We start from the raw sequence: 219,303 nt of genomic DNA on the forward strand, positions 1-219,303 counted from the left end.
TTCTCCCTCGTCAGCAGCAACAACAACAGCAGCAGCAATATCAAATAAATTACAATTTGCTGCCCTTTCATGACACTCAAAATCACTTTCCTGAGATGGCCACCTTACTGTGCTTGCATGAATAATTGCTAAAACTGAACCTGCATGTTCAAAGGCTATGAGCAAACTAATAGGAAATGGCTATCTCCAACCTGCCCTGATTCTGAGCTGACCACCGTTTGAAGCAGAGAGCTTCAACTTGATGCAAGGCAATTATTGTGGCTTCAGATATCGATATGTAATAAACTTAGCCAAGCCTGCCCTACCTACTTGACTAACCCCACTCAGCAAAGGAGGGGCTTGCTTGATTTCCCCCTTCAGTACAACTCTCCAGGAGGGAAATGTATTGCTCAGGCTCTTGGGAGATGCTGTTGTGTAATTCCCAGAGGCAGAAGACAGACAGACAGACAGACAAACAAACAAATAAGCAAGCAAGCCCCTTCAAATGCTGGGTTTGTCATGCGCTGAGAGTAGCAGCAGCGTGAGATTTACAGGCTAGAGCATACAGCTGCAGGGCCAGGAGAATGTCTGGCATTTGTGTCCATCCGTATCCCAGGCAAAGAGGCATCCAGCGGTCCGATTAATGAGCACACAGCAGGGTTCCATGGCCCGACACTGCCATTGTGAAAGGAAAGCTACCACTTAATATGTGTGTGTGTGTCGGGCGAGGCGGGGAGAAGAGAAGAGGAGGGGGCCCGGGACACAATGGAGCAGAAGCTCACATTGCCAGAAGGAACAGTATCTAGTCTCAGTGGAAGCGAATTGAGAATCATTGAACCTTGCGCCAGCCCCTCAGTAAACAGGCATGTGTTTGGCAGCACAGATGAGTGTGAGGAAGCAGGCCGAACTTCTGTGGGGCCTAGCGGTGGGGTGGCGTGGCCCTCAAAGATAAGAAGCAAGCGCAGCAGCAGCACGGAACGGCAATATTTGAAAGCACCAGACTGTATCCAGATAAGTTTTGCTCACTTAGTAGGCCCACTGAAATGAATGGACTTAAGTTAGTCATGCCCATTGATTTCAACAGGCCTACTTTGAGCATGAGTAACATTGGAGGCAACCCATGGTGTATTAAGCGGCTACAGTGTGTGTTAGAGATCAACATCATCTCCCCTGTTCCCCAAATTAATCAGTAGAGCTGTCAGAAAGCGATGGTTCTTGGTCATCGGGCTCTTGTAGGGCTTACCATCATGAAGCCCAGAGAGATGTCTTGGCTATTTGCTGGATGCACCAGATTTGACAAGAAATAAATTAAAACATGACGTTTTCCTCGAGTTTGTATCCAGCGGCAGCCTTCCAGGAGAAATCATTATGGCTTTCCTTCTGTAGCAAGAACAATTAGAAACTAAAGCAGACGGTCCTTAGCTGAGATGAATGGGCATAAACTAACCAAAGTTGAAAAAAATACTTGATGTCCCATTGATTTTGACACAAGAGTTACAGTGCAATGCTATGCCTGTCTATTCAGAGTTAAGTTCTGCTTGCTCAATGGGGATTATTCCCTAGTAGAGGGTGAAAAACTCGTGGCCCTCTTTATGTTGCTGGGCCACTTCTCCTATCAGCAGAGGGACTGATTTACTTAATAGTTATTCGGATATTGCATATACCACTTAATGTTTTCAGCAACAAACCATGAGCAGTTTACAAAAATTACAGAGTGGAATTCAGCATTGCACTAATACAATTGTTCCTTCAGTGCAAGCATTTCTGCTTGCCAGATGGAACAATCTCTCCTCTCCTTCCCCTGCATGCTGTTCTGGGGGGTCTCCCAGCCCCACAGAATATATCTGGGGGAGGAACAGGGGGAAGCCCCATTGTGCAAGCATAAGTCTTTGTGCTGGCTTCCCCTGACATGCTGTGTTACTGAAAGCCAGCTTTTTTTAAAAAAGTAATAATAATAATAATAATAATAATAATAATAATAATAATAATAATAATAGTTTGTTTGTTTGTTTGTTTGTTTATACCCCGCCTATCTGGCTGGGTTTCCTCAGCCACTCTGGGCGGCTTCCCTAAACAGGGCTGCCTTCAGACGTCTTCTGACAGTGTGGTGTAGTGGTTAAGAGTGGTAGACTCATAATCTGGTGAACCGGGTTCGTGTTCCCGCTCCTCCACATGCAGCTGCTGGGTGATCTTGGGCTAGTCACACTTCTCTGAAGCCTCTCAGCCCAACTCACCTCACATAATTTTTGTTGTGGGGGAGGAAGGGAAAGGAGAATGTTAGCTGCTTTGAGACTCCTTCGGGTAGTGATAAAGCTGGATATCAAGTCCAAACTCCTCCTCCTCCTCTCCTTCTTCTTCTTCTTCTTCTTCTTCTTCTTCTTCTTCTTCTTCTTCTTCTTCTAAAAGTCTGGTAGTTGCTTTTCTCTTTGACATCTGGTGGGAAGGCGTTCCACAGGGCGGGTGCCACTACCGAGAAGGCCCTCTGTCTGGTTCCCTGTAACTTGGCTTCACACAGCAAGGGAACTGCCAGAAGGCCCTTGGCACTGGACCTCAGTGTCCGGGCAGAATGATGGTGGTGGAGACGCTCCTTCATGTATACTAGACCAAGGCCGTTTAGGGCTTTAAAGGTCAGCACCAACACTTTGAATTGTGCTCGGAAACGTACTGGGAGCCAATTCCCAGGATTCAACCTCAATCTGTTAGCCGCCATCCATCCTCCAACCGCTATAATACTATAATAGACCAACTATAGTATATGTCAAATAAATATCAGAATGCAATAAATACATTTTTTAAAACCATCATTTAAAACAGCAAGTTGCATCTGAGTGCAATAGCATTCTCAAACAGACCTGCATAACCAGCTGATATCTTGGGAATCCTTTGAAGCATGCAGCAGACGGAGCTTCTCAGATCTTTTTTGGGCGAGTGTTCCAGACGGTTGGTGTTATAACTGAAAAGGCCCATTTCTGAAAGGTTTCCAGATGGTACGGCCAGCAGGGTCTCCCCTGATGAGCATAAAGTTTGATTTGGCCTATAGCAGGGAAGGCAGTCTGCTCGGTACCATCATCCATCAAGTTGGTTGGGTCTTTATATGGCCATAATAAAACTTGGAACTTAACTCGGTGGCAAATAGATGGCTGCTGCAGATCCTTAAGAACCAGTGTCATACGTGGCCCAGCTAGATGTACCAGTCAGTAATCACAGCATTCTGCACTAGCTGCAGCTTCCAAACCAACCAATAGAGTTTAATATTTAATGTCCATAATATGATGGGGTGGGAATGGTAAAGGAGGGCTTTACTTCTCAGCAATGACTGGTGGCTTTTGTTTATCAGTTCCAAGTGGTCCTTAGAATATATATATTTTTTAAAGTATTCTGTTGGGGTCTTGTAGCATGCTAGTCAAGTATTTGCATTTCAACGATCGCTTAGTAGATTGGATAAAAAGCCAGAACATTAATCGGCTAATGATCTTTAATCAGTAGGCAGCCCAGCTTCTAACCCACTTGCACGTGAACAGGTCAATAGGTCATCCCACGCAATGTTTGCTGTCACAGGAATTGAGCACATCAACGCTGTCCTGCTGCCAACTGGCGAGCAATGGAATTGGGCGGCTATGAGGGGTGTGGTTGTGCTGGTTAGCTCATTGGACTGTCCTACAACTGAAGCTCCTGCTCAGCATGGGGAATGCAACGACTTGGCCATCTGAGTAGGAAAAGTATAACTGAGGCAAATCACTGCCGCTACAGTTTTGGAGTCTTAACACTGCTTTGACTTAGAATAGCAGCATGGAGATATTTTAATGGCCCTCCAGATGTTGCAGTATACTCATTACTCTCATCAGTCGAAGCCAGCATGGTCAATCGTTCTGGATGATGTAGTCGAGCAACATCTAGAGAACCAAAGCCTAGCCACCCCTGCCTTAGACTGTCCTAGCAAGGTGTGCTTGAAGTTGGGGAACAAGCAATAGTGGAGGGCATAGTGCAGGCATAGGCAAACTCGGCCCTCCAGATGTTTTGGGACTACAACTCCCATCATCCCTAGCTAACAGGACCAGTGGTCAGGGATGATGAGAATTGTAGTCCCAAAACATCTGGAGGGCCGAGTTTGCCTATACCTGGCATAGTGGGTCTTTGCTAGAGCAAATTCAGTGTCCTCCAGTAGGTGGAAGGAGCATGGACGGAAATGCTTGCTAGCTAGGTTCTCTCCTGGGATGTCACTTAGGAACCACGAGAGCTGCCTTACACCAAGGCAGATGATTGTTTTTGCACAGGCAGCATCCTAAGGGTTTCAGACGAGGTGTTCCCAGTCCTACATGGGAAAGCTGAGGGTGGAACCTGAGACCTTCTGCATGCAAAGCAGATGCTGTACCAATGAGCTACAGCCCTTCCCCATGCAAGAACCAACAACATATGGCAAACATGGGGCAGGTGAGCAAAGCAGATGAACTCAAAACCTAGGAGAGTTGGCGTAGCTTTCAGCCCTGTTCCACAGCATGTTGTTTGTTTGCTGGAGAATGTGAGATGCTCCCAGAGAGGCCTCCGACCCCTGACCAAGTTTACTTCACCCAGTTTGGCCTCTTTGAACCTCTGTGAGTCTCTGTTCTGCTCCTGCTATGTGCCCCTCTTCCCTCCCTCTCCGCCGCATTCACTTCCAATGTCCCGAGACACCCCAGCTGCTGGAACCATTCTTAGCCTATCCGTTCACCCAGAGGAGCAGCTGAGCCCTTTGTTGGGGCCGGGGGTGGCTTTAATTTCTCTTCCACTCTTTTGAGCAAACAAAAGTGCCAGAGGAACATCTCCTTGGAAGCTGGAGCCCTGTTTAATTTGCAATGATCATGGGCTTGGAGTGGCCCAAACTTAGTTCCAGGGCAAGCAAAATGAAAGGTTTCCTTTTTATCACAGCTTTATGCTACAGAACAGAATCTCTGAGATATGTTTTAAAAGCAATTTGGCATCCTTAGGCATGTTAACTGTCATACTCAACATCTATTTTATTTATTATTGATTAATTGATGGCATTTATATACCACCTTTCTTCCAAAAAGATTGATGTAAAAAAGGGAGTTTGTTTGTTTGTTTTTAAATAATTTTTTAATTGAATTTTCAAATTATAACAACAAATTTTCCACAAATCTTAATTAAACGATTTATATATCCATATTTCTCCCCTCCCACCTCTTTGGCTTCCCCCGTATTTCCGTATTGATTTATTAAACAATTTCTATACCCTGCTGGTTTTACCTCTTATATAGTTGTGAAAGTTTAGTCAAAATCTGCCAATGAGTCCAAATCTTTATACTGTCTTTTTATATAGTTTATAAATGGTTTCCACTCCTTTTTGAAATCAATGTTGTCTCTCTCATGTATCCTCTCTGTCAGCTTAGCCAGTTCTGCGTAGTCCATAAGCTTGGCTTGCCATTCTTCCTTTGTTGGCGTTTTCTCTGTTTTCCATACTTGTGCTAATTAAATTCTTGCTGCTGTTGTCGCATACATAAGCAATCTCCAGTTTCCCTCTCTTATATCATAATCTAAAATTCCGAGCAGGAAAGATTCTTTTTTTTAGCAAAGGTTTTTTTCCAACATTTTTTTCCCAATTCATTATATATCGTTTCCCAATATTCTTTAACCTTCTTGCATTCCCACCATACATGAAAAAGTACCATCTTTCTCTTTGCATCTCCAACATATCTTGTTTTATACTTTTTTTGCAATTTCCCCCCGGTGTGATATACCATCTATATATCATTTTCAAATAATTTTCTCTTAATAATATACAATCTGTAAACTTTAAATTTGTTTTCCATAATCTTTCCCATTCCTCCAACTGCATATTATGCCCAACATGCTGAGCCCATTTTATTTGTGCCAATTTTACCATCTCATCTAAAGTCTCTCCATATAACAAAATGTTATATGCTTTCTTCAATAATTTGGTACAAAAAAAACAAAACAAAACACCAGGGTTTGGCTTTTGCTGCCCAACTCCACATGGGACTCTGAGTCCCCTAAGTCCATGATCGGTCAGAGAAGAATAGATGGAGGCGGGATTCAGTGGAAAGCAAGACATAATTTTCTTGGCCCCGCCATCACCATCACACTTTGCAGAAGCAACTGCAATATAATTACCATCTGATTAAAAGGATTAAGACAAAACAGGTGACGTTGAGCAGCACCAGGGTCTGGTTAGCCGTGAGGTCAGAGTGCTGTCCGAAAGCAGACTTTGAAGCATAGGGTTTGATGGCATCCACTGTGCTTTCTGCATCAGTCCAATTTGGAGAGAGGTCAGAAGCAGCAGGGGATAGTGTGTTGTTGTTTTCTAAAGTGCTATCTCTTTCTGCTTAGAAAATTCTTGTGTGCAGAACTTAGCCTCACCCCCCCTCCCGATACACACTCACTCGCTAATGAGCCCTAGCTATTCGTCGCTATGATGCACGGATGCACCAAGCATGTGTTCTCTCCCCGAGCTCCCAGTATGATGGCTCAGCTGGTCTCCAGGGGAAGCTAAGTAACTCAGAGGCTGTTTAGACATGTCCTCACACGAAAACATTATCACTCTCTGGACACAGAGCAGACACCTCTGCCCTTTGCTGCCATCCTCCAGGAAGCCGAACTTTCTTCCTAGACCTTTCCCTTGCATGTCTCCCTGGTGTCCCTGAATCCCAACTCAGTGCTCATTTGATACCAAGATGTAGCACAGTGTCTAACAGCCTATCGGCTGACTTAGCACAGCAGTAAATGCATGTCCCTTTCCCCCAGAGGCTGGTGGAAAAGGGCAGCATATTGAGAGATGCTTCCTAAAAGGAATTAACAGGCACCCTTTCACTGGGCAGGGGGTGATGCAGCAGGGAGGGCACAGCTCAGATCTAGGACCGCGTTTCCCAAGCTGTTGTCAACACTCTCATTACCTAACTCCCCAGCCATACAAGGGATTTGTGGTCTCTATTACTGCGGCTAATGTGATAAGCTCCCTTTCTTTTGACAGGCTCATCAGCAATATCTAGTTCAGAGCATGATTGTAATGGCCCCATCCAATTACCGAGGGTCAGTCACTAAAAAATGGCACTGGGGGACTAAGTGGTATTTCTTTAAAGTGTTGTTAAAGGCGAGCATTCGGAAAAAGCTTGCACAGACAATTTTTTTTTAAAAAAACTGGTGCTTTATTACTTGCTCTGTATTATCTCTTAGAAAGGCCGAATTGCAGCGGGAGGGGAGGGTTCAGAGGGAGAGGAAGAGACAGAACAAATGAGAAAGTGGACTACAGCCCTTTTCCAAGTTCCCATGTAGGATGCTCTGTGGCTCAGTGGCTTTTTCTTCTGTGGGTATCCTGGCGTTACCTGCATTTTTCATGCCTTAAAAGTGCCCACTGAACAGAGGGCTCTGGAATTGAGACATAGGTAACACCTCCCACACATACCCTTCTTCTTCTGTCTCTAGTTGCATTAAAAATGCACTCCAGTTCCCATCCGTGCCAGCCAGAATGGCCAGGAATTATGAGAGTTGTAGCCCAACAATATCTGGAAAACCACAAGTTAGTTCCCCATCTCTGGAATTTCTGTTGTTCATGCTGCAATATACCGTATTTTCCATCTATAAGATGCCCCATGTATAAGACGCCCTCTATTTTTGGAGACTCAGATTTAAAAAAATGCAGGGAGGGATGTATCTGTGTATAAGATGCCCCCTAATTTTTGACATTATTTTTTAGAAAAAAAACCCTAGTCTTTTACACAGAAAAATATGGAATATAGAAAGAACAGAGACCCGTCCTTATTTTTCTGCACATATTCTGTAAAGTTAACCCCAAAAATATTTCAGGAATTTGCACACATTCCCTCCAAGGGTTCCCAGCCCACCCATTTCAGTTTATTCTTTGGAAGCCAAGCTGCCCCGTTTTGATTAACCTTCTTGTCAATTTCTAAAGGGGTCATGATCCTCCCACCTACGATAGCTTGCGTTGCCACCAGGAAGGCCCTTTGGAGCCAGGCAGCTTCTGTCTGAGGCAGAGCCCATGTGGCTGGAATTGCATGTGAGTATTTAATGACAAGGGACGCGGGTGGCGCTGTGGTCTAAACCACTGAGCCTAGGGCGTGCTGATTGGAAGGTTGGCGGTTCAAATCCCCGCGATGGGGTGAGCTCCCGTTGCTCGGTCCCAGCTCCTGCCAACCTAGCAGTTCGAAAACACGTCAAAGTTCAAGTAGATAAATAGGTACCACTCCGGTGGGAAGGTAAATGGCGTTTCTGTGTGCTGCTCTGGTTTCGCCAGAAGTGGCTTAGTCATGCTGGCCACATGACCTGGAAAAAAACAGTCTGTGGACAAACATCGGCTCCCTCAGCCAGTAAAGCGAGATGAGCACAGCAATCCCAGAGTCCTTTGCAACAGGACTTAACTGTCAGGGGTCCTTTACCTTTACCTTTATTTAATGACCACAGCATATGACTAAGGGTGGTCCCCGAGGCCTGACAACACCACCAGTGGCTAGGGTTGTTTGCCCTGCTTATACGGGAAGTGGATTTTTTAAATATATATATAAAACTGGATTGTACAAGAGTATACACTACTCCTTCGGGTAGTGAAAAGCGGGATATCAAATCCAAACTCTTCTTCTTCTACATACCTCCGGCAAGGCAGCATCAGTAGCTTTTGGGCTGTTGTGAACTGGGTTGCTTTTATAATGCCCTTTGAGTCTTTGTTCCACAGTTCCCTTCAATTATTGCAGTGGCTTCTTTGAGGCACATGTGCCTGAGAAATACAGTAGCTTTGAATGGGACGGAGGAAAAGCCACCAGAGAGTGTAGGCTACTCTCCCTGCGGCACACAGGGGAAGGAGAAGGCAAGGAATGAGAGAAATGAAACCCACAATGTAGATCTGCACATCCCTGAAATTCAGGAATGACCATGTGAGGAAACTGCCTAGCAATTCCAGAATTAATGGTCCGGAACTTAAGAGTGTGCCATCATGACCTTGCTCTGAGTCACCAGATAGATTTAATTCCATAGCCTAGATCTCCCAGTAGCAATGCACAATCTCTCAAATCTCATCAGCTGTCAAAAATGGCACTGGTAACCAGAGGAGATAAGAATCCCCCCTGTAGAATCAGCATCCTGCTTCCAACAGCGACCAACTTCTCCAACAATTCTATAGCACCGCCACTCTAAAACACAAGGAAATAGAAGCAACTTCCCCTCATAATAACTGTTGAGCACAAAACTAGCAATGTGAGTTGTTTTCAATGTATGTACGTTTGAACTTTCCCCAGCATTGTAGGATTCAAGGGATGGAGGGGGCACTGACAGTAGGGACAGCATCCAATCTCCCACCCAAATTAAAGTAACAACTTCCCAAAAGTAAATTATTATTATTATTATTATTATTATTATTATTATTATTATTATTATTAAAAGATCTGTTTTGTGCGCAAAGACAATCCTATACAGTGTATGAACACAAGTGGAAGATTTTTGTTTATTTGAAGAACAGTTTTACTTCTTTCTATTTCATTCATTCATTCATGCTTGCTTGCTTGCTTGCTTTCTATAAATCACACCTAGCAATGATGTCAATCAAGAAACAAAACATGCCTTTTCATTACTATCATTTGCATTCAGAGACACACTGCCTCCAACAGTGAAGGTAGAACATAGCCATCATGGCTGGTAGCCTTGTTCTCCACGAATTTATCCAATTCCCAGAATGGTTCAATAATCCCTCTTCCCAGAGAACCGTGGGATTGTAGCTCTGTGAAGGGAATAGGATTAATCTAAGAACTCTCAGCACCATTAACAAACTACAGTTCCCAGGATTCTTTGGGGGGAAGCCATGACAGCTTAAAGTGGTACGATACTGTTTTAAATGTATAATGCAGACAGGGCCCAAGTATATGTTGTCTACTATCCACATCCATATGCTTGTCGACACTCTCATATTATTCCAAAAGATCGGTAGTAAAACAGAACTTCCCTTTGCAGAAGCCAGTCTAATTCTTCTGTGCCAACACTTGCTCTTCTTTATGTTTACTAAGTCTATTTTTAATAACGCCTTCCAGCAATTTATCAAGGGCAAACATTAGGCTAACTGGCCTGTGATTTCCTGGCTCACTGCCCTCACCCCTTTATAAAAATTGGTGCTGCGCTGGCTTACTTCCAGTCATCTGGTAAAGATGCTTATTTTAGTTACAAATCTGTTTTTGCTAGATGCATTTCCAGAGGGAGGTATCCTTGTATTACCATCACAAATGGGTGGAGTCAATGCTAAATGGAAAGGAAGAAAGGAGGAAGAGACCACAAAATTTGAGCTTGAAATTAACAGGCATTAATTGTCACAACTGATCTGCTATGGAGGAGGGAGGTGGGCTCTCCCCCCGCACCCACTGCAATAGAAATATTGCCAGAAGAAAAAAGATATCCACATATTTAATGTTTCAGACACCTTCCCTCAGGTGTGAACATCTTTTTTCCAACCAGATGTCCTGCATAACACCTGGATAAGGCGGGTGCAATCATGGGAGCAGCCAGGATTTTTGTTAGGGGGCAGGACTTTTTTGGGGGAGCAGAACCTCAGTTAGCTATGATTTTTATTTACCTGTATTTAGGGGGTGGAGCAGCCCCTCCCTGCCCATGGGTGTAATTGATGCACTATAAATTGAGTCTGGAAAAAGCCCTAAAGCAGAGTTGGTGTCTTACACAGATGTTCTGTTTTCTCTTAACAATTCAGACCAGGGGGCTGATCTGCTTACGGTAACTTTCTTCAAGGCCTATTAGGTAGGGAAGCAGACTTCCAGACCTCACCATAAGCCCATCCGATTCATACAGGGCTTTCCCAAACTTGAGTCTCCAACTGTTTCTGGATTACAATTCCCACCATCCCTAACCCCGGTCCTGCTAGCTAGGGATGATGGAAGTTGTAGTGCAAAAACAGCTGGAAACCCAAGTTTGGGAAACAAAGGCATTCATTAGTGAGAGGAAGGCCTTGAACTTGACCGCCTGGCCAGCCGAAGGCGAGGGCCTTTTGTCCCCTTTCTCCGATGTCACTCGCGTGTTTCAAAGAGTACACGCATCCCAGGAACAGGATGGCGCCCCCTGACGCGAGGCCCTGAGAAGAATGAGGCGACGTGAGCCTCGGCTGCCGATCTCCCCCGAAGTTGGGGTGGGCGGGGTGGGGGGGAGAGGAAGAAGGAGGTGGTCTGTGCAGCCCTCCCTCCCTGACACCTCCAAGTCTCGCTTTCCTTTTGCGCGTCAGCAGCAGCAGCAACGGCGAGTGAAAACTTGCGAATCCGGCAGGAGCGAAGGTCCCTTTCTGGAGAGCTGCTTCCCTGGCGCGGGGAGAACGCGGCGCCCCTCCGGCTGCTGCTCGCCCGCCCGCACCTGCTGCTCCGCGAAGAGGCTCCGCCGCTGTCTCCTCCTCCCCTCCCTCCGGGCCCCCACCCCCCAGCTCGCCGGTCCCTCCCCCCGAAGCCGGTCGCTGAGGCTGCATTGAGCCGCGGCTCTGGCAAAAGTTTTGAGCGGAGCGCCAGCGCTCAGGAGCCGGCGCAGAGCGACCCCTTGGCGGGGAACTTCCTCGACCCTTTGCCCGGCTGCGATGCGTCCGACGGGGAGCTCCGAGAACTGAAGCCAGCCAGGCAGGTAGGTCTGTGCCGGCGGCTGAGGGGAGGAGGGCTGCCGTCTTTGCGGGTTTCTTCTTCTTCTTTTCCTTTGGTCACGTCGAGGGGCTCGAGCGCGTGGCGGGGAGATCCCTCAGCCGGTTCCAGGGGCACCGAAGGCGCTTTCTCTGGGTTCGCTGAGGGCGGCGGTGTGGAAGGGGGCTCCCCCCACACACCTCTCACTCTCTGCTCCCCGTCAGCCTCGGGTTCCCCACGGTGAACGGAACGGAGCTGAGCACATGCAACAGCCAGCCTCGTCCCTGCCTTGCGCCCCGGGGAGGCGAGGCGACAACGGCCTCGCTCCGGGGCGTCCACATGGCAGCCGAATATAGCGGGACAGCTTTGTCGAGGGCTAAGGGAAGGGACTTCTGGAGAACTCAGTTGGTTAGGACGTGGTGCTGGTAACAGCAAGGTCGCAGGTTCAGTCCCCATATGGGACAGCTGTACATTCCTGCACTGCAGGGTGGGGGGATTGGACTACTCTATGATCCTTGGTGCCCCTTCCAACTCTACAGTTCTATGATTCTGCAACTGTTAAAAGGGGAGCAGCGAGCAGCATCCTCTCCCGAGAGGCCAGGGACACACTTTGACACCACCAAGTATATAGTAAACTTTGGCACAATTTCTAGCCAGCCTGTTAGAATATGCCACGCACCACCCAGTTTGCCTTGATGGCTTGGTAGTCTGTGGTAAGGTTGCCATATTTCATAAAGTAAAAAACCAGGACACCCCGAAAGACATCAATTCTGCCTTTGTAATGTCCTGGGAAATCCGGAGTATAGCCGCCCTTGTCTGTGGACACACAGGTAATCCTTGACCAGATAACCACACACACACACACACACACACACGTGTTAGTCAAGGACTTCCTTAGCTACTTCTTAAGAGCAATACAATTTTTTCTCTCTTCCCAAGAGCAAACAGTATCAGGTATGATTTCCAACTCCCCTTTGATCAACAATGGCTGCAGCAAAACAAGATGACCCCAAATTACTCTGCCAAATGAAGAATGCTTGAAGGTAACCAGGAGTGGTTTCTAGGTGGAAGGGCTGTGAGCTCAGTTCATTCTGGTACTCAAAATTAATTCCCTGGATCTGAATTATTTAATGCTACACTGACTCGACTTGGTGGATCTTGTGGGTTCCCATTAAACAACAACAACCACCAAGCACATCCTGCAAGCCTGAGATCTGCCCAACCCTAAAGTAGATAGTGCCTTGTTCTCTAGTCCACAGTTCATAGCCAAGGGGGGCCGTGGGGGCAGCTGCCCCCCATGATCAATAAAAATACTTAACTAATTCAGGTTCTGCACCCCCTAACAAAAGCCTACCATCCCCCTAATAAAAATCCTGGCTACGCCCATGCCACAGTTTTTTTGATGCCCTGTGCTCTGAAAACCCAAATAGGAGAGTTGCATCAAGTTGCACAGGGAACTTCTGGATTTTGGGAAGAGAAAGTTTGGGGCAGCAGTAGTTGGAGAACACCGCATGGATGAGGAGGCACAAGGGGTTCACAAGCCACATTAAGCCGAGGCATGGAAAGGGCCACTGAGAAAAGGGGCACGTATGCCCACCATGGAGTTGTGCCTATGGCTAGGGGTGTGTGTGTGTGTGTGTGTGTGTATACACACAGTGCATACAATTCCTCTTCTGCCCTGCTTCTCCCCCTCCTTCATGCTGCCCTCTAGTATCACATAACTGGGCCATGTTCTTGTCTCCTGCCCACAGCCTCCTGCAGACACCCAGCCACACAATCAGTCACGTAACACCTAGCAGAACTTGAACCTAATTAATACTAATGGCAATCTGCTATGTGTGCAGGAGAAAAGGTGGCAGAGGGGAGAGTGTGTGTGCCTGTTGAATGGACAAACACATGCCCCGTGTGAACTGTAACTCAAAGGTGAAAAAAACAACTCCAGAGACAACAGCCAATTGGTTAAAAAAATTCTTTTTACTTTATGTATGACTGGGATAGCTCAGTTGGTTAGAGCATGAGACTCTTATGCTCAGGTTGGTGGGTTCGAGCCCCATGTTGGGCAAAAAGATACCTGCATTGCAGGGGGTTGGACTAGATGATGCTTGTGGTCCCTTCAAACTGTATGATTCTAAGGAAGAAACAGACTTGGAACAGCCACTTTTACAATATACAAGGACCCGAGGCACAGGATTGTTTTGTTTCAATGTGTTAATGCACTGTATTGCAAAGTCACAAAACGTGTATATGAAAATCTCTGGTTAATGCGACACACTGCTAAACAACAAACAGATCTGGAAGCCCAGCAGGTACAATGAATACTGAACTTAAGCATGGTTATACCCATCTCTGCAAAAGTGGGGTGAACATTGGAGCACAAGGCGTAAGGGAGAGTAATAATGTATACTGGTCCAGTTACCCATTTAGGCAAATCTGTCCTAAATGCTCGGCATGTGTGGTATAATCCTACATTGGCCACTTGGGGAGGTTAGGAAGGATAAGTAGGATTTCCCCCTATGGATGTTGTTTTTGTTGTTCAAATAGGAGGTGTTAAAAATGGTGCCCAGTGTATAAATGAACTTCTAAAGATTTATATTTAGGAATGGATTGGTTCAGAGTCCACACTACCCTGCTTGGGATTGCTGTTAACGTTATTGCTGTAAACACACCATCTCCTGCAAAACTTACTAAAGTAAGTGCCTATACCAAGAGTAGTGTGTGGCACTCACCAAGGCAGGATAATTGTAGGACACCAGATACTGTATACTAAAAATCCCAAGCAAGCCTGACTTTTGCCTTTCTCTTGCTATGATGGACAGCGTTGGGTTAGCTGCCTTGATTTGGGTACATTGCTGGTTAGGACAGAATTGCAGCCTGTGGGGATCTGGCTCCTCCAGTGTAACTAGTGAGGCAGGAGGTTATAGGAACCAAAAGAGACTTGTAGCAGGAATCGTGGCAGCCTCTTAGTGTGTGCACGAGGAGTAGAAATTGCTTCCTATTGGCTTTCAGTGTTCGTTCTGACCTCTGATCCTTATGTACAAGCCCAGAAGAACAGCAGCGGAGTTTAGGTAACAGTCCCGCTTCTCGCTAGATTCAGTTTCCCTTGTTTGAGTGTGACAACATGTACAGCAAATTCTTGGAAAAGCTGCATTTGAGCAGAGAGTCTCCCTTTAATTAACCTCTTGGTTCTGTATCATGGAATGGAGCATTGATATGACCTTTCTTAAAATGCCTTGCAGGAATATCCCCTCCTTGCTGCATGATATAGTCCTCGGCTCCAACCCCATCCCAGTATGGTCCCATCAGGTGGAACTGACAGCACATTTTGTGACTGTATTTCTGCTTCTGTTCACAGAGGTGGATTTAAAGGAGTGTGACTGGTTCAGTTGCACTGGGAGCAGAGCCTCGGGGACACTGCAGGGGGCGCTGCAACTATGGTGTAGAATGGAATGTGAGAGGAGGGGGGTGCCGCTGAAATTTGAGACCCCCAAAGTCCGCCACTGCTATCCACCTACACCCTTCCAAAATGCAGTAGCAGAAGCAAATTATCAGAAGCAAATTCTTGTAAAGTGATCTTGATTTATGCACTTAAAAGCAATTCAGTTCTTAATGAGAAACCTGCAATTCTCCAAGGATCACTTGTGTAAATTATGTAGAGATTCAAATATTTCAACATGATGTGAACCCAGAAATATGTTAGTGTTTTTTTTTAAGGGATGCCGTGTGCCAGTTTTTAGGGAATTTTAAATATTTGGTGGCAGAAACACATGACACAGAGAACAGTGTGTATAAAGGTCTCGAAGGGCATTTATGGGATGGGACAGGAGGGATACAGAGCACAGACATCCTTGCCTCTTGGCCGCTGAAAATCCCACAAAGATCACTTACAACTTCTAAGTTTTCACAAAGTACTGTCTGCACATTTTCAAACCCCCCCCCCCAATAATGCTGATGACTAGAAACTTCAGTGTTGCTTTTTTAAAGTAAAGCTGAAATTATTGGAAACAGAAAGATGTCTTAACATTCCAGATTCCATTGCAATTGCAGTTATGAAGATTTTCAAATGCACATCCCTTTCCCAGACTCATTCACCCCATCCCTAACTTTACATCCTAATACTGCCTTTCACTCAGTGTGTTAAGACATCCCCATTATCTATCCCCTCCCAACAGTCCTGACCTATTGGATTGTTGAGACCTGATGTGACAATCTCCCATACTCTTTGTCCACTTTACCTTTAGCACATATTTTTCTTGCCCTGTGTATCGAATCCTCTGCTGCTTGGGGCCCAGAATAGATGTTTTCACTGTTTGGCTGTGAACAAAGTGAAAAGTCTATTCTGTGTGTGCCACAAAATGCCCTGGATGTAATTGGAGGACTGTGCGTCATGATATCACCCATACATTTGTCTGATATAATTCAGCTCCTCATGTTGCATGGATGATATGAAAATCCTTTCAGCTTTGTACTTGGTTGGCAGCTGGTGCTTAATTTGTAAAATGATGGCCAGAGTTCAGCCCTATCTGGAAGCCAGGCCCTCTAACCAGGAAAACTTATTCTGTAGCCACCAATGAAAAGGGAGGGACTGGCTAGACTTGTTGAGTTTGTGCATACTCAAGATGCATGAACCCTTCTCTTTGCCTAACCAGAACAAGAAAAAAAGAAAGAAAAAAGCAACCCCTACTAGCACAGTATTTGGTGTGTGCAGGGCTGTGTGTAGACTCCATACACACAGCCCTGCCAGTTTGAGTGAGTTGATTGCATCTTGGGCTGGATTTGAGGGCACAGCCAAGTGGCTGTGAGATTGCTTCACTGAATGCTCAGATCAAGACTAGGGGAAAAGTCTCCTAGTGTTCTACTGCACCGTCATAAATGCTTCATAGTTGGACTGCAATAGTAGAGTAAAATCTCAGCTTGCATTGAAAAATTATGACTGGAGAGTGTAGTGAACCTATTGTTCCATTGTTTCACTGCTTGATGACAAGACTGAACAGATTCACTCAATCCGCATAAGGGCACCCATCCCAGGTTGTGTGATTTGGACCTCAGATTCCAGGATCCAGTACTAGCTTCTCTAGCAGAACCTATCGCTTGGCAAAAACAGGTTCCAACTCAAATTAAATAGCAAATTTGGTTCTTCTGTTATGTCTGCCTGTGGATGTCACCTACTTATTTGGGGATGTTATATACTTCTTGATATAGACCACTGTAAGTCAGGTGGATGTGTTTTTACATGCTTTCAGGAGGCAACAATTTCTGGAAAACATTCCGGCAGGGCTTTGCGTTAAGCTGCCAATACAAATGGATTGAAATCTGCCTTCATTCATTTGCAGCGTTTCTATTCTGTGTTTTCCCCAAGGAGCACAAGAAGGGGTCTACATAATTCCACCCTCCCAGGTTATCCTCAAAACAACCCTTTGAGCTAAGTTAGCTTCAGTTTGTGTGACTGGCTGAGTGAGTGGGGATTGGAACCTGGATCTCTATCTCTTCCTTTCCTAGTCCAACCCTCTAACCACTACACCACACACTGGCCTATCAGCTTCTGAATGGAAAAATGTCTTCTGGGGCTGAGCCTGCAAGAGGCGCGGTATGTAGTCTTTTGCAAACCCTGTAGTTCTGCCTGCACATGTGCTTCTTGGCATCAGTGCTTGCCCGCTAAGTGGCAGATAGCTAGGCACTCTTGAGTGTTGTTCCTTGCACCACAAGGGCCATGGTGGTGGGTGGGTGAGTGCTGAGCTATGACCACTTGGTTCTGTGGGGATATTTGCAGCGATGGGAGGCCCTTTAGGTTCAGTCTCAGCCTCTCCACTGTGCCCTTTGTGCCTCTGCTCCGAGCTGGGCTGTGTCAACAGAGTGATTGCAAAGTATCCTGTTTGAACAAGTCTTACTATGAGACCTTGCAAGTTGGGAAGTTGCCTGGTGCATCAGAATAACAACTGCTCCAATCTTGCCCCCTTCAGTTGGGTGTGTGTCTTGTCACCAGCCCCCAAGCAGAGGGCAGCCAGGTGATGGGTCAAGTTGCATGCTGGGAGGATAAAATGATCCTCTGCTGCCTTTTCTGTGTCTTGCAGGCTCACAGTTTGGGTGTTTGCTTAGAAAAGGATTCAACAGTCGCCTAACATGGACTCAATTGGTCTGTGCATGAGCACACACAGATGTATCTATTTCAGAGGCACTGTGTCCAGATGTGCAATGGTAGCAGCAGCAGCAGCAGCAAGCCCCCTTGCCACTAGCCTCTTCCCTTGGCAAAGCAGCAGCAAAGCTTCCCGTGGAGCCAGTGAGTTATCGATTCCACGTAGAGTTAGCAAAGCAAAGAGAAAATGGGCTAGAGTTTAAATATTCGGCCTCAAACAATGTGACAATGAGCCCAGACAGCTGCCAGAAGAAGAACCACACAGACATCCTTCTGCAGTTCATGTAGCTGTAGCAAATGCTCTCTGCAGGATACCTGGGCTGAAAAGCCTTCGGCCATGTCCTCCATAAAAGGCTCTCCAGCGGCTGTGATGGCCATTCACCATACTTAACAGGCTGCCAGTGGGAAGGCACAGTTGGCTCTTCAGAAGGCTGTGCCAGCTCTTCAGCCTGAGTTGATGGAATTTGAAAGAGATTACCTGCACAGAGTACCAAGCCCTTCGTAAACCCCACCTTGCACAGGGCTTCACAAGTCCTGGCAGTCAGGTGATGAGCAGGATTTGGGAAACCCAGTTTACTGCACTGCATCAGGGCTTGCAAAGTGCAAGCCTTTGCCTTTGCCCACATGGTTTGATTTCAAACCACACAGGCAAAAAAAAAAAAAAAAAAAAAAAGCAACCCGATTACTCAATGTCATTATGGCATCAGGTGGCTGACAGAGGAGCAGCTCCAACTACCTGTCAAACCTGGCCTGCAGAGAATAAGGATCTGGCCTGCTAACCATATCCAGTTCCCCACCCTTGCCTTATTGCACTATACTGGTATGTGAGACTAGAAGGGCATTGATTTTGGCATTACAGGAAGTGGTAAATTGTGGCGGTAGCGACACATTTTTGCTTTGCCCTCTGTGTGGTTCACAGGTGTTGTTCTTGCACTGTGGGATGAAGTCAGGGATTCCGTGCTGCAAGGCAGAAGATGGTCTGTCTCAGCAGATCCGTGTCTAGAGATCTAACTGGTGACAGGCGTCTTTCATCTGAAAAAGGCCACACAGCCTTTTTTGCAGCTGGCATGTCCTCTCATGGGTCAAGGATGGCTAATCTTGGACCCTTCAGGTGTTGCTAAACTACAATTCCCCCCTCTCCTGACCATGGGCCATGCTTGCTGGGGTTGATGGGAGTTGCTCCCTTTCTAGTATAAACTGCTGACCATCTCCCTTTATCCGCTTTCCTTTACATCAGACAGTCTGTGTTCCTGTGTGGGATAAAGTGACCAATGGGGCAGGAGGCAGCACTCTGGCGGACTTTGCCTCCTCCATTTCAGTCATGGGTGGGAAACTCCCAGCTCCCATCAGCCCCAGTTAGCATGTACAGTGGTCAAGGGGATGATGGGATTTGTAGTCCAGCAGCAGTTAGCCAAAATAGGGAGTGTCGCCTGCCTGCCTGCGTTTGCTATCTTGCCAAACTGTCCTTTGATCACCCTGCTTGGCAGGGGGTTGGACTGGATGGCCCTTGTGGTCTCTTCCAACTCTATGATTCATTTTATTCCTTTCTCTCCAGTTGGCTGCTGTTGTTTTCTTACCTCCCAAGGCCAGGAAGCGTCTCATCACATTTTACAATACAAGGTGCTGTGTGAGGATTATCAGTAATACTGAGGAAGCTCTTTTCATTCCTCTGCCTCATAGTAGGGGTTCTGGATACTCGTGGAGATGAGCTGTTGAAATCAAGAGCTCACCTATTCCTAAAGAGTCATTTTACGCTACAGTACCATTTTCTACATTAGAGTGTAAACACTTATAAAGGTGTCTGAAGTTTTCTTCGGCCTATTTTTATATTAAAACAGAAACAAACAAACCCCTGCACCCTCACATCTGAGTAATGTAGAAATGTCATCCTCTATAGCTGTTTCACAGCTAAATACAAGAAAAGTGCTGTGGAAATCGAATTACTCCGGCTGGCCGTTTGTGACATCAGAGTTGTCCCAGCTAATCAGATACTTCTCATCATCATCGCTATGATTTAGTCCATTATTGTTTCTACAGCCAAAGCTGATGATGGTGAGGACAGCAGAGGGTAATGAAGATCAAAATTAAGATGCAGAAGCAGAGCCATGAGGCCTTTGGTCTGTGGGTGTGCGCACTCATAGGACCAAAATAGCGGGACAATGGCAGAGGCGCAAGTGGGTGATGGATCTAATGACTCTCCCCCTAAGACCGGCTGAAGCCACCTGATCCCCAGTGGGAAATGGGGTGTTAGTGAGTGGCAGAGCCAGCCTTACACGTTGTTGGCATCACATCAGTTCCTGCCTCAGACATCCCCTCCCTTGCCAAGCACTGAAGCCCCTGCTGCGTTGGATTGTAGCTTCAAGGTTTGTGCCATTAACGCACTAGGGGCTAATCCTTTTGTGTTTTAACAAGAGAGCTGCTTCCCCCTTCCTCCTCTCCCCACAGCCTCTCTCTTGAGCAATCAAGGGATTGGGTGGGCGAAGGCGTATGTGTGTGTGTGTGAGAGAGAGAGAGAGTGGGGGGGGTAGGGTAGGATCAGAGCAGCTCTGGTGCTTGTTTGCTGAGAGAAGAGTCTGGAAGAGAGAATGTACCGCATTACATTCCCAGCATGGGTGATGCTGCAGCGCATCTATCTTTCACCAGGCACAGGAGTTTTTCTTTTCCCAGGCACAATTACATATTTTATTTTTTTACAGAAGCACTATTTCTTCTTCTTCTCCTCCTCCTCCTCCTCCTCCTCTTTTTCAAGAGACAATCCCACCCACCTCTTGGAATTCAAGACCCACTCATGCAGTCCTACTGCAAAAGCCTGAAGCATATGCACAGTTTGCAGCACAGAGATGAAAATATAAAATCATCGGAAACAGTGGTGTCTTTCCCATAGATTGGCCATAGAACTGGCGTTGTTCTGAAAAGAAGGACTAATGGTGTCTTCCTGTGTGCACTTACTTATGTACAAGTAAGCACTATCGAACTTCAGAGTTAACTTGCATAGGATTCGGCTGTACTTGCGCTTTAAACTAGCGTACAATGAAATCCTGGGTCACAGAGCTATGATGCTCTTCTGAATAAGGAAAATAAATAAGCTTAACACAACCAGGCACCTGATAGTTCTGTCAATAGAATTATAGCATCCAACATGTAGGAAATATACCCGCACTCGAACTGTGTCTGCTTTGCACATTGTTTGAAGAACTACGAGTGTTTCCAGATGAAAGCTTACTGTTGCAAACTGATCATTCAGATATTGCAAACGGGTTACTGGCAGCAGGTTGTCGTTTTTAAAACTTGTCAGTTTTTTTGCATGGAAAGGGTAAGTGTGGAGAAAAGACAAGGTGTGATTTTGATATCAACAATGTTCTCCAGATGCCGGGGAAACCCCCCAAACGTGTGTGTGATGAGCACCAATCCTACCCCCCCCCAAAAAAAATCCACCTGGAAGCAGCCTCTGCTACCCAGAGGTGACAAAGAACAACCACATTAATGGAATTCAGTTGACAAATTTAAATGAGTCACCTGGACCAGGTGACATTCACTGAATAATTCTTAAAGAACTCAAAATGTGAAGTTGTTCATCTTCAAGGTGATTCTAAACCAAAATGACCATCGTACCACAGGGTTAATAGCTAGTGGAATGCTAATTTATAAAAAGGATCTTTCAGGGTACAGACTCAGGAAATTACATTTCTATCAGCCTAGCTAGCTGACCCAGGCAAATTGGTGGAAGTAGCATTATTAAAGCTAGAACTATTAAACGTGTAGCCTTGGAAGAAACAGCATTAAATCAAGCTTTAAGCATTCTTTGGTCAGGGTTCAGAAGTCAACAAAGATATAGACTGGTGTGAAATGGTTGATATTATGGAGATTTTTAAAGCTTTTGACTATTAAAAGGTTCCTAAACAGCAAAACATGATAATATTAAATGTAAAAGCAAAATGATGCCCACTGGAACAAAAATATAATAACAATCCTAAATTCCCCAGCTGATAGTGAATTTGCTGTAACTCCTCAGGAAAAAGATATTGAGTTCACAGTAGGAAATTCATTGAACTGTCAGCCCAGTGTGCTGTGGCAGTAAAAAAAAAAAAGTACAGTATTATGAATTATTATTAGGAAAGGGACAAAGAATAAAGCAGCAAATTTATTTATGGCATGTTCAATTTTGATCTCTGCATCTTAAAGGGATGACCACAGTACTAGGAAAGGTACAGAAAAAAGGCAATTAAAACGATAATTTTCCTTAAATAGAAAGCGTAAAAAGATTAATGCATTTGGGTTTAGAAAAAAGGTGTCAAAAGTAAGAGGTGAAATTACGTGTATAGAGACAGTGAATGGGGAGGCATTGTCTTCCTCATAATACTAGAACTCAGGATTCATCCAATGAATGTTGGGTGGCAGTAGAATCAGGACAGACAAATGAAGTAAGGCACGATTAAGGCTGGAATTAACATCGAACAAGAGTCTTCATTTGGTTGTTTTCTGTGGCAAGGTGCCCTCTCGGTTGTTGTTTGTAAAATGTGCTTCTGCAAAGCATGTAGATCCCCTGAGGATCCTGATACCTCCTTTTTGTTTCTCAGTATCCCTATTATAGCTGTAATCCTGGCAGCACCCACCCGCTCAATTCACTATTAGAAGGAGCCATAAAGAAGGCATAGCTGGCACTGAAAAGAGCAGTCCTTGGTCTCATTATTATCTGCACTAATGTATAATAATCCAAAATGTGCAGCATTACTTTATCATGCTCCACTTCTCACCCCGCACCTTGCAAGTGGCAGCCAATTGAGTGGGAGGAGCAGGGAAACTGATGAGTGTGGTTTTATCGCACATTACACAGCCCCTGTATTATGGAAATTATAAGGGAGAACGGAGAAGATGCAGGGCTGCTACAACATCCTCCACATCCTCCCAACCTTAGTTATGGATTTTATTTAAGCTTTTGTTTTTCAAGCCAATTTATATATTCATAGAGAAAGGGTCTATCCAGAACTACCCTTTCCTGGGACCTTAGGGTGAAGAGCAGGTACCTGTAAATAATAACAATGGAGGGGGGCCACCTTCACCATTCTGCCTGTGAGCTTTTGTTGAGCACTTTGAGATTAGAGTTTGAGATAAGGGATGCGGGTACCGCTGTGGGTTAAACCACTGAGCCTAGGGCTTGCCGATCAGAAGGTCGGCGGTTTGAATCCCCGCGACGGGGTGAGCTCCCGTTGCTTGGTCCCTGCTCCTGCCCACCTAGCAGTTCTAAAGCACGTCGAAGTGCAAGTAGATAAATAGGTACCGCTCTGGTGGGAAGGTAAACGGTATTTCTGTGCGCTGCTCTGGTTCGCCGGAAGCAGCTTAGTCATGCTGGCCACATGACCCGGAAGCAGTATGCCGGCTCCCTCGGCCAATAAAGTGAGATGAGCGCCACAACCCCAGAGTCTGCGACTGGACCTAATGGTCAGGGGTCCCTTTACCTTTACCTTTGAGATAAGAGTACTGGTCTATCGAAGCAAAGCAATGCTTAAGATTCTTAGCAGGATTCAGACAGAACATTTCAGGCTCCCTCCAATCCTTTCCCCAAGGCCATTCCCCCCTGTACTCTGGACCAATTGTTCTGTTTGCTGCAGGGAGGTTCCTCTGGAAAGATGGGGCACTGCATTTTGAAGATTGCCTGCCCTGTGTTTTCAAAGGGATGTTTATACTGCTGTCCTTCCCAAGTTAATAAGTCCACTGCACATTGTACACAGGCAGTCTCAGGACCAGAGAAATAAAAGGTGTCGTTGTTACCTGGATTTCCTCCAGGACAGCTGGGCTAGGGTTTTATTTACTGAATTGCCAGAAAGCCAAAGGCCAAGAAAGACCAACCCTGCAGGACGGGGCCAAGTGCATCTCTGATACCCATATCCAAGCAAACAAGGGAATGTACCTGCCCAGGTAGAGTCTCCAGGAGAGGGATGCTTCCCATGCGCATTTCCTGCCACTGTATCAGTGGAAGTGCCATGGCTTCCAAGCCGTAGAGGAATCTCTGCGCAACAACATATGCATTAAGCAGGCATCCATTCCTGGGTCCTTTTCTTCAAATTGTGAATAGTGCCAGCCAGGGACGGGAGTAGACAGCTGTCTTGTAGCAACTGAGATTGAAGGTGATAAGGATTTTATTTTATTTACTCCTCAATAAATTTATGCAGCAATGCTACATTACTTCAATAAATTTCAGTTATGCCCTTTGTCATAAACAACCTCCGAGTGGTTTACACAAATAAATGCATTTATTGGTTGTTATCGCATATATATTCCACCTTTCCTCCAAGGAACTCAAGGTGGCAAGCATGATTCTCACATCCTCAGAACAACCATGGAGGTAGGTTAGGCTTGGGGATGATGACCGTCCCAAGTTCACTCAGTAGCTTCATGGCTAAGTGGGGTTTTGAAGCCTGGATTCCCAAGTCCTACTCTGACACTCTAACCACTACACTGGCTCAAAATCTATAAACAACTATAAACAATTACATATTATAACCAGTAAAGGTAAAGGGACCCCTGACCATTAGGTCCAGTCGTGGACGACTCTGGGGTTGCGGCGCTCATCTCGCTTTATTGGCCAAGGGAGCCGGCATACAGCTTCTGGGTCATGTGGCCCACATGGCGAACCAGAGCAGCACATGGAAATGCCGTTTACCTTCCTGCCGAAGCGGTACCTGTTTATCTACTTGCACTTTGATGTGCTTTCAAACTGCTAGGCTGGAAGGAGCAGGGACCGAGCAATGGGAACTCACCCCATCGCGGGGATTTGAACCGCCGACCTTCTGATCAGCAAGCCCTAGGCTCAGTGGTTTAGACCACAGCGCCACCCGCATCCCATTATTAAAACCAGTATTAGAATCCAAATCAAGCCAACAGCAGAAAAGCAGCCTCCCATTACAAATGGGGGACAGATCCTTCATAGCTGCCATAGCACCCAGCAGATTGTGTAGAATACAAATGAATTTGGTCATGGGGGAATGGGGTCACTGGTGTGGGGAGCAAGATCCTATTACTTCAACAGATCCCAATCATTCCCTCATGCAGTGAACATACTGCTGTCTTTTTGGGTTCAGCCCAGCTCTTTCTGCAGTTATGGCTCTATACACCATCAGCTGCTTTCAAATAAATGGGTCTTCTAGCCTTCCTCTTCTAGCTTCCACACTTTTGACTGCCCAGATTTATTTGGCTGATGCAATGGATGCTATGGCCTATAATCTCCTTAGGGCAGGGCCTCAAATTAGGAGTTCTGATGCCCTACAGTTAGGGATGGGGAAGAAATTCGATTCAGTTTGCATTTAAAAGCAGATCACCCTGAGTCACACTTTCAGAATCAACGTGAAAACCAAAAGACAGCCAGCATCCATCAAAATTTGCACTTCTCTGAATTTTGCAATGAAGTTCTCCAACCAAGTAATGTGCACAAAAATGCATGTAGTAGGGCAAAGCATGCATAAAAATGCACATATTAGTGAACATAATGTACGAAAGTGCATTGTATTGGAGAACACAGCTATTAGGCAAAATCACATACAAAAATGTGCATATTAGGAGAAATGCTGATGAATTTTCATTAGGACTTGGTTTGTTTGTTTTAATGCAGACCAATGTGGAAATGTGGAGAAGTGAATTTAAGATTGGAAATAATGAGAACGTGAGAGGAAATAATGGGCAGATTCCCGCTGCCTACATTTGCCAAATAAATTCTTCAGCATCTCCAGTCTGATCCTATATTAGCAGCTGGTGAGCAGTGCGTTTGTGAGATGAGAAGAGAGGGATATCTTCATCATTTGTGGAGGACAAAGCAGAAATAGGAAGAATGAAGAGCTCAGCTGAAATCTTAGGGGGCTCAGGGATCCTGCAGTGGCCTGGCCTACTAGGCTGAAGGTGTCTTCAGGGCAACTCCATCCATTTTCCAAAGCCCGAGAGCTGTGCACAGAGTACTCTTTACATGGGATTCTGTGAAAAGTTAGCTTAGAGTGTTGTCTAAAATTCAGGCAAGGACTTCCCCCATCCTATGGCATTTTTTCTAGGTAATATATTTAGGGTATTTCCCCCCCCCCCGTCCTCTGAAATGGTAACAACGAACAGTCAGATGGGATGGGCTTGTGTTTAAAAGGCAGCAAGGAAATTTTATCTGGGAGAGGATTAACAGATAGGTTCTGTTTTCACAGTTAGGGTCTAACTCATCATCAGGTCTAGGTAATTTTCTCCCAGTTCGTATTGGCTAACGGACCTGAGGCCCGGTGGTATGTGCACAGTGACTTGCCTGACCTATCAAGGTTATTTGTTGTTGTCCTACGCACACTCCCTGGCCCCTTATCTTGCGACACATTGGTAGTATGTTTGATAGAGATGAATAAGTTGTTGCTTACAGTCACAAAGGCCCAAGGTTATTTTGCAGAGGTTTTTAGCTTAGGATCATGATTCAATACTTGTGCCTCTGGTCTATTTGCACAAGAAGGGAATCCCAGGGTGCTTGAGCCACACCCCAATGTGCACAATTGCACACTATTGTTGCCAATGAGAGGGAATTGTTATTTTTTTAAATGGGAAAGGATGGAGAAGTGCAAGAGGGGTGAGTGCCCAGCAGGACACAGGTAGGACGAGGTGGATGAACTGCTTTCATTTGCCCTCTGCCACAAGCCTTAGGATTGCAGCCTTGGACTTCCGATGTGATTTATACAGGAACTCAGCAGTAAGTTATTGGACATGCACTGATTGTGGACATTTTGCAGGCATCAACAATGCTGAAAGCAGGATTGCGTATAACTGCCTCACCGTGAGCACAAATCATAATGAATGCACAATAGAAGACATCTGAAGGGTCTCTAATACATCTGCTGTTCTGTCCACAGATGGCTGGGTATCATCACTAGTTCAGTTCTGTGTATCACATAGGAGAGTTAGCCTCAAACTTTTTTTATGAACATGAAAAGTAAACTGGGGAGTGGGGCACACCAGGACATTTGAGTAGGTTTCCCAGATCACAGCCTGGAGATCCATATGACAGAGCTCTGGAATGTGATCTGGCCAGCCTGGATAGGAGTTACTAAGTCACAAAAGAACAACACTGACAACACTATAGAAATACAATGGATTATTATGGACTACCATGAGCCTCCCCATTTATCACCCTTGCCACCCAAAACATGATGGATTAGCCTACCTTGGACCAATTTAGTTTTTGCCAGTGTTGGCTGAGTTGTCAAAGTTAGGCAGTGGGCAAAAGAGAGACACCATCTCTCTCTGAAAGCAGATTCTGGTGGCCTTCTGAAAACAATCCTGCTGTAGTGATGTATCCTTACACTCATCAGTCATCTTCTTAAGCAACTAAATTTCAAGCACTTGCTTCACCTCTATCTCCTGTCTGATATGTCAGAACCCAGAGAACTCCCTCTGGTGTTAGGCATGTAGGTCAAAACTGTCTCCAGATGGCTCTGCAAAGCCAGCTTGGGGCTAACAGTATGAAGCCAGCTGGGTCAGGGATATCAAATCTAGTACTGGAGGAATAGGTGGCCCTAGGAGCCTAAGAGGAAGGGGGAAAGACAGAGATACCTGTTGGTTTAATGCTTGCAATCAGATTTCTTTTGTAATTATGGGTATTGTTTGGGGGCAATCCAAGAGGCCCAGGTCCCAGGTCTTTTTTTTACCTGTCCTGGATCTCCTTTCCCTTTCTGCCTCGTCTTCTTTTTAAACTTTAAAACAATATTTTATGCAAATTTTATGCATTGGCCTGTGCCCCCCAAGTCCTTTAAGTACTTTGCAATACTCTTGTTGGTAACGCTCTCCCATCTTCCTTTGGCAGTGGACAGTGTGAGCATGCCCTGTTGTTGCATATGTTGCAAAGCATCCTGGGAATCTCCCAATAACTGACGATACCCCTAAGCTATTTATTTATGTAAAGCTCATAACTTACTCTCTATACAGCTATCCTCCTGCTTCTTGGCTTACATTTCTCTAGAACTGGAGTCTGTTTCTTTGTGAGGCAGATGACCAGTGTTAGAGCTCCATGTATAGTGTTGCAACATTCCAGGCTAAAAGTGACCAAGACTTGTGTAACAGTGGGCAGATCTGCCAGTTAGGGCAGCCCCCAAATTTCCTGGAGCCGTTTTCACAAGGAAAACACCAAGAGAGGCCTAGAGATCTTTAAAAAAACAACAAATTTTCATCTTCGGACAGGGGTGTATCTGAATTTCTCAAGTAGCAGCAGATTCAGCATAAATATATACTCAACCTTCCCATTCTGGAAGGAGAACTGATGCAGTCTCTCTTCTTTACTGGCAACGACACAAGCTAAGATTGAGGATGATACTGCGTTTTCATTTAGAATACTCTTGTTATTGGCACTGAAGGTTCTTCTGCAATACAAAAGCATCGCTGTGTTTCTGGAGTTTATCACAGCTGCAGCAATTTCTGAAAGCAAAAAAGGCTCCCATCTCCCAAATAAAGTTTAATAATAATTATCTAAGGAAATTTAAGATGGAGGGTAAGGGGGAATAACAGCAGATAATTGACTAATTTGCTGAGGCAAAGAAACAGAAAATGAGATTGAAATTGACTGGTAGAAAGCTTCTCTATTAAATGTTGTATAACATTTCACAGGTGACTACATTATGATAATTAAACCTTACAAGGTGCTAATCTCTTAAACTGGTGCATTTAATGTGGATAAGAGTGCTCATCTAGCTTAGTTCAGTTTGCTGGTAATATTAGCTCTCACCCAAAGTTTCTAGCTCTCATGACTGATGCATTATTTTCTATGTATTTCTGTCTGATCTTAACCCATGAGCAGATTACGGTGTATTGTTGTTTTATTCTGACAACAAACCCGTGAGATAGATCAAGTTTAGGTACAATGAAAGCCCCATTCCCACCCACTAAGTTTTATAATATAACAGGAAATGTACATGCTACAGGTAGGCTCTTTTTGCCATTTCTTGGTTATATTTTATTAAATTTTCAAAAAAAAATCACATATACATTGCAATACATATTTTTTCTTTTGTTTTGTCGACTTCCCACCCCATTTTCCTTGGGGTTTTTTATTACTCCCCTTTGCTGTGTCCTAGCTTCTCTCTCTTATATCCTAACAACAATGCAATAATCCCTAATTAATTCCTTCTGTTGCTCATAGTTCAAATCCTGATCATGAATTCATCATACTATAATATTTCTTTAAATAGTCCAAAACATGTTTCTGTTCTTCCACAAAGCAATCACCACCAGGTTCTCTTACTCTAGCTGTTAACTTTGCCATCCCTTTATTTATCCATTCTTCTTTGGTGGGAACTTCTTCCCTTTTTGTGAATCGGTGCAGGTAGACCTCCTGTGGCCAGAGTATGGAGGCCTCTTCTGCCTGTGTATGTTGCAGCTTGCTCTGTTCCCATGAGCGATACATCCTTACTACAACTGTGGCTCCAGCCAGGCGCTTTCTCACTGGGGTCTCCAGGGACCAAGGTCATTAGCCTGCAATAGTAATTAGAGTACGTTAGCCAAGCACAGAAAAGAGAGGCCACTCTGGCAGGGAAACCATCATTCAGAGTCACAGCTGGGTCGAGCAGGGAGACAAATGGATTCCCCCTTCCCTCTTCTCTTTCCCTATGAGGCAGGGCCAAAGGAGTGTGTCTGGGGCTGGGGGACAACAAAGGAGGTCCTGGGCAGTCCTGCAGTTTCCCTGAAGCATTAGGAGGTGGCTGAGGACGGAGCTGGCTGGAGACCAGAAAACCCCTCTCCGACATAGCTGGGGTTGGGGGCAGGAAGAGGCTCCTCTGAGCCAGGAGGGTGATCTGTCCAGCTGGGCTAAGGGGTGGCAGGGAGGAGACATCAGGACAAACGGGAGCTGTTTGTATAGAGGAGAGGAGGGATCTAGGCCAGAGGTCTCTGCACTCAGCCTTTTGGAAAGTCTGCAGCTCTTGGGGTGTGTGAATGAGCCAGGCATTCCAGTGCCTTCGTGGCGGGGGCTTCTCAGGCAAGGGAGGGACACTTGTTTATTGACTTAGAGCAATATTAAAACACTAAAATAAGGAAAAATGTCCACCTTTACCTTTGGGGAGAAGAAGAGTAGGACTGGTTCATCACCCCCGCCATTCCACTGTCTTTTGGAAGTGATTACTATGTGAACTGGGACATGGGTGGTGCTGTGGGTTAACCCACAGAGCCTAGGGCTTGCTGATCAGAAGGTCGGCGGTTCGAATCCCCGCAACGGGGATCCCCGTTGCTCAGTCCCTGCTCCTGCCAACCTAGCAGTTCGAAAGCATGAAGTGCATGTAGATACCGTAAATAGGTACCACTCCGTCGGGAAGGTAAACGGCGTTTCCATGCGCTGCTCTGGTTCGCCAGAAACAGCTTAGTCATGCTGGCCACATGACCCAGAAGCTGTACGCCGGCTTCCTCGGCCAGTAACGTGAGATGAGCGCTGCAACCCCAGAGTCAGAAACGACTGGACCTAATGGTCAGGGGTCCCTTTATCTTTTACTATGTGAACTACAAACACTTCAGAGGGCTTGGGCTCCCTGGGGCAGGGAGGCATGGGTCAACAACCAGGGGCACTCGCAATCCAGTTGAAGAGTCTCTTCCTGTCAACTTTGAGGCCAGGAGCCTGGGCACAGTTTGAGAGAGGCAGCACAAGGGGGCTTGTTCAAGTGGTGGGGAAGGAGATGGCTCAGCAACATGCAGGTGGGGAACTCTCTCTTATAAATCCTGGCTCCACAGGGTGGCATTGGGGTGGAGTGGGGCAGAGAAGTTTTCCAGTAGGGATCATCACCAGGCAAGGGACCTGGGCCAATGTGATCTGGAATCGCAAGAGCTGCCCACGTCCCCAGCAAAAGCTTTTGGACACTGCTGCCACCAAGAAAAGGTTCATCATGACAGACGCATCTGTCTGTCCTACTATCTAAATATGGAGAAAGCTCAGCCCAGGAGCGAAAGCAGCATCTGGCGCTGCTGGCTTCCTGATCAATGTGCTTCCCAGCTCCCAAACAGAAGCAGCGACTAGGGACTGCTCTAAGGAAACATGATTTCCCAGGGCTAAAATTAACCATACAAGGAGGGGAGGAGGGATAGAGGGATAGTCCTGGGAGCAGCCCTCCAGACTATGGGCTGGTTACTGTCCCTCTGACAAGCTCTGAAAGGTTTCAAAATATCCCTTAGAGATAGGGGAAACTGGACATGCGCCATTCGCTCCTTCCTGACCAGTCAAACTCTAGCTTTGGCTCTCAGGACGCTCTTTTTGGAGCATCAAAAGTATGCATTTCCAGAATGAAGTGCAGAATGAATCTAGAGCAGAATCTTGAAAGCACATGTTCGAGAATCTAAAAACTGGGGTGTATCCAAATGCCAGAACTTCTTTTAGTGCTACAAATCAGTATGCTCTCCAAATGCTTTCAGACAACAACCACCAATTTTTATGTACATTATTATTATTATTATTATTATTATTATTATTATTATTATTATTTATTAAACTCCAAGACTACCAGTGTTTTGCTAGTTCCAGCCTTATTTCTTGGAAATTGCACATGGTGCAATCCTTATGGGACTGATGAAATTGAGAAAGCAGCAATAAAACTTCGAGGTTTTTCATTTACACCCAAGAACACTAGCAGAGTATCACAGAGGAGAGCATGGGAGATTAGCTGGATATAATGGCAGGGGACGGAGCAAGGATCACACACAAGCCACATCCATGAATGCCACCTGAAAACTGGGTAAGGCCGTAGTGCTGCCTGAAAGTTCTGTGCTGCTGTTGCAATGTACAATCCAAGAATGGCTGCCTATGAGCCGACGGTGCAGAGAAATGTGGAGGAACTTTAGAAGGAATGTTGCCTGCATTCTCCAGAATAAATGAGCGAATGGTGCTTATATGGAAGAAAAGTCTTGTTTGTGTCGAAGCACACTTCCGTTTGTGGTTTTATAATGGGCTTGTAAGTTTTTGAACTATCCTCATAGTCCAAAAGGCACTACAATTGTCAGGACAAAACTAGACATGACACAGAAGATCTAGGAACTGGATCGCCTGTGTTTTGTTTCTTTTTAACTGCTGTGGGGGAGAAGCAAAATGGCTCAGATCCGCAGTGCTCAGGGAGGGGTTTTCAACACTGCTCCCCGATCCTTCCGTATCATTTATGTGACTGAGTCCCCCCACCCCACCCCACCCCACCCCACCCCACCGAAGACTGGTGTATTCAATGACATGTACTTGGCGCAACAATAGAGCCCCACCTCTCAATCACCTAACGTCACTATGACACCAGATGACCCTCACCCCCCCTTTTTGCCAACCTGTCCATGCAGAGAACTCTGCAATTTGTGCCCAAGTGCCAATAGTCAGCTGATTGTTGGGGCTCACATAATGCTACAAACAGAACTATGAAATCCCTGACAATCAGCTGAAGCCATCACTGCCTTGACTCCTGCCAAAATAATTTCATATTTTGAAAAACGATTCTGAAGTTGTATATTGCCACAAATTATCCCAGGAGTGGGGGAGTTTGGGGGCCAAATGCATCCCTCCAGGCCCCTCTCGTTGGCCCTTGCGATCCTCCCTAGGCCACAACCCTCACCGGCCCTGCTTTGCACCCTCCATGAGCGGCTTTGCCTGGCTGGAATGTGTCCTTGCACTTTGATAATGCCTCTTGGGTAGCGAACAGAGAGGGGTGTGTGAAGGTGACTAGACACTAGCCTGCTGTACAAAGGAATTATATTCATTGCTCTGCCCTCTTTGGCCTCTGGCCCTGCCCAGCACTGGAATATGGCCCCATGGAAGTTTGCTGAGAAGGGAATTTGGCCAATGTTTCCCTGTCACATTCCTAACTGCAAAAAGTATATTATTATTATTATTATTATTATTATTATTAATAATAATAATAATATTAATGTACTAGGGTGACACAACACTTCAATCCACTTCAGTTGTGCAAACCTCAGTGCTTTTATATCTGCCTGAATCCTTCCTGCAAAAATAAATAAATAAATTCTGGCAATATGGGAAGTAGCCCTTGGGAAAGTAAGCCCTTCGTATGCAGGGATCTTTCCATTGTTTGTTGCCCAGCGCATGCTGAAGAATGGACCTAGTGGATCACGAGGAGCCTTTTATTCTAGGGCAGAACAGGCATTTTTAGGCCAAGTGCTTATTTTTGGCTTCACAGGACAGCCGGAAGGTCACTCTCGCAATCCCAGCAAAGTTCTGGCCGCATCTGGGCCAAAGGCATGGCACGTCTGTTCCAAGGCACACGGCAAGAATACTTGGTTTGTGTCCGGAGCACTGTGATCCCATTCAGGAGCCCTTTAACCAGATTAGAGAGGGATTGAAGGATTTAGCTCTGGTGTGAATCTGAGTTTATCCCGGATGGGTTGCCAGCACGGCGGGCATTGCCCAACAGCCGCCCACAAGGACACACAGCACAGTCTTTCAGCCAAGAAGTCCAGCAATCTGAACACATGGGGGCCTTTGTCGGCAGTAGGATGAAGGCTGTGGGGTTAGGAGGCAACAACATCCCTGGGTTCATCTGGAGCCAGGAGATCCCTGGAGGGCGTTAATGATTAACAGCCTGGTTGGCCTTAAGCTGGACTATGCCAGGAGCTGTAAACAGACCAGGGGCAGCGCTACTGGCACATTCCCCCTCGTTCCCTCCCCTTATGAAATGTTTTCCTGGACACGGACTGGTGGGGAGAATTTGACTCTGTATCAGGAAAGGAGAGAGTCCCTGCTGGCAGGAGTGCAGGAAGTGTCATGGTGATGGAATGCACAAGCCACTGTCCACAAGCAGCTCAGGGCTCCAGGCATCGGGGCATGTGTCCTCTTCAGCAAGCCTCATCTCACCCACCACGCAAGGCGCAAACAGCCCTACCCTCCTTCCCACCTGCACTGACTACTGCACACACCACACACACAGCCCCCTGGCACCACCCCACGGACAGCACAGCTACACTGCCCTTTGCTGGATCCCCACAGACATCACAACGTCAGAACCACCAGCACAATCCTACTGGTTTTCTGGATCCCAGATACATTGGCTGGGTGTACTGCCTACATTCAAAGCACCTTTTCACAGAAACATCCCAAATCCAGAGAACTGTCGTCTACCCCTTACAGAGATACAATTCCCCTCAGCCTTAACAAACTACAGTTCCCAGGATTCTTTCGAGAAGAGGGATACGTTTTAAATGTATGCTGTGTATGCAACCATTATTTCCAGAACTCTTTGCTATCTTCTCCACTCCCCACATCTCTGTCTCCCTCTCTCTTTCTGTCTCACACACCTGCCTTCTAATCCAAAGTACTGCTGTTCTCTGGCCACAAGGCAAGGCTACTTTGCCAATCAATACCATAGACAGAGGTGTCCCTGTGAGAGGGCCCATCCCATCCCCAAAGGTTTCCCTTTGCTAGTACAGTCATACCTTGGAAATCAAACGGAATCAGTTCCGGAAGACCATTCGACTTCCAAAACGTTCGGAAACCAAATCACGGCTTCCTGCAGCCAATAAAAAGCTGTGGAAGCCCCATCGGACATTCAGGTTCCAAAGAACGTTTGCAAACCAGAACACTCACTTCCAGGTTCGTGGCGTTCGGGAGCCAAAGCGTCCCAATACCAAGGCGTTCGGGATCCAAGGTATGATTGTACAAGAGATCCACTGTCTAGACTAGCTATGCAAAGGCTTTGGGATTCTTTTCTCGTGCTCTGTTGTTTTGGGCTACATGCTGCTCCCCAGCACTGTCTGCAGACTTTGGCAAGCTGGCCTGTGGGGCGGGGAAGTCTCTGCATGCTGCTGCTCTGAGGAGATGAGCAAGAAAAGGGCAGCCCCCCTGTGCTGCATTGTAGTGGATCAAGTCTCCCTGGGCACTTGGCCTGGACCCAAATCCAGCCCTGAAATAGCTCCCCACCCCTAAACAGGCTCCTGTTACAGTGACTGGCATCTGAAGCAGCCCCCTAGATTGGGCGTCCTCAATTCCTCCTGGCTCCAGTGAGGGTCAGAAGGTTCCCTGCACCAACCAGAGGCAGGGTCAAACCACCAACAAGCACCAAGCACCTGATCTGGGTGGAGGCTGCGGTGGCCATATTCACTCCTAGCAGGTCCCTGTCAGCCCAGAATTTCCTGGCACTGGACAGCCTTCCTGGATGTAGCCCAACAAACCCAGTTGCAGAGTGCGTCATCCACCTTGAAGACACGGTACTGGAGCCTAGAGTTTGCAGAAGGGCAGCAAGGAGCTTGTAAGACTTAAGTGCCCCTCTTTTCTCCTTCTATCTTATCCTTCGCAGGGCTCTGCTAAACCGGCCGCAGGACGTTCTGTGGGCAGCCAGCAGCTCTGGGAACATCCCAATGTGGCTTTGCAGCCCTGCAGAGGGATGTCCCAGCCACGTCTTCTCAGTATCCTGCTGGCACTGGTGGTGTGCCCTCAGGTAAGGGCCTTGGTCCCCAACCCTCCCCAGCCCCTCTTCATCCCAGGCCTTACAGGCACATACATATCAAGCCGGTCCTCCTTTCTGCTGTCTTTTTTCCTTCAGGGACCCTCAGCCCAGATCATGGACTTCCTCTTTGAGAGCTGGAAGGCCTATAGTGAAGAGTGCTACCACAACATGAGCCTTCTGCCACCATCCACTGGTGAGACAAGCACCCCTGGAGGTTGAGCATCAGAGCACTGAAGTCGGGAGGGCGGCAAGGAGGGGGTTGGACATTTATCACTCTGAAGTGCAATGGACATTTAAAGGCACAGCCTGGTCAGTTTTTCCACCCAGCTGCTTTTCTTGCTCGTTTGTTTGTTTAAGTTCAGGCTCCTTGCTAGGCAATGAGCAGCTGAGTGCTGGGACCACATGCATCTGTGCATGCTGTGGAAACGAGACAAGAATTTTGGAAGCTTAAGGGGCATGGCAAACTGCCTTACACTGAGTCAGACCACCACGCTAACTTGGTAGAGTCTATACCAGGTGTGGTGAATCCTTGGCTCTCCAGATGTTGCTCAGGTGCAACTTCCATCATCCCTGTCCATTGGCCATGCTTGCTGGGGCTGATAGTTGTAGTTCGACAACATCTGGAGGGCCAAACGTTCCCCACACACTAGCAGTGGCTCTCCAGGATTTCAGACAAGGCGTCTTTTGCAGCCCTACTTGGGAGATGTTGGGGATTGAACCTGGGGCCTTCTGCATGCAAAGCATTCTCTCTACCACTAAGCTACGGCCCTGTGCCAAGCTTGAGGGAGAAAATGAGCTACCTACAGTGCTGTGTCCCAGAGACAAGTGTTGTTTCATAAATCAGCATATGCAAAAAATGAGGGGTTCTTCTTCTTTTTCTCAAGAAGCTGCTGTAAAAACTGTTTCGGACAGCAGTAGAGCACAAAGGGTGGGCTGAGGCAGGGTGGAGGTGAGGTCTGTGGATGAATTACTAGGCAGTTGTGTGTACAGATACATGCATGTGAAGCTGGCAACAAGGGTCCCAAATGTGCCCCAAGGGCAAATTCTGCTGGTTGATGAAACATTTGAAGGACATGAACGTGGGGGAAGTTTCCTAATTAAATAAAGAGTGAAAAATAAGAACGAAGTTGCACACACATTCAGACACGCATACAACCCGCTGTTCCCACCACCACGTCACATGCAGATCCTAAGCTTCCTCCTCTCTTTGACAGAGCTGGTCTGCAACCGAACCTTTGACAAGTACTCGTGCTGGCCTGATGCACAGCCCAACAGCACTGTCAATGTTTCCTGCCCCTGGTACCTGCCCTGGTACGACCAAGGTGCGTGCACTGGGGGGAGAAGCAGACTGGAATGGGCCTGTGCCTTGGCAGGGGGGGAAAGGAAGGAATTGACATGGGAGAGTTACTCAGGGCCCAGCCACACTTTGCCTTGAGTCCATACATCTTTGCACCATTTTCAATTTGGTCCAGGCCTGAGTGTTCCCACTTGTAATTTCTGCCTCTGCTTTTCCTTAGGGAAAGACCCTTGAAACCCCATGTTTTCCTGTTCACACTTCCTATAATCAATAGTCCCCTTTTCAAGTTGTCTCCACCTTCAGTTTCGCTCACCTGTGGCAGAGAGTCAGAAAATCAGAAAAGCCAGATACTCAGGAAACTGGATAATCAGATAATCATTCAACATGCACAAAAGCATGGGTAGGGAAATCAAAGCCTGGGGGCCTGATCTGGCCCAATTGCCTTCTAAATCCGGTCTGCAGACGGTCCGGGAATCAGCATGTTTTTACATGAGTAGAATGTGTCCTTTTATTTAAAATTGCATCTCTGGGTTATTTGTTGGGCCTGCCTGGTGTTTTTACATGAATAGAATGTGTGCTTTTATTTAAAATGCATCTCTGGGTTATTTGTGGGGAATAGGAATTCGTTCATATTTTTTTCCAAAAATAGTCCGCCCCCCCCCCCACAAGGTCTGAGGGACAGTGGACCAGCCCCCTGCTGAAAAAGTTTGCTGACCTCTGCACAAAAGGAACCAGGACATTTCCACAATAGGGATGGCCCACCCCATTTCACCACCTGAGGTGAAACAGGAATGCGCTGTTCCCTGCTCCCCAACTTACACTGTTGCCAGAATGCCACCTTCAAAGCACTGCACTCATCTTTCCCACCCCCTGGGGATTGGGAGTGGCATTGCAATGCACAGGAACACCACTTCCTTGCCAAGTTCGGTAAGAGCCAGGGCATTCCAGGTGTTGCTGCTCGTCTTCTCCACCCCAGGAGATTCCATGCACCAGAACGTCTCTTTTTTGCCAGTGAGAGAGGGTTGTTCTAGCAGTGGCAGAAACGGTGGGGCAGGCAGAGTGCCTCCTAAAGCACTTCTGCCATCCGAGGCAGGTGCTTCACCCCGCCTCATTGGTGAGCCGGCTCTGTTTCAATATGTATTACAGTGGTACCTTGGTTCTCGAACTCAATCCGTTCCTGAAGTCCGTTCAACGTTCGCAAACCAAGGCGTGGCTTCTGATTGGCTGACTGGCCACGGAAACAATGCCGACAGCAGAAACGGACGATCGGCTTCCGAAAAACATTCGCAAACTGGAACACTTACTTCCGGGTTTGCGGTGTTCAGGAGCCAATTTGTTCGTCAACTAAGCTGTTTGAGAACCAAGGTGCCACTGTATTTAATACAGTATTATTACAGGCAGAAAATAAAGCTGCTGTTGGAACCATTGCAACCAATAAAAGCAAATGAGTTGGGGGGGGGGCACACATATATCACTTGATCACACTTTTAATATGAGCACCAAACAAGGAAGAATAAACTATATATATATATATATTAAGCATGATGAGGAAACTGGAAGTGGGGTGCTTGAAACTGGAGAGACAACTGGAAAAATTATCCCACAGGGGTAGGCAAGGAGAGAAGGAAAGGAGGTGGGAGAGGACCTCCCGCAGCACAGCTTCCTGGAAAGCATGCAGAATCCCATTCAGGAACTATTTTAGGACTGGTTCAAAAGAGACGCATTTTTCTTTGGGTTTTCCTCTGACATTTGTTCCAGTTCAGCAGTAAACAACGGGTTTTCCCAGGGAAAGTGGCAGGACAAAGCAAAAACCTATTGGACCCGTTATAACAGAGTGATACAAAATACTAGAAATCATGGGACAAATGAAAGTGTGGCTGGGCCCTAAGAAGAGGAAACGGACAGGAAAGGAATGAAGAAGGACCTGGATGATAATAAGCTAGAGGGGAACGAGGGGAAAGTATTGAGGGTGCAGGAGATGGGGACTGTGGGAAGGCACAGAGGAATAACAACAAATGGTCAACGGTCAGAACAAGGATGGGGTGGAGTTATAATAACAATCCTAATAAGATCACAAAGGATAAGGCTATCAGTGACTACTAGCCATGTTCTGACTTCATGGAAAGAGGCAATATGCCTCTGAATACCAGTTGCTGGGAATTACAAGTGGGGAGATGGTTGTTGCTCCCAGGTTCTGGCTGGTGGGCTTTGCGTAGACAACTGGATGGCTGCTTTGCGATCAGGATGCTGTGCTAGATGGGCCTTCTGATTCAGTGGGGTTCTTCTTCTTCTTGCCTTATGCCAGGTTTCCTCAAACTCGGCCCTCCAGATGTTTTTGGCCTACAACGCCCATGATCCCTAGCTAGCAGGACCAGTGGTCAGGGATGATGGGGATTATAGTCTCAAAACATCTGGAGGGCCGAGTTTGAGGAAGCCTGCCTTATGCCTTCATTCCCTACAGTGAAGCACGGCTATGTATTCAAGAAGTGTGACCCAGATGGACAATGGGTGACCACCCCCGAAGGGAAGTCATTGCGCGATGCTCATCAGTGTGTGATGAACAACGAGACCATCTTAGAGCAGGTGAGAGCATTGGCTATCTAAATGAGTCCCGGGGGCTGTCTCAAAGAACATTCCCCACCTCCATTGACTCCATTGACTTTGTACTCAATGTACTATACCCATTTTAAAGAGCAGATAAATTACCAGGATTAGTACCATCCCTTCGAGGCCTAAAATTGTCTCTTTCCTCTCTTTCTACTTCCAGGAGTTTTTTGCTAAGATCTACGGGAGCTTCAAGGTGATGTACACGGTTGGCTACTCGGTGTCACTCTGCACTTTGATCCTTGCCTTGGCTGTGCTGCTGGGCTTCAGGTGCCTTGGGAACTGGCCTGGGAGGGGTGGGGGTGATGGTGATGATGATGGGGGTGACCACACTGAGGGGCAGTGCCCAAAGTGGTGAGGGGAAGGGAAATGGGATAGTCAGACCAGATTTCATTTAGTCCTCCTAGAAACAAGTGGGATGGCTGTAGGTCTGCCTGGAGAGAAGTGAGATAACAGCTCAGTTAGACCATGGTGCTGATAATGCAAGGTTTTCAGTTTGATCCCTTTATGGGGCAGCTGCATATTCTTGTATTGCAGAGGGCTGGACTAGATCATCCTCAGGGTCCCTTCCAACTCTACAATTCTATGATTCTATCTGGTTGGGTGGAGATGGATCTTTTTTAAGTTGGAAGGGATCCGTCCACACTGGAGATGCTGGGAATTGCTCTTTACATATTAATGTATTTGGCAGAAACCAACACTTTGCATGCTTTCTGACGTGCGTGAGACAAATTACATACACTAAAGTTTTGTGTTTCTTTAAAAAAATATTTTATTAGAGAAAGTTGAGGTGGATTCGCTCAACCCTCTTTTTTCACCATAAGGTTGTTGCTGCTGTTTTACACTTAGTCTGTTGGGTTGATCCATTTGGATCCCTAATCGCATAGCAGGTCCAGCAAGTGCACACATCAAGACTACAAATTCATTTACCTGTCTCCAAAAAAGTATAAGATCAGGAATGTCACAGGTCTCTTTGCTAGCAGGCACCAGATAAAAAATTATCCCTGTGGTAGAGAAAGCAGCCATGTCAGAATGCAACTTTGGGAAGTATGCATGTTGCTGTGTAGTACTTGTGATGAGGATATATGACTGTGTGGGTGTGTACTTACGTCAGTAGAATGGTGTGTGTGTGTGTGTGTGTGTGAGAGAGAGAGAGAGAGAGAGAGAGAGAGAGAGAGAGAGAGAGAGAATATGGCCCTATCTGCATTATATTTTTAAAGCAGCAGCATATCCCTTTAAACATCCCTGGTTCTCCCCAAAGCATCCTAGGAGCTGTAGGATTAAGGATGCTGATAGATATTAGGATACCCCCTCCCAGAACTACAATTCCCAGAGCTCCCTGGGAAGAGGGATTGATTGTTAAACCTCTCTGGGAGTTGTAGCATTGTGAAGGGAATAGGGGTCTCTTAACATCACCCCTAACGAAATGCCTTCCTGGGTCACTTTGGTCTGGATTTAATTAAAATATTTTCTGGTCAAAATCTGCAAAATATTTCCAGGTTGGCCAGGAGTTCCTGGTAAGCCACACAACAGTTCACGAGAGAGCAGAGCATGGGTGAATGAGTAGGTGTGGAATGAGGAGCAGAGTGGAGAACACAAGGCATGGAGGAGCGGGGTGGGGGGTTAGTACAGTGGGGTGAAAGAGGGAGAGAGATGAGGGTGCAAGGACTGGGAGGAAGGTCTGGGAGAGAGGCACTGGCTGCATGGTGCTGGCCATGCTGGACAGGCGTTGTTGACAAGCTCCCTGCTCTCCAGCAAGCTGCACTGCATGCGCAACTACATCCACATGAACCTCTTCGCCTCCTTCATCCTGAAGGGCATCTCGGTGCTTATCATCGACAAGCTGCTCAACACTCACTTCAACCAGAAGATTGACGACTACAGTGTGGGTCTTTGGCTGAGTGATGAGGTGAGTTAAACCAGGGGCATAGGAAAGGGGGGTGGGGGGGCAGTTCAACCCATGTGCCATCATGGGGGGGGGGGTGTGACAAATTATCAAGAAACAATTACTGCCCTACTAGGGTGGTTCTTAAAAAACATTTTTTTAAATGCCTGCTCCAAAGGTCTTATCTTACTACACTAGGGATTATATAGCTACATATGAAATTTCATGCATATCAGTTAATATCTTGACCCTCCTCCATGAAAATAGCTGTTTACTTGGCCGTTTTCCTATATCGTGAAGGCTGAAATTTCAACAAAGCACATGCCTTTGCTAGACTCTTTTCGGGCACCTGCTAAAAGCATTCTTCTTTAGGCAAGGATACCTAGATGCTTAGGAAGTTGAAGTAATTTTAATCTTAATATTTTAGCTTGTGTGTGTTTTAAAAGTAGGATTGTTAATTTTTCTTGATTTTACTGCTGTGGTGTTTTTTTTTTTTTTTTTTTTGTTTTGGTAAACCACTTTGCAGGTTTTTTAAAATAAATTTTATTAAATAAACAATAAATATAAATAAAATAACACAAGCCAAAACACAATCCATCCTGTAGATTTAAGTATCTGTCCGTAATCGCCTACTTGTTATCAGAGGCTCAGAATCCACATTCCTTTGTAGGAAAATATGAAATAACGTAAAACCATTTTTGCAGGCAAATAATAATAATAAATCAATTGGGGGGGGGTGACAAGAAATTTTACGCACTGGGTACCACCTGGCTTTCCTACACCTCTGAGTTAAACATTCCTGGTTTCCCCCTTTTAATTTTCATTTCCTTTGTTCCCTTTCCGCAGGGAGAGTGGAGCTTCAGTTGATTCCCCTCACCACCATACATACTAATTATGGTAACCCAACAACCCCTGCCTATGCTACTTGGTAGCTACACACTAGGCCCCACTCCCAAGTAGTTGTTTTCACATACAAATTCACAAGAGCCAGCAAATAGGGGGGAGGAGGCATAGGATGTTTTCATAGAGCTTTCACGAGGCTTAAGTCAGCTTGTAATGCATCCATAATGTCCCGGTAAAACCTAAGTTTGGCGACTATATCGTTTCTCTGATGCATCCAGTCATGAGTTAATAACATACCCACAGAGTGCAAGAGAAGTTTCTGGTGTCTGGAATTCAACTGCTGGAAGGCTGGATCGTGTAGGATTGAAGGGTGGCCTCAGGGCTAAGCCCTGCTTCAAATGAAACCATGCTAATAGCAACCCCAATAGCACCTTCTTCAACCCTCCTCTGGTTCAATACTCACCTTCACTCATGGTTATGGGACCTAGAAATACCACGCTTTGCTCTCTCCAAGCAGCCTGAACTAGCTACACTTCCAAACTTGATCCAAGCCATTGCCTCATTGCCAAGTCTCACGCTTTACTGCCACTTGGGACCGAAGCTCCTGTACTGGTGGCTTTTGTTTTTAACGCACCATGCACCAACCACAAAACTATGGGGAGTGGCAGAATGCCGCCCCCATGAATCTGCCTGCTAAAGGGACAAGTCCACTTTGTGTTGAAGCTGACCCAGGTGTTGGGTTGCAGGGTGGGGTGGGGTGGGAGAGCTTCTTGCTGAAAGTTCCCGGACTTTCCTTGCCCTACTCACTGACCCCTTGCCATTCCCCCAGGCAGCAGCCAGGTGCCGGGCAGCCACTGTGTTCATGCAGTACGGCATTGTGGCCAACTATTGCTGGCTGCTGGTAGAGGGGCTCTACCTGCACAACTTGCTGGTGTTGGCCGTTTTCTCCGAGCGCAGCTACTTCAGCCTCTACCTCTGCATCGGCTGGGGTGAGTATATATATGCAGGGTTGCCAAGGCCTTGGAAAGGACGAGTGGCGTGAGTGTCAGAGGCACGTCCGCTGGAGCAGAAACAGCAGGGCGGGAGTCACTGAGGGTGGCAGGGAAGGAGAGGCACTGCGGCTGGAGATTGCGCTAATCTTCACCGTTTATTATGGCAGGGGTGGGGAAGCTCCAGTCCGTGGGCCAAAATGGTTTCCCTCAAAAGACGTCAGGTGTGGGGCAGGCAGAGATGCGGCTTGACCAGGGGATCTGCTGATGGGCGGTGACTTCAAGTCTGCTGATTAACAGCACTTCAAATAAATTTGGCTTGCAGGGGGTAGGGGAGATGAGGCCAGGATTCCCACCCTTATGTTATGGGGACATAAACACTGACAACTGGGAAACACTGGCCTGCGAGTGCTCCAGTTGGAGAACAGCCTTTACCAAAGGTGTCATAGGCTTTGAAGACACTCGAACTCAGGACGCAAGGGAGAAACGTGCTAAGAGGAAGGTACGCTTGGCAAATCCACACTGTGATCAACTCCCATCTGGAAACCTATGTCCCCACTGTGGAAGGACTGTGGATCCAGAATTGGCCTCCACAGTCACTTACGGACTCATTGTTAAAACCGTGTTTATGGAAGACAATCTTACTCGGCTACAAGTGATCGCCAAAGAAGAAGAAGAAGAGGAAGAGTTTATTCCTCTAAGTAACAGAGGTGCCTTTGCTTTGCTTTTCTGTACATTAAAAAAAAAAAAAACTTTGGAAGAATGATAGCCTCCACAAGCCCTCCTGTGGGTGAAAGACCTAGTTATGCCATTGAATGAGCATGTTGTTTGATGAATGGCTTTCTGCAATCACTGTCTTTTAATGGCAAGAGTTAGATTATAAAGTCCCAAGTGCTCCTTTACCTAGAGCCTTCCTGAGTAATTTTTGTCTATTAAAATCTTGCATGTTCAAGCTTTGCAAAGGTTTCAGATTAGCTAGGAACTGTGGGGTTCTGGTGAAGCCAGCATTGAGCATCCCTACCTTACTGTTTATTTCCTCTAACAAGAGAAAAATCAAGATATGCCTGCTTGAATGTCAGATTTGACCCTTGTGACCGCCAGCTGCCTACTAAAAAGCTGCCTTCTTTCTTTCTGAGAGTGAGAGACTAAAGGGCAAGCAAGACGTGTTATGAATGATGCATGGGCTGCAGTTGAGAAGAGCAACAGCGTATTCTCTCTCGGTTTTCCTGGTAAACACCCAGTAAAAGATAGGTGGATGTGATGTCATCGTTCTCAGAGTTTGCCAACCCTAGGGATGGGTGAATCAGTCTGTTTGCAGCCTGTGTCGCTTTTGCAGGCATTCTGCAAGAACACATTAAGCTGCAATTTTAAAACATAATAATTCCACGTGACAATTCACATGTCTTCCCATACAAATAGAAGCGTATGGCTGCTGTCATGCTGGAGTTCATGTGGCCCCCAGTAGGCAGCCATGCCAACTCCAGCATAACAGCATGCAGGTAAGTGGGCAAGCAGGCCATTTGGCAAGTGAGCAGCGTGGGAGGAAAGGGGCCCAGGCAAGGTGTTGAACAGAGGGGAAGAAGTGGTCCACAGAGAGGTTTGACAACGGCTCTCTGAAACATCTGTCCTGCTTTGTTAAACATGGCATCAAACACCAAAAAAAACCCTAAGTTACGTATCACGCATAATAACCATACACCAAACATAACTGGCTGAAAATAGCATCAATATTGCATCATTTTTATCGTAACCTGCATATATTTACTCACACCAGTAATATAATCTAGAATAAAACAAAATGAATCTGCAAAACATGCAGGAGGATAATCATTCTACTAGAAAACCATAACACAAGAGTTCAGCAAGTCCTGTGTAGATCATATGATTCAGATGAAGGTCCCAAAGACCGACAGTGCTGGATATGGAGATGGTTGCTGTGGTCGTGCCAATCAAATGTGTAGGGATGTCGTTGTCTCGACGGGTGTACAAAACGCTAAGGAGTCTGGCGATAGAGAGTAGTCTCACCACTCCCTCCCCTGGAACCCAGGGCGCAGCGCCCCCTATGCCCCACCTTTCCTATGCCACTGTTCAGACCCACACATTGGGCTGGGAGGCACCGATCAGGTGAACTCATATCAGAAATAACAGAAGCAGAAGCATGCCAAGCCCTACCTCCTGCACTCAACTGGCTGCTCCTTACAGCAAAGGGGGGAACGTTTTGGGTACAATAATGACACTGTCTCGTCTGTCTTCTTTCAGTAAACATTACTGGGGAGACATGGGAAGGAGACAGTGCTGTTCTCGGCAGTAGTCATCCATCCCTCATGACTAGTAATGTTTGCCCCAAAGGGCAAGCAGCTCTACGTGGAACAGCACATTGTATTGCAGCTAAGGCCATGTAGAGATTGTAGTTTTTGAGGGCATTCTGTTGTTGATGCTTGCAGTAAAAATGATGACCCACCCTCTTACCCTCACTATGGTCTCAGATAAAGTAGATTTTTGAGACATTGCAACAGTAGTAGCAGCAACAACAACAACAACAGCAACTCAATAGCATCTATTTGACCAACAGTGGGTGAGAGATATTTACACTCTGGCTAACAAATGGTTCTTATCATACCACTGCCCAATTGCTAAAGAGCTACTGCCTGCATGGGACTTCTGATGCCAACTCTTGGATCTTATCCCTCGGGCAGTCAACCTAGTGCCCTCCAGATGCCCTCGGACTCCAGCTCCTATTAGCCCCAACCAGCAGGGTGAATGATCAGGGATTATGGGCGTTGTAGTCCAACTAAATTTTGAGGACACCACTTTGGCTGCCTGCATCTTATCCTATCTATCTTAAAGCAGGTTTAATCCATAAACTGGGCTCCTTTGGGAGGAAGGGTAGGATATAAATTTAATAAATAAATATGCTTTTCCACATTCTGTTTTGAATGCGTCTGATGGTGCTCCATGTGGCAGTCTATTGTGATCTCAGTGCTACACATGCATGCAAGCTTTGCACGGTGCCCACACAATGCTGATATTGAGTGGTTTATTATTATTATTATTATTATTATTATTATTATTATTATTATTATTATTATATTGAACAACATAAAAGGAAAAAAGGTATACTATACAATATGGGTGGCAATATGGGTCACTGCCCAAAACTTGGTTTGCACGAACATCACTGAGTCTGCAATAAACTCTCTTGATAACAATGCCGTTTGTGCCTCTTTCTAGTTGTTTCCTACTGAGCAATTATACAGACACTGTTGTATCCAACAAAGTCATTTCATGAGCAGAATGGCTCCCGCATACACGATGGGACTTCCCTTCCCTCTCTTCCCCCTTCACACCCCTGCCACTGCCTGCAAGTCTGCTCTGGAGTTTGGGAGAGGGACCTGGAGCAGGTTTGGGAGGAGAGCACAATGCAGTGGGGGGGGGGGGAAGGAAGTCCCTTTGCAATCTAGAAACATCCAGGTCTTGCCTGGAAATCTGAGGTTTTGTCTCTTTAATGTGAAGCCACGCCTAAACCACATGTGCTATTATGCCATTTGGCAAACGTATATACGTGGCAACCAGGCCAGGTTGGAATGTCTCTGTGTTCATGGAGCCTGGGCTGGGAGACAAGATCTGTCAACTTAGATTGGCCTTTTCACCTAGCGGATATGTAACTCCAAGCAAATTGACTGCAATGATACTCCCAAGATTTGAGGATCCCTCGACTCCCTGCATCTCCTGGTTGCATTTAATGAGCCACTGGCAGATCTTGAGTCAGGATGAATCTAGAGCAGAAACTCTTCTCAGGTTAAATTCCTGCCCTGCCAGACACAGGCTGTTCCTTTTTAAGATATAAATCCTCTCTCTTTTTTTTTCTTCTTCTTCCAGGGGCCCCAGTACTCTTCATTGTGCCATGGATAGTGGTGAAATTTCTTTATGAAAATATTCAGTAAGTTCCAGGACAATGTGTGTCTCTGCTGTGCAAACTGTTTGTAGGTTATCTGTAATGCTTCTGTCATCGCCAGGCAACTTAACAGGTGACATTCCTATGAGGGCTATGGGTGTGAGCAGGCCACATTGTACTAAGTGTGAGCAGCGGGGGTGGGGGTGCTGCAAGGAAGAGGGCAGGGGCATGTGTGCCAGGCCAGACTTGCTGCACACAATCCATGGTTTCTTTCTTTCTTTCCTGAGATGCTGGAGTACCAATCATAACATGGGGTTCTGGTGGATCCTGCGTTTCCCTGTGTTCCTGGCCATCTTGGTGAGTTGTGTTTATTCCTTGCCTGTCTCAGATGCCCACTGAACCGCCCACAATGGCTGCCCTCGCCCAACAAAATGCAGAGGGAACAATCATTTTCCTGCCTCCAGTCTTCTTATTTGGTGCTCCTGGAAAATGAATAGGGCAACCTCCAAGCAATAAAATGTCTAAGGCCCACAATGCTGACGCACCTTGTCAGGCCAGGGGTAGGTGGTGAACCTATTTTGGCCTGAAAGCTACATTAGCCATGTTGGGGGTATGCACACAGAGGCACACAGCCCACTTCCTTAACTGATGGATGCAGATCAGCTGAGGGAATTATCAACCCCTCTCCCACTTCATATAACGATCAAGTTGATGACAGGGGAGAGGGCACACAGCATCGCCGTGAAGGTGCTGAGCAGGGCAAAGAGGCTTAAACCAGCACTGTGTCAACTAATTAACTAAATTGTTTTTTGTGCTGACAAAATGCCGCTGGGGTGGGGTGAGAAAGCATTTCTTTGGGGACCCGATTCAGCCTCCAAGCCTAAGATAAGCCACCCCTGTTGTCCATGTTACCAATAATTCAGTATGTATATTATAGACAGCACTTTCCGTAAGTGCTCAAATCACAAATCACGTTATTAGCATGCATATGTACCAGTGACCCCGTAAATGCTCTGCAAATGTCTAATCCTATAGCCCCGACAAAATCGAAAATTCTTTCTAGTAGCACCTTAGAGACCAACTGAGTTTGTTCCTGGTATGAGCTTTCGTGTGCATGCACACTTCTTCAGATAGGCCCGGTGAAGCTATGGATGCATAGACATGGTCACAGCCTGGATGGGGCACTTTGGGGAGACCTGTGCAAGCCACTGAGAGCTTATGATGGGTCCAGAATTAATAACAGTAGTAATCGTGGCTAAAATTAGACCCTTATTTGCTATGCGTGTCTTTTGATTCTCCTGCAGTCCTGCCTCTTCTTCCCACTCAGCCGCTCTCTCTTTCTCTCTCTTTCAGATCAACTTCTTCATTTTCATCCGTATCATTCAGATATTGGTCTCTAAGCTCCGTGCCCACCAGATGCGCTACACAGACTACAAATTCCGGTACTGGCTCCCGCTCCCACCCTTCCCTGCTCTACAGTGCCATAGCTTTTTCCCGGGAAGGGAAGATTCTATTATGTCCTGTTTATGCCATCATTGCCCATGGCATCACAGCCTTCATAGGTTAGGGGTATCCCTTCCTCATGTCCATGGATATTTGGGATGGGTACACTGATGTGGGTTCATTAAGTGGCCTTCGATACGAGTCCAGTGGGTTTCCTTTCATGCCATTCATAAGCCCATTCGTTCCTCCACCAGGTAGGTGGTTCATACGGGGTTCGGACTGAATACTGTGGGATGTTGCTGCCTTTTGCTTGTGATGCATTCTAATTAGCTGATGCCCCATTTAGGCTGGCCAAGTCAACACTGACGCTCATCCCGTTGCTGGGAATCCACGAGGTGGTTTTCGCCTTTGTCACCGATGAGCATGCCCAGGGCACGCTGCGCTATGTCAAGCTCTTCTTTGACCTCTTCCTCAGCTCCTTCCAGGTGAGGCACACCAGAAGCCTGTTCTTTGCTCAGGCCCATTCAAGAACCGTACAGAGAGAGAGAAGCCTTTCTGGTTGCAATGGTTATTTTTTAAATGGCATTATTCTGATTGACTTCTCTGCCTCTTTAGGGAATGCTGGTGGCCATTCTTTACTGCTTTGTGAATAAGGAGGTAAGTGTGCTCTAAACTGGGGTGGGGGTGGGGGAGGAGGGAGATACAGGACATGCAAGCTTCTGCACAAGTAGTTAATGTATGGCAGCAAGGATGATTTCCACCTGTATTATCTGAGTGGTATTGGAGGCACAGCTGGGGCAAGATGCAATGTCTTTTGAAATACTGTCAGAGATGAGTGACCCACCCAGCTTAATTCAGGTGGTGAGAAGGCAGATGCAGTCAAAGCATGTGTGTCTGTCGCCCATGTAACTGGAACTGTGTGGGCAGAACACAACCAGTGCAGAGCTGTTCTGTACAAGTACAACGGAATCTGTGCAAGTGTTGTTGATTGCGTTTGCTTCTTTACATACCCATTTCTGTTGCAACCAACCAGCTGCACATGGTAAGAAACAGGTTTTGGAAAGGGGCATGTGCAATTTTCAGTGGGCAGAGCGGTAAGAGAGGTGGTGCTGGGCCCTTTCTCTGTCCGATACTTTCCCACCGCATCCCTCCCATCTCCAGTATGTCAGATCTTCTCGGCACTGCTGATTTTGGAATTTGAGGGTGTCATGTGGCGGGGGGAGATGCAGTAAAAATGGCAGTAGGAAACATTTTAGGAACCCACTTCCTTGGAAATTTTTTCCTTCTGAGGTTGCTTTTCACTACATGAAGCACACATGTTTGAATACACGTTTGTATGTAACTTGTGGTTGTGAGCCCTTGAACTGGCTGTATTTCTCATATGCATGAGATTAATACAGAGCTTATTTATAAAGGTTTATAATCCTGCCATTTGTGGCAAAGCATCCTACAGTGGATAATAATATTTAAAAATACAACCTCAAACCAGTAAATAACACACACTCCCCGCAAATGTTTCTATCTCCATAGGTGCAGTCAGAGCTCATGAAGAAATGGACGCGCTGGAAGCTTGGCTGGGACATAGAAGAGGAATACAAGCACACGTACAGCCACACACCCCATGTCCGCAACGGGGGTACCAGAACTGGCGAGAAGCACAAGCTGGTTGGCAACTACCTCAATGGGCTGGGCCGCAGCCAAGCAACCATGCACACCAGCACACAGTACCTGGAGAGGACAGCATGCAGTGCCAGTGAGAACTTGGCAGTGGCCGAGCAGCCCCATTGCTACGAGTTCCCTGACACAGCCGAGAGCAACCTCTGAAGCCGGCTTACCCGTCTGCCCCTGGCATATCTGGGGCCTGTCTCACTCTTTGCCCCCTGAGGCGGCCGTCCTGCAGAGCAAGGAGGGCAGCTGGCAGCCCAGGAAGCTGTGGGACATGTGACTGGAAAGTGTGCCCTCTGCCAAGCAGCTCGGCTCTGACTAGATGGTGCGAATTCCTTTTCCGTACTGGAGACATGCGTACGAGAGACCCAGCAAGACGAGCTGCCTTGCCGGTCCGCATGCCGAATGCTCCGGGGCATGAGATCCAGGGGTGAGCAGAATGAAAGGAAGGAGGGGGGACAGCCCAGCCACAGGGCATCCTGACAGAGGTGACAATGCCAAACAAGCTTTGTAGTGGGAGGAGATTCTGTACCATTGTTAGGAAACTTTGAAAGTCTGCACATTTATAATTGTGCCAGAATCAGCACTGATCAGACTTCTTAAGAATCTCAGATTTCCTCTTTTCTAAAAAAACAAAAACCCAACAAAAACCAAGTTTCTAGTCCTCATAAATTACAGAGAACAAGCACTATCTGCTAAATGGTGAACACACACACACAAGGGTCTGTGCAATTTTTTTTAAATCATCATAGGGAAGGATATATCTAGAGGCTATCATATGTTTCTTTCATTTCCCCCAAACAAATTGTGCAGCAAAACATGCAAATGTATGTAATAATTGTCCAATGCGAAGTGTCCCGTTTGCAAAAGGTCAAATTTAGTGGTTGCAGAACTTGGGCTCTCTGAGTACAAACTTTGCAGATCCACTTTCGCACATATGAAAATGTATTCTCTGGAACAGAGACACCTTTGCCTTCTGGGCACATGGGATGGCATACCACTTAAAGAGATATTTTGGGGCGGTGCAGAAAGCATTGCCTGCGGAGTTTGGAAGGAAAACAGTACTACCATTCAGTATATATATCTATGTGGAAGTGACACGGCTCACTTGGGTCATTGACTTTGTATGTGGCTGTACCATTGCATCCGCACTGTGGGCATGCTTGCGCCTTCTGTGCTGGGTGACTCTGTAAATCTACTTGTGTGGGCAATACAAGCTCTGAGGGCCACTTCTGTGTCTGCGTGTGTCTGCCTGTCAGTGCCAATGTTCGGGTGATTGAAGGACCCAATAAATTGTGCTATATGTCCTGGCAACTTAGACGGTGCCTCCTGATGCACTGAGATGTTTATCCTTGCTGGGGCCTGGACTGCCTTTCATTCACCAGCATGGACAGGAACAGGTGTCCTGCACCAGCCTTGTCCTTCAGAAGTACTAACCTTTCCAGGGAGGCCACGCAGCAGCTTTAAATTAGAACCACTGCAAGAAACAGGTAATTGCTGACTCCTAGCCCTGTGTGATGTGCCACCCAGTCTCCAAGTCCCTTTACAAAAGTGCTTCACTAACAGCCTCTGATTCCAAAATCTCCAAGCAGCAACCATTGGTACGTTCTTCTTTAAGAACACTGCATTCCATGCTGTCCAAAAAAAGCTGCTTATTTCTTTAAAAAAAAAAGATTTCCAGCATATGTACATGCACATGTACACGCACGCACAATTGTGGCTTATGAACAGGCACATAATAACTCCATGCATACACATTTTAGTGATGTGCCATAGCAGGACACCAACTGCAGTATGGAAGAAGTCTTCAGTGCAGGCATGTTAGGAAATCATCAGAACAGTCGGAGGCCATCAGCTTCCTGCTACTTCCCTCCTGCCCATTCCCACAACCCTCCCAAAAATGGAGGCATGGCATTTGCAGCCAGTCTAAACACTGGCGGGAAACAATCACCTTCAGCTGTAGCAGGCCTCAGGAGGCAGGTGGTGTGGTGGGGCAGGGAGCAGATTTCCCCCCAATCCTTACCTGCTTCCAGCCTGGTTTCTTACTCTTCCATCCCATCACTTGTCTGCCCATATCCTTTGTTGTAAGAAAAATCTGCCCTTATTTCTTACAACACCTTTAGTGTGGATTATTTCTGTGGGCACAGAATGCCTTCTAGCCATGGACTTGTTGTCTGGTCTTAGACAGATTGCTTTCTTTCTGCCTCTGCAGCTTTCCTGTAAATGGGAATCAACTATAAACAAAAAATGTGATTTTAATTATTTTCTGCTGCGTAGCAATTGTCCCATGGACTGCAAGAAGATCAAACCTATCCATTCTTAAGGAAATCAGGCCTGAGTGCTCACTGGAAGGACAGATCCTGAAGCTGAGGCTTCAATACTTTGGCCACCTCATGAGAAGAGAAGACTCCCTGGAAAAGACCCTGATGTTGGGAAAGATGGAGGGCACAAGGAGAAGGGGACGACAGAGGACAAGATGGTTGGACAGTGTTCTTGAAGCTACTAACATGAGTCTGGCCAAACTGCGGGAGGCAGTGGAAGACAGGAGTGCCTGGCGTGCTCTGGTCCATGGGGTCATGAAGAGTTGGACACGACTAAACGACTAAACAACAACAACAACAAAGCAATTGTCTGGCCTTGAGCAAGTATTTTTTAAGCCTTTGCTCCAACTGCTAAGTCCAATAGGACTGCTCAGGGGGTCTCCATCACAGGCGGTCATTCATCACACACAAAATATCAGAAGAAGTAGCATTTTTATTGTGAAGGCCTTGTTCTGTTTACTTATGGAGGAGGTGGGGGGGGGAAGGAGCATGAAAACATGATCCAGCACACTTGGGGTTACCCGTGGAAGGTTGGAGTTCCATTTCCTGCCTTAGATTTACTGTACAGTAATACCTCGTGTTGCGTACGCTCCGTGTTGCGTACGTTCACGTTACGCACCTCTGCGACCCGGAAGTCCTTCATGGAGCGTGCGCAATGTGCGGGTGCATAGAAGCGTTCTGCACACTTCGCGCATGCGCAGAAGTGCAAAAACCCTCAAACCTCCAGGTTTTTCTTTCTTTTCGTTCGCGTTACGTACTCTCGGGTTTCGTGGCGTGACCCGGAATGGATCGCGTACGTAACACGGGGTACCACTGTATATGACCTTGGTCAGCTCACTTTCTCTCGCCCTCAATTCTTGATTTGTTTATGAGAATAGTAAGAGTATATACTAAAGGGACATGTACACATAGAATGAGCTGGAATAAAGTTCAGGGGGTGCAGAATTGTAACGGGTTGATCTGAGAAAGGTCCCCCTAAAGCTGCCAAGGTGTATTTTTAAGATTAAATACTGTTCACATTATCTGACCTGGAATATACAAGCCTGAAAAAAAGCATTCCTATTGATATGTAATTTGATTTACAAAGCATTATTTGAGATAGCAACAGCAGGCAAAACTTGAAGATGGGACAAGGAGATCCTACTGAGGAAGAGGAGAGAGCAGGTGAGCTTGAAAATGAACTTGCAGCATGTCCCTGATCCTTTTCTATTAGGACGGAACCTGTGACCCTCCAGATATTGCAGGACTACAACTCCCCTCCTCACTGATCATTGACCATCTCAGCCAGAGCTGATGGGAGTTAGAGTCTAAAAACATCTTGAGGGCCACAGGTTTCCCATACCAGATCACTGAAATCATACTGACTGCTCAGCTCTGCAGCCCTGCCCAGTCGTGTCCTGAACCAGTACTGAACACACATGGCCAATCCACTAGTGGCGTCATTTCTGTAGAGGACCACACTTGAGAAAGTGCATGGCCCTTTTCCTGACGTGGGATGGTGACGCACCCATTGTGCTCACTTTGGATGCCTGCTGGACGGGTTACAGAAGAAACGTAAATTGTGTAACATCTTTCACAAACGTAGCACTTGTCGTGGCCGCCCCCCCCCCCCGGAGCTATGTGCGCAAACAGGAGAGCATAGTTATGTCACACACTTGTGCTCTCTCCAGCTCCTTTGTGCCTCTGCCTAAGGTGCTTTGGCAGCATGTGACTTCTAAGTCTCCCTGAGCTAGTTTTAGGAACGGGACAATCCCCTTGTTCATGGGATTAGTCCCCCCGTCTCTCCCCCAGTGCACCACCTCCCAAAACGTCCCCCCAAACAGGGAAGCATATGCCAAATTAACACTCAGCTCACTGTTACGCATGCACACCCTCTTCAGTTTGACAGTGGGGTACATGCACACAGCCAGTTATTTGCTTGGCATTCATAATGCCTGTGACCCTCCAGCGAATGCCTTCCTCGTTTCATCTCCCACTGGTTTTAATTCAAAACAACACCTCGTTCCCAAGCCATGAGATGTAGAGCTTTTTCTTCCCTCATTTGGGAAGGAGCACAATCCAGTGCCCTCTGCGCCCTCGGCCAGACCGCAGTCACACCTGGGGCCTGATTGGCTTAAGACCCAACAGACTGTAAACATGTCCCAGAGCCAACATCAATGGCCACAGGGTACCCACGCATTCTGTTTCGGACTCAAGAATCTGAAGGGCACAGCAGGCCCAAGCGACCATTTAATCCGAGCCTTCACTCCGTGTTAACATGCAACAGGAGAAGAGACGCAAAACCCCGCAAAGTAGGGCAATCTGTGCAATCTGGAGAAAAAATGCTTTCTGCTCCAAACGAAGGCAGTGATGGCTGTTTTGGAAATTCAGACATGCTGAACTCGCAGAGCTTACCAAATGCTTTCTTTTATTCCAGCAAGCATTTTAATTGAAGTCTGGTTTTAAAGGTTTAACCCATCTTTAGTCTTATCGTATTGGGTCCCCTGTACAACTGCTTAGAGAAGGCTGTGATGAAGCGGCATAATGTTGCTGGTATCCGCCTGTCTGGGGAGACAGTGGAAGAATGCACTATCAGGCGTAATGTCACACTGCTGGGAAGTTACAGTGCCTGCTGTGGCTGTACAGACTGATACAGGAGAGACATGTTTTATTGCAGCTGGGGCAGATGAAGGAATCTGGTTTAACAGTTACAGGTGCACCATGGCATTTGTTTTCTCTGTGCTCCTCCCAGCAGTCTAGAGGATCTGATCTAGAGGAGAAATGACCGCTTGGGTACATGACCTGTCTGTCTGTCTGTCTGCCTGCAAGCACTGCAGTTGTTTGCAAGGGATTCGCACACGGCGGGGCAAGCTTCATGCAAATTGTTGAAATAAATAAATGAGTTGCTATCTTGCATATAAGCTCACACTGCACATGGAATACAAGCCTAGTAGTCAGAAGTGCAAGTTGTCTGGGGAAACATAACAGCAGTATTTGCCTGGTTTATTATTTTCCTCTCTCTTGCAACCTGCACACCCAAGAGCAGCCGAGAATGGACTCAAGAACCACCACCAGCCATCTGTTCACAGGCCTGTGGTGAGCAAGGGGCACAGATTGAGCTGATGTTCCCCCCCCCACTCCCTGCAAGGAAGCCACTGCCGTCACCGGGTGCCTCTGACGGAGATAATGAGCCTAATTGAAGCAAATTGCCGGAGCGCAAAGGCACTTTATGCAAAGGTAGATATGGCTGGTGGCGGGTCAGGCGCATGCCATGGATGGCTCATTCTTCTCAGTTGTCAAAGTATCTCAAAAGTGAAGCCCAAGAAAGATGCCTGGTGTCTGTCCTCTGAAAGGGAGCGCCCACAATGCTGTTGCCTTCAAAGAGGCTGAGAGACTGCTGTGACCACCAGAGGGGAGAGAGGGGAGCAATTGCACTCTGGTTCTGTGATGCTCAAATTCCAAGACGAGCAAGAAAATACTTGATCTTGACCTGTCTCCCGCCGACTCAGTTCCAAGACTGTGTGGGATGGTGGACAATGTCACCATGGCAGAACTTTCATTAGTGTGTTTGTGGGCTCAGATGTGGACTCAAATGTTGCAGGTAAGCACCATAGGGCGAGCCCATAGCCAAGGGGGCTGGCTGTACCATCGTCATGAAGAGTCCAAGGAGACTGACTTTCAACGTTCACTGATACGAATCCTAGGCAGGCCTTGGACTCCTGGCAGCAATAATGCATGGTTGGCACACACCGCCCTTATCTCCCACCCTATGTAATTGTGCCCAAATGCAGAAAGCTGTGTCTCTTTTGGCACACTGAGTAGAGTTGGCAGGATAAATTACAGCCCAGAGAGCACAGCACCCTAGGCACTCCTGTCTGTCGTGTGGGCGATGCTGTGCCTCTGACAGCCACTTAGTCTCCAAGCGCAGACAGAAACTTATGTAAGAGCCCCATTGGGGTCAATTTCACGGTCCAGATCCTAGAGCCTAGGGAGCAGGCAGAGACCCCACCCACACAACACAGAAGGTGCTGGCAGACATTCCTTCCTATTCCTGGCATGGGATGCTCTGATCTTATCAACAAATGCTCATGATGGGAAACTCTGGCCTATGGTGTCATCAACTTGGCCCAGAAAGGTGATTTAGAAAGAGTTAAAGTTGCTGCCACTCTCTACCCCACTACACACACACACAACCTATTGATTCTTGGGGCTCTTTCTATGGCCCATAAATTGTACCCTGCCACGTGTGTCTCTCAGAGGACTACTCCCAAAACAAACTGTGTCAGCCCAACTTCAACACATCCCCCACTAGCTCCTCTTATCACTGTCTGCATTTCCCAATGAAGTGAGGCCCATTTAGGGAAATTTGTTCTCTTTGGTTGCAAAGTTCTCTCACAGTGCAAAGAGCAGAAAGCGAAGCGGTTTCCCGGGCCCCACCTGTGCTGCTTGCTTCCCCAGCACTCTTGGGTTCCACGCGCCACGGGGCAGGGCAGAAGATCAAATGCACTGACATTTTCTCCCAGCAATAAAGGACTGTGGCACATGTCATCTGCGAAGGATGGGCTTCCATGGTAACGGGGGATGCTCTGACAAGAGCAGCACTAGCCAGGCAGGAATCCAGACTTCTTAGGAGGAATGAGTTACCTGCTGGTGGACACAGGCATGACTAAACACTAGGAGACAAGGACTTATCACAAAGTACATATAGACCAGCTCTGCCTAAGCACAGGTGAGCAACTTGTGATTGTGGAAGGGGGGTGTTTTTAAGCCAGGCCATGCTGGTTCATATACACACATTTCCTTGCCCACAGGAGTGATGGACTCTGGAGCTAGCAGACTACTTGGAGATTATATGGAGAGGAGTCTGTAAAATTAGCAAGCTACTGCACAGATGTCAGGGACTGGTACAGTTGTTCCTTTGCTAAATATACAATTACTGAAAAGGAGGACAATCACTCTCGAGTCTTGTTTCATGTAGGAGTGGATATCCACAATCAATCTTTACACTAGCCTCAGTCCTGACTGATTTTCCCCATCCTTCTGTGCAATCAGTATCAAAAGAATAAGATTTCAGAAGAGGGGGAGAGAATAAGAGCATCAGAAGAGCGGGGGGGGGGGAGATGGGGCATGTGCAGCAATTCATGTGTCTTGCAAGGTGTCCAAGAAAAATATATAGGAAAAGAGAAACTATAGCCGTCCCATCCACCACTCTGGTGTCAAAACAGTGAGACTCGAATTCCTTCTCAAATCTCTTCTGGGCTTAATTTATAAGATTCCGCAAGGCCTGCAATTGAAACAGAGCTGAAACAGTCGGAAAGAACAACTATTTCCAGCATTATTTCATTTGAATGATGATTCAAGGCCCACGTATGAAAACATCACTTTAGAGTGTTTTATAGAAATGTGTTTACTATTCTGCTGCGAAGAAGTTCAGTAAAACTTCAAAACGTACTTTCACCACTTAGGCACATGCATTTCTGTGGATTAAAAGAGACATCATAATGTTTACACACTTTTAGATGCTAGCGCCTTAGGAATAATGTATGGAGAGGAAACGCACCATAATCAGCCTAATGAGTTTGGGAAGCTGTCATTCGGTTTCTGTCGCTCTCTTAGGGCCTTTATTTATCTCAATACTATCTTGTTTGTAACAACTCGGCGTTAATGGTAGTGATTCATTTTGCTCTTCACAGCGTAAAATTTGGTCATTAAAAGAAAATCAGATAACTGTCACAATCCTAGCTCTCTTACCAAATAAAATAGAACAAAACTGTTGGCTTCAGGAAAAATAAACAAACACATGCTAAACATATTCAGGAGCTATGTGGAATAAAAATGTTTCCACACTATAAAAACTCCTTTATAGTGGAAGCTAGTGGAAGCTAATGAATATGTAAACAAAGAGGACAAGAACCTCAAAACAAAACCCAGCCAAAATTAAGTACTTGATTTCAGGAAGGGCACTTGCTTAACTTTTCCTATCATTATCAGCTGGATTTTGAAAAGCTTCATAAAATCATGCTTTGAAAAAAACAACAACTTTGAATTACAAAAAGTCACTTTAAATTATATATTCTGCAGCTCAAAGCAGAAAAAGTCATTCAGTATCTAGATCCCCTTGTCATAAGAGAAACTAGTTCATTCATGGATCAGGTTAAAAGAAGAATGAGCCTTGAGATGAATGGAATTTTTCACCATGTAGAAAAGGTAAACTGCAGGGTGTCTCACCATTTACCCATTGATTAACTGGAAAAGGGAATGGAGAGGAAGTTTGCACAACTGGCAAACAATCAGTTTGATTTAGCATAGTTAAGCTCATAAAATGCTGCAACAGACTTACACACAGGTCTCATAAAATGCCTCGTAAGAAACAATGCAATCAAATTCAAGGTTGAGAAGCACAAGTGTTGGGATTCCTGAAAAATGAAGTATGCAGAAAAGACATCTGATAATCCTTACAGATAACAGAGCTCACTGAGAAAATATCAACCTGATTTACTGACAGTCATCAAAGAGACAAACAATGTCAGGAACTGTTAGGGGAAACATAAAAATAAAACCAGAAATATCACAGCCACATATATTTGGGGTGTCAGACTAACTTGAATACTGTGCTGTTTTCACCCTATCTCAAGAAGCTACTAATTTGTCACAGAAGAATTGAAGAAACTGCAGTGAAAAGCAAGTGCAAACACAGACATTTGTGGGGAGAAAAACAGTTTCCAGTATTTGCAATACAACCAACCTAATTTCATTCTGGTACATATTGTTTGAGTTCATTTTTGTCATAGGGCATTTGCCTTTTGTAATCCCAAATATAACTCGCATTCACTGCTGCCATGGCACCTCCATCGCTCAGGTTGCACAAGATAGTCCTTTGCCATCCCTAGAGATGTGTGGTCAAGGTTTGGTTCCAAGAGGCTTCCATTGACTATCCTTTTAAAAAACTAGTCATCTAGAGACAAATGTACGCTTGCCCCTTATTAAAACAGTGCTGCCGCCCCAAATTCATTCTGTACTTGCAAGTATAGACTGAGCAGGTACAAGAACACCTACACAGATCAAGTGTACAGACTGAATTGTAGAGTTAATGCAAGACATCCACCCGCAGGCATTTATCCACTATATTAAGTTGATGCAGAAATTTGGCTCTATTCCCAACACAGTCTGAACCAGACCACCAGGGATTCCATCAATGCCTGAGGGTTCCTAGATCCTTTCACGCAGACCACGTAACCAAATGTGTGTTTCGCGTATCTCAGCTCTGCGCCAACAGCAGTGTAATGAATACATAATTAAAGGATTAAATGAAGGGAACAACATTTTCTATCAGGGGCTGTTGGCCAAGCGCGTCATTAGAACTGAGTCACAACAATGAGCAACTCATTTCCAAGAACCACCCCCTCTAGATGCGGAAGAGGAAGGACTTACTGACGCAAGGTGCAAATAGAAAAGAGTCCCTCCCAATTTCTGGTAGCGTTATGTATTTCACAAGGGGTATATATGGCCAATGACAGATCTGTTCTCCTTGAAAATCTTCAGGGCATTTTAGAAGCCAACTCCATACTCATCACTATTCTGATAGATGAAATCCAGCAATCAGTTTACATACATCATTCACAGGGGTTTCTTAGCCTATTGTCATAGCAAACTGTCCTAGGTTAACAGGAGTCCTGTGGTTATCTGGCTACTGTCAGGATTGAATATAGAAAGTCTAGGATTCAAAAGCTGGCTCAGCCCCAAGCTCATTGAGTAACCCTAGGCTAATCAGTTTCTCTCCGCCTACCTAATCTACAAAGGGCAGGGACTGTGAGGGCAACTCCAGGCTGCATTTTGCAGGAGGGATTCAAGTGCAAACCTGGACATTCGGGCTGCACAATTAAAGTGAATTAGAGTGCGCTGTCACCATAATGCAACAAATCCTTTTTTTAAATGGATTTTTGTGATTAAGAAAGTGAAGAGGAAGTGCACTGGCATGAATGGTTAACGGAAAGGTGTATGAACACCCTACAAGCATATCAGAACAGATCACACATAAACTAGCAAAGACCACACATAAAATAACCTCAGCAAAGACCACACATAAACTAACCTCTGCATAGGGTTAAATTGTGCAAGTAAATGAGGATGAATGCTCAATAAATAGGTTGTCTGGAGGAGCCCCAAGATTAACATTCCACACGGAGCACCTTGGAAGGGCAGCATACAGGTGCGGCAGGTAAATTATCGCTTTAAAACTTCTCACACATAACCAGATAGATGGTTGGGTGATGCTGTGTATTCTCATCTGAATGAAAAGAGCTGAAGATGTGTTTGGAGGAATCAACTCCCTCAGCACCTGGGCTAGCTTGGGCATAAGGAAGACTAGTCTTGAAAAATTCACACTTTCTGTGTCAACAAGTCTTTATTAGGGAAATCTTCATATTTTGAAGCTAGCCCTTGTGGGTTAGTTAGCTTATTAAGACCACTTTGCTCTTTCTCACACAGGAAAGGTCAAAAACACTTCATTATTTCTAGAACTTAACTCCCCGCCCCAACTATGCTGGATAACTGGAAAACAAGCGGTGCCATAATAAAAAACAGACTGCAGAAGTTGATTTTGCTTAGCACAGAAGATACTAAGAGGTGACATAATTTAGTATTCAACTACTTGAAGGCCTGTCAACAGCAGGAAACAAATAGAAGAGCTCTACCAACCATCTAAAAGGTTGATACTTAGCTTTAGGAAGAACATTTTACCATAACTTGTAAGAATGATAGAAAACTATACAGTAAATGTTTGGTTAGGAATATGGTGGAATATGCTGATGTAGCTGAACTATTGTACATTTTAAAACTCAGTTCCCTATTAGTTTAATGATCAGTAGCCTGCCTCAGAATAAACCAAGTACTCTTTGGATATTAGGCTATGCAGGTGCCAGTTCTTCCTTTCCAGGAGTTCTTCACTCCACCTCTGGGACACAGCAAGTTTATACTCAAATTATTTCTAGCTTTTTTATAAGTTGGGAACAGATCACAAGGCATACATCTACCTATATTAACCTTAGTTACAGGTGGGTAGCCGTGTTGGTCTGCCATAGTCGAAACAAAATAGAAAATTCTTTCCAGTAGCACCTTAGAGACCAACTGAGTTTGTTCTTGGTATGAGCTTTCGTGTGCATGCACACGAAAGCTCATACCAAGAACAAACTCAGTTGGTCTCTAAGGTGCTACTGGAAAGAATTTTCTATATTAACCTTGTTTGTACATTTTTCTGTGGCGCAACTGGGACAGCATACTGAGCAGGTCAGGCCATCAACTCAATCTAGTCTGGTAAAGTTGATGTTCTTGTGACTGGTTTCTTTTTCTTGTCTATTCACTCCCTAATGAGAGCCAAGACTTCGCCACCAACGAGGCATGTTTAATTTGTATCAGCACTGCCATCTTCAGACAAAAACAGGGAACACCCCACAAATTTTATCCAAACTTATTTCCCCATCAGGACAGAGAAAACATGGGAGTTCAAGGGCATTGCTTCACACTTTGGCTCCTTTCACTAGACATGAGAGAGAAAACAGAGGAATGAGAGAAGAGGGTGGTCTTTGTTGGACTCAGTTTTATGGCATTTTTATTTTCAGCCAGCCAAGCTACTTCCGTTTTATGGGCAGAAAGGAATGCAGCCTCCTTACATTTATGGATGCAACCAATTAAACAAGTTTTGATCCATCCAGCTAGAGCTTGGGTAATCCAAATTCTCTCTCTTGTGCCATATTGTATCAAACAAGTTGCTGACTTCCAAGTAGAACTGAAAGTGGAACAAAGAAGGCCTCACATGGGTTGACACACCACTTCAGGCCCCCTGTTGCCCACTGAGCAGATCTCACCTTATCCACACCTGCACTGCTGTATAGCCACAAGGTAATTCCTGCTCTTCATTCTCCTATAACTTATAACACTTTTTAAACCATGTTTGGCAACGCACTATCCCTTTCTATACACGTTATACAAATCTTGTGAAATCAGAAATCACTGTGATTTCAGGGATATCACAGATTAATGCAAGTCTTGTAGCAGAATCATGAGAACAGTGGTTAATTAGCTACCAAGTAGCTAATTAACAATAGGAAATGTGTCCAAAGCAGACAAGCAAATAGGCACAATAAAGACAACTTTTTTTTTAAGCTTTCTGTTAGTGTGTGGACAATGGGGACAGACTCAATATGCAGATGTGGGCATATCTGTATCATCAGGGATGAGCATGGAATAGATGCCACAGGCTTTACTATCCTCATATCTAAGGGCCTACATGGATGGGTGAATTCTCAGAAAGGGAAGGCAGGAAGATGATTAAAAACACAGAATAGGAAATGTGACCATGTCTGTTGGACAGAATATTCCTTATTTTCTGGGATCAACCAAGCGACATTGATCTGTATAGTCAGATAAATAGCAACTAACATGGGGCAGTCTCACTGTCCCATCCCGTCCTTGTGTATTTGGATGGATATAACAAGATCAAACCACTCCTAACTCTTCCCAGTTAATGCAACACAAAAACCCCACCCTTTGTGTTAATGAGTGCTTGCTGACACATCAGCTAGGGAAACTGTTCCACCCACATCAACATCAGATACGTGTTTTTACTCTGAACTCTCCACAGGTTTAAATCTATAGTATGAGTCAACACCCTTTTTCTTTCTTTCATTAGATGGGTTTCTCTTCAACGTGCAAGGTATTTTAGGACAATTTCAATGCAAAACAAATGCACAGTATTTTTGTTGTTGTGAGAAAGCTACATGTGCCCTTGCCTCCAAGCCAATTGCAAATTCACTGCATTTTTTAATAAAAAAAAAATACTCAAGCTACAGTATTTTGCTACTGGGAATTTGCTATTTCCTGTTATTTGCCACAACTGTTGCAGGAGTGAACACTGTACATACCTAAAAGTGATAAGCTTCCCTGACCCCATCATTTTGCCACTTTAAAAGGTTCTTTAAAAGCTGAATCTTTCTGTATCTTTTCTGAATCTGCTGTATCTTCCAGGAACAAACTTTTGAGCCCCCCCACCCCTCTGAAATGGAGTGGTGGTGGAAAGGCTATTCCCTGCAACAATATTCCTGTTCCTCTAATATTTCATGTATGAAGGGTATCATGTCAACTTGTGCTGGATTAGAGCCAGCGTTAACAGCAAGGACTATTAAATCCAGTTACTTTTGTGATTTGGTAAAAGCCCTCACTTTTTCAGAGGCGAAAACATTTTTTTTTATTTAACGTAATTAGACCCACTCTGCCAAAATTTGACCTCATAACCACAAAAAGAAATCTAGGCCACAAAATGCAAGGGGCAAAGGGGTAATATCTCACAAACCTCACAGGTCAGACTCTCTAAATAGGATTGTGTTTCAAGAGATTCACAGTGGCCAGAGGTGACAGGGTTCAGCCTTGGTGAAGTGATGGGGGAAATCTTGCATCTAGTAAGTGTAATTTAGATGGCAATAAATCCTCTGGACCAAAGGAGGAAAACAGATCTGGGTATATTAATAGATGCAGCATTTAAATCCGTCCCCTCAGACAGCAACAGTGATGTCTCATGCTTTCTTGCAGGACTGTGGTACCTTATGAGTGTGGAAAACAGTGCAGGTTTCCAAAGCCATTAAGCTGGCTTCCACACTCCTATGTATAAAGCGTGCGGCTGTAAAAAGAGTGTTCCATGTTGTTAATTCACGTTCCAGTGCCACACTCTCAATCACTTAAGCTGAATAGAATCCTCCACTGCTCACGTTAAGTGTATGCTAAAAGGATTTGGAAAGCACACTATTTCACAACTTTTGATCATTTGAGTATGGCGGGCTGGGTAAGAGGTGACAAGCTCATCTCAAGAGACCACGAGCATGTGCCCTGAAAATCCACAACAACGTGAATTATACAAAAACAAGATGACGTGTGATCATCTACAAATACAGCCGCCACGTTAAGTAGAAGGCAGAGCGTAGGGATTGGCAGCTGGAGGCCCAGGGACAAAATCCAAGCTGGCAAATGATTATTTATTTAGCTCCAGAATAAAGTTTCTGTTTCCAAAAATACACACACACACACACACACACACACACACACACGTACCTTAGACACTTTATTCCCAAGCATCCACACCAGGGTTGGTTTCCGTACTAGGTTAGTGTGAAACTGAATTGTGAAACCCAGCCATACAGGCGGGGTATAAATAATAAATTATATAATTATTTTTATTATTATTGCTTTATTCACTCACTTTCCACAAGGCACCCACATGATGTCAGCATCCAACTGTTGTCCCCCTGTGTTTCTTCTATGGTTCTTCTGCCTTTTCTCGAAGCTCAGAATATCTGCTTTTAATTTTTTAATAGAACTGGTTGCAGTTTTTCTGCACACGCAGATAGCCATAGCTAGGCTTTTCCAATTCCAATGTGTGTGGTGTCTTATTGGGCAGGTGAACATATCAAGCAGTATCACACCTCCACTATCACCTCTATAAGGGACATCTTTGCATCAAGAATTCTTTATTATTCCTTTAGTTCCGATCATTAGCTTCACGACACTTTTTTGGCCATACTTATTTAAAAAGTTCAGTTTTTCACACAATAATGACAAAATGAAAGTGCCATGGTGCTAACTTTTAAGATTTAAGACTCACCCCTCTTTCTCTTCATTGCCATCATTTCAGCACTGCAGATTTTCCCTATCACTTTTAAAGACCTAAAGGTAATCTCATTATTGCACTTAAATAAATAAACTAAAAAAAAACTGACTATAGGAAATGGCTGCCCAAATGTCTTTGTCCTCCTTTACACATGTAAGCTGTGTGTTGCACACTAATGTGGATGGTACGTAGCAGGATATACACATATAATTTTTTTCCCCACCATGTTAATTCAGCATTTTTTAAACATAGCATTCTAAACTCTCTGGTCAAAGTCCATACCAAGCCCATCACTCTTGAGTGATTAAGGGTCAATTTACATGATAAATGTTTATGTGGAGAAATCAACATGAGCTGATTGGTTCCATATAATCTCATCACATTCCAGTTGCGCCCACATTTGGAATATATTTTGGGGGTGGGTGAGTTGCAAAGGTGTCTGGTCTGACGATGCAGCCACTCAGGTGAGAGGTTGCAGGGACACTGCCCAATCAAATCAAAGGAAAGACTCAAATTGTGTAGGTGTAACTTCACACAAACAGCCACATGGGTTAGCACTAATGAATGACCATTCTGTAGCCTTTTCAACAGAAGGGACAGGTGTGATCAGCACATTTACAGTCTTTGGCTTCCCTACACAATGGGTTGAGGGCTGACATCTAGCCTCAAAGATTCACAAAGCACTGCATATTCCTGTATCTATACCTGTATCATCAAAAAGCTGGGGCAGGAAGACTAATCCTGAGGCTGATAATATTTTCTGAAATTTATAAAGCCTGCACACATCCCAAAATATCTGGTTAAGAACAAGGGACATAACTACATATTACCAAAAACATGTCTAGTTCTCCTTGTTTTCCTCAAAAATGGGGTGGGGGGGGAAGCTAGACACAGAGCTGTTTTGGGCTGCAACCCCATTTTCCCTGAGGCAGCATAGCACTAAAGCATAACCTATTAAACACCAGAAAGAGCAATAATGATTAATGGAAAGAAGTAACCTCTATGGACTAACCCCACAAATAGAATGTAAACCTATCCCAAGTAAAGATTTACACTTTCAGAGTATCTTGGAAAACTTCCCTCTTTGTTTAGCTTGGACCAACAAGTAAGATCTCATTTAATTGGGTTAATTCCCATGTTGGCTTCATATTTCAGCCAGAAAAAGAAACCCTGCAATATTGCATGGAGGGAAGTGCATGATTAACGGTGCTGAAGGATTTACCGAAACCATCCCGTTTATCATTATCACACCACGGGCAACCTTTATTTTCTTCATTTGATCTTCTATGTCTTCCTTGATGTCTCCTTGGCACTATGCTCCATGTTGCTTTCATAGCTACATTTTTGTGCTGCCTGTTGGCAGAGAAACACACTCTGTTCTAATCCAATTCATTACATGACATTTGGTTAAAGTAAACAAATTGGTCAGGCTGGGTGCAAATATTGTCCACTTCAATCAAGATTGGCAAAAGCGCTCAGCAAGTTGGATATGATTTCAAATCTAGCATAAAGATAAGATTTGGGAAATCAGACTGAGCTAAAATATCCACAGCACAGCAAACTACTGAGGATTCAAGCGTTACCACATTTGGGGGGGCTGATTCAGTTTGCTGCGGTAGGAAAATCCTGCTAATCCAGCTAAAGGTAATAATATCACCTGCAGCCAGATTACAGTGTGAAAATAATGTTAGCTTCCTGTTGACCCTACAGGCACCATTGCTTCAGTTCCCAGACTTCAAGGAGTAAAAATACCTTACTAAGCAACACTCCCTACCCTGTTGCCTTAGGGGAAATGGATGTCTGAAAGTCTCCACCATTCTGCTGCAGAGGCACATGTGTTCTGTGCACACAAAAACTTCTTAAGGTGTCAGCTAAGACTACTCAACATAACTCAACACCAGATAAACCCAGTGCTAATCCTAATAAGCACCAGTGTTCCAAGGATAGGAAACACTGTAGGTGCCTGCTGCCAATCACACAGAAAGTGACCATGTCATTAGCCAAGGAAATACCAAATTGTGAGAAAGGCCTTGCTTCACAGTAGGTGTCACCTCATAGCTAACATGAAGCACTTCTCCCAAGCAGCCTGCAACTCCACCTCCTTCACAGCACGATGTGAACACCATTCTAAGGGGCACAAAATGTGTATCCAAATGGCAACTGTTTACCAAGCACTAGGATATCTTTCTGAATACTGATAGCTAAATGCAGCACACCTAAGGGACTAGATGTTTCATAGTTCCTTCTCCCCTACAAGATTGCAAAAGGGATTTGAATGCCCTTCTGGAGGCTTAACAATCACAACCGCATCAGGTTAGGTTGAACTGTAAAATTATTCCAGACAGACTAAGTTGCAACTAGCCCAGCACCAATGGAGAGTAATAGTCAAGTAGAAACACAGGAAGCTGCCAAGTACTGCCATAAGGGCAACAAAAGGAACAAAACAAATCCCCTTCCTTTTGAGAAAATTCACTCTGGGTCAGGTGAAGCAGTTCAGAACACTGAGAACAACATGGAACCCAAGGAAAGATTGGTAAGCAAGTCCCGTTCATGGGAACCCAGCTAGAGATGCAGGATAAATTCTCAGAGCAGAATGTCAAAATGACTAACCAGATTTTATTTACAACACTCCTTAAAAGACAGACACAGACCAAGAGGGGACATTACAAAGGGAAAAGAACAGCCACCATGCCCCTTGCCTACCCAACTCTGAGCAGGGTCCCCAACATCACTGCCTGAGCTGGACACAAACATAGGCACTACTGCCACTTGCCAGTGCCCAGCACACACCAAGGCTGTCCCCAGCCCTGCTGGGGCACAGGGGCTGGGCTCTGGGGCTAGCTCAGAAATGCTACCTGCCCCCCGGCTGGGGCTGCAAGTCAGCAGAGTGTAAAGACAGCAGAACCTGGAGTACCTGCTCAGCTCAGAATAAGGGAGTCGACTCAGTTTTATCCTATACAACAGAATCCCAAAAGAGTTTTCCCTTGGGAGACTTTGTACCTGGGTCCCTCAGCCTCTGTCTTCAGCGTTTCTCCACTGTTGTGCCACAGAGCTGAGCAGATAGCATATGGAGACCATAGCACAACACTCTTTCATCCTCCAGTCTAAAAGCTCAGGTACTGTATGAGGAGTCAGTCTGAATTCTCACAATGTACTGATAGGGTGGACTACGAAAACCCATATTGCTTCTGTCCCATCATCCTCTCTTAGCCTTGCCCTAAGAAGGGCTGGGCTTTTGAGATGGGTATAGGGAGAGATTAGATATTGTTCCTGATTCTTCTGCCTTATTCCACACTCCTAAAACAGACAGGGTACACACCAACCTCTTGGCCACCATCAGAGTAAAATGTCATTTACTAAGGGGGAAAGGTAATTTCTGGGGCCAATTGTAGAATGAAGGCAGGCAGGTGGCCAGGCCAGGCCAGGCCAAGGGAAGCTGTGAAGAAAAGGCAAGAAGCCTATCCTTCCTTAGGGAATTCAGAGCCAGCCCCAGGCACAAGCCAGACCAAAGGAGGAAACCAACACAAAGTCATCAAATTCATGTACCAGTGGCCACACGCCAGCACTTGGGGCTGAGGCAGGCCAAGCCATTTTAGGATTTCTTAGCATCCTGTGTGTTCCGCCGCTTTAGGTCACTCAAGTCAACAGGTCTGAAAGCTGTCAAAAAAGAAGAAAGGAGACACAATTTAGCATAAGATTCCTGACTACCAACATTGCTTTCCATCAATACTCCCTCCAGCCTGCCTTGATAAGAACAAAGATGCTAGACTCCCCACCCTCACCTAACAGTTAGTACCCTAAACTGGAATTGAGATCACAGGTAGCCTACACACCTAATTAAATGGTTTAAGTTGGTAACCAGACCTATTCAACACAACAGGCCATTACTACAACCAAGGGGTCTACAGTTCTACCTAGAATGATAACCTAAATTCTGCAACCAGAAAATCTCTAATATGCAAGGAAGTAGGCACATCTATATTCCGGGGGTCCGTACTTAACCTGAAAAGTCCGTAACTGGAGGCATCGCTTCTGCACATGCATGTGGCACAATAGAGCGCTTCTGTGCATGCGTGCATGGCGAAACCCGGAAGTATACACTTCCGGGTTTGCCGCGTTCACAACCCAAAAGTTACAATTCCCTGAGCGGTACTTAACTCGAGGGTCCACTGTATCCTCCTATACAAGAGAGTTTTCACCGTATATCAGAAGAGCAAGTAAGATGAGGACAAATGGGCTTCCCAAGGGAACAAATGTCAGAGCCTGGGGCCAACTGCTGAAAAGCCCCTTTCATGCACAGCCATCTAGCTCAGCCTCAGTGATAGAAAGACCCAGAACAGGGCCTGAATTGAGTCAACAGACAGATCTGTATTGGAGCAGTCAGTCCAGGCCATATAAACCTTTAAAAGTCAACACCAGCACTTTGAACTGAGCCCAGAAACCATCTGGGAACCAATGACAACAATGCTTCTAGTGATGGGTTCCAGTTAGGATTCTTTCAGCTGCATCTTGGACTCGATGTTTTCAAATGCTCTGCAAAGGTAGTCCTACATATAGTGCATCAGAGTAATCTAAACTGGCTGCCACCAAGGAGGTGTAACCATGACTAAATTAGACCTCTCTTTGAAAGGGGGAAGCTGGCAAAAGAAAACTCACTCTTCAGACTGGGGTTTGGCATCTTCTCCACATACTCCTCCACAAGTCCCCGTTCACCACTTGCCATCTGACTGCGGAGATCCCGCTCCACACACTGCCATGCTGCAGAGAAGGGGAACAGTTAAGGTGGGGATAAAACTTCACATGGAGAATATGGAAGAGCCCATTCCTTTAGCCCAAGAGTACTGCCAGCTTTTGGCACCCTAAAACAGCCTAGACACCAAGCAGTGGTCCCACCGTTACTACTGGAGAAGTCTTTAAATGCAAATAAAGAAGCAGGGAGGCAATGACAGCTGTTTGTAATGCTGGATGCAGAATCAGAGGACAAGTCTCATATACCCTCAGAACTGTCGGTTCCAAGAGTTGGATCCATATCTAAACATTCCAATGAGCCTCATCTTCATTTTCTCCACTTTCCCACACCCATCTTAAATACTTGAGTAAGGAAAAAATAACACCCAAACTGGAAACTGCACTAGAAACATATGTAATATACAGGGTAAGAGGTAGGGAAATGTGCTACTGACTCTGTGGAGATGCAGCAACTGCAGAGATCAGCCTTCTCAAATGTAAATACTGCACCTTCAGAGATGAAACGCACATTCTCCTCATGTGCAGGAGTGAAGATCTCACTGCTGTTGCTTGGGGAGCGAGGGCTGCTGTTTCTCTTGCCATTGTATACAACTCGGGAGACAGGAGAACTGGAAGTGCAGTGGAGACCCCAGTGAGAGAGAAACAAGACACTGATCTTTGCCACAAATAAAGAAGCGAGAAAGGAAGATTTATACTAACTATCCTGGCAAAAGGATCCTTTAGCTCTACAGACCATTCAATGCGGCTGCTATTACAATTTTCAGAGAGTGTGACAGACACAGATTGCGGTTGTGCTTAGTTGTCATTTACATCAGGAGTAGGCAGACTTCAGGCATGCAAAATCTACTTGTGCTTTTTTTAAACTAGAGCTCAATGATCAAACAATCACAGCCAACTCACAAGAGTTGCACACTTAGAATTGATAAATACTGAGCTCAGGAATTTGTTTTGAATTTGAGCACTGAACTAGACTGAACTCACAGTCCTTCCATACAAAAATCTACCTTGGGTTACCCCCTCCCTCCCTTTTCATCACTTGAGCCGCATGACTTCGGAGGGGTGGTAATTTTGTTATTGTCAGTGCCAAGCAACTGAGAATCAAAAATCCTTACTGATCTACTTCAAATCACCCAGAGATCTATTCTGATATCCCTATGGCCAACCCCTGATTAGCACGACACCTTCTCATGTACAAAGTGCTCGTGTACAAAGTGTTAAACAGTTATTGTTTCAGACCCAAAACTAAAGTTATATAGACAAAGAATAGAAGCTTGGAGGAACTGACATCCAAACATTAACTAGTGAACCTAGGTGGGGGAGGTGAACACAAAGACCCTGCTAATGACCAGTTAAAGGTTCGATCAATGATATCCATTTACCTTTATTGCCCACACCATTCTTGAACCACTGTCAGCAGCTAGCAACACAGAAATATTTTTGGTACATAACCGTGGTATACACAACCACCAAAGACAGCAAAATCAGCACTGTGGGCTGAAAGTCTCCAATCATCGAGGAGTCAAGACATTCTGACAGCCCGCTTGGCACTAACACAAGTTCAGTTCTCACAACCCCATAACTTTTCTCACCTCGTCATGGCTGCCTCTTTCCCAGCCCTGGCCCAGGTCCTGGATATGTGGCTTGGCGGTGCTAAAACAAAGATAAGACACTGAGCTCAGTGGGGACGGAACCTCAATAAATCCCACGGGTGGGGACAAATTGCTCCAGTAACCCGACTTCGGGTGGAAGCATCTATGCCCACCTCTGCTGTTACATTTAAGGAGACTGCAGCATCTTACAGGCATAGAAAGCAGGATCCCAACCACCCTTGTACCACACTACCGGTAATTCCCACCCTATCGCTAAAAATCCCCGAAAGTGTCAAAAGAAACCCTGGAGCCCCCCCAACCTCCACTTCGGGACCCCACCGCCCTCCTCCCTGCTCCGACTCCAGTTCTTGAGGCACCTGCGCCTTGGGGGCACCCCAATACTTCCCTCAACAACCCCCCCAATCCGCACCCCTATGCTACCCTCAGGCACGGAGATGGTTTGTCAAGCTTCCTGAAGGAGGTGCGGGGAGAGGGAGGCCCAAGCAGCCACACTTCCTTCTCCCGGCCCCGAACGACAACAAGGCAGACGTGGAGTTTGGGGACTGCGCTACTAGGCCCAGAGGAACAGAAAGGGAGCACTTCTACGGGGGGCCGGGAAAGAAAGGGCGCCCCACTCGCCGCGGCCCCACCCTCAATTCCCCACCCCGCAACCCTGTTCACCTGGGCCCGGGTTAAGTCCCGGCTTCTCTCGCTGCTGCCAGGCCCGGGGCGGAAGAGAGAGCCTAGGCCGGGCTGCGCGTGCGCACTGCGGGCGAATGGGCCCGGGTAGCCCCTGCACCGAGTACCCGAGGGAGGAGGTTTCCATGGAAACGGAGCGGCTGGGCAGGGAGGGGTATCCATGGAAACGGGACTGAGGAGTGGGGAAGAGAAGCTATGGGAGACGCGGGAGAGGGCGGGGAGGTTCTCCAGAAACGGGAAAATGGGGCAGAAGCCGCAGTGGGACGGAGGCTTATTAAAAGAGATCGCGTTTCCCTCCTTTGTGAGCTTCGGGAAGTTGGCATTGCCCAAAGCAGAGTCGCCACTTCCCAGGCTCGGGTCAGGGTCCCAAGGAAAACTGAGCAGTACCCCCCCGCGCCCCCCAGTTTACCGTGTGCCCAGTTTTGTGGGTGTTTGAGGCTTCTCTCCACATCCTGTTTTCATAATCATTACGCTCTAAGTCTACGCCAACTAAGTGTGGAAAATTCTGTGATTACGGGGGGGGGGGGATCATTGACATGATTTCACACGTTTACATTAACATTTTCCGTGTTTGTATTCGAATTGCAATCTGAAAAGAGCCTTCTCTCCAGTTTTCCGAGATCTAGCTCTGTTTGGGATGGCATTTAGGATGCATGGCTGACAGAAAGGGTGGCGAAATTTCCCATTAATTAGGAAATGTTATTGCTTTTCTGGTGTAGGATTAATTTTAGACCTTGCCCAAGCCTTCAGCATAGGGCACACTATATATACATTGACACTTTCAAATAGCAATACAAAAGCAATCCCTTCCTCTCTCACACACTTGTAGTATCTTTTAACATTCATTTTTAACTTACCCATTTGAATGGGTTTTTGTCATTACACAGTGTTCTGTAGAAGCATTTTAAAGTGCTGCATTCGGAAGGGGAATCATGGGAGTGGGGACTTCCTGGTTTAGTACAACTCCAACTCATTAGGATCTAAGGTTTCAGCAAAAGTCTCCTAAATTTAACCAAACAAATGTAGGTAAAAATAAGAGAAAACCACTTGTTTTTGCTTAATAGACAAGGGCAGATCAAACATCCCTGATGGACACTGAAGCCCTGACTTCTGACCAATCCTGTACAGCACCTTGCTTATTGTCTTATTGGGCATTGTCGGTGCCTATCATCTATTGCCAGGGCTAAAAGTTATTTAAAAGTAAAGCTGAGGATCTCAGGATTTTGAGCAGTGCCCCCAAACTTAATGCATGTGCAGTGTATTATAAACTGAGCCCTGACAATAGCTCTGCATGGTGATGTATGCTTAGATGGCAACCACAGTGACACCTAACCAAATATGTAGGAAGCCTGAAGCAACTGTGAGTTGTTCAGAGCTGCCCTACTTCTGTCAAAGCATGCTGACCCAGATGGTGCAAGTGATTCACCTACTGATTTTCACCAAGAGACAAACTATCTGACTGGGAAGTAGTATTTAGCACTTATCAGGTGTCTCCGAGACGAGTGGACAAACCTCCAAGCATTGACTCTTCTCCAAGAAATGCCACATCTAATTTTCTTCCCGTCTTGTTCATGCATTTGCCAAGTCATTACCGTATATTCCGGCGTATAAGACGACCCCCAACTTTTCCAGTTAAAATATAGAGTTTGAGGTATACCCGACTGCAAATTCTCCACCCAGCGTATAAGACGACCCCTGACTTTTGAGAAGATTTTCCTGGATTAAAAAGTAGTCTTATACGCCAGAATATACAGTACTAAAGCCAACTCAAGTCATTTGGGACAAAAATAGTAAGAACTTTATTACAGGCCTCTTATTCCACTTGCAAGTGATTGGTTGCAGGAACAACACCTCTGTACCTGAAACCTATCAGAAAGAAGAAGCCACAAACAAAATAAGCCCAATTATTTAATTTATACGAACTGTGTGGTGTACCATAGATCATGCAATTTTCAGAAACATTGCACTCTGAATCACCACAGCTGAGGGCTAATACCCACCATTTTGCATTGCCATTTCATTCTTCTGTCTTCCAGAGAAAAGAACATGCAAAGATTAATAGAATTGTAGAGTTGGAAGGGACCACGAGGGTCATCTAGTCCAATCACCTGCAATGCGGGAATATTTCACCCAACATAGGGCTTGAACCCATGACCATGAGATTAAGAGTCTTATGCTCTACCAACTGAGCTATAGTATGTTGCACATATTATAAGTGCTACAAAACATAAATACCCAAGTTGCATAATTTAATAATACAGAACTGTAGAATTGGAAGGGACCCCCAAGGGTCATCAAGTCCAACTCCCTGCAGTGCAGGAATCTCAACATCTAATCTGAAACCATACCAGACCCTGCTTAGCTTTGCAAATGTGCTAACAATTTTATTACTGCACCACTAGGTGGACATTGACCCTTACTTAACAGAATGAAATAATGATGCAGCAGGGACAATGTCTAATGGACAACTTCTAGGTTAATACATGTCCTCCCTCAAAGTTAAGCAGCTAGATGTGTATGAATGAGAACTTTGAGGAATTAGTCACTATATCTTGTTCAGCTTTTTAAGCTGTTCTACTTTTCTTTGGAATTCATTTCCTCATTTCATATCCAAAATCTCATGTGCAGCTAGGGAACAGTCTAAGGGCAACCTGGGAAACAAAGTGGCTGGGCAGGAAGTGTGGCTACCCTTCCCAAGAGTAGAGGGAATAAAAATAACCCAAGGTTGTGGAAATTACTTTATTGAAAAAATAAAAGGCTGTTTCAGAACCACATAAAAAATAACAGTAGAAAAGCAAATCTAGGAGCAAACATGTGAGACTTTATACACAACATTTTTAGGATAATATATACAGCAGAAAGATACCAGCTTGAAGTTGGAGCTATTTTCTCTTTGTGATAATCGTGTGAGGATTCTTCAGGCCTGAATAGGTTGAATGTCTTTGAGAGAGCACTGTTCAAATCACTCATTGCAGATAATAATTGGAAGGTGTATGTTCACACAAATTGGTACCCAGTCCAGTTCATTTCATAATCACCTGTGTGAACCTCCTACACAACAGTGCCATTTGGGCCAGTGTGTCCCAGCCATTAGACTCATTTTAACTAAAGCCTGACTGTAGCAGGTACCAGGAAATGGGCCACATGATAGAGAAGTTTACATTTTCTGGAAGGGCTATCCCAAGCATAACTCTCCGATAAACCCCAAGGTAGTCACTCTCATACATACACATTACAACCAAACTGTGGTCTCTTTTAGGAGGCCATACACTCTTGCCAACGTAGTAGGGGCAACTTTGCTAGCCTCCTTGCAGCATGCAGCAAATGCTGCTGCCTGCCATGGAGGCTGAACTCCACATGGGAAAGAGCTGAGTGGCACAAGCTTAGTCTACTCGGGCTGCTTTGAAAAGCTCCACGAGCTCCTTGTACTCTGGGTCAATTAGGTCGGATGGCTTCTCCCCTTCATCGTTGGTAGCATCACGCTGGGCCCCAAGAGAGATGAGGTACCTGCAGGATTAAAGAATGAGGTGATGAGACGAGGACATAACTGACACACATACCCGCATGCACAGTTTAGTTCAAACATGCAGTTTTCCCTATGCTTTACAGAGGACTTGTGAATTGGCTGATAGTTTCAATGTAAAGCTTTCCTCTTTCCATAAAGAGACCAGTCTTCTCTTATAGCTGGTTTCCATTCTCACCTGCTTACTTGAGATATCCTGTATATATGGGAGATATCATAGGTCACTTAACACGCCAACACAAAACACCATCACTGCTAGTGTCTGAAGACTAGCACTACCTATAGGATGGTCATCTAGCCAACAGACATGTCATCTTCTCAAGTCTAAGCCTAGCTCTCACTGTTGAGCAAGCCCTACTTCCCTCCCCATTTTCCTTGACCAAATTTGTGGCCTGTCAAGAGATGATGGGCATGGCTAGACTAGAGATTAAAGGTTAACATAATTTGCATCTCTGACCTTGCAATATCAGCGTGACCATCACTGCAAGCCATGTGTAGGGGTGTCCAGCCGTCCTCATCTTTCTGATTGATGTCAGCACCATATTTCACCAACAGCTTGACGCAATCAAGGTTCCCAGAAAGCACAGCTTCATGGAGGGCAGCCATACCTAATGGGAGAATGTAATGCATCAGCCAAAACCTGCAGATCTTAGGAAAAGATCCCCCCCAAAAGAGAGTTATGCTAATAGGCTTGAGATAGTGAGGAGTGGTCCAGAAGCAAAATGCATCTTTTTTCCCCTCAGGAAACTAGACCAGGGCCTTTACATTTTTAAGGCTGCATTATCTTATAAATGTTGGGGAAATGGCACACAGAGAGGACTATTTTTGGCCCACCAGGTTCTTTGCATGGACAAAAAGAATATTCTTTTAAGCAAGGCTGGGTGAGTTCCAGAAACTTATTTGGGGAATTAAGTAAGCAGTTTGTAAGAAGAACAGCACCTCAATCAAGGCTTCTATGGCCTTCTGCAGTATTGAGTCAGCGTGATGATAGTCTAAGTGTGATGGAAGTCGGTAAGAAGCAAACACACTCTAACAATCTACTGGGCCACAGTAGCTGTAACTGTTGAAATCCCTGTGACTACTGGATTTCTTTTTTAGGTGCGGCCTTTCACGCTGAGCTGGGGGAAATGGCTCAAAGAAACACTGATTCAGCTTTACAGCTGGGCATGAAGCTACTCTGTTCATCCTGCCACTAGATATATTCTGCTCTCAACTCAGCAGCCATATTTTATTCACACAGTAACAAGCTGCATTAGCAGATTAGTAAAGGGATTTAAGTTTTCTCAGAGAGTGTGCTGTTCATTTGCCTAGTTTTCTCAGCATCTATCACCTTAGAATCTGTTCAATACCCAAGCATCTAGCAAAAGGATTTCAGGCGACATAGCTCCCCATATTGATGTAAGTGTTAGAGAAAAAAAACATGACCTAGTTTGTAACACACAGCCTGAATTTGGATTAGGCATTGGCTAGTGCTTAAGCTTCTTCAACCACCCTTCAGTTAGGTTCACCCATGTCCTACTTACCTGAGGGGTAGATAGTGTCCAAGGTGACCTTCCTGGCACGGATGAAACGGCCCACCTGCTCCAGGTCACTCTGCCTAATATGGTCCAAGAAGAGAACATCATTGGGGAAACGCACGGTTTTCAGGCCTCGTGTATATCGCCTATACCTGGGAAGTGAGTCTGGATAGTAATACTTCATTGTGGCAGAGGTAGAAGGAAGAGCAAGAGACCAGCGAGACAGGACTGGAAAATGGTGTTGAGGAATAATTTAAAAAAGCACACAGGAACCCAGACGACTTTGAAGTGCCTTGAGACCCAAAGGATTTTCTTCTCTGTAACGCTTGCACCTTAAAGACCGGTGGGATGTTGGCTAAGATTTCTGTTCCTGATGGGACTTCCTTGGAAAACACTGAGCATGTGTGGGTGTCTCCCGTTATATATCTTTCCCCATGGCTATTTTGAGGATATTCCGCTCATGCTATTTGCCATGAGATTTGGTAACTGAGCTGCCCTTCCCTCCAGCCTCCCCCTTTTGAATATAAGTCAGGGTTTCAATTTACATCCCACCTGTCGATGTGCAATAGTTAATGGGTCAAGCTTGCTCCGCAATCGGCATGTGTAGATCCCAGAACCCAGCAGCCCCAGATTCTGCAAACCACTGTTTGCAAAGCCTGCTATTAGCCCTGCTCTCTGGACCTCTTGGCAACCTTTGTGGGTTTTCCAGAACATACACAGCTATCTTCAACAGGAGAGAAATGCATGGAAGTTCAGTTCTACACTGAAGTTCAGTTCAAATTGTGCAGACAGCGAAACTTCAAAATGTACAGCCTTTTAAAGGAAACTATGCATTTCCTTAAGTTGTATAGCTCTAACTTCCTGCATTTTGTTGTATCTTGAGTTATGAATAAACAAGAATATTACCCAAATTACATGGTGAAAATGGTGGAAACTATGAATACATGCATTTCCTCTTTGCCAAAACATCAATGCATTTCCACCAATTTCCCACATCAAGTGCTGCCACCTCACAGAATGAAACTGGTCTCATATCCTAAACTTAACAGCAAAGGGTTGTATCCCATCAAGTAGAAACCTTGTTAGCCACTCTGATTAACTTCAGTGTGTCTCCTCCATTATGACTGGCACTGGATATAACCCTACGTAACCTAGAAAGGCATCTCCCAACCTTGGAAACTTTTCTTTCTTAAATCAGCCAGTTGATTCCAGAAGTAACCGGCTCAGGACAGAATGGCCGTTGCCAATGATATCCGCCCCCCCCCTGCCCCTTTAGAACTGGCCATCAACCAAAAAGCATCTGCATCAGAGCAGCCTGATGAGAAGAGGTTTATCTTCCTTCTCTTCCTGAAGAAATATGCCAAGTGTCTGACTCTGTAAAAATAAACTAGAGTAATCTACTTTCCTTGGGTACCTCAGCAGGCACTGGATGGTAAACAGTGCAACTGCAGGGAGCAGTAATGAGACATCCCACAGCTCTGCTTTGTGTTATTCTGGGTTTTGTAAGGAACCCCCTGTTTACAGACACTGTGACAATGAATGCAAGCACGTCCCATTTGCCTTTGATATTACAAAGCACGAGAACACTACACAATTGGATCAGGATGAGCAAATTACTGGGCTAGAAACTGGCTTTTCATCTCAGAATGAAGGCAGCTAAAACCAACAACCCAACAACCCATAGCTGGCATGTAGGCCTTATTTCATAAACTAGGCAAACATGGAGCCCTTTTCATATATAGCACTTGGGATGCATGTATTCCTCTTGGCAATGATTTGAAAGTTTGCCTTCTGCAGCTTGAAATGAGAGACATTCTGCTAGTGTCAGAAACTAAAGTGACATATTGGGCAGAGGACCAATGCCATAACACAACTCCCCCTGCCTATGGGCCTAACCCTCAGCTCTTACCTAGCCTTGGATCAGCCACTCTCCTAGAAGTGTACATTTTACACTGTCATTTGAATACTGCCAAACACGTTTGTGCATATTTGCACTTTTTGCCATAGAAAGCCATTTGAAACAATATACAAAGCAGACCCTATTTTTGGAGGTCCTAGCTTGCCTGGCATCCCAGCTGAGCAGAGCGAGAAAACAACCCCGCAAACAAGGTCTCCTGCCTTCCCTTCAATCAGCATGCAGCAACTTGTTTTCCTTTGCTAGGGCTGCTGTCACTCCCCATCATGTGACAGAATTACATATTTGCTTACAGAAATGTTCTTCAGAAGCAGCCAGCAAGCACAACACCTGTCAGGATTCTGTGCGTATGACAGGTAATAGCTGTTCAGTATATGCCTCTTTGTACATCATTTCTTGGAACGAGAAGGAATTAAAAGCTTCCTGACCTTTAGAACGTTTTCTACACTGAGAATCCTCAACTTGCCCAATGGCTCTGTCCTTTGACAGGTTGGGCAAGGTTCTTCAGCAACAATATCCCAGTACTGCTTTCTGGTAATGACCTAGCAGGTGAGAGAAGAACCACAGAAAGAAGGTGCTTCCAAGTCCCCAACCCTCTGAGTTGTTCCAGAACACAATGGTCAATGGTGATACTAAACGTCTCAGAGATCAAGAGGAATCCACAGGGTTGAAGGGTTTATTTCCCAATAAAAGTGATCAGTCAGGGTGACCAAACCTGTTTTTGTAGTAAAGCAGCCTGAAAACAATTCTGAAATTGGTGTAGGAGTGATCATGTCAATGCCCCTATCTTGCCATTTTAAAATGAAACTAGAGCCTCAACAGGAGCAACAGCCATGTGATGACAAGTATGATATTGATTTAGAAAGCACTTTTCAATTACGGGATTTTAAGCACATTGTTGCAATGGAGCCACCAAACTGCCCAAGTAGCTTGGGGAACTTTTCAGAACATTAAATGCCTTCGGACTCGCTATCCAAATTCAGACTAAGCAAATGCAATAGCATCCTCACAATCTTGCCATTGTACTGCAGACTAGGGGGTTGCATGTATTAGTTTTGCCTCTGCAGGTCAAGTCCCAATTCCACTGGACATGGGGGTATGTGCTCGCTCCCCTCTTTACATAGAGAGTAAATTCCTAGCATACGCAACCACAAAGATATGCTTGAAAGGTGAAATCTCAGAAGCCAGAGCGGTTGCTGAATAAGGTCTCTAGAAGCCAGGGGAAGAGACTCAAGCCTTGCAGAGCTTATTGACGCTGCCCAGGATGAATAAAAGAATTATGCAGAGTATGCGGTCATACTAAGTTGCCTAACTTGCCTGATTTATGCGGGTTACGGGGGTCAGGTGATGCAGAACGCAGCTCAGCTTACAGGGGACTGACCATCCGGGAGCACTATTACACCAGGTTCCTATCCTGCACACCATTCAAAGAGTTGGCCATGACGTACAAAGCCCTTTAAATAACTTGGGCCTTACATAACTTGCAGGTCACCCTCTCCCTTAAAAAAAAATAAAAATCATCCCATCTACTTCAGCAGACATTAGGCATCCACTCTACCACTTACAGAATTCCTTCCCTGTAAAGCTTTGGAAGAGTGTTTGGTAGTTTGAAATGCCTTTCAAGATGCATTTAGTTTGAGAAGATTTGGGAAACTTCCATTTTGTATTATTGTATTACAGGCTCTGCCCGGAGCCTATAAGAGAAGATACAAATTTGGGTTGCTCCTGAATTTTACCCTTCCGGTCAATAATGTACACTTTCCTCAGTCTGAAAAGGTACAAGCAAGCTGCTAGGGCTCTGAAAGATCAAGCTACTTTGCCTTTAACAGCCTTCAAGAGGATAGTGGAAGGGTATGCAACTTCTTACAGAGGCATGGTTTCTCATATCTAATTCTGTTGGGAGTGACATTCTGTTCCACACCTCTTATTAGAAGTAGATCTAGGAAAGGAAATTTACCAACACTCATGGGAGTTCTCCTGGTCTTCTAAACTCTTCACCTACCTCCTCTAGCATCCAGGAAAATTCACTTAAAATGTACAATGAGTGACACTAACACAGTGCTACTTCTCCAGAGTTCCAGCTGAAAAGCCCCCAGTGAAAATGTCAACAAATCTTGTGAACACCCAAATCCCTCTGCTGGAGGCACTGTGGGGAATGTGGCACTTTTTCATGTTCTGATCAAACCAATAATCTATTTCCGAAAGAGCTAGTTATCTTTATGTTGGTAGCCATAACATGGAGTATAACTCAGAACTGATTTTTTTTTTGCGGGGGGGGGGAGGCTTGAAAATGTGGTGTAAGTAATTTTTTTGACTGCAGTTTTTGAAACATTCACACATCATTTAAAAGTGCAATGAGGCAAATCTGGTCTTCACGACTTTGCAGCTGTATGGTAGCCATTTTTAGCTCCCATGTCTGGTAAGCCCCATTAAGCTCAGATACCAAGCCACAAAATTTTTGCTTGGAACTATATGTATCTCCCCCCCCCCCCAATAATAATGGTCTATTACTGTACTGTCTCCTTCTGCCATAATTTACATTTTATTACCAGATAGAATTCCCAATTTACTAGGGACACAGCCTGCACTATCCCCTTATTCAGGAGTACATACGGACTGAGCTCATCTCCTGAGTTATAAGCAATTAAGTGGAAGTGGAGAGTCAGGTCCCCCTCACTTGACCCTGTACATTTCCTGGAATGTTGCATCTAGGATTCCCCACCCCACCCCTACAAGTACAGTTTTGCACACAGCTGAATGCAGATAAAATAATTCAGGCATTTTTTTATGTAATCAATGTTTCAATGTACAGATGGGATTTTTTATTATTATCTATGAACGGTTTTTATCATTCTATATTCCCTTAGTAGGTAATTTCCCACTACTGCCATTTTTCTTTAATGTTTTGCTACCAGAAAGCATAAATCCACCCTCCAGATACTTGCTATTGGACTTTCATAAGCTGAAGTCAAAACAGCCGAAAATGAAAGTGATAGCATACCTCTGGAGAGTACCATGTTCGCTTCCCATGGAACATACTGTTCTTCAGCTATTGAAAACCTAAAGCAATACTTTGCACAAATGAAGTTACTTTGTTCAAATGTGCATTTGTGCAAAACATTTGAATTCCATAGTAAGAACATGCAAAAGGCTGGATATAAGTTTGGGGGGGGGGGGAATATTTATCATGCAAGCAAGTTTCAGCGACAGAAAAAACCTTAAATCCATTTTCATCCTTCCTGGCCTAGCTGAGAAAAGAGTTCTCCTTAAACCAGAGTTCAAACAAAACAGTCAAATACACAATATAGTATTAAAATCAACTTTTATTTGGCCAATGAGTTCCATTCTTTTTAGCATCATAGATGCTCCAAACTAATTCAAATTCTGTCAACATACATTCTTGTCCTCCCATCACTCCTTGGCTCTCAAGTACCCCGACAAAAAAACCTAGTTATTGAGTGTCCTTTTTGTTTCATTCTGGTAGGCCCCTTCCCAAACAGCTCTGTAAATGCCTGGGAGACCCATTCACAAAGCAAATGCGTAAAGAGCAATTCGTATTGTTTGTTCAGGGGGCAAGGTGGCAACACAAGTTAAGGTTTTGCCTCAGGAGTAATTGGGTCCTTTCCCCTCAAGGACAGTCTTCTATGCCGTCCTAATCTTTGGAAGAGAGAGATACATATACTGTTCAGCATAAAAGGGAAGCAAGACCATGCAATGAGTTAAGAGGACCTGCTCATTCCCCTTTCCACTGCCACCACTGTGGTCAGCCTAGTAGGTTCCTCCACACTGGAGGAGCCCAAAAATGAAATAGTAATTGAAAAACAGCTGAGACAGTATCCAAGACCCTGCCGGGCCAACAGCAGCTTATGACATTTGGACAAGTGTGAGTTAGTTTTAAGGCGGCATTACTGGTGAGGCTCCAATGTGAGTTAGGCAATGGGACATGTTGCCATTTCAATCTGCTTCTACCCAGATCACAGAACACTCTAGGAAAAGAAAATGTACATCACAGTGTGTAAAGGAGGGGGGAAAGAGAAGACCCAGCAGGGCTGGCTACTTAGGCAGATCCCTCTTCCAAACTGAAAATAATAATAATAAAAATTAAGTAGAGGAATCAGTTGACAGACAGGTTAGGATGAAAGGTTACTTTAGACCATTCCCTGTACTCTCAGACAGCATCTGCCTTCTGGTTCAAGTTGGTTCTGGACTTGCTTAACTGCATGAAGTGGCAGCCACAGTGTAGTGTCTGGGGATATGCAGATTGGACTTGTCTTTACAGTTCATCTTTTACAGTGTTTGCGTCATCGTCGTCTTCTTCTGCATCTGGCTCTTCAGCATCCTCTAGATCTTCCAGATCCTGTTCAAATGAAGAAAAAGCTTGGTCAGCTGCAGCTTCTCTCACAGCCAGTGCCAAGGAGGCCAACACACAGTTAGCTCCTGCCAGCGCAGCTGTCATTGCCCTTAATAGCATGAGAAACTCATGTAATTGCCTCTATGCTCAGAACTTTGCTCCTCTGGCAGACAGAGTCCTGCCTCCCAAGATGTGCAGGCCAAGGAAAGTCCATGCATTCTATCAAGTCACTCAAGGCAAAATAAAATAAAATAAAAATGGAAACAACCTACAAATTTCCACACACCAGGCAGAAGGAACTTGTAAGACAATGGGGTCAACACTAGGTCTGTTGGCTTTCTGCTTGCCCTACATATCTGAAAATTACTTGAATGGATAAAAAAAAACTGCTGTAGCAACTGTAGCACATTCTCCATTTTTATAGCATTCTGCATCAGGTGCATGCCATCACATTTGAAAACCAAGTTGGTGATTTTAACATTTTGCTCAACCAAGAAGTGCACAAAAGACCTCAAAGAAACTTACTTTAGAATTAAAACTATTAAAACTTCATTAACACAACCATGTACTGTTAAAGTAAAATCTGATCTCACATCCACACACAAACACACCAAAAGTAACAGATAAAGTGAAGCTGCGATTAAGGCAGCTGTTCCAGTATCTGTCTTTGAACTTTCTAAGCAAATATTAGTAGTAGCTCCAGAATAGGCATAATCACAGGAGACGATCCTGACAGGTCACATTCAGGTTCATTATCAGGGAAGCCTTGCAAGAGAACTGCACCAGTCCGTTCACAAATAAATACTCCATTCACAGTAATAAGCAAAAGTAAAACAAGTGGAGATGCAGTCTGAATGACTGATGCAGTACTCTATACTGCAAATTCAATTGGCTGTTCCTTAGATTTGTGGTCTAAACCCACCAATGTTCTGTTCTTTCTTCAGAAGTGTTGCCTTCCAGTGGCTTCCAAAATCCTCAGTAATTTGCATACCCTCAGCCAATGATCTCATATACACTATACCGGGGGGGGGGGCAACTCCCAAGAGACCCCCTTTTGGGGGTTCAGGTCAAAGTTGTTGAGCTTTTTTTTTTTTGGAAGGAAAGCCCCGTTTTTTGGGAGCTCAAGGCTTAACTCTTGCCTAATTCTAAGGAAAATGGGGAGCAGACACTCACCAACAGATTGCTGGGGAAGCAAACAGCCTCACTGAGTAAACTTCGCCTTCCATTCTGCAAATCGTGCAACAATAGAGGGCAGAGCGAGGGGGCAAGGCCAAATTCTATTTTACCAACGCTAAGGAAAGGGACCCAGCGATCGACAGCGATCTACCAAAACCTCCCGGGGATCTACCAGTAGGTCGCAATCGACCTCTTGGACATTTCTGCACTATTACCATTCCACTGCATTGCCTTAAGAAGCAAAGAATATAGACTGGCTACCAGCATACTGACAAGAAGCAAAGAATATAGGCTGTTATCTTCAACAACAGCCGCCCTATGCTGAATAAGAGACAGATGTTTAGCATTATCCTGTTCTCAGCATCTGGTACCAATGCTTTTTGAATGGAGTACACACTGTACTGTTGAGCTAGCAACTATGAAAAACCTGCTAGCACACTATTCTTCTTCTCAAAATGAGAAAATAAAAAAGCACCTGCAAGAAATATGCAGTGCCAGCCAATAGCCAACACAGCACCTCCAAAAATCAGCCGTGAGGGACTGGAATACCATTCATAGGAAGGACAGAATCTGTTTGCCTTCAATCACATTCTTCAATTCAAAATCTGTTTCCATGATACCCAGATTCAAGGATCTGCTACAATCCAAGAAGATTTAACGGCCATTTTTTGGCCAATTCTTTTGCTCAGTACTCTTGTTTTTATACCCAAACGTCCACGGGCGACATCTTATAGAACACAGGTTCAAAAGCTATCCGTCTTCAAGGTGTTGGAACCTGACAAACAACCAAACTGAATACAAATCCAAATTTCCAAAGTGTACAGAGATGATTAAGAATCAAACAAGCTGAAGCAAAATGGGGCCAGCCAGCCCTACTCTGCTAGGTCTCAGCTGCATGTTAGTGCCAGGTCTGTGCCTGAGAATCATATAAGTGAAAGCTAATCATAGTGTCTATCACCAAGATGCTGAATATCAAAGCCAGTTCACTCTTAAATCACAAAGCCTGGTGCAAAGACTTAATCAAGCTCAAAACAGGGACAAAGGAATCAAATTGGGATATAATTTCTGTGTATGCATCGCTCATGGTCACTGTACCAAATAGCTGGCACCCTTGGTAACTGTAGGTCTAGAAGTGTAGTCTACAGAGCTTTAAATCACACAGAACCCATCATACAGGGTCCAGGAACATGCAGAGGTGCAAAGGCTGGGTCACCAGTTGCTCCCTGCATCCAATGGAAATGGAGGAACGACAGCCCTGAATGCACAGCAATTCCAACTTGGGCTATGAGCTCTACCCCCTCCATGTTCAGCTGCTACTCCTGCTGGGCAGCAGCACCCAGATAAGCCTAGCAGTGCTGCAAAGAGCCAGTAGCATTGCTAGCACAGCAACAGAACAAGCAAAAATTGTTACACATGCTGGCAGCAGCGACTACTTGACTCAAGCAAGAGGACACTCGCACCTGGTGCTGGGTGCTGGAGAAAGAGCCAACTCAGTGTAGGGTCATCTCTTGAGAACTACAGATAGTAGGGTCAACGCTGGGGAAAATGTAAAAAAAATCATGTTTCTTGAACATTTGCAGTTGATCTGGGAATGGTGGGGCTCTCACAGGCTGACTGCCTGTTTGTGTGGCCTGGTTAGTCCACATGGAATGGCAGGTATTCAGGAACACCCTTCCCCACCACCCCAGTTCATTCTGGGTATTACCAGCTGTGCTTTATTTACAAGTTGCTAAGGAACCAGCTTTCTCGGCCGTCACAGTAAGCCCAAAGTAGCTTTGCAGGACAAAACTTCCCTTCCTCGCGGGTCGCATCTGAACCCTGCCCTAAAACAGCTACACAGGCCAGTGCCCCAAACTTCCACAGCCTAGATTTAGATACTCACATCTTCATCTACACCCCCATCCTTTCCTCCACTTTCCAGGAACTTCTTAAAACCTTCCAGCGTTCTCTCGCCATTGTAGTCTACAACCTGCAAAAGCAAAGGAGCGTCAGCAGTCAAAAGGCAAAGCTGGGCACTGGGGGCTGAAGAATCGCTTTCTGAACAGCTAAGCAAAAAAAAAAAAAAGGGGGATTGGAAAATTCACCTTCACCCATACGAGTCGAAGAAGAGCAGCCAGCCACTAGATTCCCATGATCGCTGCGAGGAGAGAATAGCCCGCACATGAGCACCATCCTCTACGAAGCAATCCTCCCCCCTACAATAGCAAGAACCCCCCTGTGAACCCACCCTCGGCAACTCAAACCAAGGCACACCCTGGGAGGGGAAAGAAAAACACCCAGGGGCAGCAACCTACACCGATCGACCACCAGTCTCCTCACCGTTCTGCCAGGGCCTGCGGGGAAAAACTTGAGAGTAGGGAAGCTGTGGACTTTCACGGCCTCAACTTCATTGGCTGTGGAGTCCATTTTGGCAATGATGATGTTTTCATGGTCTTTGTACGTCTCGCCTAGTTTATCCCAGATGGGAGCCAGCTGCTTGCAGTGGCCACACCAGGGAGCATCTGCAAGTCAGAAAGGGGACAAAACCCAGATTAGCATCTGTTCAGCAAGAACCACTCACTCCCCAGTTCCATTTCCTGCCACCTGAGAGACATTCTTCGCTAGCTGAACCTGTGCAACTCAAGACAAGATGCGCTGAGGTGCGAGTGCATGTGGGCTCGGCTACCCAAATACTTACAGAATTCCACAAACACGTTCTTATTCTCATCAAAGGCCACTTCTTCAAAGTTTTTCCCAACCAGAACTTTGACAGGTTGTTTGTCCCAGTCATCAGAAACATCTTGGCTCATCAGGTGGGGCTGAAACAGACAAGCAAAAAGGAACCCACATGAAAGCAACAGCATGGAATGCGCCAACAGGAAGCCCTCCCACCCACTGTTCCAAGACAGGCCAGAGCAACTGACAAAAGCCAGAGGCTATAAAAAGTCCGATTAATATAGACTTCCTCCTTCAAAGTCAACCCCCACCCCACCCAATGACCCAGCCATGTCCTTCATGAGCTGCTGCATGAAGGATGCGTATTTACAGGGAGCCCACTCTGATTCAGTTAAAGAACAAAAGAAATGCATGGCAAGATATATGTATAGAAAGCAAGAGGAGATGGCTGCAAGAGTCAGATTAGTTGCAATATTTTTACAAGAGGGAGTTAGGGCTAAAATAAGGATGGTGCTATGTACAGGCATTGGCGGGATGGATTCATGGTTTTTCCTGCATGATTATTTTTGCATAGTACATGTATACACACACACACACACACGATTCACAATACAGTGGACGCTCGGGTTGCGAACGCGATCTGTGCGGGAGGCGTGTTCGCAACCTGCACCGCTGCATCTGTGCACGCACGTGACGCAATTCAGTGCAGTGTGCAACCTGAAGTTTGCCGTAAACCGAGGTATGACTGTATAATACCAGGTCAAAAATTATGAAACTGATATCACGATATGGAAATATCCATTTTGGACAATATATCACCTAGCCATAGAGGAGGTATAGGATGTTTTCCAGAGCATTTTAAAAATGAAAGTGACCTATTAGACCATTGTGGCAGTTGTCTTGTACAGAAGTCAGATCACTGGTCCATTCAGCACCCTGATCTCCAGGGTTTCAGACAACCTCTCCCAGACCTACCTGGAGGTGCCCCAAGGATCTAAGCTGGACATTCTGCATGCAAACACAGGGTTCTATTAAGTGTTCTATCCTTCCAACATGCTTAACATTCAATTTGTCTCGAAGCCCATCTGAAAATATCCTACAACTTCCCCTAGGCTACATCTTTCATCTATCAACTGCTTTGAAAATCCCAACTTAAAACTGTTCAACCCTAGATCTACTTTTGATTGAAGGCCATGCATACTGTATCTCATGAATCTGAGGGGTCTTCAAACAGGCCAATGCTGAACATAATCTTTTCTGAGGTTAGAGGTCTTTGTAATGTTTCTATTCCTATTTGCTTTCCAGCACACGAAACATCCCTGTAGTTCTAAATAACTTCAAGTGTCTTTTCAGAAGTTAGGAATGCCACCTGAGGGGCTAAGCTACACATTAAAAAGGAGGCATGTGCTATATCACCTATGGGATGGTACCACCTTCAGTGTGAAGGTGGGGGGACTGCATGATTCAATGACCATATACCCCCAATCTAGCAGAAAGCTACAGAGCAGAACGGAGTTCTAGCCTTTCCTTCTCCAGAAACGCACTAGCTTCCTATCTACAGAGTCTGATACTGTATGGGGAAAACATTTAGATATACAACACTCAGCCTTTACAGCCAAGTGGCAGAGGCTTTGTTGATCACATGCTCGCACTCATTTGTTAACAGGCTGACCAAAAGAGTACTACAACATGAATATGCATTAATAAAACCTAGAATGTATTTTACCTTTTATGTCATGCAACACCTTACTGTCTATGCGTTCCAAAATAGATCTACCATAGTCCTGTATCCTATTCAAGAATGTCCGTCAAGCTAGGTATCACTCAATACGTTTTCTTCCCTATCATCAACTCAGCTTTCCCAATTAGAAAGGTCATCCTGAATTTTTAGCCTCGTTCAATAAGCCCTTCCAGTTTTTCAAAGGACCTGCAGATTTTCTTTAAAGGTGTACTTGTCCAGTCGACTGAGTAATTAAGATGAAAGTTCCAACTTCACTGAACAGGAAAAGGAATAATGGGAGGCAAGGAAAGTAAATGAAATAGGCAGAGCCAAGAAAGAGCCCTGCAGAATTCAGGTGTGGGGCAGAACAAAAGCAGTAGCTGGCTCTGTACAGCTGCTTTCGTCTCCAGATTAAGACGGAAGCCTCCCAAGCGCTCGTGCCACATGAGGACAAGGCCATGCTGCCTGTTCTGCCATGCCATTACGGCAAGGTAGTTCTTAAGAGCTGGTGATGCAGTTCTATGAGCAGCTCCCAGACTTGTCAAGCTCACTTTATCAGCATTTAAAGGCTATTTCCATACTGGCACCGTGCCCCACTGGCTTTGCCCTTTGGGCTTCTCAGCATGAAGTCTAAATACTGGGCTGCTGGACGTGCTGCAAAGCCAGCTTGAAAGACTTCGTGCCACGTGACTGTTCTCAGGTTTCGTGTGATTCGTGCTGCAGGGATCACCTCACATGGATGCCTGTCTCAAAAACAAGATACAAAAAAAAAGGAAGGGGGAAAAAGAATTACCTTAACTTTGCCCTCCAAGAACTTGTTGCAGAAGTCCCTGATGTTTTCCGGAGTCAGCTCTTCTGAATCTGGCTTGTACTTCGTCATTTCCTCCTCCAGGGTAATGAGGCGGATGGCAGGGCACTCCTCTTTCTTGAGGCCAAAGAACTCCAAGATCCTCTGGTTATCGCCATGGTCACTGTCTATGAAGATGAACAAGATCTTGGCGGAGGAGAAAGGAAGAACAGTGGAATCGAGGCATTAGACAAATGCATGGCACAGGCAAGAAACTAGCTATTTAAGTCCTCCCTCAGTAACTATTCTTTCTCCTGCCACCCTAATTGTGTTTCATGCCCAACTATAAGCCTAAAGCAAGTTCTTGTCCGCTTAATAGTTGTCAAGTACCTAGCTCAATGGTTTTCAACCTTTTTGATTCCACGGCTCCCTTAAACAACCACATTCTTTCTGCAGCTTCCCTGGGGGAGTCACTTACACCAGGGTTCCGTTACAGGACTCGAGTCAGCGGGGACTCCCCCATTCTGCCCGTTGGCTTCACACACCCCATTCTGTCCCTGCCATCTCCCCTAAATGTTCCTCAGCGTAAAAGAGAGATAACACAGGAAGATATGAGCTTGCAAGTTAATGAAAGGATGGTATGCCCCCCCAACAGGGCTCCCCTGAACATTCCTCAAGTCTCCCCAGGGTGTTTCAGTGCAGCCAGTGACCAAGCTTATTCATTCAAAGACTTCTAGAGCTGTCACCTGATTGCTGGGGCTATTAAAGAACAGTCTATGCTGAAGCAGCTTGGGCTACTTTTCATGTTACTTATCTATATTCTGAAACTCCTATGATCCTAATCCATGTCCTCCCTGAGGAACAGTAATATTAGAACTGTAAGAGTCAGTGTTCACCGGGGGGGGGGGGGATTTTTAATACGTCACTTCCTGGTCCTCACCTTCCCTTTGAAGCTCTCTGCTGCTTTTTTGAAGTTATCCAGTTTTCCCTGGTAGTCTGTAACACTCTTGGGCAGGAACAACAGGATGTGGGTCTTGATCTCTCCTCCAAAGATTTTGGGTGCAGTCTGGAAGAAGAAATAGATGCATGCTAAGGCCAAGAATGTTACCAGGTTGCAAAGATTATGCAAACTCCCCCTCCCTCATTTGAAGTTCATTCTACTTGGGACGCAGGTGGCGCTGTGGTTTAAACCACAGAGCCATGGTTTGCTGATCAGAAGGTCAGCGGTTCGAATCCCCACAACGGGGTGAGCTCCCGTTGCTCGGTCCCAGCTCCTGCCCACCTAGCAGTTCGAAAGCACGTCAAAGTGCAAGTAGATAAATAGGTACTGCTCTGGTGGGAAGGTAAACGGCGTTTCCGTGTGCTGCTCTGGTTCACCAGAAGCGGCTTTGTCATGCTGGCCACATGACCCAGAAGCTGTACGCCGGCTCCCTCGGCCAGTAACGTGAGATGAGCACCGCAACCCCAGAGTCAGACACGACTGGACCTAATGGTCAGGGGTCCCTTTACCTTTTACCTACTTAGTATAATTTGTCTGGTTAGCATTCTCCACTCCTGACTGGTAGACACAGATCAAAGTGTGGATTAGGTCACCCAGCCAACCAACCCTGCCTTGCTAGAGAGCCACTTCCATACCTGTTCAGTGAATTCAATCACCAAAGGCAGCTGGTTTGATTTGATGAAGTTCAACAAATTCTCTTTTGTTATCTCCCCTTCATAGTTGTTACGTCCTTCATCAAACTGGAAACAAGCACAAAGGGACTCATGAAAATAAATCAAGCCGACTTACAGTTGATATCAATCAAGAGTTACAGTTGGGTCATCAGCCAGGTTATGGGCAGGTTGAGTGTATGCCAAAATTCTACAGGCATGCAGAATTCGGTATTGAGTAAATCATTCAGTTTCCTAAAAACGTCGGTGGTGGTTTAGGTTTCTAACCCTTATGTCTATGAAAAAATGTGTGCAAGTATGTAGGACTAAAGGCTGGCACAGCAAAACTGAGAATGGCTCAGTTCACATTCAATGCTAATCCAAGCTATGGCTTATCTTGAACACACCTGACTACAGTGGTACCTCTGGTTATGTACTTAATTCGTTCTGGAGGTTCGTTCTTAACCTGAAACTGTTCTTAACCTGAATTACCACTTTAGCTAATGGGACCTCCCGCTGCCGCTGCGCCACCAGAGCATGATTTCTGTTCTTATCCTGAAACAAAGTTCTTAACCTGAAGCGTTATTTTTGGGTTAGCAGAGTATGTAACCTGAAGTATATGTAACCTGAAGCGTATGTAACCCGAGGTACCACTGTACCAGGGACAAGATTATGGCCATTTTGCTCCTCCTCCAGTCCTTCTGCTGCTGCACTGCTGTAAACCAAAGACTGCTTCAGGCTCACGTGTTATCCAAACCTGGGCTTGGATTCTTGTGGTGGGTGAACCACGAACTCAGGTTCAAACACAACACTGAGCCAAATCACGACTTAGCTCACAACAAATGCAGGAGGAGCAGAGAAGCAAAAGAGCTCTCTCCAATAGCCCACATGCCATGTCATAGTTTGGACTAGTATTACATATAAAACAGGACAGGAGTTTGAGGACTGGAACTTTAGGGCCCAACATTTATCTTCTGCCACAACCAGGCTATTATTCAGATTTATGGGGGGGAAAGGCAAACATGAAGTCCAGCTTGGTTTCTATCCATCATTTCTCCCAATATTTACAAGTACAGAATATACAATCTTGAGTGTTTTATCTGTAGGGCTCCCACTGACAACTCTTGACACAAACTACGGTGCACATTTCACACTGCAAGCAAGACACAGAATTTCTCAAGTTAAAATCCAGGGTAGAATCTCAGCCAAAGCTCTCATCTTACTAACAAGCTAAGATTCAAGGCTCCACAGGAGTAAACAGAGCAGCGACTAGAAAGAAGTTTGGCACTAAGTGGATTGCCAGATTCTTGCTACATACCCACTACCTCAAAAGGGGTTTCATCAACACTCTACAATATTTTAAATACACAACTCTCAAGAGTCACATAAGCAGGTTGCTCATTTCCTGGTAGGTAACAGGTTGTGCAGGTCTTGCTGGAAGCAGATATATTTATCTGATCAACAGAACCACTAAAAGGGAGGTAGTGTCCTAGGCGGCAGCACACAACATAGAACCAGTAAATATATAGCAGTTTACTCAGAGTACAACACATCCCTGCAGGGCTATTGTTAGCCAAGCAGGAACAGAAGTCAGAAAGCACGCTATCATTCCTCTGCCAGGAATAATTTTGCTGCAGAGCAACACCTATTAATGTCCAGGTTCTCAAAAACTTTCCTGGCACCCTGGAAAGGGGCAGGGAGTAACAGACATAGGAGAATCAAGGTTATCCACCAAGACATGCAAGCGAAAGCAGTGATTCCATTGGTTGGGCTCCCTAGCGACACAACTCTGGGGGACGCGCACATAGGTCACTGTTTGAGTAACTTTCCAGGAAAGTTATGCAAAGAAATCTACTTCAAGACGAAGTGAAGTTTATGCAAAAGACAAGGAAACAAAAAGCAAAGTTGGGTAGTTGTAATGCTGTGTTCAAATCTCACCTTAGCCATGAACTCAATAGATAGCCTTAGGTAAGCCAGTATTCCCTCAGACACCATATATATAGTAAGAGCTACCTGCCTTCACATTGGCAGGTTAACCAAAAATGCTGTTAGCACATTCAGAAGTTTTTTTTAAATAAAATGCCAGTTTTTAATGCAACCTATCCCTGAAGAACAGTTTATTAGAATGCACTTGGGAAGGAGGCACACGTCAGCGGTCACAAAGAAACAAAACTTGAAAATGTGCAGCCTTACCACATGTTCTACGGTTCTGCCAATAACACCTCTGCTTGTTTATGTGTGCTACGTAGGACTTCTAATAAACCGGTTCCTGGCCTTCATGCACCTCCAGTGAGATGCATTTAGAACAGGCTTCACAGAAAAGAACAGAAAAAGAACAGGCTTCACAGGCTTCCTCAACCTCAGCCCTCCAGATGTTTTTGGCCTACAACTCCCAGGATTCCTAGCTAGCAGGACCAGTGGTCAGCGATGATGGGAATTGTAGTCTCAAAACATCTGGAGGGCAGAGATTGAGGAAGCCTGATTTAGAACCTACCAGCTCTGCTTTTACTATACCCTGTAATCTTAGCAGAAACTAGCCAACTTAGAGATACCTCAAGATTCCAAAGGCAGTCTTGCCCACAGTCCAGAAGATTCTTAGTGCCACTCTCACCAGCCCCAAAGTTTAGAGGGCTGCTTCAATTAACTAGGCCTGCTAGCAGAAGACCATATAAAGACTTTGCGAACACAACAGGGCTTTACTCCCCTTGACTCAGGTAGCAGGGTGTGTGTGTGTGTGTGGACAATCCCCAGAACAACATGTGGGGAGGGAGGGAAAGAGAGGCGGGTCATTCCATCAGGCAAGCAGAAATTATCGTGCTGACAGAGCTATCTGCTTAGCACTACATTGAATTCCTCCCAGTGCTTCACCACTTAACAGCTGCAGGGGCATTTCACGTCCTGTCCAATTCTGTAACTGCTTACACTTCAGCGGACGGTTTTTCTCATTCCAAGCAATATTCCCTGACATCAGTGAGGTCACTTGATGACACTCAAGCTCTATGGGGCCATGTGCAAATGTGGGAGGAACAGATTCAAATGTAGCATCTGCTGAAAGCTTGTTTCATTTTCGTTGGAAGCAAAAAAGGTAAAAAGGAAAAAAGGCAGCACCAAGGAGTTAACTATGTAAAAATTCAAACATTTGACAGGTGTGCAACTGAAGCGTTTAGAAGCCTGGGCAAGTGTCCTTTTGGCAACTAAAAGGGATTTGTTTTTACTTTGGCTGGTTGAAGTCTCAACAGCTCCAAGACTGAAGAGGAAGATAAGGAGAAGAAGAGTGAGGAAAGTTCTAAAGCCACTCAGAAAAAACACCCCTTTTAGATAGAAGAGCTGGCCAATCAGAAATTTACCTCCTAGCCTTTAACAAAAGTGCTGGCCAAACACAACTTCCCCACCCCCTTAACAGATTGAAAGGTTTTTTAAAGCAAGTATTCCGCTTAACATGCCAAACTTGAAGGTGGAAACGCCTGTCTGAAGCAGGGAGAATTGACCTTAAAGAGGCAGTCAGGGTGTAATCTGCAGGCTATAGATGCCTTTATAGCAGGAGAGAGCATACACTGCTCTACTCTTCTCAGGTGGAGAGAAGGGTATGGTCACTGTGGGGTCTCCATCCACTTTGTAATGGTGCTCATTCCCACTATCAAAAGTCAATGCCCACAACTACAGTAAGTTCTGGAGGATTCTGGAGTCAGATTTTCTCCCTTAATGGTTGCTCCTTTGAGGGCCCCATGCCTTTTGACAAACCACTTTGGCAACCTAAACATCGACAATGGCATAAGTAAAGATCTTGCTCCTCCTACAAAAACACAAAGCAGGGGTGTTTTTTCCTCCACAAGAGTGTCCCTGTTTGGAAGTTTCCCCCCCTAAACTACCTCCTCCGTTCTGGTTCTCTAACATCTGAACAGGCCAAGCTACTATATTAACAATGTTAACTTGCTGAATAAGCTAATCAGACTGCTTCTTCCTGTTCTGCTTTCACAATCCATCCAGCGTGCTTAGTTTCCACCAACAAGCTCAGCAGTGGAAAGACTGGTTTTGTTCTAGAGAACTGCAACTTAAGTGGCAACGAGTCTTGCTGCCAATCATTAAGATTCTCTTGCCTTAATCATCTATATTGACCTTGAAAACAAAAGCCCAGCATCAGTTCCTCTTCACACTACCACTTCAGTTGTGATACTAGAAGTACCCCTTGAGGAAGCAACTGGGTTTTACAGGCTAAAGCCCATGCACTCTCAAGATATAAGAGCACTACCAGGGGTGAGGGGGAAGCTGATGAGAAAAAATTCAAGTGGTTTCCAATTTCCTCCTTCAAATCAAGTTTTTAGAGCACCATCTGGACCTGTGTGAACTTTCTACAAATACAGTAACAGTGTGGGTGGGTGTGGAACAGAAACATATTGGGGAAGCAGAGTGCAGCCAGCCAGACTTAGCACATAATGGGAATATTTTGCACCACTCACCTTCTTAAAAAGGGCAACTCCATCTTTGCTGAGCTGGTATTTGGCAAAGACATCGCTGTTGGAAGAGATCCCAAAAGGAATGTCATCAATGGACTCTGCTGCCAACAAGAACTGCTTGGCAGCATCAGATTCTGCATCCTAACGGAAAGGGGAAAAAAGATTTTAAGTTTTAAATACTCCACACCATGCCTTGATTTGATGCATGTTGCTTACTCAGTGATGCAAGAACAACGAAGAGCCAAGATGGGATAAAGAAATGGGCATCGTACTCTAGCTGTAATTTCCCCGTGTCCAAAAATTCCCCTCCCCACTGAAATTGGGCATGACTGATTCTACTGTAACCAATTGAACAGGTTGAGGTGTGTGATGCCCACATGTTTCTCAGGTTTGCAAGTTTATTTATTCTATTTTTATCCCACCTTCCCCCTAGGAGCTGGAGGTGCCATACATGGTTCTCCTCCTCCCCAATGGGAGGTAGGTTAGGTTAAGAGACTGTCTAGGCTCAGGTCACCCAGGGAACTTTGTGTTAGACTGTCCATGGACGCAAACAGGTTAGCGAGCCCTGGTGTAATCTCTTCCCAGATAAAGGCGTCCAAGGGAGGTCAGCTAAAAGCAGCAGTAACCGAGTGAAGCACTCTACCTTGAAGAACCCGATCACAGCAACTTCACTGGATTCCACCAGTTTCTCAGCAGCAGCTACATCTGCCAGGGCAGTGGCTGCTGGCCCTGTGCGTTTCTTCAACCAGTTGACAATGTCATCTGCTTCCCTGCCAGCTGCATTAGGGGGGAAATGACACATCAGAATCTCTCTCACATTTAAGTTGGAGCACTTGATCTAATCACCCCAAGTGGAAACTCCCATTATTTCCTGGTTCAAAGGGGAAAGAGTTTCTGTTCACCTTTCTAGGGAAATAAGCCATCATCTTCTCTTACCTCTTTGCTTTCCAAAAGCAAGTAGCCACCAGAAGGTGCTATTGAGCACAAAGCTGCTTTACTTGGTGCAAAAAATATTTCATAGTAACATTTAAGAGCACGCTGTTTCCATCACCACATTGGCTCATGTATATTTAGAGCTTTGGTCACATTATAATATCACTGATGCAAAACGTTCTGCAAGATGCAAGCATCTTCATGCCGAAGAATACCACAAAATGCCCGAGTGAAGGGGGGGGGGGGGGGAAACAGGAAGCAAGATTTTATACCATAGTAAAGGTAAAGGGACCCCTGACCATGAGGTCCAGTAGTGTCTGACTCTGCGGTTGCGGTGCTCATCTCACTTTACTGGCCGAGGGAGCCAGTGAACAGCTTCCGAGTCACATGGCCAGCATGACTAAGCCACTTCTGGCGAACCAGAGCAGTGCATGGAAATGCCTTTTACCTTCCCGCCGGAGCAGTACCTATTTATCTACAGTGGTACCTCGGGTTACAGACGCTTCAGGTTACAGAGTCCGCTAACCCAGAAATAGTACCTCGGGTTAAGAGCTTTGCTTCAGGATGAGAACAGAAATTGGGTGGCAGCGGCGCAGCAGCAGCGGGAGGCCCCACTGGCTAAAGTGGTGCTTCAGGTTAAGAACAGTTTCTGGTTAAGAACGGACCTCCGGAATGAATTAAGTTCTTAACCTGAGGTACCACTGTACTTGCACTTTGACGTGCTTTCAAACTGCTAGGTTGGCAGGAGCAGGGACTGAGCAACAGGAGCTCACCCCGTCATGGGGATTTGAACCGCCGACCTTCTGATTGGCAAGCCCTAGGCTCTGTGGTTTAACCCACAATGCCACCCACGTCCTTCTACCATAGTACCCAAGCTTAAAAGCAACTAATAGGTTTTTCAACGCTGTTAAAATTAGATCTGTATTTCTAACTCTTGGGAGGCTCCACTCAAAACAAGCTGCCTTCAGAATCTGCTTTAAGCACATCTTGCGCTGATTATATACAATGTTAAGATAGTAAGTTACTATGCCAATCTCCATTTCAAAATTCTCCAAATGTAAATAATACGAATTGCCCTTCCCTATACCTGCGAACAGAAAGATTCCTATAGGCAGGAGGGTAGATACCTGCTCACTGTGACCATCATCCTCATGCAGGGGTAACAAGTGGGGCTGCAGCCTTCCTGAAGCTTGGGGGTGGCAGTGCAGAAACTGTCCCAGTTTTATTGAGCTTTATTGATGAAACAACAGGAAAGAGCCATACCCCAGCTGTAAGCTTTGAAGAGGGAAGTTAGGAACAGCCACCACCTTCCACTGCCTTGCCTCCTTCACTCCCAAAGTTTGCAGCAGGACAGGGGAGCACTGAATCTCCTGCAGTGCAAGCTCTGGGATAAGACCACCATCCTATGCACACTTACCTGGGAGTAAACCCCACTGAATACAATGGGACGTATAAAAGCATGCAGAGGATTGCACTGAAGTGGAGGGGAGGGGCTAGATCCTGACAAATATGTGTTTTGGCTTGGCTAGCCAGGTTAGGTGAAGCTGGTACTGGGGACAGAGCCCTACTTTCCTTACTTGCACATGGCCAAGCAGTCTGAGAAACAGAAGGGGTGTGTACTCCATATTCTACAGGCAGCTCTCAAAACTCTGCTGGACCAAGCTATACTGTACACCCCCCCCCCAAGTCGAGAATGATGCCCAAAGAATTCAGCTCAAGATGTATGAGATTGCTTATTACAGCTACTTTTACCACACATGAAAGTACTCATATAAACAAGCCTTTAACATTTAATGCATATATTGATACAGCAACATGGGGATGGGTTATTGCTTTTTGTTTGTTACTATTCAATGTATGTTTGTGTTTTGATATTGTAAACTGCCCTGCAATCCTTGGATGAAGGGTAGTTTGGAAATTTAATAAATAAATAAATATAAACCTATTATTATTATTATTATTTATATGCAAAAGGTAATCACTAACTTTACCAGCACTCAAAGTGGCTGCGCACATTGCCTTTCAAGAAAGCCAAAATCAGAGGCAGGGTAGTCATACCTGTGGGGAAGCTTATCCTACATGTGGCTTCTGTGGCTGCTGCAAGCTCTTCTTCCCATACAACTGAAAGCACTTCTTCCCCTATAACTGGAAGCTCATCTTCCCCTACAACTGAAAGCTCATCTTCTTCCCCTACAACTGAAAGCTCATCTTCCTCTACAACTGAAAGCACTTTTTCTCCTATAGCTGGAAGCTCATCTTCCCCTACAATTGGATCCAAGGATGGGGGACTGGCCATTTTGTAGTGTTGCCCTCCCAATGCAGTTTTTCACCAGCTACCAGCACAAAAAAGTCAATAGCTGAAGACCATTCAGTTTCCTGAATGAGGAGACTCTTGTGCCTATTTCTAGGTGGCAGAATCCTAAGGACGGAGGGATTCTTTCCAACTGTCACCATGGAATCTTTTGAGAGAATCAGCAGCCATGTCTAAGGAACAGGCTTCTTATGCCCCCCAACCCACCCCTGAACCTTCCATCAGCCACTACTACGTTTTAAAGCCTTAAATGCTGTTTATTATTTTGACCTGTCTGATTTTTATTTTTAAAATGACTAGGAGTTTTAATAACTCCACCTTCAACCACAGGCCTTCCATTATGATATCTGGGTTAGGGGAAAGTATGTTACAATCAGAATAATCAACCATTTAGAATGATCAGGCATGTTGATCAGCAATCTGCCAGTAGCTTTGGTGATAAAGAAGTTTGTCTAGCACTTATATCATCCATGTACATGGCACAACTCACAGAATTATAGAATTGTAGAATTGAGAGTGACCCTGGGGTTTATCTAATCTGATCCCCTGTACGGCAAGAATCTCAACAAAAGCATTCAGATGAAGGACATGTCCCTGCCCCAAGGCTCTTACCATTTAGAAACAGATAAAGCAGGCAAACAAAGGAACGGAAGGGAAAGAGGGATGGGGTAAACATGGGAAGAATTACATTTCAGTTACATGTATTAAAGGCTTAGTTAGTTGCAATGGTGCATTAAGAGTAGGGGGTCTGTCAAAAGCTTCGTGGAAAATGTGATTTTGCAAATGGTTATGTAGGAAGGGTTTTGGGAGGCAGTTCAAGTCACAAGGTAGAGTCATTGAAGGAGCAGAAGGCAGCTAGATGACCAAGCATGGAGGAGCTGGCCAAGCATGAGACAGGGAAAGAGATGTGGGAGGATGGGCCAGCAGTGAGGCAAGAGGGTCAAAGCTACTGAGAGCTTTGAAGCTGAATCAGGGAGGACTCAAAGGCAACATAGGGCTGCAAGAAGGGTATTTCTGTGGTCAGAATAATTTTGCCAAGAGTGCTAAATACAGGCAAGACAATCAAGTCCAGAGAGCAGAAGGCTGGATGGATCAGAGGTTTTTTGCTGAGGGACAACAGGGAGGAGAGTGCCGGTAATGTTATAAAGCAGCCTTACTCATCCGCATGTCCTACAGATACTGCTAGACTTCCACCTCAACCCCATTTTCCAACAAGTAACACATGGAAGAAAAATCGTTACTATTTTTTTATCATTTATGACATGCTAGTGCCTATGCTTCTGTGTTTTTAAACGCAACTACAGGTGCATGCTTGTCTTAGTTACACAAAACTGGGAATATGAAATATTTGATAAACTTTCATTTAGTTTTGATACAACTTCAAAAAATAGGACATCCATTTTATACATAGGAAAGAGGCTGAAATAGACTCTAGTGAATGAATGGCTATGACTGAGCAGTGGCATGAGCTCAGTGCCTTGAGTCACAGGCTTCTCCTTCAAGGCTAGAATGCCGTTCAGAATACAGACACTGAAATAGTCACTGCTTAATAGATTTTATTGCCTTTGGCTGTAGCCCTATCTACCTCTTCTTGGCAGCAAGCCTCACTGACCTCCATGGAGCTTACTACTGAATAGATATACACAGAATTGGGCTGTAAGGAATAAACAATAGTGAGGGAGGGTATTACATGCAGCAAATTGCTCCAAGAGCTGCAATTCTGCATTTGTGATTCCGTCATATACAAAGCAGGGAACAGATATATCCTAAGTGCAACTATTAAAAAAGCAACACTAACTTGTCCTTAATTTGCATCAGAGGAGTTCTAAGCTAGAAATGTGAAACCATGGTACCTTATTCCTATTTAACAGATTATCCTTGTCTTTTTAGTGACTAAGAGAATTACATGCAAGGACAAAGTTGCAAGTCCTCTACGAAAAACTTTTTTCATGCGACTATTTAGCAGAGACCTTTTGAACTGGTGAAATATATATACAACATGAACAAACAGCTTAAAGGAGGCAGAGAACCATATTTGAACAATGTGAAGTGAATGCCAACAGTTTAGGCATCAAAACCAAGAAGTATCCTCTTGTGTCACTTTAGCTTTATGTTCCAGGTTTGGTCCCCCCCACATCAATTCACATGTTCCAGACTTTTTAACCATTACCATAGTCTCACCTGTGTATTCTTTAGGGGATGATTTATCGCCATTCTTGAAGAATTTGATAGTAGGGTAGCCTCGAACACCAAACTGTTGGGCAAGCTCTGATTCTTCTGTTGCATCCACCTTGGCCAGCCTGATTTCTGAGTTGTCAGATTTCAATTTTGCTGCCGCCTTCACATACTCTGGGGCCAGAGCTTTACAGTGACCACACCAAGGTGCATCTGAAAAAAGAAGTACAGTACTTAGTACCAAAGCAATTACTGTGCAACCCTCCAACACTGATACTTTCTATCACCCACAACAGCAAAACATTCTATGCAGATCACATCCAGGTGACAGGTGAAAATTATGGCAAGGAAAGCTTCACATTGACTGCCCTGTAGTACTATAACCAGCACCTTTCCTATCACAAAATCCTAACATGAAGTCTCCCCCTCTTCACCTATTACTTTACAAGCAGTCTCTGCAGTGGAAAAGCAATGAGTAGGCAAGACAATGTGTAAGTGTAGAATATCTAGAAGAGCAAGATAAAAGCTTAATCCTTTGATACAATACTGTTGCTTACTTGATGTAAATCTCTCCCCAGTGCATAGTTCAAAGTTTCTTGTCCCACACTGCCCTCAGCAACAACCTGCAACTAGCACAGCACATCCAACCTTGGAAGTCTTCCAAGACTCCACTGAAGCCTCTCAACTTTACTGGCACACCCCTTCCAACAGTACTCCTGGTGCTATTGCAATGCCACCAACAGACATAACCTGGCACAATGCAGAACTGCTTTCCCCAATACTTCAGAGAGGTGCATTTCAGACGCATTTTGCACTCTTAAAAAATCTTCAGCGGGCCCCTGTTCTCTCCTGCATCAGACACTACCAGTGTCTCATAGCCAACTGGTAAGCATCTATCTATACCCTTATTTTCAAGGCTAAAAATATAGGGCAACAGTAGCACCGGGCCATTCCACGCATCCGGGTCACGCCAACAACAAAAGACGAGCAAACGCCTGCAGGCCCCTCTTTGGGCTGGCACAGACATTACCGCAACCGGCGCACGCCAGCTCTCGCAAGTTCCCTTCTCACGTGAACAGTGTAACGTCTGAATAGGCAGAGGTTGTTTCCCTAATGGCGTAGGGAAAAAGTCTGTTCCCCATCCCTAATGGCTAACGTGAAAAAGTCAGTTCCCCATCACTGCCTAAAGGGTCAAGAACAGGGGGACTCCAACTTCAGTTCCCCCTCCCTCCCACCCGGCCGGCCTTCCCTCTCCAGCCTCATCCGCGCTCCCCCCCCCCGGCGCCCCTCCACTCACAGAACTCCACCAGGATGTTCGGGTGCTGCTCCAACGCCCGCTCGAAGTTGGCCGCCTTGAGCACCAGGACGCCCTCGTCCTCTTCGATATCCGCGTCGTCGGCCAGGCAGGCCCGTCCCAGGAAGAGCAGGCAGAGGAGCGGAGACAAGAGCAGAGCGGTCTTCATGGCGGCGCTGACAATGACGGCAGGATCCCAGGCGAACAGACCGGACCACGAACAGGCGCCGCAAAAGAGAACACTCCGCGCCCGCCTCCCGCTTTATAAACCCGCCTTCTCCCCGCTGCGTCTATCGCCCATTGGCTGCTTCCGTCCTCCTACGCTTCAGCTCCCATTGAACTGGCGTGGAGCCTAGGGCCGCCCTCCGGTCCTGGATTGGTCAGCTTTAAAGGTCGCGTCTCCTTTTCTTTCCCACTTCCGAACAGCCGCGAGAGTTTCCTTTGCTCCGCGGGCTTTGATTGGTCATACCGACCTCTCCGGAGAGTACGATTGGATAACGCGCCCGCGCTTAGACCCTCAGACCCGCCGTTTCTGATTGGTTGACCTCAACGAAACTCCCTCCCCTCCCCGCCTACTTTCGCCTCTCTTCTTTGGAACGTGGCATTCGAGAGACACGCCCGCCTCGCGCGGCGCATGCGTGCTTGAATGTAGCAGGGAGACCTCGTTCGTGTTTGATTCTGACTGGCCCTATTAAATGAGCGACCCGGAATTGAAACCTTGCAAGGAAACAAATGTTTCCGGGAATATACGAACGAGGTGGAGGCTTTTGCATAAGAATTGCTTAGGAGTGGACGGGGGAGCGGGGAACTCAAGCGAGCAATTTTATTAAGATGGGAAGTTTTTTAGTGTGTACATCTGCATGTGTTAAATGCATTGCCTTTGTATATGCTTCACTGTTGGGATTTTTTTCTAATGAGAATAAGCGCATATTATATTTTTGTATTACCATTTTTATTATATATTTTACATATAACCCTAGCATGTTTACTCAGAAGTCAGTACTATAGAATTCTCTGAGGCTTGGGCAGCAGTCCTAACCCCCATTTACATGGGATCAAGCCCCACTGAATTCAGTAGAACTTGCTTTTGAGTAGAGGTAGTTAGGCCTGCGGTGTTGGACCGAAAAGGAATACTTTTATGCCTTCCTCTCCTGCTTTTTGACTTCACCTTTTTACTCCTGCAAGGAATAGTGTAACTATATTACGTGGACGACAGCCCCCCCCCCAGCAATAATCAGGAGTTTGCTCAAATAGAATTTGTTGATAAATAAAATAAAAACATTTTGTGGTTATTTATATGGGAAATACATACCAATGTCTGGATCATTTACACTCCCATGTTGTTTGGATTTCCTCTTCTGTTCCCTGGTTTACAATATATGGTCGTTATAATAATGCATTTTATATGTCAGTATTTGAAAGGGCAGGGCAGCAAAGTGGCAGAACCAAGCCAAATAGTTTCTGAAAAAAACATTCCATCCTTTATACATCAGCATTACCACCACCATTCCAAAGACCTGTGCCACAATCCATCACAATTGGAGCTCTGGGAGAGTGGTCCACTGCAGGCTGTATGTGAAGTGTTGTTTATGTCTAACAGCATAAGAGTTGAGACAGCCAAATTTGCCATAATGTTTAGATTGAGAGTCAAGCTTCAGACCTTTACTAACTTAACTGGAAGAAAGTCCCATTGAAATCTATGTGGCTTATGTCTGAGCTGGCATGCATTGTAAACTAAGACTGCAATCTTAACCTCACTCACCCAGGAGTTAGCCCCATTGAATTCAGTAAGGCTTCTGTGTAGGCACTGAATAAAATCATTGGGAGGCAGCCAACATTAGTTATGCTCAAAGTAGATCCACTGAAATCAATGGAATTAAGTAACCTGATTTAGTGGCTCTGTTCTGAGTATGATACAATTGGATTTCACATAATGGCAGTGCAGTCCTGTCTGTGTTTCTACATAAGTAATCTGGCTATATCCAATGTCCAGGTTCCAAGAAATAATTGCATTTATAATTTCAATTTGCTTTATATTTGGATCAATTTGCTCTGCTTAGGTTTCCTATGCTAAACACAACTCACATTTTATAGTATCCTGTGTTTTTAAGAAATAATAGCAGTTGTTAAGTGGACAGCTGAGCTCTTAGGTCAATTAACATTTTAAAACATTTTTATGCTGCTGGAGGAGATGGTTGAGAGTCCCATGGACTGCAAGAAGATCAAACCTATTCATTCTTAAGGAAATCAGCCCTGAGTGCTTACTGGAACGACAGATCCTGAAGTTGAGGTTCCAATACTTTGGCCACCTCATGAGAAGAGAAGATTCCCTGGAAAAGACCCTGATGTTGGGAAAGACTGAGGGCACAAGGAGAAGGGGACAACAGAGGACGACATGGTTGGACAGTGTTCTCGAAGCTACTAACATGAGTTTGACCAAACTGCGGGAGGCCGTGGAAGACAGTGCCCGGTGTGCTCTGGTCCATGGGGTCATGAAGAGTCAGACACCACTAAACAACAACAACAAACCAATCATTTCCTTTGGTCTTAGATGAATCAGGTAAAATATGACAAAATTCCAAATCATGTAATTTTACACTAGCCACCTGCTGATAACAAACTTTCAAAAAACTTTTTCCAAGTACTTAAAGTATGTCACTTATTTTTCAGATTTCCCCCATGTGCATTTTTGTATCATACAAAGAGATGCTTATCATACAGAGCTAGTGAATGGATATTTTCGTTGTATAAATTTGCATGTCCAGGAACCTCAAGGACAATTGCATCAATGGATCATCCATGTAGTTGACTCATCTTGCCTACTCACAATTGCCATCAACTTCAGTGGCATTATTTGGCTTTGTATATGAATGCTGAAATAGTTATGAGCTGTATAACTTCAGCAAAGTTTTAAGGGATGTTTCTGCTGCTGTGCAACATGACCAAATAGTTTTGATATTCAAAATATTTAGGCTTGGCAAAACCCAGAGCAATGTAAGCAGTCCTTTACACTGAGCTTCTAGTCTAGTTTGGTATTTAGACATTATATTCTTTCTTTCAGTCCTGGTGTGTGTCTCTAGTGAGTGGAAAATCCCACATTGCTTCAGCCCCTGGTAGTCAGTATGCACACAGTAAGAATCTATTAGTCTAGCCAGTTTAGGTAGAAATCCAAAGCTGGAGCATCTTTTTTGTGTACCTTGCCTTTCTGCAAGACATAGGATTGCTATCTGGCATTCAGTGTGGAATGGATGGACTCAGGGGACACAAACACTTAGCTTTTACAAGTATAATAGCATTCCAACAGCACAGGATTGAACAAGTTAGCAGCAGCACTATTCAACAGAGCATTATAAATTTGGGCACACCCAGGGAGAGTATTTCAGTAGGAGTCCTAGATCCTTTGCCACCAGGAGTAAGCAACTCTACGTATGGCAAAGTAAATACATATAAGGCTGGAAAGATCCCAAAGCTGGAAGGCTCTCACATTTCTACTAGCTTAAACAGTTTTCATGTTCAAATATTCCTAGTAGGAATAACAAATACAAATAGACTACATGCAAGTATAGCCTATTAATGAATAGAGAAACCTCATGCTAACTTTGGTTAAAAGGTCCTAGTTTTGGAAAGAATTGTACACACACCCTGTAATGTGGTCTTAACTTCATTTAAAATGTTTTGCTTGATATGGCTCGCCAGGGCAGAGTACAAGGAAGGTCTGCTTTGAACTGCACATTAAACACTTCCAAGGCTCTGCTGCATTTCCGTCATGTTGCTGTTAACCCACTCAAATGTGGGTGTGTTTCTCTCAGCCAAGCTGCTCTAGTTGTGCAAACAGATCTCTCTTTCTTCATCAGGGTGTATGCATGGGACAGAGAGGAGAGACAGCGTTGTTAGACTTAGTACTGCTGGGACACGTCATCAGAGATATCCAGCTTTGCAAGATGCCCTCCCTGTAAACGCCATCCAAAGGCAATTCAGCTCAAAGTCCTACCTTTATTTCTGTCTGATCTATTCATAGGACAGTGGGCCAGCCTGAGCAAGCAGACACCACTGGGTAGGGAAACGAGTAGAGCTAAAATGTGAGGCAGCTCCAGGCTGGAAGTAATAAAGGAGTGAGAAAAGTTGTTATTTCAACCTTAGGAAGCCAGTGCAGTATGTAATACAAAAGGGACTCATTTCTGATAAAACACAGGAGAGGGCAGGGGGCATGTATCACCACAACTGAGAATTTAGAGCAGGCAGGCATAACTGAAGCTGAGGCTTAGTAACCTCCTGTTTTTTCTTCAAAACTATGGAGACTGACAAACACCTACCAGTATGTAATTCATGGATATGTTTGGCTTAGTGGGTGGAGAAAGCACAATCTAGAGTTTGATTCATCTTTGGCTTGTCTGTCGGGGGTCTGCTCAGAGATAAGCCCCTACAACAAGTTCAGTGAATCTACCTTTCAAGTACTTAAGAGTCGAGCTATTAAGAAAGCCACAATGCACATTAAGGACCTTCTTGCATATTACTGCCTTCCCTCTAATTGTAGTACTCAATCCAAGTGTAAGGTAAATCATCCCCTCAGTTAAATTATGTAATAATTACTCTTCTTCCTTCATGCAGGCAAATCTGCAGTTAAGCAAATATTTATGCAGAAGGTGCATTCCCTTTCCAGAAGGGCAGTCATCACTATCCTCTTTTCCTATCCCCCACCCACCCACACCATTCGTTTCCTGATTGTGAAAATCTAAACCAGTTCCCTATGTGGTGGCTTCCTCCTTTCTGGGTGGACGTGTCCCAGCCTGTTAGGTTAGAACCCCAGAGCCAGGGAACAAGGCCACCGGTTAGGAAGCTTGAGCTGGCTTGCTGCAATTGGTTGACTTGTACTGCCCCTTTACTCTGGACTGAGCTGCAGCAGAAGGAGATTGGGCTTTTACTCCAGTCTTGTTCTGTTGTTATCTTGCTCTTCCTAGGAATAAAGTAGATTCTATTGGCCGGGGATAGATAAGGTTTGCTTATCAATCTAGCTGGAGGAACAGATGTTACTCACCTGCCCCAATGTCCAGCGGAACCTAGAATGGGTTTTCCCCGTGGGTGGATATCTTAGCTTGCTGTCTGCAAGCAAGCCAATGCTTTGCCCATCAGCCTTTATTCCAGCCAGCCTGGCTTGCTTTCTTGAGCTTTCCCACTGCATATTGTGTAGGCACAGCTGCTGTGGCTGCTCCCTCTTTTCTGACAGAGCTGAAGTGTTTTCAGTCGTGGCAGGAAAATATGTTGTAAATAGATCTCTATCTCTCTGGCTCTGTTTTTTCTTCTTCATTTTTTCAACAGCTATTTATTCTGCTGTGGATTTATTTTTATGTTGTTTGTTCTGTTTTGATCAGGTTTGTTTTAATTATTATTGTTATCTGAGCTAGGGGTGCCTTTTTGGGTGCCAGAACAAGACAAACTTGTTGGGCTGGATTCTAGTAGGAGCCAGCAGAGTTACTGTAACCCCCAAATCAGCTCTGGGGAGTCAGGAAAACCCCCCAGAAAAGCACACAGTGTGGTGCAGGGAGATCTTTCATTGCGGCAAGCAGAAATGATTGTGCTGATGATCATAATAGTGTGACGCTGAGTTCAAAAGCACTAAGGAAATCCAACCCTGGTAACTGTATTCATTACTCTGCTGTGGACTGGTGAACTTGCTGAATTCCTGTCTATTAAAGGCAAAGTAACCATGTCATGAAATGAGGATCCAGCAAGCGTGTGACATACAAAACAGGAACAATTTGCCAAACTGGATCAAGGCCAGCAGTCGGTGTGAAGAAGGGTGTGTATGCATGATAAAAATAATCAAGGCTTTAAAATATTGTAAATGCTTTTCAGGGAAGACACTCCTGTGTGGAAAATCTTTCTAGTGGAATCCTGCAAGAACGAGAGCTCAGTTCCTAAATTAGGAGAACAGTGACAGGAGATGTTAGTGACTGACCTAGAAACTACCGTATTTATTTCATTTTTGCCTGACATGTCAAAACTCAACAGCTGAAGTTTTTCCCATCACTTCACTTCCATGCCAATATTTTTCTTTTATGTGCTGAATTTTTCTGCATCAGGCCTGATGGTAAAGGCACAGGAGCTGAGCTATCTCTGACTGGGGTTGGGAACCCCAGACCCAGGAGCCAAATGCGGCCCTCGTGGACTCTCTACTTGGCTGTCAGGAGCAAGCAGTGGTAAATCACAGAGTTGGAGTCAACTCTTTATTAGCAAAAACATGATCAGCACAGGAGTGTCAGGCTTAATGAGCTCAGCAACCCACCTCTGGTAGGTCTTGCCCTCATGAAGCAGTTGCTGAGACTGAAGGCCCCTGCCTCCCCACATCTACCCTTTCTCCAGGGTTTTCTCCAAGCAATCGGGGACTGCATCTGCACCTCACCAATGTCTCCTCTGCCCTTTTCATGCCTCTTCTCATTCTGGGAGACCAAGGAGGAGAGGAGCTGGTCGCAGCAGGAAAGGAAGACACCCGTGCCTTTAGATCAGCCTGACTCATCTCTGCTTCTTGACCTCTCTCCTCCCACCCTCCTGCTTCAGCTTCTGTCTCTGATTCTGAATTTCTCTCTGCCACAGACTCTTCCAGCTCACTAAGCCCTGTTGCCCCTTCAGCTTCCGACACTTCCTCCCAGTCTTCTCCCTCTGACCACCATCAATTCTCAGGCTCTGAGCCTTTGTCCCTTGGGGGTTCCCCCGCTGGTTCCTCCCACCATTCCTCAGTGTCCAGCCAGCCTATGACATCAACCTGCAGAACTCTCTCTGAAGGGGACAGTTCAAATAGCTAAATATCCCATATTGATTATGAATGCCTTAATTGCTTTCTAAGCTTGTCTATTTGTGTATCATTCACAGCATTTGTGCATTAATATATTTTCTGTATTTTTGTAATATTAAGAGAGACAAAGGAATGTGCCTAATGTTGCTTCTTCAACTATTTCTGGGAAATCAGCCAAAACTGGCCAGCAGCTTCAAGGTTTTGATAACGGTGTACGGTCTGGAATTAAACAATGGCCTGTTAATACAGAAATAGCACCTTGGCTGTTACCATAGAAACACCATCACGAGAGAGGGGGACGGAAAGCCCCTTTTAAGGAATGTGCCGTTAATTGTGGCTAGCCTTTAATGGGCTTAAGAGCTGGTCTTGTTGATTGATCATACTGGAGGCATCAGGCTTGTTGGAGTTGCGTATCCTTACATGTATTGGTATGTATTGATTGCATATTTGTGTATTGTTCCTATGGGTCTTTGGGAGAGGGGCAGCTCTGAGTTGTGTGAGCAAGGGGGGGCTCTCAGCCTTGGACGGGATGTATGCGCTTTCTGAGCAGACAGGAGGAATGCAGCTGGAGTTGGCTCCTGCCACCTGTATTAATATTGTATTCAGTCCATTAAGATGTAAGGTATTTCCTAGTTAGTAGACTCATCCCCTGCATGGGTATTATTGATTTATGCTTTTGTATTTCCTATCTAATGCAATAAGTATTATTGCCGGTTAACTGAAGTTATGCTTTCTTGCTGATTAGGCACACACACATGCATACAATAGCGGATCTGTGTGCTCACAAGCTAGGTGATGTTGCTATATTTCTGGGAAGCCTGCCAAGTATATTCAAGGCTTGCCAGGACATTCCCAGACTGGGGAGAGCGAGTTGGGGAGGCTTTGGGAGGTTACCCTCCTAGGGAACATGTGAACCTTGAGCCAATTTTCGGTTTCTATTTTCGGTTTCTGTATTGTCTTTATAAGGAGTACGCGCCAGTCTCTCAGTGCTCAGTCCAACTTTTGGATTGTGCCTTTTGCTTTACATATGTAACTCAAAATAAATCCTGCTGAACCCTGCATGGTGTTTTGCCTCTTCGTGTTCCTGAATCCACCGCTCAAGAGCTCAAGAGCCCATTATGGTCTTACATCTCCAGGCCACAATCTCTCTCCCCCTAGTCAAAATCCTTCATTGGACCCAGGTGTTTTTGCCTGGCTGGAACATGCCCCTTAAATGAACTCCTGCTTGTCTGGATGGAGGATAGAGGGGTGTATGAGTGTGTGTAGAAACTAAAAGTACAAAAATAAAATTTTATATTCATCACCCACTTTTGCCTTGCTCTGCCCACCACTGGCATGTGGCCCCCAGAAGCTTGCTTTTAAGGGAATGTGGCCCTCAGACTGAAATGCACTCCCCGCTCCTGAATTAAGAGATATTTGGATAACTGTATTTTAGGCAATTACAGGTAGGTAGCCATGTTGGTCTGCCAGGGCTTTTCTATACAGTACATCTACTCAAAAGTCAGCCTCCTTGAATTCCGTGGGACTGAACGGCCAGGAAAGTGTTTTAGGATGAGCAAAGTGCCAATGATGCACCCAACATTGCATTCCTCCGACTCTTCTGCCATCTCTTGGTTAGCACCAGGAATTGTGTGGATTCAGGTAACAATGGGAATAGTACACGGGAACACAAATAAACCAGTGTTACAGCTATTGAAGGAAAGTGTCTCAGCTGCAAGGCAGCTCCTTCATGTGCTGTGCCTTTTATAGCCCAATCCTAACAATATTCACTCAGAAGTATGTCCCACTAAATTCACTGGGGCTCATTCCCTGGGGAGTGTGTTTTGGATTGCAGCCCTTGATTCACATCCATTGTGTATTTCTCTTGCATCACCTTCTCCAACTCACGCTTTAGTTATCAAATACAAATATTCCACCACCCTTTCTCTGTGTGCAAGCATTAGGCTGGTCATGGTAAACAGGTTGTACTTTGGGCAAGGTTCACTTCTGATGTCCATTTAGAGCAGTCATTAATATTACTTCAATTCTCACATCATCATATACGTATGCAATACTATAACAATACAAGTCAGAATGATGGGAAGAAGAAAGAAAGCAAACAAACAAAAAAAACAGGGCAAGCAAAAATGCAAAGAAATAATTGGCTCTGCAACGTACAGTTTGGAGGATTTCTGTTCCAACACATTTTCATTTGCTCGCCAAGTTGACAACAGAAAAATTTGCCCCTTTGAGGACTGGTATCACTTTCAGCATCAGAACACCCCCAAACTGCAGGTGGTTCTAGGGTTGATGATACTGTAGCAGATGAACATTAACACTGCTGCAAATTGGAACTTGCATACAATAATTGGCACCAACAAAGCACAGCAACATTGCTGATGATTGACTTCCAAAATACTATTCTGCCTTTCTTCAACAGCATGGCAAAATTCCAAGATGCCCGCTGTCCGTGTCAGCTCTTTTCTGATATTCCCCCCTGGTAAATTATTGTCTCTCCTTTATATGGGGATGTTTCTAACATTTTTGTTAGTATGTTATTAGAGTTGCTATTCTTCAGATCTCAGCTCCCTCCCCTGTGTTTCTGGAAATTAGGTCTCCCTGAGGTGCATCACATACATACATCTAAATGCATTCATTTGGACACAAAATGTTTGTGCAAGCATTCCAGGCTGCAGTCTGTGGACCACCAGCTTTGTTAAGGTCTGTGGCAAGTCTGTGGGTTTGCGGTTGAATTTGGGAAATTTTTATTTGTATTTTAGTGCTTCCCCTAACTCACCAAGGATTTAAGACCCAACGGCCACCCTTGCCTTCATCTGCCCCAGCTGCAACGAAACATGTCTCTCCAGTATCGGTCTCTACAGCCACAGTAGGTGCTGTAACTCTCCAATGGTTTGATTTCACCCACAAAGTCTCACTCCTCCATTGTCTCCAAAGACAGATGCAAACTATAGTTTTATTGCTTCTTTTGTTTCTTCTATTGAAACTTGTTGTGTTGCAGTTTGAATTATATTAAAGTTGCGACAACGGCATAACAAAATAAATAATTAAACAACAACAACAACAACAACAACAACAATAATAATATACCCTGCCCACTCTGGGCAGCTCCCAACAGAATTAATGATAATAATAAAAAAGTTATAAAACATCAGACTTTAAAAGCTTATCTGAACAGGGCTGCCTTCATTGTCTTCCAAAAGTCAGATAGTTGTTTATTTCCTTGACATCTGATGGGAAGGCATTCTACATGGCAGGCACCACTACTGAGAAGGTCCTCTGCCTGGTTCCCTGAAACCTCACTTCTCACGATGGTCTACCAAGAACTTTGGATATTTTCAAGTAGTCCTTGAGGGGACGGATTTCAGTTGGGGGATCACTCTGCTAGTGCACAGTTTCCTCCCCTCCACCAAACCATAACTACCTATCCAGTTAATAAATGCTCCTTAATACAATAGCTACGTTGGTAGAGCATAAGACTCTTAATCTCAGGGTCATGGGTTCAAGCCCCACATTGGGCAAAATATTCCTGCATTGCAGGGCTTGGACTAGAAGATGGTCCTCCTTGTGGTCCCATCCAATTCTACAATTCTATGATTCTATGTTTAAGTGGCAGTTATGCTATAGGAACTACAACTGCTCATACATTAAGGATCCCTAAATTGTGTGGGGTTTTTCTTTTTTTAAGTAAACTGTTAAGAGTTTACTAACCCCATGCCACACTTCAGAACTGTTTCTGAGTAAATAAACAGCAGATGCATAAAAGGTTCCAGTGGGAGGTATGATCTTTAGTGTGAGAAGAGGAGTGTTACCAGTACAGAAAATGCCCCAACCAACTGACATGTTGGGGCATGGTATTCATTTCATAAGATATTGCTTTCCTTGGCACAGCGATGCAGGAGTCTAGCTGTTATGTACTGAGCTGAATCCTAGAACAATAGGGTCCCGAATGCAGTAGTCTGATTGGTCCGCAGGAGCCACCCAATCCAGCTCCAGGTGGAAGTGAATCAGCGACCTGATTGGGCTGCAAGAGCAGCCAATCAGGCTCCTGGAGGAAGTAAATCCACAACCTGATTGGCCACAGGAGTAGCCCGGAATTAGCCAATCATGTGGGGCCCATTGTGTAAATAATGTATATATAGCAGACGTTTTGGGGAAAGATTTATTCATTGCTACTATGAGCTGAATAAAGAGCATGAAATTCACACTTGACTCTGAGTATATTTCACCAGCTATGCACCCACCCCTTTTTTCTTGCGGCTGTACAGTTGCAGAACTTCAATTCCACAGCAGGAATGCAATGAGGATGGCAGGTGGACGGTTGCAACACCATACTGGGAGAAGAAGTGATCAACATCCAGTTTAGAGCTGTTCCTCAGCAAAGCTATCGACACAGCCCTGGAAACTGTAGTTTGTTAGGAATTGTAGCTCTGTGATAGCTAACTGCAAAGGCTGACTTAAGGCAGTCAGGATGGTGGTTTTAGGAAAGAACAGCTCTTATTTCTTCCATCTCATCTCTTATCCTCTTATCTCTCATCTCATATATCATCTCATCTTCTTATCCCATCTCTCTTCTCTTCTCTTCTCTTCTCTTCTACACCATCAGCGTGATGTAGTGGTTAAGTGCAGTGGACTCGTAATCTGGTGAACCAGGTTCGCATCCCCGCTCTTCCACATGCAGCTGCTGGGTGACCTTGGGCTAGTCACACTTCTCTGAAGTCTCTCAGCCTCACTCACCACACAGAGTGTTTGTTGTGGGGGAGGAAGGGAAAGGAGATTGTTAGCTGCTTTGAGACTCCTTAAGGGGAGTGAAAGGTGGGATATCAAGTCCAAACTCCTCCTCCTCCTCCTCTTCTCCCGTTTCTTCTTGTCTCTTATCCCTTATCTCGTCTCTTATTGATAAGATGCCCTTCTCTCCCTCCCCCCCTCTCTCTCTGAGAAAGGGAGCAAGAGAGCAAGAGATGACCCTTCTCTACTCAATTGTACCTCCTTACAATATTCAAAGCCTAATTGAACCAAGAGGGGCATTTTCAGCAAGGACTCCACTAAAGCTGTGACTCCACCAAATCATAGAATCGTAGAATTGGAAGGGATCCCAAGGATTATCTCTTCCACCACCTCCCAAGGGAGTCTGTTCCACTGTTGCGAACAGTGTAAGTTCTTGCGGATGTTAAGCCAGAATCTCCATTCTTGCAACTTGAAGCCATTGGTCCTGTCCTCCATGTGGCAGCCCTTAGACAGTTGAAGAAGGTTATAATATCTCATGTCATTCTCTTTTCCAGGCTAAACAACTTATTGTAGCCAACAGAAGGCTTCAAAGGTAGCTAATTATGGTGTGGGAAATGATCACAGCCGGGAAAGGGAGAATTAACACCCCCCTTTTAAAAAAACACACACACAAAACCCTGTCCCGCCATTCCTCAAAACCTAATTTTGTTCTTCCTAATTTTGAGGAAGAACAAGGAGGATGGGGTCCTGGGAGTGCATAGGGGCCCACAGGCACTATGTTGACAACCCTGCTTTTGCTTTCACTCATTGCTAAGGTGCTCACACCCAGGGGCCTTCTGCATTTTCTGTGTCTCCCTTCCTGCATTCCCATGGGCTCCTGAAGGCAGACTTGTTTAGATAAACACTTCCCTGATATCCTGAGTTGAACCTGCTGTTTAATTGCTGTTTAAACTGTTTCACTGTTTTAATGGGTTTGTTTGTTACACATTTTAATTATGGATGTTTCAGTGTTGTGAAGAAGCTGTTTTACTATGTATTTTTAATAATAGCTAGCTGCATTTTTGAATTATGGTGCTGGAGGAGACTCTCGAGAGTCCCATGGACTGCAAAAAGATCAAACTTATCCATCCTTAAAGAAATCAGCCCTGAGTGCTCACTGGAAGGACAGATCCTGAAGTTGAGGCTCCAGTACTTTAGCCACCTTATGAGAAGAGAAGACTCCCTAGAAAAGACCCTGATGTTGGGAAAGATGGAGGGCACAAGGAGAAGGGGACAACAGAGGATGAGATGGTTGGACAGTGTTCTCGAAGCGATTAGCATGAGTTTGGCCAAACTGCAGGAGGCAGTGAAAGATAGGCGTGCCTGGCGTGCTCTGGTCCATGGGGTCACGAAAAGTCGGACACGACTGAATGACTGAACAACAACAAAAGCTGCATTTTTATGATCAGTTTTATACTTACTTGCTTTTGGATTTTTTTTTTTTACCTCTTTCTGCACTGCCTTTGTATTTCTTCTGGAAATAAAAGGAGGCATATAAATTATTTTGCTATTGTTGTGGTGGCAGTGGTTTACTTCAACCAAGCCCACTTCTTCAAGGTCCTTGTATAAAGCTCCGTGCAACTTGGGCCTGGATATCTGAGAGAATGAGCTTTGAGGTAACACAGCACAAACTTTGTTCCTCTTTCAGGAAAGAATTTAGCTGTTAACGGGTTCGCTTGATCAATAACTGACTTTTGTTGAGGGCAGGAAACCAAGCAGAAAGAAAGCCCACAGGAAACGGGTAACAGTTCAGTTAGGTTGCCCACCACTGCAAAACTTAATGTAATGCAGATGAAATGGTGTTTTGTTTTGTTTTGTTTTGTTTTAAGTACCTTAAGCACTTTGGGACTGTGGACAGGTTCACTGAATGCTGCTGGAATACCCCAAAGGATATTTTACATTTACCGGTATATTGCGAATTGCCTTGGGTGACCAGATAATCTGGAAAGGCAGCTATCAGTTTAAAAACAGTAAGTTGCCATATACTAGCCTTGGTGATGTGATGACACAGTGATGTTGTTCCAGCAAACAACTTACGGAAAGCTAAAAAATGGGATGCTAAAACTGGACACCCTGATGTCTAAACTACTCATTAACATGGCATCCTCCCAATGTTGCTCAACTTGCATCAGCTGCAGTCAGCATGGCCAATGGTCAGGGATAATGGGAATTATAGCACAGCAACACCTGGAGGATCCCCACATTTGCTAACCCTATATAACAAGAGCATTGTAAATGGCAGTGAGAGGCCTACTTGTTATATTCTGGTTTTCTTCTGCCATACATGATACACTAGAGATCTCTGAATGCGCACTTGGCCTAGGAATGTATTCTGCATCTTATAGCACTCAGAGTCTTGCAACAGATGATGCTAAGCGCTGTGTTTTATTTCCTGCCAGAGCCATAAGTGAGAGGGCAACAAAAGGATACTGTTAGCCAAAGATTTCCCCCCCCCTTTATCTCAGTGGTTAATCTGACATTTTTTATTGCTTGCGTTTGGGTTGTTCTGTCCATATACGTCACCAGATAAAAGTACCTCCTGTTCCTAATTAGTGAATGCCAACCTAATGAGTGTTGCCAAGCATCAGAAAAGTGTTTTATTTATTCATGCATTCGTCTATTGTATTTATGCCTGAGCATATAGCCCAGTTGGGCTGTCAGGGCAGTTTACAACAAAGACAGTTATAAGACTAATCTAACAGACAGAATTTAAAATCAATCCTAAATCAATAGTTGAAATCCTATTTCGGATACAATAAAGAATAACTTTAGGTTTGGTATCAGGGGTTTTTGCCAGATATTTTTGAACTGGGTCATGTATCCACAGCAGTAACCAGAGGATGACCGCTGGGAGGAGTGCAAAAAGAAGAAACTCCATGCTACACCTGCATCAGCACAACCGGACGCCTTCCTCTGCCCCTGCTGCAACAAAACATGTCTCTCCCATATCAGTCTCTACAGCCACAGCAGGTGCTGTAACTATCCAACCATTTGACTTCACCCATGAAGGTGCACTCTTTCATTGTCTCCCGTGACACACAGATGCCAACCATTTGTGTTTTTGTTTTGTTTTTTTGAATTCATTTTATAAGATGCAAAACACTTTGGGGCAACTTCCCTCAACCTCTCCTTTATGGGTTTCATTTCCATTCTTCTTTAACAGTTTCATAAATTAGCCAAATATCCATTATCTTCAGATGCCAACCATTTGAACTACAGGACAATTCCCCAGTGATCTACCAGTAGATCGCGATCTACCTGTTGGACATGCCTATACTATACTAAAGCACACACAGCTGCAGCCCTGGCCCAGCAAAAGTTACCAAGCTCCACTGCCTGAGCCCACTCTGTCTCTGCTCACTTACTTGCGCAAGTATTTTTTAAAAAACACAAACTTACGGTCCTGGCGCTTATTTACTAGCAGCTGTTACACTGCTAAAGGGTTTCAGCAGGAGTAGCTGTATCAGTCTGTCATAGCAAAGAAGACAAAGAGTCATGTTGTGGCACCTTAAGGATTAAGTATAACACAAACTTTTCAATGTATCTGATGAAGTAAGTGTGGCGGAATAAGGCCTGGTTCATCATGGGTTAACCTATCACTCCCATGTTAGGTGGGTGTTCCCTGGGAGGCGGAGCTACCTGGCATTCTAAAAGGAGGGGGAACAACCTGAAAAGGCAGTTGGGGGTTTGGCAGTTGGGTGTGGAGGTTTAGAAAGAGAAACTGCGAGGTTAGGCTTTGGGGAATGGGAGGAAAGGTCATTACCATTGCTAACGGGATGCTGGAAAGATTATAACTGAGCTGAATTATATAAGAAGATTTGTACCAGTAATAACTCAAGACATCCATGTTTTCAAGTTACCTTAATAAAGTTAAAAGTGCTTAAACGTTCGCTGACTGTGGCAGTGCGTCAGTGCCTCAAGAGGTGTGGCTGAGGGGAAAAGCACTAAGGGTTTCCTGTGATAGAGGGAACGGGTGGCTTATTTTCCTGGCATACAGAGGACTGGGCAGGGAAGCCAAAGGTGCCACGCAGTTGCCAAAAAGGGAAGGCAAGCTGCAGTAGTTTGGGAACCCAGGGCGGGAGATCCCAAAGGTGGCAAGAGTTGTTTCGAACGTAAAGCACTGAGGTACCCCAGAGACACTCCCATATAACCACTGAAGGATTCATCTTAGTGGACAGTGAAACTTAGGGAGAGTCACGGTTGGGGAAGAATCGAAAAGGGGAGGGAATAGGATCCCTCACAGTAAGCACATAGAATCATAGAACCATGGAGTTGGAAGTGACTCCAAGAGTCATCTAGTTCACCCCCCTGCAATGCAGGAATCTCAACGAAAGCATCCATGACAAATGGCCAAACTATGATACTTTATTCTGAGATAGCACTTGTTGTTAAATGGCCACAGGGCTTTGGGGGCATTCAGATTGGCGAGGTTGTTTGGGGTGCAATACAAAGCTTTCAGCTTATTTGCTCTTTCCAACTAAAATCGATGATGGCAGCTTGTGTTGGCCCCTTAACCTTTGTCTGCTGGAACTCCAGGAAAAACCAATGGCCCAGTTCACACGTAACGCTAAACCATGGTTTGCTTAACAATCCATGGCGTAACCATGAGTTGTCACACAGACAAACAACATCATGTAAAGCTGTCATTGCATTGCTCTGGCCCAAGTTTAGACTGGTAGCCCTGCTGAGTCACAGGATACTTGGGAGATTGACAATGTCTCATGTGTAGAGAAGGGGCTGTTATGGGACAGAACACTCACTCACTCTCATTCATACATATATTAATAGAGAGATGTGACTCAAATGCGTATGTGTGTGGAATTGCAGGCTGTTGTGTGCAATCAACACCCCCTTGCATTTATCATTGATGAGTTTCTTCTGGCACGGTGTCCTCAGAATGGCAGGCTCCCAACCGCTAATCAGAAAGCAGTGGGTAGAAGCTTTGGCCACAGAATCAGTTTCACCTGTGATGTAGTACTTTGGAGACCAGGAAGCTCCGCATGGTAGAGAAGGCAAGCGACAGTAGCAATTTTATCCATGGGAGAGGTTTCGGGAAACTTATTCTGTGGCCAAATCTTCTGCCCGCTGCTTTCTGATAAGCAGTGGAAAGACATAATGATCTCCTAGAAGGTGCTTGCTATTCTGAGGACAACATGCCAGAAGAAACTCATCACTGATCAATGCAAGGGGGTGTTGATTGCAAGCAACAGTCTGAAATTCCAGGCACATGTCTGCGTTTCTTTTTTGGAGTCCTAGCTCTGGCTTCCTTCCTCCCAAGAACTCAGGATACCGTACATGGTCCTGCCCTGCCCCCCTGCTACATGCAGAGCAAGTAACTCAAGGCAGCCAAGCCACACATGATGGGAGTCTTATGATCAAGGAATTATTCCCCCCCCCCCAATTATTTTTCATCAAGGAATTAAACATATAAAAGCTTTCAAGGGAAAACCTTCAGTTTCACCAGAATCACCCTCCCATTTCTGTGCTGCTCACCCAACAATCATTCCTCTTCCTTTGCTGACCCTCTGTGCTGTAGCCCCCTCCCTCTTTTTCCCTTTGCATGCAAGTTGGCTAGGCACAAGGTACCACAGCCACCCACCATTTTAGTATGCCCAGAGTCCTGGTCAAATTAAAATCCTGAGTGGTTGGATCTCATCAGCATTGTGCTTTGCAGCGTGTCCAGGCAGCCACCCAACAAGCAAATTTTCATTTATTAAAAAAGGGAGTTTAAAAAAATCAAAGCAAGGCAGAAAGGAACAAGCAGATGGCTTTCATTTTGGGGATAACCAGCCTCATATAACCAACATGCTTGAGTCTAATTAATGCATGGAGGGGTTAGGAGCATAGGCTTAGTTCGCTTTGGGAGGCACTAGATAATCAAGCCTATTGTTCACCCCGCTCCCCGCAGTCTACCAGAGGTGGTCAAGATATGAAGAAGCTAAGCTGGTTACTCCAGATTACTTGCATAGCTCTCTCACAAGCCGTTTCTTCTGTTCCTATACCAATAATTTAAGAAACTTCACCACTTTGGAACTAAGCTACGTTTTACTGCCTGTGCAACCTACCTGTCTGATGTATGGGAAAGCACATGAACCTGACCTTTGAAAACTTCGTAAGTAAACCATTTTAAATTTATTAAATGTGTGGTCTTTTCCTATGCTGGAGGAAGAGGGGCCTATATTGGAACTCACTTGGAAACACAGACTGTATTCCAAAGGTCTAACAGTCTATATTTCTACACTTTACTTTGCTGCATAATTTGTGAGTTTAAATCTCTGCTGGGGTTCTCTCACCAAAGTGTACTTGTCCCAAACTTGGATCTTGGCAACCAGGTGTTCTCCCTTTCTATATACCTATTCTTTCATTGCACCAACATTTATTACATATGCAAACAAGTCAGAACATGGATATACCCAACCTTCATCACATTGCACATTGCTGAAGGATGATTTGGGCTGAACATTTGGGGCTCCTTGCAGGAGTGAATTGGGGCTGCTGGATCAGGCATTGCAAAGCTCTGCTGTACTCCTCTTCTCGTTGCAGTTGTTACTTTTGATAAAATAAAAATACGAATTTAACAAGTTTAAAAGGCAGGGGGAGAGATAGGAGATCCAGGGCCTGGTGCAAAAGACCAGAACGTGGGCCATACCTAACAATGCCAGTGAGAGACAGTGACTGCTCCAGGGCCACATAGTTGGAACGGCTCTGCGCTACACTGCAAGTCAAGCACTGGAGAAATAACTGAATGTCGAATTTGAGAGAAATGCTGTTAACATAAAACGTCACCTGGTTTGCAAATGAGATGCCACTAATTGGCATCTAGCTTTTCAAGGTTGAAATGAACCCTTAGGCTGTAAACTAACCAGGCGTGCATGATTCCCGTGTCACCATCGTGCAATGCAAATAATGCACTTCATTCTGTTTTTCCTTCTTTATTTAACGGTATCAGTACCCCTTTGAAAAAAGAAGGGGGGGAGTGAGGGGAAGCAGTTCCCTTCTACCTATATAAACAGCAGTTTCCATTGTGATGCAAATGCATATCCGTTGAAAAGGAGGCCAAAAAGTTTCAAAAGTAAATGCCACAGGAGCCCTGAGCTAGTCTGCGCCTTGAAATCCGTAGAGCTGCAGCTGCTTCACGTCATCGCGTTTCTTTGGGCTTGAATACCAACGCTGTTCTTCAGCGGCCTCTGGCGGCTACCCAGGAAACAACAGTGTTTATACAAAGACTGGCGTGACTTTTACTGTCCTGTTGCTAGTGGGGAGAACCAAACGGACTGTGTTTGTCGTAGGGCTTTTAAAGAGTAGCAACTGGCCTAGGATTTAGCATATAATTTTGATATTCTCATCCACAACTACTACACACATACTAGAACATTGCTACAAACTTGGTTCATTAGCATCTGTGGACAAAATTCTTCTATGGAGACGCACTGTATAATTAAATCGTGATGTAATCCTTCTTTGCTTCTCCTTTCAAGCATAAATATATGGTTATATGAGCTAAGTCCTTGCTGCTGCCCCTGATACAGTCAAGAAGCACAAGCCTCAGGATTTCCTACGTTTAAAATGACTGTGCATACTGAATGTTCATATATACACAGTGCCCCCCGGCTCACTGCGACATTAGCTCAATTCCTATCAAAGAATTTCACATGCAGCAAGATGGATCAGGGGGGACAAGGCTGCTCCATGGAAAAGGGAATATATAGCAGAAAACCAATCGAAAATGATTAGATGACCAGGCTATCAAAGCAGTTTGGGCACTTCTGTAACACTTAGGAAGCCGAGGCTTGTTAGTCCAAGACACCACAACTTTTTGGTTGGTGTTGAAATACACCAGAATACAGAGAACTTAAAAATACAAACCTAAAAAAGAAGAAGAGTACAGACGATTCCAGCATGAGACAAGGTAAAGAGAAAACATTCTATTTGGGAAAAGAACGTCCAGGTATGGGAAAGGAAAAAAGCAAAATAAATAGTTAAAGAAAGGCTCAGTTTGGAGCGAAGGTGACAAACGTTTGAGTGAAAATAAAAAGCCATTGTATTATTGTCATAACAGTAGCGAAATGGAATTGTATTTTGATGGAATGCGCCAGCTATGCGATTGTCCTGCCACGTAAGTCAGAAAATGCCACTAAATGGCAGCAAAATACTGCAGGTCAGTGTCAACCCAGTAACATGCAAATGATGGGTTAATTTTTCAGAAATGCTGATGCATAAAACATTTTGGAACAAACTATCCCTAGGGCTTGCTGATCAGAAGGTCGGCGGTTCGAACCCCCGCGACGGGGTGAGCTCCCGTTCCTCAGTCCCAGTTCCTGCCCACCTAGCAGTTTGAAAGCAGTTCGAAAGCACATCAAAGTGCAAGTAGATAAGGGAAGGTAAACAGTGTTTCTGTGTGCTGCTCTGGTTCGCCAGAAGCGGCTTGTCATGCTGGCCACGTGACCTGGAAGCTGTACGCCGGTTCCCTCAGCCAGTAACGCGAGATGAGCGCCGCAACCCCAGAGTTGGACACGACTGGACCTAATGGCCAGGGGTCCCTTTACCTTTACCTTTTATCCCAATAAAAAGTAGAAACATTCTTCCATCTTGGGATATAACCAAGTGGGCAGCAACCAAGAGATATACCCAGGGATGCCACAGCTTCAGGTCCTGAAAGCTTTTTATCTTCATCTCTTAAAACAGGTCGCCTATTTTCTCTTCCAAAAGAACTGCTGTGTATTCTAAACCTAGAGAGTTCTCTCCTGGATTGTTTCTTTGTTCTTTCACCTGTCAGTTGAATGATTCACCAAGAACACTATGGACCTGTTTATCAGCAAGAATTGAGAGCAAATACACTATGTGCATTACAACATGGGAACAGAACTTGTGCAGTGGGCTTGCTATCCGTAGGCAACTCTACATGGCTGCCTCCACAAGATCGTAACGTCAGATACTGATTGAGGTCCCAGTAAACAGGGGTCCCTGCTGGGCCAGACCAAGCGGCCACCCATTGCACCATCTTGATTCCAAGAAATTGGGAATGTAGGAACCCATATTCCATATTCCAATTAGGAAACTGATACAACTAGCTCAGTATTTTCTACACTGGTAGTATACCCAGCCAGATGGGTGGGGTATCATCATCATCATCATCTCTCCAGGATTTCAGATGGGAATCTTTCCCATGGCTACCTGGAGATTCCGGGGCTTTGAACCTGGCACCTTCTGCATGTAAAGGAGATGCTCTGCCACTCAGCCACATTCATTCCCCTAATGCTAGACACAGGAAGCTGTGTTATATACCGACTGGCCCATCCAGCTCATATAGATGGATATTCAGATGTCTCTGAGAAAACTGCAAGCAGGGCATGGAGGAAACTTCCTTTCCTGAGTGTGTCCATGGAAGACCAAATGTCCACAGGAACCACAGCTCAGGTTCAAAGGCAGTAAAACAGCTGCTACCAGGCAAAAAGCAGGGTAGGCCACTCCATTAATGGCCTACTTGTAGACTTCTGCAGAGACAGCAACTTTTTAGTCCCCTCCTGTTGTGCAGAGACAGCATTTGTGTTTACACATTCCAACTTTCTCTTAAGGGGTGCTGCCGAGGATGCTTTGCCTGAACTGGCCCCTTCCCCAATCCATAAACCAGCTCCAGGACTTGAAAACAGCCTCCACATAGCAGCCATGAAGTGAACAACGGGATCAGGTTATCTTCTTTAGGCTGAAAGGCTACATTCACTCTCAGTCCACCCTCCAGGTCCTGCATGCCAGCAGTGGCTACAGCCACCCACCCATTGGATTTGAGAAGTTGGCCATTTGCATCATTACACGGTAGAAAAACTCAGCAGAGACCCCCCTATATGGCATGGAAAATAAGCAGTTTCTACACTAGCAGCAGGTATTCCTGGTGGCAGCTGGTGATGACGTGAACGCTCACAGGTCAAGCTGCAAGGAGCTGTTCCAATCAGTCTCCTTGCAGATGGTTCTAGCAGCGATCCTCAGTCTCAAAAAGTGACAAGGGTGGGAATCAGGGAGAAATCCCTTTGGCATATAAGGTATTCATCCATGGATTGTTGGGAAAGAGTCCCAAGTGAAATTTAGATTCCCGTGATATTTCCCCTTCACATTTTTGAGGTATCAATAAATGGTATCACTGCAAAAGCTGAATTTCCCAAGCCACCACTTGGCAATTCCTCCCTGTTGAGTCAGGTTAAATGTTGTTGAACTCCCTGCTCCCATCAGTCCCAGCCAGCATTAAGCAAGGACCAGGGACGGATGGGTGTTGTAGTCCAGCAACATCTGGAGGCCTTGAGTGTTTGAGCCCCATTTGCCCCTACCACACCCACTGTTCACAGCAAGCTTGGAAGAACTTTGACGAGGAGGCGAAAACCATTGTCAGTTTCAAGATTTTATTTTACCGTCAGAAAAGGGGAAGCTGATGATTCCAAATCTGTTAATCCAGATCTTTATATTTTCAGACAAAAACGCATCAAATCAATTTAACAAAAAAAACAAAAAAAAAAATCCTGCAAGGGACGGAGTGGGGAAGAGGAGCCGGGGGCAGAGACGTAGCTATGAAAGAGAACCGCACACTCACACGCTTGGTCCCAGTTCTAACACAAGTTTGGGACTCGCAATAGCCCCGCTGAGTTGGGCTGCTGAGCTGGAACGTGCCCACCTGACAGAGAGCAGGCCCTGCGAAGCCTCCTCCTTCAAACGTCAGTGGGGTTTCTACTGGGGGTGGCAGGGCTGTCCGGGCATCATGAAGGAGAAGCATCTAATCAAGGCAATAATAAATACTGACAGGCCAGGCACATGATTTCAAAGGCAGAACAGATACATAAGGCATTCACTGCTCTCGAATATTTGTCCATAGCAAGCTCTTTTGTTCGGATCAGGTGAGGAGCAGCTGAGCTGGGCCAATCCTTCTTCCAGCCCTGAAAACCCAGGGACCGCCCTGGGACTTCAGTGCTTTGCAGCCAGTTTAGGTGTGACAGAACTAACATGGAGATGACAGTGGCACTCGTGTAACTTCCACGCCCACCAACAGGCCCCACCTCCCTAGCTGGAAGCAAGCGCTTCTCTGGCCACAGGGAGCCTGTAAGGGTAGCAGCTTAAGCCCTCGGAGACATCAGCCTCAGCAGGGGGATGGTCTGGCCGGAAGATGTAAAATCAGGAGGGAGGGAGGGGTATGTGTGGGGGACAGGACAGGAGCACATATAAAAACGTGTAACAAGGTTGGGGGGGGAGCCCTCCCTGGAGGATGTATGTTACACACATTAAGGCATCATGGTTACAGGAAACCATCACAAATGGAAAGCCAACCCACGCCTCTGGAGGAGAAGGGGCAGGCCATGAACATGATTGAGCCTGGAAACAATTGGGAGGGGGGGGTCAGCAGGCAGTTCCCAGCTCTGCATGGAATCGATTCCTCAGCACCTTGCCCATCACCCAGAGACAGGAGTGCCTCCGAATCCTCTCCCCTGCAGGCAGGAATGTTGCTTCCCCTTCAGCACCTGCCTGAAATGTATTCAAAGTGGGTCAGAAGCAGCAGACCTCATAATCGGGAGGCCAGAGAAAGGAGAGGGAGCACTTCCACCTCTGCGCTTGGGCCAGACAGTGCAGGTTTGGTCAATTTCTTTCAGTGATTCTTGGGAGGAAATATGTGGGGCATTGAGCCAAAAGGTCTTCCTGATGAGCTTAAGAATGGGAAAGGGAAGGGAGGGTATCCAATGCCAGCACTTTGGTACAGGGTGGGGGCGGGGGGTTTCTACTGTAGCCGCTGTCTGAGCAACTCTCAGGATTTGGCTAGGGAAGGGCTAATCCTTCCACTCCTTCTTGATGTTCAGGTTCCACTCCCAGGAAAGGTGGTCTGTCTTGTCATCGTCTGTAAATTTGGATCGGATGTTGTAGCTGCCCCGAGCCAGCATGCCCTTGGGGGCTTCCTCCATGGGGGTCAAGAACTCGTAGTCCTCAGCACGTGGCCCATAGCTCCCAACCATGTAGTCAGTCTTGTCAACTAGAAGGAGAAAAAACACAGACACTATACGTGAGCCAGAATATTTGAAATACGCCAATGGCTCTCCAAAGAGTTTTTGTGGGGAGAGGGAAAAGACAGCCTTCCAAAGCCATCAGAATCGCTCGCTACTGCTGCCTGCATGGTTGGCGTTCAAGCAGAAGCAACACATCCTCTGTATCAGCTCAAACACCAAATTCCAGTTTTATTGAGGTAATGTTTCAAACTAAAAGTTGATAGAAAAACCATTGCGAAGCCCCCCCCCCCTCTTTTTTGCACCGTACAAAGCAAATGAAAGGTATGGGATCCACGGCACATGACCCCTCCCACTCCTTGACACTTACTTTTTACTCCTTTCCTGAATGTGTGCTGAATATACTTCAACCCCGAAACAATCTCTTTGTGCACCTAAATAGACAAGAGAATTCCATCAGCCAACATGCTCTTTTCTCTGACACACAAAATCCTAAAGGCCAGAGCAATGTGCTTAGCGACCTGAAGGCTGACAGATATGACAAGAGACCTTACCCGAAAGGAGATTTTTAGCTGGTATTCAACACCTTCCTTCAGGACAAAGCACTGCTTCTTGAAACTCTCCAGGTCACCTGAACAGCAAGGAGAAGGCAGGAATCAAAGACAGGTGAACTTTCCACTGAGAGCTTTAAAGCAAAGAGCAGCAGGTTGTTTTCTATGTACTATTAGCATATAAAGCCCTTAACAACTTGGGACCAGTTTACCTACGAGATCCCTTTGCTCCACATGTGCCCATTTGATTACTTAGGATTGGCGCTACTGTAGGTGTCACATAATACCCGTTCCTCATTTTTAAGAACTCAATTGTTTAGTGTGGCAGCACCTGCCCTTTGGAACTCCCTGCATATTGAGGTCAAGCAATTGCCTTCACTGTACTCTTTTCGGTGCCTGCTAAATACATTCTGGTTTAGACAAGCCTACCCAGATGCTTAGAAATCGGGTTTAGCGTTTTAAATTTTATATGTTTTAAAGTATGGTTGTGAATGTTTCACGATATCATTGTTTTATTTTTTCGCTTTGAGATTTTTTTTACAATCAAGCGGAGTATAAATTTTATTCAATAAATATATGTATTGTATATAGGATTAGCCTTAAAACTTGAGCACACTCTAGCTTAAAAATCACTACCGGCACCATCTTGACTGACAGCACCCATGTATCTTTCTAGCCATGGAGAGTCAAAGCACCACCAGAATGAAAGAACACCAGAATGGCACAAGCCTAAACTGATGCCTGCTGTCCAGTTCAGACAATCCAAAGGCACGTATACTAGGCCATTTTGCAGGCTATTCAGCTGGCACTGCGGCACTCGGTAAAATGGCTGGGTTTGCATTGAGTCCTACCGTAGTCTAATATTTCCTTCTGTCCAAAAAGAAAGAAAAAGAGAATTGTGCATTCAGGTCCGGATTGATTTTCCCTCTGGAAACCTGCTTATTCCAGCTGGTAGCTCTGCCACAACTCTGCAAACTGCACTCTCTCCTAGCCAAAGCCTGGCAGACCTTTCCCAGAATGCAAAGGTGCAATGTGAAATGAGGCATGCGCCTTTGTTGGGTGACTGCTCTACCACTGGACCGGTAGGCTGTCTGAACAGCCACATATAAATTTGGCTGCTCTGAAACTAAGAATAAGTTTATCTCATGGATCAATGCTGAGCCCTAAGATGACTTTAACACAAGCCTATTCCGTAATAGGCAAGACGAGCCTTAAACCACATCACAGCAGCAACTGGGCAGGAAAACCTCTCTTCAAATGGCTCTCAGATCTGGCAATGACCTCTTCTCTATCAAAACTAGGTGCAAAGCAAATGCTGTAGGGTGAAACTCTGTGTAGTCGTAGATGTTTGTATAGGGCTGGCTATCTGCAGTGAGAATGCAATGTATTGAGATTGAAAGATCCTCTGGTGAGCCTACCTGTACAGGACCGATCATATATTCTGACCTAACCCACTCACCTGTGAGGTCCAACTCCAAGGGTCCAGGAGCAGTAGCGCAGACCAAAGTCAGTTTTGTTACCACCACGTTTGGAGTGCTGGGATCTGAAAGAGAAGATGAGGCATAAATACTAGAGGGTAAGCAGACCAGCCCTTAAGTATCTCATTTGATAGCTGCAGGCATAGGCTGCAGAGCAGAGCAGCAAAAAAGGATGGCAAGTATGGATCCACAAATGTACTGCGCAGCAGTCAACAAACCAGCAACCTGGTGAGCCTTTGGGTTGTATCCAATTCAATTGTCCCACTAAGGACCTCTGCCTGTGCAACTGGGCTTGTTCTCCCTCTTTTCTCCCCATGCACCTCCATTCTGGGTTTTCCACCACCACCTCTGCTGAGCAAATTTGGGGAGAATGAAGGGAAGTCTTATTGTGCAGGCCAAAGTCCTTGTGCTAACAGGTCAACTTCATTGGGTACAACCCTTTGTGTCTTCACTTTAAGGTAAGTTTACTTAATGTTCTCTTCACAACTGGACTGTACTGAAAGCCACAAGTGGATCCCAAAACTGAGATTAAGAGGAAAGCTTTGTGCCTTTAACTCTCATGGTTCCCTATACAGTGGTGCCTCGCAAGATGAAATTAATTCGTTCCGCGAGTGTTGTCGTAGAGCGGAAATTTCGTATTGCGAAGCATGGTCAGAGGAAGTGCGGTTTTACAAAAAAATAAATAAATCGCAAAACGTTTTCATTTTGTGAGTCATGGCTATAGGAAAATTCGTCTTGCGAGTCACCCTTTCGTTAGCGAATGCCTTTCGTCTAACGAGGCATTCGTCTTGCGAGGTACCACTGTAGTTTCTCACCCCCTACCTGCCTACCAGTACCCCAACTTATTCCCCATCATCTCAGGTGCTCCAAAAAAAGTAATTAGAAGTGTGTGTGTGTGTGTGTGTGTGTGAGAGAGAGAGAGAGAGAGAGAGAGAGAGAGAGACAGACAGACAGACAGACAGACAGAAAGAAAGAGACAAGAGAAGTCTTACGCAAGTTTACTCCTGACTTAGTTCTGCTTACAAACCTGTAGAGATTATTCAAAGTCTAAAGTTCCAGTTTGCAGAGACAATTCCCCCCTCCAAGACCATGGATTTCAGGACTGGGCAACTCCCAAGCTTCTTTCCTCAGGATCTCAGCTCTTGGCTTAGACCAGATGGTTTCCACACCACATCTGAATGGAAGAGGGCCAAATACTTTTGGAGACGCATGCATGTGTGAGAAAGCGGGGCAGGTTTCAGAACGCCTGCTTCCCTCGCACAGTAAACCCAAATACGTCCTCCAGGGACTCACCAACAGCGATGGCAATATTTCCCAACAGGGCCTCCTTGTACTTGCGTAAACTCTCATCATCCTTGTCCAGTTCCTGAATCTCCTGGATGCTCTTCTGGGCAGGGGGCTTGTAGTTGACAGAGTGCTCGTCCTCCTCATTTTCAGCTGCAATCTGGGCCAGCTGTTCGGGGGTAGGCTCTTGTTCAGCCATCTCTGCAACTATGACCTATTTGGGGGTAGAGGGGGAGAGAGAGAGGAGAGAAGGAAGGAACACAAACAAGCACATTAGCTACGGCAACTTGGCTAGAAACAACAATGTCCGCAAGGGGAAAACCCTTGCCAAAGCTCAAGGAAATTCCCCAGGTGCTGTAATCCTTTAACTTTCTGAGATTTTTGTCTTGCTGCACAGAATTCCTGAAGGAATTAAAGGCGCAGAGACTGAGGTTCCTAGCTGATATGCTCCCCTCCTCCTCCTCTAGAGAGACCCGAAAGGATGTGAACCTTTGCACTTTGCCCCCTGCTGCTGAAGTTAAAGAGCTTCATTGCCAGATAGATGTTCTGTTCCACCTCACTCGGGAGCTGGAAGGAAGCGAACCAACCAAGCAACAAGCTTGCTGCTCCACCCTAGTCTTTATCACTGCATGCTAGCTCCTTTAGCCAAATTCTGCCCCATATAAGCCAACGCCTGCCCCCCCCCCACTCACACAGCAGGCAGGCTAGGGTTGGCAGCACCTGCTGCCCGTCTGAAAGAGAAATGAAGCACCCAGTTATACCCAACGCTAAACAAAGCCAGTGAAGGTGGCTGCTGTTATTGGCTGGGGTGGGCAGGCAGAGGGAGCAGTCATGGAGTGAGGTGGGGTAAGCTTCCTCCAGGCTCTCTCAGGACAGTGAATAGGAAGCTATTACGGTAACCATGGTTAAAGGAGCCTGCTCTCATTATAAAACCCGGTTCAGACACTCCCAACTCCTCTGCAGGCTACAAAAAGCCCTTTGAAGTTGCAACTCATCCCAGGGGTCTCCCTGGAAAGGTTAGAAACAATCTGAGGTGGTGTTCTCAAGCAACAGGGTTTCAATGGACTTGGAATTTTCCTTTTGTGCTGTTGGGCAACCAGCAAGCCTAGACCTCTGTCTTTTTTAAATAAAAAAATAAATGGTGGTTCAGGGGAAGTAGCTGTTCCGCTGCCACCAATTTTCTTCCTTGCTTCCTCTTGTGCCTCTCCTCTCCTCGGATTCACTTTGCATAAATATGCAGAGGTCGGAACAAGGGCTAAAATCATGCAAACAGGCACAACGCGGATGCTAAAAGGACCCAATCAGGGGAGAGTGGAGCACACTTGAAACCTGGAACAAACTCCACACTAACCAAACTGATTAGTTGTGGGCGGCCTGTTGCTTCCAAAGTACAATCTCAATTGAATAAATAGCGTGAAGGGGGAGCAAGAACAGTCCCTGAGGAGCCGTGACAAACAATAAGTTGAAGTGAAGCCAGGTCTTTTGCCTCAAAGCATCACAAATGGGAAAAGCGCATCAGGATGCCAGATGAATCCTGCTAAACACGTTTTTTCTTTTTTCTTTTTTTTAACTTTGGCACTTTATTATGAAATCTTATTGGGTAACAAGACAGAAAAAAATACTCCTCCCCCCAGCACATGGTGAGCTTTCAAAGGTCTTCTCTGCTCATAAAAAGCTGCCTTATAATGAAGCAGACATTGGGCCTATATACAGTCGTACCTCTTGTTACGAATGCTTCAGGATGCGTACAACACAGGTTACGAACACGCCGAACCCAGAAATAATGGAACGCGTTACTTCCGGGTTTGGCAGCTCGCGCAGGCGCATCAAATGACGTCCCGCACATGCGCAGACGTGGCACTTCAGGTTACGCATGTCACGGGTTACGAACGGGGCTCTGGAACGGATCCAGTTCGTAACCAGAGGTACCACTGTAGTTCAGGGCAGCCTACACTGACTGGAATAGGGACGCGGGTGGCACTGTGATCTAAACCACAGAGCCTAGGGCTTGCTGATCAGAAGGTCGGCGGTTCGAATCCCCGCAACGGGGTGAGCTCCTGTTGCTTGGTCCCTGCTCCTGCCAACCTAGCAGTTTGAAAGCACGTCAAAGTGCAAGCAGATAAATAGGTACCGCTCCGGTGGGAAGGTAAACGGCATTTCCATGCGCTGCTTTGGTTCGCCAGAAGTGGCTTAGTCATGTTGGCCACGTGACTCGGCCAATAAAGCGAGATGAGCGCCGCAACCCCAGAGTCGTCCGCAACTGGACTTAACTGTCAGGGGTCCCTTTAACTTTACCTTTTACACTGACTGGAAGCAGCCCTGCAGGGTTTTTAAGCCCGCGGGCTTCCCCAGCTCTGCTATGGAGATGAGTCAGGGACTTTTTGCATGTTCTCCACCACTGAGATATGGCTCTTGAGTCTAGCCCAGCCCCCGACTCTGCTCTGGGGTCTAAAGTTTGCATACCTCCCAATTTCAGGACCACTAAAAAACCAGACACCTGGCTGTAGGAACTGCCTCAACAACAACAGCATTTGCTACTTAGTCCTCTTTGAGCGAAGCACCCCATCTTGCCCGCACCTGCAGGACTTAGATGAAGCAGCAAAGCTCAAACTGGGCAAAAGTATGCCAAAGTCAATCAAAACTGTACAGTCGTACCTTGGATCCCAAATGCCTTGGCACTCAAGACGTTTTGGCTCCCAAACACCGCAAACCTGGAAGTGAGTGTTCCGGTTTGCGAACGTTCTTTGGAACCCAAACGTCTGGTGCGGCTTCCACTTGGCTGCGCTTTGGTTTCCGAATGATTGCGGAAGTTGAACGGACTTCCAGAACGGATTTGTTGTACAGAAAAAAACATTTCGGTTCCTGAAATTCATTCTGATTGTGCAGATAAAATATAACCAATAGAATTGTACAGGATGGGGTATTAGTATGTGAAAACAGTCAAGATCCAAGGATCCCCAGGCATGCACCTCCAGATGGTGATGTCAGGCGCCATCCTGTCACTCAGGCATCTTCACTTGGTCGCAAGTGGCCGACAGTCAGGTGCAAAATGCACCTGGCAAATTTTGTACACTGGCCACAAGACTCCTTGCTTATCCTGCTGCAACAGATATTAACACAGCTACCTCTCTAGAAAATGAAGCTTATGGGTTGTTGTTGTTTTTAACAATTAAGAGTAGAAATGCCAGGATTTCGATCAAGTAACCAGGACTCAGCACAGCTGGAACAACTTTTTATTGGAAGGAAGAACTCCACAAAGATGGCTCAATGTGCAAAACTGTATCCTGTATCAACTGGGAAAGTACAACACATCACATAGGATGATCTGTGGCTTCCATCTGCAAGCATGCATAACTCTCAAAGAGGAAGGCAGACAAGTGGCAAGGAACACTCCAAAGGGCCAACTGCATCCATCAGAAATCTCAACTATGCTTTTAACATAGGCCACTTCTGCACCAGACATATAAAGCATGATTACACCACCTTCCTACACAGGGCTCTGGGAACTGCAGTTTGTTTAGGATGCTGAGAGCTGCTTTCCTCTATAATACAGTACTCACAACTCCCTGGGAAGAGGGATGGGTGTTAAACCACTCTGGGAATTGTAACTCTGGTTCGCAGGATTCCTTGGAAGAAGCCACATAAAAGAGGTTTAGTATGGTGCAGATGTGGTTTCCGTGACTATCTCTATGTCTTCAGTATAAGGAAATGCTTGCTTCTCCATAGCAAGTCTCCTCGATTTAAGCCTCTTTCAAAAAGACTGATGTGGTTGTGTTCTACCTAAATTACTTGAAAAGGCTCCAGTACTGATTTAGGGAGGCTAGGTATCACATGGACACAAACAAGTGCTCCAGACTTTTCTCATAAACACTGACATTTGGTGAGGTAAATGTGTTGTGAAAGGGCAGGGCTTCGGTCTTTTTACTGCAGCAGTGTTAATGCATCTACGATTTAAAGTTGACTGAACAAACACACTGACCCCTCACCTGTCACAGGGAAGGGGGGAAGAGTGAGAGAGAGAGAGAGAGAGAGAGAGAGAGAGAGAGAGAGAGAGAGAGAGAGAGAGTCAAAAGGCAGAGATTTCCAAGATACCAGGCAGCCAATACAAACAGCCTTCTTCATAAATATTCAGTAGCAAGGCATTGGCCAACATGTTCCTAAGCCAAGACAACTATGTTGAAATGAGCAACTAGGTATGTCCCACTTCAGAAGCTGTGTTAGAAACTCAGATATATACCGGTAACTAGGCACCAAGTGGCTCCTTAAACCAAGCTTTCAAAATGCACCCGGAGCCTGTCTAATTTTGAACACTGTTCATAAAACCAAGGATAAGGAATGGGAAATGACCTGGGGCAGTTTCCTTCCAGAGGAGGAACACCAACCCAAATTGCCCCTGTTCCTCCTTGCATCATAGAACTGCAAAACATACTTCAGCAATCTTCAAAGAATTCCAGGAACTGAGGGAGACCTTCCTTGGAATAAAAGGTGTAGGTAGAACTATACCGGGAAAGGGGACTTGTGTGTAATCTGAAGGCTACACAGAAAAAAGCAGTTGTCTGCTCCCCGCCTTGGGAGTGTGCACACAGGGTCCTCAAGGGAGGAAGCTGTTAGCTAGCAGCAGCATTTTCCTCGCTCCAGCTGGAGTGCCCCTTTAAGGCACAGCAGCTCACTGTCAGGACTGGAAGTATAAAATGATGCGGCCCAACCCTGCCCTACGCCACTGGAAAGCAGGAATGCCCCTCCCCTTCTAATCAGGAAGCTGGCTCGCTCCCCAAGGGTGTGACCACATGCCTTAGACGTTACTAAAGAACTGCTGCCACTGGCACAGCTCAGCTGCTTTCCTATGTGGGTTAGGCCCACTTACAGGCTTCTGCCTACATCCCACTTCTTTTCCCCTAAAAGCAGCCAAGAAGCAATCTACCGGGGGGGGGGGGACGACACTATCAGAAGTACCTATTATACCACCCACGCTAGCATCATGCAGTCCCAAGTTGTGCTGCTAGGCTCACTGTTATCCCTGCTTCCACCCCAACCCCATTAAAAGCAGCTAGCAGGATTCGTGTGCATCACTAGGCCACAGGCTCATGAAAAATCTCCTGTTATACAAAAACACAGCCACACACCACCTCCAATCCTGGAATCGACATGCACATTACAAGTATTGCTGCAGAGCGAGAACATCGCCATCTTTTATGCTTCCCCAGAAAACTAAGTGAGGTACACAGCAATAGCAGCAATTATGAAATACAGGGATCGGAGCAATACACACTGAAGTAACTTTGTTAATAAACCCACAAGCCTACAAAAAATGTTGATAGCGTGTTGGTGTCTTCTCTCCTCTGGCAGTCCAAGGGGCTTTTGTGATGGGCACAGGAGAGGGATGGTGTGACTCTCCCATTCACTTGCCTGCATGCAATTCCTTGTTGCCTACGACTATCCAATTAATGCAAGGCTGCACTACTGAAAAGAGTCAGACAGACAATGGGTCCACTTGGAGAGAGACACCATCGAAAACATCCCCACAACAGCAAACCCATTTCTCCAAAACAAACTAAAGAAAATCCCCACAACACTGTACAGGTTCACATAGAAGAAGAAGAAGAAGAAGAAGAAGAAGAAGAAGAAGAAGAAGAAGAAGAAGAAGAGTTTGGATTTGATATCCCGCTTTATCACTACCTGAAAGAGTCTCAAAAGCGGCTAACATTCTCCTTTCCCTTCCTCCCCCACAACAAACACTCTGTGAGGCGAGTGGGGCTGAGAGACTTCAAAGAAGTGTGACTAGCCCAAGGTCACCCAGCAGCTGCATGTGGAGGAGCGGAGACGCGAACCCGGTTCCCCAGATTACGAGTCTACCACTCTTAACCACTACACCACACTGGGAAAAGTAGGCAAACTATCCCAATCCCCACTACTAACCCCCCTGGCCCATCACCCACTAATACAACACGCAGCACAAAACCTCCAGATAAAAAACTGGCAAGCCAAAGGCCTACACTGTCTAAAAGACTTCTAAGAAAACAACAAACCCATATCAAAACAAGAAATACAAGACAAACTAGGAGACACGCAAATACCTTGGCTACCACACCATCAAGTACATGCCTTCTTAAACAATCCAGCAGTAAAATCAGCAGCAACTAGGCCCTTGATCACCTTCGAAAACCTTCTCCTGACAGCAGAGGGATATGGCAAAGGGATGGTATCCACAATATACAAAATACTGCCCCAAATTCCCACAAACTCCCTTGACGCAATCAAAGAGCAATGGGAGCACTACATAGGCTATGAAAGTAACCCCACCCAATGGATTAGAATGTGGTCTAAACCTCCCTTTAAATCCCTATCAGCCAAAAGAAGGGAACTCATTCTGAAACTCACCTACAGGTAGTACTTAACACCATGGAAACTGGCGCTGATATGCCCAGGAACCTCACCAAGATGATGGAGAGGTTGCACCTCCACAGGCACATACCTCCACATGTGGTGGGAATGCCCTAAAATCCAACCCTGCTGGACAGCAGTGCTACAAGAGATATGCAAAATAACTAAACAGGTATTAGAACGCACTGGTGCTACTGAATATCTTCCAAGATCGTAATGACCACTCACATACAGAGCTTCTATCCCACCTACTCTCAGTAGCCAGAAGCCTCAAATACAGACACTGGAGAGACCTGTCAGGAGTAAACATGGACCAATGGTATCAAATTGTAAAAGGCCTTACTAGAAAAGCTAACCGAAAAACTAAAACTGACACAGGGACAAATAGAAGAGGATGCCTTCACCCCAGAATGGCTTCCCTTTATCACATACACAGCCCAACAAGACAAGAAGAATCCACCAACAGCATACGAATCAGTCTGGCTTACCTGACCCAACAAGCCCTCCCCCCACCTCACAAATGCAGACAATCCCCACTGCAGCCGACCACAGACAACCAACCACACCCTGCCCCCCCAATACCTCTCATTACCAAAGAAATGTAATAAATAAACAAATAGAAAGAGAACCTACCCAGTTGACACTGACACAAAACCCCACATGTACACTTATTTATACCCCGCCCATCTGGCTGGGTTTCCCCAGCCACTCTGGGCAGCTTCCAACAGAATTATTAAAATACAATTATTAAACATTTTGTCTCTTTGACATCTGGTGGGAGGGTGTTCCACAGGGCGGGTACCACTACCAAGAAGGCGCTCTTCCTGGTTCCCTGTAACTTGGCTTCTTGCAGTGAAGGCCCTCAGCACTGGACCTCAGTGTATATAAGCCTCACCACACCACCCCTCTTCTTCCCCAACCTTATATTGTACTCAACACAATTGTCTCACAACAAATGTAACTGATTTGTAAGAAAGACAAATCTTTAATAAAAAATAAATTTAAATTGGGGGGAGGGGGGGAGTCAGACAGGAGCTATCAGAACTGGATTGCATGATTCACCATTCACAAAGCAACGTAAGCCCAGCAGTGGCACAGAATATGACAATACTTCGCCTCCCCTGTCTCCCCGCCCCAGGCCAGAATATTAATCCTCTAAAGACTGCTGTCGATATGAGGCTGGAAAGCCCTTTCAACTGCCAGGACTTCCAGGGAAGGCAGCCACCACAGCCTGGCCCCACCACACACAAGGGACTATGCAATCCTAGAAAGCAGACTTTGCTCCTAGTACTTGCTGCAGGCGAAGGGGCCATGCAATTGTAGTATAAGAGAAGGCTTTGAGGGGGGAGGGCAAACTCATAGGCCCTTGCCAGGGAGCAGCTTCCAATCAAAGAGGAAGGCCACTCTTAAGCCCCTTCCTTGGAGGAAGAGAGCAGTTTACTAAGGGTCAGCAGGATAAAGACCGCCTAGAGGGAACAAAGGCCCTTTATCGCCATTTGCAGGTGGCAGCCAAAGCAACACCAGCAGATTTGTTTTAAATCGCACTCTCAGGCACTCTGCTCACGAAATCTGCACTCTGCTCACGAAATCTGCCACGATGGTGGAGCTGCGTCCGATACCAGATATAGCCATTCAAGTTAGACTTTCCACTTTTCCCAAGTACAGCAGAGGGGAACAGAGAACAGTGGCACAAACCCTTGCAAGATTGGTGCCACAGTATCTTAAGCAGCAGAGAGAACGAATTTCGGGTGGGTGGGGGAGACTCCCATGGAAATCACGCAGCGTTGTTCAAAGTTACAGGAAAGTAACGTGCTCCAAAGGACTGCCAGGGTTAGGCTGGTACAGCAAGGCCGAGAGTTTTGTACCATTCTAAAGCAGGACTGGGGAACCTGTGGTCCTCAAGACATTGCTGGACAACAACTCCCATCACCTTTAACCACTGAGCATGCTGCCCGGAGCTAATGGGTGTTGGCATCAACATGACTTGAAGGACCACCAATTCCTCACTCCTGCTTTATGGTGCCATGACGCCTTTTGATTCCAGCAAATAGCTAGGTGCAAGTCACATGAGCAAAAAGCCATATACATAAACTGAAATGCGAACACCTATGTTTAACTACAGCAAACTTTGTTTAGCTTCCCCTGTAGTCACCCTATCTATACTACTAGATCTTTCCAGTAGCAAACCACAAAATCATATGCAGCAAGCTTAGTATTAGAACCTTTTGTACAACCTTAAATCTTCTACAGCAGAGAGCATGGGCAGGGCGATGCCTGTAAGCTTGCAGACACATGCAAATCATGGAATTTGGCATGAAAGCAAAAGCCAACATGAATTCATTAGTGTTTAAAGCGCCAAACGGTTTTGCTTTTGCTTAAACACAGATTAAACATACACAGTTACTTGTTGGGTATTACATTGTTTTAACAGTGATATCAGCACATTAAAAATGTTAAGGATCACCAACAAACCACAATAATATTTAGATACATTGGAACAATTTGTTCATACATGCATGCATAGCCTACACTAGACCACGTAGTGCTAACAGAGTTTAGGTCAAAGTTATGAGTGCATCATTTCAAAATTAGTTCATGTTTTCCACATGAACTACATACATTTATTACTGGAAAATTATTCTATGCCATCTAGAAGGAACAGGAAATTAAAGATGAAAAGAGAAAAAAATGAGTTTATTTTGATGCTATATTTGTGTCCTAACTGAAGTGGAAAGTGTGCAAAGCCAGGGGGAGAAGATGGGTCAGGAAAAGGGGGATTAACTAGCACTGCAGCTTCAAGGACTATTTAGAACACTTTCAGTACTAATATAGAACCGACAATTTATCTAGGAACTGGAGCACCTCTAGACCTAAATATAGCTCTAGAGCAAGCGGGCATCCTCATGCACCTGAATTTGAGAGCCGCTATCATGTTGACATGATTAACTCAGAGGGGTATAATAATCTGAGCCAATTTTGCATCTGAAGATTTCAGGCAGCACCTAAAAGTATCTGAGATTAAAAACAGCCAATTAGTAACACAGAAAAGCTTGCCTGCCCTCAAGTGATTAGGGTACTTAACTACATCCATGAAGATCTACAGTCCAATTCCCAATTGCTCTCACAGCAAATGGCTCTATATATTTCTCTGCAGCATTAAAATGACCATCTCATTCCTTGGTCAGCACAGGCTGACCAACACAACACTGGCTATATCAGTCTGTTACATCATGCTACTGATCAAGACAATGGGTCAATACATTTGGTTCAGGGAGGGGAAACCTGCTTCCCACACACTTTCATTCATGGGATAAATCTGAGTCCATGTTGTAATTTGCTATACAACAAAATGTGTGAAATCCGGCACATGCACTTGTTCTGTACTTATCAGGCAGCGGGGCTGTGTGCTAATCAGCATATTCATGGCATGAAATACAGGCACAACACACTGCACAGGAAGGAAAGCTAGTTTTCCTACACAGAAATCGCTATACAGAGAAAAGTAAATGTGTAAGCAATCTTTAGTGTGAAAGGGCCAAAACTAATGCATTGGGCTCTATTATACAGCTAACATCTTTCAGGAGCAGCAGGGCAGCTTGTTTGCAACTGCCCAGCCTTACTGCTTGCTGGCACTGCTCCCAGTTTATTCTACTGACAGACCCTCGCTACTCATCCAGTCTTTTCACCCTTTGGAGGTTTCTAAAGGGAAGAAGGGGGGCCCAGAGGAGCAAAGACTCAAGGTCTTCCAAGAAAGCACAATCCACATCATTAATCAGACTGCCAGACAGACAGAGGAACATTCAGCACTGCAGGGAAGACACAGGGTTTTGCCACCAGGGAAATTTGCTGCTGATGAGAGGCAAGAACAGAAGCTCCTCACACGAATGGTCCCCAAGGCTGAGCCACTAATTCACTTTGGCAGAAGGTTCCATCTGAACGAACTGGAGATCCCATTAGCCTTAGAGCTAATGCACTCTGCTGCAGTGAGGGAGAAAGGGATCAGTGGGGAGTTTGGATTTATCCTTTTTACATGCACAATTGAGCCAGGGGATGCAGGAAGCCATTGATTGCCAGATCATGTAACTCTTGCTGGTTTTGACCACATCTGTTAGCATTTTGTACAGAATTGAAAAGACTTTGTTGCTAAAACATTTGTGGCCTTTAAAGCCGGGAGAACAGCCTGCTATAGAGCTCTTTCACAAACTGGCATTTCATAGCCTCCAAGCATTGGCGAGCTTTGCTTGAATGCTCTGAAGTTCTCATACTGGTGGAGAATCAGGCATGATAGACTCTAATCTGCATTTACCTTAATTTGCCACGATGTGTTAGCTGATAGTACAAGTTTGCTAAGCTACAGCATACACAAGCACTCACCATGGAAACAGAGCAGCAAATATTGACCAGAGTAAAGGCATGACAGGAGTCCTGGCTTTTACAGGTACTGCTACAGTGCCAACCTAAAATATTAGGAAGCCCAAAGCCAGTAGATCACTGGTGCTGAAAGGTCGGTTTGTGTGTTAGCTGAGCTCTGAGTGTTGGAACTGAGAAAGTGAAGACCAAGCTAGCAGGACCCCTTACAGAATAGCAGCTGAAGCAATCCAGAGTAAAGTAGGTAGATAGACTGGATAACTTGTAGCACACTGGCAGCTAGATCACTTATCAAAGATCCACCAATAAACACTTGACTGTAGTCACTGAAATCCTTAATTACAATTCCTTTATTTCACCCACAGCCTGCCAATAAGAAGAAAAAACACGTACCTTCCCTAAAGCAGAAGAGAGTCATCTTCCTTGCTGAGTTTTTTCATACAGAATGGCTACATCAAGGATAAAGTTTCTGCTTCCAGCACATTCCTTATGTGATTCACTGAGCATCAAGACTGACCAGATTTCAGTCCCCCGGGACCCTCTGACCCAAGGGCCAATCTTGGCCTTCTGGACTTCCCCATTTGGACAGTGAGGCCATCTTGGTCAAGTCACTCTTATCTACCTTACCCCACATGAGTAGGGACAGGGCTGAGCCAAAAGGGTGAGGCCTTGTCATAGTCTGCTTAGGCAGCTTCCGAAGTGCCCAACAACCAGCTGGTTGTCAGGAGTCAGAAGCCCTGCACAAAGCAGGAACACAGCACTAAGCAGGATCATCTTCCAACATTGGTTTGCAATGAAATGAAGTGGGAAGGGAACCTTGCTTTTAGCATCACCTTGCTGCCTGCTAGTTCTCCGCACATCATTTGTGACCGTGAAATGTGGCCTGTGGAGCCAGTAAGGTCCCAACCCTAAACCAAATCTTGTCTGATTAGTTGCAGCCTATAAGAGGAAGCCTAGAGTGCAACCAGGCTGATTCAGAAAATGTAGCTAAGATTTAGTGCACTCTCAGAAAGGATGCAGATAAAACACATGTTGCATCTAAGCAGCTTTACACATTACAGACAAAGAATTACTGTTAGAAGGAATATTGTTTTACAGCCTTTTTTGTAATTTCCTCCTGTATACGGCATGAATTTATATTCTTATAACTGTTTGCAGGAGCGAGAAGTTGGCACTAGATTTACACACACACCTTACAGATAAGGTATGACTAACCTGTGCAGATAACATTGTGTCTCCCACTCTCAACACCTCTGCTACTAGTGGACGCTTGGACTACAGAACACTCAGTAACAACAGAGTCCAGGTCTGTGGGTGCCCATCCAGCATCTCTAGGTCTTTCCAGAAGATTGCTAGAAGAATAGATCAGCCATTTTACCCCGAAAACATTTTTATCAGTGCCATTAATCCAATGCCAAAAAGTGATACAGCCCTACCTATGTCAACAAAGTCCCACAAATGTATAGTGGTCAAATTAATCCTCTTCATCCAGTGACTTTTAGCCACAAATATGATCATGCTGCCATAAATAGCCTATTATTAATCACATTTTGCTATGGAATTAACATTAGCTGCATAGCATGCTGTTGGTTCATAGGATATGTATTTCATCCACATCTCAATGTGCAGGCAATTAGTCCCAATGTTTCAATCCAACCCTTTTGTAAGGTTCTATAAGCAGAGCCAACATGAAGCATACACCATGAAGAGAACAGGCTCAAATAAAGGTTTTGTTAATAAAACAGTTTTGAGTAGTGACCTTCTTTAGTGATTGCGATATGAACTATCACACACACCAGGGCTTAATATAAAAAGGAGAGATGCTCTTCAAGCCCGTAGACTGTTTACATTAAGACTGCTGGACTAGAACTCTCATCAGCCCCAAGCAGCATGGTCAGGGGTGACAGGTGTCCACAACACCTGGATGGCACCACATTGGCTTCCTCTGTTCTAAACCTAGAAACAGAAATATATCAATTCGGTCATGGATGAAATGGCACTCTCTGTACAACACTGAGCCCCCCTTACTCCAGGGGGGAAACCAGTGTCAAAATGCCAAGTTTTAGCTCAAATAAAGCCCTGAGCCATACTCAAGCTCACCCATACTCTCTCATATAGTGACTTTCTCAAAGGCATTGTGTGAAATTTCATGCAATGGTACACCGAGCAGGCACTTACAAAAATAACATTAACACACACTTGCTGTAGGCTTGACTTGAAGGAAATTGCTGAGGAAAAAAATAAGAGCTCCTATGGAGGAAAGACCAGGAAGTTGTGAAGGCCAGCAACGCCTACCCAAGCAGCTATAGAGCAGGTAGAGATACACTTTACGCCTATTCCAACGAAAAAGCAGTTTATCGTGGGAACTGGTCACTTAAAGAAGGCAGGAACAAGAAATCTGGGTATGAACAGAATAAAAAAAAAATCCAGGATTAGCAATCAGAAAGGGAAGTTTATTCCCTCCCCCACCCTATGCGAGCAGGTGCCTACATGGCAGTACTAACAAGCACGGGTGACTATTAAACGATGGAGAGAGAAATTTAACTTGATCTAAGTAATAACAGAATAAGGAGAAGAGGAAATTAGCTGCAGAGCTCAATGGACGGCACCCCAACCGAGATATTAACGGGCGCGCGCACAGATCGCCCATTCATAACGCAAACCGGCCCTGAGGCGTGCGACTCCCACTAGAGAGAAAGGGAAACAAAAAACCACCCCGCAGAGGTGACGGCGAGCAGAAACGGCGGGCGACCATCGTCACCGAAGCGAAAGGAGGGTGGGGTGCAGAAGCCGGATTTTTTGGGGGGGGTTACAGGAGAAAAGGAGGCTCCCTGGCGTTGCAGCAGCAGCAGCCCGCCCCCAACCCCAGAAGTCCCGACCTCAGCCGCAGCCCACTTGCCCAGCGCCGGTCTCTACCTTGCGCCGGTGCCGCTGCTCCTGCTATTTCTGCCGCCACCGGTGACAAACGCCGCCCGCCACCGCCCAGATCCACCCCGCGCGCGCGCACCCGCCCCCACACTTCCGCGATGCTCCCTTGGCGTCACTTCCTTCCACCGGCGGGCAGGCTTTCCCGGCTGCCACCCGCCCTCCGTGGCGACGTCACGTCCGGTGAGCGGCCCGCGCATTGGCTTCTAAAGCGGAGGCGGGAAAAGGGAGCAGAGCCCGATCATAGAGAGAGCCCCCCCCCCAACGCCTAGAGTATCTACGTGTATAGCGATAGGGACACGGGAAAGAGGGCGGGGGGAAATTCCCTTTTTCCCCGCCCGGCGGCCATCTTGGGGTGGGAATGGCGGACTTTTGTCTCCTGTGCGCCGGACGGACGACGCTCTTCCATTGTGTGGAGAGAAGGAAGTCGAGGCTTTAGGGTCCGAGGCCTTTTCTTCTAGCGCTGGAGGAAGGCAGAAGAGGAGGAGGAAGGGGGCGGTGGCGAGGGGACTGTACTGTGAGCGGAAAGCTCCCCGCCTCTTCACTGCAATCAGGTGTTTGTGGCAGCGGCAAACGTGGAGAGTTCCCTCATCCACACCACGTTAAGTGACCATTGCACCCTTCCATTGTTCCATCTTCTATACACCTCCCCCAGCCTGGCTTTTAAATATTATGCTCGAATTGCCCCACCCCATTCCTTCCCCCGTCCTTGTTTGGCGAGTCTCGCTTCCTCATAAACTTAAGTATACTCAGGATTCTAGTGGTAAAGACAGGTCATCTCAGCAGAGGATTACTTCTCACCGCAATCAAATAAAAACTTAAAATTGTTTCACGCGGAATTGACGTACAAGAATACGAGACACGGATTTGGAAATGCCGTCCAGCTTTTTGGGTAAACACATGAGCCGGCCACTGAACGGTTAGGAACTATTACCGGTAGGCGTAAGCAACTCTTAACGCTTTCTTAAAGAATACAGCCTGCATTTATGAAGGCAAGGCATGATCCATTCCAACGAGTGTTGGGCACACATAGAGAACACTGATGTGTTAAAGACTGTGAACTGCTGCCCGATTAAACTAGGCCAACAGATTTTTATTAATTTGCACTACATGAACTGTGTGCCCACTCATGAACAAGTCCAAATCAGGCAATAGCCCACCACCTCATTTTATTTGTTTTTCAAGGAACAACAAACAATCCCTACGGTATTTAAAATACTGTAATTCTAAAAAACAAAATGCAGTTTTTGCAATTACTGTACTAAAAAGTAGTGTAAAGGTAAAGGAACCCCTGACCATTAGGTCCAGTCACGCTCATCTCACTTTATTGGCCGAGGAAGCCTGTGTACAGCTTCCAGGTCATGTGGCCAGCATGACTAAGCTGCTTCTGGAAAACCAGAGCAGCGCACGTAAACACCATTTACCTTCCTGCCAGAGTGGTACCTATTTATCTACTCACACTTTGACATGCTTTCAAACTGCTAGGTTGGCAGGAGTGTCCGGGGATTCCAACCGCTGACCTTCTGATCAACAAGCCCTAGGCTCTGTGGTTTAACCCACAGCGCCACCCACGTCCCTAAAAAGTAGTGCAGCACAATGCTATTCTATAGAGTCGTACCTCGTGTTGCGTTCGCTGTGGGTTGCGAACAGCATGAGTTACAAACGCACCGAACCCAGAGGTAACAGAACGGATTATTTCCAGATTCGGCGGGTTGTGCATGCGCAGAAACGTCAAATGACGTCACGTGCATGTGACGAATCGCAACCCGCGCTTGCGCAGAAGCGGCGCTGCGGGTTGCGGCCTGCTCAGGATGCCAACGGGGCTCCAGAACGGATCCTGTTCGCATCTAGTGGTACCACTGTACCGGTATGTTTAGCTGCAGATTTAAAATGTACCTGGGAAGGGCAAGTAACTCTTTGCTAAGTATACACATGTACAGCATGTATTAAAACAATTATATTCCCTATTAATTCTGTAGTGTGTATATAAAGTATATATAGCCTCAATTGATGCAATTGAGCATTAATGTTATGAGCAGAGTATAATTTCAACTAGCTATGAGTACGAAAGAGAATGCACACAACTATCTGGAAATCAAATTGAAAACTTGTTCTTTAAAATATTAACACAACCTTCTATGACTAACTGAATTTTGTACAGAAACAGTTACTTTTCCTCATTACCTTTAAATCAGGAAAGGCTAACTATGACTACTAGTCATGTTGGCTCTGGTAGATAAGGAGCTGGGAGTTCAAAATCGGGAAGGTTACCAGTTCAACACCCACTTCCAGTCATATTTTCTACATTAATGTAGTTAACACATCCACCATCACCGCATGCCTTAAACGTAGCCAATGTCAGGTTTTCCCAACTGAAATTTTCATCCAGTATTTATTACCGTAATAGGTATTTATGGAGATTAGTTTGATCTTGACAATTTGTTGCATATAATTAGTGACAGATCACAATGTCTAGCAAGTATCTACACTTGTATGCAAAGCTTTCCCCCTTTTTGTTTTGTTAAATGTATTTCTTTAAATAGAAATGCAATGATCAAAGATACTTCTGTAATTCTGGTACTGTTTCAGATTGATGCATTCCTACTCTCACCTTCAGCATTAGGATGCTGTGGTGCTGAAGTGAAAGTGTGCCAAAAACCATGAAGACACTGATTCTTTCATATTCAAAGCTGATAAATGGTGGGGAGAGAGAAACCTGTATCCTTGGATGGCACTGGCACAATCTTGAGGTTAATGCCCACCAAACATAGGAGATAAAGATCCCCTTCACCCCACTACAATATTGCAATATATACTCTGTTTTCCGATCTCACAAGACCTGAAAATGACTATATTATAACCCACTATATAAGCAGTAGTGAGAAAAGACCATAAAAAATGCCACCAAACAGATGTACTTGAAATAAGAATTCAATAGGGAATTGCAAGTTGAAAGACTAAATCTTTACTTGGCATGTTGCAGTCACTGAGTTTTCACAGCAACTTATTTTACAGTAAAAATACTGAGGTGGGACCAGCACTGAACTTTGGAATCAAGTGTTAAATACAAAAACGACTTTAACAAGAAATTTACTCCCTCATGACCACTAAGGGTGGAGCTTTTTCACTGGAGACCACCATCCTCTCCTTGCAAAAGCAGTCACACCAGTTGGCTTTAGCACAGACGAATAAGAGTCAGCACACAGGAGATGGGGAATATACAGTTTACAAGCCCATACGGGGGCAGAGTGGAGGAGAGAGACCTGAGAGAACAGAATCCCTCCCCTTAGGAAGGGCAATCAGCACCAACTCTTTTGCTAGGGGCCTGCAGCCAGACACCAGCTCCTCTACCTGTCTTGGCTTCTGCAGCCCCAAGACTAGGTTCCAGCTGCAACAGGAAGCAGACATTTACAGCTCTAGACACATTTCTATTTTATTACTGCCAAGGTGAAAAAGCCATCTTGGCCCAACAGGCAACCAGTAAAATTTTTCCCAAAAATAACTCAGTACAAAACAGATCTGTCTCAGAATTTAAAAAAAAGAGAGAAAGAAACCTTTACATGAGTTTGAAACCTATTCCAGAACATAAAAGTAAAACAAATTCCATTCTTGATATTAGTAGCCGCTGCCGCCATCCACCCTTCTTCTCCCACTGGGGAACATGGAATGAGATGTCTGCAGTCCTTCCCATGCACAAGATGCGCCAACAGCTTTAACTGGTGTCCATCTAAGAGAAAGAAAACCGTTTTAGTTGGCTGTCACCAGCTAAGTACCAAGACAAGAAATTCAGATAGTCAAGGGCACTTCCCCAAGCAGCACCGTACAACCAGAACCTGTGCAGCACTGTTTAACCATAACAAAATGCTTTTAAATAGCTTTTCGCTGCATCATTTATTTATTTCTGTGCATGTAGGCAAAGTTATTTAGCCAAGAAAGCAATCTGCACTTTCCCCAATATATCTCATACCTTTATAATATCATACATCTTTATACCTCAGTGCCGAGGAAAGTAATTCTCTAATACATTTTCACTAACAGCAGAAAGTGAACAGAGTTCACAGCAGCCTTTCCCAACTGGTGCCCTCCAGATGTTTTGGACTACAACTACCAGCAGCCCCAACCAGCACAGCCAACAATCAAGGATGATGAAACACTTAGTCCAGCAACATGTGAAGTGCAGCAGTTTGGGGAAGGCTGCAAACATGGCATGTACATAAATATCCACTCAAAACTAGAAGCAGTTACAGAATACTAGAGAAAGCTTAAAATCTGCATCCAAGTTGTATTTTGTACTCAGGAAACAGATGGCAGAATCACAATTAGCTGGCCTTTTCTATTAACTATAAAGTACTTTACAGTCCTGCATATTTAAATTTAGGTTTGGTTCTCCAAGAACCAAGATTTCAGTTCCAAGTAATGACTCATAATGGTAGCAGGAAGATGGTATGCAGCAAAGTCTACCCAGATTGACTTCTTTACAGGGCAGAAGTGTTAATAAAGAACACCATCCATCGCTGAGTTGAATCAGAGTAGCTGTGAAAATAGGATTGTGCAGCATGACTATGAAGCATGCCTAGAGCATGACAGCTGATATAGCACAGCAGAATGTGATACACTCCACAACCACAGGCTGTGTTCTATCAAAGATACCAAATCTAGTGAGTCACCAAATTCACCAGATTGAGTAGCACTCCACAAGAATCATAGTTTGCTACACTGTAGGAACTGACTCCACAGCTATGCAGCTAATTCTTGCGCACACAGTAGGGGACACATGAAAATCACTTGGAAACTAAACAAAAAAACTACAGACTGCTCTGCTTTAGTGCTGTGCCGACTATCTCCAAATGTCTTACTTTATGTGAAGTTGCACTTTTTCTCACAGATGACTGATTCATGTATGCCAGGCTCTGCCATCAGGCTCACCTCCCTCTCCCCACCACCACCCCCCATCCCTCAACTATTACTTACCCTGGCATTGTAAGCATCCAACTGTGCATCCAACTCTTCTGCAGAGAGCTGCTGTTTGGAACTCCTGCCAGCACCTCTACCTCTGCCCCTGTTGCCACGGCTGCCTCGTCTGCTGCCACCGCCAAAGCCACCCGAACCACCACGGTTTCTGGTCATGCCTCCTCTATTTACACTAAAAGCAAGAGATAAGACTGAATTACAGCAACCTACAAATAGAAACTGCATTACAGTAACCCACTGAAAGAAACTGCAATCTAAACCCTTCGCAAAAAACTCTGTAGAGAAGCCGAGTATGGTTATGTTAACATAACTACAATTTAAAAATCATTCTCCATGTTGTAAAATGACAGTGGGAAGTCCATCTATTATTTAATCTCTTGGAATCAAAAATACAAATGAACAGGGTCTGCACTAAAATTGAAGACATCCATATAGTTTATTAATCAATGTGAAACATCAAAATACAAATCTCCTACCTCTGTATTGGTCTTCTCTGTGTATCTATCTGTGATGTAACCAGCTGGATGTTCATGGGACGTCCTGGGAAAAATAAAAAGAACAAGTGTTTACAGCAACCTTGTAAGCAAGTTCATAAAAATTGCTGACCTGCAAAAAATATATTGGTCTGCTGACCCGAGAGTGAGGCAGGATCGAATTTTTCATCCTTCCTTCACCTGCCTGCTCACTTACCAGCATGAAATTCCATGCACTTGGTCAGCATGTTATTGTTGCCTATGTGTATGAGCAGAGTTCTCATTCATACCTTCTCCCACCCACTGAGTGAACATAAAATACATACCATCCAGGGGAACTCCGTTGTACTGTTTCATAGCCTTCAGTGCATCAGCCTTTCTCTCAAAATGGACATCTGCTGTACCTAGACTACGCCCAGAACGGTCATAGTGCACTGCTGCCTTCTTCAATGTCCCAAATTCTGCAAAAAGCTCCTAGAAAGCAAGAAAGCAAGATCTCACGTATGCTAGGACACAGTAAGAGGTTAGGCTGAGACAGTGACTGGTCCAAAGTCATGCAGTACGCTTTGTAGCAGAGTGGGAACCTGGTCCCCCAGGTCCTTGCCCAACACTCTTAAGCACTACACCTACACTGGCCATATCTGCACACTACATCTCAGCTAATACATTAGGATATCCTTAGTTCAAATATAAAATAAAGTACAAAAACATTAAAGAAAATTTCCTGTACTTCTATCTCCAAATTTCCTATAAAGAAAAAAATAGTTTTGCACCAATAACTCAGATAGGAAGTGAAGGAAATTTGAAGGACAGCATACAGTCCTGGATAATATGGCTAAAACAAATACCATGAGATAAACTTTTTAAAAGGCTCATCTGATTAAGGTCTCCTGTCAATCAATAATTTCAAGAGGCACCTTTCTATTCTTAAGACAGTGCCCACATCACTTTAATTTCATAAAGGCACCAAGGCCGTCACCAAGTACACCAGCTACAAGTAAACTTGGAAAGAACTACTCCACTTATTTTGTTTTTATGGGATGGCATCCAATTTCATTGTACTTGTACAATGACAACAAATAAATCTTTTATCTTATATATCTTATAAATGCTTTTAAATATACTGAAAACTGGAGCACCAGAATATGCTAACTGTAACTGCATGCCATCCCAAACTATGGAGGGCCCCCGGTTTAAGAGCAATTACTTCTTGTCCCGTAACTGCTCTTTTCTTGAAATTTACTCTTGAAAAGGGGTGGGGAAATGTAGTAATGGATCAGGGAGAAGTTAGTATATTACACAAGGGAAATCTAGAACAGCAATAGGAAACTACAATGTGAGTAAAATGACTAAACGACCAGCTACAACTATCCACTCCTGTTGGCTCCCTCTTATTGAAGACAAAGGAGAAAGTACCTGTATATCTGCATCCGATACTCCAAAATCCAGATTAGAGACAAGCAGCTTCCCGCCTGTCTCGACACCAGCCCCAGCACCGAAGCCACTCTCGAAGAGATCGTGTTGCCACTTTTCTGGGAGTTGCTTTGGCTGCGACGAGAGAGAAAACCCCATCAGTACAACGTAGCGTCCCACATAAACGGCGGCCCCATTGTTCTGCATTTCTGCTCAACCCGGGGGCGGAGGGGGGGGAACCCCTTCGTTTCCTCGCCCCGGTTGCCGTCAACAAGTGCTCCGAACTGGGTGGGCCTACGCGCACCAGGAACCCGAAACGACTCCGCCTTCTCCCGCCAACCCTCTTATCTCCGCGTGGGGGAGACCCCCCTCGACGCTCCCTCAAAGATCCCGGAACAAGTCCCGAGCCGCCCCAAGAAAGTTGACAAAACAAGCGGCCGGAGCGCAGTTCCAACCCGGGTAAAGGTGGGGCTCAGTCCGCGCCCGCTCCCCCAGGGACCTACCCGGCTGTAGGGCGCAGGCCTGTTCCTGCCGCCTCCCCGGGACAGGGCGCCTCTGTTCCGCACGGGGCCGCCCCCGCCTGCCCGGCCAGCTCCGCCTCGCCCGGCTCCGCCGCCTCGACCCGCAGCTCCCCTTCCGCGGCCTCGGCCGCCCCCGGCTCGGCCCCCGCCGCCCCGCTGGCTCCGGTTCAGCTTGATAATGTCGTCCAGAGACATATCCATTTTGTCGCCCATGATGGCGGCTCCCTCCGGCTCCCGGGGCCTACACTTCCGGCCGCGCTACACCGGGGACCGGATGCGGATAAGGCGGGGAGGACGGGCAAGCCGAGCGAGAGGAGGAGGAGGAGGAGGAGGAGGAGGGTGGGGGCGGGGAGAGAGAGAGATAGAGAGAGAGAAAGAGCGCGCACGTGCAGTCTCTCCTGGGCGAAAGAAAGAAGCAGCAGCAGGCGCCGTTGTCGCGTGAGGCTTTATGGGAGCTGGGCCCGCAAGGAAACATGGGAAGTCCCGTCAAGGGGCGGGACTTCCGGTACGAGGGGAGGTGAGCTTGGGCGCGGAGGTGCGACGGAGGGTGGAAGGTTACGTTTTGTTGGGTTTTTATCCTTGCTACCCCGGAGTCTGGCTGTTCTCCTCCTCGTACCGTTTTGCAGAGGGTTGAACTGAATGACCCTTGGGGTTCCCCTCCTATCATGGCTCCCTTGCTGCCCATTACACCTGGAATTGGTTCCCAGGCCTTCTAAATACTCTCTTCTGTGAGCTCGACCCCTTAAGTCTGCACCCCCAACTGAAACGAAACTTGTGTATTTGCATTTGCTCGCATTTGCTTCTATCTCTACTTCCTGGTCTTTCTGTCGTTTCCCTGACTGCTGAAAGTTAAGACTGTATTCTCTTTGGAGTGGGTACTTTTACTGTACTGTTTATGTGTTGTTCCTCTCTCTTGCTTATGTTACTTCTTTGGAACCTCAAAGTGATACAGAAGTGACAGCGGTGCAATATTTTTATTTAGACTGTTACAAGAATTCTGAGAATAAATGCACAAGGTAAACACACATATAAGTATATAAACAACATGTTTGAAATACCCGGTAGTACAGGAGAGCAATTCCTGAGGCCATCTTGACTCTTAGTAAACCCAAATATTTCCTCTGCAGAAGGAAATAGATTGGAGATTCCCATGAGTTCTTTTTGCTTACAAATCCTGTCTTAAGGGCACATTTGTGTATAAATAGGGTGGGCCTGTCAACTGGATGCAAAAGCCAAAGTACTAACCATTTCAAAAGAATGGCAAGATTGCCCAGGTAATGCAATCAGTAAAACATCAGATATCCTGGAGAGAAGCCACACACTCAAATTGTAGACCACCTCTTTCTGTGATGTGTGTATGATGCTTTTAGGGTAGTCTTTGGCTAAGAGATTTGGCAATGTCTATCTAAAGGGGCTTGCACACCTTTGTTCTGGGCCTCACCTCCTTGAAAGGAGAGGGGAACTCTGGTGCAACAGAAAAATCCAAGATCTGCCAACCCCCAAATTTTTTACAACAGAACTAAAGACAATGCCACAAAACTATTTGCTAGATTGGATTTTAGGAAAAAGGGGGAGGGGACCAAAATATATATTAGGGGGCATATTTTACTGGCCTGCTATTTGTAGTACTTAAGGTAAAGTAAAGTAAGTAAAGGAAAATGTAGTTCTTTTAACAGTGCTGGAGATGTTATGTTTTTCTCTTTGCCTTTCAAAGAACTCAGATGCTCCATTTATTTCTGTTGTTTAATTGCCTATTTAAACTCAGGTGCTCCCCCCACACACAGGAGGGAGGAGGAGGGACCCAGAACAAAGGTGTGCCGGAATATAGACATTTTAAATTGCCCGCCCTGGAGTCCACGACCACCCCCAGAACCATCATACCTACATCACAGAAAAGGCAGTCTACCAACAGAAATCTGAGTGCATTGTTTATCTCCTGTCCTTTCTCTCCTGTCTGATTATCTGATTGCATTATCTGGGTTTTGACTACTCTTTTGTTATTATAACTACTTAATTCCTGAACACAGGTCACAGGCTCACACCCTGTTCATATCTTGAATGTGCCCTTAAGACAGGATTTGTGAGGAAAGAGACAATGGGGAGGTTTCCCACTTTGACCTTTTAGAGAAATATTTGAGGTCAATTTGTTCAGGACCTAATCTGTGAGGTTTCAGACATGTGGTTTATATATACTATACAGTTATGAACATTTAATTTTTTATATATGACCTTAAAATTCTTATAACACAAAATATCAGATCTAAATGTCTGCAGTCACCTGAACTGCTGCCCCCAAATCCTATGCCTAATAGACCTGCCTGTCTTAGTTTGGGACTTCACTATAGGGAAATGGCAAGTAACATTTATGTAGCCATCTGCATTGTTGTGCTCTTATCTGTAATAGCTCATGCTTTCCTATAGTGGAGTTTTAAGATACAGTACAGCATAGAACTGATAAGGCGTGACACCTAAGAATTGTCCTAGCACCCTTGTAAGCTGGGAAAGTGGCCAGATGTTCTTAACTTACTGTTCTCTATCTGTAAATCTGACATACCATCGAGTCTTCTTCATAGTGTGTAGCCAAGATATTTAAGAGAAATTGTGCAAAACCTCTTAACATCTTTAGAGAAATGTGAAGAATGTACAGTTCTGAAGATCAGTCTTTTTAACTTGGAAGATCTGCAGAAACAGAAAACACCTTATTCAAGCTTTTACTTCTTCCCTCAGGTGCTATCTTAAGCTTTGTACGTAGTCTGGACACAATGAAAGTGAAAATCAAGAGCTGGCATGGGGTTGCCTCTTGGCTCTGGGTTGCCAATGATGAGAACTGTGGCATTTGCCGGATGGCCTTTAACGGCTGCTGCCCAGACTGTGAGTATCAGTTCACTGAGATTTTCCTTAACCCTTGTGCACCGTCTTCTCCCAACTTTGCTCTAATGGAACCTATGTTTTGCAGGTAAAGTGCCTGGAGATGACTGTCCCCTAGTGTGGGGCCAGTGTTCCCACTGCTTCCACATGCATTGCATTCTCAAATGGCTTAACTCCCAGCAAGTCCAGCAACACTGCCCAATGTGTCGACAGGAATGGAAGTTCAAAGAGTGACACTGGCAAGATTTCTTCCTCTCCCCAACACCTCTTCGGCTTTTGTGGACTAATTTATTCCCCACTCCCTTCTCCAAGCTTGGCAAGCTTGACCTTCATCCTTCCCAGAGCTGCTGAATTGAGAGGTGGATGTGGGAACACAGCTGCTGCATGTTACAATATCCTATGTTTTTGCCTCTGTCTGTGCTGTGATCACAAAGTCTCTACAATGTATGAAATATAAGGCTATTCTGGTTGGAAGGTTAGAATATCAGACGGGCAAATGTCATGAGAGATTTGTGCTATTTTACAACATCTGAACCCCCTCGTTAATGTTCATGTCTGCGTCTCGTTAATGTTCATGTCTGCGTCTTGGTGAATTGCCTTGGTAATGCACGTGAGGTGTTTGCAAATGAGGCCTGCTTTGTTGAACTGCACAAAAGGTTGAGATGTTCTAAATCTTGTTAAACTTATACCCCAACTATTGTAGTCTCTTTAAAACCATTTGTCATTTATTTTTAATTATTGTTTAATAATAAGAACAACAAACATCACCAACTATTGCGTTCTGAGGCATGAAGCAGCTAAACCTCTTTTATGTTTCTTACGAGTAGCGCTTATATATGAAAAAGGATTCTTGGTTTCCTGTTGCTTTGTAGCCCCACTGGTATCAATATAATTTGGTCCAGGATCTAACCTTTTGAGTGTAAATAGTGTTAGAGATTGGGGGATGCTCTAGGCTTGTGTCCTCATCTTACTACACATTTGGCCTGCAGTACAATAATATGTTTGTTCCCAAAAGGCTGTAATACCAGATCTTTCTGATTGCCAAGTGCTTGCCCACAGTGAGTTACCATTTGTACATGGGATGGTTCCAGTAAATTTTGTGACTCATTCCTTTAATGTTCCTGCCTCTTTCTTTCATCCACATGGTGATTCTTCAAGAGTGCAGTTTTCTTATCTGTGGCCAATGCATTGAGATGATAGGATGTGACCTGTGGGGAAGGGGGATGTCCTCGTTCTTCTTAAAAGCATAACTAAAATTACTTTTAATGTGAAAAATACTCTTGCACTAGCTTAGCTGTGTAGCCACACAGCCTACAGACCAGCTGTTTGTGATGCTTCATCCTGGCTGTTGGGTGCCCAGGCCTTTCTGCTGTGTATGCTACCCCCGCCTGCAATGTGTAATTGGCACCCCTTTATGGCACCCAAATGAGAAGGTGGTGTTAGTAAACGATTCCAATCTGTGACCTTTCGAACACAGATTATGGTATTGCTAACAAAATGGTAAGCTTACTCTCCTAAAGGGAAAATTTCCAGAGGCAAAAAGGCTACCTCTCAGTGCCCCCAAAGCCCTCCCCGCTTTGAGAGATGTGTCCTTTCAAAGCAACCCCCCCTCAAAAAAAAACAGCGATAGACTCTTGACAACTAAAAAAGGCCACAGAATTTCACTTCAGTTAACATATGTTCTACATTAGTGTTTCTAAAATACAATGAAGCCCCACTTTTACACCCAAAAAGTTTATTCTAGGGTGTGAAAGGGTGAGAGAAGTGCCTGCATGAAGTACAGCTTGTCCTTTGTGTTTTCTCATGAGTCACTGTTTTGTATCTGTTTTGCAGATATGCCTGCAATTTATGCGGGGGTTATATTCTGGGGATCGCTCCTGAAGGCAAAACCATATAGTCACCATGTGTTGGGTTCAGTGGCAGGTGGAATTGCCAGATATTTTTCTTGGGAGATATTTCCCCCTTTTTATTTTTATTATTGCCAAGTGCATAGAGCTGAATGGAAACAAGTTACCGTATTTTTCGCTCCATAAGAGGCACTTTTTTCCTCCTGAAAAGTAAGGAGAAATACCTGTGCATCTTATGGAGCGAATGGTGGTCCCTGGAGCTGAATTGCCCAGGGGCCAAAAGCAGATTGTGCTTTTTATTTTACAAAGAGAAAAGGGAGTGTTGAAAGGACCCCGCTCAGCAGCTGATCAGCAAGAGATCGGGAGAGAGATAAGAGTCCCGGCTCCCTTTCAGCCCCACCCTCCTTTGTTGAATGTGCTGCAGAGGGAGGTTGTTTGTTTCCCCAGGACATGTGACTGGCTGATCAGATTATCTGTCTGGAAACTGTAGAAACGGCTCCCTTTCCTTAAGATTTTTCAGAAATGTGAGTTAAACCCCATAAAAATGGGGCTTTTCCTCTTTGCTTTTCCCCCTTTGCAAAAGGAGCTTTGCTTTTTCCCCTTTGCTAAAAAAGCTGCAAAACTTTTAGCTGATCCTCAAAAAAGCCAGGGCTTTTCCTTTTGCAAAAAAGCTGCAAAACTTTTAGCTGATCCTCAAAAAAACCCAAAAAAAACCCAGGGCTTTTAGAGGAGGAAAGCCAGAAAAATATTTTTTTTTCTTGTTTCCTCCTCTAAAAATGAGGTGCGCCCTATGGTCCGGTGCAATCCTATGGAGCAAAAAATACGGTAAATGTGTGTAAGTTGTGAGCTTACTCTGTTAGATGAGGGCTAGTGCACGGCTGCAACTCATGCAGAGGCACAGTGGGCAACAGAATCCTCTGAGAATTCTGCCATATGTGAGGGAATGATCCAGCTACATCCAAATGCAGAGATGTTGCAGAATTTCCTATCGCCAGCAGTGGCTGGAAGGAGGCAATGCAAGAGAAGAGATGCCACTGTCACCCTCCTGTTTATTATTTAGACTCAGGAATAATTTATTTCTCCTCATATCAAAATTGGTGATTACCGTTCAACCTGTTTATATAGTTAATACAAAAGCAAGAGTTACAGGATTATTGTGTCTAAAATTCTTCACCTTGTTCTCAGTCCAAGAGTTCTGCAATGGTGCTGGTTGACTCCTTAGCTCCAGCTACTGTGGCCAATGGTCAGGGACGATCAGAGTTGTGGTCCAGTGATATCTGGAGGACTACATTCTGTTTACCTGTTCTAAAGTATTTCACACTTAATGCTTTGTTGCAGGAAAGCCTTGGTAACTTGAAATTTGTTCTTTGTCCAATATATCAACTGAGGTGCCAAGTATGGTTCATGCTGTCATTTCAATCTGCAGAAAGTGTCAGCGTTAAAGTATGTGTCTGAACCCAAATGCATGTCCAGCACTCTAATGAAGTAATAACCAGTCCATAATTTTAATGGTAGGTTTATTGTAGCTGTGAGAGACAGAATAACAACAGGAAAATCCCCAGAAACCCAGAAGACAAAAGTCATAGATTGATGTGCATTATAATGAGTGAAATAAGTATTTGATCCCTTTGCAAAAGATGACTTAGTACTTGGTGGCAAAACCCTTGTTGGCAATTACAGAGGTCAGACGTTTCTTGTAGGTGGCCAGCAGGTTTGCACACATCTCAGGAGGTATTTTGTCCCACTCTTCTTTGCAGATCCTCTGTCATATTAGGTTAATACCAGCCTTTTTTACACGTGCCACAATCTACAGTCATAAACCACAGAAAAAGTTCAGATTGACATCAGGGATCCAAAAATTATTCAAACATGTTCACACATCCATTTTCTAGAGCAGGGGTGGAGTCAATGTGCCCTCCAGAAAGTTATGGATTCAATCAGCCCCAGCCAGTAAGTCCAGGGTTCAGGGAATTGTAGTCCCAATAACAGCAGGGCAATGTAACATTGGCTACACCTCTATACAGATGTGAGGGAACATTTGCCCTTCCAGTTGTTGAACTACAACGCGTCAGCTGCAGCAAGTATGACCAATGGGAGGAGTTGTTCAACATCAGGAGAACCAAAGTTTCCCCACACCTCTTTTATGATTTACTGTATTTCAAGCCCCCACTCCCTGAATGAGTGAAAGTGCACAGCATCATAAAGTCAATACAACAATTAAAATGTTTAAAATGACACTGCTAAATAATTTATCAATCTCTAATAGCATTCCATTTCTGGACAAAAATGTCTGAAGCTTATAACTAAATATCTGTAATGCGGTAAACAGTTCCACCAATGGGGCACTGCCACAGAGAAGGCTCTGCCTTGCTGCTGCCCCATGGGCCAAAACTATTTGTGGTATCACCAGCAGGGCCTCCCTGCTGATTTTAAAGCACGGGTTGGTCAGTGTTGAGAGAGATGATCTCAAGCCTATAGGACGTTGTACATCAACTTGTTGAATTGGGTCTGAAACTCACAGGCAGCCAGTCCAATGTTTTCAGGACTACGGTCCTACCACATTTAATATCTGGCAGCTGCATTGATCCTCTGTTTGACCATGATTTTGCTAGGCAATTGCTCTGTGGACTGGCAAAAGGAAATACAGTACCGGTAAGTCTTTTCCATTCTACACTTCCTTTGAGGAGCCTTGAATAGCTTGAGTGGTGATTATGTGGAAATTCAGTGTTAGCACGACATTTAGATAAATGGGGTCTTTCAGGCTCTCTGAAGGTCAGTACAGAAATCTCTGCTTCAACATTGTCCAATCATGCCTGAAGTTTTTTCTGTATAACTAGCACTGCAAGAGCACTAAAAGGTTGAAAATTTGTATTTGTTTCCTAATCATAACGAAACTCATGAGAATTAGTTCAGTAGTTCTTATGCAAAAAATTTTTTTACATGCAGCCACTAAGGATGTGGTTTGAAGTGGAAGGATCCTGGTACCTTTTCCTCAACATGGGTAAAAGTGACCCAACAAGTGTTGATGTTTCGTTGGAAAAAGGACAGGACAGAGAAAGCTGCCTTGTCTTCCCTTAAACTGCAGCCTCATCAACTGCATAATTTCTAGGAAAAAGTAACAGTCAAGCCTAAACAATGATCCCAATCAAGTATTCTTTAAGGTTGCAACCCAAGGATCCAATATGAAATCAATGGTACATCTATCGATCTAAGTCGATTTGAATCATAGCAGCACAAATTCGACCTGGTACTGTATCCCTGGGCAAAGGTATTTGTCCTATAAACTAATCGTAGTCAGAAGCTGCCTCTCTTCAGATGAGCTGGTATCATAGCTGCCTGCCAGTGCAAATGAAGGAAAACGCCACAAGAGGGCATTAGAAAACATGACACCTTTTATTCATCGTGCCGGTATAAAAACTCTGTACTTTTATTCCTCTATAAAGAGAATTTTGTTTGATGGCACCTTCCGAAAAACTTTAAATAAGCTTTTAATTCCAAATTTGACAAGCGATCAGGATTCTCCCGCACAGCGGTGGAGCCGCACGTAAATAAAAGCCTACTTTGTAATTCCACCCAAGTTAAAGCATATTTCAGCAGCATCTGCTTCAGCAAAGGGACAGCTCCCTTGAACAGAAAACAGGCGACTGGAACAGAGAAAAGGAACGGGTAGTAGCCGTGTTGGTCTGCCATAGTGGAAACAAAATTTAAAAAAATCCTTCCAGTAGCACCTTAGAGACCAACTAAGCTTATTATTGGTATGAGCTTTCGTGTGCATGCACACTTTTTCATATAAAAGGAAGTGTACATGTGAGCGAGGCAAGGAAATGGGAGAGCGCAGCTCATTCCAGAAAAGAGAAATTCCGGTCAACATTCAGCTCTTTTTCCTGATTAATTAACCTAGAATAGATACTTAAAATCAAAGCAAATTATAGCATCCCGTAGATGGATGGAAAGGGACTGCCATTGCTTTACTCCATGGGTAGGCAAACTGAGGCCCGGGGGCCGGATCCGGCCCAATCGCCTTCTAAATCCGGCCCACGGGTCCGGGAATCAGCGTGTTTTTACATGAGTAGAATGTGTATTTTATTTAAAAAGCATCACTGGATTATTTGTAGGGCCTGCCTGGTGTTTTTACAAGACTAGAATGTGTGCTTTTATTTAAAACGCATCTCTTGGTTATTTGTGGGGCATAGGAATTTGTTCATTCGCCCCCCCCAACAAGGTCTGAGGGACAGTAGACCGGCCCCCTGCTGAAAAAGTATGCTGACCCCTGCTCTGCTTATGGGTGAAGTAACCTGTCCTTTTAAGTGAATTCATCCCAAGGCAGTAAGACCTTAGGGTCAGCTTTAGACACAGAGAAAAAAAACCTCCTTAAAAAAAAAAAAGAAACCACGATTTTTAAATGCCCTTTTACAGTAAATTAGCCTTTGGTCACAAAACTTTATGTACAGCAGAGCTATCTCACTCCTCCCCACTCCTTGTGTCTAGGGGTGTGGGGGGGGGGAGATCTTCCGCAACTACCACCTGCATGGCAATTCCGCCTTCTGTGGTCTCCTAACCCACAACGCTTTCAATGTAGTTGGAAGTTTCTTCGGCGCGGGAGAGAAAGGAAGCCAGCTCCTGCGTTGCATTCCTAGCTAGCCTGTTGGAAGGGGCTGGGTCAGCGAGGCAGGGAGCAGGACATCCGAAGTAGCGGCCGCGACAGGAGGCTGCGCTTTGGCAACCCCCTGCCTGCCTGCCTGCCTGCCCCTCCGATTCTCAGCCTTGAGCTGGCGACGTGAAGCTCAAGTGACACGTCTAAAGAGCAAGGACCAAGGGAAGGGTCGTCGCTCCCCCAGGGCAGAGCAACTACTTTGCTCGCAGGGCAAACAGACAGTCCTCAGCAGCATCCTTAAAAGGCGAGCTTGTAACCTAAGGTTAACTACGAGGTTGGTGAATCGAGCCCGCCCACCCATGGACTTTGCAGGGTTAATACTATTACTATTACAAAGGCTAAATGACCCTCGAGTCGAGATACCTTCCAACTCTACCATTCTGAGCGCGCCAGAACCACAGAGGAAGCTCCCCCCCTTCAGCCCCGAGGGACATCCTTCCGAATAAGGCTCAGGAACAGGCCGCCTCCCTCTCTCCACGCAGCCTCGACGCCCCCACACCGCTCCTCTCCCCCCCGCCCGCCAGGTCTCCCGCAGCTCCGGGGGGCTGGGGGGGGGGGCTTCGGGAAGAGGCTGGGCCGCCCCGCCTCCGCTCTCTTCTCCCCGATATAAGGAGCCGCCGACGGCGCCGCCTGCCCAAAGAAGCCGCCGTCGTGGCCGAGCGCACCATGCCGGGAGCCGGGACTTTGGCGCTGCTCTGCCTCGCCGTGGCTGCGCTCCTCAGCCCGCCCGCCGACGCATGGTACAAGCAGACGGCTGGTCCCAGCTACTACTCGGTGGGCAGGGCGTCGGGGCTGCTGTCCGGCATCCGCCGCTCACCTTACATGCGCCGCTCCGACGACACGGACAGCACCAGCACCAGCGCCGAGAGTAGCCCCGGCGCCGCCGCCTCCTTCTTGATGTCCGAGCCGCGCCAAAACCCCAGCGGGCTGCGCAACATGGTGAGCTGCCGCAGGGCCCCGCTAGGGGGCTCCCGGATGGTGGTGGGCAACGCAAGTAGCATCCCCTGGAAGAGGGGAGGGTCCCGGGTGGAGAAGGCAGCTGAGCTGTGGGAGGGAGGAAGTTTATTTTATATGCATTGTGGTTTATTTTAATGCATTGCATTGTATGTTTATTATTGCTGAGTTATAGCGTACATTAGCCGCTCCCGAAAAGTTGTATTAATCAGATAATTATAGTAATAGTATTAATCAGCATTTTCTAACTTTTTAAATTAAAAAAGCCTATATGGTTTTATACCTATATTTTTTACCTATAAAAATCTGAGAGAAAATATTTATTTGCTGCTCTCTAGCTAAACAGGCCGTCGGGTCGCACTGTATCAAGCAGGTAAAGATATTGCAATGATTGAAGGGCCCGGGAGACGCGCAGCTCCATCCTGGACACACACATCTAAAGGCTCTTCTGCTTCGTGGGACTTCCCCGAAGTGCTTTAGGATCGCAGCAGTAGCCGGCCCTGCGCGCAGCAAGCCGGGGAGGGAGGGAAGCCTGAAGCTGGTGCCCCCGGGCCCTGCTTTGCCCTCTCACTTTCCCCCTTTCCCTTTGCAGGCGGTGTGTGTGAAGGAGGTGGCCCCGGAGCTGCAGAGCTGCCAGCTGTTGCCTGGCTTGCCCAGCGTCATCCAGTGCAAAGCCGATGTCACCGTCTCGCTGGACCCCGAGGACTGCGCCAGCGCTTGAGCCCCGACGGGGCGTCCTTCCCCCTAGAGCCCGGAGTGAGGCATCCGGACTGGGCGAGGAGAGGGAGGGAGGCAGCGGCTGGGGCAGGCGGCTGCTCTCTAGCCAAAGCGACCGACTCCGGGAGTGTGTGTTTTTTTCTCCTGCATCTCATAATAAAGGCGCTTTAAACGGCTCTTGTGCTTGCCTGGGTTTCTTGATAGAACAGGTTGAACAAAGTTATTGGCTCCACAGACGGAGACAGCGGGAAGAGAAAGATGACGTCTCTGTGGTCAAAATCTGAGTAAACATAATGTGAACTCAGTGGGGCTCCATTCTGACCAGGCATATATCCAGAACAGGCTTTAGCGCGGTGCTCAGAGGTGCTACTACTAGCACCGCCCAGAGGGTTTCACGTTTGGAGCGACAAAGCTGGGACAGAACTTTCAGAGAAACAGAGCGGGTTTTCACGCTGCTTTGCTAAAATGGTCCCCAGGTTTCTCACCTCCTAGTCCTGAGATTCAAAGGCAATCAAGGCTAACCAGGAAGATCAAGTATTTCTAAAATACTGGAGTAAAATTTTTAATATATTTAAAAGACCACTGTAAACAGTTAAAATCACTAGCAGGGGTATAACTACACTTGTATTCAGCAGGGGGCTGGTCCACTGTCCCTCAGACCTTGTGGGGGGCCAGACCATATTTTTTTTGGGGGGGGGATGAACAAATTCCTATGCCCCACAAATAACCCAGATATGCATTTTAAATAAAAGGACACATTCTACTCATGTAAAAACACGCTGATTCCCGAACCGTCCGCAGGCTGGGCCTTAGGTTCCCTACCCATGAACTATGGTAACTATGGATATACAACAGATGGATAATGGTAAAAGATGCAGAATACTTTATTTCAAATATGGAACCCGTGGAGGGAGGTCAGGAGGTCCAAAGGTTTGAAAGAACCTTTTATTTTAATGTTTGAAATGGTCAAAGTTAAAATGTATAAAACTATGTAAAACAACAGAGAGAGAGAGAGAGAGAGAGAGAGAGAGAGAGAATCAAGGCTGCAGCCCTCTGCTTGCATTTACCTGGGAGAAAGTCCCACAGAACAGAATGTAATGCATTTCCACAGAAACGTGCACTGGATCTCACTGCCTGGCTGCAAGTCAAAGCTTGTTTACATGAAAGCAAATGTAAGGGGATCGATCATTAGTGTTGAGTAAGCAGGGACAAGTCAGGCTGAAACTTATTTTCCTGCAGCAAGGCTGATCCATGAATATTGGCACCATATGGCTTTCCTTATACTACCTGCCCAACTTAATCACCCTAATAAAAATAATTAGGGAAATGATAATTTGCATGTTTAATAGAAATGCCTTTTAATTCCATGTCACAACAGGGCTGGGGGCGGTGTACTAGAACCAATTTAATTATTTATTTGGAAATTTGCTTAATTGCTTTATATTCAAAAGAATCTCAAAGCATACAAAACAGAAGCCAAATGCAATATCTTAGTAAATTAAAATAGCACTATACTATTCAGTCAGTAACACAAAGACACAGCCAGCCCAGATCCCTCTGTCCAAAATCCCAGCAGGTCACTTTATAGAACAAAGACAGCTGACCGGATAAAAACAATGGTTGTGATGGCTGGGAGTTGGAGTCATCCAGCCACATTTAGAGAAAGCCACAGGTAATATAATAGGCCATATTCAAAGGTAAAAGAAAGGTGTAACTGTGGCTGAGTCACATGAGAGAGCTATGAAAATTCTAGAAGGAATGTAGGTAGAATGTAGGATCTGCTCTGAGCGTATCTTTCATTGGTTCACTTTATTCCTGATGGCAATGGGAGGACTTTGTTCTTGGCTCCAATTTGAATAGTCTTGTCCAGGTATTTTGCCACTGTAAATCAAGTCAGGAACTGTGGACTATTTCACACATTATTAATAGAGGTTAAACCCATGTCTGTTATGGAGTGGACACTCAAAAATAATATTTATTTATTCCATAAAATTTACATATACAGAATTGACTGTGGAAAAACCTCAAAGCGATTAAAAAAAAGGATAAAACAGTAAAATCAAGAAAGAAATCACAACCCTGCTTTAAGACATACAGAAGTTAAAATATTAAAACAGATTAAAATCACCACAACTTTCTAAGCATCTGGGTAGGCTTGTCTAAACAGGAATGCTTTTTTGCAAAAACGCTGAAAAGAGCACATCGAAGGTGCCTGCTTGCTTTCAATAGGCAGGGAGTTCCAAAGTGTAGTGCTGCCACACGAACTAAAAAACCAAGTTCTTACAAATGTGGAACTGGTATTACCGTATGTGGCACCTGTAGTAGTGCCAATTCTGCTGATCGAAGCAGTCCACTGGTGATCTCTTAGCTGAAGCAATTGTAGTTGTCTTAACACTTTACCTGTAAAAGATACATTTGCAAATGTGACTTTTGCATTTGTGGCACAGCTCCAAGTTCTATGTGGCAAACACAATTGTTGCGTGTATACTCCAGTGTTTACACTGTGTACCTTGCCTGGTTCAGAGCTTCTGCATGTGTACACAGTTATTTCAAAACATCTATGTCCATAATAATAAATGCACTTTGGAACTTCCAGCCAATTGAGATCAAGCGGGCATATTTTGGTGCCTGCTTAAAACCATTTTTGTTTAGGCAAGCCTTGCCAGGCATGTAGATGCTCTCATGTTTTTACCTTTTCTGTCTGTTGGTTTTTTTCTTGTTTTTTAAATATTTTTAACTGTTTCATTGAAAAATAGTATTTCTTGTAAATGGCTTAGAGGTTTGGTGACAATCAATCTGTATATAAATGTTATAAACAAATGAATAATCTATACTTTGTGCCCACTGTGCAATACACACACTCTGGTTCTATTTGTCACACGAAGTGGAGCTGCCGACCCTTTTACATCTTTAGATGTGCCGCTTACATTATACTTAGAGATAAGATTCCAGATCCTCCTTTGACTAGCTGGGACAATCTAAATCCTCAGAGCGTGGAGGGAATGGGTTGATGTACCAGTCCTAGTTTATGGAAATATCTAATTCCATCACCTTCTCTCTCTCTCTCTGTCTAACACACACACACACACAAATATTGGAGCTTTGGGAATCACAGGCACATAAGGCAGATGTCCTCATTTAATCATCTCATCTGCGGAAATAAATGAACTAATTAGGGAGAGGAATAAGTTCCGCAGCCTAATGTTAACTAATACTGTCAAGCAGAACCAGTCACCTTTCCTCAGAGACAGCAACAGCTGCAGCTTAATTACAAGTGACAGCACTGCTCTGAGATAGAGGAAAGGAATCCCCACCTCCAGGAAGGGGAGACTGAGCGCTGTCAGCAGCAGCTTGTTGTACTCAGCAAGAAGTTGATTTTGGGATACATTAGCACATGGGCATATAGCCAGTATATTGAGGGGGGCCTTTGGGGGGCAGAACCACAGTTTGCTATGTATTTTTATGTATTTTGGGGGGGGGGCAGCAGCTACCGCTCCCTGCCCCCCCCCGGCTATGGCCATGCATTAGCATGGTGCAGGGGGGGAGATATGATGCCCCCCTTGTAGCCGCTATTGAGAGGAGGACTTGGAACATCCTGCAGGAGAAGGCAGAAAGTGTGTGTGTGTGTGTGTGTGAGAGAGAGATAGAACATTGTGAAAAATATATTGAATCTGCCATAGCTCACCATCACCATCTAGTGCCACATTTGTATAATTCACTTTACAACACACTTAAATGCTTTATTTGCAGCTGTATAGCTGAGTCCAGAGAGAGAGAGAGAGAGAGAGAGAGAGAGAGAGAGAGAGAGAGAGAGAGAGAGAGTTTGCTGAAACAACGAACATAGAAGCCAGTGTAGCATTGTGGTTAGAGCGTTGCACTAAGACCTGAGAGATCAGCTCAAATGCCCGGTCTGCCATGAAGCTCACCACTCACTGTATTTTACCCTAACCTACCTCATGGATTTGTTATGAGGATAAATGGGCGGAAGTAGAACTGTTGTGTAGTTCCTTGAGAAATACTGTGTTTTTATGCTTCCCACCCCCAAACCAGCTGTGATCCAATTTGAAAATGTAAGCCACATGGAGACATCCATGTCCCCACTCTGTCCACTGGTCTGGACAGACAGCAGGTGACGTGGAAACACATTTAACCCTACTGGTGTGTACAACGACGAGCAAATGTGCTTTGTAACAGGGGGGTGGGTGGGTGATCTCATTGCATTTTAAGCCCGCAATGTGTACACAGCCAAGGAGTGCGAGGGAAATCATCAATGAGTAGTAGCAGGTTCAGGAAGACAATCAAGTCTAGCTCAATATTGTCTGCTGTGCTGATTGGCAGCAACTGTCTAGAGTTTCATCCAAAGATCTCTCCCAGATGCTGTGGCTCAAACCTGGGAGTTTTTATGTGCAAAGTGTGTATTCTGCTGCTGAGCCAGGGCAGAACATAAGTAGAATTGGCAGCTCCTTGCCTTCTCCACAAGTGTTAACATCTCTGGAAGAGGAGCATGCAGTTAAGAAGCACTGCCATCCACCCATTTGCTGCAGTCATCTATTCTCTCACCCACAGAGCATTGCTGGAGTTGTGCTTTCAAAATCAAGGCAAAAAGAGGATGGGCCAGTAGAGTGCTGTACCACCAAAGTGGGAGAAACCATTCCTGAATGTTCTGATGCTGTTTTAAGAGTAACAGTTGTCATATCTGTGTCCACAGCAAGTAAATCGACATGTGAAGGCACAGCCCCCACCCTTCCGTTTGGGAATCCCTGAACCAAATTACTCTTCCCCATGTAAACATGTAGAATTATGGGGATGGAAGAAAGTGGTGGTGGGGAACATCTAAAAGGGATGAAGAGGTTTCTTTGCCGCCTGGGTCATTCCAGGTGGGAGCTTAATTTGCATATGGGTCCATTAGATATTGCAAACGGATTGTCTGCATCAGGGGTTTTGTTACATATCATTTCCACCCCACATACCCCTAGGAAGGGTGCATCTGGATAAAATGGGAGGCAAGGGAATAGAGGTCGGTATTTTGATGGCAATGATGTTGTTTTCAAAAAAACTTGTGTGCTGGAGCAGGAACACTGGTCCCACAAAACAAAAAACCATCTGCAGTATCACCTTTTAGAAATTAGACAAGTCCAGTTTCAAAACCAGCAAGGTTCTTGGTTCCCATAGCAATTCCCCTCTGTAACATCCACCATTTGTCAAGCAGAACTTTTTCTTCTGTACTTACTGACAAGGAAGTGGCTCCATGGCCTCCTGGGCCCCATCAGGCCTGTGACAAGCATGAGTTTATAGGATCCCGCCAAGTGCCACCGCTGCTCGGCCAGTGGAAAATTACTGGCTGGAAGCAACTGACAAATTGGCGCTCATAAATTATGTGCTATGTCCTCCTCCTGAGCCCTGGCACTCATGGCTGCAGCAGTGGCTGAAGGGCCATGGAGCAAGGAGGAGAAAAAAGAGATGGCACAGAGATCTGGGGATCAGGAGACAGAGTGAGGTATGGATGTTACACAGGAAAATCCAGTCCTTTTTTTTCCAGCCGGAACTCACCGGAAGTCAGTTCCAGCATCTCTCAGGTGGGCACCATGGCCATTATAAGAGAACAAGGGAGGAATTCATGGTGAGTTCCAGCACCTCTTTTTCCCGGGGGGGGGGGGGGCGGGTGGAATCACAGGGAAAATCCATAGACCACTGCAGGGATGACATAGCTGTCAACTTTTCCCTTTTCTTGCAAGGAAGGAATCCTATTCGGAATAAGGGAATTTCCTTTAAAAAAAAGGAAAAAGTTGACAGCTATGGATGGGGAACCCATGGCTCTCTGGATGTTGCTAGACTACAACCCCCATCATTCCTCAGTGGCCTTTGGCCATGCTGGCTGGGGCTGGTGGGAAGAGGAGTTTACAACCACAGGCTGGGTTTATGGCCCCACTGCCTCACTGCATCCAGTAGCTCCTTAGACTGTTAAGGAAGTTCTCACCTTCACTGCTCTTTCATACTACATCCATGCTAGGCTGCCCCTCCACTTCCCCAAAACCTGCAACAGCTTTGAGTTTTCCCCCACAAACATCTGGTATATAAACTTTCTGAAATAAATAAGTAAACAAACAAACAAACAAACAAACAAACACTGAACTCTGATTCTCTCTCTCTGTGTGTGTGTGTGTGTTACACACACTCACATTCACACACACACACACACACACACACACACACACACACACACCAGCTCTCCACCCAGACCCCATATGGCAACATAACCTTCGCTTATTTTCTCTCACTGCCTCACTCTGCCTGTTGGTAGGGACCAGGCTAGCATCTCTTGTTCCCATCTTTCCCCCTACTACAGGACAGCCACACATACTTAAGGCGCCACTTGGAACTTATCCTGCACTGAAAGTGCTGCTCCCTGCAGTACAAAGCTTAGATGCATCCTGAATTGGGTGCCTATATTGGGGGGTGGGCAGAGGTGAAAGGCATTTAATCTCATATGACAAGCCATTTTAAATGGAAACAAGGTGTTTCCCAGCCTGGCGCACCTAAATCTGGAGGACTGCTAGTTCCTTCCCTTCCTCTCCTCCAGTCAAAATTACTGGGGATTAGAGAAATGTCATGACTGCCCATGAAGAGGGGGCTGGGGCTAATTGCACGACCGATGCACATCCCACATGGTATTAAGAAATCAATGGGTTTTATCCTAGAACTAGCCTGCTCTCCGGATTCAACTCGGTCAATAATATACAGTATTGGAAAAGTGTCCATCCCATATCTTGACTGCTCCTGTTCTCTCAGAGGTTGTGTAATTAAAAAGTCCATCAGGTTCTGGTGGTCCTTTCATCCATCTCTGCAAGTACTGGTCCAATGTAATCATGCTGCAATGTTGGGGGCAGGTTTTGTTCTTTGTTTTTAAGGGTGACTGCAGGCAGCCACATTGACACTTCAATTCCCTCAATAATACCATCCTATGCTGAACACCTTACCCCATATCTTGTCTGATAAGCATTTGCTGTTACTGTACAAAGTGAGGCACCCCCATTTCATGAATATAAGTTGAAAAGAAGACCACAGCATATATAAGCATAAGCTAAGGTGACCACAGTGTATAGTGGATGCAGGTGGTGCTGTGGTCTAAACCACTGAGCCTCTTGGGCTTGTCGATTGGAAGGTTGGTGGTTTGAATCCCTGCTACGGAGTGAGCTCCCGTTGCTCTGTCCGAACTTCTGCCAACCCAGCAGTTCAAAAGCATGAGAGTGCAAGCTGATAAATAGGTACTGCTGTGGCGGGAAGGTAAACGGCATTTCCATGCGCTCTGGTTTTCATCACGGTGTTCCGTTGTGCCAGAAGCGGTTTGGTCATGCTGGCCACATGACCCGGAAAGCTGTCTGTGGACAAACGCCAGCTCCCTCGGCCTGAAAGCAAGATGAGCGCCGCAACCCCATAGTTGTCTTTGACTGGACTTAACCATCCATGGGTCGTTTACCTTTACCTACCTTTTTACATCCACATAAGCTGAGAGGAATACCACAATGAACTAGTCTCAATTGCTAAGTTCTGCCACCCTTCTCTGCATCCATCTATCTTGGGAGACAATGGAGTAGTCCGACTTTGGGATAAGGACAGGAGTGCAAACATACTGGGAATGTGGCCTTGGGAGTACGATGAAAAAACAATACTTTCTCTGCCCCCCCCAAAAAACCCCATTCCCTCCCTTTTTCTGCTTGCAGTTTAATCTTGGAAATATCCAAGAACTTTGCTGTAAACTTTCCCACTCCCCAAACTTCTTTGCCCCAGGGGACATTTTTTTTGCACGATTCCAAAAGCACAGCCATCTCAGACAGGCAGTGCCAGTTGCCCACCTACACATGGATTGGGTTCCTCTGTCTCCTTTAGGCTGCTCCATCACCCCACTAGTTAGCAGTTAATTCCACCGACATTTATTGACATTTGGAAGGTTGGGCGGAGTGGGAGGGGGGGAACCCTGGCTCTGTGGAGGCTGCCAGACACAGCACGCACCCTGCGGTAGCAATAACAAGCTAGCTCTACGCATCCTCCCATTTCCATACTAATCACCTCCCCAACCCCAAACCACCTGCACGCCCAGACAGCAGCCCCAGGCCTTGGAAAGAGCCAGTGCCAAGGAGCAGTCGCTTCCACCCATGCTATAGAGCAGCAGGCAGGACAAGAAGTGCTCAGAAAATTCCACTGGCGACACTCAAGAGTGATGCAGAGCCCCACATGGAGCCCAGTAACAAAGGGGATGGGGCTGAATACAAAGAAACACTCAGTGACACTGTGCTCTGGTGCTAAAGAGGGAATATCTTTTTATGGATTTTTTTTTCTATAGATCAGAAATGTGCCCCCACCTCCCAATATGGCTTGACTACAACTTCCATCTTTCTTTGACCATTGGCTGAGTCTAACAGAATCTAGAGAGCCACAGATTCTCCATCCCTGCATTAGATCCCCTCCATAAAAGACAAGTGAAGTTCAGGGAGCATAAAGACTGTGGAAAGTACCCCAGAATTCCTAATTTTGAGGACAACCTCCCTCCTTGTTCTGGTTCTCAGGTGTAGCTATCACTCCACAGCTCTTAAACGGCCACTGGGTTAAGTGATTTCCACAGCACTGGGTGCACTTGTGTGAATTATCCAAGTCAATCATCATCCCATTTATTACAAAGCTGTAATTGCATCTGCACTGCCTTCCATTTACTCTGTGATGGCTTCAGATGAGAGTAGAAAACCCAAATGATGAGTCAAGTTAGAAAGCAACAAGCAGCGCCTTATCAAATGACTTTGCAGACCCTTTGATATCAGAACAGGAGCTATGAGCTTCACACACTAACACTTTCCACACCATTTGGGAGAGGGAGGGAACCGAGACACGACTGCAGCTCTGGTTTCAGAGTACCGTGTGAGGTGGCACTCTCAAAGAAAACAGAAGCAGCAGCAGTAGTTGTTTGGGAGGAGAGAAGGACTCCTTCCCAACCACTGAGTTTCTCCCAAAAAAGAACAAAGCCAGAGTGCTAAGAATTTGGAAGAGAGAAAGTAGCTGTCAATTCTGCCTCATCAAAAGCATTCAGTATGTAATTTGGGGGTGGGAAACCTGTGGTACTCCAGATGCTGTTTGGACTCCAACTCCCATCAGTCCCAGCCAGCATGGTCAGTGGTCTGTGGTGATGGGGATTGTGGTTCATTCCAGCAACATCTGGAGGGCCCTATCCCTGAACTGTAAGAGGCAAGCGGCCCTCTCAAGTGCTTGGTGGACAAGATGTTCAAGAGGTGAGGTGTCAGTTATGTTCCTTTGTACAGGGTGAGTCCTTTAAAAGAGGCCCCATGGATACACATGTTCCACAGGGCCTCTTTTAAAAGACTCACCATCTGTATATAGACCCCTTCCTGCACAAAGGGTGCTGTCACAAGCAGGCTACGGATATTGACTTCCTCTAAAGGTTAAAAAAGGGGGGGTAAAGGACCCCTGAACGGTTAAGACCAGTCAAAGGCAACTGTGGGGTTGCGGTGTTTATTTCACTTTCAGGCCAAGGGAACCGGCGTTTGTCCACAGACAGCTTTCCGGGTCATGTAGCCAGCATGACTAAACCGCTTGTGGCACAACGGATCACCATGACAGAAGCAGAGTGCACGGAAATGCCATTTACCTTCCTGCCACAGTGGTGCCTATTTATCTACTTGCACTGGTGTGCTTTCGAACTGCTAGGTTGGCAGAAGCTGGGACAGAGCAACGGGAGTTCACTCAGTTGCAGGGATTTGATCTGCTGACCTTTTGATCAGCAAGCCCAAGAGGCTCAGTGGTTTAGACCACAGCACCACCTGCGTCCCCATAGTCATCCAGGGGTCCTTTACCTTTTACCTGGACTTCCTCTAAGACAGAGTCACTCATATAATGCCAGTCCCAACTGAATTAATCAAACTAAATGTGAGGAGGACAGAATAATAATAATAATAATAATAATAATAATAACAACAACAACAACAACAACAACAACAATAATAACAATAATAATTTATTTGTGCCCCGCCCATCTGACTGAGTTTCCCCAGCCACTCTGGATCCCTTTTGCAGTAGAAACTATTCTAAGGAACATTGTACTCAGAAGACAGCAGCTGTACCACAGCTAACAGAACCTTCCACAAGACCTTTTCTCCAAGGAGCTAAGCTCTCTCCTCCTTCTCATTTTATATAACTTTCACTGTATCTGACACAAATGCATCCTTTTAATCTTGTTGATGTGTTCCCACAGACACTCAAAGTTAGGTACACCCAGAATAATGGAAGGGGTGAGGGAAAAGAGCCCTCACAAACCAGCTACCAACAAAGTGCTAATGGAGAGATGACCATAGATCACAATCACCTGTGTGGTTATTGAAGAGCGCTTGCTCTCTCACCATCACTTGTACTAACCCCTCCAGCTACTGTTGTGCCACTGGGGTACTTCTAGATTCTTCCTGTGACATAAAATCAATTTCTTTGTGGCAGCGTTCTTCAAGCCCAAGCTTTGCTGGCTCCTGAAAGACACCAGACAATAAATAAAATACCTAAGTAGAGCGTTCAGAAATAAGATTTCACATTTAGTTCTAGCAACCAGGGCCAGAGCTCCATGGTGGAGTGTCTGCTTTGCAATGCAGGAGGTACCAGGTGCCATCCTTGGTGTCTCCAGTAGAAAGACTCCTGCCTGAATCTCGTCTATAAAGCCACAACCAATCAGTATGGACTATACTGAGCCAGGCTTACCAATGGCTTCATTCAATATAAGGCATCTCCCTATGTAATGTATTGAAATACCTTTTCCAAGAATTCAACAATGTGCCATTGTCATCACATATAATTTATCACATAATGTGCTTTAAATCAACAGGCATTGGTGTGCAGCACATCTATTACAGTGTTAGGTACCTTGGTTGTTGAACTTAATCCGTTCTGGGAGTTCGACTCCCAGAGCGGTTCGAAAACCAAGGCGCAGCTTCCGATTGGCTGCAGGAGCTTACTGCACTCAACTGGAAACCATGGAAGCTGCGTCGGACGTTCAGCTTCCCTAAAAGTTGGCAAACCTAAACACTCACTTCCGGGTTTGCTGCGTTCGGGAGCCAAAACGTCCGAGTACCAAGGCATTTGACAACCAAGGTAGACTGTATAGCAAGTATCCCATACTGTCAAAATGTTTTGGACTACAACTCCCATCAGCCACAGCCAACACAGCCATGCTGATTGGTTGCTGAGAGCTGTAGCCCAAAGTATCTGGAGAACATGAGGTTGGGGAAGGCTGATGTATATTATTGTGGGGGCAAAGCTTTGATTCCCATTATAGTCTAACACAGACATAGGCAAACTCGGCCCTCCAGATGTTTTGGGACTACAACTCCCATGATCCCTAGCTAACAGGACCAGTGGTCAGGGATGATGGGAATTGTAGTCCCCAAAATATGTGGAGGGCCGAGTTTGCCTATGCCTGGTCTAACACAGTATTTCCCAAACTTTGTAGTTTTTGGACTACAACGCCCATCATCCCTAGCTAGCAGAACTAGTGGTCAGGGATGATGGGAATTGTAGTCCAGAAACAGCTGGAGACCCAGGTTTTTTTGGGGGGGGAATGGTCTAATATATACCCAGTTCTGCCATTGCTTCACATTCTAGTGATCAACAGAACAGAATCCAAGTAAGAGCAGGTTTGATTTTCAGTGGCTGGAATCACTAGAAAGGTAGGAAAAGTTTAGCGCTTACTTCCAAAGTGTCACCACCACCCTTTTTTAAATGAATAGCACCCATTCACATGTACAGGGAAAGGAAAGTGCATGGCAACACTATTACGGTGAGACCAACCTGTGTTCATCCGTAATGGTGTGTTACATCTTCCAAGGGCCCTTGCATACAAACTGTCCTTCTGCATGCAACTCACCTGCATGAAGCCTATCTTACACCGCAGACTCTCTATTGGTCTGCCGATGCACTTGACCCCCAAAATTCACACTTGCTGCTCTGCTAATACTGAGAAAAAAATGTGGGCTCCTCCAAACTGGCGTTTTGTTGTGGAGGTTTTCTGCAACATGCTCTTGATACAATAATAGCAGTGCCTCCCCTCGTTAATATTAAGCAATGGGTAGCCAGGTGGAAGCTTTTAAAAAACCCCAACCAAGCCAGAATTAAGGACTAGTTAAGATTCAGTTTCCCTTATTCCTTCCTGACCTTTGTACATAAGCACATCAGTCTAGGCTCCAAGATGAATGGAGAATTCCCCAAGATGAGTAGTGTTCCCTTTTACAAACATAAAAAAGTTCAGCACAGGTATTTTTAAGCATATATTGTGGCCAGTTTTAGTAAGTGGGTCACAGGGCATTCAGTTTCATGGTACCTTGGTTCTCAAACGGCTTAGTTGTCGAACAAATTGGCTCCTGAATGCCGCGAATCCAGAAGTAAGTGTTCCAGTTTGCAAACGTTTTTCGGAAGCCAAACATCCGACACTCCTGCAGCCAATAAGAAGCTGTGCTTTAGTTGTCGAACGGTTTCCAGTGTTGAGCGGACTCCCGGAACGGATTAAGTTTGAGAACCAAGGTGCCACTGTATCCCTGTAGGTCAGGCCAGTAGAGGTTTAGGGATGAAGTACTCTGTGTTAAACTTTACTATTTTAGATTCTAAAAACTGGCCACAGGAACAGAATACTGGACTAGAAAGTGGACCATTGGGTTAATGTAGGCAGTGGCATTGGAAGGACCTTCAGTCCTCCAGATGATATTGGGCTCCAGCTCCCATCAGCCCCATCCAGCCTGGCCTATGGCCCTGTTGTAGTCCAGGAACATCTGGAGAGCTGCAGGCTCCCCACTCCTGGTTTAATGGAACAAGGTTGCTCCTAAAAAGTGAGCGAGCAATGACGGCCAGGTCCCAGAGCTTTTATTGAGACAGACAACAGTAAACAGCCTCCATTTGAAATTCATGAACCTTCCCCATAATCTAACTCCAAGTTCGTTACCATCTCCCATTCCCCAAGGGGGAAACAACCCATCAGCAAATGCCAGCACAGAAAGGCTGGGACCCACAGGCACTTTAAGAGCAGGAAAAATGTAAAATGCAAAGGGATTTGTGATCAGAAAGAACAATAAGGTGTGAGCAACTCCAGCTCCGCCAGGCACTGCTCATTGCATTTGCTTGAGTAGACCTGAAGTTTTAGATTCAGGCTGCGAAGCAGCAGGGAAGGCAAAAATTAAATAAGTCTGACATTTTTAATAACAATTTTCAAACAGTTGGAAGCCAGCGGCGCCTTCTTCCTATGGAAATGCACAGCCTGCGGTAGATTTGCCACTTTGGGCTGAGCTGTTTGCATTTAATGACAAATCCTTTCCAAATCTCGCACTCTGCAGAAGCGGCCGGGCCCAGAGGAGTTTCAAGTTTCAGAGAAATTAATTCAAAAATGGTAACAAGGCGAAGATTAAAAACAAACATGAGATGCTCAGAAGGAGAAGAGTTTCAGGGCATGAATGCCACTTTGTTAAGGTTCCAGCGAGAGATTGGGAAGGGGCACAGAGCTCAGTCAACAGCCCACTTAGCAAGGAAAGGAGGAGAGTAGCTGCCCAGGCCACAGCAGCCCCTCTTGTCCAGGTGGGCAGGCAGAGTGTGGCAAAGGAGATTGAAGCCTGGAAGTGCTGTGAAACTACTCCATGCTCCCCAAAGACAATCTTCCTCACAAGGGGAGTGGGAAGGAAGAAGCAAAGAGGCAAAATGTCACAGAAAGGACCTTACAGCAGAAGATATAAAGCAGATTCAAGAAGGATACTGACAAGCTGGAACGTGTCCAGAGGAGGGCAACCAAAATGGTCAAAGGCCTGGAAACGATGCCTTATGAGGAACAGCTTAGGGAGCTGGGTATGTTTAGCCTGGAGAAGAGAAGGTTAAGGGGTGATATGCTAGCCATGTTCAAATATATAAAAGGATGTCATATAGAGGAGGGAGAAAGGTTGTTTTCTGCTGCTCCAGAGAAGCGGACACGGGGCAATGGATTCAAACTACAGAAAGAAGATTCCACCTAAACATTAGGAAGAACTTCCTGACAGTAAGAGCTGTTCGACAGTGGAATTTGCTGCCAAGGAGTGTGGTGGAGTGTCCTTCTTTGGAGGTCTTTAAGCAGAGGCTTGACAGCCATCTGTCAGGAATGCTTTGATGGTGTTTCCTGCTTGGCAGGGGGTTGGACTGGATGGCCCTTGTGGTCTCTTCCAACTCTATGATTCTATGAGATCCCTATGCCTAAACTGACTTTCATTGTCAAAAAAACCACAAACCTTCCAGTAGCACCTTAGAGACCAACTAAGTTTGTTATTGGTATGAGCTTTTGTGTGAATGCACACTTCTTCATTGGAAAGGGAGTCCAAGGAACTGAGGGAAATAATGTTTATGAGAGATTATGTTTTAGGCTTTATAAACAAAATGAAAACTAACAAATTGCTAGGTGATGCGCAGTCCCATACCCGCCAACATTTCTCTGATTAAAATAGGGACACCCCATTCCATAATGATACTTTTACTATTTACACCCCACACACATTTTATTGGGTTGCCTCAGCACTCTGGGCATCTTACAACATATATAAAAACATAATAAAACAGTAAACAGTAAAAAGCAACCCTTCCCTGTACAGGATTGCCTTCAGACAGCTTGGGGATTGGATAGCTCCATACCCTGCAGTGAAAATAGGGACATCTTACCATACCCTCTAACATTTCTCCAGTGAAAATAGGGACATCCTAAGGAAAAGCGGGACATTCTGGGATCAAATCAGAAACTTCTCTAAATCAGGGGAAATCCTGGAAAATAGGGACACTTGGAGGGTCTGCGGTCCAAATAAGAAGCCTTTGTTACTATGCCTTCCTCTGTTACAGCTGCTGCAGCTCAGGTTGAAGGATCACCCCTGTCCCAGAAGCACAGGGTCCATTCAGACAATCACTATTTTCAAGTGAGACTCTATTGCATAGTGGCAAACTCAGGTTGCACAATTACAGGTATAGTTGATATGGAGGACTTGTGCAACAAACCCACTTCTCCAAGAGTTTGGGCTTTTTGCGATAAGGAAACTGAGAAGTGCAGGGTTACGCTTGTTTAATGCAACGTTATCTAAACTCCCCACAAACAGATCTCGATGAATGCTCATCAAATGGCCAGTTTGGTCCAGTGCCCCTGCTAATAAATTAGGATGCTCAAAAACAGGTTATCTGGAAGTGCCCACAAAGGTTAATAGACACTTCTCAATCAAAATTGCCTTTGCCTTTCCCCCTATAGGAGTAAAAGCTCTTAGAGGCAATGTGGATCCAGAAAGAAAGAAGAAAAGGGCCTCTCTTGCTGCAGTCAAATTTGCAGCTGCATTAAAAAAAAAATGTCAGGTGACTTGTGTGCCCTATATAGCTTCATCCTCAGCTGCTTAAGGTCCTAATTGGGATTCTGACACTTCCCCTCTCCTTGCAGAAATAGGAGGAATTCCAGCCATGTTTTATTTATTACATTTATGATGACATCTTTCTTCGTTAATGGAAAAGGACGTTATCCCTGGGAAACTCCCATCTTCACCTTAAAAGTCTAAATCTTCTCTACAATGAGACTCCTTCACTGCTGGCACTGCAATTGCCAGGAGATATCACACAGGCCTTTGGGGGTTAGCGCAGACATTTGCTTCATAGCTAGCGGAGGAGAAATGACTACAAACACATTTCGCTATCAAGATATGGAAGGGGAGCATCCTACTCCATAATACAGTATAGGCAGTGGCGGAGCTTCAAGCTCTGGCATGGGGGGGGGGGGAGAGAGCAGGCGGGGGTGGGGCTGGCGCACGTCCTGGGATTGCGCTGCCGGGGGCGGTGCGCTCCCCCCCTGCACTCCTCTTCCTCCGCCAGTGAATACAGAATGATCTACCCTCTCTCCCCCAACCCCCCAAAAAGGTTTCAGCCATCTCTTCTCAGTTCTTCTAGGCTTATAGATAAGGATTATTATTCTTCATTTTGAACGTTAAGAAAATCTTTGCTGAATCAGACCAATGGCTCATCTAGTCCAGCATCCTGTTCTCACAATGACCAACCACATGCTTCTTGGGTAGCCCAAAAGCAGGGCTAACAACAATAATATGGGGGCTATTGTTTTTTGTTTGTTACTATGGTATGTACCGGTATTTTGTACTTTTACATTGTAAACTGCCCTGTGATCTTCAGATGAAGGGTGGGATATAAATTTAATAAATAAGATAAAGTAATCACTGCCACACAAGTAAGTCATCAACATTTTATTAATTTCCACTGCTGAAATTGTACAAGAGAGATAGAAAAGACACAGAGCCTGCCTGGACAGGGAAGAGCCCCATGGTCACATGTGCCCCCCCCATCCATGTGTTTCCCACTATGCATGAAAAGACACCTCAGACAGTGATCTGCACCTGGATCTCACCACAAAGCATTCAACTTTAGCAGCACAAAGCATTTTAAATACAATACACAGTATGCTGGGCTCAATGTATCTGATGTCTCCATCTCTCCGCACAAGAACCACAAGGCCCATATGGATGAAAATGAAGCCCTGGTTGTGAAGCAATGTACTGGGGCTTTAGGATGGAGCTCCAAGCACATTTTGAAGATCTATGCGGTGTTTGTGTTTTGTGGGAACACTGAGAATTGCAGTGCCACCAATCTCTTGCTTGGCCATAGGCCTAAACAAACATGTCTGAGTGCAGAGTAGTGAGGGCCACTGTCTACCACCGGGGAACCCTGGGACTTGCCTAAACTCCATCCACTGTTACAGCTTGGAAATATTTTGTAGGTACCAGATGCAAGGCAGTGTGTGCAAGCAGCAACAGGCCACTTAGAGAACCCTTTGTGCCCAAGCTAGGAAATGTAGTGGTAAGTCTGGCTTGGAGCCCAACTCCAGCAAGCACTGCTGTTGAGCAAATGCTCTGGGATCCTATTAATGCTGTAAGCAATGAGCCAGACCAGAAAGGACGGTTTTAAAGATTAAAAAATTGTCTCTGGCAGGCAGAAATCAGAGAGATGCTCCGAGATGCAGAGACTCAATAAGAAGTTGAGCAGAGATAACCCTGACTCCCCAGCTCCAATATGTCAGGTGAAATCACACCATGTTGCGAACATTCATTGGAATTGAAACCTGCTATTGAGAGGGCAATATTAAAATCTTCCCATGGGAGTGGGCCTGGGCCAACTAGATAGCAGCATCCGGGATCTTCCCGACACACGGGAGAATTGTGACCGCAGGCCTTCCTAAGGCTGACAGCAGTATCCTATCCTCCAGGAAAATATTGCCGCTCCAGGAGGGAAGGATTCTGCTATACCGTTCCCCATGCTAGCTCTCATGATCTTCCTGGCCTGCCTTCCCCGGGGCCCCTTCCTCTTCTCTTCTCTTCATGGCCTCCAGCACAGCCAATTCTTTTGCTTCTTTCTTCTGGTTCCGGGCTTCAAACTCCAACCTGCAACGATTGAGAAATCTGTATCAGCATGGAATATTTAAGTCCACTGTGCTCTTTCAATTATAAGGACAATGATTTTATTATTTGTACCCCACCCATCTGACTGGGTTGCCCCAGCCACACTGGGTGGTTTCCAACATGTATAAAAACATAATAAAACACTGCATATTAAAAAGCTCCCCTATACAGGGCTGCCTTCAGGTGTCTTCTAAAGGTTATATAGTTACTCATCTCCTTGACATCTGATGGGAGGGCGTTCCAGGTTGCCACTACTGAGAAAGTCCTCTACCTGGCTCCCTGTAGCTTCACTTCTCACAGTGAGGGATCTGCCAGAAGACGCTCAGTGCTGGATCTCAGTGTCCAGGCTGAGCGATGGGGATGGGGACGCTCCAAACAGCTGAGACAGAAGGCAGCCAGGTGGAAGACTCTCATTGAGGACCCAATGGCTTCAGGGATTCGACATTCTTAAAGGTGCCCAGAAAAGCCTATTCAGAGCTCGGGAACCATCAAGGGAACAGACATAGTCTAACCACTATCAGAATTGTGTGGGCAAGGACAAGGGATTTGCTCATGCTTCTTCAAACGGCCCTGGCAGCAGCACCAGACAGAATCCAGTATGACAACAGACTGCTTGGTACAAAAGCTCTCCCTTGCCAAGACAGTCCTTAAAACAGCAAATGCAGTGCTCCAGGTAACTATTAGGCACACACCAATGGCTCACTCATACTTGCATAATAAATTCTGGTTGCCATATCTGTTTTCAAAGAATTCAGAATGTCCTAGTACTATCAAAACTGACAGAGGGCACAGCAACTAGAATAACAGGCAGTGGATAGTTGTAGACTTGAAACTATGGGGAGGCGGCAACGGCGCAGAGCACAGAAGCCTTGCTCCAAGGCCCAAACTTCTTCTTGGTTTTGAACACTGAAATGAAACTGTTGAAATTTCATCTTCAGGGATGTTGGGAAGAATTTTAACTATTCCCCTCTGTGAATTCCTGTTCAGTTTTTAATATGACTGGCATCGTAGGGGACTCCAAAATAAAAGGCAGATAAGCAAGGAGTTATGGCACAGTAGAATCTAGGCCTTATTGTGCCAACGTGAACCAAAGTCAAGATCAGCCAACCTGTTTTTAATTATTCTTTTCACTATCAGATCTGTTGTGAGATTGTTGCCACTGTCCACCAGCCGGAAGATATTACGCTTCTTGGGTTCCTGCAAATATGGGGAAGAGAGATGAGAGGAGACAAGGCAATGGCTCTTTAGAGGCATTCCAAAGAAGTTAGTAACAGGCATTTGCCAAAATAGTTTCTGAATGCCCAATATGCGCCACAGCTGCAGGAAAAGCTGACAACTCAAGTGCATTCAAGGAAGGAACAGAAATGCACTTTCCCACAGCAAGGAGAGGCTTGCCACTTGGTCACACAAATGACAGGCCAAGCCTTATTGCCCAGTCACCCACATACTCATTTTTCAAAAACTGCCCTCCAGAATGGAACCCAATTCTCTGCCATGCACTGTGATTTGGGCAATAGATGGCATGAAATCGACACTAACCAGGAAGCAGGCTTCTGCTTACCTCATATGGATCTGACCCATTCTTGTCTGGTACCACCTCAGTCATTCCATGGCACACAAGGTCTACCTGCAATAGTCAGCAATAGTCACTATCGCCCTTCGCTCTCAGGCTCCTCTACATTATGTGGCTACCGGTGAAACTTCAGAAGCAAAGGGACATCTCTCTCAAGCGCTTGTCTACCACAGGTACAGTGTGAAGGGAGACAACTGCTGAGAATTCCATTCCTCCTGAGCTGCAGATATGTGGGATTTTTACATGTCACATGTCTGTTTACATTCCAGCACTGATTATTGGAGTCTTGTGAGAGGAAATTGAGATATGCTGTTTCCGCTCGGTATACTGTAGCTTTTGCTTTTGCAGCTTTCTCTCCGAGGAAGAAAGACAGAGAGAGAAGCCATGTTTTCTGTTACGTTTGATTTATTTTGCAATAAATAGGCTTAGATGTTACTCCTCAAGGCTGAGCTTATGTTTTGAACTCTGCTAATCGTGTGCTCATGTCCCTGGATATGGGCCACATCAGCGTGGCGGGAGACCGGAGTGATGAATCCCGGGCAACGCTGCGTTGGGGGGAGGCACCAGCAACTCACCCACAAAAATACAGGCAGTTACCTCCATGGCTGATGCAAAACATATTGGTACAATCATTAACGTGTTCTCTTCCTCACAAGCACCCTGGTACTGCAGCTTACCCCTCATCAAATAGGGAACAATAGTCAGGCTGGGTACAGATGATAGCTTTTCAGAGCCAGAGAAGATGCTACAGAGTAATTGCTGCTAGCAATACATGCATTCGTTCCCCTTTCCCCATCTGCCCCAGCAAGTTCTCTGGCCAAACTAATTTACAGGTGTGTATAGATACTTCCTTTTAACAGCAGGTTCCCAAGAGCATACACTCCCCCCCCCCAGTTAATAGAAATCTCACACACACAATCAATCAATCAATCAATCAATCAATGGAACTATACTCACCTTAAAATGATCCAGCAGATCAGCAGTGATGGAATAGGGGGCTCCAATCACCACCTCAGAAACATACTAAGAGGAGGAGGGAGGGAGAGAAGACAACAGTCACTCTGGATTCCCACATCTGCCAACAGCTGTTTCAGTTACTGAACTCTGTATATCAGGCACCTTCCAGTGACATTTTTAAGCTTACCAGGTGGTCCGCCACAGCCAGATGTGCTCGGCTTTATCTGGCGCATTCCGACCATGTCCTGGTTGTAAGAGGAAGATTTCATCTAATACTCACCCTGCAGGCTAGAACACTGAGGGTTCGCTCATGCACATTCATGATTGGATAGTTCTTGCCTTTGTACAAATTCACCTCCTACGATTAAAATATGACAATCAGCACAAGTGGAAGTTTTGCATTCCCACCCCTCACTCCCTCCCAGCTGAGATGAGAAGGAACAAATGACCAACCCTGCCTAGGCAGTGTGATGCTGATACCCACCTGGTCAAAATGTAGCCCCACAATTATATAAGGTCGCTTTGCTATCTGGTGCGCTTTCTCCAGGAAGTCCACATGACCAACATCTGGAGAGTGTATGTATTAAGGATAAAAGCCTGTGGCACAGAATGAGAAGTAGCGACTTTTTGTTTGCTTCTCATAGACTCTATGCTTCTTTTCCTGGTGGTCTCGGCAACCGCTGTGGCAATCTGAGTTACTATGGTTTGGATGCACACAGACACTCAGTGCTGGAGCAATTGAGTAGCTGTGGAAGTGAACTTACCACATTGTTTACAGACTTCCAATACCCTATACCGGAGATCAAGCTCAAGGGAAACCAATTCTACAGTTGACATAAAAAAATCTTGGCACAGCACTGGTGGTTTGGCACTTGTGACCTATAACTTCAGAGTGATCTTGTAACTCTTTTAAAATGTGTTTTTCCTTTAAAAAATACTAATAAAGCAACAAATGTTGCCTGCAATGACTGAAGGCTGACAAGCAAAGACAGGTGGCTGAGACCAGCAGATGAATCATGGATGCGTAGGTCTATCAAATGCAAAGTGAAGGCCAGGGGAAGGTGGGTTTCCTTTATGGGAGGGGGGAAACATGGAAAGCCCTGTTTAAGGCATGTCTGTACACATCCTTTATTGTTCACGTGCCTTTCACTTAACCATTGTAGTGGCAGCAGCTGAAATGTAACAGACTGGGATATGTGTGATACAGGACGACTCAGGCAGAGTTCAGCTTCTTCGAAGATGGTTGTTAGAGTTTATAACTCAAAGACTCCTGGGCTAGTTTGGCTACCACAGCAGAAAATTCTTAACACATATGGTTTTAAAGAGGGAGTGCAAAAGCCTATGTTTTGAGCTGACTGTATTTCTGGCACATCATTAAGGAACATGGGCTCAAAACGCACTCTCTACTACAGTAGAAACTGCAGAAGGGGTGACAATGCCTTGCAAGGTCTGAGTCAAACAAGAACAACTATAGCTGACTTGTTCTCCTCAGAGTGGTACAATCCACAGAGTTCCATGCGAAGAGCGATTGATTGTTAAACCACTCTGGGAGGGGAATAGGGGTTTCTTAACAACTTTCAACAAAACAAAACAAAAACAAAACACAGCACAGCCATTTGAGACCTGGGGTACAGTAAGACCAAACACACCGTGCCAGGAACCCCTAATTTGCCTCACAGACACCTCCTTCCACCCGGCCCAAAAGGAAACAGGATACGAAAGAGGTCAAAAGCACCAGCCACGTAGATTATAGTATCTCCTGGTTGTGGCTCCTTGCCAGATGCAAACTGGATGATCTTCTGGGATGTCTGCAGAAACTGGGAAACTCCGGTCCAGGGGCTGTGACTTTTAGGGCACTGGAGAAAAGAGTACAACTTTAATACCTTGGCAGGTTTCAGTTGGGATGAGTTTTGAAAGAAGCAGACTGAAATGTCATTGAGCACATACTCCTAGCACAGGCATGCCACACAGTCAACACAACACTCCACATTTATCAGTAGGTGCTTGCAGACAGGTGTTTACTGTCAGATCAGTGCACACAAGTTGTTGTTGTTGTTTGCAGTGTCCATGTGATATTGTGGACAGAATGCCAGCCCATATTTTTACCCCATTTGATCTGGATTTCCCCTTTCTGGGAGAAATCCAGAAAGTAAAAAAGAAAACTTCAATGACCCATTTGAGATATCTCAACAACCTATTTGTAGAGTTTAGCTCCACCACGCGGCAGCAATAAGTACTGCTTCTACAGCTAGTTTAGTCAACCAATCTGATATACACACATTACAATGCTGATGCCAAAGCACACATTCCTGAGGCCAGAAAAAAAACCCACAAAGTTTTTCCAAGACACAATAAGCTTCCACGTGACTCTACTGTATAACTTGGCAGATACTAAAGTTATTTCAGTTGGCCAAAATAGATATTCCATTGAAGTCCTGGTGAGATTAGAAATCAGCTGCAACAAACCCCAAACAATCTCCTTGATCACTTAGCTGATGTTCACACCAACAAGCTTATCCTTTCACAAGTAACTCTCAACAAAACAACAGGAAATAAAGTGGCATGAACAACCAGATGCTTTCTTGGCCATATTAACAGCTAACACCAGATGAAGCTGCATGTCTGCTAAGATTGCCAGGCTGCAAGATGCAATTCATGTCTTTTAATCCTTCACTAGATTGGGAGACCATTGCAGCTTGTCCCACCCATTCTCTCTGTGGCTTTTTCATCTTCATTTTATCCTGTTGTGAATACTGTGTTGAGTATCTAGTAGTTACTTAACCATGACATCGTCCCAGATTCTGCCTGTTCCCATCGCACCCTCCACTGTTGAAGTCAGGTCTGCTCAGGGCAACACCGGGCAGGGAAAAGCCACAGTAAAAAATGCAAAACCGCACAGCATGCAGGAATCACATCCCAGGCTTCATTTGCAGTCACTGGAAATGGTACTCACTTTCCCAAAGTTATCTGCGTGCTTCCGATAATCCATGTCTTCATCCTAAGAGAGAAAGCAAGCATGTCAATGAATTGTGGGAAAAGGCCTATACGACTTTCTAGTTAAAGAAGGAAACGCAGGGTGCTAGGGATCAGAAAGGGCAAAGGTGGGAAGTTTATTGCCCTCCAGAGGTTGCTGGACTCCAACTCCCATCAGCCCCATCCAGCAAGGCCAATGGTCAAGAGATGATGGGAATTATGGTCCAGCAGCACCATGACAGCCACAGGTTCTCCACCCTTGTGATAGGGCATAGCTGCCATCACTCAAGTTTTCCCACCCTAAGCACATAAAAGGAGTCCTGCTGGATGAGAACAAAGGCCCTTCTAGTACAGCGTCCATTTTTCACAGTGGCCAGCCAGATACCTATGGGAAACCTGCAACTGCAGCAGCCCTCTCGCCACCTGTGATTCCCAGCAACTGGTATTTGGAGGCATACTGCCCCTCGACACTGGAGGTAGTACAAACATTTCACATCCATGTAAAGAAGACAATCTCTCAGTTCAAACTAAAACAGACGCTTAATGGGACAGTATTTGGTTTCCGTCTTCAGCCCACACACAGCAAGATGCCAAGTGAAACTCAATATCAAATGCTTCAATTTCACAACCTCATGTATATCTTCAGGGCAAACCACCCTGCCCACAAGGCAAACTGCAACAATCTGACACACAAACACACAAATATACACGTACACACTTCTGACCTGTGATGTCCTGTAGCATTCCCCAGGCAACCCACCTGAAAACCCTGCTCCCTAACCCCATCACTGCCATCTATGACCTACATGAACAGCTTCTGAATCCCTTTCTTCCCTCCTTGCCAGTTCATCAACGCAGTACACGTGGTCTAAACACTAACAGTGAAATTCCGTGCAGATTTCAAAGGCCACTTCATCAAACATATGTTTTTTTCTCTTTGCTTTTGGCACCTACTGCCTCAAAGGCTTCTGCCAAACAGCTCTAGTCCTGGCACATGCAAGCAGAGAGCTTGCTACAATCTGTCCAGGAAGCAATCTCAGATCAGAAAGCCCGGATTGCCTTGGTAAGTCAATGTAGCCAAGAAGCCCCGTTCCCCCCTCAAATTCTCAAACTCTTTCATTGACTCACAATGTTGCTGTGGTGAGCTTTGGTCATGAGCAGCATGCGGCCAACCAGATCTGTGGTGGATACTCCCTGAGTGCGCTTACATTCCCTGCAATAAGACAAGCTCAGAGTGAGATGGGGGGCCCTTGGCAATAGCTACTCACCACGTTCACACTACGCTCACATTCACATCTCCTTCCTGCCCCAAGATTATCCCTGAAGCACACCACATTTATATGAGAGACAAGGACAAGGGAACGGCATCAAGAAGCCCAATGCAATATTGACACTGAAGCTAAATGGACTCAGGCACGGCCAGCATTTCTGCAGGAGGCCACCTGACGTGTACACATTTCAAACTGTATGGAAGGAAAGCAAGCTACAAACGCAATGAATAAAATTAACCAATCCACTCGGCAATGTTTTGCTATTCTGATACGGGGACGGATTTTGAGCAGGGCAACAACAGTTCTAAGCAGGACGTCACCTGTATCTCCCAGCATTCTTTACTTCCTCATAGGTGTCCTTGCCATCCACAGTAAGTGTGATATCATCTGTGAAGGGGAGGGGGGAAAACAGATCATTGCTGGCAAATTAGAGAAGCTGCCTGGGAAGACTAAACGGCGAAAGCACCACAGTTAAGTTATGGTGAACTTGTGTATATGAGCAGGCCTGCCTTCTCTAAACTGGGGGAAGCTTTAGTCCGCTGCCCTTCCCAGACTAGATGAGAAAGAGCACTGTGGATCAAACAGAATCCTGGGGGGCCACGGCTTGTAGTAATTTTAGATAACTTGAGTGTTGTTCTGCAGACGGTATTGGTCTCCGTTTTATTTCTGTTCCCAAAAGCATCCTACTGCTTTTTGGAGCACACCTCTATGGCTTTAGTCTATGCTGCGGAATGGATAAAGTCTAGGATAGTGAATGAGCATGAGATTTACTGGCAAAGACGGAAAACCATTTATTTTAGGCCTGAGAGCCACAGTTAAGTGCAATTGGGCCGATCATTCACAGATAACCAGCTAGAAGAGTATCAGGTACTCACTCCCATGTACACAGAAGTCACAGTTGTATTTATCCAGCGTTTCCAAGGTTGTGACATAAGGAGCTCCTGGTACAATCTCGTCCACCCATTTGATGGCCTTCACCATTTTGTATCTCTCTTCTTGAGTGAAGACAGGGGGTCCTTTATGCTTGGAGATCTCCTCTGAGATTTAAGAGAGAGAGAGACAAGTTTGTTAATACCAGGTCTGTGTGTGTTCAACAGGTCCATATGTTTCCTAAGCAAACTGGCATCTCGCATCCTAAAGAGTTCCTAGTCCTCATCGCTTCAGAATAAACTTTGGAAAAATATGGGCAGTAGAAGGTGAAGTCTCAAAAGGCTAGACGTGGCTTTAAGCAGACAAAAAGACAGTGATTCATCCCTCTCCTCTCTCGCAATACACCTCTGACCACCAGATGCTGGAGACAATCAACACTACTGTCATGCTTAGGCTGTGAGCATCTCAGTGGCATCAGGCTAGCCACCCCCAGATTGTGGACTGTGAAATCATGCAGATGGTAGGGGGAGAATCTAGCCATATTGTTACATATTCTGACTGAAAGGAATTTGCCGCTCACAATTTCACTTTCTGGGTGTCTTTCCAGGGGTGCTTCTGAAACAAGGAGAAAAGTGGGCCAATTTCCTTACCATCTGTGTGGACTCCTACGATCAGATAATCACCCATCGCACGAGCTTGCCGCAGCTGGTTGGAGTGCCCATAATGCACCATATCATAGCTACAAAAAAAGAATAGAAAAGACAAAGGGGCTTGTGTGAAGAACTTGCCCTGCTGGCACTGACTGTTATCACAAGACTCTCCTCTTGTAACGCTCATAATACGCTAATCAATGCGTCATTTCAGCCAGCTATACCACTAATACCGGTTACTGATGATGGAAAGGTCCTCACAAGCAGCAAAAGATTTTAGTCCGTGTTACATTTATGTTCTTCTGTTAAACAAAGATCTGCTCATATCTCTGCATCTTATCTTTGCTCACTGTCACATCATCTGCACTGAGAGGCACACTGTATTGCTTGATGAATGGAAAACCACAAATGTGCACGATTAGATTATTCAGCCTGAAGACAACCACAAGTGGAAAATCCCAACTTGATTTTAATATTGCAGGAATCTCCAATCTGGACAGATAACTGGCAATAAGGTGAAGGGTTTGCCTGCCTTCAGTTGCCATTTTCAATAGAGAGGGAGGCCTGTGAGGGCAGCGATGGTCACACATGTTTTGCTAAAACGACACAGGAAAGCATTCATAGACCACTTTTGCTTATAACTTGGAGAAATACTCATAAAATCAAAGGTGCAATGAGAGCAAAATTATGCTAATATGGGTTACAAATTAATGAAAAAGACAGCAAAGCCCGAGGAGAGCATGAATTCTTCAGGTTTGATCTAACTCTGGTCCAGAAGGTAGCAACTACATCATTAGACTCAAGGCAAGCAGTTACTAATAGGGCTCTTAGTTATGATTTTGCAATTTAGAATGTGTCTTGGTGCCAGCATTCTCAGGGGTTATCTTCCAGAAGCCACATGGCTTCAAACCTAGGTACCATGACAACACATGGAAGGGTTCCAGGTGCCATTTGCCCCCTTCCTTGGTAACCCTCATTCGAGTCACGGAGGTAATTGATACAAGCAGCTTCTACGCTTCAGAACACACCAAAAGAAGAGATCAAATGCAAGATGTTGGACTCATTGTGCCCCACAGCTCTAAACAATTTCCTGGTAACATAAACCCTTTGCTCAGTCGCTGGAAATATTCCTGGGACCTTCCCTTAAGGCCCTAGGCTTATTCCATTTCAATAAGGACATGCTGTTCCTCCATGGAATTCCTTCTCAAGGCTTATCATACTATTAAAATATTAGACTGCTGTAATACCTGATAATATCTATTGCTAACAAGGCAATTGAGACTATTAATGAAAATTGACCTTGCCTGCTCTCACATGGAATGCGCCCTCCCACTCAGATTATGCAGGAAATTTTAGTCCCACTTCTTAAAGCAGAATGCTATGAACAAACTGCAAATCAGATGGCAAGGAATCTTGCATTAATTATGACTGCATACACAAATATTTCTGAATGCTGGAGTAAGCACAGAAAGCACAGTAAACTATTTGTTAATCAATCTCTCCCCAACAGTTTGATCCCTCCTCCATCTCCCCCCAATGTAGCTTCTGCCCGTTGCATCTAAACTCCCTGGTGCTGCTTAGCTCCACTATCTTGGCTCTCTACTCCAATTCCTCTCCTGAACCCTGAAAGGAGAGTGCAACCCTTCCGCTGAAAACACCCTCACCAAAGTAAGGTAAGTTAAACCCAAAGGCTTCTACTCATTTCTCATCTTTCTTGACCTGTCACCTTTGATGCACTTAATTACTTTCTATTACTTGACTTCCTTTGTGACTGTCCTCCAGTCATTCTCCTACCTGTCTAAACAATATTTGAATGTTTCTGTGAGTAGAACTTTCCTTCTTTCCCTTGAGGGTATGTTTTTGAGCCTCTACTATTCTTTCTACACACTGTCCCCAGGTGACCTCATTAAATCTCATGAATTCAGTATCACCTATACACTAAGAGCCTCGGTCCAGTATACCTGAAGGAGCATCTCCACCCCCATCGTTCTGCCCGGACACTGAGGTCCAGTGCCAAGGGCCTTCTGGCGGTTCCCTCGCTACGAGAAGCCCAGTTACAGGGAACCAGGCAGAGGGCCTTCTCGGTAGTGGCACCCACCCTGTGGAACACCCTCCCACCAGATGTCAAAGAGAAAACCAACTACCAGACTTTTAGGAGACATCTGAAAGCAGCCCTGTTTAGGGAAGCTTTTAATGTTTAATAGATTATTGTATTTTAACATTCTGTTGGAATCCACCCAGAGTGGCTGGGGAAACCCAGCCAGATGGGCGGGGTATAAATAAATTATTATTATTATTATTATTATTAGACATCCAGCTGTTTCTCTCTACCTCAGAACTTCCTTCCATCAATCACTCATCTGCCCATCATATATTTCTTCTTGGAGGGTTGACCTAACTTACTTCACACAGTTGTTGAGAGGGAGAAAAAGTGGGATAGCTGCTGTGTGGAGGGAGGGGTAGCTAATGGCACAGAAGACAGAATCAGAATTCAAAATGACCCTAACAGATCAGAGAACTGGGCCCGGTCTAACAAAATAAATTTCAATAGGGACAAATGTAAGGTTCTGCACTTAGGAGGAAGAACCAGATGCACAAATATAAGATGGGGGACATCTGGCTTACTAGCAGTACATGTGAAAAGGACCAAGGGGTCGTGGTGGACCACAAGCTTAACATGAATCAACAGTGTGATGCAACAGCACACACACACACAAAAAAGAGCAAGCCTATTCTGGGCTGCATTAACAGATGTATGGTGTCTAGATCAAGGAAAGTAATAGTACCACTCTGTTCTGCCTTGGTCAAACCACACCTGGAATACTGTGCTCAACTCTGGACACCACAACTTTAGAAGGTTGTTGACAAGCTGGAACATGTGCAGAGGAGGGCAACCAAGATTATCAAAGGGTCTGGAAACTAAGCCTTACAAGGAGTGCGTGAAGGAGCTGGGTATATTTAGCCTGGAAAAGAGGAGACTGAGAGAAGATATGATAGCCATATTCAAATATCTTAAGGGCTTTCACATGGAAGATGGAGCAAGCTTGTTTTCTCCTGCTCTGGAGGGTAGGGCTCTAACCAATGGCTTCAAGTTACAAGAAAGGAGATTCCGACTTAACATTTGGAAAAAAACTTTCTGACAGTAAGAACTATTAAGCAGTGGAACAGACTCCCACAAGAGGTAGTGGACTCTCCTTCCTTGGAGGTTTTTAAGCAGAGGTTGGATGGCTATCTATCATGGATGCTTTAGCTGAGATTCCAGCATTGCAGGGGGTTGGACTAGATGACCCTTGGGTCCCTTCTAACTCTTAAGAGTCTAAGATTCTGTGATTCTATGATATAGAAACTACATCTAAGCAGTATACAAAAATAGTACAATAGACAGATCCTACCCATGGTTTAGAAGCTCATAGACAGACAAGGGGGGGAAACAGTAAGGAAAGGGAGAGGCAAACAGGTATTACCAGTACTTTATAAATTGCTTCAGAACCCTCCCTACAGCACCAAGTTGGGGAAACAAGGATAACAGAGGAAATACTGAACTCCAAAGTTAATGCACTTGACTTCCCACACCAGGTGGTGACCAAAGGAGGCAATAATAAGGGTGGGCTATTTGGCATTTCAGAACTTTGTACAGAGCAGTGTGACTTAGTATCATTTCCTGCTGAGGTGATGTTTATGCCAGTTACAACCTCCTGGCCCATTTACAATCATGGTGAACAGGGAGAAATTTCATTGAGGCCCAATAAACCCAACCCATGACAATAAGGTACAATTTAGGCCATAGGGTAGTCAAAAGATAGCTATGAGCAAACATCATTTTTCAGCCATGAACCGTACACACCTCTCAGAACGAGAGGAATTCAGGGCACAGGATAATCCAAAAGCACGTCTCAACGGGGAAGTTTATGTTTACAACCGTATTCAAGCTCCAAAGTCCCTTCTACGTAACCCCGAGACGAGAACATCCAGTCCCTTCAATGGGATAAGTTTAGTAGGGCCACAGGAACCAGCCAGCTTCGGGATCGAGCCAATCAGGAGCGACGGCGCCACCCACAGAAGCTCTGCTGCCCACCTACCAGCGGGATCGCAGCCAAGAGCCCGGGCTCTGCGATTGGCGCACTCCAACCGCGAGCGCTCAGCTGATGCGAATTGGCCCGCCGATCTCTTCCACCCACACTCAGAGCAACCCGTCGCAAACCCTGCGCTAGCAGCGGGTACCGTAGAGATAGATACATGCCCTGTCGAAACGCAGAGAAGGGGGAGCCGAAGAGTGCCAGCCAAGAGAGGAAAGCAAACAAGAAGGGGGAGCCAGCCCTGTTAACCGGCAACAGCTTCGGTCCCAGGCGACCATGATGCAGGAAGCGCTCCCTCCACGTGCATACGGCACACACACAACACACACAACGCGCGTTCACCCCGTGAGCGGACGCACGACGCGATTCGGCGCCTGCTCTACCCGGAAGCAAGCCTGCCCGCCTCACGGAGCTTATGGACTCCCTCCGCTAAGCGCGCAGGACAGCAGCAGCAGCCTCCTGCTCTGGATCCCGCGCTGCCCGCGTCCCCCGGAGGGGCTTTGGCAGCGGCGCACAAAAAAACGCCACCCGAAGGGAGGGACTGACACCTGCTGGGAAGGGCGAGCCCTTTCCGTGGAAATGCCCCACGGCGGGTGACACAGGAGCGCCGCCGTAGCAGCCCAGCCGAAAGCAGTGCGGACGGGCGTTGCTATGGGGACAAGGTGCAGCGGCTTCGGGGCGGCGGCAACCGCAGCAAGGCGAGCGGTTGCCATAGAAATACCCGGGGAAGCGTCTCTGCTGTTGTTGCTGCTGCTGCTGCTGGCGGGCCCCGTCCCCATCGGAAACGGGCTTGACTGCCTCCCCCACCCACCCACCCAAGCGCTCACCATCCGTCGCACCACACGCGCACAGGCCGGTTGGCGCCTTTGCCAGAAGGGGAGGAGGCCCCGGCAGCTCCGTTCCGCAGCATCTCCGGCGAGCGAGTGCCGGACTCTTGGGCGGCTGGCCTGACCCCGGCGCTGTCACTCGCTGGGACCTCCCTCGTCACGTGGTCAGGGAGGAGCCGCAGCACTCGAGCGCGCAGCCATCTTCGGCGGCCGTCACCTGACCAACAGGCGGCGCGCCCCCCTCCGCTGCCTTACGTCGCGCGCGTCGCCTCGCCCCACCCCCTTCACAGGAACGTTCTCCTGAGTGGGGACTCAGCGCTGTACTATCTCCCTTGCGCCGGACGCTCACCGGCCTTCCTCCGCTGCTGGAGACATTTGAGCTCTCTTCCACGCCAGTTGTCAACCTTTGCATCATAATAAGCAAAGTGGTGCCTATTCCCCTAACCCCGGGTCCCTCAAATACTGTACACCACTTTTCGTAGCACAACCTTGCTGGGGGGAATCCAAAGCCCTTGTGATTCCTTTTCCCCTGGCACCCACCCTTATACTTCTGAGATACACACTAGGGTTGCCACCTTTGTTCTGGCAAAATACAGGACGGCGGGGCAGGCGCAATTTCTACCCCGCATCTGTTGCTTGAACGGTTTCAAAACAATCCATTGCAATCCATTGCAGCCTAACAGTATGGTCCCTCTGAAATTTATCAAACACACATACACACACACAAATTTGTAAATCTGTCTCTGCTTTGCTACCCAGGGCTTAAATACATGGCCTTTTGCACACTTGGCAGAGAGAGCAGAGGAAATACAGGACAAGCTGTGTCCTGTATTGAATGCAGGACGTAGCATTTTACATTGAAATACAGGGCAATCCTGTATTATACAGCACAGGTGGGAACCCTACCCTCAAGACCACTTGCAACAATCTGGCACTGTTGTACTGCACATCTTCTGAGAACGTAACCCTTGCTGTAACACACCCATGTTTAGATAAAACATGCACACCCAAATGTGGTGGGTATCAGCCTTGCTGACACCAAAACAAGTGTAGGAATATAAGCTGCATGCTACAAAATCCACAGCTATTGCCTTTTATTGTTTTATTTTATTAATAATATTTAATAATTGACAGTCCTGAGTATTAAACACCAACCTCTCCTCAGCCACAGCAGAAACCAAGATAGACTTCAGCCTCTGTTTACAAACTGAGTAGTTATACAAAACATTTATGAAAATAGCAGCTGTGTTCTTCCAGTTAGCCCAGCAATTCTGGTCAAATCCAGTGCAGATGTAATGTCTTGTCCTGATTTTATCAACTTCAGTTGGTCCTCAAGGTTAAAAAAAAACCACCCTTATAATTCCATTATCAAGACACTTTTCTCTTCTTGGTGCCTTTTGCACAGCCCCTGCCAAACCAACCGCCAGAAAGGGGTCCCACGGGTGTCTGCTGTTGCTCTCCCAGCTGCACTTCATGAAGACCTGCTGGTGGAGCCACAGCTCTCCTGCTATGACTGCCTTCTTCTTCAGGTTGCAGAGGAACAGCCAAAGAGAAAATGGGGTCCTTTGTTCTGCAAGCACAATAATATGTAATATTAAGTTTGCAGCACCCAGAGAATTACGATAAGGCCCAAGTATCAAGTGAAAGGGTGTGCTTAGAACCATGCGTAATATTCTCCAGTAAAACAGGGCTGGACTGCAAGTCCTCACAAGTGCAAGTATGTTGAGTGCATATTTCTATCCTGATACAAGCCAAGTTTAAATTACATCACATTATGAAGAAACAAGAAGCTATATTTAATTATAAACCTCTGTATATGATATTGTATAAGCAGACAAGAACCAACATTTAGATTAAATGTAGAAGAACCTACATTTAGAATCTGCTCATTCAAAAATCTGCTACTATCTACATGAGTGAAGCATTAGTGTATAAGGGCACAGTGCTCAAGCCGAGCACTATCTTTGCTGACCTGTCATAGCAAGGGACAGGAAGCCCCAGCTCATCCATCAATAGCTTCATCACATCATCACACTTCCCATGAAGTTTCAAGGCTGCCAGATCATCCTTTGGTGTCCACTGTAGACAGAACAGTAATACTGTGAATGCAGTGAACTGACTTAGCGCTGCTACCATGACATTCACAATGATCTTCACGCGTCACGTTGTAAAAACGTTGGTAACATGTTTATCCCATGGCAAAGGAACAAAACTTCAACATAAACATGTGAACAACATAAAAATGTCTTTGAAATCTGACAATGTGGCTTGTTACAGAATTACTTTCAACCAATGATAAGAATCCACCAGATGGCTTCTAGGCAGTGGCATAGCATGGGTGGGGCCACAGGGGTCTTTGCCCTGGGCACAAAATTTCAAGATTAAAAACAACAATGAGCCCTCCCTGACCCAGAAAATCTCCCAATGTTCGCGTGGGCAGACTGAGGAGCAGATTTGGGCAGTGCCTGGTAGCTACGGAGCCCTCTGCATGGGCTTTACAAAGATACTTGCTCCTGATCAATTCCCAGTCCCACTCTCTGTCATGCTCGAGGCTCATGGGGCACCACAACTGCCACTCAGGAAGGTCGCCAAGCTATTGCCCCTTCATTCCAACCTATCAGCGGGCAGAGCTAAAGAGTTCCGCCTTGCAGCCCCCTTGCCAGCTGGTGCTGCTGCTGGGGTTGCCGGTGACAACATGGAAGTTGTTATCAGCCATGGACCAATCAATGAAGATTGTTTTGGTCCAAAGGGATGTTCCATTCATTACCATACGTTCTACTCAGACACATCAATTGCTTGTTTTTTGTATATCCTTTAAACCTAAACATTTCTTTTCTTATCTATTTCTCTTTTAGAAACTACTTAGCTCCTTATTCAATCCCATAAACCTAACTGCACAAAAACGTATTTCACATTGTGCATTTTTTTCATAATGCACAAAATGTGTCCAGCTGCATGACAGAATAAACCCTGAACTTTGGTCCTACCCTATAAACACATGGAAGCAACTAAAGTAATAATATACACTTGCATGTATCACCTGAGCAAATTGCTCTGCCCATAAATGACAAGGATCAAACTAACCTGGAGATTTACAATGTAGAGTTTAGGGCGGTGTCTGGGTGGTTTGCTCATGCACCACAAATGTGGATACTTCTTCAAAACCTGTTGTGAGAAGGACAGCACAACCAAAATATTCATCAGTGCTAGAAGAGGGAAGGAGTCCCAAACTTTGAGATACTTGGCAACACAGTATGTCCTGGGTAGGACCTTAAGGTCCTCAAATAATAATTTGTTGGAGGTCCCGAGCCACAAGGATGCTAGGTTGGCTTCAACTAGGGCCAGGGCCTTCTCAGTACTGGCCCCGACTTGGTGGAACAGTCTGGCACAAGAGACCAGGGCCCTGCGGGATTTGGCATCTTTCCGCAGGGCCTGCAAGACGGAGCTGTTCCACCTAGCCTTTGGGTTGGTTTCAGTTTAACCCTGATGTTTCATTCTTTTGGTGTGATTGGTGGGCTACTTAAAAATGAGGCTGCAGTTTAGATTTAATTTTAAATTGTATTTTAATCTGTATTTTAATGAATTGTTTTATGTTTTTGTTGTGATTTTATTGGTGTTAGCCACCCTGAGCCCGGTTTGGCGGGGAAGGGCGGGATATAAATTATTATTATTATTATTATTATTATTATTATTATTATTATTATTATTATTATCATCATCATCTTTAGTCATTTGTGTTCATCTTTAACCAATGCCTATTGCAAACTACTCAGAAGGGAATTGGGAAGCAGGAACAGTCTTCTGGTACCAACTTCCAGGATTACATGGCTGCCAAGGCTTTTCCAGGATTCAACATCTGTAGCAGAATTTCTATCAAATGCAAATGACCAGGCCCAGTAAACATCTCAAGTGTACTGTCTGGAGTAATGATGAGCAACACACAGGCTTTTGCAAAATTTAAGTGATCATATTTCTAGTCCAATGGCTAGCACGCCCAAAAGACTCAAACCAAACACTTTTGCAGGTATTGCAGCTATTAAAATACACATAACTAGCAGTCACCTCAGCTAGCTATTACCTCAACTAGATGGAAGACGTACAGTAAAACAGGCCTCGGCGTCAAGTTCCAATGAGGCTTCCTCCCAGGGAAATGTACTTAGGACTACAGTCCCACTTGGCAAGAAACATAAAACACTTTCTAAACTAAATATACTTTCTCAAAACACCCTAAAGTATGGAGATGGATGGGGAGAAGCAGAAGTGTAAGCAGGACATGATCCTCTGGTAGAACACTGGCCAATTCTTGATGGAACATCTAGTAACAGCTAGTTGCCGGAATTGTTGCAAAGCATGCTGGACTAGATGGGCCTTTCCTTGATCTGGCACAGCATTTATTGCGCTCTCTAGCAAGTCTCGGGATCTAACAGCAATAAAGCTATACAGCAGACCTGCAATTTATGCACATTTAACTTGTGCGCATTCAGCTCAACACCCTTGGCAATTAAATAATAAGAAGGGAGGTGTCCCCTTTGGCAATCCCAACGTGTTTTGACTGTATGCAATTTTGGCTTTATGTGCTACGCTTGGAACACAATCCCACCACCACCACAAGTTATGGGTCTACTGTACTTTCACTGCAAGAGATCCAGAATACACATTCTGGATTTATATGCCAACTAAGTTTGTTCTTGGTATGAGCTTTTGTGTGCATGCACACTTCTTCAGATACTGAAGAAGTGTGTATGCACACGAAAGCTCATACCAAGAACAAACTTAGTTGGTCTCTAAGGTGCTACTGGAAGGATTTTTTTATTTTTTTATTTTGTTTTGACTATGGCAGACCAACACGGCTACCTACCTGTAAATGGATTTATATGATTATATTTAAAAAATAGTGAACTACTCAAATGTGGTATAAGGCCAATTCAGGTGTCCTTTAGTTCATTCTTACATTTCTCATTTACATAGAGAGGCAAACACTAACATGTTGAAATAATACAAACTGCCTTATTGGAAAACTAAAACAAACAAACATATTCTGGGTTATTTAGCTTTGAACCACTTAACTGTATACATCCTTACTTTAATCCAGGTTTGGGTACCTTTGGCTCGCCGGATGTTGCTGAACTACAACTCTCATCATCCCTAGCCATCAGCCATGCTTGTTAGAGCTGATGGGAATTGCAGTTCACCAACGTCTGTAGGGCCAAAGGTTTCCCACTCCCGTTTTAATCTCTAATTGAAAGGGGGGGAAATGCAAGCCAAGACATTCATACAAACCAAGTTGCTTTATGAAACGCTTGCCTTTTCAGACTTAATTTTTTAAAGGGCTTCCTATCTTTGACCAGATATTTGAAATCTGTTTCCATAACCTTACCCTGACATATATTTGGCTATAACCAGTGACACAGGAAAATATTCTCAAAGGATTCTATTGTTACATTTCTAAGAAGCTCCAAAGGGGGAAATACATACATATTTGTGCCTACGTTGCAGCAACTACTATTTTTGCAAACACTTTCACGATAAACCTTAAAGACACTAAATTGCGGTGTCAGTCTGCCGATTCCAATATAATTCTAGAATTTTTGAAATAAAACCATTACAGAGTATAGTGTAATTATACATCAAATGACATTTTCTCCTGCCTTACCTTCAAGCTAGATCCCAAGCACAGGATCACATCTGCTTTGCTTGCAGCCTCTATTGCTGCCTCCCAGTTCAAGGGCTGCTGCAAGATGCCCTTCTCCCCAAAGTGTACAATTGTATCTCTTAGTTGTGCCCCACATTTGTGGCACACTCTGCCGGTATGGTGCCTGTGCAAGGCTGTGCGCTCCGTCACGTCAAACACTCGCACGTATTCACGATTGGGTGTGCAGGATGTGCAAACCTAATTTTGAATGGAAGCAAAGAATTTCAGTTATCATTCCCTATGTTACTGTGGTACACAAAGCCCCCCTCTCTGCATATGCTCACCTCTATATACATGTTTCCATGCAGCTCAGACAGGGCTTCCCGAGGGAGCCCACTGCGCAAGTGGAGACCATCACAGTTTTGTGACACCACATGCTTTACCTAAACAGGGAAAATAAAGAGTGTTAAGAATGGAGAAAGTAGAGTTAAAAGCAAGTCGCTTCTTGTTTCCCTTTATCAGCAGTTAAGATATGACCTGCACAGTTTGCATGTTAAATAGCCAACCTTCCCCTCCCTTTCTCACTGCTCTGCCAAAACAGCTGGAGGAGATATAGCTGATTGGCAGGAGTGGAGAGACAGTGGTTAAATGTGGTTGCCTGATAAAGCATGGGTGGACAATATCTGCTCACCAGGAGCGAGCACTATGGTTTCACCTCTATTTGAGGTGCCAGTTAGTGAAAGTAGCAGAGCTAATGATAAAAGACAGCATACCCTTGCATTCAAAATGAGAGAATATCATCAACAAGTTGGGTGGTTTCGCAGACTGGTACTGAATCCATCATTTCCTAATTTAAGAAATTGCTTTCAAGAGCAGACAGCTCTTGAAGGAGTGCACCAAAATTAACACTATGCATTTGTAACCCACATGCAACATTATTTCTATGGTGCCGTCAATATACACTGTCATACCGCAGTCTTTTAAAGTAACCTAGAAAGTACAGTGTGTGTGAAGCAGCCTATAAACCTTCCATACAATATGCCACAAAGCTGTTAATTCTTCGTGGATTCTGGCTGCCTTTTACAGCAAGTAATATCTATTTATGTGCTATCACTTCAACCTATAATTCCATCCTGAGCAGGAACCAAATACCTAACAGGGAGGTTCATTTTCAGAGTCATAAGTGCCAGCCTCCAACACACATACAAAGACTGTCTATTTCCCTGTTACTCTAAGCCCCATATCTGATTCACTTTGTCTAACAATACAGTATTTGTACAGGGAGGGTGTGCATGGCCTTATCCTCTGCACTGAGAGGCTCTCCATCATTCCAGATTCTCCAGACAAAATATCCATTTCACATTTAATGCCTCAACTATGTTCCCCACACGTGCCATCTCCTTTTGCCCCCGGGAGTATAGGATTGACTAATATGCAGCCTTACCAGTTTGTGGTTGTGCAAACAGGCGATGCTCATGTGGGTGAGTGTGGGCTCTGCCTCACTCAGATCCACAGCCCTGGCAAGTGGAGAGAAAAAACTGTATTAAATAACGGTAGTCAATCTCACATGTTCCAGCAGTGGAGCCTTCTCTGAGGAGGCCGAAATGATCTTCTAAGAAATTTCCCAAGCACCAGGCAAGCATCTGAATGGTCAAGTTTTGGTTACCTGATACTCCTCCCTTTTTGCAGCATTGTCCATACCCCATTAGGGCCTCTGTAGTCAGGAATTGAGGCTGCCTGTGTTACCGGGAGACATAAGAGAAAAGGGACCTTCAACAACACACAGCCACACTCATCAGCAACTTTGTCTGTCACATCCTAAAAGCCTTGCCAACCCCCACAGTCTCCTGCTCAGACATCTCTCCACTGCTACCATCATCCAAAATTGAAAGCCCTTCAAGATACAAGCACCTACCCCATCAGTCAACTAACACCATACTGAAATCTGCCTCAGAAATGGCCTCAACATTTTCCTCCATCAGGAAAAATCTTATTCCAAACTTCTTCCTAGCTAGGGCACTTAAGGTTCATATGCTGCTCACATGGCAAACATGTGATTAATCTGCCCTACTCTTCTGCCTCCCAAATTGCTAAGGCAGATTACTGTATTTTTCCATGTATATACACTATACGCCCCCGTGTATAGGATGCCCCCTATTTTGGGGGACTCCAAATTAAGAAAATGGGAGGAGATTGCCAAGAGTTGTTGAGCTTTTTTGGGGGGGAGGGTTGCCCAGACTTGTTGAGCTTATAAGAACAATAACTGCATTGTTAGACATTCTCACGCATCGCCAATGACACCAATCATATGCACGGTCGCCAACAGCACCCACCAATCGCCTGCTAAATTGCCGCAGCGGCAGCAAATCCATAACAGACCTTGTCACAGCCATCAATCAACCGCCCAATCAAAGATGACAATCTCCTGCAATCCGCAGCAATCTATCGCCCATCACCACACTGCACTATCCGTGTATAAGCCGACCCCCGAATTTTAACTTAATTTTAAAATAAATAATCCTCGTCTTATACACAGAAAAATATGGTAGTTGCACAACATCACAGAATGGAAAAACCCAGCCAGCCAAACAGCATCTCCCACTGTCCAACAGCTGCTTTGCCAAAGGCAAGTCTGATAAAATGCTATTTTCTTCCCAATAACATGGGACAGCCTGAGGCAAGAACATGATGATTCTGCAGCTTTCCTGTTATGGACAGCTTTCTGAAAGGAGTCTTCTGTATTCTAGATTGAAAGAGACATGCTCCTTAACATGAAGCAACATAACATGTAGACTGGCTATGTAGACTGACTCTTAGGTGGGCATGCAAAATGCTAGTTGTTTCTCTGAGACACCAGGAAACAAAGTGACAGTTAAAACTGGCGTTCCTTTAACTTATTTAGTATGTCACCCACTTATTATCCTGAGTACTGTAGTTCTAACAAAACCTCTTCTATGGCAAAACCTTAATCTATCTCAAAGGGTGTCAGGCAACTAACTATCCAATGCAAAATCAAATGAATTCTGAGATGCCAGAATTCCCACCCAATCAGTTAAAAATGCTTCTGAAATGCTGAAATCAGTATTTCATGCAACTCCACAATGTTGTCATCACCACGTGTGCCTTGCATGCAAAAGGTCACAGCTTCAATCGGGCTACAAAAGTCTCATCTGAAGTGCTGAAAAGTAGCTGTCAGTCAGTATATTTATTTATTTATTTCATGAAATCTATATATCATTTGATAGTAGAAAAAACCCAAAGCAGCTTACAAAAAGAATAGGCAATACTCAGCTAGACACACCAATTCTATGATTGCATATAAGACAGCTTCCCATTTTCCTGGATACATTCAAAACAGTTGTTCCATCATCTCAGTATCCACATTTCCCATACTTCAGATTGGGAAAGCTGTTAACAATACTACAACAAACTATTTTCATAAGTTCAAAACAGTTGTTCTGTTTCACTTGTGAAAGTGGCCCAACTCACATCAAGAGTCACACTACATGTTATACTCACCACAAGAGAGCAGTCTAGCTCTTCTTGTTCTGCAAACTCCCCAACCAACAGACAGAAAACACTGGACAGGAATCACAATCAAACATGCATGGATGAAAAAGCTGGTTTTATTTTTGCTTACCTCTCTCATTAACAGGTAAGTGTCCCTAGGAGGGAACAAAAGTAGTTTGAATACAGTTTCTTCTATATCTATCTGTTGCTGAGGGAGCCTACAGTCAGAGCTGGACTGCTCTTGCATGGTGAACATAATGTGTAGCCACACACTAATAAATACAAACCACTATAGGATCTTGTACCAGGTGATTTTAGAACAGCCAACCACACAGTCTTACCGTACTGATGCCAGCTCCTGTGTAAATGATGAGATGTTTTGCTCCCTGCACAGCTGCAGAGAGCTTACTGACTTTTCTTTTCAACTCTTCAGGTTCATCACAAACCTAAGAGTGGATGAATGAGGGACTGAAATTATTTCCAAAGGACCACTTCAGATAAGCCCTGTATAATTCTAATCACATGACATAAACTCAGCCATGTCTCTTCCCTTTGTTCTCTTTCTTTTGTCCTCAACTCTACAAGCTTTGTAAAGGAGGACATGAAATAGAAGAAAGAGCTTCAGTAGAAACGTCTTACATGTCAGAAACAGGATACATTAATGACATGTGGGAATAAGTGAGGGAGGACCAGCTCATCAAGAACAAGGAGATGGCTAACAAGAGCATTAACCCTAAACATTTTTCTTTAGGAGGCGTTCTGATGTAACAAAACTTACTTTCAAGCACATGGACCAAATCAACTTCGGATTGTAGCAGAAATTTGATTTTGTAACAACTGAAAGTCAACCTAAATGCTACTCTAAGAGCAACTAGCTCCCCTGCCTATAGGAAAATAAAGCCCTCAGTCAAATTACACTGCAGGGTTTTCAGAAACACTTTTCACTTTTTAACTGGTCTTCCGAATATGGCATATATCAGCTAGGTCTGACTGAACTATGTTCTTCCTAGCTCTGCTTTAAAAAAGGGGTGGGGTGGGGGTTGTTGTTAAAGGATAGTTCTAAGTGTACATAGGTTTTGACCACAAGCTGACGTGGATGGACATTTGCCCAGAAAAACAGCCTAAATATCTTAAATTTAAAAATTAATTTGACTAAGTTTTGTTAGGCAGTAAAAATAGAATAATCAGAGGCCTAGGCAAGCCATGAATATACACTAAGCAGTGTTGGAAAGAATTTACTTTGGACAACGTATTTCTTCAGCAGGCCACATACTTTCCACTGTGTTTTTTGTCACCTGCAGGTAGTGGCTGAACAAGCAAGATAAATGTATACAGGGGTAATACCAGATGCTCATCCCCTCCGTCCTTCTCACTAGCTCACTCGTTCACTCTAATCCCAACAGAAGTGAAGCGTCGCCGTAGCACCGTAAAGGCTAACAGGCTCGTTTGTAGACTAGCGCCCACTTAGGGTGCCCCACTTGTGACTCGGTGTTGCTTCTGCCGCCTGCGAGCGACTGACGTGGCTGCCCCGTCGAGAAACCCTCCTTCCTCCGTACTCACTCGCGCTCGTTTACGCATGGAGGGGGCATAGCTAGCAAGGCGCACACACCTCCTCCAGCCGACGCCGCAGCCTCTCGCGCTTCTTGCCAAGTCGCTCCAGGTCCCGGACGATCTCCTGACAGCCAGAGAGCAGCACAGCCTCGTCGGGGCTCCGCTCGGCCGCCGGTTTGCGCAGGATCCGCGACACCTGGCGCCGAACGGCGGGGGAGAAAGAGACGAAGAGGGAGAGAAAGAAAGAGACAGAGGAAGGGGGCGGTTGATGGGGAAGGAGGCGGCGTAGGCGCAAGGCAGAAACACCGGCGCCCACAAGCGCTACAAAGACCCACAAGCCCCTCGCCCCAACCGCAGGTCCCGGTACCTGTCTCCGTCGCTCCCGCTGCTCTTCCTGCCGAAGAAACTCGGCACGAGCCGCCGCTTTCCGTTCCGAGCGGCTCAAACTCCAACCAGCCGCCATCGTCCCGGTAGCTTCCGGGTACCAGCCGGCCCTGTCGGTGGTTTCCGCTATTTCCGCTTCCGGCCTCCCAGAGCAGCGACCGAGGAAGCTAGAGTGCCCTTACTTTGCTGCCATTCAGAGAGAGACAGAAGGTGGCGAGGCTCGCTGCCAGAACTCTTCGCAAAGGAGGCTAGAAGGGCCAAAGAGGCTCCTCGCCGGAACTTCCGGTCCAATGTTTACAGGGGTTCCGCTATAGAGATGCCAAAGGCTAGAACGCCGCCGCTCTACAGCCATCTTTTTCCATGAAGAAAGACTCGCAGCCCATGGCGGCTCTCACTCCACCGGCTGAAAAAAGTGCTGGAGGCTCCCGATCGAAAGCGCCGGTCCGCATTCGGGCTAGCTTGACGCCCGCCTCTTCCCGGGATCTTTCCGCTAGGATCTTGTTGTCCCGCGAAGCTGCTCCGCACTGGCATTGAGGTGGAAAGAGTGGTGGCAGCCGAACACTTTCCAACCTTAGGCGCGCCGGAGCTGCGCTAGTTCTCGCCAGGTCGTTCTCAGATTTGATATTCACCTCCCCTCCTGCCGGTTTCCCGAAAGAGGGGAGCGAGGTCTTAAGCCCATGAACTGATACAATCAGTTGGCTGATACAATCTGAGCATTTTGTCTAACAGTCCTGACGTCGAGCAAGAAATTACAGCTAAAGGAGTCAACAGCCGGCATTCATAACTGCTGTGAAGCACCAGTTTTCTGTGATTACTTTTTTCCAATGGGAAATCAGAAATCGAGGCAATAGCACAGATCTCGTCATATCTATACAGTTGGCAGCATCAGAAAATGATCTAAGGAAGGCAGAGAAAGTGAGCAACTGACCATCTCTTATTTGACAGCTGTCAAATGTTCCTTATTATACCCCATAAGCCGTGCACATCCTTGCTGCCACAGAGATAGCTGGACACAAGATTTTCTTTTTTAATTACACCAGAAATGAAAGCCCCGTTCCCTAACCTCTGTAAGTCAGCAACTTTTCAGTTACCAGCATGGTCGTTCCTATATAAAGCAAGCGCCGCCACGCCACGCCCCCCCCCCCGCCCTGTTCTACCTGCAGAAAGTCCCAGGTTTGATCCCTGCATTTTCAGGTAGGGCTGTTAATGTTTCTTTCTGAAATGCTGGAGAGCTGCTGCCCATCAGTGTATACAATACTGTATTGAGATAGATGGTCTAATGATCTGACTATAAAACAGTTTCTTTTGTCCCTTATGCTTATTTCCCATCTTTCTCACTGAGAGTTAAACACAGAAGACTATCACAAGTTAAAAGAAGAGACACAAAGAGAGATAGAGCCATCCATATACTGTAGAAGCTTTTGCAGCTAGTTCTGCCCTGTAATTCCAGATGTCATAACAGGACTATAAACAACGTCGTGACATGAGCAAGCAAAAGCCACACAAAGTCAGTAGCCTATCACAGGCACATGGATTACTTATCATAATAAACACATTAAAATAAGTCTTAGTCTGTTTGGTTTATTTTTCAAAATCGAGTGGGGGAGGATACGTCTGGAAAATTGTTGATGGGGAAGTGAGGGGCTGGTAAGGACTGTTGCCTTCAGACAGAAAGTGTACCTCCCAGCAGCACTGGCCTAAACCAAAATACATGGAATTCTGGTGTGATAGCACAGGTTTTATGCATTACATTGTTAATTATGATTTGTTTCTCATGGTAATTTACAAAAACAAATTCATTACGTCTCTTTTACAGTACTTTAACATTGACACATACTGTTTATGTTTTATGTTGTAAACAACCCTTTGGTCTTTCACAAAGGGTGGTAGATGAATTAATCATCATCATCTCAACATCCACTGTAGAGTAAAAACCACCAATAATTTTTAAGTGGTCTGGGATGTAGGAAGTTTATGATGCTCTGATTTTACCCAATACAAGAGAACAGAAACGGGAATTTGTCTTGTGCTTTGACCTGTTTCTGAATCAAAAAGTTGAGGTCAACAGCATTTATGATCCCATCCTTGGCTCATTTACATGTAGGTCAATCACACAGAATTAGAATGACCTCCAGATGTACATAGGACTGAAGGACCTGAGCATGTCCATACAAAAGCTAGCCACTCTCTTAAGCAATTAAATAAAGTATCATCCTTAATACTAGTCAAACTCTAGCTCCAGTAGTGCAGTACCTTATGTCTGCTTTAGTAAGGAAATGGCCTTGCTGCAATGTCTTTTTTTTTTTAGTTACAACTGGGTTTTTACAACTGAACAGAAGAAAATCAGCAAAGAATTGTTTCTTTTTTATGAAGAATTTAAAAAAAAAATAGAGTAGTGGAGGAGGAAAGCAACAGACTTCATGCTTTTAAAACTTTTTCTAAGTAGTGAAATGTTCAAAGTGCTCTGCACAACTGGGGATGCAGTTCTTTTTTTAAAAAGGGGAAAAAGTATTAAAAAATTATTTGATGTCATGAGGGATGACAACACAATTCCACACAGCAGGCAGAACACCAACATATATGCTAATTGAAGAAAGACTTACAAAGGTAGAAAATACCCATCCAGTGCGGGAAGAAGGCATCAGAAGTGCAAACTTGAGGGAAGTTACTAGGATTGCTTGCAACAAATGGGTAATAATTGCACAAGTATTGTGCTAAAAGTCCCTAAGAGGAAGCAAATCTGATTTTCTACAGCAGGGGGGGAAAGGTACATTCACTGCATGAAATCAACCAAGCTTCAGTCAATTCAGTCAGCAACAGGAAACAAATCTGCCAGTCTAAATTTAGTCAGTAATATCATAGGAACCAGCCTCTTTAAAGATGTTTATTGGTCATATACAAAATAAAGAATGCTTCATATCAACAAACATACACTATATACATAAATAAATTAACAACACCTCCACTGGGGCTGTGGCAACAAATCCCCAACAGTTATCAGATATCTACAGATTGAAAAAGGACAATAATTTAGCAATAAATACTGATTAATTCATTGGGCACTCCCATTGTATAGAAGAGCCCCAGGACTTGACAATATGCTATTACACCCCTGGCACATAGAATTAATCTCCAGTTTTATTAGCTTTGGAGATTGAGATTCCTTTTTTATCAAAATACTCCTCTTCCCCCCTTTTAAGAAACATTTTAAAGCAGCAGTGTATTTCTTATATCAATATGTTGTAAGAACTATCCTCAACATCTGGAGGGTGGGGAGGAAAAGTCCTTAGCCAGTCTCATTAAGTGCTCTGAATATTCTTATTTGTATTGTTTTTCACCATAATATTCCATTTTGGCAAAGGGTGTAATAAACTTAGAACAAACTGCAGGTGAGGGCAAGAGCAATGACAGGTAGGATTTGTTTTGGAACCCTCTGAAGATAACAACCCCCCCCTTGCCTTAGCAAGACAGCAACATACCTTAGCCAGACAGTAACATACCTTCATTGGGAAAGAGGAGACTATTCAATTCAACTGCTCAGTGTTCATACAGGTGACAGCCACAAGTGTCCAGAGCTTGTATACATCAGATAGCGGGAGAGGAAAACATAAATCCTCATCTCTTGGAAGAACCTGCCTGACATTCACAGCAAGACTGCCATGAGATACTGTCCTGGTCTCTCAACATGGGGAAGAACCTCTGTTTTAGCAGCCACAGCTACCTGCTACTGCAGGTATCAAAGAAAGCAGCAATGTTATCAAACAGGAAATGACCTTCCTGTGCATTAGCATTTTTTCTTACTGACAAAATATAGCATGAGACATCAGGAAGGTGTGAGAGAGGAAAAAAAGGGGGGGCTGTCAATAAGTGCTTGTGTTTTCCAGTGGAAGGGAAGGCAAGATGCCACTGGAGCTCAGCTACAATTCTGAGTACAGCTTCATCAATACACAGGATGCCAATCCTGTTTAAAGGTAACATATGAAGAAAGCGTAGAATCATAGACTTGGAACGAACCTCGAAAGTCATCTAGTCCAACCCCCTGCCAAGGCGAACTTGCAACATCTCTGGAGTGTGCCAAAGGCACAAGAGATGGAAAAAAGGAACATCTGACACAAGGAATGCATGACTTTTATGCATGAATGCATGTGATGTGTGTGTTCATGTATCTATGCACTCACACACTCACAGCTATCCAACCTGAGGGCACATTCCCCATGCGCAAACGCTGAGCAATCTCCACCCATGCCTAAGTGTCAAATACCCTAGTCCTAGCCTGCAGTCTTGCTTGCTTTTTCCAAAGCAAAATAATTGTTCCATAATCAAAAAGATCACTTTTACACAATTCACCACGACATAAAACAAGCCCCCCTCCCCCTCCCCGCCACAAGCCAGCCACATGTGGGCGGAATTATACTTCACGTATTTGCTCTGCAGCTAAGTAGAAAGCAAAGCTCCCCACCTGTTGCATCAAACAAAATGCCCCATAATAAAAAAGGAGAAATAAACACACAACACCCTTCACAGCAGAAAAACCAAACAAACAAGCACCTTGAAAACAAGAACCATCACACTCCGAATTCTATATACCAGAAAGAGAAATCAAGGAGAAGGGCTTGAGAGGGGCACCTGGGAAAGGAAGAACTCATAAACAGTAGGAAACGGACTGAAACTGGGTGAAGGGAGATGGGATGTTTGGAGGGCCCCTTGGGTGTTGGAAGATTCACCACTTTCATTTCAATCCTTCCCACTTTCCAAAGCCAGAACACGCCTGATAACACACCCGTTGTATTCAAGGTGACGCACCTGCAACTTCTTCCAACAAACCCAGCTGTGGACAGCGTCTCGCCTCTTTGGGCCTCGGAAAGGGCGCGAGTTGCAACTCTAGAGGAGAGACTTTCAGTAGAAGCCCTTCTTGCTATCCAAGATCTAGATGGAAACAGTAGACAACCCATTAAGAGGAAGCAGCAATGGAAGCCAGGCCAACTCCAGCAAGCTGTTAAGAACTGTTCTGGACAATATGTCCATGATAAGAGTCAACAAGGTTTGTTGAAAAGGAACTTCTACCCCAGAAAGACAGCCCCACTCAATCACTTTCTCATACAAGCTGTGTTTAAATATCAAAGTTACCACCAAAGGTGTCGTCGCCCTGCTTTGCATGGAGCAGTATACAGTACAGAGAAGCACACCAATGCCAATGGAGAGGCAGGCATAGGTCAGACAGCTGGCATTCAAGAGTTGTTGCTCATCAAGGGAGCATGGCAGCCCATGGAGCTGCCCTTCACGTGACTCTCAAAAGCAAGCCGTGACGAGACCTAAGGTTTCACTTCAGCCCCCACCTCTCGCTTGTCAGTTTGGTGACCAGGAAACCCAAGTTACATACTATTGTGGTTTCTCAGTTTGACAAGTTTGCATAAATATTGCTTGCTCAGATTACAACTGTTTGGTTTTCACGGAATTTGGATTTCTTTGGCAAGGACTAGAAAATGCAAGGCAATAAGGGGAAGAAAATATGCACAGCTTGAAGATGGGAGGGAAAGATGTACAGAGAGGTAGAAGGATTTAAAAAACAATAAAAGTTAGGACAGCTCTGGACCCAGCAATCCTACATAATCAATCCTCCAATGGTTTCTAAACCTTTTAAACCAGGAGCGAGAGACATAAATCCCTGGGGCCTTACCAGACCTTACAAGCCCACATCTGACCCACAGCAGCCCTAATGTACTCCATACATTATCATTTTCAGGTCGGATACCTAACAGCCTTAGTAGGGGAAAGGTAGGGGAAAGGTGCTGCCTTGCCAATAGCAGCCTCTTACCTATTCTTTCTAAATTTGCAGTATGGAGTAGCCAGTATGATTTTTGGTGGAATCTCCAGCAAAGCTAAGTGTACATCCACACCAGAGCTCTTTTGTTATTTAACCCCCACTTTTCCCGTTTGCTCTTCCTTGTTCCTGTACTGCCAACTGCCTATTTGCAGTCCACACATTCAAAGAGCAGCAGAAAAGCACCCCAGGTTGCCATGTCGAAAGAATGGTTGCGATATTTACAAGAACCACTGGTGGTAGAGAGCAGCCTTGTCTTTACATTGCAAACGGCAAGCTTGCAGCATTAGAGAGCTCAAGAAGAGGACTAATCCTCATTTAAAGCTTTCTTTCTTTTTGCACCTAGGATATATTCTAGGCAGCGAAATTCTCACACTGAGTGGGTTATTAGGAAGATGACTCCGGGAATTAATTTTCACCAAATTGAGATGGAAAAAACATTTTCAATGGAAATCGTTGAGTGCTGTCCCTGGGTATCTGCTGAGTAGGAATTTGGCCCTTCAGCTTATACAAATTTGACCTCTTTGCTTCAAAATTGGCCATTAAGTTTTTCTCTTTAGCCGTGAAGGCCAAATCTAGTAGAATTGTCAGTACAGAAAAGCCACCGGATTCTGTACTGCCCAGTCTGAGCTATGCAAGTTTCTTGATCCTGCTGGAAATATCGTAACAGCTGGAGGGTTCTAGTGTCTGCCAATTATAATGCTATTCTTACGCTGCTTCAGTCAAGATTTCTGAACATGTTCTCGACTAGGACTCACTAGCTGTGCTTGCTCTGAAGAACACTGTTTTCTAGGCAAAGCCCCAAGTTTTAAGTGCACACCTGGAGAGATAGCCTGACAAATATATACTGCCAAAGTCCCAACATGCTCCTCTTGATAATGTTCCCTGTGAACCAAACACTTCTGGGTAGCAGCACAGAAGGCAGGGCAACTATTCTGCTCCTCTCAGAAAAGAGCAGGCTGCCAGAAGGTTCTCCTTTGGAGAACCTCGTGACCAGGCTTCCAACAACACTTTATGAGTATCCAGAGAATAAATAGTAAAGCTGGATTTTCCTGGGTCACACTGACAATCACGCACCCATTAGTCTCTATGGAGTTTCCATTGGCGCTTCCCAAGTACTTCTCAACATGCCCAAGAACAGAAAACAACAGCCAGGAGATAAGTTGATGGTAGCATTGACAGCAAAAGAATTATTCCCAAGGAATGAACCTAGATGTATGCAGCCTGTGGCCCAACCCTAGGAAATACTGGAGTTACATTGCCAGCTCCACTAACTGATTCATGTTGCTGCAGCATGGGCAGTGGCCTCCTCTATCCAACCTTTTTTTGACATGTTGGGACTGACCATTGGAGACCCAGTATCCACAGGAAAGCAAACTCTGTGATGCAAAGTGGCATGGGGGAAGGCAAGAGTGTCTGCCAGTTATAATTTATGCCAGGCATAGGCAAACAAAGCCCTCCAGATGTTTTGGGACTACAACTCCCATCATCCCTGACCACTGGTCCTTTTAGCTAGGGATGATGGGAGCTGTAGTCCCAAAACATCTGGAGGGCCGAGTTTCCCTATGCCTGATTTATGCAGTTTCAGCAAAACCCTAGAAGAGCCAATTTACCTCAGACTTCAGCAGCCGAGGAAGTGAGGCCATCAGACACAGATAAACCTTCTAAAGAGAGGATCATCATTAGGTCATTGGGAAATGGCCAAGAAAGCCCTGCCCTCAGCCCAGGAAAAGAAAAAGAAAAAAAGAATGCTCACAGGACATCCACACAGCAAAGATGGCCATTGGCACCATCACATCACAGCGCCACACAAGACCTCAGAGCACAGACAACTAAACACAACAGGAGCACAAAAGAAGCGGGTGAGGAGTTCAAGAATAAGTCACTTTTGGTACAATTGCAAAAAGATATCAAACAGGACTAGCCTTTTTTTGTCTCCCCCCCCCCACATTATTTATAAATAAAAGTCTGATAACTCTTTATAAAAAACAACCTTGGAGCCACAAAGACTTAGCGAGAAACTTTTAAAATTTTCTTTTCTTTTTCTTTTCTTTTAAATTAGCAAAGTCTCCAGTCAAATATGACAGTCAAATATTCTCACCCTCTCAGGTTAAAAAGGAGACTATTAAATCCAAGTTGTTCATCCAGTTTTAGTTTTGAGACTTAGATCATTTAAGAATTCTTTCAAATGAATGTTTCTCTCTTAAATAAAGGGCTATTTAAACCACACAGACTTGTGTAAACCATCACACTAGAGACACTTGATACTCTCCAAACACAGGAAACAACTAGTGATTTTGGTCTTGTTCAGTGCAACACATTAGGCACAAAACCGGCCTGTAGTCACCACGGTACAACCTGCCTTTTACCTGACAGGCAGGCTACAACAGTGCCCATTCCTGGCTCCTTTCCCTTCTCAGCAGCACAGACACCAGGAAACTGCAGTTTTGCCCCTTCCCTCCCCTTTTAGGAAAAGTCCTAAGGAATCCCACCTTTAAACATAAAAGGCGCAACTAGATGTTAATATAAACATGGTTACACAAACTACCCCCATTATAGCCACTGATACCAAGCAATTTACAAGCAGCAGACTGGACAGCTGACACACAACCCTGGAAGAATGGTATAAGTCATCACTGACAGCAGGTCTTCCAACTTTCTATGACCTCTGCCCTCCCCCCTTTGGGCGATTTCTCTCCCCAAGAATTTATTCCATGCTGCTGAGAATCTCTTTGGCTAGAGTACCGAGGTCCTTCAGTCTCTGTCCCCAGAATACCTCTGGGTGGAAGGTTCTGCTCACACAGAAGGGTTGCATTACCATCAGTCACACCAACCAGAACAAAGCTAAAAACAAAGGGACTGCAGTGACAAGCAGGCCAGCGTGTGCCTGTGTGGGCTAGGCCATCTGGGAGAGGGTTGTGCTTTGGGGATTCCGGATGAGCTTTGTGCCTAACTGCCCTGCACACACAAGCCCAGGCAGTGCTCGTTTCACTAAGACCGGGCGTCCGTTTTGGATTTCACTATTGTGATGACGCTGGTGGTGGCAACCTTGCCGGGCACAAGGGGCCCCATGCTGGCGGCAAGTGGGCCCCGGGCAGGGGTGACAGGGCTCCGGGCCACGGTCCGGGCGAAGTTCTGCAGCGCCTCGTACTTGGAGCGCAGGGCATCAAGTTCCATTTTCATGCTGGCATTCTCCGAGGCCAGTTTCTCCACCTCCTGCTGAAGTTCTGCCTTCTGCTTCTCCAGCTCCTCCTTCTGTGTCACCCTCTTGACACGGCAGCTAGCGGCGTAACCCCTGTTCTTCAGGGTCCGCCGGCGTTGCTTTAGCTGGATGATCTCCTCCTTGGACAAGCCCCGCAGATGCTGGTTCAGCTCCCGCACAGACATGGTCACCAGCTCTTCATCTGTCAAGCTGGTCCCATTCTCACCTGGCTCCCGCTTCACCTGTGGGGACACAAAAGGGAACACATGTATCACGGGAGCCCTGGTGGTGTCCACGGATGGCTCAGCCCCACTTGTGCCCCATTACCTTCAAGGCTTTGTTTCCTTTGTTGGGGGTCGTCATAACACGCAAGCCTTCACAGTCAGATTCTGCAAGAAAAGAGAATGGCCAGAGGTCACCATCAAACTCAAGATCCTGAGCCCTCATTTACAGATACCTACTTATCTGGCTCGGGAACCAGGCAGGGAAGTGGGCAGGGCTCCCTGCTGGAACGAATCCCTATGCGCTCCACACAGCATGAACCAAGCAGAGAGACTTACAACAGCTCCTCACCACCTCTGTCCCTACCAGCCCCACAGCTTTCTATAATACTCGAAGGCAAATGGCAGGGGGGGAATTAAGAACCCTGGGAGGAGCCAGAGCAGGATGAAGCCACATTTAAAAATAGCCTGGCAGCCAGGGTCCTGCACGCCTGTGCCGAGCCAGTCATGCTGACTCAGCATACTAACAGCCTTGCTTACAGTGCATGCTTCGTAGTATAACCAAGCAGGAGAGTTGTCACCCAAGAGGCTTGCCAGGGAACCAGCCTGTCTCTCTTTCCATGATTGGGCTGAAAGCTACGCGAGCTACGATGATATCCCATAAACTAGAGAGTTTGTGTGGGAGCAGTCTTCATAAATACTCCCTATGACAGAAGCTGGTGCATATGAATTGACCCAACCTGTCTCAAGTGTTTCTTTGTCTGGGAAACTGAATAGCAAGACTCAGGGGTTGGCGGGCAGGGAGAAGAGGGAATGATAGGGAGCATACAGGTTCCTAGAAAATTGCCCCAGCCCAACTGCCCCAACCTAGAGCTCTCCAGATATTTGGGACTAACACCTAAGGGACTCAACATTTGGGAGCCATTTCCGGGCTGGAGGAAATACACAAGAGTGTGTGAGAGAGAGGGGGTGGAGAGAGAGAGAGAGAGAGAGAGAGAGAGAGAGAGAGAGAAGACAGAAAGAAAGAAAGAAAGAAAGAAAGAAAGAAAGAAAGAAAGAAAGAAAGAAAGAAAGAAAGAGGAAGCCGCCTCAAGAACTACAGTTAGTAGATGGGGTTCAAATAAATAAACATTAATAATAAGACTACTAATTCTATAAGATACATCAAGCATAGGCAATGTTTAGGCATTATGGGAGTTGTAGTACAGGGTGCAAGATTAGGGAAGGCTGGCTTACTGGTTTCATGTCACTATGTTCTAAGCTTCCAGAATGTGTGTCACTAGGGAAATCTATGCCAAATGCAACTTTTAAAAAAAAAAAGTTTAAAGATTCTCAAGATTCCAGCAATTATTATTTCAGAAATAAGCCTGGGAAGTGTAATCAGGTTTTTATAGTTAAAGCTCAGGAAATCAGAAGGCAAATTAAAGAACCCACACTGATTATACTTTTACATTTAGTAATTTTACATCCATTGTGTTAGTCTAGCGAGAATAAAATTTAGCATTGCAATGCCAGAATTCACAAGACACATGGGAGAGCAAGTACATTTGCAAGCAAATTTTTACTGCCAAGTACATTATTATAATGTTCTTTTTGAAACCAGCAGACAAAGGTGGATTCATAAAAAAGACATCACATACAGACATGCCTTGGTGTAGCTGTCGGTATAAGCCAGAACAGTCCACCACATATCACAAACAAAAAAGAAAGCAGAATCCTGTTGTGCTGATCTTAAAGCTTAATCTGGAACTTTATGCAAAACTAGTAATGTTATCCTGCAGAAGATCTGGGATTGCAGCAAAAGATGAGTTGTGTCTTACAGGTCACATGCACCCCCAAAATGCACACACACTAGGCATCATAAATACTATACCTTTGGCTACTTGTCTGCAATAGTTCAGAAGTCACGGTTTTTCCCTAAGCAAGAAGAAAATCTGCTGGTGTGGCCAGGACTGTGTCAGGGACAGAGGAGTCACTATGTGCATCCAGACAGGGATGTTTTTACATCCACCTCCCACCAGGCACATCATCAGCACTTACATGGCATAATAAATGCCTCTCCCACACAACCCATGTTCTTGTTTGTTAAATGCATAAAACATCAGTTCACATTTATAGCAGAGAATTAAGACAAGCTAGTGTCAGCAAAAGCCAAGGAACGGTCCCCCAGCAGCACCCCCAGAAGGGATGGCTTCAGCGCTTTCCAAGATCACTAATAGGCCAGCAACAACTCTGATATTCCTAGAGCACCGAAAACTGCTGACAAGCAAAGTGCTTATGCCCAAAGGATATGGCTGTGGTCACTGATTAAAGGCTTACGGCACACTAACACAGTGGGTCCCAACTGTCTTACTAGAGGGACCTACCAACTTATTTTTGTCTTTAAAACTGACAAGTAGGTTCCAAACAATTACTGATCTTGAAGGAAAATACACTTAGCTTGCTGCGCTATAACATCCAAAACCTGATTGCAGGCAGTATTGGGACTCGCCATTTGGGAGTCAGCATTCTAAAAATACGTGGGGGAAAGAGACATTAATTGCTAGTTAAGTTTTTTAATTCAGAGAATAGACTAGGAGGAACACAGTATTGCCATCCCCCAAAACACAGCTTCCCTCTGACACCACGGTAATGCTTTTAAAAAATCATGTTCTTTCAATACTGGTAAAATAAATGCTACAGAATGCACAAGTATGGCTCTCAACAGTATAACCCTTTGCTTTCATTTTTTCTGACTTTGCTCCATTTAAAAACCATGTGCAGTTATAGGTCTCCAGCAGCAGAACTGTAAACGAAAGTCACCCACTCGCTGAATAGCCACCGTATTAGAACTGATACTCCAAACACCATCTCCTTCTCCTGTTATAGGATTTTCTTTTGAGACATGTAAGAATGTATTAGGCATCATTGCAAGCATTCATGTGAGAGTGATCTGAACATTTCTAAAGTACGGAAACTGCTTAAGCAAAGACCCATCTTACATTTGTAAACCCAGCAGAAGTAAGGAAATAATAAGATTCACCATGCCAAGTATAAGTGTTGTTCCACAGATATCCCAGGAAAGAGATACTTAGTGGGAGAATATACAGGCTTAGTGCCCTGCCCAGCCAACTCAAAAATTTCTTTCATGGGGCAAGTCCAGGATTCTAATATAATGTCTAGAGATCAATGTTTAGAATGTGAAGTTACTTATTATCATCTGGGAAGAGAAGAAATGACATAAAGGCTGCCTGGAAATAATCTTTAGTGCTCATAGTTCTCTTTCATTGCACAGGAAATTATTGGGGAAGTCTATGTTGTGAGAAAAAGGTGAGACACAGCAAAAAAAAAACCTCAGTCACTCTGATGGGTCAAAGCATGAAGATACAGTACTTGAACTCATCTTTGCATATGAGACTTAGGCATCTTAGTTTCATCAGAAGGAGTTATGTGTGCTGCGTCTGTGCCTAGGACAAGCACAACCTTCATTACTAGAAAGATTTTAAAAGGCCAAAAGAGGGCAGTCAAGAAGTGGAATCCCTACCAAACTTAGTGTGTTCTGTACCCGGCATAAATTGGGATGTCACCAGACCCTTCTAGAGTCCTGACTTGCTGGCCACAGAAGGACTTATTAACATCATGCAAGGAGGACAGCCAGAGAGAACTGGCATCCAGACAGAGACAAACTTGGTCTAACTCCCCAGACTGCTGATTTCTCAGCTTTTTGACAGCTTCCCGAAGAAAGATCACACTGGAAAGTGCCAAGTGCGATGGCTGCAAAGGGAAAAAGTGCAACCTCGGCACATTTTGCCAAGCTCAAAAGGCCTGCACTCAGCACAAGCACCGCCAATTCTTCGCTCACAACAGAGCTGACAGCAGAGCGCATGATTCAACACAGGCCCCATTCTCAACATTCCTGATTCACAGAGCTGTGCCATCAAACTAGTGTAAACATGGTGACGTCACCCATTCCAGGAGCAGAGACAGCCCCATCAGAGGAGGCCCAGCTGCAAGGGATGAGAAAGGAGATGGCCATGACGACAAGGGGGAACCAGGAGCAGGAGGACCGCCTGCAACGGGAGGTTTTTCAACAGGTGAAGTATGAACAGTAGTTTCAACACTACACTGTACATATCTGCAAGTATATAACTCTGCTGCCCTCAGTCTTTCATGTGACTTATGAGGGCTTGTCTATACATAACTTCTCACTTAAGGAATATTTAACCTGAAAGTAGATGCTTACCCAGTTAAGACTTCAAGAAACATAGTCACTAGAGAATTCTGTCTCCTCAAAGCAGACGTAACTGGCCCCAGCAATCTCCCCACTATGCTTAGAAAGTGCATAGCACCTCAGCACTGCTGTTTACACAAGTTTTCTTCTTACTCAGCAGAACTGAAGTAAAGGGGACCAAAAATCAGTAATCTGACCTCTTCCTATCAGACTGCCAGACTCCTAGTTACGATCACTGAGGAGCTCATCATATTTATAATTAAAACTGAGCTTGCTCATCTCTCTCCACACCTTTGAATCATTATTTTCAAGTACTGTACAAGGCTTCTAGACAAGGCACATCTATTTTGCTTACCATTTGCCACAAATTTTGTAAGTCACTGCAATTATCTAAATATCCAATAGATAATACATTGTCAAGGTTGCCATGTCAGACATCCAGAATGAGAATCAAAAGAGCTGTTCATCATCTCCTATCCTGCTACAATGAGACCAGGAAAGAGACATGCTACACATTAGTCTGTTAGGAACACTAGGTTTGAAGTATCCTTTTACAGAGAATGGAATCAGACTAGATTAACTTTCTCTGTCCTTCTAACATTACCGTTTTAGAATTAGAATCAGTTTGTGGAGATCTCCGTCAAAAGGACATCAAACCACAGCTAGCTATTGTCACACAAACAATCTCCATATAATCACAATCTAAACATCTATGACATACTGATTAAGTTGCCCAGTCCCCAACAGCCAAGCCACTCTCAAACTGGCAGAGGACAGATTGCCCTCCAGAGCTGTGGCTGTAGACGACAGCATGCTTCAGCTACCTTCACTGTGGGAACTTCACACAAGAGACTCAGGGTAGGACAGCATGCACTTGTTGCACAGACGTGCTCTATTATACAAATCAAGCAGAGCTGTGCAGGCACAAACAAGGGAATCTGCATCTCTGTGCCCTTCCCACTTCAGTGTGACAGCATGCCAAGCTCCTTCACAGAGTCCTTGAGGACATCATGCCTGTCTGACAAAGACGGCATAGACAAGTAGCAGCAATTTCCATAAAGGTATTCAGGAGCTACCATTTTACAAAGTCTATAAAGCTAGCCAAAACAGTAAAGTTAAGACCTACATGTACAGATAGAGAGCACTGAGGACACACGAGCAGACAGGGCAAACATACATACTGACATAAATCTACAAGCACTTAGGAATGGGTCTCTCACAAAAGTTCTGCCAAGTAACCCTTTTTCTCTCTCTCCCTCACACACTCCCCACATACAGTTACTTCTGTCCTAATGCACATAAACTGCACGTGGATATACACGGTATGACATATGCTCAGAAAGCTACAGTTGTCACAACATTTTGAATGCAGGCAAAATAGAGACAAGTAGCAGAGAGGAAGAATCTCAGGTGAATCCCCTTCCCAACCATCTCCTGAACTTGCACCCTTCTGTGCCTTATCACCCAGTGATAAAGTGAGTCAGCAAGTCACCCTCTCTCCCCCAGCTAACCCTTTTGACAGGTCCCATCAGCCGGTCAGCCCCTACCTCCCTTTGTGCAGCATATACCTAGTGGTGACCTCATGTTGATGAGTCAGCAGTGTCTGGGCTCTGCACACAGTAGGCTGTGCCAAGGGATGCAATGGGGTGATTTAGATCCCCCCCTCCAATCCCGAATACTCTCTACATTTTCCCCTTCCTGTGCCCCACCCCACAGACTCACTCTTTTCCCTCATCCAGACACCTGATGAGTCAGCACGGCAAGCCCTTTAACATTAGCAGACATGGCTGCACATCCCTGGAGACACACACAAGTGTGTAGGGAGCAGCTTCCCCCCCCCCAGGCAGGGGAGAGGGTGCACCTGCCCTAAGAAACGGAATAATAAGGTGCCCAACTACTTTTTCATCCCCCCACTACTTGAGAAGAAAACTCAACAACAATAAGGATCGAGGCAAAACCGGGGGTGGGGTGGCAATGGCATTTCTCTCCTCCTAACCGACAGCGGTGGGGAAATAAATACGGCCACCCACGCCGCAGAAACCCCTCAGAAGGAAAGAAAGGGGGGAAGCCACCCACCCATCTGTCAGCAACAGAAAATGAAGTCAACGAGCAGAGGAGAAGAAAGGAGGTGGGGAAACGAAGATCGGCTGCTGAAATACGGAAGCCCGCTCACCTAGACCCACCTATCTCCCCCCCCCCATATTATCCTTCTCTCTCTCTCTGTCACACACACACACACGAGCGCACCCCCCACCCGAGCGCGCCAGAACATTCCCGGGTGGAAATTGGGGAGGGGGGGCCCATGCTCCTGTCAACACAAGTCTCCACCTACATTGCAAGAGTCGCTTCTTCAAATAATAATAATGAATATAAATAAACACCGCGGAGAGGGAAACGCTGAACTCCACGGCGCCCGAAATTCCCGGGCGCAATTGGAGAGCGAGAGGCAGGGCTCCCCTAAAAAAGACCCCCCTCCCCGCTTCTATGTCAGACGCCCCCCTCCCCGCGCTTATTAATGCTCGCTCGCTCCCTCCCTCCCTCGTGGAGATGGGGGGGGGGTGGCGGCGCTGGCTTGCCTTCCTCCTCCTTCCCCCAAAGGTGGAACCGGGGCCCCCAGGCCGCTCGCGCAGTCTCTCACCCTCTCCGCTCGGTGCCGCCGGGGGAGGGGGGGAGCCGGGGCGGGGAGGGGGGGAGGCCGCCACGCAGAGAGGGACCGAGAGTCCGGGGTCCGCCGCTGCCGCCGCTCACGGACACGTCACGTGATGTTTGGGTCACGTGCCTCCATTCATGAAGCCGTTCGGTGCAACCGCCCCGAGCCTTAAAGGGGAGGCGCCCGGAGGTTTCCCCCTCCGACGGTTCGAGATAGACGTTCTGTATATCGGCTATATTGAAGCGCGGGGGGGGGGGGGTAGGTGGACGGCGGAAATAAAGAGGAGCCGCGAAAGAGAGAAAGGC

At 45.4% G+C, this 219,303-nt stretch overlaps 11 protein-coding genes and 1 long non-coding RNA gene across 19 annotated transcripts; 4 read left to right on the plus strand and 8 right to left on the minus strand.

Moving 5' to 3' along the window:
- Positions 1–11,421: 11,421 nt before the first annotated feature.
- Positions 11,422–51,079, plus strand: GCGR (glucagon receptor). The gene is made up of 14 exons (XM_033139086.1): positions 11,422–11,601; positions 34,989–35,129; positions 35,235–35,331; positions 36,353–36,460; positions 38,897–39,018; positions 39,203–39,309; positions 40,795–40,948; positions 42,597–42,756; positions 46,636–46,696; positions 46,939–47,008; positions 48,005–48,093; positions 48,441–48,579; positions 48,710–48,751; positions 49,625–51,079. Exons 2-14 carry the CDS (start codon positions 35,076–35,078, stop codon positions 49,916–49,918), a joined length of 1,497 nt encoding a protein of 498 aa, XP_032994977.1. The 5' UTR covers positions 11,422–11,601; positions 34,989–35,075; the 3' UTR covers positions 49,919–51,079.
- Positions 51,080–67,310: 16,231 nt separating this feature from the next.
- Positions 67,311–71,893, minus strand: MCRIP1 (MAPK regulated corepressor interacting protein 1). Of its 3 annotated transcripts, none has more exons than XM_033139087.1 (5): positions 71,734–71,893; positions 71,053–71,113; positions 69,953–70,071; positions 69,371–69,472; positions 67,311–68,371 (listed from the first exon to the last, which is right to left on the minus strand). In XM_033139087.1, the coding sequence occupies exons 1-5, from the start codon at positions 71,876–71,878 to the stop codon at positions 68,307–68,309; spliced, it is 492 nt and encodes a 163-aa protein (XP_032994978.1). In that variant the 5' UTR covers positions 71,879–71,893; the 3' UTR covers positions 67,311–68,306. The 3 variants fall into 3 exon arrangements, with proteins under 3 accessions (XP_032994978.1, XP_032994981.1, XP_032994980.1); XM_033139090.1 differs by lacking the exon at positions 71,734–71,893 and adding an exon at positions 71,494–71,664; XM_033139089.1 differs by lacking the exon at positions 67,311–68,371 and having other exon boundaries at positions 69,373–69,472; positions 69,898–70,071.
- A 2,583-nt stretch (positions 71,894–74,476) lies between these two features.
- Positions 74,477–77,168, minus strand: PPP1R27 (protein phosphatase 1 regulatory subunit 27). Its single transcript, XM_033139091.1, has 3 exons — positions 76,798–77,168; positions 75,732–75,882; positions 74,477–75,258 (listed from the first exon to the last, which is right to left on the minus strand). The coding sequence occupies exons 1-3, from the start codon at positions 76,973–76,975 to the stop codon at positions 75,135–75,137; spliced, it is 453 nt and encodes a 150-aa protein (XP_032994982.1). The 5' UTR covers positions 76,976–77,168; the 3' UTR covers positions 74,477–75,134.
- Positions 77,169–82,011: 4,843 nt separating this feature from the next.
- Positions 82,012–102,474, minus strand: P4HB (prolyl 4-hydroxylase subunit beta). Of its 2 annotated transcripts, XR_004425910.1 has the most exons (12): positions 102,216–102,474; positions 100,925–101,131; positions 96,143–96,276; positions 95,503–95,640; positions 91,031–91,135; positions 90,336–90,461; positions 89,402–89,602; positions 86,911–87,031; positions 86,553–86,734; positions 86,116–86,202; positions 85,694–85,769; positions 83,014–83,063 (listed from the first exon to the last, which is right to left on the minus strand). XR_004425910.1 is itself a non-coding variant. In XM_033139092.1 (11 exons), exons 1-11 carry the CDS (start codon positions 102,379–102,381, stop codon positions 82,980–82,982), a joined length of 1,551 nt encoding a protein of 516 aa, XP_032994983.1. In that variant the 5' UTR covers positions 102,382–102,474; the 3' UTR covers positions 82,012–82,979. The 2 variants fall into 2 exon arrangements, 1 of the variants encoding a protein (XP_032994983.1); XM_033139092.1 differs by lacking the exon at positions 85,694–85,769 and having other exon boundaries at positions 82,012–83,063.
- Positions 102,475–124,140: 21,666 nt separating this feature from the next.
- On the minus strand, positions 124,141–142,840 carry ARHGDIA (Rho GDP dissociation inhibitor alpha). Its single transcript, XM_033139093.1, has 6 exons — positions 142,717–142,840; positions 129,061–129,265; positions 127,749–127,832; positions 126,293–126,369; positions 126,109–126,172; positions 124,141–125,767 (listed from the first exon to the last, which is right to left on the minus strand). Exons 2-6 carry the CDS (start codon positions 129,248–129,250, stop codon positions 125,568–125,570), a joined length of 615 nt encoding a protein of 204 aa, XP_032994984.1. The 5' UTR covers positions 129,251–129,265; positions 142,717–142,840; the 3' UTR covers positions 124,141–125,567.
- Positions 142,841–145,667: 2,827 nt separating this feature from the next.
- ALYREF (Aly/REF export factor) lies at positions 145,668–150,435 on the minus strand. 2 transcript variants are annotated; one of them, XM_033139094.1, is made up of 6 exons: positions 150,086–150,433; positions 149,586–149,717; positions 148,496–148,643; positions 148,173–148,236; positions 147,697–147,868; positions 145,668–146,452 (listed from the first exon to the last, which is right to left on the minus strand). In XM_033139094.1, exons 1-6 carry the CDS (start codon positions 150,314–150,316, stop codon positions 146,438–146,440), a joined length of 762 nt encoding a protein of 253 aa, XP_032994985.1. In that variant the 5' UTR covers positions 150,317–150,433; the 3' UTR covers positions 145,668–146,437. The 2 variants fall into 2 exon arrangements, with proteins under 2 accessions (XP_032994985.1, XP_032994986.1); XM_033139095.1 differs by lacking the exon at positions 145,668–146,452 and having other exon boundaries at positions 147,667–147,868; positions 150,086–150,435.
- A 130-nt stretch (positions 150,436–150,565) lies between these two features.
- Positions 150,566–154,087, plus strand: ANAPC11 (anaphase promoting complex subunit 11). The gene is made up of 3 exons (XM_033139097.1): positions 150,566–150,620; positions 152,831–152,974; positions 153,060–154,087. Exons 2-3 carry the CDS (start codon positions 152,866–152,868, stop codon positions 153,203–153,205), a joined length of 255 nt encoding a protein of 84 aa, XP_032994988.1. The 5' UTR covers positions 150,566–150,620; positions 152,831–152,865; the 3' UTR covers positions 153,206–154,087.
- Positions 154,088–160,100: 6,013 nt separating this feature from the next.
- On the plus strand, positions 160,101–161,319 carry NPB (neuropeptide B). Its single transcript, XM_033142536.1, has 2 exons — positions 160,101–160,411; positions 161,019–161,319. Exons 1-2 carry the CDS (start codon positions 160,139–160,141, stop codon positions 161,145–161,147), a joined length of 402 nt encoding a protein of 133 aa, XP_032998427.1. The 5' UTR covers positions 160,101–160,138; the 3' UTR covers positions 161,148–161,319.
- Positions 161,320–177,396: 16,077 nt separating this feature from the next.
- Positions 177,397–191,987, minus strand: PCYT2 (phosphate cytidylyltransferase 2, ethanolamine). 2 transcript variants are annotated; one of them, XM_033139098.1, is made up of 13 exons: positions 191,818–191,987; positions 186,915–187,003; positions 186,270–186,431; positions 185,715–185,781; positions 185,252–185,336; positions 184,104–184,148; positions 182,868–183,006; positions 181,635–181,717; positions 181,431–181,508; positions 181,151–181,216; positions 180,182–180,247; positions 179,729–179,817; positions 177,397–178,602 (listed from the first exon to the last, which is right to left on the minus strand). In XM_033139098.1, exons 1-13 carry the CDS (start codon positions 191,898–191,900, stop codon positions 178,479–178,481), a joined length of 1,176 nt encoding a protein of 391 aa, XP_032994989.1. In that variant the 5' UTR covers positions 191,901–191,987; the 3' UTR covers positions 177,397–178,478. The 2 variants fall into 2 exon arrangements, with proteins under 2 accessions (XP_032994989.1, XP_032994990.1); XM_033139099.1 differs by lacking the exon at positions 191,818–191,987 and adding an exon at positions 190,994–191,087.
- Positions 191,988–192,904: 917 nt separating this feature from the next.
- Positions 192,905–203,102, minus strand: SIRT7 (sirtuin 7). 2 transcript variants are annotated; one of them, XM_033139100.1, is made up of 10 exons: positions 202,878–203,102; positions 202,569–202,706; positions 201,301–201,405; positions 199,116–199,186; positions 198,894–198,966; positions 197,794–197,892; positions 197,471–197,707; positions 194,902–194,982; positions 193,790–193,896; positions 192,905–193,387 (listed from the first exon to the last, which is right to left on the minus strand). In XM_033139100.1, the coding sequence occupies exons 1-10, from the start codon at positions 202,971–202,973 to the stop codon at positions 193,186–193,188; spliced, it is 1,209 nt and encodes a 402-aa protein (XP_032994991.1). In that variant the 5' UTR covers positions 202,974–203,102; the 3' UTR covers positions 192,905–193,185. The 2 variants fall into 2 exon arrangements, with proteins under 2 accessions (XP_032994991.1, XP_032994992.1); XM_033139101.1 differs by lacking the exons at positions 202,569–202,706; positions 202,878–203,102 and adding an exon at positions 202,520–202,552.
- A 228-nt stretch (positions 203,103–203,330) lies between these two features.
- LOC117042900 lies at positions 203,331–204,458 on the plus strand. The gene is made up of 2 exons (XR_004426104.1): positions 203,331–203,809; positions 204,237–204,458. It is a non-coding gene; the product is annotated as an uncharacterized LOC117042900 (long non-coding RNA).
- A 5,747-nt stretch (positions 204,459–210,205) lies between these two features.
- MAFG (MAF bZIP transcription factor G) lies at positions 210,206–219,082 on the minus strand. 2 transcript variants are annotated; one of them, XM_033139102.1, is made up of 3 exons: positions 218,987–219,082; positions 212,245–212,306; positions 210,206–212,159 (listed from the first exon to the last, which is right to left on the minus strand). In XM_033139102.1, exons 2-3 carry the CDS (start codon positions 212,278–212,280, stop codon positions 211,707–211,709), a joined length of 489 nt encoding a protein of 162 aa, XP_032994993.1. In that variant the 5' UTR covers positions 212,281–212,306; positions 218,987–219,082; the 3' UTR covers positions 210,206–211,706. The 2 variants fall into 2 exon arrangements, with proteins under 2 accessions (XP_032994993.1, XP_032994994.1); XM_033139103.1 differs by lacking the exon at positions 218,987–219,082 and adding an exon at positions 214,012–214,737.
- Positions 219,083–219,303: the final 221 nt, after the last annotated feature.

This window comes from Lacerta agilis, chromosome 2 (assembly GCF_009819535.1).
Source record: "Lacerta agilis isolate rLacAgi1 chromosome 2, rLacAgi1.pri, whole genome shotgun sequence".
Lineage (NCBI taxonomy): Eukaryota > Metazoa > Chordata > Lepidosauria > Squamata > Lacertidae > Lacerta > Lacerta agilis.

Coding starts and splice junctions, on each gene's coding strand:
- GCGR (XM_033139086.1), top strand. CDS start 35,076: ATGTCCCAGCCACGTCTTCTCAGTATCCTGCTGGCACTGGTGGTGTGC. Junction 36,461..38,896: donor CCTGCCCTGGTACGACCAAG/GTGCGTGCACTG, acceptor CATTCCCTACAG/TGAAGCACGGCTATGTATTC. Junction 48,752..49,624: donor ACTGCTTTGTGAATAAGGAG/GTAAGTGTGCTC, acceptor CTATCTCCATAG/GTGCAGTCAGAGCTCATGAA.
- MCRIP1 (XM_033139087.1), bottom strand. CDS start 71,878: ATGGAAACCTCCTCCCTCGGGTACTCGGTGCAGGGGCTACCCGGGCCC. Junction 70,072..71,052: donor AAAGAGGCAGCCATGACGAG/GTGAGAAAAGTT, acceptor CTGCACTTCCAG/TTCTCCTGTCTCCCGAGTTG. Junction 69,473..69,952: donor TGTGCGTTTCATCTCTGAAG/GTGCAGTATTTA, acceptor CCTTCTCTGCAG/CATGGCAGTGTGTGGAGCGG.
- PPP1R27 (XM_033139091.1), bottom strand. CDS start 76,975: ATGAAGTATTACTATCCAGACTCACTTCCCAGGTATAGGCGATATACA. Junction 75,883..76,797: donor GGACACTATCTACCCCTCAG/GTAAGTAGGACA, acceptor TTCTCCCATTAG/GTATGGCTGCCCTCCATGAA. Junction 75,259..75,731: donor GGTCACGCTGATATTGCAAG/GTCAGAGATGCA, acceptor TTAATCCTGCAG/GTACCTCATCTCTCTTGGGG.
- P4HB (XM_033139092.1), bottom strand. CDS start 102,381: ATGAAGACCGCTCTGCTCTTGTCTCCGCTCCTCTGCCTGCTCTTCCTG. Junction 86,735..86,910: donor GAACGTGTTTGTGGAATTCT/GTAAGTATTTGG, acceptor TCTGACTTGCAG/ATGCTCCCTGGTGTGGCCAC. Junction 83,064..86,115: donor ATGGGGGTGTAGATGAAGAT/GTGAGTATCTAA, acceptor TCATTTGAACAG/GATCTGGAAGATCTAGAGGA.
- ARHGDIA (XM_033139093.1), bottom strand. CDS start 129,250: ATGGCTGAACAAGAGCCTACCCCCGAACAGCTGGCCCAGATTGCAGCT. Junction 126,370..127,748: donor CTTGGAGTTGGACCTCACAG/GTGAGTGGGTTA, acceptor CTTGCTGTTCAG/GTGACCTGGAGAGTTTCAAG. Junction 126,173..126,292: donor AGCTAAAAATCTCCTTTCGG/GTAAGGTCTCTT, acceptor TTGTCTATTTAG/GTGCACAAAGAGATTGTTTC.
- ALYREF (XM_033139094.1), bottom strand. CDS start 150,316: ATGGGCGACAAAATGGATATGTCTCTGGACGACATTATCAAGCTGAAC. Junction 148,237..148,495: donor CAACGGAGTTCCCCTGGATG/GTATGTATTTTA, acceptor TATTTTTCCCAG/GACGTCCCATGAACATCCAG. Junction 147,869..148,172: donor CAGAGAAGACCAATACAGAG/GTAGGAGATTTG, acceptor TCTTGCTTTTAG/TGTAAATAGAGGAGGCATGA.
- ANAPC11 (XM_033139097.1), top strand. CDS start 152,866: ATGAAAGTGAAAATCAAGAGCTGGCATGGGGTTGCCTCTTGGCTCTGG. Junction 152,975..153,059: donor TAACGGCTGCTGCCCAGACT/GTGAGTATCAGT, acceptor TATGTTTTGCAG/GTAAAGTGCCTGGAGATGAC.
- NPB (XM_033142536.1), top strand. CDS start 160,139: ATGCCGGGAGCCGGGACTTTGGCGCTGCTCTGCCTCGCCGTGGCTGCG. Junction 160,412..161,018: donor CCAGCGGGCTGCGCAACATG/GTGAGCTGCCGC, acceptor TTCCCTTTGCAG/GCGGTGTGTGTGAAGGAGGT.
- PCYT2 (XM_033139098.1), bottom strand. CDS start 191,900: ATGCTGCGGAACGGAGCTGCCGGGGCCTCCTCCCCTTCTGGCAAAGGC. Junction 183,007..184,103: donor ACGCAGATAACTTTGGGAAA/GTGAGTACCATT, acceptor TCTTTTCTCCAG/TGCCCTAAAAGTCACAGCCC. Junction 180,248..181,150: donor ATCTGCTGGATCATTTTAAG/GTGAGTATAGTT, acceptor TGACTATTGCAG/GTAGACCTTGTGTGCCATGG.
- SIRT7 (XM_033139100.1), bottom strand. CDS start 202,973: ATGGCGGCTGGTTGGAGTTTGAGCCGCTCGGAACGGAAAGCGGCGGCT. Junction 197,893..198,893: donor GTTTGCACAACCACAAACTG/GTAAGGCTGCAT, acceptor TTCCCTGTTTAG/GTAAAGCATGTGGTGTCACA. Junction 194,983..197,470: donor GCTTGGGATCTAGCTTGAAG/GTAAGGCAGGAG, acceptor TTCTCACAACAG/GTTTTGAAGAAGTATCCACA.
- MAFG (XM_033139102.1), bottom strand. CDS start 212,280: ATGACGACCCCCAACAAAGGAAACAAAGCCTTGAAG. Junction 212,160..212,244: donor AAGGAAACAAAGCCTTGAAG/GTAATGGGGCAC, acceptor GTGTCCCCACAG/GTGAAGCGGGAGCCAGGTGA.